We start from the raw sequence: 288,358 nt of genomic DNA, 5'->3' as shown, positions 1-288,358 counted from the left end.
TAGATTACATTTAATATCTGCTAAACCCACCAAATATCTAATGTGTATGGGGGCCACCCAATTCCACTGACTCCGCAGATGTCTGGTAAAGAAAGGTCAGCCATGTTGAATTTCAAAACTACAAGCAGAGACCTTGTAGCACTTTTTACTGGAGTTAGGGTTTCCACCCCTTTCATCAATAAGTACAAAGACTCCAGTTAGACAGTATCAGATGCAACTTGTTTATTTTGTTCAATGTGGGTTGCTGCGGCAAGGTAACGTTTCGGCAAATCTGTGCCTTCATCAGACTAATGCCGCGGCATTAGTCTGATGAAGGCACAGATTTGCCGAAACGTTACCTTGCCGCAGCAACCCACATTGAACAAAATAAACAAGTTGCATCTGATACTGTCTAACTGGAGTCTTTGTACTTACTGAATTTCAAAACTATTGATCTTTATGTTTTTACAATAAAACTGTTAGATTTACACCATTCATTATACAGTAAAGAATGTGATAAGTCTATGGGTTGGTACATTGTGCTTTACCATTTTTCTCAATTAAAAAATAATGTAAAAGGAAAATAAAATGTCTCTATGTTACAAGATATTTTACCATAAACATAGCTGTATCAGGACTTGTTTTATGGGACATCCTAACGTTTTCATTGGCACCACAATTTCTGGCTATAGCCTTTTGATTAGAATTTTTTTTTTTGTGGGGTAAGAACAAAACAATTGCAATTATGCCATTAATTCCCCACACCCTCCAGTCACCTGGTTTGGAGTCACTAAAGCACCACCATGCCGTTACACAGCTACAGTTTAGGGTCCCAACCTGCGTATATTAAACCTGTCTGGCCCTGCAAATATCAGTAAGGGTGCTGCCACACATTTACAGCAGGGCTCATGCACATAAATGTATTTTTTTTCCATGTCCGTTCATTTTTATTTTTTTGCGGATCGTATGTGGAACCATTTATTTCAATAGGTTCGCAAAAAAAAAACGGAAGTTACTCCTTGTGCATTCCGTGTCCGTATGTGTGTTCCGCAAACAAATAGAACATGTCCTATTATTGTCCGCATTACGGAAAGGATAGTACTGTTCTATTTGGGGCCAACTGTTCCGTTCCGCGAAATACAGAATGCACACAGACGTCATCTGTATTTTTTGCGAATCCGTGTTTTGCGGACTGCAAAATACATACGATCGTGTGCATGAGCCCTAAAGTTTTTTTTATGCAATTTTGGAAGCCAAAATCAGGGCTGTAGAGGTTTGAGATGGGCAGGTTTGAGACCCTAAACCCCAGTTGCATAACGGCATGCTGGTTGTTTAATGGACTCGCATCAGGTGACAGGTTCCCTTTAAACTTTGGCTATTACAGAACCAGCATTGTTGGTTGTGTAGGGTTTGTTCACCATAAGGGTTCATTCACATTAATTTTCTCTTGTGTATTTTGCTCACTAAAAAAAATATTCTATTTTTCCATACTGCAAGTGTCCTGTGAACTGGTTCAAAAAAAATAAAGTTGCTTAAACTGCAAAAGTGCAGAGAAATGCCACTAAAAACCTATGTGTGAACCCATCTTTAGGATGGTTTCACAGCCGGCTTAGCTGCAGAGTTCTATGCAGTTTTTGGGCCAAAGACAGTGGCTTTAAAAAGTAGAAGAAATATAAAGGAACGACTTCTCCCTGCTGGATCCACTCTTGACTTTCGGTCAAAAACTGCATTTTATTTTTTTTTCTGTAAACTTTACTGATTTTTATATTAACTTTTTTTTTTTCTGCCCCACTATGGGATTTCACCAGGCATTTGTTTGACTTTTGTATTGCAGTATATTATGCCTGTCTGTGTAACCTAATAGGTATACAAAGATAGCCGGCCTGGTGATAACCCATCAGCATCATAAGAGGTGTGGGCCTCCTCCATCTGTAAACCACCTGTGCTTGGCACAATTTGTACTACTCTACAGCCTCTGCGTTGTGAAATACCTGGCACCACTGTGTAGGTACTATTTAGCATACTGTGGAGATAATTCCCAAATCCCTGAATTAAGAACACAGTATTGTTTCACCATAACACGGGATGGTTTTAGGGGTGATCAGTGTCTTAAGGGGTGGGGCTTACAGTGACAAGAGTGTTTATAACTCTGCCATTTTAGGAGCCAAAACCAATTAGTCCAGAACTATAATTGCTGTCGGCAGAGACCAATGAGGCAGATATAATAATCCCTGTACTACCTGTAATAAATCTGGTGCAAGGCATGTACTCCATGTTTTGCCGCAAACTGAGCCACAATTTAGATGTGTAACTCTCCCTCTAAAGTGTCTGACATGAAAAGTGTGAAACAATTACAGAAAATGTAGACTCAGGAATTAAAGGCTATGTACACCTCCAGAGGCAATTTTCATTTATGATTGCATTTTACTCATTTTTGGCTAAAAATCATATTTTTTTATTGGCCTTTATTAAATCTATTGAGCCATTCTGTCACAAAGGGTTAACTTTTTTTTTTTTATTACTGGTTGGTACTTTCACTTTGTGCCGGTCATCTAATAAACCTGATCTCTAAACTACTAAGAGGTCATAAACACTTATTTAAGCCACTCTTATCAGTAAGATAAACACTCATTATAGCTCAGTTCTTATAATATCAGAAAGCAGAGAAAAGGAGCCCGTCAGCTCCCCAACTGCCGGAAAAGAGAAAATCCAGAGGCTGCTACTGGAGCAGCACAGCTATGTACATATTTTTAATAAAGACTAATTGAAACAAATGATTTTAAGCTCAAAATGAGTACAATGCAATAATAAAAAAAAATGCTCCCAAAGGTGTACATAGCCTTTAAGTAAAACAACTGGAAGATGAATCTTGTGTCAAAGTAAAATATACAAAATGATTCAGTAATTAATTGAACAAGTCTCTATGCAGGCAAGGAAATTAATGATATGCTAATTTTAAATATATGCTTTCCCCCTTAACTACCCATTTAACATCGGCTCAATGACATGCCTCCTTGTTGACAGCTGTAAAAGAGGAGTCCCCTTGGTGCTGTATGAGGAGTTTTAATTATTAAATACCTAAATATCTCAGTACCTTAATATGGTCAGGCATTTTTGACAATAGATCCTGCAGGATTTGTTGGGATCTGCCAGCAATATAATGTAAATAAGGTGTAGTAGATGGTTCTGTCACCGGATTGGGGCGAGAAAAGAATTAGAGAGTTGCTTCGGACTGAGCTGTATGGACAAGGTACTGTAAAGTGAAGGGAAACAGCGCTCACAGGGGCCCGCCCTCCAAACATTGATCTGATCGGTGGCAGTCTGGCCACCATCCTCTATAGCTGGGAGGTGTACACTACGGATTAAATGAAAGTAGTGTCCTGGGGGAACTCCACCATTTGCATTAACTTTCATACAGGAGAGCAAACTTGATTCCAAGTCTCCATCCATACTAATGTCCACATCCTAAAATCAAAGTTAAATAAGATGTGGATATTGAAAATTTGACAAAGAAATCACCTAAGTAGTTATCACATGGACAGAAGATCTGCTGGATGTATGAAGACATTCGCATGTTCAAATGTGCTGGGTGATCCATGAATCAGTCTAAAACCAAAAGTACAGTACAATGCTGTTAATAGCTTTTTTAAGGATTTTGCATTCTTTCTAGCATATAAAGATACTTTTCTTGTGGTTTATTGCTTCCCTGTGTCCTCTTAACGCTGCTGGGAGTCGTCTCTTAGCATAATCAGTCTCCTTCCCCTTCTGTCAGTTGATAATCTAGTCACTTCTTACTTCTCCTGCAGAAGACCTCTTAGCTGTACTGTCCTCCTGCTGCAGGGCAGAAAGTTATTCTATTGGCTGCTCTGCAGTGAACAGAAGATCACTATGCAGAGACCCGCCTGTGGGAAGAGAGATTGAGCGTATGTGACCAATTCATCTCAGTAGATGGCCATTTAAACTGCTACTCTTCGCTGGATCGTTTAACAGTGTGTAAATGGTAAATATGCTTCAATTTTATGATCTATACAATGAATCATACTTCATTGTGGGGAATCTCCTCTATAAATGGCTTCTATGCTAGTAGAGATGTCTTGGCCTGAGTCTGTATATATCCATAGCAGTCTGCAAAACAGACCAGAGCAGGCTGCTTTCCATACAGGTCATCTCTCTGTCTTGAGCCACGCAGTAAAGACAGAAAGAAGAAATGAACACTACATAAAAAGAAAAAGCTCGGCAACACAGACACCACAAAAGTACTTAAAATAAGACGCGCTGCCAAGTGGCCACCAAGCTGTGCCGTGCAAATGCTCTGACAATTTAATGAAAGTGCTGTCCCTCCACCTCAGTAACGGGCAGAATACCAGTCATTGTCATTGATCTGTATCAGTTCTGTTACTACATCCATGAGGTTGTAGTTGTGTTTGCGCAGGAGACGCTGGTTGAGCTGACGGTCACAGAATCCCATCTCCAGAAGCACAGCCATCATGGCTCCAGCCTGTTCCTCTGAACACTGGGGCTGTGGATAAGGAGAGCTCATTTACTATATGAATCATACATACATTCATATGAAGCATCCTTATCTTAGGTTGTATCTACATCCACTAGCTAGGGGATAACTATGAGGCCAAGTTCACACTTCAGTTATTTCCATCAGTTATTGGGATCCAAAACCAGTAGTGAAGCCTACTCAGAGATAAGGTATAATGGAAAGATTTGCACCTGATCTGTGTTTTGACCCGTTCCTGGTTTTGGCTCCCAATAAGGCTCCATTCAGACATTTGCACTTTGGGTGCGGAACAGGTGTGGACCTATTCATTTTCAATGGGGACGGAAAAGATGCGGACAGCACACAGTGTGCTGTCCGCATCCGCATCCGCATTTCCGGTCCGCTGCGCTGAACTTCTGGTCCGTGGCTCCGCCAAAAAAATAGAACATGTCCTATTCTTGTCCGCAGCTGCGGACAAGAATATGCATTTCTATTGGGGTGCCGGCCCGTTTTTTTGCGGATCCGCAAAACACTGCAGACGTGTGAATGGATCCTAACTGATGGAAATAACTGACAAACAACTGAAGTGTGAACTCGGCCTTAGATTGGCAGGGGTTAGACCACTCGGACCTCCACTGATATTCTCAGTTTGAATGGAGCACTGGTTGAGTATGCACACCACCACTCCAATAAAGGGGTTGTACAACACTCTCTGATCAGCAATGGTTCCCCTTTCTTGTGATCAGGGTGGGTACCAGAGTTCAGACCCCACCAATCTAACAGTAATCCACTGGATAACTTGTAACAGAAACACCCCTTTAACTTCAAACTCTCAAGAAGGTTAAAAAAGTGCATTTAAAGGGAATGTCACCATTTTTATGGTGACCTGTCCAAGGGCAATGTAAACTAGTAACAGATCCCCTGGGTCACTATCTTTAATTGGCCCACCCATTTCGCTAAAATCTTGTATTGAACAGGTCCAGTGCATGCCGACGAGTCCTGAATATTCATGAGCTCCTGGCTTTCTCCGCCCCGTTAATTTAGTTGTAAAAAACGAATTCCGTGGCAAGGGGCAGAGAAAGCCAGAAGCTCATTAATATCAGGACTGGGAGGCATGTGGCGGAGCTGTTAGAACCTAGCAGCATAAAGCCTCATGCACACGTCCGGTGAACACGGACCGTGAGATACCGGCCTTGATTCCTTGATATGACGCCGTGCACGTCGTGACGCCGCTGATGTACAGTAATACACTTGTATGATCTATTACTGTACATCAGCGGTGTCACGAAGCGCACAGCGTCATAGCAACCAATGACACTGTGCGCTCCTGCACTCAGCAGGAATCCAGGCCGGTATCTCACGGTCCATGTTCCACGGACGTGTGCATGAGGCTTAACACTGGTGACAGATTCCCTTTCTACAGATTTTCCCATCTTATTAAGTGATAGCATATCAGTAGGATGCAGTTGTTCTTAGAATATGTCTGCATGTGATAGATAAACTGCAGGTTTGCCGCAAGCCACAGCATTTTACAGTACCAGCAAAGTCAATGCAATTTTAAGAAATCTCATCCACACACTGCAAAGAGAATCCACTTCGTAAATTGACCTGGAGCGTGGATTTTAAATCCAGAGCAATTTATGCTACATGCCATGGTGGATTTCACACTGCAATGCACAGGGTGAAATCTGCAGTGCAGAAATTCTGCCAAGTGTGGCTGTTCACTTAAAGGGGTTATCCGGGAAAACATATTGATGACCTCAGGATAGGTCATAAATATCCGATTTTCTGGGGTCCCCTACCAATCAGCTGTTAAAGGGGTTGTCTCACTTCAGCAAATGGCATTTTTCCATGTAGAGAAAGTTAATACAAGGAACTTCCTAATGTACTGCGATTGTCCATATTGCTTCCTTTTTCCATCACATTATACACTGTTCGTTTCCATGGTTATGACCACCCTGCAATCCATCAGTGGTCATGCTTGCACACTACAGGAGCACCAGCCTATGTGCACTCCTACGGTCCTGGCCACCAGAGAGGCTGACACTTATTTCTATAGTGTGCAAGCATGGCCACCCATGTGGGATTGCAGGGTGGTCATAACCATGGAAATGAGAAGTGTATAATGTGATGGAAAAATGAGTCTAGACAGCAAAGTAAACAATATGGACAATAATACATTAGTAAGTGCTTTGTGTAACTTTCTCAACATAATAAATGCCGCTTGCTGAAGTAAGACAACACCTTTAAAAGAGGCCAGGCGCTCCATGAGCGCTGCAGCTATTGCATAGGCCAGTGATGGCTAACCTCCGGCACTCCAGCTGTGGTGAACTACAACTCCCAGCAGGCTCCATTCATTTCTATGGAGTTCTGAGAACAGCCAAGCAAGTGCGCATCGTGGGAGTTGTAGTTTTACCACAGCTGGAGTTCCAGAGGTTAGCCATCACAGGCCTAGGCCACGTGACGCCTCATTCAAGTGAATGGGGCTGAGCTGCAATACCAAGCACAGCCATTATACGATGTACGGCGCTGTGCTTGGTAAGCTGTCAGGATGCCACATGGCTCACCACTGACTAGCAGTGGTACTGGGACTCAGACCCCCACCTCTGTGATAATGATGACCTATCCAGAGGCTAGGTCATCATTATCTTTTCCAGGAAACCCCCTTTAATGTAGCCATTCTGTTAGATCTCATTTAAGATTCTGTGAAAAGTGTGGTGTGAATGCTCACTGTGCCTATGTATAATAAATACATTAGTGAGAAGAGACAGCCATCTTAATACGCACCATAGCAGTTTCCTGTTGACCAACAAATAAAGCTTTATAAGCTGAGGCAGCCACAGACAGCGCCCCCTTCACCAGACCACCAGCAATACTGCCTCTAGAGTGCTGCCTATGGAGATATATATTTAAATAATTCAGTTTACTTTCATTTTATATTATGATAAATGTTACCAGAGCTTTCTTTGGGGAAAAAGACAGCTTAAAGGGAATGTGTCATCAGTAAATGACCTATTATTTAAATCATATTTTTCTATTTAACATATTTTTAAAGACTTTTTGGTGGTATTTTTTATTTTCCATGTCAATATCTATATTTAAAAAATAAATAAATACAATCCTGCAGTTTACACACTGGCCACTAGGCCTAGTAATAGGTGACACTTTTTGGTCTGTACAGATCACCTTACTGTAGTTATCTGCTTATAAATATCACCTCTATATGTAGATAACACGGAATCCACCATTCACAATAGGTGATATCACAGCTTATCTACTCCCCTCTGACCTCTGAACAGAGCATGCCTAGAAAACTCTCCCATAGAAGTCAATGAGGTCCCCTCCGGTCAACTGTGTCGGTGGCCGCTGTAAAGCATATCTCTAAATGCAATTAAGAACAGCTCGGGTAATATGGCCACCCCAATAATCGCACTCAAAAATCTACAATCAGAAAATGAAAAAAGGTTGTGTGTTGCTATCTGGTTTTAATTTTCAGTGACACATTCCCTTTAAGTTCACATAATGACTTTTCACAGAAGCAACCAAAATCAGGTATTGCTTAACTTTGCTGCTATACTTTATGGCAACCCATATGTGTCTTTAAAGAAATACAGTATTTTTCGCCATATAAGACAAATTGGGGGAAAATGTCACTGCGTCCGTGCGGTGAATATTAACAAGCTCTTCCGTTATGGATGCACTCATTAATACAGGAGAACTGGGAAGTGGGGAATGCAGCACTCCCTAGGCTCTGTAGTCACCACTTCCTGGACGCTCACTGTGCTGTGAGTGCCCAGAGCATGAGGACGTTGCGCTTTGTGAGCTCATGCTGTGCGCATTGGGTCACAGCACCACGCACGGCAGGAAGAACAGGAAAAGCACTAGAAGTGAGGAGCGGCATCCGGAGCAGGAGAGATAAGTACTGTATTTTTCGCTTTATAAGACACACCTGATGATAAGACGCACCTAGGTTTTGGAGTAGGAAAATAAGAAAAAAATACGCGGGATCTGTGGATGCCGCACTGTTATGGGAGGGGATCTGTGGATGCCGCACTGTTATTGGGGGGGGGGGGGGGGGGATCTGTGGATGCCGCACTGTTATGGGGGGGGGGGGGGGGGATATGTGGATGACACTGATATGGGGGATCTGTGGATGACACCGATATGGGGGATCTGTGGACGACACCGATATGGGGGATCTGTGGATGACACCGATATGGAGGATCTGTGGGTGACACCGATATGGAGGATCTGTGGGTGACACCGATATGGAGGATCTGTGGGTGACACCGATATGGAGGATCTGTGGATGACACCGATATGGAGGATCTGTGGATGACACCGATATGGGGGGGGATGTCTGGATGACACTGATATGGGGAATCTGTGGATGGCACTGATGTGTTATTTTCCTCCTCTAAAAACTAGGTGCGTCTTATGGGCAGGTGCATCTTATAGGGCGCAATATATACGGTAAATATCAAAATGTTTGGCTGTCTACAATCTGTTGTCATTAGGGCAACAGAAAATGAGGTTAATTTACATTTGTGTCTGTAAATAAGGGCATATGTTCTGCCGTCTGTATGGTTCTCATACAGAAAAGTCTCAGGCAAGTGTGCAAAAAGTGCTGCAAAGTAAGAAAGCTTGTTTTTTAAAATAGACCTAAATTGAGAAAACCTACATCCACATTAGTTCTCCAAGATGTTTGGAACAACCTCCCTGCCGAATTCCTTCAAAAACTCTGTACATGTCTACCTAGAAGAATTGAAGGTAAGGGGTGGTCGCACCAAACATTGATTTTTAGAATGCACTTTGTTAATTGATACAAAAACTATTAGCAATTCTGTTTTTGAAAGCATTCTTACTTTTTTCAACACCTGCCTAAACTTTTGCACAGTTCTATATATAGATATATATACACACACACACACACAGTACATACCAAAAGTTTGGACACACCTTCTCATTCAAAGAGTTTTCTTTATTTTCATGACTATGAAAATTGTAGATTCACACCGAAGGCATCAAAACTATGAATTAACACATGTGGAATTATATACATAACAAAAAAGTGTGAAACAACTGAAAATATGTCATATTCTAGGTTTATCAAAGTAGCCACCTTTTGCTTTGATTACTGCTTTGCACACTCTTGGCATTCTCTTGAGGAGCTTCAAGAGGTAGTCACCTGAAATGGTTTTCACTTCACAGGTGTGCCCTGTCAGGTTTAATAAGTGGGATTTCTTGCCTTATAAATGGGGTTGGGACCATCAGTTGCGTTGTGGAGAAGTCAGGTGGATACACAGCTGATAGTCCTACTGAATAGACTGTTAGAATTTGTATTATGGCAAGGACAAAAGCAGCTAAGTAAAGAAAAACAAGTGACCATCATTATTTTAAGAAATGAAGGTCAGTCAGTCCAAAAAATTGGGAAAACTTTGAGAGTGTCCCCAAGTGCAGTCACAAAAACCATCAAGCGCTTTATTCAAAATAGAAGGCATACTGAACAGGCATGGCTACCACAGCATCTTGCAGCGGCATGCTATTCCACCCGGTTTGCGTTTAGTTGGACCATCATTTATTTTTCAACAGGACAATGACCCCAAACACACCTCCAGGCTGTGTAAGGGCTATTTGACCATGAAGGAGAGTGATGGGGTGCTGCGCCAGATGACCTGGCCTCCACAGTCACCGGACCTGAACCCAATCGAGATGGTTTGGGGTGAGCTGGACCGCAGAGTGAAGGCAAAAGGGCCAACAAGTGCTAAGCATCTCTGGGAACTCCTTCAAGACTGTTGGAAGACCATTGCAGGTGACTACCTCTTGAAGCTCATCAAGAGAATGCCAAGAGTGTGCAAAGCAGTAATCAAAGCAAAAGGTGGCTACTTTGAAGAACCTAGAATATGACATATTTTCAGTTGTTTCACACTTTTTTGTTATGTATATAATTCCACATGTGTTCATAGTTTTGATGCCTTCAGTGTGAATCTACAATTTTCATAGTCATGAAAATAAAGAAAACTCTTTGAATGAGAAGGGGTGTCCAAACTTTTGGTCTGTACTGTGTGTGTATATATATATATATATATATATATATATATATATATATATATATCTCAAATATAATAAATGGCAGCACCAACCTTGGAATATATTGGAGATTGGCGCAAGCTCCAGTTGGCATAGCGTCCCAGGATAATATCAATGAAAAACAGATCAGCACTCCAGAGTGCTGCTCTGTTTTATATTATATATATATATATATATATATATATATATTAGTGTTAGTTATTCACCTGGTGTGGTCGAAGACTGATCTAGGAGGAGGAGAAGCTTCTGAAGGTTGAGGACTTGCTGTAATCTCAGTGGAGGCTATAAAAATAAATAAATAAATAGAACAATCAATAAGAATATTATTCTGTGTCACAAGTGTCTGCTACAAGGCTCTGTTCACATTTGTGTTGTGGTTTTCATTTGCCACAACATACTGCCATATCTGTCAGACAAGATACACCAGAAGCTCCTGGCTGAACCCACTGACTTTTAATTGGGATTCGTTAAGGTGTTCATTATTTTGGTGGAAAAAATGCTGCTGTATGACTGAAGCTCTGACCAGAATTTGGACTAATGTACCTGCTGCTAGATAGTGATGGTAAAAACCTTGAAGTACCTCTGACAGTGTGGAAAATGCACAAACTTAGGGCAAGGAAGTATGAAAACCTGGTGCGTACTCTACGTCTGGACATCAATCATTTGAATATGAAATGGCTTAGGCCTCTTGCACACGACTGTATGCCCTCCGAGACATACGGTTCGTGAGCGGACCATATGTCCCGGAGCGGCATTAATCGTGCGCACGGGAGTACACAGCATCATAGATTACAATGATGCTGTGGACGTCAGGCCGCCCACAGAACTATTGTCCCGCACTCATAAAATCATATGAGTGGGCGGGCCGACGTCCACAGCATCATTGTAATCTATGATGCTGTGTACTGCCGTGTGCACGATCAATGCCGCTCCGGGATATATGTCTCGGAGGGCCTTACGGTCGTGTGAGAGGCGTTGCACTGACACCTTTGCTATTGTTGGTTATATATTAATCATATCTCCCATCTGTCCCAGATCCAGCAGGACAGTCTCAGATTTCGGTGCCTGTCCCATGGTCCCAGAATGGCTGAGGTATGTCCATCTTTCATGAATGCAATGGAGAAGCAGGGAGTTTTTGGCTCCCTGCTCCACAATTCATCCAGGCGGTGGTCTGCGCAGCAGGGGTGATGCGGTAACCTCATTGCGTCTCTAGGGCTGAGAAGTAAGAGAGAGCACAGGCTGGAGGAAGATAATTATTCATCGGCCTGTGCGCTCAGTACAGCGGCGCGATAATGACACTTCATTGTGCCTGCTGAGGAGAGTATGATGTGCACCATTCCCCCGCGGGAATTATTTTATTAACAATACAGGCTTTTACTGCTGTGTGGAAGCACAAAAAGAGAATAACTATTGTGTGGGGGCACTAAGTGGACATATCTACTGTGTAGAGGTACAAAGAGACGCATAATAAAGTGGGCATAATGACTATGTGGGGGCGCAAAGGGGATTGGGCGAGTATAGAGAATTGGGGAAAGTTAGACACGTGGCTTAGGCTGGGTTCACACCTGAGCGTTTTACAGCGCGTTCCTTAGCGCTGTAAAACGCTCAACAAGGAGAAACCAATGATTCCCTATGGGAATGGTTCACACTTGGGCGTTTTACAGCGCGTACGATCGCGCTGTAAAACGCCCGACGCTCCAAAAAGTACATGAGCGACTTTTGGGGCGTTTGTGGCCATAGGACACTGTAGTGAATCACACAAACGCGCGTCAAACGCGCGTTTACTATTACAAAAACGCGCATAAAAATGTGCGTCAAAAACGCGCGTAAAACGCGCGTTTGCGCAACGCTCAAGTGTGAACCCAGCCTGAGTGTTTAATGATGTGCCACTGATAACATCCCTCCTTAGTCTTGTCTTTTTAAAAGTTGGGAGGTATGTATTAACCCCTTAAATGGCCATTAACTTTAGTACAAGCGACCATAAGAAAATGTAATATACTGCATCTTATGAACTGTTTACCTATCTCTACCTCTCCCCTTGCTAAATGTATTTCTCTTTGACTCCACCAAGGACAGGAGCAGCTGATTGAGAATGATCAGGAACTCGGGAGACTGCTGCAGCTAAAAAATAGGATTTTTTTGTGCTTACCTGTAAAATGCTTTTCTCGCTCAGTTCACTGGGGGACACAGAAGACCATGGCTATAGCTGCTGCCACTAGGAGGCGACACTAAGCTGAAAAGTGTTAGCTCCTCCTCTCAGCTATACCCCTCCTGCACACACTGAGCTATATCAATTTGTATGAAAGCAGTAGGAGCAGCCAGGAGAAGCCAACAGAAAATCAGAGTAAGGGACCATTCACACGTCCGTTTTTTCTTTCCTGATCTGTTCCATTTTTTGCGGAACAGATCTGGACCCATTCATTTTCAATGGGTCCTGAAAAAAATCGGACAGCACAATATGTGCTGTCCGTTTCCGTTGTTCCGTTCCGCATGTCCGAAAAAATATAAAACATGTCCTATTCTTTTCCGCAAAAATCGGATCCTAGTACAATACAAAGTCAATGGATCCGCAAAAAACGGAAGACATTCGTATGTCATTACGTATGTCATCCGTTTTATGTGGATTCCGTTCCTGGAAATGAAATCCTGCAAACAGAAACTTTTTTTTTCAATTTTTTTTTCAAAGAAATCCAAACAACTTTATTTGCTTATTGAAATTTATACATGTTTCCGTTTTTTGCGGATCCGCAAAAAACGGATGACATACAGAAACATTTTTTAGGAACAACGGATCCGCAAAAAACGGACCGAAATTCGGGATATAGAAAAATCCTGACGTGTGAATGTAGCCTAAGGGTCCATTCACACGTCCGTTTTTTCTTTCCTGATCTGTTCCGTTTTTTTACGGAACAGATCAGGACCAGTTCTGGACCCATTCATTTTCAATGGGTCCTGGAAAAAATCGGACAACATAATGTGTGCTGTCCGTTTCCGTTGTTCCGTTCCGCATGTCCGATTAAATATAAAACTTGTCCTATTCTTTTCCGCAAAAATCGGATCCTGGTACAATACAAAGTCAATGGTCCCGCAAAAAACGGATGACATTCGTATGTCATTACGTATGTCATCCGTTTTATGCGGAATCCGTTCCTGGAAATTAAATCCTGCCCACAGAAATCACTTATTCACACTGCTGCTTAAAAATATGAGCTAAGGAAAAAAACTGTAGTGCTCCCTAAGTAGAATGACAATGTGGTAGGCAGAGGCACGCTGTTCCTCCTTGCCTTCTAGATGTGGGGAATGAGCAACAGGCATGGGGACCCACTTGTCCTCCCTGTTGTGTGTGGAAAAACAGGTGGTTTAGGAACGCCTGTAGCCCAAACGGCAAATTAGATCTTTGGCAGACCTGCAGAAAAAGTGTCTGCCTCCTACAGACACTAAGCTAAAACTGATTAGCTCAGTGTCTGCAAGAGGGGATATAGCTGAGAGGGGAGCTAAGACTTTTCAGCTTAGTGTTGCCTCCTGGTGGAAGCAGCAGCTATACCCATTGTCTTCTGTGTCCCCCCAATGATACGAGTGAGAAAAGGAAGTTTATATCTCAGCCAAAGTGCTTTATTAAAGGGTTTCTGTCACTAGAATCTTCACTATTAAACTGGCTGAAGTTAGCGACGTGTTAATGTCAGCTGCACCTAACTATGTGATTATTCATGGTCCTGTTACTGCACAATTCTTACTTTTATAATATGCAAATTAGCCTCTAGGAGCAGTGTGGGGCGTTGCTCCTGCTCCATGAGGCTCCGTTCTCCCACCTCATTATACCCCTCCAAGTCTTGATTAACAAGGCCAGGTAGCATTCGCATCCGTCTGCCGCCCCTGTGTGTTGGGGGAAATCTTGCGCCGTTCAGGCGCGGTGAGGGAAGGACGCTCGCTAGCTTCCTAACCGCGCCTGCACTGAATGGCGCGAGATTTCCCCAGCACACAGGGGCGGCAGGAGGATGCGAACGGTGCCTGGCCCTGTCAATCAAGACTTGGAGGGCGTATAATGAGGTGAGAGAACAGAGCCTCTTGGAGCAGGAGCAATGCTTTCGTTTATGGAACATTCTTTGTAAGGGGGAAATAAAAAAAGAAAACGCAATTCGGCCATGGTTTTTTTTGTTTTGTTTTTACAGCCTTCACTGTGCTCTAAAACTGACATGACATGATATTTTACAGGTCAGTACGAGTACAGCAATACCAAAGTTATAGTTTTCATTATGTTTTACTACTTAAAAAAAAATTTTAATTTCTTTTTTCCTCACATTCTGAGCTTTTTTTCCATTTCCATCTACAGAGCTATGTGAAGGCTTGTTTTTTGCAGGACGAGGTGGTAAATTCGCAATTTTTTTTATGTTATGGCATTCACCACGCATTATAAATATTTTATATTTTCTTAGTTTAGAAATTTTATGACATGGTGATACCTATTACCTATTACCATGCAGAAAGAGCAAACTACACTTTGGCTGAAATGCTTTTGCTCTTGTTTCTTTAACTCTTTCACTTCCGGAGGTTTTTTTAGTTTTAATTTTTCTTCCCCATTTTCCTTGTGCCATAACTTTTTTATATTTCCGTTCACATAGCTGTATGAGGGCTTATTTTTTGCAGGACAATCTGTACTTTTTGTTGATACCATTTTGGAGTGTGTGTGACTTCTTGATCACACTCTATAAAACATTTTGGGTGAGAAGCAATGAAAAAATGCCAAATTTGCCATTTTATACCCTTTTTTTTCCGTTATGCCATTCGCCGGATTGGAAAAATATTTTTGATATTTGAATAGTACGAGTGTTTTCAGTCACGGTGATACCCATGATGTTTATATTTTTTGTTATTTATTTTTTATTTTTTTATTATATGGAAAGAAGGGCGATTTAAACTTTTATATTTTTTACATTTTTTTTTTGTTAGTTTGTCAGCGAGACTCACAGCATTAAAAGCAACTACCGACAGCCCCATTGGCGCGAGCTTCGGGGTTTTCGATAATTTAAATGCCGTGATCTCACTTGATCACAGCATCTAAAGCCTTTAAAATTACCGCGATCTGCATTATTGCCGGTCACGGTAATTAGCAACAGGTCTCTGCTGGTCCCCGACTGTATTTATGCGCCCCACTGAGCTCCTTCTCCTCGGTCAGCTGACTTTTCTTACCTGTGGCTGCTTGCTCGGCAACTGCTGCTCCAATACCTGATGACATCATCTCTTCTGTCACCTCGGGTATAACTTCATTTTCTGGTGGAGACCTAGAAAGAAAGAAATGGGATATATACAAACATATCTACGAAACATCATCATTTTTATGATTTTTTTTTTTTTTTATCACAGAGCAGCTGCTGTGCCGTATTTAACCCTTTATGACCTCCTCTCTCTAGTTGTTCTACCATCCAATTCATTGCTCTGGGAATTATGGCAAGAGCAGAGCACAGCCAGCTCAGATGTCTCTGTAATTCCAGCCACCCCCAGTTGGAGATTACACAGGTTATTCCCAAGGCCGAGATAGAAATACCCCTTTAATTGTCTAGAAGCAGGTTTACACGGGCCGAGGAGCAGCTGATTGTTGGGACGGAAGCGTTCCTTCCTGACATTCGGCTGCTCGTTCAGTGAAGGAGACCGCTGCTATTACATGCAGCAGTGTCCTTTACAGGATGAGGAATCGTTACTGCGATCGCTTGTCCTCATAGGTAGGCAATGTTTCTGGGCAGCAGATCGCTGTTTGGAACTCGTGATCTGCTGCTCAGAAAAGATAATTTAGATGCGTGCAACAGTTTTGTTTGTTCATAGGGTGATCGGCAGAATGATCAGATGGGAAGATTGTCGGAAACAAGCGTTCGCAGAAACATTTGTTCCCGATAATCTGCTTGAATATCGGGTGGTATAAATCCACTTAAGTTTGGGGGATTGGGGAGGTCCATCTTCTGAGCCCTCAATGATTTTATATTGACGTATGCAAAAGCCCTGATTATTAATGCACATAAAAGACAAGAATGAAATCAAGATATTACGACATACAATGATGACAGCACAAGTGTGATTCTGAAATACAAATGAATAATGCCCATACCTCAACTGGGGAGATGGTGTAATCACTTCAGGGGTGAGAGGTACGGCATCTAGTGTCTGGGAGGTGGTGAGAATGTCATTAATGCTGTGGGTGTGGACTGGGCAGCCCCCCTCATAGGTCTCATCGTTCACTCTGGTGTCTTTCTCTTTGTCACCCTGTGACTCGGAAAGGGCTGAGCTGTACATAGACTCCCCAAGGGGACGGCTGGTATCAAAGCACTCAGGCAGAATGATGATATAATCTTCAGAAGAATCAGAGGATGCCTGGCTTTCCACTTCATCTCTTTGATGCTCGTCTGGAATCTGTGGCTCTATATCATAGAGATCTACTGGTGGAGCATCTACCATTGCTGTAATATCTTACATAAAAACACAGATCACCAGTGAGGATAGTATTACATATAATTTATATTACATATGCATACATTTGCTTTTTAAAGAGACAGTTTCTATGCAGACCACAAGTATGGCTTCTAATACTGTATGTTTTAATCAATAGAGGTGACAGAGGATGGGATTAATAGTGCAGTTTCTATTTTTGCAGATGACACCAAACTTTATAATACAGTCCAGTCTATGGAAGATGTTAAGTTACAAGCTGACTTGGACAAACTTATTGTTTGGGCCTCCACTTGCCAAATGAGGTTCAATATAGATAAATGTAGTTATGCACTTTGAGGTTAATAATCTGCATGCGGCATATGTCCTAGGGGGGAATAAAACTGGGAGAGTCACTTGTTGAAAAGGATCTTGGTGTATTAGTAGATCATAGACTAAATAACAGCAGGCAATGCCAGTCAGCTGCCTCTAAGGCCATCAGAATTTTGTCTTGTATTAAAAGAGGTATGGACTTGCGGGACAGGGATGTAATATTGCCACTATACAAAGCATTGGTGCAGCCTCAACTGGAATATGCAGTTCAGTTCTGGGCACCAGTCCAAAAAAATGGATGCCCTGCAGTTAGAAAAGTACAGAGGAGAGCAACTAAACTCATAAAGGGCCTGGAAGAGCTTAGTTATTAGCAAAGATTAAATGAACTATATTTGTTTAGCCTTGAAAAAAGACGTCTAAAGGTGTGACTAACTAGTCGTCACAAAACATATGTAACCAATAAATCTGCATATTTTTATAAACCTGTGTATTATTGTATAATGCAGAACTACATGTTTTATCATTAACGTCATCTCACGTCAAAAAGAACTTATTTATCTGAGGAAATAGTCGGACTCAGATGTGAATTGTATCAATTTGGTTGTCTACAATTCACCAGGTCATGATTTTAAGAATTTATGACAAATTTTATAAAATTAATTTTTTATGGTTAATTATTTTTATGACCATAATTAATAATTCTTAATTGAATTATTACAACCCGACAAAGGGAAACATGATTAACCTGTACAAATATATAAACGGACCATACAAAAAATATCAAGGGAAGCTACTCTGTGTTAAACCCCCTCAAAAAACAAGGGGCCACTCCCTACAACTGGAGAAAAAAAAAGATTCAGTCATAAGAGGTGACAAGCATTCTTTACAGTAAGATCTGTTAATCTCTGGAATAGCCTGCCGCAGGAGCTGGTCACAGCAAATGGCTTCAAAAAAGGCTTTGAGGCTTATGACAATGTATAGAAACCTTGTTCTACACACCCTTTCCCTTTGGCCCAAACCCCTTTTTAAAAGGAAGATGGACATTGATCCAGGGATCGAAATAGCAGGATTACAGCTTGGACTTGATGGACTTGTCTTTTTCCATCCTTAACAACTATGTAACTATGTAAGGAACACATCATGAAATGCAGCATCTGGTATCTTTGCCCCATAATTGCTACCTACCTCTATCAGGTGTCTTTGGAGCATTTGTGTCTGTTGTCTCCAGTACAACTGGCCTGCTGCGTGAACGAGAGCTCTTCTGAGTCACATCCTCATCAGACTTCACACTGTAGTTGAAACTTGATTGTGGAGAGGACTGTACAGAACCTGTTAATCAAAAGACGATACGAGTCAGTACACTGTGAATGCTTAGTCACTTGCTTGGTTGTTTCTATGACTCCTAAAGTAGTGAAGAGAGTCACACACATGTGGGCACCTCTCCAATTATTCTTTGTCTAGATGCTGTGGCCAAAAGCCACCACACCGGTTGGTCTGGAGATTGGGTGAACCCTGTTCTACAGACAGGTGTGGGTTCCAGAGGTGGAACCTGCATCTATCAGATGTAATCATCTTACATGGAAATACCCCTTAAAAAGGGAAACATTTAAACACCACAACTCATATTTACTAATGTGTCTGCCCCTAAAATCTGTGTAAAAAGTGGCGCAAATAGGGTTTCTACACTTTTTTCTGGCTTGCTCAAAAAGGGAGGGGATTAACAGAAAAGGCATGGGAAAGAGAAGTTGATTAACCCCTACGCTACCAGCAACGTACATTTGTAAACATGGCATCCGCTGGGGGGCGTGGCCGGAAGCTGGCATGAGCAGACGTGGTTAGCGGTAGCTCCGGACCTCATACCCTAACTTTCCGTTTATCCTGAACTTACCGAACGCCAACATTTCCACACCGAGAGGTAGGAGATCGGGTAGATCCCGTGCACCGAAAATGTCCCGAAACAAGGCTCTGACCGCCGCAGAAAAACTCAAAGAGTTTGCCCGTCTGGATAATCAAGATGGCGGCGGAGCGGGAGCACAGTCACGCGCATCATCGGCCTCTGGGGAATCGCTAGTGGAAGCGGAGGAAGCGACTCAGAGTGAGCCCTCACTTAAACAAGTGACAGAACAGCTATTGCTGGCCATCACCTCCTGCCGGTCCTCTCTGTCCGGAAAGATGGAAGAGGTGAAAGTGGACATAGGCCTGTTGAGGGCCGATATGCAGAACATGCGCGAGCGCATTAAGGAGTCGGAGCAGAGAATCTCTGCGGTGGAGGACAGAGTGGATCCGATACCGGCGCAAATTTCAGACCTGGAGAGAAAGGTTGAATTTTGGCAGCAGAAATGCGATGACTATGAGAACCGCACTCGCCGGAATAATCTGCGCATAGTCGGACTTCCAGAAAGAGCAGAAGGTACTGACCCCGGTGCTTTTGTTACATCATGGCTGAAGTCCACCTTTCCTGACGCTGCTTTTTCCAGCGCGTTTATTGTGGAGAGAGCTCATAGAGTTCCCGCCAAGGCACCACCGCCGGGGGCACCTCCACGCCCGTTTCTGGCGCGACTACTGAACTCTAATGACCGTGATCACGTTCTTCAACTGGCAAGGCGTAAACAGAATATCTGCTTTGAAAATGCCACGGTCATGATCTTCCCGGATTTTTCCGCAGAGCTACAGAAACGCAGGGCCACATTTGTGGCAGTGAAGAAGCGTCTCCGGGAGTTAGATATACCATACTCTATGGCATACCCAGCCCGCCTGAGGATCACCGACGGAGAGAGGAGCCGTTTCTTTGGTTCACCGACGGAGGTGGTCGCTTGGCTTGAAAGCAGACCCCGTCCTGCCAGGGGACAAAGATAACTCTGTCCATGGGGCATGTGTGATATGCTACAGTGACGGGAGGAGGACGTAATACCGATGGGTTGTATATCTGTAATGCTGGGCTGAAATATCCCTTTACACATGCTTTGTTGCCATGGGTAGTGACCTGTATGGGGGTGGTGTTTATGGTTCGCCCAGTGGGTTCGTTTGCTAGTTCATGGAAATGGTTGGGATGCTGAAAGTGAAGGGTCCTGTTGGGTGTAACGGGAGGCCTCCCTTCTCCAGTTGTTGGAGTTTTATGCTCCTTCGGTATAGGTCCACGCCGTGCCTGATGCAGGGTGCACATGTGGATAGATGGAGTGGGGATGCCTCGACGGGATCTAGAAGTTCATAATGATGACGTGCTCTTATTACTGATATGTAGAATTTAGGTTGCGCGTATATGCATATTATATATACCTGAGGGAAAGTTGGGGTATGTGTTTTCTGTACATGTTGCAGCTACCAACATCAGTGCGATTGGTAAAATTATACCATTAGTACTCCCCGTTTAAGAGTTGTCACGGGGTGTTTGACCTTACTCATTTAATCATCACAGGGTTTATAAATGCCTGTTCGGAATGCAACGTATTCCAAGCCCTGTTTTTGGGTACTGTTTTGTGTAGTTTTTTATCTGTTCATTGGTCCGTACTATGTTAATAATGCGTCAACAAGTCCACCAAGACACACTATTGCTAGGATGCTTGATAGGGAGGATGGGATTTGTGGGGATACGTGTTGTATCCGGATCATTATGTTATACGTGCTTGAATGGCGGACATAAGAATAATGTCGTGGAACATCAGAGGTCTAGGGAGCACTAGGAAAAGAGCTATGGTGTTTTCTGAGATAGGCAAATTTAACCCGCACATATTATGTTTGCAGGAAACCCATCTGACAATGGACACGGTCAGGCGGTTGAGGAAACCGTGGCAGCAATGGGCACAGCATTCCTGTTACACGAATATGTCCAGAGGGGTGTCCTTGATGATTCATAAGTCATTAAGGTGGGAACTTGAACAGCTACAGGTCGACCCAGCTGGTCGGTTTGTATTTGTGGCGGCGCATATACAAGGTATTCTATATGTATTGATAGGAGTGTATATACCTCCCCCATCATCCCTGCAGATACTCCATCAGGCTATTAGCTTTGCTGTCTCTTATCCTTCGGCCAGGGTGGTATGTATGGGTGATTATAATATGACTATGTCTACTATTTTGGATAGGTTTCACCCAGGGGGGCCTTCGAGCAGTGATGATGGATATGACTCTCCTTTGGCTAAATTGATGGCAGAGGTTGGGTGGATAGACATGTGGCGACTTAAACATCCTACTGATACCGTTTACTCTTGTCACTCTGCCAGTCATAATAGTCTGTCGAGAATAGATTATATTATGGGGAATTCTGAAGTGTGTTCAACTGACTACCAGATTGTGTTTGCGGTGAGAGGGGTATCTGACCATTCACCAATACTCTTGACCCTTATGTCCGGACATAGAAGGGTTGGTCGTTCAATGAAGATTCACCCCTTTTGGCTCACCCTCTTTTCATCCAATGACCGTATACCTGATCAGTTGGCAGTATTTGCAGAGGTACATGATGACAATGTGGATTCCTTGCTGAAATGGGATACACTAAAAGCGTATTTAAGAGGGTGTTTGAAGTCCTCAATATCTTTTGTGAAAAAAGCCTCGGCTAGGTTAGAAGGAGAGATGGCCTTAGATTGTTCTGCTCTGGAGAGGGAGTATATTGATGATCCCACAGATCAGAACAAACAAAAATGGCTTATGAAAGGGAGTCAATATTTGACTCTTCTGAAGGAGAAGGCTCAGCGTAGGTTATTTTTTACCAAGCAATTTTACTTTGAAATGGGGAACCAGTCTAGTAAATTGTTAGCTCATATTATTCGTCAGAGTCAGGCCTCCCCAGCGATTCTTAGGATAAAGAGTGCGGGTGGTGATTTACTAACTGAGCCTGATGCCATTGTCAACAGATTCAGAGAGTACTACCAGCTGCTATATGCCAGGAGGGCAGAATATACAATAGACGAGGTGACAGACTATTTAGCAGACATTGAAATCCCCAAACTATCGCAGGAGTCAAGAAATGTACTGGAAGCTCAGATAACAGCTCAGGAGGTCTCAGATGCTATATCAGCACTTGCAAGAGGGAAGTCCCCTGGCCCGGATGGACTGCCTGTGGAGGTGTACTCCAAGTATGCTGCTTCTATGTCTCAACATCTGCTGCACATGTTCATTGAATCCTTTAGCCAGGGGCGGTTGCCATCTTCCCTTTATGAGGCATCTATAGTTATCTTGTTGAAACCCGGGAAAGATCCGGTGGAATGTGGCTCTTACAGGCCGATCTCCCTGCTGAATCTGGATTATAAAATTTTAGCAAAGATTTTGGCATCAAGGTTCAGTGGAGTGGTTACTCCATTGATTCATCCAGATCAGTCGGGATTTATGCCTGGGAGATCCACATCGGATAATATTCGAAGGGTACAGGTGATCACGCAGGTAGGTTTAGCTAAACACCAGAGGTGGGCGATGGCCTCACTTGATGCGGCCAAGGCCTTTGATTCTATTGAGTGGCCATATCTTCTTACCACTTTGGAGCAATTTGGGTTTGGCCCTAATTTCGTTAAATGGATTTCCATATTATATAAAGAGCCGAAGTCCAATATTTTAGTGAATGGATTATCCTCCAGTAGCTTTCAACTAGGTAGAGGCACGCGGCAGGGCTGCCCACTCTCCCCTCTGCTATTCGCATTGGCCATAGAACCTCTGGCTATACGCATTAGAGGGGATGCAGTATTTAAGGGGGTGAGTCTGGGTAGGGGGGAGGACAGGGTAGGCTTGTACGCAGACGACATGGTACTCTTCATGTCTGATGTCGAAATCACTCTCCCTAGAGCGGTAGCGCTGATTGACGGGTTTAGTCGCTTCTCAGGCCTCCTAATTAACTGGTCTAAGTCTATTCTTTTCCCATTGTATGACATGGAGTGTGAACAGGTTCTTAATGGTGATCTACCTATAGTGACCAGCTTCAAGTATTTGGGGATCACTATCTCGAAGGATGCGAGATCCTTCCATGTCTCCAACATTGAACCTTTGCTGGAGTTCTGTAAGGAAAAGTTTAGGGTTTGGGGTGCTCTGCCACTGTCAGTGGCTGGCCGCATCAATTTGATCAAGTTGGTGGTTCTGCCCAAGCTTTTGTATGTTATGGAGCATGCACCATTTATTATTCCAAAAAAGGTTTTTCTCCAGTACAAGTCTATGATGGCACCTTTTTAATGGGGGTCTAACAGACATAAACTATCAGTAGATACGTTGTGCCGACAGAGGGGATGTGGGGGTATGTCTTTGCCGGATTTATATCTATATTATCTGGCAGGTCAGCTACGATATCTGAGAGCCTGGTTACATATAGATGTCCAATCGCCCAGATCGGAGTACCTTTTAGCTGAGTTTCTGAATATTAAGTCACTGTGGCCTGTTCTGGAGAAGCCGAGCCTGTTTCCTAGACAACTACTGCCAATCCATAGACTAGGAGTTCAGGTGTGGAAAGCATGTAAATCCCTTCATAACTATTCGGATAATATACCAGAAGTCCCTCTTTGGGATAACCCCATGTTCCCGTCTTTGACATCACTTCCCGGAATTCAGTTCTGGAAATCCCACAATGTGCGACTGTTGGGGGATGTGTATGAGGGTGGTAATTTTTGTACCTATGACACATTATGTAGTAAACATGATTTACCTAGGAGTTCATTCCATAAGTTCCTACAGATAAGACATGCTTTACAGACACATTTTGGTGCGTCACAGATCCAGATAGCTAAATTTCCTATGATAGGGGTGATTCGATCCCAGGGCCCCAAAGGATTTATTTCAGGGTTATACACTCACCTGCTGAATGCTAAGTGTAAACTAGCCCCATTGCAGATCATACCAAGGTGGCAAACTTTGATACCTGACCTCGCAGATGAGGATATTGAAGATTTATTAGAATCCCCTGTGTTGGTATCTCCGGCCATTAATAATAGGTTCATACAGTTATGTATAATACACCAGGGGTATTTATCTCCTCTACGTCTATGCAAAATGGGAGTACTTCCTCATTCGCGCTGTCATAGGTGTGACTTGGACGGTGCTGATTTTTGGCATCTGATATGGTCGTGCTCACACGTTCAAAGGTTTTGGACGAAGATCACTGACTTTTTGACTATTATTTTGGGACGTCCTGTACCTTTGGGTCCCAAAGTATGTCTCTTTGGGATTTTGGATGAGGAGGTGTGGGGACATTTTGAGAGAATATTTTTGAGGGAAACTTTATTTTTAGCACGGAAAGCTGTAGCGATTCGGTGGATGGGGGAGAGAAGTCCTACATTGCATCAGTGGAAGGATTTAGTAAATGCTGTTATTCCGTATGAAAATATTGTGTATAAAAATAGGGGGTGCACCTCAAAATTTAATAAAGTATGGGAAAGATGGTGCTCCTCACCGCAATCAATGTATTCTAGACAGGATCTTTCTAATGCTCTAGCTGATGCATCAAGACTACTGTAAGCTTCTGTCTTTATCTGAACGCTCTGTCTGTAATCATAATTATACATATTGCATGGTGTCTATGGTGATATGACTGACCAACTGGATATGTACGGACTATGTTTATGATGTCTGTATAGTGCATACCGTTGTGTGTACTTTATATGACTTGTGTATTTTTATGCTCAATAAAAAGAATTTAAAAAAAAAACATGGCATCCGCTCTCGCGTGCAGCTAATGACAGCTACTGGCAAAAATGCCAATCACTGACATTAAAGCCTTTAGATTCCGTGATCAAGTGTGATCACAGCATATAAACAGTGAAAAACCTGAAAGCTTTCAGATTTTTACCAGCATCCCCCTGCAGCCAGTGGCGATGCCGGCAATTCACTTTAATACGCTGGGTCTCTCTGAAGAGACCCAGCGTATTAAATCCCTACAGTTTACAGTAGCAGTGAAGTGGATAAGATTTTTTAAAATATTGCCACAATAGAATGGGCACATAACCTCAACAGTGGTACAGATCCATGGCATGTTAATTTATGATGCAGATATCCACCACGGATTTCACCCTTTGCAATTCAAAAGTTGAAATCTGTGGCAAATCTGCAAGATTTTGACACTGTGGATTTTACCTTGTGAAAAGTCAGGAGAAACCCTACGTATGGCCTTAAAAGGATTGACCACTCCTTTACTACTGATGGTCTAACCTCAGTATAAAACATAAATACACCCACACCCCCGCAAAAAAAAAAAAAAATTAAGTAGCTCCATACAGCACCATCCATTGTGCAGTGGATGATGCTTGTAAACTGCAGCACTGTTCTCATTCACTTCAGTGGGACTAGCTGTGTGGGAAAAGATTCAGTATGGCTTGTATTTTATTCATACATTCCTTCGCATTCTGGGTTTTGAAGTCATGGAGGTGGTTGACAGCTCTCTCTGTATACACAGTCATAGACGGAAGGCTGTCAGTCACTGATAGGACCACCTCCTTGACTTCAAAGCTCAGAATGTGCAGGAATTTATATGAATAAATTGCTAATTTTACTGAATATTTTCCTACAAAACTATATAGCAATCTGCTCAGCTCCTCCTGCTCTAACATGCTGCCTGCGTATTAGTGCACATTCACACGACTGTAGTGTTTTGTGGATCAGCAAATTGCTGCAGCTATCATAGAAAAATCCGGAATTGCGGACAAGAATAGGACCGGCTCTATATTTTTTTGCGGTGCAGCGGAACGGAACTATGGATTCAGAGAGCACGCGGTGTGCTGTCCGCATCTTTTGCGGCCCCATTGAAATGAATGTGTCCGCACCCGTTACGCACACAATTGCGGAACGGATGTGGACTTATTCATACGATCTTGTGAATGAGCCCTTACACTGCATTTTCTTGGTAACAGGTTCCCTTTAACTCTATACCTATGCAGAAAATCTGGAGTTTAGTATAAAGATATAGAATGACAATAATTTGACCATACGGTGCTAAAATTCTAGTCACCAATAAATAGTATGCATCAGATTTATATAAACCCTGTTACTCACTGTGAAGAGAGGACTTCTTTTGAGGTGGATTGTAGTCTGGAGCGGCGTCTAAAGTCAGACTCCTCATAACAGTTTCACAAACGAACTGAGTCCCACTAATATCCTCTTCAGCTTCCTCTTGAGTGCTTGGGCCCTCCATATCCTCGTTGGCTCTTTTACCTATTTTTAAAAATTGGGCGATATGAGTACAGCTAAGTGCCCAGTGGGAGCCATCAACAATGCCCTTATCCATGGGACCTTAGGCCAACACTCTCCATGTGTAGAAGAGTTTTGATACCCACTCCTGGAGAACACAGTCCATACTTTTCCTAGTGTTTGGGGGAAACTCTCTCTCCTTGTTAAGAGAGCAGCTTAATTGGCGTGAGGAAACTTATAGGCTATACATTTGGGGAAGAAAGGGATGCAAATGAGCTCTTCGCAAGTTCTGTCTCTAATGCCACCAGATGTAAGGTAGCTATCCTATAAGTCAATGTTTGAACTTTTAGATAGGCCTCGAGACATAACTCAGATATTAAATAAGCCAGCACCTCATCTGCAGACAGCTGTTTTGGGGTGATTGCCCCTCATCAGTGCAGAGCAGAGAGTACTGGCCAGGACATAGTACCCCCCAAATTCTGATTTTGTGACGGTCATCTGATAACCCTCATCTCTAATTTACTAAGAGGTCTTAAACACATTTAAGCCACATTTTTATCAGTAAGATAGAACTGAGCTATAATGAGTGTTTATAAGGTCAGAGAGCAGAGATAAGGAGACAGAAAATCCAAAAGGGTGCTACTAGAGCATCTCAGCTCTGTACAGAAAAAAGGATGCCATATTTTTAATAAAAACCCAAAAAATTGCCCCCAAAGGTGTACATAGCCTTTTGCATTAGTTTCTTCCCAATGTTAAAACACTCTCGTAATATATAACCACAGATTAATAGAAACTCACCAGCCCTGATCTTACATCCAGCCCCATCACTCTCTTCTTTAATTTGGCCAAGACCAGGCTTCTCAATTAAGGGGCCATCATGTGGCAGAGGAGACATACATGGGGTCATATCTACAAAGAAAGATGTCATTTGATGCTCAATTTTAGGTTCCACTGTTCAATGAGTTGTCTGTCTACATATTGTACAGTTGCTGTACATATTTATTAGGGATCGACCGATATTGATTTTTTAGGGCCGATACCGATACCGATAATTTGTGAACTTTCAGGCCGATAGCCGATAATTTATACCGATATTCTGGGAATTTTCATTTTTGAAAAAAAATAAAAAATTCCCACAAATCTGCTGAAAATTAATGTTTATTGTTAATGTGTATTTTTATTTTTTTTGTAAATCTTTCTTTTTCATTTATATTTAATATTTTGGTGTTTTTATTTTTATTACTTTTTTTTTTTTTTAAACTAACTTTTAGCCCCCTTAGGGACTAGAACCCTTGTCCTATTCACCCTGATAGAGATCTATCAGGGTGAATAGGAGCTCACACTGTCCCTGCTGCTGTGTGCTTTGTGCACACAGCAGCATGGAGCTTACCATGACAGCCAGGGCTTCAATAGCGTCCTGGCTGCCATGGTAACCGATCGGAGCCCCAGCATTACACTGCTGGGGCTCCGATCGGAGGAGCAGGGGAGAGGGAATCCTGTGGGGGGCGCACTGCGACTGGGGTGGGGGGGGCGCACCACTGCTTAATACTGGGGGGAGGGGGGGCGCACTGCGCCACCAATGCTTAATACTGGGGGGGCTTGGGGGGAGGCGCACTGCGCCACCAATGCCTAATATTGGGGGGGGAGGGGGGGCGCACTGCGCCACCAATGTCTGATATCGGGGGGCTTGGGGGGGCGCACTGCGCCACCAATGAAGCTTAATCTCTAATTTATTCATATACAGGAGGCGGGAGCTGGCTGCAGAATCACATAGCCGGCTCCCGACCTCTATGAGCTGTAGCTGCGATCCGCGGCACCTGAGGAGTTAACTACCGCAGATCGCAGCTACAGCTCATAGAGGTCGGGAGCCGGCTATGTGATCCTGCAGCTCCCGCCTCCTGTATATGAATTAATGTGAGATTAAGCTTCATTGGTGGCGCAGTGGCCATAGCTCCTCCCCTCCTCTTGTCCCCTGTCCTCCCATTGGCTGGAGCGGCAGCAGCAGCACAGGGGGAGGAGACACTGCTCCTTCTCCCCTGTGCTGCTGCTGAGGGAACACGGAGAGCGCTGTCAGCAGCGCGATCTGTGTTCCCAGGACGTTATCGGAATATCGGCAAAATAAATGCCGATACCGATAACGTTCAAAATCCTGAATATCGGCCGATAATATCGGTAAATCCGATAATCGGTCGATCCCTAATATTTATTACAAGTCCCCAGATAAACCTAATAGGCTGCATAAAACCTAGGCTGTATTAGGTCATACAGGGATAATCTAGACACCCCACTAAATAAATGGGGGAACTTTTTTAGGGCAATCACTCCTCTTGGCATACAGGAATATGACTTGTAGATATCAAAGACACTATTTTCCCTGACAGGCTTTGACATTTTCCCTAAATTTGTTACTATCTGCAGTATGTGTATGGCCTATCTGGGATGGATATCTGCTGCACAAACGGAAATGCTGCAAATGTAAAAATCTGCACCACAGGTCAATTTACACTGTGGATTTATTTTTCGCAGTCTGTAGATGCGATTTCTCAAAACATTCACTTTCCTGGTACTTTAAAACGTTGTGGATTTGTCAAATCCGCAGCATAACCTCTAGATGTGAACATACCCTAAAGGTTGGAAAAAGAAATCAAATAAATACCATGCAGCATTGATCAACAGCATGATCCTGACCTACAAGATCGTGCCGTGATACAAATGCCCCTAATAATATATCGGTCTTTTCCATCACTTTTGGTGGAAGAACTCACCAACTGGAGTATTGTGAGGAACACGTTCCAGTTCTTGTACGATGTTTATATCCAATAACTCAAATGACAGCAAGTCCTAAATATGGAGATAGAGTAACATGAAATAAGAGTAATACATCACACAGAGACATCTCCAAACAGTAGATTCTGTCCTGCGACACTGGAGAATGAACACTAGAAATGCTTCAAGGCTCTCAAAGATTGCAGGTCCTGCCTTCAAGTTCAAGAGTTCTTGTGAGGATAATCTGCACTTTGGAACTCTTTATCTGGGAAATACTGTGCTGCTTATGTTAAGTTGACCACATTAGATTAATGTATGCTGAAGTCGCCGGGTCAGGCCGACCATCTAATGTGCATGGGGTCCTCTCAACTCTCCAGAGTTCAACGTGACCAATTCTCAAAGCTGGTAACCTACTGCCACAGGTGTCTGACACCGGCTTACGCCACTCTCCCCATGTAGAACACACGCAAGCTTGGCCAAGCCAAGAGTGCTTGTGTACAGGGGGCTCAGGTGGGATAGTGGTTATCCAATGGCCAGCTTAAGGATCCCTAGATTATGAAAATAATACCAGAACTACTGTGACACTTACATAGGAATAGCAGTGCAAGAGGGAAAAGCTACAGTACGTAACAGTTTACCCATTTAGAATGTGTGGAAAGCGCTGAAAGGCGGTCACTTCTTCAGATTACAGATAACTAGAAGGACTTTTACACTGTTTGATCAGCAGTGGCAGTGGACAGCACTTACACTATTCTGCAGCACACACTTATTACTCACTAGCAGGGTGTAATTTTATGGCTATACTATGCATTTGGCTTTTACATGTGCCCAACCAATGTGTACATGCAATGCCTATTAATGTAGTTTTCTTCTGATGTTTAGTGCACTAACCCGTTGAAAAGTATAAAAAATAAAAATAAAAAATCGTGCCTCAAACATTTCAGATCTGTAATATCATCCATGCAGGGGCAAGCCTGCCTGTGTACCACTTCTGTACAGACCCATTAGAGCCGGTGAACACCATATATAAATCGACAGGATTCCCGGTGTCTACACAATGGTTTTGTTCAGTATAAGAATGGCAGGCAGTGTCAGACCCATCTTATGCAGTGGGTCCATAGCAGTGACATCCTTACTTGGGCAGTGAGGAGATCTACAGATGGGATGTACACCTCCTGGTCACTGTGTGCGCTCCTCAGGTGACTGGACAACATCTCTTTATCTGTGCCTCCTCCAACCTGCTGTGTAACATGAGCACTGCAGCCTTCCTGCACCTTACAAAATAATATACAAAGTTATAGCCATGGATCAGAAAAGCCAGAGCAGAGCTTAAGTCTAATAAAGCGCTAAATCCCCTACAAGGCTGTGGGCTGCTGCCTGACACTTGCCTCCTCCTTGTCCATCTGGCTGCTTATCTTAATGGAAGACATCTCTTTTTCCACATCCTCCAAATTCTCAGTACAAGGAAGGGAGTCCACAATGATACTGCACCAAATGCGAGGTCCAAATTGCTCCCCTTTATGTGCCAAGCGCCAGTGAGAGGTGTAAGTTCCCTCCAGGGCCGGAGCCACGAATTCTACAGACAGGACGCCCATCTGACCGGGAAGCAAAGAGGGAACTGGAGCCTCTTTCCGAGAAGAAGACGATAAAGTCAGATTTCCCCACATGAACTTTAGCTGCACAAAACAAATTAAATTATTAGAGATTGTTAGATTTAGCTTTATAATGTTTACACACTGACATGAAGAATACTGTTTTATCACATAGGTATCTTTTATGTAAAATCCAGTATAGAAACTATAGAATTGTATTTTTCAGACTATAAGATGCATTTTTCCCCTCAAGTGGGGGAAAATGGCAGTGTCTTATAGTGTAAATGCTAGTGACCGCTTCCATTAAGGAAGCAGTCATTAGCACGCAGGAGGCGTGTGGAGCGGTGAGCGTAGTACTGCACTGGCTGTACTAATCAGTCGTCTGGGGTGCTGCACTGCACATTCCCTGACTGTGTACAGTGTCACGATGTAGTGCACGTAGGCGCAAACTATGACCTGACGCTGTGTGACGTAAAGTCACAGTAAAGCGCCAGGCTGTCAGAAGACCAGGGAGCGGTGAGTGTCCGGAGCAGGAGAGGCAAGTTTATTTATTTTTATTTTGTTTAATGGAGCTTGGGGATCTGATCTGAGATCTGAGGAGGAATAAGGGTCTGATCTGTAGAGGAATGGGGGTCTGACCTAAGGCCTGAGAAGGAATGGGAGTCTGTTGTTCTAAGAAGGAATGGGGGTAGGATACAGAGGTCTGATGGAGATCTGATCTGAGGTCCAATGGATCTTGGGGGTCTGATCTGAGGAGTAAGTGAGGTCTAAAAAGGAATGTATGGAACTTTATACATTTAAAGCTCTACTTTTTCTGAGCTCAGTTACCCAAGTGGGTGGTCCTATCAGTGACAACTATCTATGTATACACACTTACACAGGGAAGACTGTGTCAGTCAACTCATAAGACCACCAAAGTAAGCTTAGAAAGAGATTTAAACGTATACATTACAGAACTCCTCCTGCTCTATAACATGCTGCCTGCAGATTGTACTGCAGTTCACGGTGACAGGTTATCTTTAAAATACCATATGCTTCGGACTATAAGATGCACTGGAAGCACCAGCCCTCAGATCAGAACCCCAAGCTCCATTAGACCTCTGTATCAGACCCCCATTCCTTCTTAGACCTCATATCAGACCCCAAAGCTCCATTAGACCTCTGTATCATACCCCCATTCCTTCTTAGACCTCAAATAAGACCCCCAAGCTACATTAGACGCCTGTATCATACCCCCATTCATTCTGATCAGCTCCTCCTGCTCTATAACAATGCTGCCTGCAAATTATATTGTAATTTCAAGGTGATAGGAAATTTAAAGAGAACCTAATAGGCCACTGCATAAGTAAGAATTGCTCAATATACGATTTTAAAAGGAAACCCTTGCTTGGGCAACTGAATTCACTACAACAATCAAGACTATTGACAAGCCTCAGGCTGCTGCAAATAGTAGCCATTGCTCTGCTGAAGAGTCTGCAAGGAAACTGAAAAGCTGCTCATCTGTGAGCATGGTTCACTAAGACAGTGGCTTTTCAAAGTAAAATGTTTGACTTTATAACTCTGAAGAACAAGTATTTTGTTAGTCAGTACTATTTTCATCAAATATTCAGATATTTAAAGTAATAAAATGTACAAAAAAAATGAAAAAAAAATCCCTGCTCTTCCTTTCTTCTCATTTTCTTCCTTTGATTCTATCATGTTAAAATTAAAACTATAAAATACATAAAGAAACCACCTCTTCCTCCGCTACACTGAAAGTTTTTTCAACAGACTGGCTGCAATACTATATATGACAGCATACATGAAACAAGTATCTGCAAATCAAGGTTAGCAAGTGCAGTTCTTGGTCATATGACAGTACAAAACAGGAGTCCAAAGGTAAAACAGTCCCTGCATTAGGTCATTCTAGCTCAGTCCATGTGTACACGTACATTTAAAGAAGTATTCAGGTTTTAATGATTACATTTTTTTTAAACAGGACAGTTTTCTAAACATCTATTTCAAATTTAGCTTGCAGACCTTTATTATATCCATACAATAGCCTCTACAGTACGTTCCATTTTAGTCCTGTAAACTGCATCCACAGGAGGGCTGGATAGGGCTAAACATGGCGTCAGTCATGCCAGCCGTTATGTGACCCTCACAAGTATCATATGACCTGGCTTTCAGTTAACTTCCCAGGTGAATAGTAGTGTATTGGGAAGCAGTATATACAGTATTACTATCTGAAGCAGTATCTGTCATGGTCCCTCCCATGACAGAGATGAGAAGATTGAGGGAGACTGGCGGCACGTGAGGGTATCTGACAGTCTCTCTGTTTTCTCCTTTCAGTGTTTGGTAATGACCACACCTCTTGTCTGGTGCAGCTGATGGTCATTACTGAGGCTATTTAGTTCTGACTCACACTGCTTACCTTGCGGTTGATATTTCCTGCTGGAGTTGGTTGAGCTGGTGTGTTGTTCCTTTGGATCTCCTGCTCCTCCATTCTGCTTTAAGCTAAGTGCGTTTTGTCTTGTATTTTGTTGTTCGCTTGTGTGTGTTGTTGTCTAGGCCTCAGGGAGACACTGGTTCCTTCATCTGGGGAGGAACCAGTAGTCTCATTCCCTGCCACCTTTCCTAGGGCCTTCCAGGGTCTTCAGGGCCTAGGTTCCGGTGTATGAGTATTTCCACCTTCAGGGTCTACTCATACTGACAGGAATCAGGGAGAGGTCTAGGGATTTCTAGGTCACCATCCCTCTTCCCTTAGCTTTGAGGCCTAGACTCCGGTCTATTCCTTCTGTGTGCCATTTGGTGTTATCCCCTCCCTATTACCCGTGACAGTATCTCATCATGTCTGTAAAGATCATTATTTCAACACTAGTCATGTTTACTTATCCCAGAAATTACTGATACATGGGCTATACCATTCTACTGCATAAAGGGGCAACTGCCTGATTTAATTTTAAATACACGTATATTAGAATATTATGTGATCTCCAATTATATATAGGCAAATAAGTAAAAAAAAACAAAAAAAACTGGAATACCCCTTTAAAGTGTCCCTAGAGTTAGACAAAAAAATATGTGTCCACAATTCCCAACAAGTTATAACTTTAGGGGATGAGTAATGGTGACTGATTATTTCCAGAAAAGGTAAAGCAGATGTTTTACCTTAGTGTCGAGGTTCCATTTAACATTTCCTGTATTCTTCATCCTCCAGTGTTTGATGAACTTGGTTCCAGGCTGTAGGTGGGTACCATCAGGTAAGTTCTCGTCCACAAACACAGCGCTGAATGTGGGGATGAACTGGGAGCATGGCTCTATAGGAATTCTACAAAGAGCAGAGGGAGATGAAACAGAGAGATGGACATTAGAGATGAGTTTTCATGCATAAATATACCACAGTCTCCACATAAATTATTATTTTTTTAACGACAATTAACAGAACAGTAAAAGATAAAGAATAGTGTCCTTCTACTCTCATCAGCAATCAGAAGACTCTAGAAACCGGAGTCAGAATGGCTGATTTGGACGTACTACTGGATGATTAATGGAGATCTTCTGAGGTTACATTGTAATAAAGCCGTCTTCACCTGGACAACAGTTTTCTGCATGCCCTTTAAAAGAGGCTATGTTACCAGGATCAACCCTATTTAATGAGACATACTGCCTGGTAGGGGTCCTAATGCTGATTAAAACTATACCTTTCTTTTGTCTGTATGCTAAACAGATGCAGATATATCTGTGTTTGTATCCATATGCAAAAACAAGATTTTTGTATAACTTACCAGTAAAATCTCTTTCTCGCTCTTTCCTTGGGGGACACAGAAGACCTTGGGTATAGCTCATCTCCCTAGGAGGCGTGACACTAAGTAAAAACTGTTAAGCCCCTCCTCCACAGCTATACCCTCAGCCTGGAGAGAGAGACTGACAGTTGCGTGTCCAAGCAGTGAGAAAAAGGCAAAGTCCAAAAGTGGAACCAACAAGCCAACTACCCAACGGGTAAAACAAACTCGGAAACTGTGCAGAGAAAAATAAGAATGGGTGGGTGCTGTGTCCCCCAAGGAAAGAGCGTTTTCTCGCCCATTTTCTTTGGGGGACACAGAAGACCTTGGGACGTTCAATAGCAGTCCAAGAGGGGAGGGACCACAGCACCAAGACGAAGCACCCAAAGGCATCAAGAAACCACCGCCTGCAGACCAGGCGGCCCAAGGCAGCATCCGCCGAAGCCCGAGTATGCCTCCGGCCCAGGAGGCACCGACCGCTCTGGCGAAATGAACGGTGACACCAAAGGCAGAACCCTTCCCTTGGTGCGGTAACCACAGCAATAGCCACTTCGAGAAAGTGGAGGAAAGCCACCCTGGAGGCCGTCAACCATTTGCGCGGACCTCCTGGAAACACAAGAGACTGAACGTCGACAAGAGTCGGAGACCTCCAAGTAAAAGCTGCAAGGCCCAAACAACGTCCAAATCGGTGAAGCGTCCGTTCCCTGAGTTGGGGAGGGGAGGACAACAGCCTCGTTGAGATGAAGGGAGATACCACCTTCAGAAGGAAGGAAGAGACGGGATGAAGAACAGCCCTGTCCTGGGGAAAGACAGAAGGCTCGGAACAAGAAGGGCCGCCACTCAGGCACCCGTTAGAGACACGATGGCTACGGAAACACAAGAGAACTTCTGTAACGGCTCCAAGGAAAAGATTGGAGCGCCAAGAGCACAGTATGTAGTTCCCAGGGCGGTACCGGAGGGCAGTACAAAAGGAACCCAAGAGCCGCTCCACTGAAGAAGGTCTTGATAGGCCCAGAGGGCCGGGAAACGCTGAAGGAGGAAGGACAGCGCCGACACTTGACACTTCAAGCAACAGAGTCCCAGTCCCAGGCCCAGGCCAGACTGGAGAAAGACAGAACCATGGAAAGAGAAAGGCATAGTGGGGGAACGCCCAGCTTCCCACAGAACCCCAGATCCTGGACGAAACACGGCCAGGAGCGAACACCAGCTAGCCCGCTAGAGTCGCCTGGGCAAGCGGGGGAAAACCCAATGTGATCAGGCGCAGACCAGTAACACGGGCAGAACGGTCGGCAAAACTGGTCCCATCGGCCCCCGAGCAACGTTGTCCCATATCCACCTGGAGTGGGGGAGCAGAAGGACAGACAGAAAGGAACCAAAGGGTCCGCCCAGAAACCGCCAGATGCCAGGACAAAACATCATGCATATGGTCGGCAACGGAACCAGTGAGAGTGCAAGCACTCTGCCCGCAAGGGGGTCATGCACATGGCCGGCAGCGTATCCAGTGAGTGCAACGTTCCGCCTGTGGAAGGGGGTCGTGCACATGGCCAGCACCACATCTGGTGAGAGTGCAGCAGTCCGCCTAGAGAAGGGGGTCATGCACAAGGCCAGGCTGCAGCCAGGGATAATGCAGTATTCCGCCTAGGAAGGAGGGTCATGCACTTGCAGCCACCAGAACTGGGGTGGGTGACGAACTCTGGCCAGAAAAAGCTGCACACACTTGGCCAGAGCCGTATCCCGGGAGAGGGCAAGGATTGCCTAGGAGGGGGAACATGCCCTGGCCAGCGCCGCGTGACATGCCGCCCATGGAAGAGGGGCATGCATACAGACAGCAGTACTAAAAGATGAGGCTGCCGCGCCCTGCGCAGCAACAAGTGCATTTATTTAAAACAATTTTGTTTTTTTGTTTTATTAATATTACAGCCTCCCTGAGGCAGAAAGGTGGGCCACCATACAGGGGCACAGGCTCTCTGAGAGGCAAGAAAAAAGGGGCCCCAGCCGTACAGTCCCATTAGGAGCCGGCCAGTACCCAAAGCGTTAACAAGCATCCGGCCTGGGGGGCGGCGCTGCGATCCCCTGGGGTGTCGGGGGAACCTCCAGGCGGGAAGAATTCGCGCCTGGAGAAGTTCTAGCCCCCTCCAACAGAGGCCGGAATTTTGCGGCCTAGTAGGCCGAGAAGCCGGGACCTAAATTTTAGCGGCGCCCGGCTGACCGGGGCCGCACAGTATATAAAGTACCGGCCGGAGCGGCGCATGCGCATACCGGCCGCAGGTGCCCACCCTGCGGGCCAGAAGAGCCGGGGACCCGGATAGAGCGCCAGAATCGCGGCCAACAGGCCGCGAAGCCTGTAACAAACTATGCAGCGCCCGGCCGGCCGGAATGCACCAACGGTCAGCGGGGGCCTGCTGGAGCACAGCGTGAAGTCCAATGCCGGCCGCTGGTTCCCACCCCGCGGGCCGGAAGAATCAGTGGCCCGAGAGGAGGTGCGCCCCAGCAGGCCGCGATGTCTGGGCCAAAATTTGAAGCGTCCGGCCGACCAGAATAGACCGATGGTCGGCTGGGCCTAGATGGAGGATAGCTCGCAAATCTAATGCCGGCTGCGGGTGCCCACCCTGCGGCCCGGAAGAGTCAGGGGCCCGGGAAGGAGCACCGGATGGTCCAGCCCAGCAGGCCGCGAAGCCTGGGCAAATTTTTGCGGCACCCAGGATTGTCCACGCTGTCAGGAGCGGGCAGCAGGTCCTGAGCAGCGCATCGGTAAGTGCCCCCTCCGGAAAGGGGAACCTGACCAGGTAGTAGTGTGGCTGAATTTAAATCTGCAGCAATCGGTGAGGCAGCCAGCTGCAATGAACTATGGAGGGGCCGCCCTGCGGCTCCCCAGGGACCAGCCTAGGTCCAGCATGGCCACCCAGCTCAGATAGGCTACCAGTATGGGGGTCAGTCACGCAGGAGACCGGGGTGGTGGTGGTGGGGGGGACGTAGGGCTCGAGAAGCCTCTCTCTCACCATCAGCCGTCTTCACCCTCGGTCCGTTCCAGCAGGGTCGCCCCTTCAGCTACTGGCACCGTAGTGGCAGGACGGTGGAAGAGGGACTTGGCGTACGGGCGACCCTTGCGCTGGCGGGATGCAGGGGAGCTGGGCTGCCCTGGTCCACCTTGCCTTCTGTGGGGGAGGCAGCAGTGCGGATGACCGGCACTGGCGCAGCTCAACCCCGGAAGAAACAGAGAGGTCTAGTGCGTCTCTGTTGTCCCTGATGGTCTGGAAGAAAAAGAAAAGTAAAAATCAAAAACTAAAAACTAAAAAACAGTGTGTCTTGCCTCCTTGGACACTAAGCAAAAACTGGCAGTCTCTTTCTCCAGGCTGAGGGTATAGCTGTGGAGGAGGGGCTTAACAGTTTTCACTTAGTGTCACGCCTCCTAGGGAGATGAGCTATAACCAAGGTCTTCTGTGTCCCCCAAGGAAAATGGGCGAGAAAGAACAATTGGAGCACCAGGAGGTGGGGCTAAATTGTTTGAGCACTGCTTTGTAAGACCCCCTGAGCTCTGAACACTCCTCCTTTCCCTTGAATGACAGGGCTAGACAGCAGACTGAGGGCAGAGCCGTTTCGTAGCATGTAAATATCATATACACTATGTACTATAGCTTCACTACACTGAGATCTGCTCAGAAAGCTAATGTACATATTACTGCTTTATACACAAGCATGATATATGATTATACGGACACCAGTTATGTGTGTTGGCTTAAAGGAAAAAACATGTTTCTATATGTGGTAATGTTATAGCTTGGTGGTATAGTGGTCTACCATGCATGTAGAGATCCCTGGTTCAAATCCTAGGGGAGATATGTATTCTTTCTGTTATTTTTTTCTCTTTTATTTAAAACCATATTAAAAGGATATACTATAATAATTAATATATAGCCATATAATAATAAAAAGGCTTTATTATATTGAGAATAGTGTGGGGAGTTGCTAAAACCTATTACTTGTTTATTCACAGACACAATATATTATTATAAAGAAACCAGTAATATGTATTAGCTTTCTAAAAAAAACATTATTCTCCGGATACTTCCGCTTCACAGAAGAAGGAACAAAAAACTTCCTATCAGGTTTTTTTTCCACTCTCTGGCAATCACCGCTTAAATATTTTTATGCATATCAAACACCTTTCTTTTCTTGCCGATTTCTGTGGCTTCTGATCATCCAACCCCATGGTAGATCTAACCGCCCTGACTAGGGAGTTAGTGTTCTCAACATGAAACAGTGGTTTCCCTACAGCCTCGTCCTCAGAAGACTCATCTGATGACACCCATTCTCCTTCTTCTTCCAAACCAGAAAGTATATCACTGTCACTGGAGGGGGAATCCTTAGGTGCAGCAGTACTGGGGCGGCTTTTAATTAAACCGCTAACAGACTCTCTGACCTCTTCACGGATCATCTGCTTAATGATGCCAATTAAATATGGATCTTCCTCCTCCATTAACTTGCTTCTTTTTACACACAGCACCCCCCCTTTCTTTTGCTCTGGAGGTCTTCCTGGAAGACTCCTTAGACATCTAAGCACAAAACATGACCCCATGAGCACTAGTATAAAAAAAAAAAAAACATGCTGGGGTATAACCCCTCTTACCCCACCCTGGTACCGATGCATCAGTGGTGGTTTCAGCGTGCTGAGCCTGCTCCATATCGCACAGCAAACCAAGCCAGAATGTAGGAAAAACTGCCAACCTACTCCACTCAGCAAGGCAGTAAGCTGGCTGGGCTTTTCTCCTTGGCGCGCGCAAGCTGGCTCCCTCCCCTTCCGGTACGCAGCTTCAGCTTCCTCCCACCGCCCCAACCCGGAAGTAAGGGAATCCAGCACACTGGCCGGCAGCCGAACATGCGAACACGGCCGCAGAGGTTCACAGGAGCCCAGAAAGGCCAAAACCTCCCCAGGAGCTGGGAAGGAGAACGAAAGGGGTAGGGAGAGAGGGGTCCCTGCAGCTCTATCTTAGTCTTATTCCAGCGGATGCGATTCCCTCCTGCCCCTTAGGACAGAAAACAGAACTGGAGGTAGAGGGGATGATCCCTCTATTAAAAGGCGGTTCTGGTTCCTGTTTCCTGTCCTGAGGAGGTGGAGGCAGTCTCTACATGCAAAACTAATCACTGAACTATAGCAATACATGAATGTTTTTTCTATGCTTATAAGGTAACACATATTACTGGTGTCTTTATAATCATATATTGTTCTGGTAAATAAAGCAGTAATATGTACATTAGCTGCTTTCTGAGCAGATCTCAGTGTGGTGAAGCTATAGTACATAGTGTATATGATATTTACATGCTAGGACACAGCTCTGCCCTCAGCCTGCTGTCTAGCCCTGTCAATCAAGTGAAGGGGGCATGTGCAAAGCACAGGGGGTGTTACAAACCAAAGCACAAAGGATTCATCTCCATGTTCGGCTGCCAGCCAGCGTGCTGGATTCCCTTACTTACGGGTTGCAGCGGTGGGAGGAAGCTGAAGCTGTGTACCGGAAGGGGAGGGAGCCAGCTTGCGCGCGCCAAGGAGAAAAGCCTAGCCAGCTCACTGCTATGCCGAGTGGAATAGTTTGGCAGTTTTTCCTACATTCTGGCTTGGTTTGCTATAAGATATGGAGCAGGTGCAGCGCGCTGAAACCACCACTGATACATGAATGTCAGTGTTATCCAATACATTCCAGACCTCTAAGGGTTACATAGCATCATAAATCAATATAATGCTATACGACCCCTGCAGTGCTGGAAGTTCAGTACGGGAGCTGTCTTATACTCATGCTCCAAGTCCGGAGTGTACAACTCGCTCGTCTGAAAAGCGGTGAAAGGAAGTTAAAGTTTTAAAGGGAACCTGTCATCAACTTTATGCTGCCCATACTAACAGCAGAATAAAGTAGAGACAGGCGAGTTGATTTCAGCGGTCTGTCATTTATAAGTTAAATGTAAGTGGTTGCCGAGAACCAATATCACAATCATTGCGGACTAGGCCTGGAAAAGAGTCCCGGCCACCTGAGAAGAGTCCTGGTTATTCATGAATTCCTGCTCTCCTGCCCACCTGCTGATGACTGACAGTCTTCTACCTAGTTTTCTCCCTTTCTCTCTAGGAGAGAACTGCCAATCATCAGCAGGTGGGTGAGAGAGCAGGAGATTATGTATAACCAGGACTATTCTCAGGGAGATTTGACTCTTCTCAAGGCCTGGGCTGCAATGATTATTATGCTGGTTCTCGGCAACCACTTACTTTTAGCTCATGAGTGACACACATCGCTGAAATCAGCATTTCTGTCACTAATTTATGCTATCCTCTGTGAGGTCAGCAGAAAGTTCCCTTTAATCATCATGATGAGCCCTAGTAGCCAGTATGCCTGTTTTAATAGGGTTGATCCTGGTGACAGAGCCTCTTTAAAACATATGAACCCGTTCCTGAACCTTCCTCTATGAGCCGCAGGTTCCAACAAGAATAGAGGTGCCAACAAGCTGAGGCTCTTGCTCTGGCAGACCTGATCTGTCTGTGTATTACATTCATGCAGTGCATACTCCGTGTGGTCACTGCAGCTCACACAGGATCCTCCTCTAAGATGTGTGTGTGCGCATGTACAGGGCATATGGAAAGGGGTTGTGTTTCACAGGTGTTTTGCTGCATATTGCATATCTATTATTTATAAGCCACACATTCTTCATACAATAAACTATGTGGAGCCATTGTTGAGATAATTTTGAAAACATCCTAGGGACATTAGTGACTGAACGAGGTAGCAGTAACTAAGCTGCACACAAACTGGTTTTCTCATATCAATGCTTCCGTCCTGTATAATCAGACAAGAACAAGCCTCCAGCATATGGCTAACGCTACACATCGATCATGGCCGCGACACCTGTCACTGCTGCTGGATTTTCTCAGATTCTGAAGATTTGGCAACTAGTGAGTCAAGCAGGGACCCCAGTTAAATGCCTGCACTGATACACAGCAATGTTTAGTCACACAATGGATGTTGCCGCCAACGCTGTGTAAACCCCCCCCCCCCCCCCAACCTAAATGGCAATTGCAAAAAACAAAAGATTATGTTTTATACATTGCTTAAACTGCATTTTCAGTCATAAAGAAGACTTTCAACATGTCACATAAATATGTTAGAAGCAGTTATCCATGGGGGCCTCTGTGCAGAGGGATATGCCCCTTTGGGCTTAGTCTGCCTAATTCAGGAGAGGTGCAGGCCGGACATAGGCTATAGTGCAAGTCTAAGGTGGCTTTATTATTAGGAGTGGTGTGAATATGAAATTGTATTCTGCCAAATTCTGCTCCTTAAGTCCCTGGAGGCAGAACTTCACTTTTAAGTGGTCTCTGCGTTGAGCAGCTTCTACGCTCTGAGTGACAGCTGTAGCACTAAACCTGTCATGCAAAGCAGATGAGAGGTCCTCTGAATGCAGACAGCTGTGCCTCTTGGTCACTTGCAAGGAGCAGAATCCGGCAGAATAAAATGTCACATTCACACTACTCAGTATAATTAAAGCTTTTGCTGTCCCCCTCCCCCCAGCCATTACCTAGTGCAGTCAGCAGTTTAGCACTGAAATAACTGTTGAAAATTTCCTTCTAATACAACAAAATCAAGTATGAGAACTATAAACCTCTACCCACATTAGGTGTTCTTAATTACATTACAGATTCTGCTCTTAAAGCAATCAGATCTCCCTATAATATTGTCAGTGCAGGTGCAAAACCACTGGGTAAGGCGAGTACAGATGTCTGTAAATAATTTTTCTTGATATATACGAAAGTATAAGCTATATACACTATGAAAGTTGTAAACACATTAAGCTCTTACACAAGAGGACTGCTGTGTGTGCTGTCAGTTGGCGGCTGAGAAGAGTCTAAGGAATGCCAGCGATGGATTCTACGATGCAGCTTTAATTGTTTCTCCAGTTCCTTCACCTCAGCTTTCCGCTGACGCTTCTCTGCTCGCAGACGTTGCTTCTCAGCTTTCAGGAATGTTTTGTGCATTTGCTTCTGGAACCTGTGGCAGATATAAAACTGTTAGATTGAAGCAGGGAACGACCATCAGGGAAGCCTTGTGTAGGTTCTTACCGGACTTGTTCCACAGAGAAAGGAGGTGATGGATGCCGCGCTTCTGAACATGGCTCCACTGGCCTTCTCATTTTAAGAAACAGATGATTGGGGTCATGGTCACAGCCTTCAGCCTCACACAGTTCACAGATGCCAAATGATGGGCATGTGCTAGAAGGAAAAAAAGGGACAGAAAGAAAAACATTTTAGATTTTTAAAATTAAATGGATTTTCTCAAGAACTAAATATTATCAAACAGGTTGATTTTCCTACTGAATATAAAAGGCGCCAGCCATTTATCCTTTTTGAGATTCATATGCATGTTTCACCAAGTTATGCAGGTTAATGGCGAGATTGCTGTTGTTAAAGGGAGTCTGGCAGTACACTGCAAAACTACTGATGGTGCTAGGTAAAGGCCACGGAGAACTGCATAAACACATACATTCATTGAAGTTTTATTCCATCAGGCACCGATCCTGCAACTGCTCTGGTGGTGGTGGTCCCAAACTGCGAAGTGCTCTCGGCAGTAAGCTGCTTCACATCCTCTGCTCCAAGTGACAGAAGTATCTCAGAGCAGAGGTTGGTGTTGTGAAGCAGCTCACTGCTTTACCAAGATCACGTCACAGCGACGCCCTGCCTCCAGGATACTTGCAGGTGCAGAGAATAACACTGCATATTCACACCAATCCTGATGAGAAAAGCTCCACAAAAGGTACGTTTTTATTGCTGTCTGCAGTTCTGTAGTGTCAAAACTGCTGTCAGACTACCTTTAAAGAGGTTTTCTGACTCCCAAAAATACTCCTAAGTTGCTGAAATGTTAAAAAAATTAATACATATGCTTGTAACATTCTTGCACTGCTGGCCCAAACATATAGGTTCAGGCACTGTTAATGTTCATCAGGCACCACATGATAGCGGCAGCTAATTTCAAGCTGCTGCTGTGTTAGGTCTCCCAGACGGACATCTGCTGCAGCCATTAGCATGACCACCTTGTCTGCCTTATAGGCTGATTTTAATTAGTGTGAGTATATAGTCTGGCCTGCTTCCCCTCACTCATTGAAGCCATTTGGCACCAGGAGTGAGATAGTTTGTGGACTCTCACTGCAGTCTTTGGTGCCGGCATGCATGTTGGTACCTGCACTCATTGGATATAGTGGAGGCCATTTTGGCACCCAAAATGACAGTTATTAAAGCAGACCCAGCAAGCATGTTGAACCTACACTCCCTGAAGTGTATGGTAGCCGTCATGGCACTTAACAGGCAGAATTTAGTGTTAGGAACCCGTCTAACAGAGATCGCCTTGATGTGCGGCAGACGGGCTCAAATTATTTTGTACAAAACGATTTGCCAAGTATCTCTCACTTATAGTGTAGCACTTGCAATTATTATGCAATTTTGTACTTTATATTGCAGTGAGTTGTCGCATTGCATGTTTTGTCTTTTAGCCATTAGCATGAAGCCTAAGCCCGAAGAGTAATTTCTGAAATGTCTTACAGAAACCCTCATGAGAACTGCACTCATTATATGAATTGATATTTGGTCATCAGAGAAATCCTACGTTTCCAGTACGAAGATGAACCCACCTGCACTGATACCGTATGCCCAAGATCCTTTTCTTGCAGTTACTGCAAGCCAAGAGCCAATCATACAAGGAGCCCAGGGATGTTTCCCTTTCCGGTTCTTGAATAGGTGCGGAGGAGGAACTGCTATCTGACATCCAATCCTGGCTCTGGGAAAATCTGTCCCTCATTATCTGTGTCACCTTCTCTACGGTTTCATGTATGATTTGCTCCTTGAACTATATAAAGAGAGAAAATAGAAAGACAAAAATGCAATAATTAGTTATGTGTGCTTGTTTGACCCACTCATTCACATAAAACTACACAGGGATGATAATATACATCAAATATCTTGTGGTTAAGTCGGTGGTCAGGGATTTATTAATCTTAAAGAAATTCATCTACCACAATAATTCAGAAAATGGTTTTAACACACACAAAAAAAATACAAAAAAAACCTAAGAGATACTCACTCTGTCCATGTAGCTGGTGAACCAGACTGGGGGAGCCTGACACGAAATGTCTGTGGTTGGACTGTGCTGTTCCTGCAATGGAGAAATGAAATCAGAATAATATAAACACGAATATGTTTAATAAGACTTTTTTTATAATTCTTTATTTAAAGAAAATAGAAACAGGAATAGAATATTCAGCGCAGCATGTGCAATCAGTAATGAATATCATCAAAAGTGCCAATGTGTTAAACAGGACATCTGTGACTAGGAGGAATGGGCCAAGGTGACACTGGCAAAGAGAACACACAAGAACACTGAAATTGGAATGATCAACATGAGGGAAGGAGAGGTGAAGGACAAAAGAGGGTAAAAAAATAGGGGTGGTTGATGTGGGGGCTAAGAGTGTGGAAATGACTTTTAGGAATGACCCACTAGTAATCAGAGGATCCAAAACAGACCACCCTAAGAATGCCATGGAACAACACAGAGAGCTCCTCCATCTTCATACACTGCTCTTGAGATGGAGAAGACATGGAGATGGGATAACTGATCTGGCAGCACTGATTAGACATTTTTGGAACTATTCCTGGTAGGATCTCCTGCGGAGATCCAAAAGGTGTAGGAGCTATAAACGGAGGCATCTAATGAGCCTTATGTTAAAGGGCTTCTGTCACCCCATTAAACCGTTTTTTTTTTTTTTTTTTTTTTTTCTTTACTAATAATCCCTACACTGCGATCTCATCATACATAAGCTAATTAATGATTTTCGTTCAGTAGAATTTGTTAAAAATCGATTTTTGAAATATATAAATTACCTTGCTACCAGCAAGTAGGGCGGCTACTTGCTGGTAGCAGCCGCATCCTCCGATGGTAATGACGCCCCCTCTGCTTGTTGATTGACAGATCCCGTCCGCTGGCCCTTTCTCTGCTGGCCCTGCCTGTTTTGATTCAATATCTGGCGCCTGCGCCGCGGCCGTACCCCTCTTCAATCTGCGCAGGCGCACTGAGAGGCGGCCACTCGCTCGGCCGCTCCATCCTCAATGCGCCTGCGCCGATGACGTCACATCTACACCCGGCGCAGGCGCATTGAGGAGCGAGCGGCCAAGCAAGTGGCCGCGGCGCAGGCGCCAGATATTGAATCAAAACAGGCAGGGCCAGCAGAGAAAGGGCCAGCGGACGGGATCTGTCAATTAACAAGCAGAGGGGGCGTCATTACCATCGGAGGATGCGGCTGCTACCAGCAAGTAGCCGCCCTACTTGCTGGTAGCAAGGTAATTTACATATTTCAAAAATCGATTTTTAACAAATTCTACTGAACGAAAATCATTAATTAGCTTATGTATGATGAGATCGCAGTGTAGGGATTATTAGTAAAGAAAAAAAAAAAAAAAAAAAAAAAAAAAAAACGGTTTAATGGGGTGACAGAAGCCCTTTAAAGACCTCACAAGACACTTTGTGAGTCCCTTTCCAAAATGCTAGCTTGGGCAATCCCAAGAAATATACAACATGAAGCCTTGGGCAGAGAGGAATCTCTAAAACAGAAGTAACGCAAAGGAAAAATGCCATTGTCTCTTCGTACCGATCTTCTGTAGCAGGACCACAGGCACAAATAACACATAGGACAACTTGCTGCCTGTACGTAAGTTATCAATACAATGCCACTCGTTCCATGTAATTGTCATAGCTGACTTTACATGAATGGGAAGAACAGCTGCAATTACACTGCACTGCTGCTACAATCTATTCTAGACAGTGGGCAGGCAAACACCTAAGAGGATGCGGTACTTGCTTTAAGCCACTGATCGGTCGGTGTTCAGGCTGTTAGACCCTTGATGTCTGATACCGATTACCTCATGAGACTAGAGAAGAGAAAATAAATACAGGAGCAGGGTCACTTGCCGGGCAAGGAAGAGCAAGCCAATCGTGCACCTGTATTTTTTATCTCCTCTCTAGTATATGTACGGAAGTTTCCAATTACCGTCTTGGAGCCGGCAGCTGCCTCCTTTAACTGGTATAGGTTTCATCCCAGAGTTGTGCCTGGTTGGCACAACCATTTGAGGGAATCCTCTGTCTACTGCACCTCTTGGTGCCCTTCTCACTTGTTGTGGTGATCTTGGCACCAGCACCTGTGCTTTTCTTATTATTATGAGAATAGGTCATCAATATCATGGCACTGCAAAACTCCTCTAAGGATACGGTTTTAACCATGTTAAATGTACATACCTGCCTTCCCAAACCACTTATTTTATAGGTGGCTGGTACCAAGAATACAAAAAGTGGCAGATCTACACTTAGGTTATACACACAAAGACGAGCAAAAAACAAAACAGACATTATAAAAACGGAGCAAAACAGGAAGGCAAATAATTTTTCATGAAGTAGATAAGTAAATCTAATAGAAAAGGTACAGATATATCAATAAACTGCAATGCGAATATGGTAGAACAGATCAGCATTGTAATACGTTACTAGGATCTACACAAATCTAAGGTGCTTAAAGGGTTCCTGTCAACTCCAAAATCAGTTTCTAATTAAGCATGAAGGGTAGAAACATGCCCTGAAGCATAACCGTATCTTTCTTGTGAAAATACAGTCCTCTAATCGTGAGAAATGCTTCTTGACATTTGTACAGTACAGACCAAAATTTGGACATACCTTCTCATTCAAAGAGTTTTCTTTATTTTCATGACTATGAAAATTGTACATTCACACTGAAGGCATCAAAACTATGAATTAACACATGTGGAATTATATACATAACAAAAAAGTGTGAAACAACTGAAAATATGTCATATTCTAGGTTCTTCAAAGTAGCCACCTTTTGCTTTTATTACTGCTTTGCACACTCTTGGCATTCTCTTGTTGAGCTTCAAGAGGTAGTCACCTGAAATGGTTTTCACTTCACAGGTGTGCCCTGTCAGGTTTAATAAGTGGGATTTCTTGCCTTATAAATGGGGTTGGGACCATCAGTTGCGTTGTGGAGAAGTCAGGTGGATACACAGCTGATAGTCCTACTGAATAGACTGTTAGAATTTACTTTAGTCAGTCCGAAAAATTGGGAAAACTTTGAAAGTGTCCCCAAGTGCAGTCACAAAAACCATCAAGCGCTACAAAGAAACTGGCTCACGTGCGGACCGCCCCAGGAAAGGAAGACCAAGAGTCACCTCTGCTGCGGAGGATAAGTTCATCCGAGTCACCAGCCTCAGAAATCGCAGGTTAACAGCAACTCAGATTAGAGACCAGGTCAAATGCCACAGAGTTCTAGCAGCAGACACATCTCTAGAACAACTGTTAAGAGGAGACTGTGTGAATCAGGCCTTCATGGTAGAATATCTGGTAGGAAACCACTGCTAAAGGACAGGCAACAAGCAGAAGAGACTTGTTTGGGCTAAAGAACACAAGGAATGGACATTAGACCAGTGGAAATCTGTGCTTTGGTCTGATTAATCAAAATTTGAGATCTTTGGTTCCAACCACAGTGTCTTTGTGCGACGCAGAAAAGGTGAACGGATGGACTCTACATGCCTGGTTTCCACCGTGAAGCATGGAGGAGGAGGTGTGATGGTGTGGGGGTGCTTTGTTGGTGACACTCTTGGGGTTTCTTTTAAAATTGAAGGCATACTGAAACAGCATGGCTACCACAGAATCTTGCAGCGGCATGCTATTCCATCCGGTTTGCGTTTAGTTGGACCATGATTTATTTTTCAACAGGACAATGACCCCAAACACACCTCCAGGCTGTGTAAGGGCTATTTGACCATAAAGGAGAGTGATGGGGTGCTGCGCCAGATGACCTGGCCTCCACAGTCACCGGACCTGAACCCAATCGAGAGGGTTTGGGGTGAGCTGGACCGCAGAGTGAAGGCAAAAGGGCCAACAAGTGCTAAGCATCTCTGGGAACTCCTTCAAGACTGTTGGAAGACCATTTCAGGTGACTACCTCTTGAAGCTCATCAAGAGAATGCCAAGAGTGTGCAAAGCAGTAATCAAAGCAAAAGGTGGCTAATTTGAAGAACCTAGAATATGACATATTTTCAGTTGTTTCACACTTTTTTGTTATGTATATAATTCCACATGTGTTAAATTCATAGTTTTGATGCCTTCAGTGTGAATCTACAATTTTCATAGTCATGAAAATAAAGAAAACTCTTTGAATGAGAAGGTGTGTCCAAACTTAATCAACAAAGAAGGGAGGAGCTGGCAGACGTTTCTGGTGATGCAATGGTGCACCAAACAGAGTGGCCCCACCTAGGATGCACCGAAAACAAAAAGAAGCATTTCATATGATTAAAGGACTGGATGTTCACAACAATGGTCTGGTTATGTTCCAGGACACCTACCCTACATGGCGGTATGCTTACTTTGAAATCTATTTTGAAGATGACAGACTTCCTTTTAAATATAGGCGATCTGTTGTGAAGGAAGACTTAATATCAGAAACTCAATAAGATACACACTGTCTGCAAGTAATTGATGAACCAGGCAGCTTGGATGTTCCCCCCTCCATCATTTTGGCACAGTTCTTCCTACCAATAGTAAAAGAGAGGAGATATCAGAAAAAAATTGTGACAGGCAGAAAAGGGTGAATACAGTATCATGACTGAAGTCTTGTAATCTAAAAGCTAGAGGACCGAGGAATATAGTATCTTTCAGGCTGCAACTGCCTCAACCCTGTCTAGAAGTTTTCTACAAGCCAGTTTTAGATGTCCTGTTACTTTAAATCTTTTCAATATTTGTATAATGGTAAGTCCGTGTGGTGGGTGTAAATATGATCCCTACAGATGGTGCTCGGTGAACCGAGATTAGTCATGCCTGAAATGAAATAAAGGTCTCATCCCTCTCCAGGTACATGTACACGTACTGTGCTTTCTAAAAGTCTTCCGACCCTTTCACTTTTTTACATTTTGTTATGTTGCGGCCTTGTGTTAAAAAATAAAAAATAAAAATAAAGAGTGAGAAAGTGAAAACAGAATGTTCAAAATATTTGCTAATTTATAGAAAAAGAAAAACTAAAATTTTGCGCTGTCGTAAGTATTCAGGCACTTTACTCAGGACTTCACTGAAGCCCCTTTTGGCAGTGGTTACAGACACCAGTCTTCTTGGATATGATGATGCCACAAGGTTTGCACACCTGGATTCGAGGATTTTCTGACACTCTTTTCTGCAGATCCTGTCAAGCTCTATCAGGTTGGATGGGGGACTGTCGGAGGAAAGCCATTTTCAAGTCTCTCCAGAGATGTTCGATTGGGTTCAAGGCAGGACCCTGGCTGGGCCACTCAATGACATTCAGAGAGTTGTCCTTATGCCACTCCTTTGTTGTCTTGACTGTGTGCTTAGGGTCATTGTTGTGTTGGAATGTGGACCTTTAGCCCAGTCTTATGTTCAGAGAACTCTGAATCAGTTTTCATTGAGAATATCTCAGTATTTTTCTCCTTTCAGCTTTCCTTCAACCTTGACCAGCCTCTCTGTCCTAGCTGCTGAAAAACACCCCCAGCATGATGCTGCCAATACCATGCTTCACTGTATGAATAGTATTGGGCAGGTGATTAAGAACAGTGCTCAGACACTATGCTTAGAATGGAGGCAAAAACTGGGAAATTTCTCCACAGGATCTTTGGAACTCAGGCAGATTGACCACTGGGTTCTTGGTGGCCTCTCTTACCAAGGCCCTTCTCCCCAATGACTTAGTTTGGTGGGGCGGCCAGCTCTGGGAAGAGTCCTGGTTGCTCCAAACTTCTTCTATTTAAGAATTAAGGATGCCACTGTGCTTTTTGAAACTTTCAGTGCAAGCAGAAAGTTTGTTTGTACCCTTCTCCAGATCTGTGCCTCCATACAATCATGTCCCTTAGCTGTACAGGCAGTTCTTTCCTCCTCATGGTTTAGTTTCTGATCTGACATGTATTGTCAGCTGTGAGACCTTATATAGACAGGGTGTGTGTTTTTCCAACTCATGTCCATTAAACTAAATTTACCACAGATGGATTCCAATCAAGGTGCAGAAACATCTCAAAGATGATCAAGAGAGCTAAATTTCAAGTGTCATAGACAAGGGTCTGAATACTTATGCCCATGCAAAAAAAAAAAAATTCTTTTTAATAAACTTGCAACAATCTGGACATAACTACTGTGATGGCACCTATCTGGGCATAACTACTGTGAGGGTGTACATATCTGGACATAACTACTGTGATGGCACCTATCTGGGCATAACTACTGTGAGGAGCACATATCTGGACATAACTACTGTGAGGAGCACATATCTGGACATAACTACTGTGAGGGGCACATATCTGGGCATAACTATTGTGAAGGAGGAACATATCTGGGCATAACTGAGGGCACATATCTAGGCATAACTATTGTGAAGGGGGCACATATCTGGGCATAACTATTGTGAAGGAGGAACATATCTGGGCATAACTGAGGGCACATATCTAGGCATAACTATTGTGAAGGGGGCACATATCTGGGCATAACTATTGTGAAGGGGCACATATCTGGGCATAACTGCTGTGAGGGGCACGTATCTTGGCATAACTGCTGTGAAGGGGGCACATATCTTGGAACAACTACTGTGAAGGAGGAACATATCTTGGCATAACTACTGTGAAGGGGGCACATATCTTGGCATAACTACTGTGAAGGGGGCACATATCTTGGCATAACTACTGTGTGGTTACATAAAGGGGGACCATTACTGTGTGGGGGCATTTAGGGGACTGGGTGGGATTAGATGTATAGTTATGTTTTGGGGTGAGTTAGAACATTATATGTGAAGAGGGAACTACTGGGAGCATTATATGATAAGAGGGCGCTACTGGGGGCATTATATGTTAAGAGGGCACCACTGGGGGACATAACATGTAAAGAGAGCACTACTGGGGGACATTATATGCAAAGAGGCTGCTACTGGGGGCGTTAAATGTGAGGAGGGCACCACTGTTTAGACTGGAGACGTTATATGTACACAGGGCACTACTGGGGGGGGGGGGGCATTATGTCTACTGGGGTCTAAATGTGGATGATTACAAAGTAGGGGCATAAAAGCAGGCACTAATACGAAATAGGTGTGTTCAATTATACATAAAGAAGTTGTGATCTGGAGACATCATCAGAGCGATCTGTGCAAGACTCAGAAAAAAAGGAAAGAGAATGACTCCAGCCAGAGGAGACATCACCTGTAAGAGTGAGGGCCTAAACAGGATTATTAATTATTGTGTTCTGGTCTGCGGGGAAAGTGTTTTGTGTGAAACCGGTTCCTTTCACCCTTTCACAAAAAAAAGTTGGGGACCACTTTCCTAGGGGATATGTGCCAGGGTAAGGAGGTACACAATACTGCCCTAACATCCAGCAATATTTCATTGATGGTTGTCAGGGCACTGTTGTGGGGCTGCTCCACATTCAACTGTATTGTAGTTGGATACTGTCGCAGGGCATGGGAGCCTATGGCTCCCTCCCCCTGTTCATGGTCATAGGCTCTTGTATGGCATCATAACCACCTGAAGGGGAGCAGAATACTGGAGCAACAAAAGTGAGCATTCTTACTACTAGCGGTGGGTTTTATTACTACTGCTACTGGGTGGGAGCACATTATTATTACAGAGATACACTATTGTGAGAGTTTACTAGTAAGGCCATTATGATAGCCTTTACTTCTACAGGGGTCACTATAGTGGAGAATTATTACAACTAGGTGACACTATTGTGGGCTTTATTATTACTGCGAGCACTATAGCGTGGATTATATAGGAAGTCTTATTACTACTATGGGCATTATGGCGGCATAATTATTGGGCACACTACGGAGGGCAATACTACTAAAGGGGGCACTCTGGGAGAGCATTATTGAAGGTACTGTAGGGGGCACAGCATTCAGGGTAGCAGCAGGATGACACTGTGGGGTCACCAGTATAGGGGAGCTTGGGTTGAGAAGGTGGGAAGGATAATGGAGAAGTGAGGAATCTCTGTGTGGCAATCTCTGAAGAGACACAATGTGGCTGAAAGTTGTCATGGCAGTAGTGGCCGAATGGAGAAGAGGAGGAAATAAAGCATCTTTAACCAAAGAAGATGTCACCAGTGAGTCACTGGATGTAACAGGTATGTAGTGCTGTATTCTCCTGTATGTTTGGTAGTCAGGAAGCTTAGAGATGCACACTCTGGTAGTCTGTCAAATCTAATGCTGATGGAGGCTAATAACAGAGTGTGAGCGGTGTGAAAACAGCCTATTAGGATTAACATTCATAGCCAACTGCTTCCTTGGTTGGAACATCTGGTCACTCACTAGGGGGTACTTGGCATAAAAAGGTTGAGAAACGATGTCTAGCAAAGTGGCACAATATACTTTTGAGCTAATGGTAGAGTGGACATGTCCCAATAGTAAACAGGGCATCACAGTATAAGGCCTCATGCACACGACCGTTGTGTGCATCCGTTGCCGTTGTGTCGTTTTCAGTTTTTTTTCGCAGACCCATTGACTTTCAATGGGTCCGTGGAAAAAACTAAAAATGCACCGTTTTGCAGCCGCATCCGTGTATCCTGTCCGTCAAAAAAATATGACCTGTCCTATTTTTTTGACGGACAACGGTTCACGGACCCATTAAAGTCAATGGGTCAGTGAAAAAACACGGATGCACACAAGATTGGCATCCGTGTCCGTGATCCCTGGCCGTAGGTTACTTTCATACAGACGGATCCGAAGATCCGTCTGCATAAAGGCTTTTTCAGAGCTGAGTTTTCACTTCGTGAAAACTCAGATCTGACAGTATATTCTAACACAGAGGCGTTCCCATAGTGATGGGGACGCTTCTAGTTAGAATATACTACGAACTGTGTACATGACTGCCCCCTGCTGCCTGGCAGCACCCGATCTCTTACAGAGAGCTGTGATCCATACAATTAACCCCTCAGGTGCCACACCTGAAGGGGTTAATTGTGCGTATCACCCCCTCCCTCCCCAGTTTCAATTTCATTGGTGGCCAGTGCGGCCCCCCTCCCTCCCTCCATTGTATTTATATCACTGGTGGCCAGTGCGGCCCCCCCTCCCTCCCTCTACTGTATTTAACTCATTGGTGGCACAGTGTGCGGCCCCCCCCTCCCTCCCTCTATTGTATTTAACTCATTGGTGGCACCGTGTGCGCCCCCCCTCCCTCCCTCTATTGTATTTAACTCATTGGTGGCACAGTGTGCGGCCCCCCCCCTCCCTCCCTCTATTGTATTTAACTCATTGGTGGCACAGTGTGCGCCCCCCCCCCCCCCCCGGCCCCCCCTCCCTCTATTGGTAGCAGCGGAGAAGCATCATACTTACCTGCTGGCTGCTGCGCTGTCTGTGATCGGCCGGGAGCTCCTCCTACTGGTAAGTGACAGATCATTAAGCAATGCGCCGCACAGACCTGTCACTTACCAGTAGGAGGAGCTCCCGGACGATCACAGACATCGCAGCAGCCAGCAGGTAAGTATGATGCCTCTAATATTGCTAAGTAACCATGGCAACCAGGACTGCAGTAGCGTCCTGGTTGCCATGGTTACCGATCGGAGCCCCAGCGATTAAACTGGGACTCCGATCGGAACTCTCCGCTGCCACCAATGATCGGGGGGGGGGGGGGGGGGGGGGGGCGCACACCGTGCCACCAATGAGTTAAATACAATAGAGGGGGGGGGGGGAGGTTAAATACAATAGAGGGAGGGAGGGAGGGGGGCCACACACTGGCCACCAATGATATTCAAACTGGGGAGGGAGGGGGGTCTGCCCCCTGCTGCCTGGCAGCCCCTGATCTCTTACAGGGAGATATGATATGCACAATTAACCCCTTCAGGTGCCGCACCTGAGGGGTTAATTGTGCGTATCATAGCCCCGTGTAAGAGATCGGGTGCTGCCAGGCAGCAGGGGGCAGTCATGTACACAGTTTGTAGTATATTCTAACTAGAAGCGTCCCCATCACCATGGGAACGCCTCTGTGTTAGAATATACTGTCGGATAGAAGAGACATCTCACCCCCAATATAATGTGGAATGACTATGCTGATAACTAGGCAAAGACTTTCAGGATATTTTTCTACAGTTACAGTCTAAACATGTGACTTATGGCCAAAGATCATGTTTATCCAGAGACACAATGTTTGTCATGCACTAGACATACAAATACAGCACTGGGCACACATGGATGGTTCTCTACGGGCACTCCCAGTGATGTCATATTTGCAAACAGAGAAAAACAAAACTAATTTCAGTCACACAAAAATGTTTTTAATATCTTTGTAAATTATTTACTTTTATTTTTAGTCCTCTTGTTCAATCAATTATTCTTTGATACTTTAGTATTGCAGTCCTCTATTATAGGGGTTGTCTGCTTTTTTTATATTGATGACCTATCCTCAGGATCAGATTGGTGGGGGTCTGACATCTGGCACTGCCGTCGATCAGCTGTTTAAAGAGAACGTGGCGGTCGTACGAGCGCTGCCTTCTCTTCATTGTTTACCTGCTCGCTGTCGCAGATACAGCAGTCAGCAATGTAATTACGGTCCGTCCTATTCACTTGAAAAGGAAGGGGCAGTCCCACTGAAGTAAATGGGGGGACAGATGAGCTATAATTACAACTGCTCACTGCTACACTTGTGACGATGAACAGGAAAACAGTGAAGAGAAGGTAGCACTTGTACAAGCGCTGCTTTCCCTTCAAACATCTAGCAGCCAAATCCTGCGCATTAGTGCCAGTGACGACACCGAGAATACTGCTAGCAGTGTAAAATATACAGCGCAGGGCAAGGGAGAACATCGGAGCATGAAAAGCATGAAATCATAGGGTCTGCCTGGGTTCAGCTCTGAACCCCTTTAAGAGCCAAGATATTTCTTACCCACACCTCAGGATTATATTTCTACAAGCCAGGTATATTTCATAGCCCACTGTAATATTATTTGTCCCCTGCCTTTTCAAACCCCATTTGTCATATTCCCTTTATTGAAATCTGTAAGAAGTCAGCATCAATACCCGATTTCTGAGCAGTAATATTTTACAGACATGGTTTCAGCTCATACTCATAAGTGGGTGACAAGAAATTGGGCCACCACTACAGTTCTTACCCAATTACAGTTACCCAATGTTCCTAGCACTGAACAGTAAATCTGCCTGAAGTGGCTCCAAACAAATTTTATTTTAAAAACCTTTACAGTGTAAGGCTCCATTCACACGTCCGCAACGTGTTTTGCGGCTCCACGGAGCCACAAAACACGGACAGCGGCAATGTGTGTTCCGCATTTTGCGGACCGCACATTGCTGGCACTATAGAATATGCCTATTCTTGTCCGCAATTGCGGACAAGAATAGGACATGTTCTATTTTTTTCGGGAACGGAATTGCGGACCCGGAAGTGCGGGTCCTTAATTCTGTGTCCGGGCAGCACATCGTGCTGCCCCATAGGAATGAATGGGTCCGCAATTCCGTTCCACAAATTGCGAAACAAATTTGCGGATGTGTGAATGGAGCCTAATACAGAAAAGTGAAAAAAAATAAAAAAAAATAAAGCTATTCATTCATGATGTAATTACCGTTGCTCCGGTGGAGAGTTCTTCCGTTTGCCTTTCCGATGCCGCTGATCTTGCCACCAAAGATTTATACAACACCGGCATTTCGGCTTCTCTTATGATCCCGCACTCTGACCTTTCTGAAAGCTGGTGGTTTCTGACTGTCTGGCTGGGTTGCTGCTCATAAACATTCATACGCAGGATTCCTCCCTGGTTTACTGCAATCTAACAGCAAAAGAAATGTGATATGCACTGCTCACACCAGTTACATTACTGTACAGATATTTACAGGAGGAACCACCACACTATATGAAAGATCATCTAGTGTGAAAACAGTTCTTGGACTATAACACCGACTGAGTTATCAGTGCTTGTAAATAGGACTGAAGTCTACAACTATACCACAGCTATTCTCTTCACTTCTATGTGCCTGCCTTGTTCAGCCATATGAGAAACTTTATGGGCTCATATCACCATAATTGTGGAGAAAAGACTCATTATACTCTCCCACTCTCACACACTCTCCCCAGATTAATATCCAAGGATAGCAAGTAAAAGATCAGTGATATCTAACATGTGTCCTATAACACATACTGCAAATCTCAGTGTGTCCTATGTGAGGCAGCTTCACACTGCTCCTCCCTGCCTCCTGCTTGTGATAAGTTTCTCAGTCATCATGTTCGAGGACAGGATAGCAGTGTGAATCTGCATGCCATAAAAATACACTGGAGATTCTGCACACAGGCAGTGTGAGTCATTGAAGTTGTATAACTATGCAGCTAATTACCATTGTATGGACTTACTATAACATTCCATTCATGGTGTGTAGGACAGAAATTAACTCCTAAGTAGAACTCTATACAGAGGAGCAAGGAGGATGGAGCTGGGTGGAGAGGGGAGGTGCCTGAGAACTGCCAGAATGGATTTCACAGAGGGTGACCTTATCATGTAGCTCATAGGAAGTCCTGTACATAGGAAAGCAAGTCACCAGACTGGGTTTACATGAGTCAGGTACCCATAATGAAAGAGTTTAAAATGTATTTAAACAACGATAGGAAAAATCAGCTCACCCATAGGGTCTATTAACACGGCCGTAGACTGTCTAAAGCTGTATTACGTACCCATTGACTTGAATGGGTCCGCAATCCGCAATATATGACACGATGCAGAGGCACAGATCAGAAGCCTGCCTTACTTACTGTCCGTGCCTCCGCACTGCAAAAGGATAGAACATGTCCTATCTTTTGCCATATATTGTGGACCCATTGAAGTAAATGGGTCCACGCAGCAATATGGGATTCTTAGGGCCGATGCCTGTGCATTGCAGACTGCAGCACGGACGGACTACGGTCGTGTGAATGAGCCCATATGGTGCTATCAAGACTGACCTCCTAATCACAGACAAGTTCACAGTAGCAAAAGAGCATTTTAGTGCTGGATAGATTAAAACTTAAAATAACTTATTTCATCTATTAAAAAGTAGTAGAAATGTATAAAAAGTAAACCCACACAGATACAAGGAGAAGTACGGGCAACAAGTTTCTGGCCTTCGTTTTTTCACAATACGCGAACAGTGTCAAATACTTCCCTTAATGACAGGTCATGTCCCTCCTTGTTACATCACATCTACTTCATATAGAGTTCTTACATTAAACACAAGGCACTCACAATTACAAGCATACTACATACAGGCTCGTTCCCGTCATGGCCAGCTATTAGCTGTCCCCCCTAGTCGCCGGATGTTTTGAGATGTAGCGTCGGCCGTGCAGGGATCTGGAGTGATGCGGGTGCCGGGGAGCAGGTAAGCATAATGTATATGGGGCCCCGGGCATTGGGGAGATCATTATAGGGGTTGGATAACCCCTTAGTGACGAGCCTGTTTTGGGCCTTACTGACCAAGCGTTTTCTCTTCCTTTTTTCATCGTAGCGTTCCAAGAGCTATAACTTTTTTATTTTTCCGTCTATATAGCTTTATGAGGGCTTTTTTTTTTTTGAGGGACAAGTTGTAGTTTTTAACCCCTTAGGGACCAGGCTCATTTTCACCTTAAGGACCAGGCCATTTTTTGCAAATCTGACCAGTGTCACTTTAAGTGCTGATAACTTTAAAACGCTTTTACTTATACAGGCCATTCTGAGATTGTTTTTTCGTCACATATTGTACTTCATGACACTGGTAAAATAAAGTCAAAAAAATTAATTTTTTTGCATAATAAAATACCTAATTTACCAAAAATTTGGAAAAATTAGCAAATTTCAAAGTTTCAGTTTCTCTACTTCTGTAATACGTAGTAATACCCCCAAAAATTGTGATGACTTAACATTCCCCATATGTCTACTTCATGTTTGAATTATTTTGGGAATGATATTTTATTTTTTGGGGATGTTACAAGGCTTAGAAGTTTAGAAGCAAATCTTGAAATTTTTCAGAAATTTACAAAAACCCAATTTTTAGGGACCACTACAGCTCTGAAGTCACTTTGCGAGGCTTACATAATAGAAACCGCCCAAAAATGACCCCATTCTATAAACTACACCCCTCAAGGTATTCAAAACTGATTTTACAAACTCCGTTAACCCTTTAGGTGTTGCACAAGAGTTATTGGCAAATGGGGATGAAATTTGAGAATTTCATTTTTTTGCCTAATTTTCCATTTTAACCCATTTTTTCCACTAACAAAGCAAGGGTTAACAGCCAAACAAGACTGTATCTTTATTGCCCTGACTCTGCCATTTACAGAAACACCCAATATGTGGCCGTAAACTACTGTACGGCCACACAGCGGGGCGTAGAGTGAAAGGTACGCCGTATGGTTTTTGGAAGCCAGATTTTGCTGGACAGTTTTTTTGACACCATGTCCCATTTGAAGCCCCCTGATGCACCCCTAGAGTAGAAACTCCATAAAAGTGACCCCATCTAAGAAACTACACCCCTCAAGGTATTCAAAACTGATTTTACAAACTTTGTTAACCCTTTAGGTGTTGCACAAGATTTAATGGAAAATAGAGATACAATTTCAAAATTTCACTTTTTTGGCAGATTTTCCATTTTAATATTTTTTTTCCAGTTACAAAGCAAGGGTTAACAGCCAAACAAAACTCATTATTTATGGCCCTGATTCTGTAGTTTACAGAAACACCCCATATGTGGTCGTAAACCACTGTACGGGCACACGGCAGGGCGCAGAAGGAAAGGAATGCCATACGGTTTTTGGAAGGCAGATTTTGCTGGACTGGTTTTTTGACACCATGTCCCATTTGAAGCCCCCCTGATGCACCCCTAGAGTAGAAACTCCAAAAAAGTGACCCCATTTTAGAAAGTACGGAATAGGGTGGCAGTATTGTTGGTACTAGTTCAGGGTAGATATGATTTTTGGTTGCTCTATATTATACTTTTTGTGCGGCAAGGTAACAAGAAATAGCTTTTTTGGCACGTTTTTTTTTTTGTTATTTACAACATTCATCTGACAGGTTAGATCATGTGGTAATTTTATAGAGCAGGTTGTCACGGACGCAGCGATACCTAATATGTATACAATTTTTTTTATTTATGTAAGTTTTATACAATAACTTCATTTTTAAAACCAAAAAATTGTTTAGTGTCTCCATAGTCTGAGAGCCATAGTTTTTTCAGTTTTTGGGCGATTATCTTGAGTAGGGTCTAATTTTTTGCGGGATGAGATGACAGTTTGATTGGCACTATTTTGGGGTGCATATGACTTTTTGATCGCTTGCTATTACACTTTTTGTGACGTAAGATGGCAAAAAATAGCTTTTTTTACACCGTTTTTTTTTTTTTTTTTACGGTGGTCACCTGAGGGGTTAGGTCATGTGATATTTATATAGAGCCGGTCGATACGGACGCGGCAATACCTAATATGTATACTTTATTTTTATTTATGTAGGTTTTACACAATGATTTTATTTTTGAAACAAAAAAAATGATGTTTTAGTGTTTCCATAGTCTAAGAGCCATAGTTTTTTCAGTTTTTGGGCGATTATCTTAAGTAGGGTCTCATTTTTTGCGGGATGAGATGACGGTTTGATTGGTACTATTTTGGCGTACATGCGACTTTTTTGATCACTTTTATTACCTTTTTTGGGAAGTAAGGTGGGCAAAATTTCAATTTTCTCATAGTTTTTATTTTTTTATTTTTATGGCGTTCACTGTGCGGGGAAAGTAACATGGCCGTTTTATAGATCAGGTCGTTACGGACGCGGCGATACCTAATATGCGTAGTTTATTTTATTTTTTTAATTTTTATTCAGTGATAAATGTTTTTTTTTTTTATCTTAACTTTTTTCACTTATTCTTTTTATTTTTTGACCCAGACCCACTTGGTTCTTGAAGATCCAGTGGGTCTGATGTCTGTAAAATACAGTACAGAACCTATATAGGTTTCTGTACTGTATTTTACTTACACTGAACAGATCTATGCTTTCAGCACAGATCTGTTCAGCACCATGGACAGCAGGACGCCTGAGCAGGCGTCCTGTTGCCATGGGAACCTTCCCCGTCTGCTCAGTTATGGTCAGAACTTCGCAGACGGGGAAGGGTGAGGACGGGGCTTCGTGGGGCTCTCTGGGGGCTCTCTCCCTCTCCATCGGGGGGCTGCAAAGGCACAGCAGCCCCCCGATCGGTGAGGGAGGGAGCTCCCTCTTACTGTTAACCTTTTCCATACAGCGGTCCGTACGGACCGCTGTATGGAAAGGGTTAAACGGCTGACATCGCATCAACGATGTCAGCCGTTTATACCAGGGTGCCAGCAATGTGCTGGCACCCTGGTATACCCACTGTACACCAACGATTACGCAATAGGAGGCGGGCGGGGGATCGCGATCCCGCCTGCCGCACCGCCCGCCTCCCGCAACGCCCCCACCGCCTGCGACACCCCCCCCCACCCCCCCTGCACCACCCGCCGCCATCAAATCATGCAGGGGTGCAGGGGGGGGTGTACTATATTGATTTTAGGCACTCTAAAGTTTCTGATCCCCGCGGTCAGGGACCGCGGGGATCAGAAACTGCAAAAAGCGCAGCAAACCGCAGGTCTGAATTGACCTGCGGTTTTCTGCGATCGTCGATGCGGGGGGGTCAAATGACCCCCCCCCTGCATTGTTACAGGATGCCGGCTGAATAATTTCAGCCGGCATCCCGTTCCGATTAACCCCCGCGGCGCCGGCATCGCTATTTAAAGCCATGACGTACCGGTACGTCATGTGTCCTTAAGGACTCGGGAAACATGCCGTACCGGTACGTCATGTGTCCTTTGGGGGTTAATGGCGCCATTTTGAGGTACACAACTTTCTGATTAACTTTTATTAACTCTTTCTGGGAGGGAGATGGGAAAAACAGCAATACTGCCACTGAGTTTTTACGTTATAAATTTTACGGCGTTCAATTTTCTGTATAAATAACATGATATCTTATTCTAATATCCTCTGGGTCAGTACGATTACAGTAAATAATATAGGTTTTTTTTTTTACATTTACAACTTTTTTTGCATAAAACCCCCCCCCCCTTTTTTTTTAAAGAAAAAAAAGGTGTTTGCATTGCAGCTTCCCAAGACCCATAACTTTTTTATATTTTTTACTCGTTTTATTGAAGATTAGCAAATAAGGCATGAGACAAAGAAGAATAGCAAGAATACATCCCTCGAAGGGGATACGCAACAGTCAGGAGAGATCCGTGAGGATCTTGCAAGAGGTATACAAAACTTTTTATTAAGCAGAGAGGAGCAGATGTAATAAAGTTATGATCCAGAACATGAGAGTCTTCACATCATTGTGCAGCAGGCGGATTATCATTATCAGCCACAGAGTACATGTGTGTGTTATGCAATGTCAGGGAGGACGAGCACCACTCTCCCCATACCTTGTGAAATTTTTGTGGCCATTTTCTTCTGTGCATGAATACAAATTTTTCCATGGTCACAGCATGATTGACTAATGATTTCCACTGACTTAGGCCCCCTGCACACGAACGTGTGCGCCCCGTGCCGCAATGCACGAGCACAGTCCGTGGGGCAGCCTAAGCAGATCGCGGACCCATTCACTTGAATAGGTCCGCGATCCGGCTGTTCCGCAAAAAGATAGGACATGTTTCTATCTTTTTGCGGAACGGAAGTACGGGAGGAAACCCCACGGAAGCACTCCGTAGGGTTCCGTTCCATGCTTCCATTCCGCATCTCCGGACCCATTCAAGTGAATGGGTCCGCATCCGTGATGCGGAATGCCCACGGAACGTCACCCGTATATTGTGGGTCTGCAATACGGCAACGGGACGCACAAGTTTGTGTGCAGGGGGCCTTAGTGTGGGAGCTCTGTCGCCGATCCACCTCAAAGCAATGGCTTTTCTAGCAAGGAATAGGGTCTCACTCAGAAACAAACACTCTATGGTAGTGCATCCATGTCTCCTCATCTAATATACCCAATACACAAATTTTAGGACACAGCGGTACTGCAGAGGGAACCATAGTTGACAAAACTTCCTCAACTTCCCTCCAGTAGCTTCTCAAATAAGTACAGTCCCACATCAGATGCCAAAAGTTAGCATTATCCTTCAGACATCTATGGCATCTACTGTGTGACAATTTTCTTATTTTGTGTAACCTAGTGGGCGTGAGGTAACTTCTGTGCAGTATAAACAACTGAATCAGTCTGTTGTTAATTGATGGAGAAACTTTCAGTGGAGCCATTAAAGCCTCGTTCCAGTCATCAGCTGTCAGAGAAGGTATTAAAATTTTCGATTTACTCTCTATAGTGAGAGGATTCAGCGTCATGCGTTTACTGAGCAGATGTGTATAATGCACAGAGATGATGCCCCTCGGGCACTGCGACTTTAGTATGCCTATTAAAGGATATTTTGAAATGCCTCGCCCCCTCTCCCCAAATTGGGCCCTTAGCGTATGTCTCAATTGCAGGTATCTAAAGAAAAAGTTGTGGGGCACCCCGATCTTCTCCTGCATCTGCAAGAAGGAGCACAAGGTCCCTCCGTCATATAAGTCTCGCAGAATAAGTACACCATGACGCTTCCACACAGCTGATCCCTCCAGTTCTTTTAAGTGTGCGAACATGGGATTATCCCATATTGGAATTACATCTGGGAGATCCTTAAATGATTGCATTTTGGCAGCATTCCACACTTGATGAGCTAGTTCATGTAGAGGGAGAAGACATGTGGGGGCTGATCGCACATCCTCCAATATCGGCCATAGAGTGGACGTGTGTAAGTATTCCTGAAAATAATATTCCGCATTTGGCAAGTCTGACACTAAAACCCATGAAGATAGAAATTTCAGCTGACTGGCCAAATAATATAAGAAAAAAAATCAGGCAGGGCGGCACTGCCCTCTAGTTTAGATCTCTGTAGCACACTAAGGGAGAGTTTCCTTCTGGCCTTTCCCCAAATAAAGTTAGCCACCAATACATGAATGTGGTAAAAAAAAACAAAAAAAAAACACGTGGTATAGGTGCGCATGCATGTGCCTTTAAAGGTATAGGCCTTTAGGCAAAAGTATCATTTTGACTTTAGTCTCCCCATAATTGATAATGGAAGGGACTTCCACGTTTTGAATTTATCAGCAAACAGGGGTTCCAGGGGTACGACATATGGGGGTCTCTGATGATTACAATTCCTAAGTATTTGAAGTGATCAATAACTGGCAAATTATAGAATTGCGGGGGCCACGCATGTGCCCAAAGGGGCATAACTGCAGACTTCGTCCAGTTTATGTGCAAGCCCGAATACCTCCCAAAGTTTCCTATTATTTCAATTGCTCTAGGAAGCGTGATCTCAGGCTTATCCATAAAGAGAATGTCCACATATAATCCCACTTTATCTTCTCTACCCCCCATGCTGACACCCATAAAGATCTGGTCCTGCCTTATCCTAAGGACGAGATGTTCTATCGCCACCGCAAACAGCAGCGGCGACAGTTGGCATCCTTGCCTTGTGCCTCTGTGAAGTTTAAACAAATCCGATTGAGTCCCGTTCACTAATATGTTAGCCTTGGGATGCTGATATAGTATCTCAATCCATTTGATAAACTTAGGGCCAAAGCTCTGCAATACCGCCAATAAATACATCCACTCCACGAAATCAAAAGTTTTGGCCGTGTCCAGCGATACCAAGGCCCAATGTTTAGTCCCTGCCATTCCTATCTGCGCTATGGCTTGCGCTCTCCAAATATTATCAGACGTCTGCCTGGGATAAATCCCGACCCTATGTACTATGGTGGTGATTACCTTATTTAATCTATTGTTTCTAACAATATGAGCAAGCAATTTACCAGCCCGATTACCCGTCTCAAAGGACTGCCGTTTTAAAAAGAACAGTTTACGCTCACTCTTCTCTTTGAGATGCATCATATATAACCTGCCTCTAAGCATCCACTCCCTTCTATTCACCTCAGAGGGATCAGACCTAAATTAACTCTCTGCCTCTTTACATCTAGTGCGTAGTTCCAGTTTTTTACGCAATGAATCTTTATTGATATAGGAAATAGACTATTTAAGGCACCCTCTCAAGTAGACTTTCATCGTCTCCCAGAGCAACAATTCATCCGTCGTCTCATCCTGCACCTCCAGAAACATCTGAAGCTGGTCAGGGATTCTGTCATTCTTGGTTTTAAGGGACAACCAGAATGGATGAATGCGCATTTTGTTACTCTGTTTGACAACGTCAGACAGTCTCAGTTTCACAAAATCCGGAGCATGGTCCGAGGGTCCCTGTGGCCCATACCCTACAGCCTCAAGATCTGTGTATACTGTAGCATTGCAGAGGAGGTAATCAATCCTAGACAAGGCACCCCTGGCAGGAGTAAAGTAAGAATATTCCCTTTGGAGCGGATGTTTGAGTCTCCACATATCTAGCCACCCCAGCTCTGCAACTACTCTGGAGAGGGTGGTGTCAAGGGGGGAGCGACTATCCCTCCCTCCTGCCGGATGAAATCTGTCCATGTCATCATGCATCACCAAGTTAAAGTCTCCCATACAGAGCAATTTAGCATTGGGGTATTTCGCAACAAAGCCCATCGCCGCCTGAAATATGGACATAGTGGCGGGGGGAGGGCTGTATATATATATTAATCACTACATAGTAAGTGCAATTAATGAAGGCATACACAGACGTACTGCCCCTCTGGATCAACCACAGAATGTTGTACCTCCCATCTAAGATTATTGTGCACAAGTAGGGCCACTCCTCTAGAGTCCGTCGACCCATACGCATTCAGAGACCACTGAACCCACGGCTTCCTGATTCTACTCCCTGTCTCCGGCGTTAGGCGAGTCTCTTGTAGACCCAATATATGAGGGTTGTATAGACGTAAATGAGAAAATACTCTGATCCTCTTCCTTGGATCACCCAGTCCTCTCACGTTCCAGGACACTACAGTCAGGGACACCATCTGTAACTCAAAAGCTCCCTCTCCGAATGTACTAACTCCTCAGTGTTAAAGAGGCAATAACCCTCTCTCCTGAGCCACCTCACTAAAAGAACAGACAATATACCATGCCTTTAACAGAATAAACTGTGGGTAACATAGCCATAATATAACAGACAATTGAATGAACATATAAGTGATCAAAACAGTGCCATCCTTTAATGTGGCTAGGTTTCAGGAGACCTGCATCGTGCAATCAGATGGTAAACCTATGCAGGTGTCTGCTCAGTCGCCTTGACAATAAAATAATTTGGCATAATGCGTGCATACATAAAATAAAATGGGAAGAGAGGCCCATCTACTATGAGGATACAAAGTATTATGGCCTAATATGTTCTACTGGTGCAGGAAGACGGAGTGCCCTAAGTCCCAGTCAGTGATGCTAAAAATCAACGGAACACAGCAAACAGGTAAGTGCAGCAATGTAGCAGTGATACTTGCGGCATCTGCAAAGACAATAATATCAATGAGGTCTTGGACGACCAGATCTCCTGGAAATCCATTCCTCAGCCTCCTTAGGATCGACGAAGAAGATGTTTTTTTCTCCATCCACCACCAGAAGATGCGCGGGATAGGCCATGGAGTATTGTGGGTTTAGATCACGCAGTCGTCGCTTGACAGAGATAAAAGAGGCCCTCCTCTTTTGCTGCTCAGCAGAAAAATCGGGAAATAGCGATATATTTAAAATTTTCATGCTTGATTTCACGCTTGTTTCTTGCTTGACTCAGGATGAGATCCCAATCTTTCCAGTAAAGCATAGGCGCCAAAAGGGGTCTTGGAGGGGCACGCCTGGCAGGGACTTGATGCGCCCTTTCAACGGCGTAGGCAGCAGGAAACTGTGCTTTAAACCAAAGTTCCAGAAAAGTGGCCGGATCAGAGCGTTCCGATCTCTCTGGTAGTCGCAAGATCCCGACGTTGTTGCGCCTGGCCCTATTCTCAAGATCGTCACACTTTTGTTGCCATAGGCTCACAGACTTCTCCACATCTTGCACTTTCACAACTAGTGGTCTAGCGAGGTCTTCTAAAGCCGAGAACCTGTCTTCTGTGTGACGTACCCGCTGCCTGAGCTGTTGCATGTCTTGCCTCAGCAAACCCAGGTCCACCTTCACCTCGTCAATTTTGCAGGTAAGTGTGGTCTGACATGCTGAGATCGCTGTTAAGAGCTGATCAGAGACGGTTTTTAAAGTAAGTTCAGGCTCCTCCGTACCTTCAGCATCTGACTGCTGTGCCACTTGACCTCGTGTGACTGCCGCCCACGGTGTGGCGGCGCCATTATGGGCCTCCTGGCTCGCATATTCTTTAAAGGGAACCTGTCACCTGCATTTTGAGTATAGAGCTGAGGACATGGGCTGCTAGAACATCCGCAATACCCAGTCCCCATAGCTCTGTGTGTTTTTATTGTGTAAAAAAAAAAATGATTTGATACATATGCAAATTAACCTGAGATGAGTGCTGTATGCAAGATAAGTCAGGGACAGGACACATCTCAGGTTAATTTGCATATGTATCAAATCGGGTTTTTTTACACAATAAAAGCACACAGAGCTATGGGGACTGGGTATCTAGCAGCCCATGTCCTAAGCTCTATACCCAAAATCCAGGTGACAGGTTCCCTTTAAGCTTTTCAGCCGCTGTTTGTGCTTTGCTGTGACCCATCTCTGACTTTCCAGATCTCCTCTTCCCTCTGTGCACTCGCCATTCGATGTTTGGAGTGGTCAGTATGCCAGGATTCTGCGCGGCGAACGGAGCAGCTCTTAAGTGCTAGCGCTCATGCCGGCAGTCGGCCACGCCCCACCCATAACTTTTTTATTTTTCTTTCTATGGAATTGTGTGAAGGCTTGATTTTTGTGGGACGACTTGTACTTTTCATTGGTATCATTTTGGAGTAAATGGTGCTTTTTGATCGCTTGTTATTAGTTTTTTTCTAGGAATAAATTTGCAATTCTGTCTTTTCTTTAAACATTTTTTTTTTTTTACGGCGTTCAGAGAGGCTAGGCCTGCTGGAAATTACTGAAGGCTGGTCTGGGGCCTACTTCAGACCCCTGCCAGCCTTCACACACATAGGCATCCCACGATCGCATTTGCGGGGTACCGAAGGGAGACAGAGGGAGTCCGCTCCCTCTGTCAGCACTTTTCATGCGGCGAGCGCCATTGCCTGCGGCATGTAAAGTGTTATAAATCCCGGATCGGCACTCCTGCCGGTCTGGGCTGCGGCTCTCATGTGAGAGCCGGGTCCCGGCTCCCCGCAGCACGTAAAAAAGCGGCGGCCCAGCCTAAAGCCCCTTAGTGACCGCCGTAAAAAAGCGTATGGGTGGTCACTAAGGGGTTAAACAACCGGTGAGGGGAGAAGAGTGGATCTGAATACTTTGGATATAATTAAAAATGTTGTATAGCCACTGAGCTATTTAATAAAATGTATCTATATAGCACAACCTGCTGTTTGTTCTTTTCCTTATTTCTCTGTCCACCTCCCTGAGATGGACGCACATGCTCAGTTGAAATCTTTAACTGTCACCAGCCATATCTTCCGTTAGAAGCTGTGGAATTTACAGGAATAAAGCTACAACAGAACGGACATGCCCCCTGAAAAAGGACACACCCCTGAGCTGCCAGCTTGAAATAAACTTTGGATCCATGTGAGGTACATGGCTGGTTCTAGCTTTCTAGCCTTTTAAGTAAAGTATTTGACACAGTTCACTTTCATCTTTTCATTAGGGCTGTGAAAAAGGACAGAGTAGGTCAGAAACACATTGCACACACTACTTGTATCTGCCTACATTTGGGATTGTTTTTTGCGCATGTTTCTAGTACTTTTTAATAGATTAAATAAATTATTGAAGTTTTAATCTATCCAGCGCCGGAATCCTGATTTACGGACTTGTTCAAAATATATGGATGTAACATGGCTGAGACAAAACCTGGCTCGAATACTCTTGGTAAATTAGCATTATATGTGCAAAAATGAAAAAAAGAGTGCTTCTTTAAACCGAAACACCTTAATACGGTTACCCAGGCCCCCAGTTTAATTGCCCCGCTTTAAAAGGGGTTGTCTCACTTCAGCAAATGGCATTTATCATGGAGAGAGAAATAATACAAGACACTTACTCATGTACAGTGATTGTCCATATTGCCTCCTTTCCTGGCTTCATTCATTTTCCATCAGATTATACGCTGCTTGTTTCCTGGGGTTACGAGCACCCTGCAATCCAGCAGAGTGGCCATGCTTACACATTACAGGAAAAAGCGCTGGGATCTCTGGTGGCCTGGACCTGGAGTGTGCATAGACCACCGCTTTTTCCTAGTGTGCAAGCACGACCCCTGCTGCTGGAATTTCAGGGTGGTCGTAACCATGGAACCGACCAGTGTATAATGTGATGGAAAAATAAATCCATAACTAGATTTTTGTACTTGAGACGCGGAATGAGGGCAAGAGGAGGGAACACTTAAGGAAACGTGAACCGACTCCACGAAATCACGAGGGGCGACGTACACCAGGGCTATGGGCTGCGGGGCTCCAGGTGCTGCCCTGGTGACTGAGGTACACCACAGCCGTGGAGTTGTCGGACTGAACTCAAACCGGATGTCCCCGGATGTGGTCGGTCCAATGAAGCTGAGAGAGACGAATCGCCCTCAATTCCAGAATGTTGATTGGGAGGGAGCGTTCCTCACATGACCACACGTCTTGAACGGTTAGATTTTCCAAAACTCCCCCCCAGCCCCGGAGGCTCGCATCTGTTGTCAGCGGAGGGGAAGTAAAAAGCGGCCCGACGACAGCATTGGAGAAAGCAGCCACCATCTTAGGGCCCAGCGGGTCGGGCAGGGAGACGTATGAGCCGATCCAGGGACACTGGGGCTTGGGTCCAATTGGCTAGAATGGCTCGCTGAAGAGTCCTGGTATGGGACTGAGCATAAAGTACTGCTTTGAAGGCAGAGACCATGTGACCCAGAACCCTCATGCAGTGACGAACGGGGAGAGGATGGGGCCGCAACAAGGGAAGAATCTGAAGACGGAGAGTGGATAGCTTCTCCAGGGGCAAGAGTACTTTGGCCTGAAAGGTGTTGAGTAACATGCCCAGAAAAATTGAGATGGATAAAGACATGACTTTCGCCGCTTCAGGATCCATCGGAAGCGTTTCAGGGTGTCCAGGACGATGCGCAGGCTGCCTGCTGTTGCCCAGAATGACGGACCCTTTATCAGGATATCGTCCAAGTATGGAATCGCCACTACACCCCTGGCATGGAGCAAAGCCATGACCTCCGCCAGAATCTTCGTAAAGACTGGGGGCTGTGGTCAGGCCCAAAGGGGAGGGCCACAAACAGAAATTCTTGGCGACTGACGCAAATGGGGACATGGAGGTAAGGTCCGTGATGTCTATCAAGGACAGGTACTCCCCGATTCCATGGACACAATGACCGATCTGAGACTCCATCCGGAAGGGCTTTGAGGTCTAGAATGGGACGGAACATATACCCTCTTTTTTGGGGACCACAAAGAGATTGGAGTAGAACCCGCAAAAACGGTCCTGCGCAGGAACCTGGATGATCACTCCTTGCCGCAGAAGAGTGTAGATAGCCTGAAAAAAGGAATCTGCAGCAGAGGGAGAGGTCGGAGGAGATGAGCGGAAAAATGAATAAATTTAAAAAATCAGGGGGGGGGGGGGGGAACACTTGTAACCCTCAGGGATGACCTCTCTCACTCTCTCACCCAGGCATCCGAGACGTGAGCCAGCCAGACATGACGAAACAGATGAAGACGGCCTCCCACCCAATTGGAGAGTGCTGAAAGCCACACGTCATGCAGAGCAGATCTTGGGGGTATAGGACTTGGAGCCCTGTTGGCAGGGACGCCAGGAAGGGCGAGGTTTGAAGGTAGGGCTTGCGTTTGTGATCCGGAGTAGACTTGTCGGTTGGCCGCTTGGGGCTGGAAAAACTCCAAAAGGGTCGAAAAAGAAGCCTACGCTTTTTCGACTTGTTGAAAAGTGCCCTGTTTTGTGGTAAATGGGTGCTTTTACCAATTGTAGCATCAGAAATGATATTGTCCAGGCGTTTGCCAAAAAGTCTGCTGCTGGTAAAGGTGAGGGCTGTCAAGGGCCGCTTTGAGGCATTATCTGCGGCCCAGCAGGAGAGCCATAGGGCACGGCGAATAGCCACCAAAAGGGCTGACGAGCGGGCCATTAGTCTGGCCGCGTCCAGAGAGGCTTCACAAATACATGAACTGGCATGGGAGAGCTGCAGGGCAAAATCGGAAAGTTCCTCCGAGGGGTCCCCCGACGTAGTTTGTTTGACCACTCACCCATAGCTTTGCTCACCCAAGTAGAGGCAAAAACTGGGCGCAGTGCTGTGCCCACTGCTTCAAAGGATGATTTTGCAAAAGATTCAAATTTTTTAGCTCTGTGATCAGAGAAGGAAGCCCCATCCGCCATAGGCAAAGTGGTATGTTTAGCCAAGCGGGATACTGGCGGGTCAACGATAGAGGAGGACGACCACTTCTTAGTCTGATCCTCCGGAAATTGATAAAGGACGTTTAAGCGTTTTGGCAAGGCAAAACGTCGGTCAGGAAAATTCCTCTCCTTGGAAAGAGAGGAATCAAAATCCTGGTGGTTGGGGAAACATTTGGGCAAGCGACAGGATCGCCTGAATGAAAAACTCGCACCGACTGAGGAGGGTGAGGGGTCTTCAACCTGTAAGGTTTCTATAACCACTGTAATGAGATTGTCCACCATGGAAGACAGTTTTGAAGACTGGTCCTCAGAAGAGAATTTTTCCTCGGAACGTGCTTCTTCCAAGGACACGTCTGAGTGAGACTCTCTGGGAGGTGGCGGAGAGACAGAAGAAATGGGGGACGCAGACACCCTTCTGGGGGAGGGTGGTCTGGCCCATTTAGGGGGGGGGGGGGCCCGCGATGGGAATGAGCCCCAGGATCGGACTGGTCAAAGGATGGCGTTGCGGAAAAACGCCCCAGTATTTACACAATGGCTTTGTTGGTGTAGATGTCCTGTACCATCTTTGACAGGGAGTGCGCCCACTCCGGTTCTACCATGGGCTGGGCAGCAGGGGCAACAGGGTCAGAGCAAAGCATGAAGAGCAGAGGGGGATCTAACTGACCGAATGAAAATTTTAAAACGACAAGAAGCACAGGCAAAATGGCACACTGAAGTGACCACCTGCTTTGGGGCCTGGGCTTGGACATAGTAAGTACCCTGTAGTGACAGGTAGAAGGAAGGGGGGGGGGGGGTAGGTTACACCGTGTAGGAAGGGTAGACAGAGCTTACCCGGCCTATGTCCCTTAAACCAGCCTGTCCGGAGGTGCCTTGTGCCAGAGACACGCAGAGGTCCTCATGAAGCAGGCGGTGGGCGGAGCGCAGAAAAGGGCCAAGAATTCGCACCAGGATACAGATGAAGGAGCGGGAAGCGGGGAGAACTTCATGCCCCGCTCCCACGAATGACGTCGGCCCCAGGCAATAACGAGGGGAAGTGCTGGCCCGATCCCCCCCTTCCAGTATAGCGGTACTGCCGCTAGAAGCCCTGGCCGAATAGAGATGCAGGCCGGGTGTGAAGTACCCTCGGGTAGCCGGTTTGGGAGTAGGCTGCAGAGAAGCTGGGCCTCAATTACAAGCGGCCCCGGCAGAGGACAGGACTGCGCGAACCAAGAGGCTTCCCTTTCCCTCACCCCCGACAGGAGTGACGCATGGAGGGCAAAAGGCCTCCGTGGGAGTCATTCACATAAGGTAACCTGAGAAGGGGAGGGAGGAGGAAGAATACTCACCCATCTGGCGTGTTCTGCCCCCATGGTTTCAGCCGGATCTTTCTCTACATAAAGAATGCCATTTGCTGAGGAGATACAACCGCTTACGGTAGATTAACTTAGGACAGGCTATGAGGGTCAGAAACCTGAGGTTTTCTCTGACAAGCAGAAGCTCATGACACCACACAACTATATACATACAAGAGGGACACTGAAAAGTGTAACTTGAAGCTCCAGAGCTCCAACGCAAAAATCGGCAACCTCTGCACACCCTAGATTTACACCCTTGGAGCCACTGCAAATACAGTTGTTTTCATACAACTGCTTTGATGCCGATGGTGCAGCAATTCATCAAGATGAAGAATAAATCATTACCTTTAAAGCTTCTTCATATTCACCTGCAATAAAACACAGGATCAATAACCAGACAACCATACCTTACACAATAGCATGAAGAACTGATGGTAATCATAACAACAAGCAACAGATGTCATGCGAGATCACATGTTATGAGAGGGTTATGCAGAGGCGATGATGTCACTTTTAAAGTGAACCTCGCCCCTAAAACACACCAATGTGATCTTAAAGTTTACAGCCATGCCTGCTGAGTTTTTCAGTGTGAACTCATGATTGGAATGCCTCACACTGCTTATCTGCCTCTGGCAAAGTACAGTATAATGATTACACCGTGTTTCACAACTCTGGAAAATACTGGTCGGTAAGGCTACACAGTAATAGCAACCAACTAAATCACACGGGGCGGATGTCATCATGTGTTGTGTTGAGTAAACCTGTGTTTTCAAGTTTGGCGTACAAGGTTTGGGTTCGGGTTATCTAAGAATTCCATTATGAACTTATAGTCCGTGGTAGTGGAATATATAACGGAATTCTTAGATAACCCAAACCTTGTACGCTGAACTTGAAACCAAAAGTTCGCTCAACACTAATCATGAGGGCAAATTCTGAAGTCAGGTTTGCTTCAGTCTTCATTAACATAGTCTGCGCCAAATTTAGCAAGCGCTGCATGTTGTTTGGTAAATTTGGCGCATCTTTAAGGCTGGGTTCACATGGGCATTGCGGGAACATGCGCAATTTTTCCCCACGAGTGCAAAGCGTTTAAATGCGTTTTGCACACACGTGAGAAAAATCGGCATGTTTGGTACCCAGTCCCGAACCCGGACTTCTTCACAGAAGTTCGGGTTTGGGTTCAGTATTCTGTAAATGTTATTATTTTCTCTTATAACATGGTTATAAGGGAAAATAATAGCATTCTTTAATACAGAATGCTTAGTAGAAGGTCAATTGAGGGTTAAAATAAATAAATAAATAAATAATTAACTCACCTCCTCCAATTGATAGCGTAGCTGCCGGTCTCCTGTTCTTTCTTCGGGACCTGTCAAAGGACCTGTGGTGACACTGATCATGTGATGCATCATGTGATGAGCAGTGATGTCACCACAGGTCTTTTGACAGGTCCTGAAGAAAGAACAGGAGACCAGCACAGCCCCAGTGAAGTGAATGGGTCCGGATTCCGTGCGGGTGCAATGCGTTCACCTCACGCATTGCACCCACGCGGAAAACTCGCCCGTGTAAAAGGGGTCTAAATCCCCGCCATCAGTGTAGGATGTGGCCAAAGGATGTCCACTTCTATGCCTTTCTGTGACTTCTTCCAGTCCCTGTATCTCTGTTGCAACCTGCTGACTCTGTGACACTCTAAGCTCATGGTCACTTCCGTCTGAGAACTTCCTGCTTGAAGCCCCGCAATGGCGAGGTACTGTTGATCAATTGTTAGATGTCGTCTTGCTCTCATGATGTCAAAATGTGAACAGCATGATGAGAAGGACTGTTGAAATACCAATTCTAATTGAACCAGGAAATGTATTGGGTGATTCTCGGATTAAACACCTGTTTTGAATTTTGCAGTTAAGCTCCTTGTTAGTGAAGTTGTGCAAAAAAGTAATGAAACACTGAACAGTTGACGTGTGCATTCAAAAGTTTAGAGACAGTCACATTACGTTCACCTGTTAAAGGTTAGAGTTAGGTTCACCCTAGCCAAATATCCCTAACTTTTTGTGAGTAGTGTATACAGTGCAGTATACGTCTTCTTACTGTGTTCCTCTGTATAGGAAGCTGCAGCAGACTAAAGTTTCCTCAACAATAAGAAAAAAGGGAAAAAAAAAAAAAAAAGTGCTAATGCACATGGACACTGGGTGCATGCAGGCCTATGGATATGCCCATTGTGTGTGTGTGCGCTGGGAGTTTTCCCAGCACATGTACCAAACAAAGGCACAGTCCACCAGCTCCCACTTATCAAAAGGTGGAAAATTATTGCAGAAATATGACTGGTAGCCATGAACTCCTCCTCTACTCTTCCCTTTCCTACACCTTTTTCTTTTTTTTTTTTTTATATATACACATTTTTTTTTAGGTCATCAATTTTGAATTCCCAGAAAACTCTATGAAGTACAGGCTAAAGCTTTGGACCTCCAGCTTTTGCAGAATTTCAACTACCAGCATGCTCCATTTACTTCTACTGGAGTTCTGAGAACATCTGAGCAAATGTGCATGCTGGAAGTTGTATTATTTTTTTTTTACAACAGCTAACGTCCTAGAGGATGCTAACCTCTGGGATAAAAGCTCTCTTCATGCAGAAAGTGTGGTTTAGTGGGCAATAGGGCTGCAGTTATCGATTATTTTAGTAATCAAGTATTCTATTGATTAATCCAACGATTAATCAAGTACTCTAATAAGCATGTTTTAAACATGTATAAAAACTTAGAAGATCCCCCGTACCATCATCGGACCCACCTGCCATCAGCTCCCCCAGTGCCATCAGTCCTCTGTGCCATCAGCTCCCACCCCCAGTGCCAGTCCTCTGTGTCATCAGCTCCCACCCCCAGTGCCATCAGCTCCCCCAATGCCATCAGTCCTCTGTGCCATCAGCTCACACCCCCAATGCCATCAGTCCTCTGTGCCATCAGCTCCCCCAGTGCCATCAGTCCTCTGCGCCATCAGCTCCCCCAGTGCCATCAGCCCTCTCCAGTGCCATCAGCTCCCCCAGTGCCATCAGTCCTCTGTGCCAACAGCTCCCCCAGTGCCACAATCTCGGCCCCTAGCGATTCCCCCTAGTCAGTCCCCAGCGCCAGTTTATTACTTACCAATCCTGTAGGGGCGTCGTCACACAGTGCCAGGTCATAGTGCGCACTATTTCCTGACTATGTGTCAGGATACAGAGCAGCGCAGTGCAGGCCGGCGGGTGACCACGGAGCGTAAATAATAGCAAGCGCTTCGCTCGCACTCTGTGGTCACGTGACACAAACAAATCTTGCATCAAGGATTTTTTTGCATCGAGTCACCCGATTTATTCGAGTAATCGTTGCAGCCCTAGTGGGCAAAGACATCTTGCCTATATAAAGTATGCACAGTTCAAAAAAGTATTTTTTTCATGAAGCAAAAGTTTTTCAAAAGTAAAACTACAAAAATAAATCTTAGTAAACTAGACGCAAATACAGAAGATGGTAAAGAACAGAGTACACGGGTACAGGCTTACCTTGGCTATTCACAGATACCTGCAATGAGAGAAGCATCAAAGTTACAAGTGAAATGAGAGCCTACCATTAATATACAACATACTGCAGCTCAAGTTTGGGTTATGATGACCTTCTTCAGAATGTTTTGTTCACTGCAGGGCGCACACTGACTCAATTAAGGCCCCTCCTATAAAATGGACAGCTTCAGACTGAACACTGCATTACATTTAATGGGCTGGCTTATTCACATGAACTCATAATTGGTCCGATTTTCTCACTAGATCTACCCAATCGAGAGAATAGTTCAGCGAGAAAAACGGACAGCACCTGTGAGCCATTCACGTACGGTCCATTTAATAAAAATAAAAACATCCATTTTTGCGGCCACAACACGGATGCGTTTTAAATCACTCGTCTGAAAGCAGACTAAGGGCTCTTTCACACAAGCGGATCCCGCGCGGGTAATCCGCTGCGTGAAAGAGAGCCAAGCCCTGTTCCGGACAGCAGAGACACGGACCATTGTGACAACTTTATCTCACCGTGATTTTGTAATGCATTATCTATCATGTTAATGCACAGTGTCTCTGCTGTCCGGAGCGGGGCTTGGCTCTCTTTCACGCAGCGGATTAACCGCATGGTATCCGCTCGTGTGAAAGAGCCCTACTAGATTTCTTACTTCCCTGTGCTAGATTCGAGTCAGAGACCAGAGTCCAGGGGGAGGCTTTCAGACTACAGTTTCCTCCTACAGGCAATAGTAGGTAATAGTAGCCTACGGTGATTGCAGTTCAAATAATTGTACAATGAAAAATAGAATTTTCTAATAAACTTTCTATATCAATTCCCTGCGGTTTTCAAGATCTTTGCTAAAAGTGAATAGAAACCTTTATTAATTACTCCCATGACCCCCCAGGCACAGGCCTTGCTGTAAGACGCAGCAGTGGTACACATATTTTCGTGGTAATTGCACAGGAGAATAAGTTTAAAATTTTGTGGGATCCAAAAACTACACAATGCTCAGAAAACCACACTGCATTTTTTTAATGTATGTGCATTGGGTTTTGAAAACTTCTTTCACTTGTATTCTTTTTGTGATCATATCCTTAAAGGGACACTGACAGGCCCAATAACCATAATTAGCTGTACATATGCATGCACAGGTCTTCTAATGTGCATTAAAAACATATAAGTATAACCCCTGTCCACGTTATGAATACAGTAAACTCACGTTTTATAACCTGAAGTAATCGCTGTTCTTTCTGCCCAAGGGGCGGGGTTTCAGCTCCACTTGCGCCCAGCCAGCCTCGCCCCAACAGCCGTTTTGAAGCGCCGCCCAGCTCATCAATATTCAATTCGCTGGGCGGCTTCTGCTGTCCCCGACCTTCCGAGATCCGGCGCATACCCAATAGAAAGCTATGGGCATCGGACTCACTTTCAGCTTCTGCGCATGCGCCCGGCACCCATAGCTTTCTATTGGGCATGCGCCGGATCTCGGAAGGTCGGGGACTGCAGAAGCCGCCCAGCGAAGTGAATATTGAAGTGAAGCTGAAACCCCGCCCCTTGGGCAGAAAGAACAGCGATTACTTCAGGTTATAAAACATGAGTTTACTGTATTCATAATGTGGACAGGGGTTATACTTATATGTTTTTAATGCACATTAGAAGCCCTGTACATGCATATGTACAGCTAATTATGGTTATTGGGCCTGTCAGTGTCCCTTTAAGGATATGATCACAAAAAGAATACAAGTGAAAGAAGTTTTCAAAACCCAATGCACATACATTAAAAAAATGCAGTGTGGTTTTCTGAGCATTGTGTAGTTTTTGGATCCCACAAAATTTCAAACTTATTCTCCTGTGCAATTACCATGAATATAATACATGAGGATTTTGCACAATATCCAATTCGTATCCACTGTAAGGAAACCATGACGGTTCCAATAAAGAGGTTGTCCGGCTGTGCAATATTGATTACCCATCCTACGTATAGGCGCCATCAATACATGATCGGTGGATGTCCACAACTGGCAACCTCTGCCAAATCAGCAGTTTGAACAGGCCGAGGCCTCCTCACAGCTTACCAAGCACAGCGCCGTCCACTGTAAAGTAGCTTTGCTTGGTATTGCAGCTCAGCCCCATTCAAATGGATGGGACTGAGCTGGGCCTATGCCATGTGACCGATGAACAGGAAAAGGCTGAGGCGCTCACACAGCATCTTCTTCAAACAGCTGATTGCTGGGGGTGCCGGGAGTTAGACACTCACTGATCAGATTTTGATGAGCTATTCTAAGGATAAACACCAGGACTGCCCCTTTAAATGGAAGCAAGCAGCGATCCGGACAACCATGAGGGATTGCAACAGAAAATTACTGCAAAATCTTCCACAAACTTTCAATGTGTGAACTTAGCCTAATGGTATGGTAATAATCAGCTACTGGTAACACCTGCCATACATGATAACACATACAACTTAGTAGCATGCAGGGCGATGGCTGCCCATATAAAAGTTGGGTCTGAATTTCTCCAATCAGAATTATTTTTAATTTTTTTATTTTACACAAGTGTAGACATGGCAAAAATATAGCCACAGGGCAGAAACAGAGCATGAACACATACTATGTTCTCTAAATGGTGTCTGTGAGAAGTTTTGTTAATGAAAAACTGCTGCCAGCCATTGGTAGGCACAGGAGTTACCTTTGTCCCTGCTTTTAATCAATGGAGTGCTGTAAATGGAACTTTAGATGCTGCATGTGCCATTCCTGCAAGTGCACGGGCCCGCAGTGCTACAGGCTCAGCTTATGAACAGTTTCATAGACCCTCTTCTCTGCGTTGAGCGACAGCTGGAGCGGTCTCCTGTTCGTATGCTACAGCAATCACTTACAGCAGAGGAGAGAGGCTGCGGAGCTGAATTTGAAACACTGCAGCCTGCGGGTCCACCTCTGCTGCACTTGCACAAGAGGGACCTGTGCCAGTTACAGTTCATTGTGACAGAACTACATTAAAAGGGTAACTGTCATGTTTTAATAAATAAATACAAAAATCACTTTTAGGGCTCTTTCACACCTGCGTTCTTTTCTTCCGGCATAGAGTTCCGTCGTCGGGGCTCTATGCCGGAAGAATCCTGATCAGTTTTATCCTAATGCATTCTGAATGGATAGAAATCCGTTCAGGATGCATCAGGATGTCTTCAGTTCCGGAACGGAACGTTTTTTGGCCAGAGAAAATACCGCAGCATGCTGCGCTTTTTGCTCCGGCCAAAAATCCTGAACACTTGCCGCAATGCAGGATCCGGAATTAATGCCCATTGAAAGGCATTGATCCGGATCCGGTCTTAAGCTAAACGTTGTTTCGGCGCATTGCCGGATATGACGTTTAGCTTTTTCTGAATGGTTACCATGGCTGCCGGGACGCTAAAGTCCTGGCAGCCATGGTAAAGTGTAGTGGGGAGCGGGGGAGCAGCATACTTACCGTCCGTGCGGCTCCCGGGACGCTCCAGAGTGACGTCAGGGCGCCCCACGCGCATGGATGACGTGATCGCATGGCACGTCATCCATGCGCATGGGGCGCTCTGACGTCACTCTGGAGCGCCCCGGGAGCTGCACGGACTGTAAGTATACCGCTCCCCCGCTCCTACTATGGCAACCAGGACTTTAATAGCATCCTGGCTGCCATAGTAACACTTGCGTTTTTCCGGATCCAGCGTGTAATTCCGGCAAGTGGAGTACACGCCGGATCCGGACAACGCAAGTGTGAAAGAGGCCTTAGCATATGTTACTGCTGCAGCAGCATTATGCATAAAGCAATCTTTAGTTTCTTCACATACCACTGTTTTCCTTGAGTTTTTCCCTTAGTTACTGCTGTTTAAACATTTACAATATGAGGACCTTCTCAAGATGGCTTCTCTGAGGCAAAAACTGCTTTCCCTCACTTCACATACACACTTGCTGTAGCCAGCAGCTCCCTGCTAGCCAATCAGATTGGATTACTGACAGACACGCCTCCTCACTCTGAAGCCTAATGCAGGCATGCAGTGTGAAGGACCGCCCCTCTGTCTTCTGTTTATACTAAAAGGAAGACAGACAAGCCATAGCAACAGTCTTTTAAGGGAGCAGTGGAAAGGGACAGAGGACATTCATGAAAGCTGTTATTATAAGGTAATTACAGATCTTTTGACAATCATTGACAGACTAACTCAGGTATACATGCCTAGCTCTAATAAACTAGCAAATAAAAAAATATATAATATTTACCCTTTAATTAAAAGCCCTCTGGTTCTACCTATATCTGTCAGCAGCCTTGCATAGAAAATACTGCTTAGTATAACTTGCACTAATAAAACTACATGTGAAACGGCCAATCTCTTACCTCTTCATTATCCTCGTCTATATACTTTAACTGTATATCATTCAGGTCAAAAGACACCTGCACCTGCAGAAGACAGGAATAAGACGGTGATAAAGAGCCTTTCACCTGGAAAACGGTTATCTGAGAAATAAGTTGTGATGTGGCTAGGTAAAAATGACATATGAACAGGCCGATTTTCAGTTCGTCGATACAGGCAGTATGTGGATTATGATCAGCCTCTTATTAAATCTCTGCACCAGAAACAAGCCATCTTGTTCTGTGTATGACTCTAGGGATGTCCAATAACACTAAATAAATAAATAATAATAAATAAAAAAATGTATCATGTAAAAAATATATATAAAAAAGGAGTTTGACTGACAGGACCAGGCAGTGAACACATCACTGCCTGGTACTGTCAATCAAAATGCAGATGGTGTGGCAGTTGCAGAGAGAGCTGAGCCTCTAGGTGTAATGGTAACGCCCCCGTTGCTCCTAGAGGCTCATTTGCATATATTAAAACATAATTTTTCTCAGTATGTGGACACATATGAACATGGGACCAACACAGATGCCTTCAGCTGCCAAGTGCACATGTAACAGGTCAGCCAGTGTCATAGGTACAAATCTGCTGACAGATGACCTTTAAGTTGAATGAAACAAAACAATATGATGAAATTACAATGAAAAGGATCTCATCGTGAAAAAAACCCCAAAAAAACAGTACGTGCAAAACAACTGCCTGCACCTCTGGTATCAGCCTCTGCACTTCACCGATTTGCTTACAAGTGACTGCTATGGATGAGCGAATCGATTTCGGATGAATTACAAGTGACTGCTAGGGATGAGCGAATCGACTTCGGATGAAACATCCTAAGTCGATTTGCATAAAACTTTGTTTGAATACTGTACGGAGCCCCACAGATGCAAAGAATTGGGACATGATTTACTGATTCCAAACACATTCATTATGTGGAGGAAAGGCAATACAGGAAAGGATTCTTTACAGTTAGAGCAGTCAAACTATGGATTGCCCTTCCCCAAGAGGTAGTAATGGCAGATCCTAGTGCAGAATGCTGATCGAATAGTGAATGGCACTGAGGATTAGAATTAGGGCTCGTTCACACAACGTCTGAAGCCCATGCCCGGACTGTGGACCGCAAATTGCAGTCCGCAGCCGTGGGGCAGCCACATGGGGATTGTGGACCAATTCACTTGAATGGGTCCGCGATCCCTCCGTTCCGCAAAAAGATAGAGCAAGTGCTATCTTTTTGCGGTGCAGAGGCATGGAACGGAACCCCAGGAAGCACTCCGTAGTGCTTCCGTAGTGTTCCGTATCTCCGGATTTGTGGACCCATTAAAATGAATGGGTCTGCATCCGTGCTGCGGAATGCACATGGAACCGTGCCCGTGTATTGCGGATCCGCAAATGCGGTCCGCAATACAGCAACTCGCAGCACACATTAGTGTAACAATTACTACTGTACAACTGATCTGAGAACATCCTTGAACTCTAGCCCCTAGTCACGTTCTTTACTCTGAGTGCCCCTAAATCCACATTTGAAGGCTGTCACTCGCCCATGAGTCACCTCGTACCTGCACTTTATAAAGTTCCTGCACAATAACAGCCCTTGGGTGAGTCACGGTTCCTGCTACTATGACAGGAATAGAAGAAATTGCTTTGCAGTCTGAGACGGCCCGAGTCACACGAGGAGCGTAGTGCCAAGCAGTACACTGAATTACAAAGGACAGCAACAGCACGGGTCCGAATGGGTGAGCACGGCCCGGGTAGTACTGTCCTTACGGAACAATATTTGCTAACATAATAGTTTCACCTGCGCCAATTTTTTTTTTCCCACACACACACACACACATCTTCTCATGCAGATTTCCCATCTGGATTTGTGGTCAGGAGAACCTGGAGTGTATTACAGTAGCAGCAAAATGCGAAAAAAAATCTTGGCTGCGGGAGGGAAAAAAGGTGCGGAAATCGAACTGCTGTGCAGATTCGGCAGCCGCCTACCACGGACTTCAGCCTTTGCTATGCATCGGGTGAATCTATGGCAAAATCCACTACGGATTTTTTTTTCGCTCGTGTGAATGCGCTCGTAAAGTGTTAAAACAGCAATGATGCCTATGTCAGAGGACAGGGCGAGGCTCGGAACTTGTCAAGCAAGAATAAAATCAGGCCACTATGGAAATAAGGGTCACGAGTGCACGTTCTAGACAGGCGCATCACAGGATCAAGATAAAGCTGGACGGAGTAGGTACAGCCTCAAGGTGCACTATTAGGGGGCATTCACATGACCGTATCCATTCTGCGGTCCGCAAAATACGGATACTAGCCGTGTGCATCCTGCACTGTGTTACAAGTGCCTATTCTTGTCCGCAGAAATGGCCAACAATAGGACACTTATATTTTTTTATGCAGGGCCGCAGAATGGACAAACAGATGCGGACAGCACATGAACGAGTCCACAAAAAATGTGGATCGGATGCGGAACCAAAATACAGTCGTGTTAATGGATCCTTAGACTGCTGTTTTTTTTTTATTTTAAAATATTGCATGTCCTTTCACATGTGCCTGGTTGTGTCCTTGGCCTGCCAGCAGGCATTCAGATGGATGCAATGTAAGGACAGCTGGAGGAAGCCAGGATGAGTGCTGCTCTCATACAGAGAGTCAAAACCAGAATCGGATCGTGCAGGAAAAGCTTAAGTCCTCCGTTTACATTTCTGATTCTTTTTGAAAGGGGTTGTCCGGGCTTTTAATATTGATGACCTATCCTCAGGATAGGTCATCAATATCAGATCGGAGGGGGTCCGACACCCGACACCCGCGCTGATCAGCTGTTTGAAGAGGAGCCGCGCGCCGTGCCAGCGCTGCCTCCTCTACACTGTTTACCTTCTTGCCATCGGCTCTGCAGCGGTGAGCAGGTGTAATTACACCCAAGCCATCCCATTCATTTCAATGGGATGGGTCGTTCCCATACAAGTGTATGGGAACGACCTGTCCCATTGAAAAGAATGGGACGAGATGGCACGTGTACACTGGGCGCCGCCCTGTCTCCTCATACAGCTGATCGGCGGGATAGGTCATCGATAGTAAAAGCCCGGAGAACCCCTTTAACAGTACCTTGCTACTAATGCTTTCCTACCAGTCTGTGGTTTCTAGGCTCAAGGGATGACACAATGTGTGGACATGTGACTCATTGGCTGCAGCAGCGACTGGTTCACACCTCGGTGGATCAGTTGCTGCAGTCACATGTCAAGATGATAAGGCATCATTGCTGGGTCTGGGGAAACGGAAACCAGCGGGGGACCAGGGTAGTCTTGGCACAGGACTGGAGGGTATAGTGGATCAGCACTGATGCTGACTAACAGCAGAATAGTAGTCCCTAAACACAAGGTGACTAAGAATTTCTCATGATCCTTACACACCTAATTAGGTCTGTTAGGCTACTTTTACACTTGCAGCAGAGTGATCCGGCAAGCAGTTCCGTCGCCAGGGCTGCCTGCCGGATCCGACAAAACATATGCCAACTGATGGCATTTGTAAGTCTTAAAAAGGTCTGTTTAGTCAAAAAAATGCATTGAAATGCCGGATCAGTCTTCCCGGTGTCATCCGGCAAAAAAGGATCCGGCATTTATTTTTTTCACCTATTTCTCGGTCTGCGCAGGAAGGACGGATCCGGCATTCCGGTATTTTGAATGCAGAATCCGGCACTATTACAGTCCTATGGAAAAAAATGCCAGATCAGGCAAGTCTTCAGTTTTTTTTCGCCGGAGATAAAACCGTAGCATGCTACGGTTTTCTCTTTTGCCTTATCAGTCAAAATTACTGAACTGAAGACATCCTGAACGGATTACTCTCCATTCAGAATGCATGGGGATATGCCTGATCAGTTATTTTCCGGCATTGAGCCCTTTTGACGGAACAAGAAAAACGCTAGTGTAAAAGTAATCTTAGGCTACTTTCACACTAGCGGCAGGACGGATCCGACAGGCTGTTCACCCTGTCGGATCCGTCCTGCCGCTCTGTCCCCATTGACTATAATGGGGACGGGGGCGGAGCTCCGGTGCAGCACAGCAGTGCGTGGTGAAAGGCCGCCGGACTAAAAGTACTGCATGTCCGACTTTTTAGTCCGGCGGCCTCTCGCCGTGCTGCGCCGGAGCTCCGCCCCCGTCCCCATTATAGTCAATGGGGATGAAGCGGCGGCACGGTGAAATAGCGGCAGGACGGATCCGACAGGGTGAACAGCCTGTCGGATCCGTCCTGCCGCTATTGTGAAAGTAGCCTTAGACAACTGATTTATCAAGGCCTTCAGCAGACCATTCCGATACATACCCCCACCTGAAAAGCTTACCATTGCTTCCACATCAGCCCAGGTTGTCTTCTCAGAATCTGACACCAGGAAGCTCTGCGTCTCTCCTCTACAGGACACACACAAATTCACCTGCGGTTCCATGTTTTCCAGTCTACGGAAATAACAAAAAGTAAAGAACAGCAGCGAAGTACACACACTGCTCCCAGTAGGCCAACTGGTGTTACTATAGCCTACAAATCACAATGGGGTACAACGTCCTCCACTGGCCCCTGTCCGGAGCATATTTGTTTGCCAATATCAGGACCAAAAGCATAAGGAAGCGGAGACATAAAGGATTCTTCACGCTCCCTTAGGCTAGGTCTACACGACGACATTTGTCGCACTAATGTCGCGCGACAATTTTTATAATGGCAGTCTATGGTGTCGCACTGCAACATGCTGCGACTGCAACGCAACAGTCACAGAAAATCCATTCGAGATGGATTTTTCTTCGACTGTCGCGTCGCAGGCGCAGCATGTCGCATGTTGCAGTGCAACACCATAGACTGCCATTATAAAAATTGTCGCACAACATTAGTGCAACAAAATGTTGCGCGACTTTTTGTCGCGCAACAAATGTCGTTGTGTAGACCTAGCCTTACTGTCGGAGACATGTTTTCCTGTGAATGGGGGACTTGCCTTACTGCTGCCATGCCCGTTACTAGCTGGACATCATGGCGTAGGTCTGGCACAGCACCCTCCAGCGCTGACGCTAGAAGTACAATGCAATAGGAAAAGCGACAATGACAAGAATATGACCGATATCGATAGTCTTTTCTTTTTTTTGTCCCACTCTGGGACTTTTGGGGTCCGATCCCCTTTACAATACTTCTGTATTGTAAAGCATTGGCGGTAAGCGTATTACTGAATGTACCGCCTGCTTCCTGTGAGATCCAGGGGGTTGTCACGGCGATAGGCCAACCCCCTTAAGATGGAGGGGCTATGGCAGAGGAATCAAGAGGAGCAAAGTTGCACAGAGTGTCTTGGGCCCGCCCTCAGTGCACTTAACTAATTATAGAATACTTTTTCTCCAGAATGAAGCAATGGATTGCTAAGCGAAAGGCGTCATTACATTTAGCAGAGATAGCCCTACAACTGGTGCAGCTCTAACTTGTCACAGCAGAGTCGCACCCAAAATACAACCTTGCGCCTCGTCCTGCTGTGCAGCCAGTTATCGGAGCGCGACGCTGCCTTGTGCGCAAAACTTACTGACAATGACAGGAGGAGTGGCATCCGTTCTGAAACACAATGCACCCCAATGGCTGCAACCGCCACCTGACAGGATTTCTATATAAATGGCTTAGTAATGAGACACATATACATAATACACGGCACTGTCACTTTAAGAGAGGGCAGCCGAGCAGTCCAAACACACAGAACAGGATTCCTATAGGGCACTGCCAATCACGTCCATTACCTCATACCTGTGATAGTCAATGAAGTCCCCACGAGCCAGAGTCCCCTCCTCCTCCCACTCACTCCTCTCAGGCGCCTGCGGATCCCCGGCCTCCTTCAGCTCTGACTGTTACCCCACAACATGGCGAGATCACGTCTGCAAGACAGACCAGCGCCGCAGCGATTGGCTAGCGCCGCTGTCACTCACTTAGGACTGGAAGCTGATAGGAGCAGGGGCGGGGTTATCCATACAATGGAGTCAGCACTGTATTCCTTCCTGTAAACAAGGGGGCGTGGCCTATAAAATAACCTGTCACGCAGTACGGATGTGCGAAGGGTAGCGACTAAATGCGCCGTAAGGACCCTCTGGACGTCACGTGACCCTGTGACGTCCAGAGGCTGGAGGCTGCGGGTTGTCACGCAGATTATCCGGGTCTTGCAGTTACTGACTGGTTCCTGTTTACCTCACAGAGGCCGTAGATAAAAATAATAAAAATAAAAAACTGCCACGTGAAGTGTTTCTTTCACTGGAAGTGTTCACACATTTGAAGACATTTTCCTGCGAGAATTATAGGAGCCAGAGATCAGTGATTAGCACACACCGCCATATAAATAACATTGCACGAATTATTAAAAAAAAAAATATTTAAAAAACTTTCCATCACAAGTTATGTTGCACATCCAACACCTATTTTACTACAAGATCCTCAGCAGAAATTTAGGACTGAGCGTGGATTTGGCGCTAAAAACCGCGCCGTATCTGCGCTGAAACTGTTTTCAGTGGGAGGCTGTGCGGCAGGTCATGCGGCCGAGGGTTTTTCAAGACCACAGGTCCGTTCTTGGCACATTTACCTAGCGGACCTCTTGCAAAGCTGCAGCGGGAGCCTGCTTGAGGTCTAGAGCGGCTCCGCATGAAAACCTGCGGAAGAACCTGCAGCACAGCGGTTTCTGCCACGGGGTGCGTGGAAGATTTTGTCACACATAAAATCCTCTGTCTGACCATACCCTAAGGCTGGGACTACATGGACTACATCTTGGCCCTGACACCCCTCATGTGGCGAGGATAGCTGTGTGGCAGTCCAGCCGTTATGGAGGGTTTCAGACTTTTTTTTACTGATGCCATATCCTCTGGATAGCTTACCAAGCGCAGCAACGTGCACTGAATAGCGGCTGTGCTTGGTATCGCAGGTCAGCCCCATTACGCAAATTTTTCACACCCATCATTAGAAATCGCTATTCTTGCACACAAAATACGGGCACATATTCCTAATAGAACTGCCAAGTCTTGTCCGCAAACTGACAAGAATAGGACATGTTCTTTCATTTGTGGAGTGTCCACATGGATGCGGACAGCACATGGGTGACATCTGTGTTCTGTCCGAATTATTTACCCAAAGAAATGAATGGGTCCGCGTGTGATCTGCAAAAATGCGGATCAAACGCAGACCAAAACTGCGGTATTGTGCATAAGGCCCAAATCCACCCTTAAAGACCTCAGCCGTGTTAGCCCCCCCATATCAAAATTTTTTAACAAAATATGTGCAGTTGGTTAGATCTTTGTTAGATCAGGTTAGATCAATTGTTGTTTGCGTTAGATCTCATACAGAAGTAGAGATATTAACAGTTATTTGCAGGGGGGGGCTAACCCGTCATCAGCCCCCCCTTATCAAAAAATTGACCAAACAATTAGCTATTTTGGAAGATATTTGTTAGATCAGGTATGATCAACTAGTTGTTTTGTTAGATCTCACATAATTGCAGACTTATTAAGTGATTAATGAGGGGGGGCTAGCCCCCCCACATGCAATTTTCATGTAAAATTTGATGCATACTAATAGGCCTTCGTTAGATCCGGTAAGATCAAGTGGTTTCAACGTTAGATCTCATTTAATTACAGAGATATTTCACATAAAAACACAGATATGAGGTAGTATTAAATAGGGGGGCTAGCCCCCCCACATGCAATTTTCTGGTAAAATTTGATTCAGAGTAATAGGCCTTTGTTAGATCCGGTAAGATCAAGTGGTTTCAACGTTAGATCTCATATCATTACAGAGATATTATGGATATTTGGTATTACGTCAGGGGGGGCTAGCCCCCCACATGCAATTTTCTGGTAAAATTTGATGCAGAGTAATAGGCCTTTGTTAGATCCGGTAAGATCAAGTGGTTTCAACGTTAGATCTCATATAATTACAGAGATATGAGGTTATATGACATAAGGGGGAAAGGTAGCCTTTCAAAAAGTACAGTATCAGCACCAGTTTAGAGATGATTGGAGTATATACAGCCGAGTGATACACAAATAAAATACATTTCCCTAAATAGTTGGGCTGCTTGAATGCATTTTTAACAGTTAACTCCTGAGTTTAGTGTCATTTTAAAGTAAAAGTAGGGCTTGTAATTGTAGTATAGAAATCCGAAACATCACTGAGATATATTTAAAACAGTGACAGATACTGCACCGCTGTTCTATCAACATTACAGTTCTTATCAATTGTGTTTGACTTTTGAGCTATAGTATGAAAACCATATTCTCCACTTATTCCATTCACCTAGATCCATATCTAATTCCTGTGTATCTTAGGGTACCACCATTTTTCACATGTAATTCTGTTAAAGACAGATCGACAGACAGATAGACAGACAGAATTAGGTAATAGATTTGGTAGGAGGTGTCGTGGCAGTCCAAAGTTTAACTACCGTATTTTCTGGCGTATAAGACGACTTTCTAACACTAGAAATTATTTTCAAAAGTCGGGGGTCATCCTATACGCCGGGTATGAGGCAGCACAGGTGAAGCAGTCCCTCCCTCCCCCCTGTGCTGCCTGCTGCCACCAATGATGATAGAGGGGCGGAGGAGGGGCCTGTGTTTTATTTATTGCAAAAAATATATATTTTATAGATATACAAATTACCAGTACCGGTACCTTTGTGGCCAAGGGGCTGACGCCGTTTTGTGCCCAGATGCGCTCCGAATCCTGGATCCCAGCTCCGCCCGTTTCTTAATTTATTCACTGAACTCGTTCGTTCTTGCTGTGAGGGAGGAGGGAATAGAGGAGACTAACTAACTGCGCATGCGCGAGATTACAAGCAGCTTCAGAAGATAATTTATTCACTGCACTTTGGTTTTTTATCTTCTGAAGCTGCTTGTAATCTCACACATGCGCAGTTAGTTAGTCTCCTCTATTCCCTCCTCCCTCACAGCAAGAACGAACGAGTTCAGTGAATAAATTAAGAAACGGGCGGAGCTGGGATCCAGGATTCGGAGCGCGTCTGGGCACAAAACGGCGTCAGCCCCTTGGCCACAAAGGTACCGGTACTGGTAATTTGTATATCTATAAAATATATATTTTTTGCAATAAATAAAACACAGGCCCCTCCTCCGCCCCTCTATCATCATTGGTGGCAGCAGGCAGCACAGGGGGGAGGGAGGGACTGCTTCACCTGTGCTGCCTCATACCCGGCGTATAGGATGACCCCCGACTTTTGAAAATAATTTCTAGTGTTAGAAAGTCGTCTTATACGCCGGAAAATACGGTAGTTAAACTTTGGACTGCCACGACACCTCCTACCAAATCTATTACCTAATTCTGTCTGTCTATCTGTCTGTCGATCTGTCTTTAACAGAATTACATGTGAAAAATGGTGGTACCCTAAGATACACAGGAATTAGATATGGATCTAGGTGAATGGAATAAGTGGAGAATATAGTTTTCATACTATAGCTCAAAAGTCAAACACAATTGATAAGAACTGTAATGTTGATAGAACAGCGGTGCAGTATCTGTCACTGTTTTAAATATATCTCAGTGATGTTTCGGATTTCTATACTACAATTACAAGCCCTACTTTTACTTTAAAATGACACTAAACTCAGGAGTTAACTGTTAAAAATGCATTCAAGCACCCCAACTATTTAGGGAAATGTATTTTATTTGTGTATCACTCGGCTGTATATCCTCCAATCATCTCTAAATTGGTGCTGATACTGTACTTTTTGAAAGGCTACCTTTCCCCCTTATGTCATATAACCTCATATCTCTGTAATTATATGAGATCTAACGTTGAAACCACTTGATCTTACCGGATCTAACAAAGGCCTATTACTCTGCATCAAATTTTACCAGAAAATTGCATGTGGGGGGCTAGCCCCCCCTGACGTAATACCAAATATCCATAATATCTCTGTAATGATATGAGATCTAACGTTGAAACCACTTGATCTTACCGGATCTAACAAAGGCCTATTAGTATGCATCAAATTTTACCAGTAAATTGCATGTGGGGGGGCTAGTGCAGTGTCCCAGGGGGTCAGTAGTGTATGTTGGGCTTTGTAGTGCAGTTTGACTCACTAACCTGGGATCCACTGTCGTCTTCAATGGGGCAGATACTGGAACAGGCAGGTGATGAAAAGTTCGTGACGCCAGTGTCAATTAAACGGTGACACGCCGTGTAGGGTATGGTAAAAGAATGAAGCAAGCACAGGATAGCCAACAAAAACTGGAACTTTTACTGAATATCAGTCAGGATAATACATGGACGCAGGTAGAGCACAGTTCCATGAAAGACGGTTGGTTTTCCATAAAGATACAGGTGGTTCTTGGGAATTACAGAATGGCCGGTCTTAGCAATGTATAATACAGAGTGTTGATTGCAGGAGATGCAGTACAGGCGGCTTGCACACTATTCCTGACTGGTCCTGACACATGTGACTTTCCCTCCAAGGTCTAATGCCCTTTATCTGGCGTACCCTTGAAGCTGTCCTTATCTAGTACCTCCTCTGTTATCTTGAGTACCTCTTGCTTTATCTGATCGGCCTCTGTGGTATTCTGTGTCTTGGCTGATGGCTTACTTATGCTGTTTCATCTGAACGGATGATGACTCAGGAGGGGAACCTTCTCCTTGGATCCGGAACCCGGTTACAGGGCCTTTACCACCCTCTCCTAGTCGGCAGGCTTCAGGCCTGCTCTGCTCTCACAGGCCCATAGCCTGGCCTTCTCTCAGACACAGGATCATTTCTGACCTCTGCTCCCACTGTCTGTCTCTCCTGCTACTACTTCCTGACTGGGCCTTATATAACCTAGGGTTCCCTAGCTCCCTCTAGTGACTCAGAGCTGGAATGACACCCTAGCCGGCCTGCATATGCACGTTTCACAGTAACAGGAAAATACATAGCATGACATTATAAGATGTTTTATACCAACCTCCCCTTAAATACAGGGGGAACGACAATACCCAAGTGACCCTTCTGTAGTGACGGGGTATTACTCTCCCGTACACTACACTAGCCCCCCTATTTAATACTACCTAATATCTGTATTTTTATGTGAAATATATCTGTAATTAAATGAGATCTAACGTTGAAACCACTTGATCTTACCGGATCTAACGAAGGCCTATTAGTATGCATCAAATTTTACATGAAAATTGCATGTGGGGGGGCTAGCCCCCCCTCATTAATCACTTAATAAGTCTGCAATTATGTGAGATCTAACAAAACAACTAGTTGATCATACCTGATCTAACAAATATCTTCCAAAATAGCTAATTGTTTGGTCAATTTTTTGATAAGGGGGGGCTGATGACGGGTTAGCCCCCCCTGCAAATAACTGTTAATATCTCTACTTCTGTATGAGATCTAACGCAAACAACAATTGATCTAACCTGATCTAACAAAGATCTAACCAACTGCACATATTTTGTTCAAAAATTTTGATATGGGGGGGCTAACACGGCTGAGGTCCCTTAAAGGGGTTATCCAAGATCTACAATCCTCCCCCCCCCATATGCCTGGGCCCATCACAGAGGTTGTACTGTTCTGGTTCTGGCCAAGCTGCCAGTTCGGTTGATGTACTGCTCCAAATTATTTAAGATACGTGCACGGAGAGATCAGACAGACAACCCTCTGCATGGGGTTAAAAAGGATCTCTGGTTTATTTCTGAAAACAACAGACAATACATAGTTTTCACGAGAGGAGGGAGTGAGAGGGGGGTGAAAGATAAAGTATATATTTTCTATTGGCTATGAATTCTACACTTTTCTGTAACCTTGACGGCCAGAGGAAATTCCTCCTCCCCCCCCCCTTGCTCCTGGGTGAAACCGTTACTACTTCTTTCTTTGTAACTGCTTGCTTGAGCTGAACGGAAACCACAAAGAAACACATGATAAAAACACAAAGTAAGATTCTAGTTTATAGGTGTTGGCTGAATGCCTGGCCGCCATCTTAGCTCAACAAGCAAGTATCCATTTTGTATCAATAGTCCATAACAGTACTTACTTACGCCATGGCACCCACGTTGCTTCTGATGCCCGCACAGGCCACAGCTGCATATCTCCGTCGCACGGATGAAAACATCGAATGAGCCTCCCTAGCGTCACCCGCGATGCTAGGGAGGCTCGTTCTTGTCGTTGCCTGCTATTGGCTGCCTCCCCCCTGGCCGGATGGTTTCATCCACGTGACGGGGAGATGCATTTCAATGGGGCTGCAAAAAACTGAAATAGCTCTGTGTGCATTCCGTATCCGTATGTCCACAAGTCTGTTAAAGAGGACCCTCACCGCTCCTGAAAGGCCTGTTTTAATAGGTTCATGCATTCCCCCTGTAATAACAATTCTGGAGCATCTATTCTTATGACTCTATGTCGTGCCATTCCTTTATTATTTCTACTAGAAGTTATGAATGAATTGCTAGCAGTCTAAAAGAATGGCACGACATAGAGCCATAAGAATAGATGCTCCAGAATTGTTATTACAGGGGGAATGCATGAAGCTATTAAAACAGACATGTCAGGGGCGGTGACCGGACCTCTTTAAAGAGGTATTCCTATCACATACAATGAGGGCACATCGATAAGAGGTGGGACAAGGTGAAAGGAGCAAGGAGAGCTGTGGCTGGAGGACCCCGGATTTCACACCTATCCTAGTGATATGCCCCGATTGTATGTGATGGCAAAACCCCTTTAAGTAAAAAAAAAAATAGAACATATCCTATTCTTGTCCATTTTGTGGACAAGGCTAGGCATTGTTATAATGGATCCACAAAAAAAAGGATGTAAGATGAACGTCACATGGATGTCATCAGTTTTCTTTTTTGTGGATCCGTATTTTGCAGACCGCAAGATACATATGGTCGTGTGCATGAGCCCTTATACCTTATCTCTGTGGAGGCTGCAATCCTGACTTTGGCTCACAATCACTGATGGAAAACACTTAAACGCTGAAGTGTGAATAAAGTTCACATCACTGTTAATTTTTCCGTTCTTCTGATCCCTCAGAAGAACAGAAAAATAAAGAAAAAACGGATCCTGTAAAAAAAATATATGAATCCTGAGTATCAGTTATGCACATTTGGCATCCATTTTAGCCATTTCCATCTAAGATACGTTATTTTAGACAGAAAAACGCAGGAAATGGGTAAAACGGATACCTAATGTGCATAAATTAACATAACGGAAGCTTAAAATATAGTAGGACTTCAGTAAACGATTTTAGTAATCGAGTATTCTATTGATTATTTTTTACGATTAATTGAGTAATCTAATAAGAAAAAATTAATTTCTAAAAACTCATCAAACCCCCTGCCATCAGTCCCCAACACCTTTCATTCCCCCCTGTATGATCAGCCCAAGTGCTGCAGTTCCCCCCAGTGCCATCAGCTCCATTCCACCGCTCCGTGGTCACGTGACACATACGAATCCTCAATGCAAAAAATTAGCATTGAGGATTTTTTGTGTCGAATTACTCGTTGCAGTCTTAAAATATAGGATCCGTTTTTTTTCTGTCCTTCCAACGGATCAGAAGAACGGAAAAATAAACGGTGATGTGAACTCAGTCTTAGGGCTTATCCACATTTCTGTGTCACTTTCAGGTCCATGAAAAAAAGCTTCCTTGACGCATCCGTTTTTGGTCCGTGCATCGGTTTTTACCCTCTGTATGTCATCCGTAGTCCACAGATGCTGCTCAGCCCAGAGCATCAGTGGTCAGTGCCACAAGGATGCCATCTGTGTTGTGTCCGTCATTTTCACAGACTTCGGCCTCTTTCACACTTGCGGAATTACACGCCGGATCCGGAAAAACGCAAGTGTACTGAAAGCATTTGAAGACGGATCTGTCTTCAAAATGCGTTCAGTGTTACTATGGCAGCCAGGACGCTATTAAAGTCCTGGTTGCCATAGTAGGAGCGGGGAGCGGTATACTTACAGTCCGTGCGGCTACGGGGCGCTCCAGAATGACGTCAGAGCGCCCCATGCGCATGGATCACGTGCCATGCGATCACGTCATCCATGCGTGTGGGGCACTCTGGATCGCTCCGGGAGCTGCACGGACGGTAAGTATGCTGTCCCCCGCTCCCCACTACACTTTACCATGGCAAACAGGACTTTAGCGTCCCGGCAGCCATGGTAACCATTCAGACAAAGCTAAACGTCGGATCCGGCAATGCGCCGAAACAACGTTTAGCTTAAGGCCGGATCCGGATCAATGCCTTTCAATGGGCATTAATTCCGGATCCGGCTTTGCGGCAAGTGTTCAGGATTTTTGGCCGGAGCAAAAAGCGCAGCATGATGCGGTATTTTCTCCGGCCAAAAAACGTTCCGTTCCGGAACTAAAGACATCCTGATGCATCCTGAACGGATTTATCTCCATTCAGAATGCATTAGGATAAAACTGATCAGGATTCTTCCGGCATAGAGCCCCGACGACGGAGCTCTATGCCGGAAGAAAAGAAAGCAAGTGTTCCATGGGTGTGTTTGTTATCCCTGCAGGAAATCATTGATCAAATCACTTAAGTGTGAACTAGACTCAGAACTTGTAACATTTCCTTCAAAATATCCTAATAACGTCAAACAGTAGAAACTTATCTGCGCAAAAACTAGTTTGAAACTACAACAAAATGTCTTCCGCACAGCAGACAATAAAATAACACACAGGACTCCACCTACTGCGCGGCCAGCAACGCGACATATTTGGGCATGGGGGCGTGATCGATGAGAGCTAGGGATTGGCTACTGGATGCGGCTTATAAACCACGCCCACCAATATGTGCTTTACGGTGAAATGTGTATTGGCCAGAGCCAGGAGGGAGGGTTTTGTAATGTGGAGGCGTGGTCAGTGGAGGGAGCGCGGGAGTGTTGAAGAGCGGGATCCGCTGCAGGTACTGGTTCTGATGTTTATGTTTGGGGTTAGGTGGGTGCTTCAGAGCCGGACAGACGAGCGGGCTTCTGCCTGCGGGTGTATGGACTGTGCGGGCGGGTGATCATGACACATGATCGTAACTACATATACAAGAGCGCAATGGGGCTTCAAGTGTCGTAAAATTGGAATGATCGGTGCCATGCTGGGAGTTGTAGTGTCGCGGGTGGCACAATCCCTAGTACCACAGTGGTACAATATCTTCGCCTTTATGCTGCTGTGACATAGAAGGTGTGAGCGACTGGTATGGCACAATGAACTAAGAAGTGGGCGTTTCCTGAGCAGTGCTGTAGTTGCCGGTGCCAACAGCCAATTAGGTTGTAGATCACATTACGTGAAGTAGCTTTGGAAAATGGGAGCTGGACCCTGATTGGTTGCTATGGGAAACGCCTGCATTTTGTGTCCCTTTTCATGTTTCTTCATCCAGTATGGACGCACAACACAAACTACATTGTCTCAGGATTAAAATGTTGTTGTTTTTTTTCCCCTAAGGGTCCTTTTTTAAATCCATGAAATAAAAGGAAATCAAAACATACAATAATCTTCATTAAAAAGGACATTTCAGGCAATATGTGTATATGAAAGAGGGGAAGGACCTTCAAGTAAAAAAGATGGTTCTGTATCGAATCCTGAATGGAACTCCAGGTTTGGCGGCCATCTTTGGAATGACAGAAAGTGCCGCCATATTGGTTGTCAGCTCCTGGAAGGTTATCATTGTGTCAGTCAGCATGTTCTGCTGTTAACCCTGTACGCCGCCGTTCACGTTTCCATTAGGTGTTTCTGCTGTTCTTCTTCATGATAGGTGCTGAACAATGAAAATAATGGAGGCGCCGTGTCCATTTTATGATGGACACAAATGGCACTCGGCGGCCACATCGGTATAATGGTCTCTCAGGTTACGCTAGTTTCACACGAGTGTTGTTGGATTCTGGCAGGCAGTTCCGTTGCCGGAACTGCCTGCCTGTTCCTGAAATCCATATCCAAACGGATATCACTTGTTTCTGGATCCGTCTGACAAATGCATTAAAAATACCGGATCTGTCTCTCCGCTGTCATTCGGATAAACGGATCCGGTATTTATTTTTTTTTCAAATTTTTAAAGGTCTGCGCATGCCGGATTCGTCAATGCGGCCATTTCCTGAACACTTGGTACCAGATCTGGTATTAATACATTTCAATGGAAATTAATGCCGGATCTGGCAAGTGTTCCGGAATTTTGGCCGGTATGCTGCAGTATTTACTCCAGCCAAATATCGTAAAAGGGACTGAACTGAAGACATCCTGAACGGATTACTTTCCATTCAGAATCCATTAGGACAAAACTGATGCGTTTTTTTCCCCCGGTATTGAGTCGCTATGACGGAACCCAATACCGGAAAACGTTAATGCATTTTACTGGAGAAAATGGCGCAGCATGGATGAGGCCTCATATTCACACGTTATGGACAGAAGTCACCGTGCTTGTCCGCTTCTGACATAGGGCGGTCTTATGGCTTCCAGGGTTATTTACCTGGTCAAGTGTGATGGAATTTGACTGCGTCTGACACGGATGTGAACAGGGCCTTAGGCCTCTTTCACACGTGCATCCTGGATTTGCTCCCGATGCGTCTCGTGTGCATTGCGGGAAAACCGTGCGAGTAGGCATGCAATAGCAATCCGTTTTGACTGCGATTGCGTTCGGATGTTCAGTTTTTTCCACGCTAGTGCAATACGTTTTGCACGCGTTTGAGAAAAAACTGAATGTGGTACCCTGACCCGAAACTCTTCTCTGAAGTTTGGGTTAGTTGTAGTGTAGATTTTATTATTTTCCCTTATAACATGGTTATAAGGGAAAATAATAGCATTTTTAATACAGAATGCTTAGTAAAATGTTGATTAAGGGGTTAAAAAATAAAAAAAATTCACCTCATCCACTTGATCGCGCAGCCAGCATCGTCTTGTTTCTTCTTCTTTCAGGACCTACAAAAAGACCTTTTGATGACATCCACGTGGTGAGCGTGAGGACGTCGGCGCAGGTCCTGCTGAATGAAGATAGAAGATCCAATTACGTCATCAAAGGTCCTTTTGCAGGTCCTGAAGAAAGAAGACGATGCCGGCAGCGCGATCAAGTGGATGAGGTGAGTTAATTGTTTTTATTTTTTAACCCCTCAATCAACATTTTACTAAGCATTTTGTATAAAGGATGCTATTATTTTCCCTTATAACCATGTTATAAGGGAAAATAATACTGTGAAATTTACAATTATCAATTTTTTTCCGGTCTGTTCTGCATTTTGCGGATTGCACACAGACTCATTCATTTCAATGGAGCCACAAAAAATGCGCACCCTTTGGTGTCCTCATCCGTGTGTCCGTTCCATGGCCCCGCAAAAATGATAGAACGTATCCTATTCTGGTCCATTTTGTGGACAAGAGTATGCAGTGTTAGGCCTCGTGCACACGGCCATTGTGCGGCCTTTCCGTGCATTTGGGACCGCAATTTGCGTTCCCCAATGCATGGGCAATGTCCGTGCGGCGGCCGGGACGGATCGAGACCCGTTCAACTTGAATGGGTCCGTGACCCGTCCGCACCGCAAAAAAATAAAACATGTTTTTTTTTGTGGCGTTGAGGCACGGAGAGAAACACCACAGAAACACTCCATATTGGTTCCATGCCACCGTTCCGCTCCGCGGCTCCGGATTGCGGACCCATTCAACTGAATGGTTCCGCATCCGTTATGCGGGGAGCACACGGCCGGTGCCCGCATATTGCGGTGCATGAGGCCTTACAATGGGCCCCACGAAAAGTGCCGGATGCGCATGGACTGCATTCATGTTTTGCAGATCCGAGATTTGTGGACCACAAAATGGATACGGTTGTGTGAATAGGCCCTAAGGCTGAGTTCTCATCACTGATTAGCTTTTCGTCCTTCTGATTCATCAGAAGAAGAGGAGAGGAAAAAAAAAATGTTCCTGTTGCATCAGTCGCCATTTCCATCTAACCCTGTTTTTTAGATGGGGGGGCTCCAATCCTGGTTTTAGCTCACAATCACTGACGTGTGAATGAGGCATTGCGAGCCAAAACCAGGTCCGGGTCAAAAACACAGAACAGGAGGAAATATTTCCATTATACCTAATCTCTGAGTAGACTTCACTACGGATTTTGGCTCATTAATAACTGATCAAATAACTGAAGTGTGAACTCGGCTATAGGCCACTTTCATATTTTGGTCAGTATTTGTAATTAACCAAAACGAGGAGTTGAACCTAAAATATGGAATAGGTCCAGGTTGTTCCTCTATGCTTTTTCTATTTCATTGTTCCAGTCTTGAGCCATACAGTGGCAATAGACGTAGCGGTAATAATAGTAAATGTATTGTCATGTATGCCAAGCTTTATTGATCGGCGGGTTCCTGCCTGGATCTCCATGATCTGGGAACAACATTTCATGTGACAGCTGCCTTTCTCGGACCGACCGCGGCTTGGCTGACCCATGCGATCTTCACCATAGTGATGTATGATGCTGCGAGTTCCAGCCCGACCAGCCTACTGTCAGATACTCAAATGATGCTGTGGGCGCAGGACAGTAGAACCTTGGTCAGTCGTCGTTGAGCGTCAGTCAATCCAGAAAATGTCTGTTTTTCTGTGACCACACTCATTCATGTGAAATTCCCCTTAGAGGGGTTATCCAGGAATAGATGATGATGACCACCTATTTTCAGGATAGGTCATCATTATCATATCGGTGGGGGCTTGAATACGAGCACCCCCACCGATCTTGTGTTTTAGGCACTCAGCAAAGCTCTGGTGAGCGCAGCCAGCTCCCGGCAGCTTTCCAAGCACAGCGCCATACATAGTACAGTGGCTGTGCTTGGTATTGCAGCTCAGACCCATTCACTTCAATGGGCTGTGCTGCAAATAGAACATGTGACTGATTGATGTACTGTGACGTCACATGGCCTAGGTAGGACAAGGCAACGGCTCTCACGAAGCATCGGCCTCTTCTAACAGATCATCAGAGGGGGGTCCTGAGTGTTGGACCTCTGCTGACCAGATATTAATGACTTATCTAGAGGAATTACTGGATAACCCCTTTAATTTGTCCTTGCACAGCTGTCTTCCAGTACCCTAAGGCTGGTTTCACACGGGCGTTGCGGATTGGGGCCGGATGCGTTCAGTGAAACTCGCACTATTTTGCAAGCAAGTTCAGTCAGTTTTGTCTGCGATTGCGTTTAGTTGTTCAGTTTTTTTCCCGCGCGGGTGCAATGCGTTTTGATGCGTTTTTCACGTGTGTGATAAAAAACAAAATGTTTACAAACATCATCTCTTAGCAACCGACAGTGAAAAACGCATCGCACCCACACTTACTTGCGGATGCAATGCGTTATTCACACAGCCCCATTCACTTCTATGGAGCCAGGGCTGCGTGAAAAACGCAGAATATAGAACATGCTGCGATTTTCACGCAACGCAGAACTGATGCGTGAAAAACAATGCCCCATTGAAATGAATGGGTCAGGATTCAGTGCGGGTGCAATGCGTTCACGTCACGCATTACACCCGCGCGGAAATCACGCTCGTGTGAAAGGGACCTACGTTTTTTGTTGCTACCTACTTGACCTGTTTGAATATCCTTTTGACTTATTGTTGTTCTCTCATTTTAGGTCAGACTAGAAAATGACCTGTGCCACCATGGATGTTGAGGACATTCACAATGTCCTGTCCGTCATGCAGAAGAACTTGGAATGTCCCATTTGGTGAGTGTGAACTCATAGGAGTTAGACAGAAGTGCTTTGTGTCCTTGTGCTTTAAAGGGGTTTTGCAAGATTTTTAATTTTTTTTGTAGTATCTCTACACCATGAACCAACCACCGATCAGCTGTTTGAGAAGGCACCGCACCCACAGTAGCGCCGCAGCCTTCTCTTAGCTCACCATGCAGAGCTGTACATTGTATAGCGGCTGTGCTTGTTATAGCAGATCGGCTGCATTGACTTCAGTGGGGCTGTGCTGCGCCTAGGCCACGTAACCGAGGAACATGACATCACTGTCCTAGGGAAAGCTGAGAGAAGACCGCGACACTACTGCGAGTGCTGGTGCCTTCCTGAACAGCTGATCAGCAGGGGTCCCAGCTGTCGGACCCCCACTGATAAGATACTGATGACCTGTCCAGAGGATAGTCTCGGAATCACATGCAGTATTTGTGGCAGTGTTGAGGGTCAAAAACTGCATGTGTGATTTCAGCCTTAGGCCTCTTTCACACGAACGATACGGATTTGGTCCGGATGCGTTCAGTTAAAAACGTGCGATTTTGCACTCAAAATAAGTCAGTTATGTCTGCGATTTGCGTTCAGATTTTTCCACGCGGGTGCAATGTGTTTTAATGCGTTTTTCACGCGCATGATAAAAAACGGAAGGTTTACAAACAATATCTCTTAGCAACCATCAGTGAAAAACGCACTGCATTCGCACTTGCTTCCGGATGCAATGCGTTATTCATGCAGCCCCATTAATTTCTATGGAGCCAGGGCTGCGTGAAAAACACAGAATATAGAACATGCTGCATTTTTTTTACGCAACGCACAAGTGATGCATGAAAAACAACGCTCATGTACACAGACCCATTGAAATGAATGGGTCAGGATTCAGTGTGGGTGCTATGCGTTCACGTCCCGCATTGCACCGGCGCTGACAACTCGCTCGTGTGAAGGGTCCTTAGACTTCCATTCTTGTGATTCCAACACTTTTAGAAAACCCTCCTTGGCCATGAGAAGTCGCAAAAAAACTATAAGAGCATGCAACCTTTTTATGGTGCAAACTACACCAACAAACTGTAGAATGCATCCAGTGATTGTGCCAAATTCTGCACATCCATTTGGATAAATGTGTTAGTTTGTTAATGAAATGAATTGTGCGATGTATTGATAACCCCCCCCCCCCCCCCCATTATATGTATGTGGACTTTATGGACTGCTTGATTGCCTTCAGAGAGAGACCCGTATTGTATGACAACATAGTAATACTTTAGTCATAAATTTAAAGGCAATGTCCAACAACACAAAACACTGACCGCAAAGTGTGTCCAGGTCAAACACCACTAGCCTGTTAAGTCTTGCCGTTGCAGTGCCACAAGTACCCTCGCCAGAACGGAAGTGGTGAGGTCACATAACTGCTGTAGGCAATCTGCAGACTTACAAAAAAAATTGTTTCTCATCCGTCTCATTGGGGGACACAGGCTTGACCATGGGTATAGCTGTTGCTGACAAGAGGCGGACACTAAGCGCAAAAGTGTGAGCTCCTCCCTTCAGCTATACTCTTCCTACAGGGACTAAGCTAATGTTTTAGCTTGGCGTCTGTAGGAGGCAGACCTCCCTGCTTTAGCGGGAAGCCTCAGGCAGTCAGTAAAACTGCCTGCACTCCCACCCAGGAGACGGGAGACCACGGGGGTCACCCAAACCCCCTGCTCCTTCCCGTGCTCCGGAAGAAAAGGAGGACCAGAGGCTCCTGTAAAAACCCCTGTCTCCCGCCAGCATTCACATCACCATGACCGCCCACCGCAAGTCCCCTCTGTTTCCGGTGTAGCGTCCCTCACAGTTTCCTCCTCTGAGCGCTGCTTTCTTGTCGGTGCGTCTGCTTGGTTCTGTGGCAGCTGTGGCCATTGTTAATTATGGCCCCGGCTTCTGTGACGCCTGTTCTCAGGAACGTCTGGGTTCGGCCGGGTATGCCAGAGTGTGTTCCAGCGAGGAAGGGGGGGGATAGAGATGATGGGCGGGTACTGAGAGCTGGCGTCATTTTGGGGGCATGAATTGGGTTCGCCACGCCAGCAGCATAGAAGAGGGAGAGTGGGCTCCGCCCACTTTTGGATTCAAAGCACCTGGCGGGACGCTGATGGACTGGCTTGCTGCTTGGAGGGACACAGGCTGGGTAAGTGTAGCGGAGAGGCCGTATAATCCACAATAACTCAGCTGGTAGACAGGAACAGCATACAATAATCCGGGTAGCCTTACAATAATCCCTTTTTCCCAAGAACTAGACGACACATAGCTTGGGAGTCAACTAACTTTATTTAGGCATAGTACCCCTACTTTAAACCCCCCAACAGCCTCATGTACATACAATAGGGCACATAGATTACTATGGTACAAGGAAGGGTGGGACCAGACAATAGCAAGGGCTGATAGGAGATTGAGTAGGGACAGAGCAGCTAGTGTAAACTGGTCTCCCAGTTTCCCTGAGACAACACACTGCTGGAGAAACAATGGGGCAGGAAAAGGAGGAGGGGGAGAGGCACCACATAGTAAACATTACAGTAAGAGCAAGATATATACAAAGACATTCTATAAGTGGCTAGGTTTGCCACAGTAAGTACTGTTTGTCCCTTCTTACAGGGCCTAACCTTCCCCTCTTCCTCGGCGCCAGGATTGTCACTATATTGCAAGAAAATTTAGACTAAAACCTTCAGAATCACAGGTGCATATCCATGAAGCAAACAGAATTACAAAAAACAAGATGGCTGCACACCGTTATATATACACACAATAGTGCTAAGAAATGGGGGTCATTCTAGATAAAAGTGGTACAATACCAACTATAAATGAGTAATGGAAGCTCTTAGTGCACGCACGTGTCGGGCCCATCTATCAGGCGTCAAGGTGCGGAAGCCACCTTGGCGCCTGGTAGAAGGGCCTGACACGTATGAGCCTACATTACTCATTTATAGTCGGTATTGTACCACTTTATCTAGAATGACCCCCATTTCTTAGCTCTATTGTTTGTATATATAACTGTGTGCAGCCATCTTGTTTTTTGTAATTAGGATTGTCACTATGTCTGAGCCCAGATCCCAGGTCCTGAAGCAGGCGGTCCCTTTGGTGCATCATTTTGCTTGTGCGTCGTGTCGCGCAAAATTTCCATCCCCTCAGTCAGACTCCCTCTGCTTTGCGTGTGCTGCTCTGCCATCAAGTGCCTCAGCCCGGACCCGTTGCTTCCCGCTGCCCAACCTACGGATGAACCGGAATGTCTCCAATACCAACAAAGCTATTGTGGATATATTGGGGCATTTGTCAGCAAGGCAGTCCTCTGACCGATCCGACTCTGGGGATCACGGGGCGCATGCCCATCGCGGCCGTCCCACAAAACTGGTGGGAACATCATCCCCCAAAAGGGTGTCTGTCTCCTGTTTCCTCGGCCTCTCCTTTTCCTAATAGAGTCTGACTCCGACGTGTCCTTAGTTGAAGAGGCATGTTCTGAGGAGAGAGTCAGATGAGGATGTTGTCTCGCCGGAGGGTCAGTCGTCCAAACTTTCCTCCATGGTGGACAATCTAATTACGGCAGTTATTGAGACGTTGCAGGTTAATGATTCCGCACCGTCATCGGCCAACTCCGCAGGTCCCGTCGCTTGCACAAGTGTTTCCCCAACCACCAGGAGTTTGATTCCTCTCTCCCCAAGGAGTGGAATTTCCCTGATAGACGTTTTATGTTGCCAAAACGCTTTAATTTGACTAAGAAATGGTCGGCTCCACCTATAGTGGTCCCGCCAGTTTCCCGTTTGGCTAAACATACTACCTTGCCAATGTCGGAGGGGGCTTCTTTGCCTCTACACGGGTGAGCAAGGCTATGGGAGAGTGGGTAAGTAATTTACGTCAGGGTCTTGACTCAGGAGTCCCCTCGGGGGAACTTGCAGATGTGGCCCTGCAGCCCTCGAATGCCAGTGCATATATTTGTGAAGCATCTTTGGACGCGGCCAGGTTTATGGCTCGCTTGTTAGCCCTGTTGGTGGCTATTCTCCGTACCCTATGGCTCTCCTGCTGGGCGGCAGATAATGGTTTAAAGCGGACCCGGCAGCCCTTTCTTTTACCGGCAGCAGACTTTTTGGTAAGCGCCTGGATGAGATCATATCGGACGCTACAGGTGGTAAGAGCACCCATTTACCACAGAACAGGGGGCGATCTAATAGGTTAAAAAAGTGGAAGCCTCTTTTTCACCCCTTTCTGAGTTTTGCCAACCCCAAGAGGGCCTCCGATAAGTCGGCCACAGATCAGAAGCGCAAACGTTCCTTTAAGCTCCCGTCAACAGGGCTCCAAGTCCTTTAACCCTAAGAACTCAGCTGCATGACGGGTGGCTCCCATCGCCCTCCGTTCGCGTAGGCGGCCGACTTCATGTGTTTCGGCATGTTTGGCTGGCTCATGTCTCCGATGCGAGGTCATTGCAGAGGACTAAAAGCTGGATTTCAAATCCTCCCCTCCGTCCCGTTTTTTCGGTCGTCTCCTCTGGCTTCTACCGCAGCCACAGATTCTTTTTTTTCTGGCAATTCGCACGCTGCTGCAGTAAGGTGTGATTGTTACGGTTCCTGCGCAAGACCGTTTTCAGGGGTTTTGCTCCAATCTCTTTGTGGTTCCCAAAAAAGAGGGGACGGTCCGTTCGGGACCTCAAGTCGGTCAACCGCTTCCTTCGCGTCAGCAGATGGACCATATGATTGGAGCATGTGATCTGACGTCACCACAGGTCCTAGCCGATAGTTAAAGAAGAGACCGGGAACTACGCGATCAAGAGGAGAAGGTGAGTTAATTATTTTTATTTTTTTTAACCCTCAATTGACCACCTACTAAGCATTCTGTATTCAGAATGCTATTATTTTCCCCTATAACCATGTTATAAGGGAAAATAATAACATCTACACAACACCTAACCCAAACCTGAACTTCAGTGAAGACGTTCGAGTCTGGGTACCACAGTCGGTTTTTTATCACGCGTTTGCAAAACGCATTGCACCCGCGCAATAAAAACTGAACATCGGAACGTAATCGCAGTCAAAACTGACTGCAATTGCGTACCTAATCGCGCGGGTTTGCCGCAATACACCGGGACGAATCCGGACACGCCCGTATGAACCCAGCTTTACACTGCCAGATGATCAGTGTTCATACAAACTCTCGCTAGCAATTATCTGCCAAAAATCGCCAGGTGTAATACAGGCTTTAAACAAGTGTTTATGACCTTTTCAGTAAATTGGAGATGAGGTTTATTAGATGACCGGCACAAAGTGAAAGTATAATTCACACACCTAGACAAACGGTTAACCCTTTGTGACAGAGCTGCTGAATATTTTTTAATAAAGGCCAATTGAAAAAAAAGATGAGTAATATGAATTCCAAAAAAATAATAAATTGCCCCCGAAGTTGTACATAGCCTTTTAATGGGTTCTTTTGGACTAGAGCACTGACGGTGTATTTTAGGAGTGTTTTTAGGGTATTCCGTCAGTGTGTGATCAGTGGGCGTCTGAACTCTGGGACTCTCGATGATGGGAGCTACAGCATTCATAACGCTGTATTACCCACTCCGATCACAGATGATTGTCGGGAGGAAACGTTCCCTCCCGGCAATCGCCTGCTCGCTAGCGGATTAGACCGCTGCTATTACATGCAGTGATCTCCTCAGCAACTTGGAGAGGAGCGATCGCTATGTCGCTGCTCGTCCCTATGCTGTACAGTGGTTTGCTGGTGGCAGATCGGAATTAGACGGCACGATCTGCTACCGGCAAATCCTAATCGTCTGGATTGCACAATGAGCGAACATTTGATCGTTCATCATGCAATCAGGCGACAGTATTACACTGCCAGATGGTCGCTAATGCTGGTCTATGTTTTATATAGACCCCTCGACTTCCCAAAATGATATGTTGTAGTAGTTTTTATTTTGGTTTTTCAATGTAGTTTTTGCCCGTGTTGTTCTTATAGGTGACACAAGTGAAAAGAAAATACAAAAAAAATATTCATCTGTCAAAGCCCCGTGCACCACTGTAACATCCCGGCCAGCTAAATACAGGGGGTCCCTGAACCTGTGAGCAGTGCGCCCCTACAGGTCGTGATCAGTTTTCATTAATGTCTCCGTTCTGACCCCAACCATCGCCATCACATTACCATTGCAGCGAGCTTTGGCCTTTTACAGCTGACAATTGTGAGACTGATGATTCTAGCAGAGATGGAACCGGCCTGTCATGTTATCATTGATTTCAGTTGCCTCTGTCTGGATTTAGTCAGGCTCCATTGTCCGTGTCTGGGGGATATGTTCTATTGCGGCTATGCAGTATGCGTCGGATATGTCACTTTTTCCATTTGATCTTTTTAACGCCACAAATTGATTTGATTTTAATGAAAATCCTATAATTACAAATTGCTGATGTATAGATGTTAGTTTTCTTTTTTTAATTGTCATATACATGGAGGCCAGCAGAGGGAGCTGTGATGTTTTCCCCTCAAAAAGTGCATGTAGTCAGTAGGTCCCTCGAGATTAGAGGCTTCTAGCTTTATATTTTTTTATTTTATTTCTCAGTGACCCAGGGATTTAGTAAAATGTCTAATCTTCTGTGACTGTGCAGTATAAACCTATAGTCTTATGGCCGATCAACGTGGAGTCTGCTTGCAAGCCAAATTTGGCGCAGGTTCTTTGCCAAAAAGCAGTCCTGCAGCACGCACGTAAATTGCCTCCTATTGTTTTCAGTGGGAGGCTGCACAGTCATTCATAAACCGCCTCCTCCCATTGAAAACTACGGCAGGCCTTCTATGTGTGGCGGCCAGGTGGCTTTTTCGTACTGAATCTGTTCAATTCAGCCTGCAAAAAACGTGTCTCTGGGCACTGTACACATCTGTGATGAAGACCCCCCTAGCAGATTCTGTCATATTTTTCAGTAATAGGAGCACTCTGTTTTTCCTTTAAAAATGGCAGACACCTAATGGACCCCATTATAAATGAGTCTGTTGGACGATAGTGGTGAAAACAGTGGGGTGTTAAATAAACAGTACGCTGGCGGACTGGGGACTTGGTGGCCTTGGAAAAAAAATGTATTGTAGTTGGGTCCAAACTGACAGAAGGCGACGTGGCCAGAATTACTGTAGTGCAATACAGAATGTTGCCCCAGCAGAACCAAATAAAGTGGACTGCTGCAGCAGGACACTTTCTTCTGCCAGCCAGGGGTTGTCCGGGATTTTTAATATTGATGATCTATCCTCAGGATAGGTCATCAAAATCAGATCAGCGGGGGTCCTACACCTTGCGGGGTACGAACTCTGTGTAGACAGGCAGGTGCACAGTAGCAATGCCCCCATCCCCAATCAGGGATTACTAGGGACATTGGTTCCCTGCACTGTCTACAGCTCCAACTTGCCAACGACCACATCCAGCAACCGGCACAGGTGTATTCCTTCCACCACGCTCGGTTGGTCCCTATCAGGGTTGCGTCGGACTGGTAAAACTGTTCCATACTTTTTAAGCCATATCTTCATTGTTTGTACGTGGCGCTTTTTCTCTTTAAAACAGCGGTTCTCAACCTAGGGGTCGCGACCCCTTTGGGGGTCGATCGGCCCTTTCCGGGGGGTTGCCTGAGGCTTCCTATTAGGGCTGCACGATTGTAGCGTTACATTACCCTACTTCGTGAGATTTCCCTACCTCCTGACTTCCCGTCGCACTGCTACTGACGTGAGAAGGCGTTCCTGAGTTTTGATGATCTGCGCATGCGAAAACCAACCGTTTATGGAAAATCTCAGCGGAGTTCAGCTTCACACCGGGACACTGCACATGCACCGGCCGGAGTTAGCCGCGCTTGCGCACTGGGCCGTAATATTTCCCTACTAAGGCTCTCCTGCGCATGCGCAGTGTCCCGGTGTAAAGCTGAACTCCGCTGAGATTTTCCATAAACTGTCGGTTTGCGCATGCGCAGATTGTCAAAACTCAGGAACGCCTCCTCACGTCATTAGCAGTGCGACAGGAAGTCAGGAGGTAGGGAAATCTCACGAGGTAGGGTAGTATAACGCTACAAATAGGAGAGAGATTGTTTCACACAGGAGTAACATACTTTACACGCAAAGACAGTTATGTGCGCAGTTTAGGACACATGAGGGGACACATAGGGCCATGAGGGGGACCAGCATAAGATGCTATATGTCTTATGCTGGCCCCCCTCATGGCCCTATGTGTCATAGCACACATCTCCTATAACAGTGTCCTCCACAGATCCACCCCATAACAGTGTCCTCCACAGATCCACCCCATAACAGTGTCCTCCACAGATCCACCCCATAACAGTGTCCTCCACAGATCCACCCCATAACAGTGTCCTCCACAGATCCACCCATAACAGTGTCCTCCACAGATCCACCCCATAACAGTGTCCTCCACAGATCCACCCCATAACAGTGTCCTCCACAGATCCACCCCATAACAGTGTCCTCCACAGATCCACCCCATAACAGTGTCCTCCACAGATCCACCCCATAACAGTGTCCTCCACAGATCCACCCCATAACAGTGTCCTCCACAGATCCACCCCATAACAGTGTCCTCCACAGATCCACCCCATAACAGTGTCCTCCACAGATCCACCCCATAACAGTGTCCTCCACAGATCCACCCCATAACAGTGTCCTCCACAGATCCACCCCATAACAGTGTCCTCCACAGATCCACCCCATAACAGTGTCCTCCACAGATCCACCCCATAACAGTGTCCTCCACAGATCCACCCCATAACAGTGTCCTCCCAGATCCACCCCATAACAGTGTCCTCCACAGATCCACCCCATAACAGTGTCCTCCACAGATCCACCCCATAACAGTGTCCTCCACAGATCCACCCCATAACAGTGTCCTCCACAGATCCACCCCATAACAGTGTCCTCCACAGATCCACCCCATAACAGTGTCCTCCACAGATCCACCCCATAACAGTGTCCTCCACAGATCCACCCCATAACAGTGTCCTCCACAGATCCACCCCATAACAGTGTCCTCCACAGATCCACCCCATAACAGTGTCCTCCACAGATCCACCCCATAACAGTGTCCTCCACAGATCCACCCCATAACAGTGTCCTCCACAGATCCACCCCATAACAGTGTCCTCCACAGATCCACCCCATAACAGTGTCCTCCACAGATCCACCCCATAACAGTGTCCTCCACAGATCCACCCCATAACAGTGTCCTCCACAGATCCACCCCATAACAGTGTCCTCCACAGATCCACCCCATAACAGTGTCCTCCACAGATCCACCCCATAACAGTGTCCTCCACAGATCCACCCCATAACAGTGTCCTCCACAGATCCACCCCATAACAGTGTCCTCCACAGATCCACCCCATAACAGTGTCCTCCACAGATCCACCCCATAACAGTGTCCTCCACAGATCCACCCCATAACAGTGTCCTCCACAGATCCACCCCATAACAGTGTCCTCCACAGATCCACCCCATAACAGTGTCCTCCACAGATCCACCCCATAACAGTGTCCTCCACAGATCCACCCCATAACAGTGTCCTCCACAGATCCACCCATAACAGTGTCCTCCAGATCCACCCCATAGTGTGACTCCACCCCATAACAGTGTCCTCCACAGATCCACCCCATAACAGTGTCCTCCACAGATCCACCCCATAACAGTGTCCTCCACAGATCCACCCCATAACAGTGTCCTCCACAGATCCACCCCATAACAGTGTCCTCCACAGATCCACCCCATAACAGTGTCCTCCACAGATCCACCCCATAACAGTGTCCTCCACAGATCCACCCCATAACAGTGTCCTCCACAGATCCACCCCATAACAGTGTCCTCCACAGATCCACCCCATAACAGTGTCCTCCACAGATCCACCCCATAACAGTGTCCTCCACAGATCCACCCCATAACAGTGTCCTCCACAGATCCACCCCATAACAGTGTCCTCCACAGATCCACCCCATAACAGTGTCCTCCACAGATCCACCCCATAACAGTGTCCTCCACAGATCCACCCCATAACAGTGTCCTCCACAGATTCCACCCCATAACAGTGTCCTCCACAGATCCACCCCATAACAGTGTCCTCCACAGATCCACCCCATAACAGTGTCCTCCACAGATCCACCCCATAACAGTGTCCTCCACAGATCCACCCCATAACAGTGTCCTCCACAGATCCACCCCATAACAGTGTCCTCCCCAGATCCACCCCATAACAGTGTCCTCCACAGATCCACCCCATAACAGTGTCCTCCCCAGATCCACCCCATAACAGTGTCCTCCCCAGATCCACCCCATAACAGTGTCCTCCCCAGATCCACCCCATAACAGTGTCCTCCCCAGATCCCCCCATAACAGTGTCCTCCCCAGATCCACCCCATAACAGTGTCCTCCCCAGATCCACCCCATAACAGTGTCCTCCCCAGATCCACCCATAACAGTGTCCTCCCAGATCCACCCCATAACAGTGTCCTCCCCAGATCCACCCCATAACAGTGTCCTCCCCAGATCCACCCCATAACAGTGTCCCTCCCCAGATCCACCCCATAACAGTGTCCTCCCCAGATCCACCCCATAACAGTGTCCTCCCCAGATCCACCCCATAACAGTGTCCTCCCCAGATCCACCCCATAACAGTGTCCTCCCCAGATCCACCCCATAACAGTGTCCTCCCCAGATCCACCCCATAACAGTGTCCTCCCCAGATCCACCCCATAACAGTGTCCTCCCCAGATCCACCCCATAACAGTGTCCTCCCCAGATCCACCCCATAACAGTGTCCTCCCCAGATCCACCCCATAACAGTGTCCTCCCCAGATCCACCCCATAACAGTGTCCTCCCCAGATCCACCCCATAACAGTGTCCTCCCCAGATCCACCCCATAACAGTGTCCTCCCCAGATCCACCCCATAACAGTGTCCTCCCCAGATCCACCCCATAACAGTGTCCTCCCCAGATCCACCCCATAACAGTGTCCTCCCCAGATCCACCCCATAAACAGTGTCCTCCCCAGATCCACCCCATAACAGTGTCCTCCCCAGATCCACCCCATAACAGTGTCCTCCCCAGATCCACCCCATAACAGTGTCCTCCCCAGATCCACCCCATAACAGTGTCCTCCCCAGATCCACCCCATAACAGTGTCCTCCCCAGATCCACCCCATAACAGTGTCCTCCCCAGATCCACCCCATAACAGTGTCCTCCCCAGATCCACCCCATAACAGTGTCCTCCCCAGATCCACCCCATAACAGTGTCCTCCCCAGATCCACCCCATAACAGTGTCCTCCCCAGATCCACCCCATAACAGTGTCCTCCCCAGATCCACCCCATAACAGTGTCCTCCCCAGATCCACCCCATAACAGTGTCCTCCCCAGATCCACCCCATAACAGTGTCCTCCCCAGATCCACCCCATAACAGTGTCCTCCCCAGATCCACCCCATAACAGTGTCCTCCCCAGATCCACCCCATAACAGTGTCCTCCCCAGATCCACCCCATAACAGTGTCCTCCCCAGATCCACCCCATAACAGTGTCCTCCCCAGATCCACCCCATAACAGTGTCCTCCCCAGATCCACCCCATAACAGTGTCCTCCCCAGATCCACCCCATAACAGTGTCCTCCCCAGATCCACCCCATAACAGTGTCCTCCCCAGATCCACCCATAACAGTGTCCCTCCCCAGATCCACCCCATAACAGTGTCCTCCCCAGATCCACCCCATAACAGTGTCCTCCCCAGATCCACCCCATAACAGTGTCCTCCCCAGATCCACCCCATAACAGTGTCCTCCCCAGATCCACCCCATAACAGTGTCCTCCCCAGATCCACCCCATAACAGTGTCCTCCCCAGATCCACCCCATAACAGTGTCCTCCCCAGATCCACCCCATAACAGTGTCCTCCCCTGCTCCGATGCTAGAGTCAGGGGGGCTGCCTGGATGAAGGTATGTGCGCGGGTTCAGCTCTGAACCCGGACAACCCCGTTAAGGGGGTTAAAGAATACGAACATGACCGCTAAATACTAACAGACCTGTCAGGAGATGTGACAAGTCCTCTTTAAAGATCATCCGTATCTGATCGGTGGCGGTCCGGCACACATCTGTCAGGGGCTTCTGTTGCAGATTCCATCATATTGCAAATGCTTGTTCATCTTTCATTAGTGTATGAGAAGCCCACATAGCTCCTGTCCTGCCCATCTGACCTGGCGTCCACCACGACTGATCATACAGTCTTCCAGCGCAGTGTGTAGCAGGCATCTCCAGCTGCTTATGGTCACCACTCTTCTCCCTTTGGTCCTCCATTACCTGTTTTTTATTCTTATTTTTGTCCCCTGAAACTCAGTTTTTTAAACTCTGCCCTGAAGTTTCTATTTTTTTTTTCCCCCTCTTTTTATTTTATCGACTTCTTTGTCTTTGGTTGATTTGCTGTAATACGTTGGCCAGAGGCCTTTCTGACAGTTCGTGGTGTTCATCTTTGCGCGCTTTCCCTTCCAGCGTCCATTTCTTTCCCTTTGTTTTCATGTACTTTTATAATGGTCAGTATCTCGGCCCCCAGTGATTGTGTTGTTCTAGTAATTGGCTTTCTCGAAATGCTGCCTGGTGGTCCCATCTTTTTGATATTCCGCCTCTGTTCCCGATGCAGCCACCGGAGCTTGTGTACAAGACAAATAGCGCTCTCCTACAGTCTCCCCGGAACATATATTGATGAAATGGCATTTACTGATGAGATGTTTCCTGGAGACAACATTTTGTCAGAAAGCCGGCAAGAGATTATTTTGTGTGCCTGTTTCTCAGATGTTATCAAAGGTGGCCATGTAAAGAAAGGTTTCCGAGGTGTGATTGATTCCTGCAAGTTAAATGGAGTTGTCTCCCCTTGTTTTGCTCCAGAGGAGACAAGTAATGTCAGTGCCGCGGTGAAGCCGCACGCCGCCGTCCTGTAACATGTCAGCCGAATATTCACTCTTCTTTTAGTCATGAAATTTAATTAAATTTGAGCTGAACGATTCGGGGCTCATTACAGGCCTCACTGACTTCAGTTTGGCAACCTTTAATGGGCACATCAGCTGCAAATATGACAAGTTATATATTGGGTCTGGGCCTTCAGCAGAAGATTGTCATCAGACCGATGTTGGCGCTGTTAAAGGGCATCTGTACCAATGACACGGGCTGACCTGTTGCATGTGCGCTTGGGCAGCTGAAGCCATCTGTGTTGGTCTCATGTTCATATGTGCCCGCATTGCTGGGAAAATAGATATTTTAATATATGCAAATGAGCCTCTAGGAGCAATAGAGGCGTTACCATTACACCTAGAGGCTCTGCGCTCTCTGCAACTGCCACGTCCTCTCCACTTTGACAGGGCCAGGTGTAATGGTGATTACTCTGCCTGGCCCTGTCAATCAAAATGGAGAGGGCGTGGCATGGCATCAGTTTAACATATACGTTTTTTGTATACGTTAAACATATGGGAAAAATGTGTTGTGAACCCAGCCTTATCGGTCATAGACATTGGTTAACGTCTTTTATCGCCCCGAGAAGAATAACCGTTTATGTCTTGTATTTTGAACAGCTTGGACCTGATGAAGGAGCCTGTGGCCACCAGATGTGATCATATATTTTGCAGGTATGGCACACATGGACCTGCTATTGGTAAAGAAAACCTCCTGTAAGGTCTCCCCTTGCTCTCATGCCTCGGCCAGCACTGTTACTATCATCTGCTTCTCGCAGCTAAAAATACCTGGAAGTAACAGTGAGACCTTTGTAGTCCACTCATTGTTTCTTGCTCCTGAAATTTCTATTGCAGTTAAAGGGTCCATTCACACGTCCGCAATTTCATTTTGCGGACCCATTCATTTCTATGGGGCAGCACGATGTGCTGCCAGGATACGGAATTGCGGACCCCCACTTCCGGGTCCACAATGGCGTTCCCGAAAAAAATAGAACATGTCCTATTCTTGTCTGCAAGAATAGGCATTTTCTATTAAGTGCTGGCGATGTGCGGTCCGCAAAATGCGGAACGCACATCGCCGATGTCCGTGTTTTGCGGACCCAATGGACCCAAAGGAAAATTCGGATTCGAACAAGGCTAGGAGATAACTGATAGATCTGTGGGGCTCTGACCTCTTGAACACCCACTTCTCCCCTCCATGAATGGAGCTCTGGCTGAACACGTGCACCACCGCTCCATTCAACTCTATGGAGCAGTGTGATTACAGCTCCTAACACAAACCAGACAACTCCTTTAAGGGTTAAAACTGCTGAATTTAAAGGGATTGTTGAAGTTATTTAAAAACGTGCCCGTTGATCCGGGGATCAGCAACCTTCGGCGCTCCAGCTGCTGCAAAACTACAACTGCCAGAATGCAAACATGCTTGTCAGCTCTTCTAACTCCTATAAAAGTGAAAGGAGCATTCTGGGAGTTGTAGTTTCAGAACGCCTGGAGTGCCGGAGGTTGCGGATTCCTGCAACAGATGCTAAAAAATAAAATACTGTCCTGTACTTGCTTGTTTCTCCCCTGCCGTTCTCAGTGCCGCAGCTTGACATGGTTGTCCAACCTAGGAGCTGTCTACTCCAGTGGTAGTAACTTGTGCGCCCCCCCCAAAAAACAAAAAAAAAACAAACAACAAATTCACCTGTCAGAGGGTCTGCTGTTCCTACATCGCTGCGCTGTTCTTGGCTTGACTGGAAGTCTAGCCTCAGTGGTCACATGTGCTAAAATGGTGCGTCATTGTTAGCGACCTGCCGTTCTAGCATTTTTTATTTTTTTTTCAAATAAAAGTAACATATTATAAGACAGTTTGTGTCCACAGTTTTCCTTTAACCCCACCTCGTTGTACAAAAAATGGCACAAGACAGTAGCAGATATCAAAATGACTGGTACATCTCCATCAATCATTATACATTGTATACATAAAGAAAAAATAAGACCAATTGCAGAATTACTTGACTGTTAAAGACCTCACATTCAGACACAGACGGATCCGTTCAGATATTACAACTGTCTGCATCCGTTCAGGACGGATCCGTTTGTATTATCTTTAACATAGCCAAGACAGATCTGTCTTGAACACCATTGAAAGTCAATGGAGGACGGATCCGTTTTCTATTGTGCCAGATTGTGTCAGTGATCAGTTTGGCTCAGTTTCGTCAGACGGACACCAAAGCGGAATGGCGGCGGAACAGAGGCAAATTGATGCATTTTGAGCGGATCCTTATCCATTCAGAATGCATTAGGGCAAAACTGATCCGTTTTCGACCGCTTGTGAGAGCCCTGAACGGATCACAAACAGAAACCAAAACGCCAGTGTGAAAGTAGCCTAAGGCTACTTTCAGACTAGCGGCACGGACCTCCGGCAGGCTGTTCCGTCGGGTGAACAGCCTGCCGGATCGATCCTGCCGCTAGTGACCGTGTGCCTCCGGACTGCCGCTCCATCCCCATTGACTATAATAGGGCGAACTTCCGGCGAGGCACAGCAAGAGGCTGCCGGAATAAAACCACGACATGTCCGACATTTATTCCGGAACTCCGCTCCCATTATAGTCAATGGGGATGGAGCGGCAGTCCGGAGGCACACGGTCACCCGACGGAACAGCCTGCCGGATGTCCGTGCCGCTAGTGTGAAAGTAGCCTAACTCTGACCACACTCCATGCATCTGCTCATGTAGAAACTCTAGCCTTCCTTCTCTGTGAGAATCCATTACCAGTGGTTTGGTTCAGTCAGTGACGCCTTGCGCTGTAATGCAGGTGCGCACACGTCTGGCCCAGTTTCCTCACAGACAAGAATGTCTAATGGATCACCTGAAAAGTCCCAAAGTGCCCAGACTTGCCCTTAGTCAGAACAGATATTTTATTATAAGAATTGTAGGTTATTTGTCAGGAATCTGACTATTAGTAACTCAATCCCCTCCTCCAGGTTTTGCATGTTGCAGCTTCTCGGCAAGAAGAAGAAAGGTCGGGCCGAGTGTCCTCTGTGCAAGAAAGAAGTTACTAAAAGGTAAGTCCGCCATTAAGGCTTAAATATATTTTTTTGTTTGTCTTACTGGTTTTGTCTTTTTAAAGGTCATCTTTTTATTTTTCTTCTTTTTTATGTTTTGTAGAAGTCTCCAAGATAGTCCTAGGTTCAAGCTCCTGGTTAATGGTCTGCTGAAAATTATAAACGCCTTTGAGCTGGACTCTGGGTACAAATGTAGGTAGAACTTTTTAATTCTTGGCAATAAACTAATAGAAAAAGATGCTATATATGAATATGAATGAGACGGAGGAGATGCAATTACACCTGCTCGCCACTGCGATGTCAACGGCAAGCAGGTTAATGGTGGCGAGAAGGCAGCACTTGTACGAGCACTGCCTTCTCTTCAAACAGCTGAACGGTGGGGGTGCCCGGAGTCAACCCACCACCGATCTGATAATCTGAGGATAGGTCATCAGTATTAAGCACTCCAGCAACTCCTTTAAAAGGATTGTCCCATCTTGACATTAAGTGACACATAGTAAATGAGGACCTGCTGGCATCGATCAGCTGATCTATGGAGGTGCTGTTATAGCAGCTGCTATAGGAGACGTGTGGTATTACATGGCACCCTTTCTAATGAATAGGTGACCTTTATAATTAGTGATTGACTCCTCCATAGTTGGATCGCTCTTTGCGGGAGAGTGTCCCAGTTAGCTAACAGGAGGGGAATTCCAATCAGAGGGAGCCCTTACTGACACCTATGTCTATAGTATGATTTAGGAAGAAAGTGCTAAAACCACAATTTGTGCAGTTACCTGGAAATCAAAACACTTTTTGAGCCCCTACAGCTGCCATCCCTGTTTCCATTGTTCTAATTTATCATGGAGAATATTAGCAACAGTTTAAAGGGGTATTCCGGTAGGTAAAAATTATCCCCTATCCATAGGATAGGGGATAACTATCAGATCGGTGGGGGGTTCTATCTCTGGTACCCCACTGATCACAAGAACAGGGGCCCCATAACCCCTGCGGACCCCCCCCCCATTTATTTCTATGGGCGTTTCGGAGATAGCCAAGTAGAGTGCTCAGCCATCTCTGGAACTCCCATAGAAATGAATGGAGTGGTTGCGCTCACGTGTGACAGCCTGCCCTGGTCATTTCGGGGGAGCAGCCGAGGGTACGGGGACCCCGTTATCGCTGGGCCCCCACTGATAGGGGATAACATTTACCTGCCGGAATATCCCTTTAACTTGATGATGTTGTATGGATGCCTGTTGTCAGAGCATTGTGATAGCAGACTGGCATTATGTAAACGTTGTTTGTAATTTCGCCAGAGGTAACCACTTATAGTCCATTTCTCGCCCATTTTCCTTGGGGGACACAGACCTTGGGTATAGCTCAGCTCCCTAGGAGGCGTGACACTAAGTAAAACTGTTAAGCCCCTCCTCCATCAGCTATACCCTCAGCCTGGAGATAGAGGCTACCAGTTTTAGCTTAGTGTCCAAGGAGGCAAGACACTCCCTGCTACTGCAGGGCTGTTTTCTCCTTGTTATTTTTACTTTTTCTTCTAATTTTGTTATTTTATTTTTTCCTAGGGATACCAGAGACGCATTAGACCTCTCTGCTCTCCCGGGGTTGAGCTGCGCCAGTGCCAACTTATCTGCACTGCTGCCTCCCCCACAGAAGCAATAGGAGGATCTGGGCAGCAATGGCTCCCCTACATCCCGCCAGCTAGGGGGTCGCCCGCACGCCAAGCCCCTCTTCCAGCTTCCTGCCACTGCGGTGCCAGTGGCTGAAGGGGCGACCCTGCTGGAAAGGACTGAGGGTGAAGACGTCGGACGGTGAGATGGCTATTCCAGCCCATACCCCGTCCCTATCTGCAGCATCTACCCCTCTGGGTAAGGGGGGCACCCGTGGTCGCTCATTCTGAGCGCTCATCTGCAGGACAATGCAGCACAGCAGCATCCTCAGCACCCCCACGCCGTTCCCCCCCACGCTGCTATCTTTCTCCCCCCCCCCCCCCCCCTCATTCGGGGCTGACTCCATTTTTTCTCTTCTCTCTCTCCCCCTTCCCGCCGAGACCGGGGGGCGGGGCTTAGCGGTCCCGGCAGGGGGCGGGACTTACGCGCGCGTCATTTTGGGGGCGGAGCTACGTTCTCCTTCACAGGAGACATTTCAAGCGCTGGAGGGGGCGGAGCTTGTTCCCCGCGCTTTCTGCTGAGGTTTCCCGCGCTTCCTCACTCCTGACAGGAAGCTGGGACACGGTGGGGGACTCTAACCTCCTGTGTACATCGCTCGGCTTCTGTGGGCGCTCTCTGCTGCTCACTGCTGTTCATTGCTTCTCTGCTGCTGCTGATCTGGGCCATCTCCTGACGTTCTTCTGAGGCACTGGTAGGACAGTTAACCCTCTCCTAACCCTCCTGGTCATAGCTGCTATAACCCTTTGTGGTCTCTATATTAGAGTACAACCACACTTCAGCATGTCAGATCCCACAGGTGCCCCCAAACCCTGGTACCATGCCTGTACCGCCTGTAAGGAACTTTTTCCGCGTGGGCAATCTGAGCCGCATTGCCTTGCATGTCAGGCCCCGGTGCAGGGCCCGCTTCCCGCTGCGCCCCCCGGTGCCTCTGAACCCCCTGACTGGGCTAGGTCTCTGTCTCAGGCGGTGGAAAGCCTTACACACGTAGTGGGCCGTCTCGTGGATAGACCGCCTCTCCCGCAGGCTGCCACAATCCCTGTCGCACCCGCTGGGACTACCGTTTCTGCCGCCCCCACTGGTTCCCTGCCTCCCAGCGAATCTTCCAGGGCCCGGCATACTCAGAAACGTTCAAGGGTTGAGCGCACATCTTCTCCAGATGCTTCGCTCTCTCCGCCATGCGTGCGAGCTCAGTCAAGTCTATCCTCTCAAAGGGATACGCTTTCTGAGGGAGAACTGGCGGATTCGGAGGTGGAAATGGACTCAGAGCTTCCGTCCAAATTGGCGTCCGCGGTGGGGCATCTTGTCACTAGCATCCGTGATACCTTTCAGCTACACGATGACCCCCCCCAGCTCTGAACAGGCCGGCGTGTCCTTTCTCCGCCCCAAACAGGCCTCCAAGGTTTTTCCCATACACGCTGATTTTTCTTCTGTGGTATCCAAGGCTTGGACTCGGCCTAACGTCCGCTTTATTACACCCAAAAAGCTGGACATTTGTTATCCCTTTCCAGCGGATTCTGTGACCACGTTGACATCCCCGCCTAAGGTTGATCCTCCCGTGGCTCGCCTGTCCAAAAGCACTACTATTCCTGTACAGGACGGATCTTCCCTCCAGTCTGTTGAGGACCGTCGTACGGAATCCCTCTCCAAGGCCATATTTACTGCCTCTGGTTCGGCCCTTAGACCGGTCTTTGCCTCCGCCTGGGTTGGCAAAGCGGTCTCTGAATGGGGTTTGCAACTGGAACGGGAGTTAGGGTCGGTCGTCCCTGTTCAGGACCTCCGTTCCTTAGCCCAACTAATTGTTCAGGCCGGAAAATTCGTCTGTGAGGCCTCCCTTGATGCGGGTGCCCTCATTGCCCGTTCCTCTGCCCTGGCAGTTTCTGTCAGGAGGGAACTCTGGCTGAAGGTTTGGGCGGCGGACGCCGCTTCCAAACGCTCTTTGGCCGGCCTACCATTCACGGGTTCCCGCCTGTTCGGAACCCGTCTGGACGAACTTATATCAGAGGCCACGGGTGGGAAGAGTACTCACCTCCCCCAGTCCAGGCCAATGGGCGCCCCCCGTGGTCGCGCTGGTTCGTCCCGTTTTCGGTCCTTTCGCAAGCCCACCGGGTCTAGACCCGCGGCCAGTTCTTCTTCCTCTGGCCCAGCCCAGGATAGACGCAAGAAGCCGTTTTTTCGGACGCAACCTACCTGGCGCAAGTCCCAGCCTGCACGGGCTCCCACAGGCCAGCAGCCCTCTGCCTGAAGGTGCGCCCCCACCCACCCGGGTGGGGGGCCGCCTTCTCCTATTCAGGAACGTATGGCGGGCCCACATCTCAGACGCATGGGCGCTCGAGATTGTATCTTGCGGATACAAAATCGAATTTGCGTCCATTCCGCCAGACCGTTTCTTCCGATCCCGTCCTCCGCGAGATCCCGTACGAGTGGCCGCCTTCTTCGCGGCCATTCACTCTCTAATGGACAAGGGTGTCGTCGCCCCCGTGCCTCCGACGGAAAGGTTCAGGGGGTTCTACTCGAACCTCTTTGTGGTTCCCAAGAAGGAAGGCTCAGTGCGTCCGATCTTGGACCTAAAACGCCTGAACCGTTTTCTCCGACTGCAGAGATTTTGGATGGAGTCTCTCAGGTCCGCAGTGGCCTCCCTGGAAAGAGGGGATTTCATGGCCTCAATCGACATTCAGGATGCATACCTCCACGTTCCGGTTGCTCCATGTCATCACCGCTTCCTGCGCTTCGCGGTGGGGGACGATCACTTCCAATTCGTCGCCCTTCCCTTTGGTCTGGCGACGGCTCCTCGAGTGTTCACCAAGGTCCTGGCCCCTGTCTTGGCCCTTCTACGTTCAAGAAGTGTTTTTCTTCTCCCATACTTGGACGACATCCTGGTCAAGGCACCCTCCTTCTCTCAGACATCCCGCAGTGTGGAACTCACTCTGGAGACCCTGACGCGGTTCGGTTGGATTATCAACCACCCCAAATCTTCCCTTACCCCCTCCAGACGGCTGATCTTCCTGGGGATGCTCCTGGATACAGAGTTGGCGGAGGTCCGCCTTCCGTCGGACAAGCGTCTGGCCCTTCGCGGGTCGGTTCGCAGTCTCCTCCGTCATCACCGCCCTTCCCTCAGATCCAGCATGCGGTTGTTGGGAAAGATGGTTGCCTGTTTCGAAGCGGTGCCGTTCGCACAATTCCGATCCCGCACCTTTCAGAGGGCAATTCTGTCGGCCTGGGACAAATCACCGAGGAGTCTGGACAGGACCTTTCTTCTGCCTCCCCTGGCTCGGGCTTCCCTCGGTTGGTGGTTGCATATCCCTCTAAGGGGGAAGTCCTTCCTTTCACTGAACTGGCTGGTGATTACCACAGATGCCAGCTTACGGGGGTGGGGGGGGGGTTTGGTCTCTATCGGAGTCCAGACTTCCAATCAATATTCTGGAACTGAGGGCGATTCTTCTGTCCCTCAGACACTGGACCCATCTGCTGAGGGGCCACCCTGTTCGGATCCAATCGGACAATGCCACGGCTGTGGCATACATAAACCATCAGGGAGGCAGCGCTGCAGCGATGCAAGAGGTGACCCTCATTCTCCTCTGGGCGGAGACGCACGTGCCGGCCTTATCTGCGATTTACATCCCGGGGGTGGACAACTGGGCGGCGGATTTCCTCAGCCGGTCCACCATCGACCCGGGAGAATGGTCCCTGCACCCAGAGGTGTTCGAAGCCCTTTGTCTTCGCTGGGGTCGCCCCGACGTGGACCTCATGGCCTCCAAATTCAACCACAAGGTCCCCCTATACCTGGCCAGGGCACGGGACCCGAAGGCATACGGCGCCGACGCGCTCGTCCTTCCGTGGCGCGAATTCTCCCTTCTGTACGTCTTTCCTCCTTTTCCCCTCCTGCCACGGGTTCTTCGGAGGATCGCGGCAGAGGGCGTCCCCGCGATTCTAATCGCCCCGGATTGGCCCCGCCGGTCTTGGTACGCCGACCTAATGTTGCTGTTGGCAGACGCACCGTGGCCACTGCCCTCCAGGGAAGACCTTCTCTCTCAGGGACCGATCTTCCACGAGCATTTAGGCTCGCTACGTTTGACGGCGTGGCTATTGAGACCGCCGTCTTAACGCGACGGGGTTTCTCCGCGGACGTAGTCCGCACCATGATCCGGGCTCGTAAGCCCGTATCCTCTAGGATCTACTATCGGGTTTGGAGGTCCTATCTGGGGTTCTGTGAGTCCCGGAGCATCCCACCTCTCCGGTTTTCTCTTCCCACAATCCTGTCCTTCCTCCAGTCGGGTCTGGACCTGGGGCTGTGCCTCAGTTCTCTGAAGGGTCAGATTTCGGCGCTGTCTATTCTTCTCCAGCGTCCCCTGGCCCCTCTAGGGCCAATTAAGACCTTCTTACAAGGGGTGGCTCACTCTGTTCCGCCGTACCGCCCTCCAGTTCCTTCCTGGGACCTGAATGTGGTGCTCTCGGCGCTCCAATCAGCCCCCTTCGAGCCTTTACGGGAGGTCTCCCTTCGCCTTCTGTCCTGCAAGGTCATCTTTCTTGTGGCCGTCACGTCTCTCCGACGGGTGTCGGAGTTAGCGGCTCTTTCTTGCTCCGAACCTTTCCTGATCTTCCACCAGGATAAGGTTGTGCTTCGGCCTGTCCCCCGACTTTCCTGCCAAAGGTGGTCTCCGCCTTTCACATCAATGAGGACATCGTCCTTCCGTCGCTCTGTCCCTCTCCTTCCCACCCCAGAGAACGGGAACTGCACCGTCTGGATGTGGTCAGGGCGTTGAGGATTTACTTGGAGGTCACCGGGTCCTTTCGGCGCACGGACTCCCTGTTTGTGGTTCCGGAGGGTTCGCGCAGAGGGTTGGCGGTCTCCAAGGTGGCTATTGCCCGTTTCATTAAACTGGCGGTGTCTGAGGCTTATCGAGCCAAGGGCAGACCTCCGCCTTTCGGCGTCACTGCTCATTCCACCAGAGCAGTCGGAGCTTCCTGGGCGCAGAGGCATCGGGCCTCGGCTGAACAGTTGTGCAAAGCAGCCACTTGGTCCTCTCTGCACACTTTCACAAAGTTCTATAGGGTGCATACGCATCCATCAGCGGATGCTGCTTTGGGCCGCCTGGTTTTGCAGGCAGCGGTTTCCTGATGCTCTGGTGGTGTTCCGCCTTGGGTTTGTGGTCCCTCCCTTCTTGGACTGCTCTTGAACGTCCCAAGGTCTGTGTCCCCCAAGGAAAATGGGCGAGAAAAGGAGATTTTTTGTATAACTTACCAGTTAAATCTCTTTCTCGCTCTTCCTTGGGGGACACAGCACCCACCCTTCTGTGTTTGGTTACAGGGTTATGGTCTGGCGCCCCGTTGGGTTGCTGGCTGGTTGTTTCCGTTATTGGTTGTTATCCTTTCACTACTTGGACACGCAACTGGTAGCCTCTATCTCCAGGCTGAGGGTATAGCTGATGGAGGAGGGGCTTAACAGTTTTACTTAGTGTCACGCCTCCTAGGGAGCTGAGCTATACCCAAGGTCTGTGTCCCCCAAGGAAGAGCGAGAAAGAGATTTAACTGGTAAGTTATACAAAAAATCTCCTTTTTCTTTAAGATTACTATTTTTTCCCCCCAATAAGTTTTTCCAAGTCAGGACTATGCCAGTACTGTCGCAGCAAGCCATAAAGAGACACTGAAAAAAGATGACCAACCTGTGGTGCAGAGCACTGGGTACAGGAACCGAACCAGGAGGGGAATATTGAATGGAGGACCTTATGAAGACCACTTGTCCTTGCTGGTAATTTGATTGTAACTATTGTTCATCCACACGTCTAGTTATATTACAATGAACACTTGTACGATACCTTATCTTGTGCCTTTAACTGCATGTTTAGTTAGTAACGAGGTTCCCATCTCATCGCTCTTCTTAGTTTTAAAGCCAAAAGCTCTGGTAACCAGGTTGTCAGGAAGACCCTTATATATGTATATGATATGTAATAAGAACCTAACCTGGTCCACATTCATGCCCCTGCTTCCTAATTATGCAGGATTAGCTCAGTCACAGAGTAGCACTTCACACATGACTCCTAAGCACAGAAAGAGCAGAGATGTAAATTAATGTTTTCCTGAATCTTTTCATACAAAACTATACAGGTCCTTCTAAAAAAAATTAGCATATTGTGATAAAGTTCATTATTTTCTGTAATGTACTGATAAACATTAGACTTTCATATATTTTAGATTCATTACACACAACTGAAGTAGTTCAAGCCTTTTATTGTTTTAATATTGATGATTTTGGCATACAGCTCATGAAAACCCAAAATTCCTATCAAAAAAAATTAGCATATTTCATCCGACCAATAAAAGAAAAGTGTTTTTAATACAAAAAAAGTCAACCTTCAAATAATTATGTTCAGTTACGCACTCAATACTTGGTCGGGAATCCTTTTGCAGAAATTACTGCTTCAATGCGGCGTGGCATGGAGGCAATCAGCCTGTGGCACTGCTGAGGTGTTATGGAGGCCCAGGATGCTTCGATAGCGGCCTTAAGCTCATCCAGAGTGTTGGGTCTTGCGTCTCTCAACTTTCTCTTCCCAATATCCCACAGATTCTCTATGGGGTTCAGGTCAGGAGAGTTGGCAGGCCAATTGAGCACAGTAATACTATGGTCAGTAAACCATTTACCAGTGGTTTTGGCACTGTGAGCAGGTGCCAGGTCGTGCTGAAAAATGAAATCTTCATCTCCATAAAGCTTTTCAGCAGATGGAAGCATGAAGTGCTCCAAAATCTCCTGATAGCTAGCTGCATTGACCCTGCCCTTGATAAAACACAGTGGACCAACACCAGCAGCTGACATGGCACCCCAGACCATCACTGACTGTGGGTACTTGACACTGGACTTCAGGCATTTTGGCATTTCCCTCTCCCCAGTCTTCCTCCAGACTCTGGCACCTTGATTTCCGAATGACATGCAAAATTTGCTTTCATCCGAAAGTACTTTGGACCACTGAGCAACAGTCCAGTGCTGCTTCTCTGTAGCCCAGGTCAGGCGCTTCTGCCGCTGTTTCTGGTTCAAAAGTGGCTTGACCTGGGGAATGCGGCAGCTGTAGCCCATTTCCTGCACACGCCTGTACACGGTGGCTCTGGATGTTTCTACTCCAGACTCAGTCCACTGCTTCCGCAGGTCCCCCAAGGTCTGGAATCGGTCCTTCTCCACAATCTTCCTCAGGGTCCGGTCACCTCTTCTCGTTGTGCAGCGTTTTCTGCCACACTTTTTCCTTCCCACAGACTTCCCACTGAGGTGCCTTGATACAGCACTCTGGGAACAGCCTATTCGTTCAGAAATTTCTTTCTGTGTCTTACCCTCTTGCTTGAGGGTGTCAATGATGGCCTTCTGGACAGCAGTCAGGTCGGCAGTCTTACCCATGATTGCGGTTTTGAGTAATGAACCAGGCTGGGAGTTTTTAAAAGCCTCGGGAATCTTTTGCAGGTGTTTAGAGTTAATTAGTTGATTCAGATGATTAGGTTAATAGCTCGTTTAGAGAACCTTTTCATGATATGCTAATTTTTTTAGATAGGAATTTTGGGTTTTCATGAGCTGTATGCCAAAATCATCAATATTAAAACAATAAAAGGCTTGAACTACTTCAGTTGGTGTGTAATGAATCTAAAATATATGAAAGTCTGTTTATCAGTACATTACAGAAAATAATGAACTTTATCACAATATGCTAATTCTTTGAGAAGGACCTGTACATCCACCTGCTCAGGTCCTCCTGCCTGCAGATAGGCCTGTATTTTGTACTCGCCAGCAACTTGTATGTGTAAGAACCTCCATCTAAGTTACTAGAAGAAAATCGCACTCTCATAGTTCAGTCTATACTGCGGGGGCAGAGTTATCAAAACGACGTAGAGAAAAGCTGGCTTAGTTGTCCTTAGCAACCAATCAGATTCCACCTCTCATTTTTAAGAGGAGGTCTGAGAAATGAAAGGTGGGATCTGATTGGTTGCTATGAGCAACTTAGCCAGTTTTCCTTCACACCAGTTACATTCCCCCACTATACTCCATGATTCTATATTGCTTCCTTAAAGACCTAGAAAAGCTTTTTGGTTTCTGGTGCTGTATAAGGGAGCGTCCCTAAGGCCCACTAAATTACACGTTGAGGACGTTTTGTAACCACCCGCCACCTTTAAAGTAGCCAAGGCTGGAAGTGTGACATGCCGGCCCATCACTGGCCTCAGAGGTGACGGCAGCTGAAGTGCTGGAACCAGGACCCATATTAAGGCTCCATTCAGACGTGCGTAGTGCATTGCGGATCCGCTATACACCCGGCCGGCCCGCCCCCTTATAGAAATGCCTATTCTTGTAAAGAATAGGACATGCTCTATTTTCTTGCGGAGCGGCCGACCAGAAGATCGTGGGCGCTCTCCGCATCCATTCCTTCCCCATATAGAATGAATAGGTCCGCACCCGTTCCGCACAATTGCAGAACTGTTGCAGACGTGTGAATGGAGCCTAAAGGTAATTGGGGAGCCTCCCCAGCTGCCCGGCTAAAAAAATTTTTTTTTTTTTTTAACAACCCTTAATGTGAGACTACAGTTTTATAAAAGAGGAATCAGAAGTCCCCTTTAATAATAAAGTTTTCATACATTGATATTGTAACAAACCTATATAACCATTACAGTATTGAGGTCAGGTTTTTGTATGCATGAGTAAAGTAAATCCCAGCGAGTGCTTGTAATGATCTTCGAGGCTTTTATTGCTTCATATGATATCCAATTCATACATGGACGCGTTTCAGCATACCCAGCTTTCATCAGCTGAGGAAAGCTGGATATGCTGAAACGCGTCCATGTATGAATTGGATATAATATGAAGCAATAAAGCCTTGAAGATCGTTATAAGCACTCGCTGGGATTTACTTTACTCACGCTGTGGTCTTGTGTCCTCCCCGTGCGTGTGCGCTCTGGGTGCAAGTGCCGGCTATTCTTTGGTTTTTGTATGCATGACTGGAGCGGGGCCTAGCGGATGGCGTCTCTGGGCTGAACACCGTGCGCTGCGCCCTTCCTCTGATTTATCGTGTGCTTCTCTTTGTTCTGCCCTCATCCACTACTCAAAGACCTTTCTTTTCATCCTTGCAAAATTATTTTTGGAAAGCGCTGTCCTCAGGTTTTAAGCTTTGTAGAAGTGACCTTCTTAGAATTGTCTTTGCTTGTATTGGACAATATCTGCCCAGAATGTTCTTTTTGTATTTTCTCTGGAATTTAGAGAATCATGTCGTCGTCCTTAATGTGCTCTGTGTTGCAGACACTGAAAGCATCTTCTATGCTTCTGAGATTTATGGTGTCTGTCTAGCTGACTAATAATACGCTGGGTATTTCCACTTTGTATGAGGCGTTGCACTTTATTCATTTCAGTTCATTTTTACCGATCGATTCAGCAAACCTCTGACATTTCATAGAGCCAGGAGCCACCCATCACTAGGGCAGAGGAGCGCAGGAAAGGCATTTGGAGGCAGCAGGGTGCAACGTGTAGGAAAGATTGTGCGGTCTCAGGACCTGTTGAAGGCGCACTTTAAACTTAAAGGATAACTGTCGTACATTGGATTGTGGTGATTAATATCTCATTGGTGGCCTTATTTCAACTTTTCACTGTGTATTCAATTACCCCTTAATTCCACAGTTTTGTTCCCTGTACTGCCTACTTTTACCTGTGCTTAAAATAGGGTTGCTAGGCATGGTCCGTCTATGTGTTGGAGGACGCAGCATGCAGGGTTACATTACTGACAGCCAGGGACTGTAAGTAAATGATTAGAGCCAGGTCCTCCCCAGCAGCTGATACCAGTGCCTGGGCTGTGTGCGCTTCTCCCTGTCCCCGCGCTTGGCAGACGCTCCCTCACTCAGCAGAGCTGGAGAAGGCAGAGTGGAAGCAGCGCAGACCAGGGAAGGGAGATCTGCCGTCTGCTCAGTGTATAAATGAAAGCTACATATGGTAAGAGGACCTCTTTGTGCTGCAGGAGATTAACCCTTTAGGGGGGAGGGCTGTGGTTACTGACACTTTTGGGGGGCTATTGTTACTGGCTAGTGAGGGCAGGCGGGATTAGCCTCTGGGTGAGGGCAGTGGCGGCCATCTTAACTGAATAGTGAAATTGCAGTTTTATGCAGACTGGTTGCTAAGGGCTGAATCTTATTAAATATGGGGTAAGGCTACTTTCACACTTGCGTTCGGGGCTCCGCTTGTGAGTTCCGTTTGAAGGCTCTCACAAGCGGCCCCGAACTGATCCGTCCAGCCCTAATGCATTCTGAGTGGATACGGATCCGCTCAGAATGCATCAGTATGGCTCCGTCTGTCCTCCGCTCCGCTCAGCAGGCGGACACCTGAACGCTGCTTGCAGCGTTCGGGTGTCCGCCTGGCCGTGCGGAGGCAAACGGATCCGTCCAGACTTACAATGTAAGTCAATGGGGACGGATCCGTTTGAAGTTGACACAGTATGGCTCAATTTTCAAACGGATCCGTCCCCCATTGACTTTCAATGTAAAGTCAAAACGGATCCGTTTGCACTATCATGAACAAAAAAAAAAAAATTTTTTTTTTTTTTTTTTTTTTGTTCATGGTAAAGCAAACGGATCCGTTCTGAACGGAGCCACCGTCTGCATTAATATGAGCGGATCCGTTCAGAACGGATCCGATCGAACGCTAGTGTGAAAGTAGCCTAAGTCAGTCTAATAGTAACTGATTCTGGAATATCATGTTATTAGTAACTACATATATGAAATTTGAAATTGGGGTCTAAATGTGACAGTTATCCTTTAAACATAGATACGCTCCATCCTAGACCATAAATTCGGCCAGCTGCTGTAAAAGGTCTAAAATAACAAAATAATTGGAAAGATACTTACCATTTTTCTGCTTTGCGGCTTCCAGCACTGCACTCTGGTCACACACCACTGACGCCATCTTCCTGGCTGCAGCAGTGACATTCTGCACTCGTAGGTTACTGTGCAGCCAATCGATGGCCTCAGCAGCATACAGGACATCACTGCTGAGGCCACTGATTGGCTGCAAATGTGTGGTGACGTGCAGGGTACACCACCACAGCATCTGGGAGAGTAAACAGCGGAGTGGAGCAGGGGAGGAAAGGGGTAAATATAGCTTTTATTGTTAAGTTAGACCATTTACAGCTTCTGCCCTAATTTTTATTTTACTAAGACAACCCCTTTAACATTTAATTGGTGTGGAGCTTAAGATCCCACTTAATTTCAGAAGTCATATTTGCTGAGGTGCTTGAATTAGTGACCTGTACAGCTCTGTACAGGGTCCTGCAGTGAAGACCGGTGTAGTTGTACCATTAGCAACCACCGGATTTCTCTCCCAAAGCTCAAAGGGGCCGTCTCACTTCAGCAAATGACATTTATCATGTAGACAAAGTTAAAGGGGTTGTCTGCTTTTTTTAAAATATTTATATCCATATCGGAGAGGCGAGGGGCTGACTACCAGCACCCCAGCCGTGCTGATCAGCAGTTTTAAAGAGAGAGTGGCACTCGTGCAAGCGCAGCCTTTCCTTCATTGTTCACCTGCTCGTCATCACAACCACAGCAGTGGGCGGATGTAATTACATCTCAGCCGTCCCATTCACTTCAGTTGGACAGCTCCTTCCTACTCACTTGAAAAAGTTGTAATGACACCTGCCCACCGCTGTGGTTGTGATAGCGATCAGGTAAGCAGTGAAGAGAATGCAGCGCTCGTACAAACTCTGCTACGTACAGTTGATTGTCGGGGTTGCCCGGAGTTGGCCCCCCCCCCCACCGATCTGGTTTTGATGACCAATCCTCTAATACAGGCATCCTCAAACTGCGGCCCTCCAGCTGTTGCAAAACTACAACTCCCAGCATGCCCGAACAGCCTACAGGTATCAGCCTACAGCAGGGCATTGTGGGAGTTGTAGTTTTACAACATCTGGAGGGCCGCAGTTTGAGGATGCCTGCTCTAATATAAGGCACTTACTAATGTATTGTGATTGCCCATATTGATAAATTTTTCCCGTCACATCATGCACTGTCGTATCCAGGGATTACGACCACCCTGCAATCCATCAGCAGTGGCTGTGCTTGCACACTTATTCCTAATTGTCTACATGAGAAATGCCAGTTGCTGAAGTGAGACAACCCGTTTAAAAGGTAGCCCAAAACTAAGCTCTGAAATTTGCAAAGAGGTTGTCCAGTCCTATATATTAATAGGCCATCATTATTGGATCGACGGGGGTCCAACACCCGAGACCTCCACTAATTTGCTGTTCTGCAGTAGCTCTGGAGAAAGGACTATACAGCTCCATCCGTAGCTTGCTGCAGCACTGCTCCCATTCATTTCAGTGGGACCACTCTGCAATAACCAGCTCCATTCTCTGCACGCAATGGACAGAGATGTGTAGTTCTGTCTCCAGAGCTCCTACAGAACAGCTGAGGTCGGGGTTCAGAGTGTCGGACCCTCGCTGATCAGATCTTGCCGGACTATCGTGAGGATAGGTAATCAATATCAAAGGAACAGCAAACTGCTTTAGTGCTCTCGCATACACACTTACTGTATATGCCGCTGGTCAAGCAGGGGTGAAGTAGATATGTCATAGTTTTTGGGGGAGTTGAATCCAGACAAGGTCCTCTTGACAACACTGCATCAGACAGGTTCTAAGGGGGCTACTGCTTTTTGGGAAGTGCTTCCTATTGAAACGTTCATCCTTTAAACTAGATTATAATGCAGAGTTGTGTAGATCTTTCTTTGTAGTTGGGGATTTTATGTGAAGTATAAAAAAAAAAAATGTATGACTAAAGATCTGAGGTAGGTTCCAAATCCACTGGTGGTTCAGCTTTTCCTTGTTACACAGCATCGCTCTGCAGCAGTCTTGAGCTCTGTTCTTGCCTGTGTTCTGAGCTCACGGGATGTGACATCCACCATCAGACGGTTCCTCTTCCTCGGACAGTTTCATTTTCTTTGGCTGCCTGCTCAAACATCTAAATTGGTATTTGGAGATCTCTTGATCCGTGGAGACTTCACAGCTCCTTTAACTATCAGAGCACAGCGAGGCGGCCACTTTATGTTTAGGTCAGTGAAGAGTGTGATGATTCCTCCCCTGTGTTTGCTGGATAGCAGGGACTCGTGGAAGAGCAAAAACTTCTTCTCTAGTTAGTCAGGCCACATGTATTGGGGTAGATCTTTCTGACTGATATTCTAAGTGTCCTCTTCCTAGATATGTTAGGCCAGAAGATGATGCATGTGTGTATATATGGACTTATTCTGGTCACCCAGTCTGTCATGGAGCATGGTGATGTTGGTGCACACTGGGCAACCACACAACGCCTGGTGAGTATCCTAGTAATAGAACAGGACACATGCGCATATTCTTCAGCCTCTTCAACTGTACAGCCTAGCGTGCACCTACATATCTGTCAAATTGGTTGAGATTGGAGGGATACCTCCTACTTAGTCAGTCCCAGTAACCGCCAAGTAAGGTCTGCCTGCCACAGAAGTGTATTCTTGCTCTCCATGCAGGTGCCTATAGGTTTGAGTTCACCTGTTTTGAGATTCCTCCCATGGAGATCCAACACATTAGAGTCTCCCCACATGGACAAAGACAAACTTTTGTAAAACGAGCAGCCAGAGACCCTGTGCTTGGCTTTCATTGGCTCGGCTTTCCTGAGGAGTATAGAACCCATTTATAATTTCTATTGATCCATATGCCACATGCTCTGACAGCTGAGCAGAACTGATGGAGGCTCAGGGCAGCGTTCTGCCCCTTCATTTTACAAACCCTTTAAAGAGAGTGTCCAGGTTTACCAGATTGCTTTCTTCTAAAAGCAGTGCCACCCCGGTCTACAGGCTGTATCTAGTATTGCATCTCTGCCCCCGTTCACTTCCGAGGAACTGTGCTGCTATAGCCTCATTCACACGTCAGTGTTTGGTCAGTGATTTCCCTCAGTGGTTGTGAGTCATAACCAGGATTGGAGCCTCCACAGACATAAGGTGTAAGGGAAAGATCTGCACCTGTTCTGTGTTTAGAGCCGCACCTGGTTTTAGCTGGAAAACGCTGACCGAACACGGACTGTGTGTATGAGGCATATACCAGATATAACTCATGGATTGTTTCTGGATGCAGGCAGCCCTGTTTTTCTAAATCTGGATAACCCCTTTAATCTAGTGTTAACCAGTAGTTTGTTTGGAGGACAGAAGAAAGTGTGGAAGCTTGATAGTATGGCATATCAATGCTTAGCAGCATTTTACCTTTTGACTTTTGCGGAATTTTGCCTGATATTCGGGCAGGACAAGCGGTGATGGACGAGTATCACTTCCATCGTTTGAACTGGCCTACTACACAGGATGATGCCAATGAATGGGGAAGGAATGATCGCTGCCACAGGGGTTTTTACCTCGTTCAGTTCTGTTGATTATTGGCAATCCCTGATTAGGTGGGGATCATGCATTTTTCATCCTGATAAAAGATCAGCCAACAAATGCTTATTCATATGGGGCAATTATTGGGATTGAACGTTCCTGTGAACTCTTGTTCATGAAAATGGGCCCAAAATGTTTTGGTTTTATGGGGTCCTAAGGTATTTCCGGTCCGTGCCCAATCCACATTTTTGGCGTATTGCAGGCCGACCCATTCATTTCTATGAGCAAAAAGTTCAGACAGCACGTGGTTATCATCCATACACTGTCCGCATCCAAGTGTCCGTGCTGCAGATAATAGAAAGTATCTTATTGTCTGTTTTGCCGACCAGAAGATTCATTTTGACATCGGAACCCACGAAAAGTGTGGCATGCACACGACCGGTATCTGCATTTTGTGGATCCAGTCATGTGAATGTAACCAAAGGTAGAAGTATCAGTAGTATGGGTTCATGACCTGCTATGATTTTGGTCATCCCCCAACTGTGACCTTGATGCAGTGGCCATGTACTGTAGCTATAGCCATGTGGTTTAGAATACAAGTTCCTTGTAGGCCTCTATACCACTCCATGTGCTCAGAAAATTGCTATATAGCAAGTCTATTAGTTATTTTCCTTTTTTAAAAGTCTGTCTTCTCTCATCAGTTGTAGACCCTTGATGTTCCTTCAGCTGCAGTTACTATTCTCAAGAACTTCTCTATGCATCTCCCAAGACCTGACTACGTAATGAGAACAAATAGCTGATGTTTAGGAAGTTAACACTGTCATGATGGCGCTAGTTTTGATAGATTAAATTCTTTCGTTCTTTGATCTCGGCACCACTGCAGTGCCTACTAGGTAATGTCCTCTAGGAGCTCATTGGTTAAATCTTTCATCTGCCCATACACTGGTTTGTTAAAGCAATTAGCTACTGAAAACTCATTAAGTACAGTGAAGCCGCCAGCAATTAGTACTTCGGTGCACTAGCGCATTCTTAATAAACCCACAGGAGCTCATCTCCAGAGATGTAACACAAACGATAGAGCGGAGGAACTCATTTATACCACTCACGCATTCAATCAATAAACCACTGGTGGAAAATCAAGACAGGGCTCTGGATCAATGCTGTCTTTATAATCCCCAATCCCTCCTGTATAGCCGGGCCTTGCATACATACCATATATACCGGTTTACAAGCAGTCCTAAAATCTACACCTCAAATACGGTCCAAGGTCCTGAAGGGCAGTGTTATCACTATGAAGGCCCTTTTACACTGCTTTGGATCAGGACAGTTACCGGGGATGACCCTTGTATGAACGCTTGTTCCTGATAATTGCCCCATGTAAAGGGTCCGCTCATCACCTAGTGCCTTTTTGAGCAGAACCAAAATGCATTATTTGGCCCAACTTGGACAAATTTTTGTTAATTTACACATCATTTTTTAATTAGCATATTTTTCCAAATGAGTCCAGTGTCTAGAGATTGCTGTTACGTACTGTACTTATGCTGCCCCCTGGGGATCTTTCGCTTCAGCCTCAATCTGTCTCCACCTAATGTGACCAGGTCTGTGGTCACACATGCTCAGTCCCACCGCTATTACTTGATTAGTACAAGCCATTGAGAACTGGCCCACATTAGGGGAGCATACTAAAAAGGAATCCAAAGAAAAACATGGGGCATCATAATCTATATATACCGGCATAATGTAAAGCGTTATTGCGGTTGTTCGTCCTCCGTACAGTTTCATTCGCCCCATTAAAAGTTGATTAGTGCTTGTTATGGCCTCAGGTCTGGCTGTCTCCCCGAAACTGGTCTCTGGATGACATCTGTAAGTTTTAGGCTGTAATGTATATAAAATATGAACGTGGCTCTAAATGTGACCCTATACTTTATACTGTGAAACCTTAAAGGGAATCTGGCACCACGTACCTGTAACTAAAACCAGCTGCGCGTCCACATGCTCGCTCATCAGCATATTATAATTGCTCTTTTACACCTCCTTATCCGTGACCCTATTTCTGAGCAATAAGGCTTTAAATTTTATGCAAATTAGCCCCATTGGTGCAACGGGGGCATTGTCGTAGCTTTGCTCGTTTTCTTGCTGACCATGCCCCTACTGCTTTGACTGACAGGTCCAGGCAGTGTAGATGTAGTCGCTCATGGCTCTGAAATCTCTCTCCGCTCATGTGCAGTACATGGCTGGAGGTTGGCAGCCAGACAAAAGACTGACTGGTTGTCAGCATATTAGGGGTTAAAAGGAGCCTGTTCGGAACTTCATGCCAGATGAACTGCGGGCAGTATGTAAAGATATACTTTAAAAACCATCCAGGAATGGGGAGCAGAGTCATGGGGGCGGCCCTCCACCCCTTCTGCACTCTGACTCTGCTTGATATGTCTTTTCCTATTTGTGTAGAAGGAGATACCGGTCAATCAAATTGAGCTGGGCGAGGAGAAGGAGCCAGGAGCCAGCCCCATGATTCTTCTCCCCATTCCAGACTCCTCTCTCAGCTAGGACCCAGATCTATGCCACAAATCTGTCTAAAAAGTGGCACAATCTGGCGCATCTATGGTTTCTAGATGAGGGGTGGGGCGAGGTGGAGCAGGGCGGGGCTTCACAGGAACGCTATGGAGCCTAAGATGATGCGCCTTGCTCCAAAAATTGCCCCATAATTCAGTCGTAAAATTTTGTCACAAAGTAAGAAGACCACTGTAAGGTATAGAGTCAGAGATAAGTGTCTGTCCCTGCACCAGATCCATCATCCGGCCTGAGCCCCTGTGATAAATCTGGTGCCGGACTAGACCGCCTGGCTAAGCGGACACTATCTTTCCGATCAGTAAATCTGGTCTTGTGTTTTCTCTGTAATCTCACAGCGTCTCACAGGAAAACCTAGTTGTTTGGTGTTTTATGCTCGAGGCTGCTGAGCAGGTTCCCTTTAAATTCGTTCTCCTTCCGGCGCAGTTGGCCTTTCTTTAAACAATTGTAATAATTCCCATAAAGAGCATATTCATATTACTCCTTTGATAAGTATTTACCGGTACTTTAGACCAGCACACGACAGTAAGGGATTTTTTTATTATAGTTTTTACATTTTACAACAGTTCTTATATATATAATTATTTTTTAATACTTCTTGGTCATTTGGAGTTGATTTCTAATGGGTACCGATATGCTATTGATATTATATTAAAGGGCATCTGTCCGCAGATTTGTGCCTATGACACAGGCTGACCTGTTACATGTGCCCTTGGCAGCTGAAGGCATCTGTGTTTGTTCCATGTCCATATGTGTCCGCATTGCTGAGAAAAATGATGTATTAATATATGCAAATGAGCCTCTAGGAGCAACGGGGGCGTTGCCGTTACACCTAGAGGTTCTGTTCTTTTACTGCTTTGTCCTCTCCACTTTGACAGGGCCGGGTGTGATGATGATTTCACTGCTCGGCCCTGTCAATCAAAGTGGAGAGGGCGCAGCAAGTTACAGAGAGAGGTGAGCCTCTAGGTGTAACGGTAACGCCCCCGTTGCTCCTAGAGGCTCATTAACATGTATAAAGACTTCATTTTTCTCAGCAATGCAGGCACATATAAACATGGGACCAAGACAGACGTCTTCAGCTGCCAAGTGCACATGTGACATGTCAGCCAGTGTCATGGGTACAAATCTGCTGACAGATACCCTTTAATACTAGTGAGAACTTCTTGTGCAGTTGGGGGTTTTGCATGCCCCCCCCATATTACCCTGCCTGCCGTCCACAGCATCTCGCCGGTTGCTCTCCTGTGCTTGTGCTTCCTGACTAGCAAGTCCTATTATTTATTATCAGGAAACCAGCGCTGACACGCCGCTCGCGAGGGACGCAGACACGTGGAACTGTAAGCAGCCTAAGCGGCAGAAGAAAGACACCAAGCAGCTAATCACAGACTTGGGTAAGTTACTGTGATGGATTGCGGAGTCAGTGTTTTTAATAGGTTTAAGTGGTTTTTTCTTGTATTTCTCAGCAGTCTTAATGGGGTTCCTTCCATATCTTAAATTTGCTGCCAATGTGTGAACATATGTAAGCATTAGCAGCAGAAATGGGGATCTGGATGAGGGGACAGTCAGGCAAGCAAGGGGCATCGGATCAAGAACGAGCTGACCTCCATAATGTCATTGCAACCGGTCACCCCACAAGCCATAGCTTATCTCACTTCTCCCCCTGTTTTAAATGGAACCTGTTGCATTGAACTTGGTTTTTCAGTGGCAGGCCACGTGTTATAGAGCAGGAGGAGCTGAGCAGATTGATATATAGTTTTATAGGAAAAGTTTCACTGCAATCTGTAATTTATTCATATAAATTCCTGCTCGTTCTGGGCTTTGAAGTCAGGGAAGCGGTCCCATCCGTGATTGACAGCTATATCTGTGTATACACATTCATAGAGGGAATGTAATAAGTATATATATATATATATATATATATATATATATATATATATATATATATATATATATATATATATATATATATATATTGCTGTCCCCCGTCTTGGCCTATAGATTTAGGTGCACTGTTATCAGACTGCCCCTCAGTTTGTATAAGTGGAAATTTATAATATAGATATATTAACAGGCACTCAATCACCAAGGAATGTATCCAGGACAGATATTTATTGTATCCACATATGTATAAACAAAATCAAGACCATAAACAAAATAAAAAGTACTAAAAATAGTACTAAAATCTTGTAAAACCCAGGTGATATCGTGTCTGTCTGGCCCAGTAGAAACAGTGGTGGGCTGTGGATGTAAATTCTGAGACACAGGGATACACACTATATCAAATGTGTACAATATAATAGAGTCCACAGGGAGGATCCTCTCTTACTGCATGTTCCCATTTTCTATAAATGCACATAAAGGTGAACGTCCTTTTTTGTGAAAAAAGAATCAATATTGAATAATTGCCATTGCCGCGCAGAAATTTCCGTATTGCAATAATTGCAATTTCTGCGCGGCAATTGCAATTATTGAATATTGATTATTTTTTCACAAAAAAAGACATTCACCTTTACATGCAGAAGATGGGAACATGCAGTAAGAGAGAGGATCCTCTCTGTGGATTCTATTATATTGTACACCTTTGATATCGTGTGTATCCCTGTCTGTCTCAGAATTTACATCCACAGCCCACCACTGTTTCTACTGGGCCAGATGGGTGGACACGATATCACCTGGGTTTTACAAGATTTTATTTTGTTTATGGTCTAGATTTTGTTTATACATATGTGGATACAATAAATATCTGTTCTTGATTTTATATCTGTCCAGGATACTTTCCTTGGTGATTGAGTGCCTGTTAATATATCTACAGTCATAGAGGGAAGGCTGTCAATCACTGATGGGACCTCCTCCTGGACTTCAAAGCCCAGAATGAGCAGGGATTGAGATTGAGTGAAATACAAGTTTTACAGAATCTTTTCCAATAAAACTATATATCAGTCTGCTCAGCTCCTCCTGCTCTATAACAAGCTGCCTGCAGACTGTACTGTATTTTCATGATGACAGGTGCCCTTTAAAGACCATGTCTTTTATTTTTTAAATGGATCCATAGGTTTTCAGTGGGGCATCTGTCACGGGTTAAAGTCAATCAGTATCAAATTGACGGGGGTCCGACACCCTTCACCCCTTTATCAGTTGTTCTGCAGTAGCTCTGGCGCCAACACTGCACATATGTCCATTGGAGGACATTTACTAAAGCTTTTATACCACCAATTGTGACCTAAAAAAAAAATATCACAGGTTATGGCGCAGTATATTTGGCGCCACAATTTGCAACTTTTTAAGCTTCTCGACACTTTTCTGAAGTGACGAGAAAATGACTGGGCTTAGCGGGAGGGGCGTGTCCTAACACGGCCTGCCGGACTTACTATAATTTGCGCCAGAAACTGGTGTAATCTATAGCTCAAGACTACTCCAGCTCCTAACTGGCATAGACATCAGTTTCTGGCACACGGAGTGCCACAGATGCTCCTAATCTATTAAGTGACATCTGCCTCTTACTAGGCGCCAGTCTTCAGAAATCTTCCCCCATGGGGTTGTGGACAGAGCTGGTTACTGCATTGTGTAGTCCAGGCATGCTCAACCTGCGGCCCTCCAGCTGTTGTAAAACTACAACTCCCACAATGCCCTGTTGTAGGCTGTTTGGGCATGCTGGGAGTTGTAGTTTTGCAACAGCTGGAGGGCCGCAGTTTGAGGATGCCTGGTTTAGTCGCTGCATTGAAACTACTCCCGAACGGCGGCCTTGATTCTTCGACCTTCTAGTCACTTCCGATACGGCGTAAATCATGCGCAGTTGCCGCGTATCCACGAACTCTTTACTACAGCTCATAATCTGATACGAAAACTACTGGCACATGATTACAATAAAGGCTGTTTGGGAGTAGATGCAGCAAGTACACAGCTGTGGCACATAAAGGGTTACTACGGTCCAGACCCTTATGGCATTGGTTCTGGTAGGAGCACTTAATATTCACAACACATATTTGCATTTCAATCCCGCGACATAATTAATGTGCAGTTGGTTTTAGCCAGTATGGTAATTGCTGATTTTAAATTTGTTTGTTTTAGTGTCTGACTCCTCCGAAGATGATCTATTCAAGAGAGCAGGCAGCTTGGGGTAAGCAGAGGCAAGAACTTGTGACTACGAAAACCCAAAAAGTGGCTTATTAACGCCACCACTTCTCCGTATCTGCCCTGGCGTTACATGTGTTGTGAGGTCCAGCAGCTCTCCTCGCCGACTTGAGACCATTTATTGCGCCCCCTTATCTTGCAGCGCTCAGAGTGGCCGCCCGTTGCCGTCTTCAAAGTCATCTCCTACTGTAAAACTTTCACCGGTTTTACTGCTCAGTTCCGTTCTGCCTCGGTGCTTTGGGGGATTGTGTTTCCCTGCGCTATTATGAACTCATAAACTTGGTTTTAGTATGCCAAGGTCCTTCAGGAGTCATGAGTTTTTATCATGGGCTTTAAATCATACCCCAGCATCCCAGGCCTGCATTTTATGAAACGGCAGAGACCGCGCAAAAAAAAAAAAAAAGTTCTGAGTGTCCCATGTCATCGGTCATTAGTCTTGTACGGAGAGAGAGAGAGGATCTTTTCTGATAGCAAAGATATAAATCGGGAATAAGAGTTTGTATTGCCCGCTCCATAAATCATTAACCATTTACCCCAGCTACATGAATCACTGACATGCCAGTCAATATAAAAGTCAAGGGTGGCGGAATCACCAGTTTTTTTTTTCCTTTTAATACAAAGAAGCCAGCGCCATTTTCTGAGTTTATTGTAGAATTTTATTGCATGGCAAACAATGTAAAGCAATGCAAGTAAGGTTCACTGTACCAGCCTGCAGATATGGACAGGAAGATCCGTGATATTAGTGAGGACTGCATGGGAGAAAATGAAAGTTTTCCACCTGGGTCTAGTGGCAGATACAATCATGTATTGAAACAGCAGCACATAAGTAGTCTGAAAATGTCATTGAAAAACTCATAAAACAAGTTACTCCTGGGCACAGACGGATTTGCCAGAAGGCTCTTTAGATCTGGGGAAGGCAACATTTTCTTATGAACACAGAATAATATTGTCTGTATTGTGTATTTATTGTATTTTTTCACTTTTTAAGATGCACCCAGGTTTTAAGTTCAAACCCAAAAAAACGTTACCGCTAATGCTTCGGATGGTGCTGCTACTCTGCACATCCAATCGCGCTTCCTGTTCTTTTCGGGACCTGCGCTAGAGTGTGACCTGACGTCGCACAGTGTCGGTCCATAGTGCGCACTACATCCTGATGCGGCACGAAGTTGGCACCCGTTTCCACGGCCTTCGTTAGCAGCGCTTAACTCACAGCTCCCCGAGCCTACTGCATTCTAGTGAGCGCTTTTATAATAGAAGCAATCGCTAGTATTCACTTCACCTTATAAGACACACTGCCAGTACTTACTTTGTATTAATTAGGTACTTACAGTAAGTACAGTTACTCACAAGCATAATACAGGTGCATTTCTACACATATGCCCCATTTATTGCTCTCATATGAAATCGGTCTTATATGTATACGAGAGGAGGATACCCACTGAGAGACAAGAAGGCAACAGCAAGTATGCTGTATGTAAACTCTAACTGATGCGAAGTCTACTGCCTTCCTTTTGTTCGTTTTTTGTTTTTAGCCCATCCTAGCAGTTCCTTTTTTTTTTTTTTTTTTTTTTACATTGTTACCTTACCAGCAATATTCTAGCGGCATAATTTGTTTAATCCCTGCTGGTTTATGCCCATACATTTTGAACCCTATCATTATGAGCATCAGTGCCATTTGATCCCTAGTCAGACAAGCAGTCCAGAGCCTGCTGTCCCATGTAGACAGGGTTTCACTCTTCCTCGTGTCGCTAACATCCTAATAACTTCAGGATCAGCATCTATCAAATCCATTTGGTGACCCTCGGACACCTCCCTTCTTCACCAACCTTTTTCCATTGTATGCTGCTGAAGACATCATTACTGCCTTTTATAAAGGACCAGGAGTGCAGTAATATAGTAGGTCCCTAGGAGTCCCTACAATGGTTAGCTCACACTGCTTGTTGGTTGTTATCGGTGAGTGCCTTGTGCAGAATCTCCTGTGTATTTCTTTGAGATGCAGCTTTACACATGAGTACATCTCCTAATCACAAGCAGGAGGCAGGGAAGACAGGCTGAAGCTGCATCTCGGAGGAATACACTTGATTCTCTGCACACAGTGCTCACCAAAAATTTGAGAAAGCATGTCAGGGGAGTGTTATGACTCTTATCATCCTAGTCTTTACACGGATATCTCCTGCTTGGAAGTGTTGGGTTTCTCTCTGTTCTGACAAGCAGGAGAGCAGTGTAAAACGGCATCTTATCTCAGAAGACTATCCAGTATGAGTTAGGGGAGAGCCAACGTCACTGAGCCTTACCATTGTTCTTACTGGACAGAACATGTGCAGTGTGATACCATGTAATAGTGAAACATAATGAAAAATGTAGGCTGCAGGGCAGGACTTGAGACTGCATTAGGGGAGTTGCATCAGAGGGGAAGGAGGAACCAAGATGGTGGATGGCTCATATAGACACATCAACTAAATCAAAGTGTTGTAGCGCTCCTTTAAGAATTGCACTCCAAATGCCTAATATTGGATAACATTTTAACTGCTGTCATCCCTGTAATGTCTATAGAGTACTCATACTCAGTTTTTTAGGGAGCCCCTTGTTATTCGCAGTCCCACTTTAAAATGGTCACTAGCTATGCACAAAACTTTTGATATTTCATGGAGACGTATCAAAAGTTCAGATCAGTGGAGGTCTGAGCGCGGAGACCCCCACAGATTTCTAGAACGAGGGGAGCGAAGTCTGCGTATCACACTTACTATTCTCGCTGCTTAATATGGGATTGAGACGGACCCATAGACTTGTATGGAGTTGGAGCATGCTAGGCACATCAGTCTGTCACCTCATTCTAGGGATTGTGGGGCTTTCAGCGTTCAGACCCCCACTGATGTAAACTTTTGGTATGGCTCTATGACCTATCAAAAGTTTTGTGAACAGGTAGTGACCCTTTAAATTATTCCTTGAAGGTATTCTTATAAACATAATGGCATCATCTGTTTTTTGGTAGAAGTTTTGCTGGTGAACCAAACATGTCATGTGAGCCCCTAGTATCCCTGGATTCTGAGAAAAAAGAAGACTCCCCGATGGCCAATGAAGCAACTGATCAGGTTCCTTCTAAGCTGGAGTCAGAAGATGTGGCAGCATCGGATCTAGGTACGTCGTGGTGTTTTTATTACGTTTTCCAGTCTTAAATTTTATGTTAAATATGCTTTATGAGCCTGGGTAGCAGGTTCTGTATCTTTTTGATGGTAAAAATTGTGATGTATAAGCCACTATTTTTTTTGATACCTCGTCGGAAGCTGATGGACATTGAGGTCCTTTGGATGCCAGGTGTGTGAGCAGAACCTGGCACAGCAATGTCTTTTGCGTCTTTCTTTCTTGTCTTACGTTTTTGAATACCTCCCCGGTTCCACCTTAGAGCCTATCATTATACGTAACCTGGAATTGAGGTACTTGGCTAATTTTAGTAAACTTTTTCAGAAGTTTCACAAATGGTGACCATTTTTAGAAGTGGGGAGTGGGATGCTGTAGCCTTTTCATTCTTTTCAGTGGAGACCGTTTTGAGATCCCCCACTACTGTATGATGCCACAGTGAGTGGGGCAGTCTGGCCTTCAAGGGGACCAAATGATGTCTGAAAGCTCTGCAAGAGCGGTTTCAGGGGTGTCCTACAGCTGCCTTCGCAACCCCCTTCTGTCGATTGCAAATTTCAGCAGGAGATGCAGCTGAATGTAAGGCGACAGTCACTTTGAAAGTAAAGAAATCTTTATTAGCCTTAAAGTGGCAAATGGCATCCATATGTCATTTTCCCGTGAACAGCCCGGCGAGGTGTTAAGGCGGGAAATGATGTCGTTCTATGAACCCAAATGAAATTGTACTTTGCGGTGAACTGTTTCCCATTTTTATTCTTAAATCCCCTGCATTATGTCTAAAGTGATGTCAACTCCATAATTATGTTTTCATACATAATGAAACATCACAATATTAGAAACATTCTTAACAAGGATGTCGGTTTTATCGAGGATTTCAGCAAAAATTAAATATCGCTTGCTCCTTCCCCTCTGATTTATTGCGTCTCAGAACGCCTCATCGGGATTAAAGCACTATAAGATATGATTGCCTGCACATAATTCAGTCTGCCGCCTCACGGCTCAGCTAAAGCTAACTTTGAACACAGTGTTGCGATTGATATATTTTTTCACATCATGCATTTTTTTTTCCTCATGCTTTTTAATTAAAGAACGGGTTGAAATACGGCTGAGGGACCCATTAAAAGTTGATTTTATATTACTAATGCAACAAAATTGTTTAAAAAAAAAGAAGATTTTTGTTAAATTTTTCTTCCGGTAATAATGAAACATTCAATATTTCTCTTCTGCGTGTGATAAATACGGTTGTTCTGATAAAACCTAGAATATATGGGGCCACTTTTTAAAGGGGCTGTACTGGTTTAGACCACCCATTCACCGCAACATTTGTTTCTAGAATTGCAAAGGACAGCAGCATAACTAATAGAAATCCAGGGGACGCGTGCCTGGGGCATATGCTAATAGCTCTGAAATAACCTTCCAAGTGTCCAAAAATGATGTCCGCGCATTGGGTTACATTTATTGATACTGGTGGTGCCAACAGTATATCTTCCTTGTGTGGTCCAGGCTGGCACACACTGTATTGGTGAATCTGCTTGGGGTTTAAAAGGGCTTGTCTCACTTCAGCAAATGGCATTCATCATGTAGAGAAAGTTAATACAAGGCACTTACTAATGTATTGTGATTGTCCATATTACCTATTTTGATGGTTTCATTAATTTATACATCACATTATACACTGCTCGTTTCCATGGTTACGACCACCCTGCAAATCCATCAGTGGTGGCGGTGCTTGCACACTATAGGAAAAAGTGTAGGCCCTTCTGGTGACCGGGACCATGGGAGCACACATAGTTTGTGCTTTTTCCTATAGTGTGCAAGCATGGCCACCGCTGCTGGATTGCAGGGTGGTCGTAACCATGGAAACGAGCAGTGTATAATGTGATGGAAAAATGAATGAAACCAGCAAAATGGGCAATATGGACTATCGCAATACATTAGTAAGTACCTTGTATTAGGGGGACTTTCACACTAGCGGTTTTTTCTTTTCCGGCACTGTGTTTCGTCACAGGGGCTCAATACCGGAAAATAACTGATCAGTTTCATCCCAATGCATTCTGAATGTAGAGAATACCGTTCAGGAGGTCTTCAGTTCAGTCACCGAATGGCGTTTCAGCATGCTGCGGTATTATCTCCGTCCAAAATTCCGGATCAGTTGCCGGAATGCCGGATCCGGTATTAATTTACATTGAAATGTTTGATCCGGCACTAAAAATACAGCAATGCGCAGACCTTTAAAAATGTGAGAAAAAAAAAATATAGAAACGGATCAGTTTGTCTGTATGACAACGGAGAGATGGATCCGGATTCGTCTACAAATGCTGTCTGTTTGCATGCTGATTGCCGGATCACACTGCCAGCGACTGAACTGCTTGCCGGATCACTCTGCCGCAAGTGTGAAAGTAGCCTAACTTTCTATACATGATAAATGCCATTTACTGAAGTGATGCAACCCCTTTCAGCTAGTCGTACACTTCAGATAGCTGTTGGCCGAATGCTTGTTCAGCTGATGGCGATCCCTGCTGACCCTCCCATACACATGCATGCTTGGTTGGTTTTCTCAATAGAGAAAGGATAGTAAGCCGCTGCCAGACACCTTTGGTGTTTGCTTAAATGGGTTGTCAAGCCTAGGAGCCAACAATCCCAATGGTGGTAACCTGTGCTGATCAAAAATAAAAGCACCGTGTTGAGAAACAACCGGAGCAGGGACACATGCCAGGTCAGAGGTCAATAACAGTGACTTCCTCAGGCCATCAGACAAATGAGCATCTTCTACCAACCAACATATGGGTCACGATTACTGATCTCTTACCTGGCAAGCGCCCCTGCTCCAGTTGTTTCTCAACACCATGCTCAAATACCTGTATGGAAGTTTCTACTAACTGTTCCAGGGCCGGCACCTCGCTTCCGCAGGCACTTTTCTACTGTACTCTGGTGATTTTGTGCTATTGGAGGGTTTTTTCTCTTCCTACAGACAATTTTATAAAGGTCCCTTTTCCTGTGCCATTGGCCTGTTACCGGATGCCTCCAGTCCCGACAGGAGCAGAAGTGATTTTGTCCCATGACCGCTGTGGCCGATGGCTGGCCTCAGCAGTCACATATGCTGTGGCTTCATTGATCACGAGACAAAGATACTTTGGGTCTGGTGGGGAATTTGGACTGGTGAGGCTTGTTTATTTGGGCACAGTTTAACACCAATGGTGCTGTCTGCTCCTTGACCGGACAACCTATTTAACTCTCTTGAAAGCAAAGGATCAGGCAAATTCAACATAACTGATCTTTCTTTCCCTTACATATGCGGGTGAGAGCGGATTCAGCCCTTAAATTTTTTTTATTTTATTTTTTTAAACTAATGAATGAGTCAAACACAATGAACTTTTAACCTTTTGTCTACATGCAAATTTGTCAGAAAAAGTAGAAAGGGGACTTAAAAAATTTGATTGATCCAGATGGTATATTTTTTACGTATTTTTATTTGTAAACTGGTGTAAATTTTCATTATAAAATCAATGAGGCAGATTTATCATACAGCGTTTACTATAAGCTATTCACATTGACAGCACTTAAATGTGTTTAGTCATACTAGTGCTTGCATTTGAGTATGTTAGAACATGGATTTCTGTCTAATTTACATTGCTAATATATATTTTTGTGTTTTTTTTTTTTTTTTTTTGTAGCTGAATATGGATTTTCTGAAAGAGACCTTGAGAGCCTTAGAAGCAATTTATTGTCCATTGAGGGCGTCCGAACCCTTAGAGAGTCGCCCAGTGAAAAGTCTGCAGTAGTTAGAGACCCTTTATTATCTGATAAAGACTTTTGCCAAAAAGTGGGCGAACAAGGCTCACACAGAAAACTCGATGAGAATGTAGGAAGCTCAAAACTCACAGAGCACAATGCCAGAATGCAGATGGAAAGGCAACCGTCCAGTGAAAGTCAGACTTTGAAAATTGCAATTGATTTTCAATATGATCGAGAAGACTCTACCCCTGAAAACATGGGTAGCACTCAGGGTAGTCCAAGGGATGCCTCATGTGCAGTGTCCAGAGAAAGGGTTAAGAAAAGTATTAAAAAAGTCAATGAGTGGCTACTGAAGACAGATGATCTTTTGTATAATTCAAGGGATGTTGAGTTGCTAACTGATGTCTCTCAGATTGAAGATCCGGATGCTTCTGACAAAGCTTCCAATGTGTCTGATGAGACAGAAATTATGGCTGTGTCTCATCGTCATGTTGTGGCGGATGCTGTTGAAAAGAGTATGGTTAGTGCTGAGGATAGGATATTCGGTCGAGTGTACAAACGGGAGAAAAAGCCAAGCCTAGTAGGTAAAGTGACATGCGTTGCTGATGTCCACGTAGATGGTGTTGGGGGGTCCTTAAAAGTAAATGAGGTTCCCAAAATTGCCACTTTAAAGCCAAAAAGGAGTGCTGGTCTTCTGCCTGAACACTTTATCAAGAGAGTTGACGAAAAGGAAGGGAATGACGATAGTATTGTCAGTGGGGCAGTGGTTGTGGACGATTTTGGGTTGGATGTGGAAATCAGTCAGCTGAAAGCCTCAAATGCCTTATTGGATGCTGATAAAATAGAGGTGATAGGTCCAGATTTGGAAACCTTTTCGGATGCTCAGTCAAATAAACCAAAGAAGCAGAAGAAGCCCTTGAAAAGGAAGTCTGAGAAGACCAAACGCACGCAGATGATCCAGACTCTCCATTTGACTAAAGGAACAGATGTAGACTCATGCCAACAGCAAAGTCCTCATTTATCTGAAGTAAAAATTGACAGCTATCCAAGTAGCACTGAACTGGGACATGAAGTTAACCAGAAAAACGTTAGGCGGAGTAAAAGACTTAATTTGTTCAAAGAAAATGATTTTCCCTTCTGTTCAAATCAGATGGTGGCAGTTATGAATATTAAAGACAATAGGGCTGAGGGGCCGCCTATCCAAAATCCTCCAGACAACATGCCTACCCTAGTCAACTGTGAAGAGCCATGTTTAGATTCTGCTGTGTTAGAAGACCCAGGACCCCAAATTAATGGCAAGTCACCAGATGCAGTCCAAAATGGGACCATTGTAGTAAATGGAAGTTCACACATGAAGTGTGATTCTCCTCATGTGGCAAGAGAGATGTGCAATGGATCCTCTCCAATGCCAAAGCAGGATGCAGAACCTGTGGTAAACGCAGTGGATGTGGAAGACTCTGACCTTGACACACAACTCCTGTTAAAGACATTCAAAAGTGCCAAAAGGATGTCCTTCAAACTAGATCCAGTTACTGAAACTGCTAATAATGATAATTGTGACTTAATGGACATCTGTGAAATTAACACCAGCTTAACAAATAAACAGGGTAAAAATGAAAAGTGCAAATCTGAGGAAAACCAATGTAATGGTCAAGAAATCCAGCCGGAGCACTCAAGAAAGCTGAGATCTAAAAAAAATTCCAGATTATCTTCTAAACACAATGGGATGAGTTCAGCTGAGAACACAGAAAGCGTAATAGTACTTACGACTAAGACTATAAAAGCAGATGACGTGGAGCCCCTTGAAAACTGTAATCCTGCTAAAAATGCTGCTGTAAGTAAGATTAAGGGATCGCCGTTGCTTTTAGAAACCGAAACGATCTCTCTGTACCCTATAGTTACTCATCAAAATTCTGCTGCAGCCAAGCGAGGAGACACTAGAAGTAGGACCGCTCAAGGAGAAAATGAGCAAGCAAAGAACGATTGTTATCAGAACTGCAGTTTTGATGAAGAGCAGGCAAATCAAATTACTTCTTCTAATAGTTCTCAGGGGTCGTGGACAGGGAAACTACTAGGCCATGCAGTGTCTCATAATAGAAGTCCTGAAGTTGACTCAGAGACGCCTGATGGATTGTTGGGTAGCGTTGACGGACTTCAAAAAGATACAAGTTACTGTGCTGTAGCTGAAAAGTCATTTGTCTTTGGAGCCGACAAGAAGTCACAATTGCTTGACCGCCCCGTGTCTCCTGTCATCCAGTCACAAGTTGTAAGAAGTCGAAAACGTAGAGTGCAAAAGTTAGAATCTTCCGAAGAAGAGTCAAGTGGAGATGAGGAGTTGCCTTGTTTAAACATATTATTTGGCAACGCCTCAACTGTTGCTGACCCGAAAAATACATCTGCCAGTTCCTCACCCAAGCAGCAAGGTGGCGGTGTCCTGGCAATGTTTAGTAGCTGCAGCACTAGTAGCAAAACTCAGACTAGCTTCAATCTCCCACGTAACGCTTTGGTATGTAGTCAGGAATCTCAGTGTTCTGTGAATTTGTTCTCTTCTCAGTCAAACACATCTGATCACTCTATGAATGGAGCCACAGGTACACACAACCAGCATAGGACTCAGGAGAGTAGTCCAAAAAGAGCAAGGGTGGAAGTGTATGGTAATGAGGACAAAATGACGAACTTGGAGAATGAGGGAGAAGAAATGACTATTGTGGAGAATGATTGTGAAGACCCATGCCAAGAACATAATTTAGGTATGAGCCAGATTTCTTGTATAGTTTGAACTTTGTCTTTGTGCTTCTGACTACACAGTTTCCATAAATCACTGCGAAAGGTGCACCACGATGATATGCAACTGACAATACTGGCTAATCCCTCAGGCTGATGTTAAGACCTGAGACTTTAGTCAATGTTTTCCTGTCAGGAACACATCGGAGCCCTTTTGCACCACCGTCAAGGTATCTCAGTGTGGCATGGGTTCCTACCACTAGACTACCTACGGTGTGTGAACACGGTCTGAGAGGTGCTAAGATTCAACTTACAGCCAAGCTGCCACATACCTCCATAGTGAAATCACTCAGGTTGTGAGAGAGATAAGGCTGCAAGCCCCACCTATAACAGGCCACGTGACACAGGCTACCAGGTGCAACAGAATGCTACCAGCAGTACGCAATGGCACATTCTAAACATATAAAAAAAATAACTGAAATAAAGTGGCCTAAATAGGAGGAAATGCTCAAAAACCCCAAACACTCTGGCGCGTTTATAACCGGGGGATCAACTCCTCCGCATGTGATCCGTTGCTAACGGCAATCACGGCTGTAAGTTGTGTCTTAGCACCTCTCAGAACGTGTTCACACACCATAGGTAGTCTAGTGGTAGGAACCCATGCCACACTGAGATACCTTGACGGTGGTGCAAAAGGGCTCCGATGTGTTCCTGACAGGAATACATTGGCTAAAGTCTCAGTTCTTAACATCTGCTTGAGGGATTAGTCAGTGTTGTCAGTTGCATATCATTGTGGTGCACCTTTCGCAGTGATTTATGTATTTTTATATTTGCATCCACACATTATCCCATCTTGTGTAGGATGCCATTGTGGTGCATGTGGTCCGTTGCCGACATCCTCCATTGTATGTATTTTTGCTGGGGATTGCTGTTAGCAGCGGATCACATGCGGAGGAATTGCTCCCCCGGTTATAAATACGGTTTGGGTTTTTTGAACATTTCCTCCCATTTAGGCCACTTTATTTCAGTTATTTTATTACAGTTTCCAGTCTTGAATTGTTTTTTTTAAATTGGTAGAAGCTGCGAAACTTTGAAATGTGTTAGTGTCCTTTTTACACGGCCAGACACACTGCACAGTAACGATTGGCGATAATATCTTGATCACCGATCATGACCTGGAATTATGGGGACGAGTGATTGGCAATACAATCGTGTGACCTCATACAGTTTCCATTTATCACCAGCAGATCTTATGTTGAAACAGGGTGTTGTGCTACCGACAAACCAGCATTTTTAATGCTGATTAAAACATGCAATTACAGGACAAATGAGCGCTATTTGCAAGGTCATCGAGATGTTTTCCCTATGCAGTGATATGGCTAATGTTCTTGCCCGATTATCAGCCTGTGTAAAAGGGCCCTAATTAAGAAACCTGCCTCTTTCTCCACTTTCAGCCATTTCTTCAACCCCCCCCCCTTCCCCAAATTTCCTGGAAGGTTCATGCACAAGTTGCCCCACCCAGCCTCAGAATAGTAACCAGAGCATTAACAGTCCATTTCTGATTATGCTGTGTAAATCAGTATGTATGTGGAGGTTATCTGGTATGGAATTGTCTTCTCAGGTGACGTCTCTGGATGCGATAGCGAGGCCAGTCACACGGGGGACTCTTCTGGGCTGTCTTCTCAGTGTGAAATCCTCAATACACAGGTATGTAAAACCTCAAAACCCATTAGCCTCCATAGAATGATGGCTAGAATGAGCCCCAAAATAGCCTTGTTCTCAGATGCAGCTTGTGTATTATACGATTACGTTATGATGTGTTACACTGCAGTCATGCAGTCACCACAGTGCTCCACATGGTGGCAGTGTTGTCTCACCTGATCCGTCCGATCATTGCTGAAACCCAGCCGCACGTTCTATCTGTCTATGCTCTGTCATTGTCGTAAATACATTCTGTCCTTTTTTTCAGAAACCTTTCTTGACGCAGTAAATTATGTGCATTCAGTGGAGTATGTTTGAGTGCAATTTGTAAACTTTTGTTGATGCTTTAAAGCCATTTTCTGGAGAGCTTTATTTACAATGCACAAATGAGTCTTCTGCAAGGTCCATGCAATTTGTAGATGAAATGAGACCGATGAAAACGGCAAGCCTTCCGCGTTTCTAAGAATGCGGAAGAACAAATCTACTTATTGTTGTATTGTGTTTATTGTATTGTTTGGTTGTCTTCATAATTACACCATCTGCATGAGACACACACTCTCCATCCTACCTTTTTAAATAGCCCATTGTTTTCAACAGGCCCTCAACTTGAAAGCAAGACTTCATTTTTAGGCCTCATGCACACGGCCGTTGTTTGGGTCTGCATCCGAGCCGCAGTTTTGGCGGCTTGGATGCGGACCCATTCACTTCAATGGGGCCGCAATGCGGATAGCACTCCGCGTGCTGCCCGCATCCGTTGCTCCGTTCCGTGGTCCGCAAAAAAAATATAACCTGTCTTATTCTTGTCCGCATTTTGCGGAAAAGAATAGGCAGTTATATTAATGCTGTCCGTGCCGTTCCGGGTTTGTGAACTGCAAAACACACAACAGTCGTGTGCATGAGGCCTTAAGGGTGGTTTTCCAGTTTGCATCAACATCCTTTTAAATAACTATTTATTGCAGTAGCTGTAAATTGGCAGTGTATTTATTTTCCCTTTTATTGCTCCTATCTCCCTTTCTGGGCTGTGGTCCATGTCCATGCAGCACTTTCTTATTTTCTGTCATGTTACATCCATGGGCGCTCTGTCATGTTACATCCATGGGCGCGTCAAAGCGGCAACAGGGGCAGTGATAGGGGAGCGTCTATGGAACTGGGTGGTAGGGGCTATAAACCAGCTGGGCGGTGCTGGAGCTCTAGCAGGGAAAGGAGAAGTGCATCATGGGTTTGGTTGGATACCGCAACAGGAAGTGTTACATACAGGATGGAAACAACCCAGAGGGATTGGTTTACATGGTTAAAACCGCTCAGGAGAGACTAAACTGAAAAAAGCAAGGCCGATTTATTGGCCTGTATTTGTGGGAGGGGCGTCCCAGCCTATATCTGGCTCATACCTCTCTCCATGTTACGTCGGACGGCAGCGGTGTTCTTGTTACAGCGTCTCCTAGGTAACACAGCGTCACTTCCGGTCGGCGCTTCCTCCGTCAGTCCGGCGTCCTGGTCTTCCTCGTGCGGCGGGTAAGTAGCTGCTGCCTCAGCGCAGCTTCGGTTCGTCAAGTCCGGTCGGTGGGGTCGGTCCCTCTAAGGTAAGAGAGGGACATCCCCACACCGGAGCGGCAGTCTGGCAGCACGCCCCGCTCCCACGTGACTCGCACGCAGGTAGCAGGAGTCAGCGAGACTCCGATTCCTTCGGTGTTCCTCCGTTCAGTTCATTTTATTTTCTCAGGGGGATGTTGTTAGAGGTTTGTGAGAGAGAGAGGGGGGGGGGGGGGGCATCAATAGCTCGACTCATAGTAGGTAGTATGTGTGAAGATGTCTGGGCAGCTCTTCTTGGTTGGCCTGGAAACCTCCTGACTTTGACCTCTAGTCACATTTAAAATTTCCCTTATTCTATAAGAGAGGCAGAGTTAAATGGAACCTGTCATCTCTAATATGTTGAAGAGCCAGAATGCTGATGCCCGGGTATCAGGGTACATACAATCCAGTGGGAGTTGTTGCCCATTAAAGAGTGTGTATTACTGTATACTTGCTACCACTTAACAAGACAGCATACCTTATAAGATCAATGTGATATTACTCGCAGCACTTGTGTTTTCAGTTGTCAAGCAGATGTACCTTTAAAGACGCCCGAAGAAAAAGAAAAAAAAAAGGTGCAGACAGCGTTTGGTGGGGGGCAAAGTCTGGCACGGGCCGCCGTGCTCTTAGTTAGGTGGGGGGGGGGGGGTTGCTATGCCATGCAGTGTGGAGGTACTGAGTTGTTTGGGTGCCGTGCCCCCAGTAACAAGCACCCCCAAAACGTTTGGCAGCATGGCACTAATTCATTTTTTCTGTGGAAGTTGGGAAGGTTTTTCAGTTACCTGTCTTCATACATCTGGCTTACAACTTAGTTAGCCGTGTTTTCTGGCGCTGGCTCGTCAGCCGTTCAGCCAACTCCGCGATTTCTCCCGGTAATCAGACAGTTGTACCTCATTACCCAGCCTGGGTTATTTTGTACACTGGTACTAGCAAAAAATAAAAAAATAAACCATTTTGTTTAATTCATGTGTACAGGTCTACTTCTGTGGTTGATCCCTTTGTGTTCCTCTCATACCAGCATCTTGTCCTGTCTCGGTAAGGTCTTTGGCTCAAAATTCATCCGCTGTCACACGTCTCTTCTTTCTCCATACCTCAGCTGTCAGGTGGTCACCAGGGTCGGTTTTCTTTGCATGACGGTTTCTGCAGTGGCGGTGGTGGTGTCAAAGCACGGGTGTTAGTCAATCTTGGCACTTAACAGTGGTAGTGACGGTTCGTCGTTTTGCTTGTTTCAACAGTCCGGTCATGTCTCACGGGTCAGATATCGTGGATGCTTCTGGCGAAGACCTGGGTTCTAGGGCATCGGAATCCGGCAGTATTCCATCTCTGCGCAATTGGACTGTGCCAAAACTCATGTCTGAATTAGCCAAAAGAGGCATTCCTTTCCCGGCCGCTGCCCGGAAGGCGGAATTGTATAGGCTACTGGTGTCCACCCCGGCAGAACCTGGCCAGCAAGAGGTCTCCATGGCCACGGTTCAGACCTCGTTAACTTAGTTCCACGTCATGCTGAATAGCCTCACCTCCTCCGTGTCCGGGGTGCAATCCAGATTGGAGTCGGTGGAGGCTAGGGTCGCTGGCTTGTCCTCACCCGCCACTCTGTTGCCAGTCGTAGCGGCACCCGTTGCCAGTACTTCAGGTAACTTTGTTACAGTGCCCAACGTCACTCCAGCTCATTTTATTCCGGCTAACATCAAGAAGGATATCCTCGATGGCAGAGACGTGAACTTAGCCTCCCTCCTAATTGCCACTCGTGACTTATCGGACAATAGGGTCATTGCGTGCGGCGATGTTTCTGTCGTCCTGAAGGGGCGCGATCTGAGGCTTAGCAGGAAGTTGACGATTCCGGAGTTTGTACTTGCCTTTAGTCTCTACCGAGATATCATCTGTTCGGTACGACCAGATAGGAGAGAGGAGTTGGACCTGTATCTCTTCAGGGTCACTGAGTTGGGCTACAAGTACGGAGGCTTCGGGTTTTATGATTACCATTGCTCCTTTTCTGCCAAGGCAGCAGCTGCACTCAGTCAGTTCCAGTTTACTACCAACTGGGCCAACATAGACACAGAAATATTCTGTAGGCATTTCGCTGGGCTGAAAGCACCGGCATGCTCTTCATGCCAGTCTATCCATCATACTGGAGAATGGTGTCATAATGCCGCAAGCGCCCCTAGGTCCAACCCTTCTCCTCCTATTCCTGGTCCATCTACTGGCATCCAGCAGAATTCGGCGGTTGATAAACTCGGCCGGCCAATCAAATATCTGGGCAGATCGCAGATCTGCAACAACTACAATTTTGCCACTTGCAATTATAGTCAGTGCCGTCTGTTGCACATTTGCGCCAACTGTTTTCGAGCCCACCCGAAAGTTGCCTGCTCATTAAAAACCGACAAACATTGCATGAGCGTGGTAAATATAGACCTCTTGGAATCATACTTACAGGGGCATCAGGATGCTTCCTTCTGTGACTTTCTTGTGTCAGGTTTCACCCATGGTTTCCACACAGGTCTTGTGGCATTACCGGACCACACCCATGAGTGTAGGAACTTGCAGTCCGCATCCCTCAACCCCGGGTCCATAGATAGACTCCTCCAGTTGGAGCTAGACAAGGGGTACATCATCGGCCCCTTCTTGTCGTCCCCATTCGAATGCTGGAGGGTCAGCCCCATAGGGGTGGTCACGGGAAAGTTCAGCCACAAAGAGCGATTGATTTTCGATCTGTCAGCACCTCACGGGTTAGCTACTCCCAGTATGAATTCACTCATTCCAGCGGAGGAGGTCAGCATGGTGTACGCCTCAATCGATCAGGCTATTGCACTCATCCTTGCCACAGGCACTGGGGCGATCTTGTCCAAAGCGGACATATCAGACGCCTTCAAGTTGATGCCTATCAGGCCAGAACTTTGGCGGTGGCACGGGATCAAGTGGAATTCCCTTTATTATTTCGCCACAAAATTGACTTTCGGATCCCGTAGCAGCCCTTGGATTTTCGATCAGCTGGCAAAAGCCCTGCACTGGATACTCGAGAACAGGTTTTGTTGCGAACACGTAATACATTACTTGGACGATTTTTTGCTGATCGAATCTCCACAGGGCTCGCGTCGCGATCTTCAGAGCTTGTTAGCTTGTTTCGCTCAGCTAGGGGTTCCTGTTTCCCCCAAGAAAGTTGATGGTCCTGCGACCACCATCACCTTCCTGGGCATCGTGTTGGACACAGAGACCATGTCAGCAAAGTTGCCAGAAGACAAGTTGGCTAGGGTCAGGGCAGTTATTCGCAGTTTCGTCACTGGGAGGGTCACCACCAAGGTGGAACTACAGTCATTGTTAGGCATGTTAAATTTTGCCATGCACGTCATTCCCCAGGGTAGGTCTTTTGTAGCCAGATTGTTACCACTCCTCTCAGCAGCTCCCTGTCAGGATAGTCCAGTATTCCTGGACAGTCAAGCGCAAGCGGATTTGAGCATGTGGGACCACTTCTTGAGTCATTGGAATGGCGTCTCCATGTTTGTCCCGGCGGTCTCGCATAGCTCCCCTGTCATATTCTCCAGCAGCGGGGTCAGCCCTGGTTTCGCTGCTATTTTTGGCCCCCATTGGCTGAACGGGGCATGGCCGGGGGAGACTTGCGAGACCACGGGAGCCCCCCCAGACAACGGAGGTTAGGGACTTGTATCCCATAGTGGTGGCGGCTCGTGTTTGGGGCAACCAGTGGACAGGCCGCACCGTGGTCTTCGCCTCTGCTAGTCCTTCCTCCCTGGCCATCCTTGACAGTGGCAAATCCAGGTCTCAACTGGTCATGTCTTTGATGAGACGTCTGGTACAGTTGTCGCTCCTACACAACTTCTTATTCTGTGGTTCCCTCATATGTGATGCGCAAGTAGTAGCAGTTGACGCTTTAGCTAAGATGAATTACTCTTTATTTTCCCAGGTTTGCCCCGAAGCCGACACGTCGAGAACCCCGTCTCCTCGTCCGGCCACGCTCTTTCTCAGCTAAACAAATACCTGACCACGGCCCATGGGCTGTTTGCCAGGTCGCTCTCGGCTAATACCACCCGAGCGTACAACACTGGCTGGCGGTTGTACTGCAAATTCCAGCAGGAACACCCCCGAGGCGGCCTGAGCCACATAGACTTCATATTGCCGTTCATCGGGTACTGCCATGAGCACATGCACCTTTCTCCCGGTACCGTCAAAACTTACCTGGCAGGGGTCCAACATCATTTGTCTCGCTCTCAGCCAGAAAGAACGTTGTTGTTTTCCAGTCACGTGGTCAAGGCCACGTTGAAAGGTTTACAGAACTGTACCCCAGGTGTCACCCCCCGTAGACAGCCCGTGTCTGGCCCTATCTTCAGAGGCATGTCCGACTTGTTAGACCTTAGGCCCTTCGGGGTTCTGCAAAGCTTAGTACTCAAAGCCGCCATTTATTTGGCCTTTTATGGCTTCATGAGGCCGGGGGAGTTCACGTCACTGTCACTCAGCGGTCCCTTCCTATCCCGCCGACAGTTGGTTCCCAGCCCAGAGGGCTTTGTCTTGTCTTTACCTGTGACCAAGACCTCCCAGTCGGGTCCCCCTACCCAGATCAAATTCTTCCCCACCTCACACAAATGGTGTCCGGTCCACGTTCTGCAGGAGTTGTCCGAGGCACTGGCCAATCGCGGCACTGATACCCCACTGTTACCCTTCGGGACAGCAGCATTGTCCACATCCCAATTCATAGCGCACGCACGCATACTGGCGGCCAATTTAGGTTTAGACCCCCTCACGGTGTCAGGGCATTCGTTCAGGATAGGAGCAGCCTCTGCCGCTTCCAGGAATCAGGTGCCAGCTCACATCATTCGTAAGTTGGGCCGGTGGCGGTCATCTTGTTACAGTCGGTATGTTCCGAACCCTGTCAGTGAGATTCATTGTGCCTTTCAGAATTTGGCGTTGTAAATATGTCAATAAACACGTCTGTATTTTCATGCTGGGTTTTTGGCCTCTTTCAGGTGTACTCTCGAAGGAAGCGGTTATGCCACAACTCAAGCCGCCAGTCCTGTTTGGGGGGTATTTCAGAGCAGTAGGTTCTTTCACACATAGCCCCGGCCACAAATATATTTTTTGAAGATGTACATGAGGAAAGCAACTACATGAGCAAACTATAGTGATCTAGGAAAAACCCTTTTAAATGTTTGAAAGAAGTCCAAGCTTTCATACAAGACTAGGATCACTTCATTAGCACAACATCAGCAGGAGATATTACAGTTAGAAATCTAGTCGGGAACAAACGTTGTCAAAGCTATATTTACTGCCATCCTGATTTCTAACAGTGATATCTTCCCACGTTTTGAATATAATACTGGGATTCTGGTATTGTTTGAAAGCTTGAAATGGCAACTTTCAAACAAGAAAGGGTGCCACTCCTGTCCACTGGCTTTTTTTCAGTATTGCAACTCAGCCCTGTGCATCCTGTGTTATGCTGGTTGCCTGTGATCTGCGTCCACCATCTCCCCGCATCCTCCTGGTCTAGAGTCTGTGGTCTGTGTGTAATGGATGGTCCACGTAGGAAACTTTCAGAGTACAGTGTTCAGATCTCCGGATATTGTGTGCACCAGTAAAAGCACCCGCCACACGTATGTTTTCTTAGGGTTCTGTTCAATCAGTGTCCTTTTGGCCTCTGCCAGTCAGAATACCACAAAAATAATGTGGTCACGGTCATAAACCATGGCTTCCCATTGGGACCAATGGGAGGGGGACGGTATGGGAATGGCCTCTTAAAAAAAAAAAATAATAAATTACAACCCTGTCACCCATTGCGGCTGCTCGCAGCACAGTTTTCATTTCTTACAGGGTTCTACATTAATGAAAGCTGCACTATGATTGGTTGCTAATGGCAACACAGATCGTTGTTCTTTTAGACCTTTTCGTAAATCTGTCCCCCGGAGTTCAGTAATGCAAAGTATATTTAGTATCATGTACAGTATATTTAAATGTAAATAGAAAACCTGTCTTCTAAACTGAACCTACCCTTTAAAGGCGACCTGTCACTGCGCCATACTCGTCGGTTATAGCACCTTTCTTACAATATAACAACATTCTGAAGTGCCTTTCCATAAAAGTCTACATTGTGCTGTTGCTTTGTTATTCCTCTTGAAAATGTTTAAAGCGGTTGGCCGCCTTTTGAGGGTTTATTGGCAAACCAAACTTCCTGGACAGACCTGGAAAATGGAAGCATACTTACCTGTTTCCTGTTGCTGGGTCCCATCTCCTTCACTCCCCAGCGTTGGCTGCCTTGCTTGGGTCCCATCTCCTTCACTCCCCAGCGTTGGCTGCCTTGCTTGGGTCCCATCTCCTTCACTCCCCAGTGTTGGCTGCCCTGCTTGGGTCCCCCACTGTGAACATCCGCTTTGACACCGCTGCATCCAATCACCGGCGGTGACCTGCTCTTCTCCCCTTTGACACTGCGGCCAGTAATTGGCTGCAGCAGTGTCAAAGTGGATGTTGACCGGGTGGACTCAGACGGGAGCAGGTAAGTATGCTTGCTTTGTAGTTTTGCCCAGGATTTTTTTATTTTTTATTTTTTTCCTTACCATCCTCACCCCCCCCTCCCCTACAGAAGGTGTCCAACCCCTTTAATTAAATTGTCAGTTGGTGTCACCATTTCCCTTGTCCGTAGGCCGTGTCTCTGACATTGCTTAATCATGTCATTCTGCTTAAGGACACATCCTGTAGGTCGTCAGCTTGTTCATACATTTCTAGCAGGAACAACAGAGGGACCATTCAGCGTACTAAGAAAAGACGCTCCACAATTGTTATTTCAGTAGGAATGCCTGTATTTGGTAAAACGGACATGTTGGCAGACATGTAAAAAATTTGATACTACCCTTGCTTGTCGTACAAGGTTGAGGGATCAGGTACAATAATTAAATTGGCTGTGGTCGGCCATGTTTTCGTCTCTGAGTCCCCTCCACGTACGGAGGATTCCTTACAGCTCATTGTTATATGGCGGTAACGTATTGCAGCACTAGGTCTTAAATGATCAGCTCTGTTCCCAAAAACACGATTTAGGATGTTCAAGCAGCCATCTATCCCAGCGCCGTGAAGGGGGGGGAAGCATTCATTTGGCTAAAAGCTTTTCTGAGATGTGTATCTGGAGTAGGTTACTGAAGTCACTTTCATGCTGTGCGCCATAGAGCAAATGAAATACCTGGGTAATTCCTCCCCTGTCTCGCCCAGCTCCCACCAGAAAACGCCTTAAAGATTGAGAAATCTGCAAGAACCGAGCGGCTGACTCCGAGCAGTAAGAGCAGAAATCTCGCCGGCGGATGCCGCGGCTTACAGCGCTTTAGAGCTTTGCTTGACAGCTTTCTGGGACAAGTCTGCAGCCTAAGATTTCCCTGAAAATAATGGGAATTATCGATCCCAGCTCTGGGAGTGCGTTTGTGACCATTACAAAGCGTCCTTTCATGTAGAAATAACTCGGCTTTATTTTTCCATTAAACGAAAATCTCTAGAAACAGATTTTTTTTTTTTTCGCTCTCCTTTATGATATCTGATGAATGAACTGTCTTGAGTTTTCTTGACCTGATTCGGTTATTGCAGATGTTTTACATCTAGAGGTCTCTTGTCACAGCAACAGGCACGATCTATATATGAAGTGCGGGTTTAACTTTTACTTTAATGCTGTTAACTAACACTAGAGACATCAGCCATAACATTAAAACCACCTGCCCAAGATTGTGTAGCGTTGCCTTGTGGCACCACAACAGCTCTAACCTGTCAAGGCATGGACTCCGCAAGACCGCTGGAGGAGTCCTCTGTTATCTGGCACCAAGATTGGCGCATCAGATCCTTTAGGGTAGTTATCATAGAATACAATGTGCATGACCTTCGGTGCGGATTTTCCACACGGAAAATACACACACAATCTGTACTGTGTGCATTTAGCCTTAAAGGGGTTGGCAAATTTACTTCCTTGATGACCTATCCTCAGAATAGGTCATCGTTATCAGATTGGTAGGGGTATTGGTGTATAAGGAGACATCGCAGCGATGAGTAGGTGGAATTGCAGCTCTTCCGTCCCCATTTACTTCAATGGGAAGGAGCAGCTACTGTACATTCTGTCTGCTCCTTCCCATTGAAATGAATGGGGATAGAGGAGCTGTAATTACACCTGCTTGCTGCTGCGATGTCGATGGCGAGCAGGTAAACAGTGCAGAGAACACAGAGCTTGCATGAGGGCTGCGTTCTCTTCAATAAGCTGAGGCTAGGTCATCAATATAGAAAACTGGCCAACCCATTTAAAGGGTAGGTCGTCAATATCTGATTGGCAGAGGTCCACGCTGAACAACTCATTTAAGTCCTGTAAGCACTTCTCACAGATGGTCGATAGGGTTGAGATCTGGGGAATTTGGAGGTCAAGTCAACATTGTGAATTTTTTCATGTTCCTCAAACCATTTCTGAGCAATTCAGTTCTGATGCTTATGTGCTCAGTTTCAGTGGTAGACAGGGGTCCGCAAGGTAACACTGACCGGTTTGTGACTATACCGCCCCATACAGAGCCTGCTGCCATGCTGTGTGTTCTAACACCTTTCTGTCAGTGTCATCATTTTTTTTTGTCAGCAATTTGTGATACAAAACCTCCTCCGTGGGATCAGACTAGCTGACCTTCTCTCCCCATGTGCATTTCTGATGGGTACTAACCACTGCAAACTGGGTATACTTTACATGACCTGTCATTTTGGAGCTGCTCTCATAAGTGTCTAAATTAAAAAGATAGAACTGGATAGTAGATGCTAATACCTAATTTTTGGGAGGTGTTTTTTTTTTTTTGTTGGTTTTGAAGGTTCTTCCTTTAAAAGCCCTCTCGAGCTGTTATAAGTTAAAGGGAACCTGTCACCAGTTTTATGGTGTCCTAACTAAGGGCAACATAAATAAGTGACTTATTCTCTTTGCAAAATGCTGGGTCACTTTCTTTAATTGACCCAGTCAATCTGCCTACATCTTGTATTGAAAAGCTCCAGCTGATAATGATGAGTCCTGAATATTCATGAGCTCCTGACTCTCCCCGCCCACCTGCTGCTGAATGACAGTTATTTTCCATATGAATCAGCAGCAGGTGGGCAGGGGAGTGGCTATAGCTCTGAATTTAAATATACGCTGGACTCAATGACATCACGCTGGACTCAAATCAGCTCATTAGCATGTGGCATCTTTGTGTGTATATTATGAGGGAACCATCTGTCACAACAGTAAGTGAATACATCTAAGGTACTTTTTAGTAGTTAATGATTGTATATAATTAGTTAGATTATAATCAAATAGCCACATGACAGGTTCCCTTTAAGCTATTTTGGGGGCATTATCCTAGGTTCAACATCTTCTCCCTGATTGGCTGGTGTGGTAATGTAGTCAGAGAAGAATTTTCATTTTGGTTAAAGTATCCTCTCTTTGAGAGTCTTTGCAGTCTTATGTTGCTTGTCGCGTCTCGGGACCCCCCAAAAAAAGGATTTGGCTTTACATAGTGATCAAAGGGGCCCAACCTTTGGAGCTTCTCCTAATCTGGACTCCTTCCAAGGTTGCTTCTGGCTTTTTCTGTTTTTTCTTCTAGTCGCCCGCTGTGCAGAGATCTGCATCAAAGCTCTAGTGAGATCCATGGGCTTGTGCTTCATTTCTCTGCACAGTGGGTAGTCAGGAGCATTGCTTTACTGAGGAGCACTGTGTGACAACTGCAGGAATTAGCTGCTTCATTCTAAGGATCGTTGAGGTCCCAGCACTTGGACTGGCGCTGATCAGTAAGAGGAAGGCCTGTCCTAGAATATGCTACTGCTAACTATAGAGAACTTCTTGGATAGAAAAGCCTGCAATGAATATTCTTACCCAAGTGTAGACCTGTAGCATTTCTCAAGTGTTCCCATGTGTGGTGTTAAATTTACCATAGGGGCTCGTGCAGACAGTTGAGTTGACTTCTAAGTTGTGGTGAACTATATTACTCCACCCATATATTTCTTTGTCTCCTGATTTCATACACAGTTTTATTCATTTAGATTTTTATTCGCTGTAATTTTTAGTATATTTAACACTAGATAGAATGGTATCGTATAGAGACCTATAACTCGCCCGTACACTTTTCTCTACTGTGCTTTCACTTCAAACCTCTGTAGTAATTACATTAAACTTTTTTTTATTATCTCCCCTACAAGAGCTGCGATATTTCCATTTTTTGCAGAGGTAGATTAAAGTCTTAGGCTATCTTCTCTTACAGCAGCGGGAGGCCATGCGAAACAATTTAGATAACCTTCAGAGGGAAATGGCTGCCCTGGAAGCGGTTTTGGAACAGCGTGGTAGCCAGAGTCCTGCTTCTGGGAGGAAGCAAGCATCCACAGTGGAGCATGTCACCAAGAGACCACAGGAGGCCCAGGAGAAACAAGCAGACGATGGTAAATATGCACAGAGTCAAAGCTGCGGTTTGTGTAATGAGTCATTGCTTACTACATCTACTCCAGCTGCAAACAGCGCCAGCATGCTGGGCAAAATTACCATGTTCTTCTGTTCTAACAGCCTGTGTCATATCAACTTAGCCAGAATGTTTTAGCATGAGTGGGCATATGCGACGGCGTAAAAGTAATCAGGCTCTCACCGTGCGTGCTATATAAAGACTCATAAATATGTGCAGACGTGTAAAACCTACGTTCAGGATGCAACTGCATGATCGAGGACCAAGGCAGGTTCTGATAGACAAGTGACAGCCTCAAGGTCGCCTTGTGGGTTTCAAGGAGCTCACGGCAGGGGAATATGGATGTGTATAATAACCAAATTAGTACCACCACTATAGGTTCTGGCACTGTAGTTGAGAACCATATGATGTTCAGTTGAAACCAGAAGTTTGCATACACTATATAAAGACACATATGCATGTTTTTCCTCAATATCTGACATGAAATCAGAATAAACCTTTCCCGTTTTTGGTCAGTTAGGATTACCATAATTATTGCTATTTACCAAATGCCAGAATAATGAGAGAGAATGTTTTAAGACATTTTTATTACTTTCTGCGATGTCAAAAGTTTACATACACTAAGATTACTATGCCTTTAAACAATTCTGGACTGAACATATGATTATGTAATGTGTTTGGAAGCTTCTGTTAGGTTTGTTGGCAACACCTGAGTTAGTTAGAGACACACCTGTGGTTGTATATAAATGCACACCTGAAACGTAGCATCATGGGAATGTCTAAATAAATCAGCCAAGATATCAGGAAGAGAATTGTGGACTTGCACAAGTCTGGCTCAACCTTGGGTGCAATTTCAAGATACCTGAAGGAGCCTCGTTCATCTGTACAAACAATTATATGCAGGTACAAACAAGATGGGAATGTCCAGCCATCATACCGCTCAGGAAGGAGACGGGTTCTGTGTCCCAGAGATGAACGTGCTTTGGTCCGACATGTGCATATCAACCCAAGAACAAAAGCAAAAGACCCTGTGAAGATGATGGCGTAAGCTTGTAAGTCTACTTTCACACTGGTGTTTTGGCTTTCCGTTCGTGAAATCCGTTTCAGGGCTCTCGCAAGCGGTCCAAAACGGATAATTCTTTTCCTAATGCATTCTGAATGGAAAAGGATCCACTCAGAATGCATCAGTTTGCCTCCATTCCTCCTCATTCTGCTATGGAGATGGACACCAAAACGCTGACTATGCGGAGGCAAACGGCTCCGTCCTGACACACTATGTAAGTCAACGGGGACAGATCTGTTTTCTCTGACACAATCTGGCACAATAGAAAACGCATCCGTCCCCCATTGACTTTCAGTGGTGTTCAAGACGAAACCGTTTTGGCTATGTTACAGATAATACAAATGGATCTGTCTAGATAATACAGAACGGAAGCGTTTGTGCAGAGCCATGACTGATCCGCACCAAACGCAAGTGTGAAAGTAGCCTAAGATTGTGTCAATATCCACAGTGAAACGAGTACTGTATCAACATGGGCTGAAAGGCCACTGCCAGGAAGAAGCTATTACTCCAAAAGAAACATAAAAAAGCCAGATCAATGTTTGCAAATGCACACAGGAGCAAAGACCTACATTTTTGGAGACATGACCTGTGGTCTGACGAAACTAAAATTGAAATTTTTGGCCATAATGACCATCATTACGTTTAGAGGAAAAAGGGAGAAGCTTGGAAGCCTAAGAACACCATCCCAACTGTGAAACACGGGGGTGGCAGCATAATGTTGTGGGGAGCAACATCTCAAGACATCAGCCAGGAAGTTAAAGCTTAGGGTGGAAATGGGTCTTCCAAATGGACAATGACCCGAAGCATACTGCCAAACTGGTTACAAAGTGGCTTAAGGATAACAGTCAATATTTTGGAGTGGCCATCACAAAGCCCTGATCTCAATCCTATTGAAAATGTATGGGCAAAGCTGAAAAGGCAGGTGCGAGCAAGGCGACCAACAAACATGGCTCAGTTACACCAGATTTGTCAGGAGCAATGGGCCCAAATTCTGGCCAACTATTGTGAGAAGCTTGTGGAAGGATATCCAAAATGCTTGACCCAAGTCATACAGTTTAAAGGGCAGTGGTACCAAATATTATTGAAATGTATGTAAACTTCTGACTTTGCAGAAAGTTATAAAAGTGCCTTAAAACATTCTCCCTCTCCCTCTCCCTCCCCCTCCCTCTACCCCTCTCCCTAATGACCAAAAACAGGAAAGTTTTTTTCTGATTTCATGTCAGATATTAAGGAAAACATGCATATGTGTCTTTATATAGCGTATGTAAAAATCTGGTTTCAACTGTATGATTGGAAGTATCTTAAGCTGGTCATACATGTTAAATGTATGTCAGTTGAACATGCCGATTTCCGAAGGATCAGTGACCATATAATGTGTATGGTAGCCTTTGACAGATGTCGGGGGAGCGAAGGGTTGGGCACACGTATGTGTATAGTAATATCTTCAAGTTGAAGGCTATGTACAAGTTTTGAGGGCATTTTTATTTATTTATTGCATTGTACTAATTTTGAGCCAAAAATTAATTTTTAAATTGGTCTTAACAATTTTGAGCAGTTTTCTCTGTACAGCCTTGAGATTCTCTAGTAGCAGGCTCTGTATTTTTGCGGTTTCCTGTCAGGAAGCTCAGCTGACGCCTCCTTATCGCTGATCTGACCTTATAAGCACATTATACCCAATTCTTATGGTAGTGATAAAAATGTGGCTTAAATAACTGACCATTTAGTAATGTAGAGATAAGGTTTATTAGCTGAAGTACAATTCACACAGCTAGACAAACGGTTATCCCTTTGTGACAGAACACCTGAATATTATTTTTTAATTAATACCAATTGATAAAATGATTTTTAGCCCAAAATGAGTAAAATGCAATCCTAGAAAAATTGTCCCTGAAGGTGTACATAGCCAGTAAGGTGACTGCCTAGCCTCTCAATGCCTCTGTCCATACTGACAGTTTTTTCAAATAGTGCAGAAATGGCAGTGGCATAAGAGACTCTAGCGCTACCACCCGTAAGCTATTCATGACAAGATGGTCTCCCCAATTGCCTTAGGCCTGAAACTTGAATTCACGCAACCAGGCTCTAGTTAGCCAAATATCTTTAATTCTGTCATTGCGTGCACATTTGTTTTACTGGAAATATGAACATTTTTGGACCAGTTGCCCTTTAAAATGCTAGTTTGGTGACATCAGCTCATGTTTTCCATTGGAGATGACATTAGCCGATCTTGTGATCTCATTTTTTTGTGCTCTACTACATACTCTGCAAGTTTACCAGGGATGAATTGGCATTAATGTAAATGTGACTTGTACATTTCCCACACCTGTTGCCTTTCAGGGGTTTGGAGAAGCTGCATGTCAACCCCTATGGGAGCTCCGGCAGCCATCATTAGTAGCTGCCGCTCTGGAAATCAAGGCCGTTAAAGAGCAAAAAAAAATAATGATGGTCTATAGAGGAAAGTGAGGCCGGTATAAGAGTGCATGTAGTCATGGACATTCGTCCTGGGTGGGGGCAGTGGAGACTGACTGCTGCTGATCCCTATAGTCCTCTGGCCTCCTAAACCAGAGTATGGAGCTGAATGGTGAAAAGAAGTGAAGGAAGCTATAATAATCTGTTAACTAGCGATATAACAACGTAGACTGAGGATAATTGACCTAGGAGACCATGGATTATGATTAACAATTGATTTGGGAAAATTTGCCACCAATTTGTAGTCTATAGAAGCTTCCACATGTCATATGCCATATATGTTCTGTTCCCCTCCCCTATCCCCATGACTTGTTATTGATGTGGCAAGTCAATGTTCTGTAGTAAAAAATTATTTCAGTTCTTTTATGACCTTTTGACCACATAAAAAAAAGTTAGATCTATATAATCTGAGCAGAAATGACCACTGTTGCAGAAGCTTATCAATCTCCTGATGCGATCCCCGAGACGGCACAGGGTGCGGCATCTGGACGACAAAGCACCGAACATCCACCTCCAGTAGGAATCCGGTAAATATTCCTCCAGTCGGGTTTGGGCGTTTACAGATCTGTTCTTCTTTTTGTTGCCCTTTTGTAGTTTTATTGATTTGTGTGTTTGACATGTCTACCATGTTTTTTTTTTAGGTCAAGGTCACCGACTCCACCCCTTAGCCTTCCTCAGATGCCATCAAGGAAAGAGACTCCAGAGAAAATCTGTGCTTCTTTCAATGTGTTCAAAGAGCTGAAGGAATCCACCCTAACAGATGACGAATCAATGGGTCAGAAAGGAGATGTTCTCCATGCTCATGAGTCAGGTACGCTGCTTGACAGTGTTTTTTTTTTTTTTTTTTTTTTTTTTTTTTTTTTTTTTTATGGTGGGACAATGCTAATGGTATTAAAGGGGTTTTTCTGTACTTTAATATTAATCACCTGTTTTTGGGATATGCCATCAATATCTGATCAGCAGGGTGTCAGAATCCTGCCAATCAGATATTGATGGCAGCGGTCCGATGCACAGCTCCCCCACCGATCATCTGTGCTGCAATATCTCCTGCACCAGAGTTACACAGCTCTATCTATTTTTGTAGTGGACGATGCTAGTTACTGCAGCACTGCTCCTTCCAAACTGAATGAGAGAAGTGCTGCAGTAGTCAGTTCATCCACTACAGGACGGAGCGGTGTAGTTCCACTGCCAGAGCTGCTGCGGAACAGCTGGTTGGCATAAAGTGAGGTGTCGGACCCCCCCCCCCACCAATCCGATATCTTGAAGATAAGCCATCCTTATTAAAGTACTGGTAAACCCCTTTTAATATTATGTAATCTTCTACAGGTCTTTAACACCTATATATTACATCATAGGATTTTTATATTCTGAATGTGTAAATATGGTATTATGGCAGGGATGCTAGGGGTGACCTGACCAATTGTATTCAGTAGCATTTAGGGTAGGTTTACATTAAAGGGGTATTCCAGTTGGTTAAACTTATCTCCTACCCTCGGTGGTTCGTGCTCCTTCACTTTGGGACCCGCTCCCATCTCTAGAAGATGACCAATGTGTGAGATGGGCCAACCCCTTTAAAAGATCTGCTGCCAATATCTTGGTGCCAGATATCCCAGGACACCTTCAGAGGTCTTGTGGAGTCCATGCCTAGATGGTTTAGAGTTGTTTTGGTATCACTAGGGAGACTTAGACTATAAAAGGTGGTTTTAATGTATGTCTGTCTATACACAGATATGTAGCAGAGCTGAAGTTGCCATTGCTCTGTGATTCTCGATAAGAATGCAGATAAGGGCTTGTGCACCCTTTTTGCATCCATATGTCCGTTCCTCAGATTATAGAACACGTCCTATTCCTGTCCGTATTGTGGACATGTCTATATAGCCGCTTTTATTAAAGGGGTCATCCAAGTTATTTTTACTGATGACCTATCAGGATAGGTCATCAATATCAGATCGGCAGGGGTCCGACATCCGGCACCACTGCCGATCAGCTGGTTGAAGAGAAGGCTCGCGCCGTTACCTGCTCGCCGTCGCAACCGCAGCGATAAGCACGTGTAACTACATTCTTTTCAAAGGGACGGCTCGTTCCTATACACTTATACTGCGCGCACCTTCTCTTCAACCAGCTGATCGACGGGGGTGCCGGGTGTCGGACCCCCGCCGATCTGATATTGATTCTGTTCTGAGGATAGGTCATCAGTAAAAATAACTTTGACAACCCCTTTAATGAGTGAGAAAAATACGGTGTGCACCCGGAAGGTGTCCGAATTTTGCAGTTCCGTGGTTTGCGACCCCGGAATACCAACGTAGTCATGTGCATGAACCCTAAACCTAATAAGGTATTGTGGTACACAAAGGAAACGGTTAACTGACAGTCGGCTCTGCTACATCTGTATCTAAACACATTTGTCTGGCTAAGTGTTTTTTTTCCTCATGATTTATTTTCGTTTTATGTAATTTTTTGAAGTATGTATTCTGCTGGGGTTGGAACAAGTTCACGTATTAAATTGATTTGGCCATCCAATTAATCTGAAAGCATATCAGTGTGCCCGTCCATCTAAGTATTGAAATATTCTAAAGGAACAAGCTTTTAGTTTAGCTTTTGGGACATCACATGTCCATTTGCTATGGATTGCCTGTTGTTTTTCATTTGCTTTGCTTTTATGCACCGATGGCCGTATGCCTTGTAATAGCGCAGTTTAATTAAGTCCGTTTTCATGCCATAGGAACGCCGTTGTTGGTCCAATGTCAGTATTTCTGTAGCCGATTCAGAAATGATTCTGGGTGGAACAGATTGATGATGTTACCAGACAATATGTGCACTATGTTAGCAATAGCGGCCGTGCGCTTTCTGATTTAAGGTCCTAAATCCTAATTATATAGTATTGGCTGATTATCATCATCTATACACTTATACCCCCTTCCCCCCACAATACTGCAATCAGCAGCACTTGGCTATCTCCAGCAGTCCCATAGAGAATTAATGAATTGGACCCCCCCTTCTTCGGATCAGTGGGGGTCCCAGCAGTCAGACCCCCGGAGATCAGTTAGATATCCCCTATCCTGTAGATGAGGAATAATTTAATAATCTTGGTACAAGCGCTTTAAGACTGGGCTGCTTACACTGGCTTTGTTTGTCCAGTGTACTCCGACCTGGTATGACTGCATCCGACACCAGCCTTAGTTCCTTCAGGCTTGTGGTGTGAACGGCTCCTGATTTAGCAGCTAAAGAGAAGCTATCAGCAGCTCTGACATGTCTGGTTCCCCAACAAGTAACCATTATAAAGTCTCTTATCTAAGAGTTATGCATTGTGCTGTTCCCCTTTAATTGCTATTATTTGGATATGTTTGACATACAGTTGCAAGAAAAAGTATGTGAACCCTTTGGAATGATATAGATTTCTGCACAAATTGGTCATAAAGTGTGATCTGATCTTCATCGAAGTCATAACAATAGACAATCACAGTCTGCTCAAACTAATAACACACAAAGAATTAACTGTTACCATGTTTTTGAACACACCATGTAAACATTCACAGTGCAGGTGGAAAAAGTATGTGAACCCTTGGATTTAATAACTGGTTGAACCTCCTTTGGCAGCAATAACTTCAACCAAACGTTTCCTGTAGTTGCAGATCAGACGTGCACAACAGTCGGGAGTAATTCCTGACCATTCCTCTTTACAGAACTGTTTCAGTTCAGCACTATTCTTGGGATGTCTGGTGTAAATCGCTTTCTTGAGGTCATGTCACAGCATCTCAATCGGGTTGAGGTCAGGACTCTGACTGGGCCACTCCAGAAGGCGTATTTTCTTCTGTTTAAGCCATTCTGTTGTTGATTTACTTCTATGCTTTGGGTCGTTGTCCTGTTGCAACACCCATCTTCTGATGAGCTTCAGCTGGTGGAAAGATGGCCTTAAGTTCTCCTGCAAAATGTCTTGATAAACTTGGTAATTCATTTTTCCTTTGGCAATCCGTCCAGGCCCTGACGCAGCAAAGCAGCCCCAAACCATGATGCCCCCACCACCATACTTCACAGTTGGGATGAGGTTTTGATGTTGGTGTGCTGTGCCTCTTTGTGTGTTTCTTCCAAACAACTCAACTTTTGGTTTCATCTGTCCACAGACTATCTTGCCAGTACTGCTGTGGAACATCCAGGTGCTCTTGTGCAAACTGTAAATGTGCAGCAATGTTTTTTTTTTGGACAGCAGTGGCTTCCTCTGTGGTATCATCCCATGAAATCCATTCTTGTTTAGTCTTTTACGTATCGTAGATTCACTAACAGGGATGTTGGCATATGCCAGTGACTTTTGTAAGTCTTTAGTTGACACTCTAGGATTCTTCTTCACCTCATTAAGCAGTCTGTGCTGTGCTCTTGCAGTCATCTTTACAGGACGGCCACTCCTAGGGACAGTAGCAACAGTGCTGAACTTTCTCCATTTATAGACAATTTGTCTTACCGTGGACTGATGAACTTACCGTGGACTTTTACAACCCTTTCCAACTTTATGCAAGTCAACAATTCTTAATCGTAGGTCTTCTGAGAACACTTTTGTGCAAGGCATCATTCACATCAGGCAATGCTTCTTGTGAAAAGCAAACCCAGAACTGGTGTGTGTTTTCTATAGGGCAGGGCAGCTGTAACCAACACCTCCAATCTCATCTCATCTCATTGATTGGACTCCAGTTGGCTGACTGACACCTTACTCCAATTAGCTCTTGGAGATGTCATTAGTCTAGGGGTTCACATACTTTTTCCACCTGCACTGTGAATGTTTACATGGTGTGTTCAATAAAAACATGGTAACATTTAATTCTTTGTGTGTTATTAGTTTAAGCAGACTGTGATTGTCTATTGTTGTGACTTAGATGAATATCAGATCACATTTTATGACCAATTTGTGCAGAAATCCATATAATTCCAAAGGGTTCGCATACTTTTTCTTGCAACTGTATATGCTGGGTGCACATCCCACCTACTGCATAATCAGATTGTTCTATGCACTTTATCAGTGAAGGGGGTTTTAATCCAGGATAACTTATCTGATGTCATACAGTATACTATGTATGTATAGCTCTGATTGGTGGATATGGGAAGCAAGATCATTTTAGTAAATAAACCCCATAGGCCCGTCATAGCTAACATACGGTACTCCAGCTGTGGTAAAACTACAACTCCCAAGATGCACACTTGCTTGGCTGTTTTTCAGAACTCCATAGAAATGAATGGAGTATTGTGGGAGTCAGTTTCACAACAGCTGGAGTGCCGGAGGTTAGCCATCACTGCTATAGGTATAGGACTGTAAAAAAAAATATATATATATATATTATATAATATATAATATATAATTATATTATATTTTAGGCTGAGTTAACATCACGTTTTTGTCTTACAATACTGTTAACATAGTCCAAAAAAGTACACCTTAAATGGATGCCATACAGTGGTATCCACCACCATAGAGTTTTATTGCGGGAAAAAAAAGGGGATCTGCAGTTCTTTTTAGCATCTGATCGGTGGGGTCTGACACCCGTCAATCAGCTGTTTGAGAAGGAAGCTGTACTCCAGTAGCGTCGCTGCCTTCTCGCGGTTTCCCTCAGGCCCAGTGACGTCACGACTAGTATGACTGGCCCGGGAGCGGCTAAGCTCCATTCAGGTGAACAGAGCTTGTATGTGTTGCTATGCAGCCCCATACCATAATTCAGATTTGGATCACATATATATTATTTACTGTGTGTATCCTTTTTGTAGTTCCAGATTGTGCACCGCCTGCATCCAGCCTGAAAAATTCCAAGTCTCCCAAACGAAGCCTGAGGAGTAAACTGCAAGCAGCAAATAGCCATAGCACTTTCAGTAGAGGAAGCACTAGACAATCGCCGCAGCAATCAAGCAAGCAACCGAGTAGCACTCCGAGAAGCTCGTCGCCCACATTTTCATCACCCTTAAGGAGTAAAGTAGCTCCTTCAGTCAAGAGTCCTGTAGTTTCTAGGAAAAGAAACTATTGTCTTGTGACATCCGGCTTGAGTCAAGGTGAAGTGGTAAGTACATATATTTGCGTGTATTGTTCTGTCCTCCTTATGTGTGAGCAAAGCATAACTTGACAGCTAAACGTCCTCCTAATTTTATTGTAAGGATAGGTGTGTAACTGAGAAATGGAAAGAAAGGAATAGGCTTACTACAGTGAGTGAGCACCTGGCAATATGCCATGACACATGACAAATTTTAGGATGTATATTAATGTACATTGATAGGTCATGTTGTATTGTAATTTACAATACAAAATGACCATGAATTACAGGATGCTTAATGACCTATTATATGAATATACACTGTATAATGCTAAGTTAACACTATGAAACTGACTAGTTATGCCACGTTAAGTCTGGATGAGGAGGGTGGCAATGGATGCTGCTCGTCTTTAGTGATCTTGGAAAAGAATGGCTGCTGTGTGCTGTGCTGTGCTGATGATGATGTCCACAAGGTCATAGCAAGCAGCTACGGCGGACCTAAGACACTTCTAATACTAAACCCTAACTAACTAAAAGCTATTTGCAAAAACAGGCACTAGATGGAGCCAAAGCAACATTAACAACTGACACAGATAATAGATGCCTGCTGAAGGCAAGGTATCTGTTTCTTTCAAGAAGCACTCCCACCAAAAAAGTATTTTCAGACCTGTTAGAAAGGTACACGATGTAAACTGTAGTGAAGGTAATCCCCTTACCAGTGACTGTATTAGTGAGTTATAACCTCCCTTCTGATCCTGTGCTGTGTCATGTGACCAACACTCTGATTCTCCATATTAATTACAGCATCTTAAGTGTGGACAGGAAGCCAGTTTCTCTGTGTATTCCTATGGGAGCAACAAGGTCATTCTCATAGGAATAAATAGAGAAGTAACTGACTTCCTGTGTCAGTTGTAGACTGTGTTGGTCACATGACACAGCTGAGGATCAGAAGGGAGGTTATAACTCACAAATGCAATCACTTTTTAACCTGGGTCAGCGTCTGTGTTCTGCCGCAGTTTCTTTGGTAAATCGTTGTTGGATTTTTTAACATGAACATAGTTTTAGGAGATCATGCTATGATTTCCTGCTGTGAAAGACCCTCAATTAGGGTGAGGTCACACCACCGCTACCAATTTGCATTCTTCTGCTTCTTTATAGGAGTAGAACAATGAAGGTAACATAAGCGCCTGATTTGGCATATAACTGACCTGAACAGAGTCCATGGAATACAATAGAGTCTGTTTTACATACCCACTGAAGATGACACCTCTAGTAAAATTAACTTGACAATTTTTAATGAATGGAGAGTAGTTCATTCTGTTCAGTCTTGTTGGACCCGAATGAACAGTGGCCTGTCACTTAGGTTTCATATTCAATCTCTTCTTACATGCACTTAAAGGGAGACAACCCCTGTCAGGGCACTTAGGACATCCCCTGCACAGAGCCTGTATTAGCCAGAACAGCAAACCGATCTGTCATCGATGCTCCTGCTCTGGTGGACACCGGTTGTCCATGCATTAAATAATGGCCATTCATCTGAATGACCTCCATGAAGCGTTGCATTCCCTCTACAGTGGACTCATGTTGATTAGCTGATTAGTGCCACTGCTGTAGTCTGAAAGGGTCTGGATCACTGCAGACATTGGTGGCATATCTCTAGGATATGGCACTATTGTCCTATTGGCAGGGCTTTGATCTCTGTGAGCCCTGCCAAGCTCTTGGCATCAGTGTGCCCCCTTGAATGGCCCCAGTGGTGGTATATATTATGTGGTCATGAAGGACACTTCTACTGCCAGCTGTCTGTCATATTTTAGAACGGGTCTACTCTTTGTTTGAAGATGCAGAACAGACCCTTGGATGTCATACCTACTATTCAGTGTAATTCCACTTCCATATCACTCAAGTTTGTCAAATGTATGAGCAAAGCCATTAACTGTTCTGGTACCAGTAATTAATTCCCTCCAGCTCCAGTCTGATCCCCTTGCACTAACTGCTTAAGCAGAGCACGGCTAAATGGTGAGAATTGAGGCAATTAATCAGAGTGGGACTGCTAATGATGTTGGCAGAGATATGTGGGATGTCATCAGGCTTGGCACCAAACCTTTCTTCCATGAGTGTATAATTCTGGATAGAACATGACAACACAACCTTCAGGAACTTAATTAAAACTATTACAGCGATTCTGCAATATCAGGCACCATGTCAGAGCTGGTAACATGATGGATGTAATAACACGGAAATGAGTGCATTATGCTGGTTAAACAGGGCTATCCATCATTGCCACCCCGTTAGGAGTCCTCTGTATGCGATTACCTGTGAAAAAAGGAGATACTCTAAAATAGAGCAGGTTGTAATTATTGTTTGGAATGGTTTACGACACTGGCGATATAACAGTAATGTATCACGTGGATGGTTGAGAGTTGTAATTTAAAGGGTGCCTGTCATCGGAACCGACCTATGGGGCTATGTACATGTTCCTACTGTTCATGCTCCCATCATTCAGAAAATGGTTTTGCTTCAACGCAAAAATATTGTCTTTATGTCAAAAATCTACTTTGAAAATGTCCCCGACGTCATCAACAGGAGTCATGGGGGTGCTGGATGAGGAGAGTCACCCTCCTGATCTGCCGCCCATCTCGCTCTCAAAGACCGCCCCCTTGCCTCCTTAACGTCAGCACTTGGTCATGTGGAATCTTGCGCAGGAACAGAAGACCCCCTTGCGTTGCTGTGATCCTAACATGCGCAGTGAACAGAGGTGTTTGTACCTCCGCTTCAAACGCTGGCTGCCAGGACTGATGTTAGCTAATGTGACGCAGGAGCGCCTGGAGCCTCAGGACCACATACAGCAGTGTGTACACCTCCAGTGACTGTGCATGCCATGATCACGGTAGCTCAAGGAGGTCTTCTGCGCCTGAATTGGATTTCGCACAGCCGGGTGCTGACATCAGAAAGGCATGGGGTGGTCTGTCAGAGGGGAGGTCTGTGAGAGCGAGATGGGTGGGAGTGTGAGAGGACGACTTGCATGACTCTCCTCATGCAACACCCCAATGACTCCATGAGCTGCCTGTTGATGACGTCAGGAACATTTTCAAAGATGATTTTGACATCAAATTTTTTTTTTATGAATGTATGAACATGTAAATGGCTCTATAGGTCAATATTGATGACGGGTTCACTTTAAAGGGAACCTGTCACATTAAGGCCCCATGTACATGACCGTATTTTTGGTCTGCATCTGCTTCGCGCTTTCTGCGGATAGGATGTGGACCCATTCCTTTTTAATGGGTCCGCAAAAAAACGGACAGTACACAGTGTGCTATCTGCATCCTTGTCCGTTCCATACCCTACAAAAAAAGACAGAACCTGTCCTATTCTTGTCTATTTTGCAGACAAACATAGGCCTTGTTACAATGGATCTGCAAAACAAAAAAATGGACGTCACTTTTTTTTTTTTTTTGCGGATCCGTCTTGAACCTTTAACATGGCATCTGAGCTGTAGGTAGCATGTGAATGAGCATAAGGAGCTGAACAGACTGATATATAGTTTTGTGGAGAAAGTCAGTAGAAGTTGTCATACATTTAAATTCCTGCTCATTCTGGGCTTTGAAGTCCTGGAGGCGGTCCTATCAGTGACTGACAGCCTTCCCTCTATGACTGGGTATACAGAGATAGCTGTCAATCACTGATAGGACCGCCTCCTGGACTACAAAGCTCGGAATGAGCAGGAATGTAAATGAATGAAATGCACGTTTTACTGAATCTTTTTCCCCAAAACTATATATCGGTCTGCTCAGCTCCTCCTGCTCTATAACATACTGCCTGCAGCCCAGGCACCATGTTTAACGCGTCCGGTTCCCTTTAAGAGTATGTATTCTTGGAGAAGTTTGTGCATTCAGTCTCTGCACTGAACATGCTCCTCTACTTGTGCATTTCTTTCTCTCCTGAGGGCTTTGATGTGGCCTCTAATCGATAAGATGGCTGCTCCATCAGCAGCGAGGCAAGCCGGTTTCCCTTATTCAATTCCTTTTAAGTGGGCTGAAGCCTTTGCTTCTAGCTGTGACCTTTTGGCATCATCTCCGCTTACATACTTGAGAGCCTGCACGGCTCTGAATATTTGGCACTCACCGTCAACACGCCGCGGCTCTTAAACCCTTCGTCAGAGCTCTCAATTCCACTTGCTTCATAAATTATTGAGAAATGAATGTGGATTACACTGCAGAGAAGAATTGCATTTTAAATCCTTTGATCGGCATTTCCTTTTTGCCTGGTTTCAGGTAGAAGAAATATGTATAAATATATATTTTTTAAAGATCTGTCCTGCAGGGACTCGCCTCTCTCCCTTCCACCATTATCCCTTTGCGTTTGTATTCTAGCAGCTGTAGTAGATGTTTGATTTGCTTTCAGATAGAATTTGGGTGCGTCATGTACTTGTCAGGTTGGAATTAAAATATAGACATTCACTGAATTCTGACATATGTCTATATGCTGCATACAAATACAGTCTAAAAGAAAACGCAAGTGACCTGTCAGGTTTTATTGGCTCTTAGCAACGTCAGGTGGCGTTATAGTAACTTTGAGGTGTGCAATGGCACCATCATCACTTACAGTAATCCTGCTGGACAGGAAAAAAGTTGTGACACGAATACCACGCTTTTCGCCCACTTGACGTCAGAGGTCGCGCTACCTTTTTTCTGGAAGAGTAAAAATACTCCTCTTACCATTTTTGAGGAGTATTTTCAGCCGATGAGTACGAAAGTTACAGTAATTCAAATAGTTAATACGAAGGCCTACGTAACAATAAGGGGTTGCTATTTATGCAGGGAAACCATTACTAGTACTCTAGAACTGTCTACCATGCATAAATAGCAAATTCAGACCATTTTAAATTTAGCCGAGGTCACTGTTGCGCTGAGGGGGTCGGTACCACTGAGGTCACTGTTGCGCTGAGGGGGTCGGTACCACTGAGGTCACTGTTGCGCTGAGGGGGTCGGTACCACTGAGGTCACTGTTGCGCTGAGGGGGTCGGTACCACTCAGGTCACTGTTGCGCTGAGGGGGTCGGTACCACTCAGGTCACTGTTGCGCCTAGGGGGTCGGTACCACTCAGGTCACTGTTGCGCTGAGGGGGTCGGTGCCACTCAGGTCACTGTTGCGCTGAGGGGGTCGGTACCACTCAGGTCACTGTTGCGCTGAGGGGGTCGGTACCACTCAGGTCACTGTTGCGCTGAGGGGGTCGGTACCACTCAGGTCACTGTTGCGCTGAGGGGGTCGGTACCACTCAGGTCACTGTTGCGCTGAGGGGGTCGGTACCACTCAGGTCACTGTTGCGCTGAGGGGGTCGGTACCACTCAGGTCACTGTTGCGCTGAGGGGGTCGGTACCACTCAGGTCACTGTTGCGCTGAGGGGGTCGGTACCACTCAGGTCACTGTTGCGCTGAGGGGGTCGGTACCACTCAGGTCACTGTTGCGCTGAGGGGGTCGGTACCACTCAGGTCACTGTTGCGCTGAGGGGGTCGGTACCACTCAGGTCACTGTTGCGCTGAGGGGGTCGGTACCACTCAGGTCACTGTTGCGCTGAGGGGGTCGGTACCACTCAGGTCACTGTTGCGCTGAGGGGGTCGGTACCACTCAGGTCACTGTTGCGCTGAGGGGGTCGGTACCACTCAGGTCACTGTTGCGCTGAGGGGGTCGGTACCACTCAGGTCACTGTTACAGTGATTTTATGAGGTTTAAAGGGTTTGTCCTGTTCTGGGGTAATGTGGCTGATGGGGTTATGACTTATGAACAGACTGTGGCTGCTTCCTCTAATTACAGAACAGGCCGCCTCCGGTTGCTATAGGTAACAGCTGTACTGTACTCCTCATGACGCACGCTGCCTGCACATTAGGAGCTGTACACTACAGATAAGGGTGGAAAACTGAAACGTTGTCAGTGACGCAACACTCACCATGCTGCTGGCCGTCACTTATGGGTAACCTGTGCGAAATGTGGCGTTGCCGAACAGTTACTACTAGCAGGGCTGGTTCCTGACAGGGTGCACACCGCGGACGAGCACCGCTATAGCTCACATATCCGTATGTGTTCATCGCCAGATTAGGCTCATTCAGCTTGTGAGGCTGAACAAGTTAAAACAAGGAGCTGCAGCAAGGCCTCTTACCCCGCCAGTGACTATCACGAGCACCTCCTTCCTTACTTCAGAGCGGTGTGCCATAAGCTCCGGCAGCCCGCTCAAACTGACCAATCACTAAGCTCCTTACTGTAAGGAGCTTTGTCATTGGTTGTTTCAGGCAGCAGCCTCATCGCTGCGCTGTAGAGATGGGAAGTTCGGATCTTTCACATGAATCTGTTCACTCGCTGAGCTGACCAGAAGCAAGTGAACCGAAGCTTAGGTTGCACATGCGCTGATGACTGAAGCCTCAATTCACTTGCTGACTTCGATTAACACTGGGGTAAATAATTAAAATGGAGGCTTTAAATGTATTTTAAAAAAAATACATCTCTCTGAATAGTTACATAGCTACTGAATGAGACAGAAGGGATGCCTTTAACATTATATATATATATATATATATATATATATATATATAATTACACACACAGTACAGACCAAAAGTTTGAACACACCTTCTCATTCAAAGAGTTTTCTTTATTTTCATGACTATGAAAATTGTAGATTCACACTGAAGGCATCAAAACTATGAATTAACACATGTGGCATTATATACATAACAAAAAAGTGTGAAACAACTGAAAATATGTCATATTCTAGGTTCTTCAAAGAAGCCACCTTTTGCTTTGATTACTGCTTTGCACACTCTTGGCATTCTCTTGTCTTTCTACATGCAAAGCCAATTTGACCCTAAAGGGTTAATTCAATCCTGTAATCTAAACTGTGTCCTGTCACCTCTCTTACCTCTGCTGACTGCGTCTGTCCATTAACCTTATCACTGCTGCATCCTGGTCATCAGCCTCAGTGTAAACTGTTCTAGTGACTGACGGTTCTTTTAACTCAAAGAATCGAACCACCAGAAATACTGTTATGTAGCTGACTGGCATTAGCGATTCGCTAATGTCAGCACTACATAACAGTATGTTTCTAACAGTAGTTCCTGCACCGTTTTTTGTTAAAAACGTACTTTTATAGATATGCTAATGAGCCTCTAGGTGCTATGTGGGCGTCATTAGCACCTAGAGGGCTCTGTCCACTAACCATTTCAGCCGCCCATCGTGTCCCTCCAGCCCGCCCCGCTCCTGTTGATTGACGTGAAACTTCTCAGTATCGAGTACCATTTTCTGCGCCGTGCGCTTCTGTATTCGGCGCAGGCGCAGTGAGTGAATGCCGCGCTCCTGGTGCCGGCTTCCTCATTGTAACGTAGTTGGCGCAGTGAGGATTCCGGTGCTGGGAGAATACAGAAGCGCACGGTGCAGGCGCGGGAATTGGTACTCGATACTGAGAAGTTTTACGTCAATCAACAGGAGCGGTGCGGGCTGTAGGGACGCGATGGGCGGCTGAAATGGTTGGTGGACGGAGCCCTCTAGGTGCTACTGACTCCCACATAGCACCTAGAGGCTCATTAGCATATCTATAAAAGTACGTTTTTAACAAAAACGGCTGCAGGAACTACTGTTAGAAACATACTGTTATGTAGTGCTGACATTAGCGAATCGCTAATGTCGGTCGGCTGCATAACAGTATTTCTGGTGGTAGAAACCCTTTAACCTGACTCATTGGATTCTTAGACTCCCTGTACAGTGTGTGACTCAGAGCTGCTTGCCTCAGCTCTGATTGGTTGGTGGGCGGGGAGGGGCTGGCTTCCACTCTAGGATCAGATTACACTCCTCCCTCCCTGCTGCCAGCGTCTCTATGCTCTATCTGACTGAGCGGCTTCACTCGGATCAGCTCAGTCAGAGGAATCAACTCCTCCGGTTCAGTGAACTGAATCGATTCAAAATGCTTTCAGTGTTACTATGGCAGTCAGGACGCTATTAAAGTCCTGGTTGCCATAGTAGGAGCGGGGGAGCGGTATACGTACAGTCCGCGCTAGGGGTGCACCGAAATGAAAATTCTGGTCCGAAACCGAAAATTCAGGATACCCCTTAACCGAAACCGAAACTGCCTTTTTGCCCAAATACTTTTAAAAGACCCCCCACCTCATAACAGTGCCATCCACAGACCCCCCCCACCTCATAACAGTGCCATCCACAGACCCCCACCCACCCCATAACAGTGCCATCCACAGACCCCCACCCACCCCATAACAGTGCCATCCACAGACCCCCACCCACCCCATAACAGTGCCATCCACAGACCCCCCCCCACCTCATAACAGTGCCATCCACAGACCCCCACCCACCCCATAACAGTGCCATCCACAGACCCCCACCCACCCCATAACAGTGCCATCCACAGACCCCCACCCCATAACAGTGCCATCCACAGCCCCCATTGTACAATTAATAGATTAATAGAAAATAGCGGGGAGGAGCTGGGGGCCGGTGCGTTCACTGTTCTCCGGCCCCCAGCTCCAGTAGTTATAAAATGTTGTACAATTAATAAGAAATCTATTCATTTGGCCCCCCTCTGCAGTATTACATTCAATACAGCCACATCATACTCACAGGGCTGTCATCTTAATGCTGGCCGGCCGGGCAGAGGAGCGGCAGCGTCACAACTGACGTCATGTGCCCGGCCTACTTTCTGAATGAAGGAGGCGGCGCAGGCATGTGACGTCAGTCGTGATGCTGCCGCTCGTCTGCCCGGCCGGCCAGCACAGCCCTGTGAGTAGGATGTGGCTGTATTGAATGTAATACTGCAGAGGGGGGCCAAATGAATAGATTTCTTATTAATTGTACAACATTTTATAACTACTGGAGCTGGGGGCCGGAGCACAGTGAACGCACCGGCCCCCAGCTCCTCCCCGCTATTTCCGGCCGATATGTAAAAATATCGGCAGAAACAGATTAGGTGCATTCTCGGCCGATATTTTCGGCCGCCGAAATTTCGGTGCACCTTTAGTCCGCGCGGCTCCCGGGGCGCTCCAGAGTGACGTCAGAGCGCCCCATGCGCATGGATGACGTGCCATGCGATCACGTGATCCATGCGCTTGGGGCGCCCTGACGTCACTCTGGAGCGCCCCGGGAGCCGCACGGATGGTAAGTATGCTGCTCCCCCGCACCCCACTACACTTTACCATGGCTGCCGGGACTTTAGCGTCCCGGCAGCCATGGTAACCACTCTAAAAAAGCTAAACGTCGGATCCGGCAATGCGCTGAAACGACGTTTAGCTTAAGGCTGGATCCGGATCAATGGGCATTAATTCCGGATCCGGCCTTGCGGCAAGTCTTCAGGATTTTTGACCGGAGCAAAAAGCGCAGCATGCAGCCGTTCCGGAACTGAAGACATCCTGATGCATCCTGAACGGATTTCACTCCATTCAGAATGCATTAGGATAATCCTGATCAGGATTCTTCCGGCATAGAGCCCCGACGACTGAACTCTATGCCGGAAGACAAGAACGCAGGTGTGAAAGAGCCCCAAGATGGCCGCCACTGCCCTCACCCTGAGGCTAATCCCGCCTGCCCTTACTAGCCAGTAACAATAGCCCCCCAAAAGTGTCAGTAACCAGAGCCCTCCCCCTAAAGGGTTAATCTCCTGCAGCACAGAGGGGTCCTCTTACCACATGTTGCTTTCATTTATACACTGAGCAGACGGCAGATCTCCCTTCACTGGTCTGCGCTGCACCAACTCTGCATCCTTCAGCTCTGCTGAGTGAGGGAGCGTCTGCCAAGTGCAGGGACAGGGAGAAGTGCACACAGCCCAGGCACTGGTATCAGCTGCTGGGGAGGACCTGGCTTTAATCATTTACTTACAGTCACTGGCTGTCTGTAATCTGACCTTGCACGCTGCGTGCTCCGTCTAGACTAACATGCCTAGCAACCCTATTTTAAGCACAGGTAAAAGTAGGCAGTACAGGGAACAAAAATGTGGAATTAAGGGGTAATTGAATACACAGTGAAAAGTTGAAATAGGGCCACCAAGGAGATATTAATCACCACAATCCTGTCTTTCTTTAGTTGAAGTCTGTCAAAAGCGTTAGAGGAAGTCTCGGTGTAGCCCCAGCCTTAGGACGGGTTTACACGTCCAGGTTTTCTTATACAGTTTTTGAAGCCAAAACCAGGAATGGATAAAATAAAGTTGAATCCCTTCCCCTCCGTTATGATCCACTCCTGGTTTTGGCTTCAAGTCCTGCATCAGAAAACCTGGGCGTGTAAAGCCAGCCTGAGCATCCTGGTGGTCCACACTGATCTCTCACGGCCATCTTCTTGGACATTAACTTTTCTTTATTCACTTTTAGATTCTGGTTCAGAAGTTTGCACGGAAAACCCAAAGCATCTTTTCCAGCCAAATGTCAGAATTGACCACTCACGTCATCATGAAAACAGGTAGGTGCACGGGCTGTTGTGGCTTCATCCTTTCCAGTACTAGTCTCATTACATCACACTGAATCAAGGCATTTTGATGACCCTAAAATGTATATCGAGTTGTTGGGATTTGTACGGATTATTTCCACACAGAAAGGTTAATGGGAATTGGTTCTGATCAGTCGTAAAGCTTCCTCTAATCCCTCCTAGGAGAATCATTTTGCAGCTTGCCTTCAGCTTATCTACAGTTTAAAACCCAGGACTAGAAGAGAGGTGTGGGAATGATTGTCTAAAGTGTGACAGATCTTATTTTGAAGCTTAAGTATTGTGATTTTCCATTTGGAAAGGTTCTCCTTCCTTCTGCAGGGACCCAATCATGTGTTTTGCAAGCTAAATTACTGATGGACCAGTAATGCCGTTCAGCCATGTGATAGGCCACTATAGTTGAGATTCTCTCCTGAGCAAACTTTGCCTAAGCTGTAGAGGATTGAATTTTTTTTTCTGCCATAGTTACTTTGCTTTTGATGGTGGCTGAACCTGACGTTGGCCATCTAATGTGGATGGAAGCCTCAGGACTTGATCAGAACTGTAGTTGATGGGGGAGACAAGGATTGGGCAATTGGAATTTAACATGTGAAATCCCTTTCTTCTTTGAAAGAGAGATGTTTGACAGCAGATTACTTCCTGTTTTCCATTCAGAACACACTTGACCGAGCATTCGGCCAACCGTTATCTAAGTTGTAGACCAGCTTAAAGGATTAGAATAACATGGCTGCATTATTCCAAATAAAAGCCCCACACCTGTCCATGGGTTGTCTGTCTGGCATGGGGGAAATCCAGTCAGTATCTGGTGTGGCCTGCATTTGCGTCACGCAGTGCAACACATCTCCATCGCGTAGAGTTGATCAGGTTGTTGATTGTGGCCTGTGGAATGTTGGTCCACTCCTCTTCAATAGCTGTGCGAAGTTGCAGAATATTGTCAGGAACTGGAACACGCTGTCGTATACGCCGATCCAGAGCATCCCAAACATGTTCAATGGGTGACATCTCCGGTGAGTATGCTGGCCATGCAAGAACTGTTTTTTTCAGCTTCCAGGAATTGTGTACAGATCCTTGCAATATGGGGCTGTGCATTATCATGCTGCAACATGAGGTGATGGTCGTGGGTGAATGGCATCCTGAGACAGTTTCTGACAGTTTGTGCAGAAATTCTTTGGTTATGCAAACCGATTGTTGCTGCAGCTGTCCAGGTGGCTAGTCTCAGACGATCATGGAAGTGAACATGCTGGATGTGGATGTCCTGGGCTGGTGTGGTTACACTTGGTCTGCGATTGTGAGGCCGGTTGGATGTACTGCCAAATTCTCTAAAACGCCTTTGGAGACGGCTTCTGGTAGAGAAATGAGCATTCATTGCATGGACAACAGCTCTGGTAGACATTCATGCAGTGAGCATGCCAATTGCACGCTCCCTCAAACGTTGTGACATCTGTGGCATTGTGCTGTGTGATCAAACTGCACATTTCAGTGTGGCCTTTTATTGTGGGCAGTCTAAGGCACACCTGTGCAATATTCATGCTGTCTAATCAGCACCTTGATATGCCACACCTGTGAGGTGGGATGGATTATCTCGGCAAAGGAGAAGTGCTCCCTAACACAGATGTAGGCAGATTAGCGAACAATATTTTAGAGTAATGGGTCTTTTGTGTATGTAGAAAATGTTTCAGATCTTTAAGTTCAGCTCATGCAAAATGGGAGCAAAAATGAAAGTGTTGTCTTTTATATTTTTGTTCAGTGTATTTTTTTCTTGTGGGGGACTAAAACATTTGACTGCGGAGCCTGTTGAAGCGGGGGGGGGGGGGGGGGGGCGGCATGGACTGATATGAGTGACGACAGTCTGTGTACGTCGCTGTGGTGTATGTTGGCATATATAATTAATCAGCGCTATGAGCAATTCTCTCATAAAAGCTCCAGTGCGGTAGTAACTGTCATTCACTGGGTTGGAGAGGCGTTCTGCTTTCCATTCAGGCCTTCAGTTACATCTGACAGTATAGGACTAAGACATTTTCCTGTTCATTGTTCTTTCCTATGAACCAGACACTAAAACGTTTACCGGTCAGCTCCTCATGGAAAATTTCAGTGTTTAGAATAATCCATCTGCGTCATAGAAGATCAAAGATAATGAGTGAATCAAAACTCGTGTAAAAATAGGCATTGCTTTCTGCATTTTAATCGGCAAACGTAGCGATGACTACATCTGTACCAAGACAGCCCTCACCCTGGCTAGTGCCGTAGGCCATTAATTGGGCTTGATTATCTGCCGGTGGGCGGATTGAAATGCCATCCTGCTTTTCTCCCCTTGTGTTTTTTTGTTTTGTTTTTTTTCTTCTGTGCTGTCCATGCCTAAAGAGGACAGAGAGTGCTATAATGAGTGACACACCACTTCGATCTGGATTGTTTCTTCTCCCCGCGCTGCGGCTGTGTATATATATATGAAATGACTAAGACAGTCCTTGGAAGCTTTATCCATCTAATGTGCCCTGGTGCATGTGGGAATAATGCAGGAACGGCTTGCCAGCAATAGCAGTAGTTATTTTAGCTGGCTGAATGAAGACGATTGTGACACATTTCCTAAATTGATGTGGGCAGGTTAATGAATATTATTATTTAGGCTGGATATAGAAGGAAATGGATCTGCACATGTTTAAAGGGAGTCTGTCACCTCCATATGGCCATATACAGTGCTTACATGGCTCTGTAGCACACCTATACAGGATTGTAACGGTGTCTTTGTCTTTAGACTTGCACCAGCAGGAAAACCGAAGTTTAATTCATGTGCAAATGAGCATTCGCAAGTGCCCAGGGGAGGAGTTCAGTGTGTAAGTGCCCAGGCTGCCCTGCCTTCTTTTCACTTTGCCCGCCCTCCAAGTCCGGACCTATCGATGAGGCAAGAGACTTGGAGAGCGGGCAAAGGCAGAGACTGGGGAGGAGTAAAGTGAAAAGAAGGCAGAGCTGCCTGGGCACCTACACACTGAACGCCGCCCCTGGGCACTTGCGAGGGCTCATTTGCATATGAATTAAACTTCGTTTTTCCTGCTGGTGCAAGTCTAAAGACAAAGGTACCGTTACAATCCTGTATAGGTGTGCTACACAGCCATGTAAGCACTGTATATGGCCATATGGAGGTGACAGACTCCCTTTAAAGGGGTCTGATTAGGGGGTGCGGTCCAAGATGGCTGGACGCAGATAGTAAGAGCTCTGCAGCCAAAGGCTACATTCTAGGAAAAATCCTGGCTCTCAACACCATTTAAGAAAGAAACAACTCCTCAAAGAGCCCTGAAAAGGAACAGATTCACCACTGGTGTCTCCCGTTCTGCGGTGCACATGAGGCAGCAGTGTGGCAAGCCACATCGGGAGCTCAGCAAGAGAGCCACGCGATTCACCTGCGCAGAGGCCCGGAGAGGTTCAGAAGTGTTGCAGAGCCGTTGAGAGGCAAAAGGGAGGGCGAAGAGACAGCGGTGAAAGAGGGAGGACGAGGGAGTGGGAACCGGCGCTTCGTGCAGGCTCCTTCATTTTCCCGCCAGTCGGCCATCTTAACTGCACTTCAACAGCACGGCGAGGAGGGATGAAATGCACACAGCGATTAAGCTCCTGGACCAGATAGGAGCATAACAAATCCCTCATTAGCTGAAACAACCTCTGCCCAAACCAGCTAAGAGAAAGAGGCGACGGCTAGGTACCAGAAAAGATCACAGCACGGCGTAGTGTGGTACAAGCTCAGTCAAGGGGGGGAGGGGGGAAGAAACAACTCCTTGCTATCCAGCAGACTTCTCTTATCTAAGGTAATATATTGTCTCATAAAGCCCCAGATAATACCTATCTCAAAGAGGACAGTTATATCCTGATATAACAATGGGACCGCAAAAAGCACAGAATGCTGCCGAAAAGCTATGTGAATTTGTCAGACAACCAGATGAAGGAACACCAGTGCCACAACAGACTGTTCACACAAGGGCAAGTACAGCGTCAGAGTTATCAGTGCCTACAGCCACATCTGAGGAAGAGCTCGCGCTCAAACAAGTTTCTGCCCAAGTCCTAGAAGCCATAACAGCATGTAAAACCTCCCTCACGGGGAAACTAGAAATTGACCTGGAGCTGTTAGTCAAGATATGCAAAACACGCTGAAGAACGTATTTCACGCATAGATGTTACAGCCACTGTCCCAAGGTCCATATCTGACCTAAATACTAAAGCAGAAACATGGAAGCAAAAAGCAGATGACCTAGAAAACAGGCTTCGTAGAAATAACATTAGAATTATTGGCCTGCCTGAAAGAGCAGAAGGACGTAAGCCAGACGAGTTCATAGAAAAATGCATAAAATAGCTTTTCCCAGAGGCCGAATTCTCCTCAGCCTACGCTGTAAAACGGGCGCACAGAGTACCGGCAAAGCCTCCACCGCCAGGGGCTCCACCTCTCACTGTGCTCGAGGAAGCACTTAGGCGTGAAACGGCCGTCGCCACATTTATTTGACTACTTTGTATGTTTGTCCGCCCCATGCCGTTTGTCGTATCCACATACAAGATCGTGAAATAAAAAGATTGCATCTCTGGTTACTCTCTTAAGCAAGGCTGAGCACCACCTTGATGACAAGCTACACCCGAGGTGAATACTAAAAAGGTTACTGTTGAACGTATATATAAAAAAAGGGGAAAAAGACGCAGTGCCACTTCAACTGTTTTCTAAAACCTTTTTTTTTAAATTAATGTTGCACTGTTGCATATAATCACACTCATTGCACTAAGCTCCTCATATGCCAACACATGCCTACCTTGGAATCATGGCTGATTTAAAAATATTATCTTGGAATGTCAGGGGATTGGGTACAACGCAGAAAAGATCTATGGTACCTGCCTTAGAAACTCTAGTCCATAAATTCTGTGTCTCCAAGAGACACTTCTCACTGGTACTACCTCCAAGGTCTTATGGAAACCCTGGGTTCAGTGGGCTGCACATTCTTACCACACCTCTTCTTCACGAGGAGTATCCCTATTAATCCATAAACAATTGCACTGGGAGGTAAAAGACTTGGCCATTGATTCGGAAGGCAGATGTGTCTTTGTTCATGATCTCATTGACAATGTACAGTACACACTATTGGGTATATATAACCCTCCCTCAGGTTCTTTGCAAGTACTACACCTAGCAGCCACCTATGCAACCACTTACCCGCATTCTAGACTAATCTGCATGGGAGATCTAAATATGATGTTGGACTCCTTGCTAGATCGATTTATGGACATAGCAGACCCAATAAGTGCAGGGAGTCCATTGAGGCTCCATCGGTTCTTGTATGAGTTTAGATGGGCTGACCTTTGGAGGGCCAAACATCCTAGATATAGGGTGTACTCCGGCCATAGCGGGGGTCACAACTCTATAACCCGAATTGACTATATGTCAATGATGTTAAACCTCCGCTCCATCATGTACTTATCTAGGGGGATATCAGACCTTTCGCCAATGCTAGGCATTCTGTTACGTGGCACGTCTTCAGTAATGTACCGGATGAATATACATCTGTTTTGGCTGAATCTGTTGGGCTCAGCAGAGGGGACACCTTACCAGCTAAAAGAGTTCCTGGAAATGCATGCGAATGAGCCCAATAAAGCTCTGGTATGGGATGCTTTCCTCCACGGGTCCTTACATTCTAGCATTTCATACATTAAAAAGGATACCAACCGCTTGGAGATGGAGCTGGGATCTTGGTGTAATACACTGGAACAGCAATAGATCCATCACCCGACAGACTCTAATAGAAATGCTTGGCTCCAAGTGGGCAGGAAATACTTAACAACACTTAGGGACAAAGCGGACAGGAAAATGTTTTTTTCTAAAACAGACAGCCTTTGAGCTGGGGAATCAATCGGCTAAATTACTGGCTCAATTAGTCCATCATAATTCACCCTCTTCAACAATATTAGCAGTCAGGAGCCCTAACTGTTGGGAATCCCGCATCCCAGAAATCATCCTTCAGACCTTTACACAATTCTACCAAGAGTTTTATATAGATCTAGTATAACCAAATCAGAATCGGAGATTGCCACATACCTAGGGAATCTATCCCTTCCCACACTTACCACATCACAGTGCCCAATTAGATCAACCAATTAGTTTGGAAGAAATAACACAGGCCATATTAGATCTGAACAACGGGAAGTCGCCCGGCCCGGGTGGGCTTCCTAAAGAAGTCTATGCCAAATACGCGGAGGAATTAACCCAACAATTATTAACCACCCTTAATGCAGCTCTGGAAACAGGACGCTTGCCAGAGTCTTTTTACGGAAGCCACAATAATACTATTACTCAAACCTGATAAAGACCCCCTAGAATGTGGCTCTTATAGACCCATCATATTGTTGAATTTAGACTACAAAATCCTGACATGGGTCTTAACGTCACGTTTGAACCGGGTGATTCTGTCATTGTTTCACCCGGACCAAACAGGATTTATGTCTGGAAAGTCCACTACTGAAAACATCAGAAGGGTTCAGGTGGTCACACAACTGTGGTATTCCCTGAATGTAGAATGGGCCTTGGCTTCGTTAGACGCAGCCAAGGCATTTGATTCCATAGAATGGGCCTATTTACTTCAATGCCTGAAGAGGTATGGCTTCGGTCCACTGTTTATCAGATGGATCAATCTTTTATATAGCAATCCGAGAAGCAGGTTATTAATAAACAGGGAATTATCAGAAACCTTCCATCTACATAGAGACACAAGACAAGGATGCCCTCGATCACAACTCCTGTTCGCCTTGGCGATTGATACATTGGCAATTAGGGTAAGAAGCAATAATATAATTGGAGTGACCATGGGAGACAAAGAAGCTCGCATAGGAAAATTATACGCAGATGACATGATTTTTATACCTTTCTTCACCCAATACATCTCTGAGGAGCAATACAATTGATAGACTAATTTGGGAAATTCTCAGGCCTCAAAATCAATTGGGGGGAAATCAGTGTATATGCCCCTGGGCAGAGCAAATTGGTCAAGACCTTCTCATGTAGAGAGATTGAAGGTAGTGGACACTTTCAAATATCTTGGGGTAAACATCACTAAACACTCTCAGGCCATGTCACTTAATATTTATCCCCTAATTGGTCATATACGGAACAAATTACAAAACTGGAAGACACTGCCTATTTCAGTGGCAGGAAGCATTAACTTAATCAAAATGATTATACTCCCTAAGGCACTCTACGCTTTGCAACACTCAGAGGTACATATACCCAAATCAGTATTTAGAGACGTAGACTCTCTGACCAGGGTTTTTATTTTGGGCAGATCCCGAGCTAAGTTAAAGAGGACCTTTCCCCAATTATTACAATGTGAACTAAGTATACAGACATGTAGAGCAGCGACCGGGGATCTCACTGCACTTAGTATTATCCCCAGGCGCCGCTCCGTTCTCCTGCTATGCCCTCCGGTATCTCCGCTCACTAAGTTATAGTAGGCGGAGATTTCAGTCACTAAGTTATGGTAGGCGGAGTCTGCCCTTGTTCTGCTCTAGCGCTGGCCAATCGCAGCGCAGAGCTCACAGCCTGGGAGGTTATTTTCTCCCAGGCTGTGAGCTCTGCAATGTGATTGGCCAGTGCTACAGAGGAACAAGGGCAGACTCCGCCTACTATAACTTAGTGAGCGGAGATACCGGAGGGCATAGCAGGAGAACGGAGCGGCGCCCGGGGATAATGGTAAGTGCAGTGAGATCCCCGGGCGCCGCTCTCCATGTCTGTATACTTGGTTCACAGTGTCATAATTGGTGAAAGGTCCTCTAAGTCTTGACACGTTAAAACATCCTAAAACAGAAGGGGGTATGGCACTGCCGGACTATTATATATTATTTGGCAGCCCAGCTATGGCTCATTATCCCCTGGTATTCATCTGATGATCTGCCCATTTCAGAATACTTTCTAAAACATTACCTTTAAATGCTGCACACTATAGTCAGTCCTGGAAATGCCCCCTAAATTCCAAATACCGTTGCTGCCACTGCACAAGTTGGCGCAAATGACTTGAAGGGGACGCCAAATCACTAACCTGTTTCACAGAGGTGGTTTCTGACATACCTCTATGGTCTAATGAATCGCTGCTGCAGGTGGTCATGGGGGCAGAGAGATGGCAGCTGGAGTAAAACCTTGGGAGATCTATATGACAAGGGAGTGTTTATGACATTTGAAGTACTGTCCCAGAAATATCAATCCCCCAAACTCAATTTTTCTCCCATTTGCAGCTTTGCTCAGCTATTCAGAGTAAATTTCCAAGTACCAGCATCGTAATTACTAAATACCCACTTGGTTAGGACCCAGAGGACTGGTATCAGCAATTTATTCCCATCTCATGCAAGCAAAGGTCAGTGCTAATCCCCTTACGATAATAGATAAATGGAAGAGACAGATACCCACAATTACAGAAGAATTAATAACAGATTTATTAGAATCACATTTACAAATGTCACCAGCAGCTAATAACAAAATAATACAATGATATATTATAAATCAAGCATATCTCCCACCAACTAGGCTGTACAGTATGAGCAGAGCGTCGTCTACAGCATGCCCAAGGTGTGGGGAGCTGCAGGCGGACTTCTGGCACATAATGTGGAGATGTAACCCGATTGCCACATTTTGGGAAGAAGTGACACCCTTCCTATCGAGCTTATTGCCGGTCCAGGTGGCATGCATGCAATCCAGAGATCTGCCTACTGGGAATAATAAACGAGGATAGTTGGGACCACTATACAACAACATTTTTAAGGGCTTCTTTATTCATGGCACGTAAATGCATTGCTTTGAGATGGTATAATCCCAATCCGCCGAACCGGTCTGTGGAAACAACAAATAAACCAGATTCTTCCGTATATTATGCTGGTGTACAAGCAACGCGACAAACCCCAAAAATTTGACAAGGTTTGAGGTCTGTGGTGCGGTTCCCCCCCCACACACAGTACTCGTCCTTGAGACTACGACTATATTAACAGCTCGAGATTCCATGGCTCAGTCGGCTCAATGGGAATACCTGAATGGTGTGTACAATGTAAGCCATTGACTGGAATAAGGAGACGGTGTCAATGCAATGAGCAATTTAATTGTTCACAGTTTATAGACAAATGTAAGTTTTGCTTTAACTTTTGTACTAAGATGTGTATCAAGAATGTATGTCCGTGTACCGCTTTTCTTGTTAATAAACAAGTTTAAAAAAAAAAAAAAAAAAAAGAAAGGGGGGTATGATTTATTTCAATGCAATGGCATGTACTTTCACACTAGCGTTTTTTTTTTTCTGGCATTGAGTTCCGTCCTAGGGGCTCAATACCGGAAAAAAACTGATCAGTTTTATCCCCATGCATTCTGAATGTAGAGCAATCCGTTCAGGATGCATCAAGATGTCTTCAGTTCAGTCACTGTACGGTTTTTAGACTGAGAAAATACCGGAACATTAAAATGCATAAATGCCGAATCCGGCCCCAAGTGTTCCAGAAAAACGGAACCGGTTTTGCAGTCTGCGCATAGACCTTTAAAAATGTGAAAAAGATAAATACCAGATCAGTTTTTCCAGATGACAACCGGTGAGACGGATCCAGTATTGCAATACATTTGTGAGACTGATCCGCTTCCGGATCAGTCTACAAATGGTAGCCGTTTGCATACAGATTGCCGGATCCAGCATGCAGTTCTGGCAACCGAACTGCCTGCCAAAATCCAGCAACACTAGTGTTTAAGTACCCTAAGCCATCATTTTATAATCCCCACTGATTCTGAGAAGGAGTTCTGATTAAAGGGTATCTGTCGGCAGCTTTGTACCTATGAAACTGGCAGACCTTTTGTATGTGTGCCTGACAGCTAAAGGCATTTGTGTTGGTCCCATGTTCATATGTGCCCGCATTGCCGAGAAAAGTGATGTCTTAATATATGTAAATGAGCCTCTAGGAGCAACGGGGGCATTGCTGTTACTCCTAGAATAGGGGTGTACAACCATGCGGAGCTGAATTACAGTTCCTGTACTCTAGCTGGAGCAGGTCAGGATGTCATTGACAGCAGGAGACCCGAGGAGAAGACAGAAGTGGTTTATTGCCACTTCCCTTCTCCTCTGATAGGTGCATAGCGCTCATTGAGAGCTATGCAGGAAATAGAGGACATAGCTATGCCACTTCTTTTATTGGACCCAGCGATCTTGTGATCGCCGGATGTGCCTCAGGGGCAGAGCAGAGCTGCAGGGTCTTAGTAGACCTAGATCTGCTCTGCATTGTACAAACTAGGCTGTTTTTGCCTGTAACTGGGGATCCTTTGCAAAAAAAAAAAAAAAGTGGCTCACAAAGGTCTTTAACTGTCCTCTTGCAGGACTTATGTGGCAAAAATATGTTACAAAAAAAGTAATTAAAAAAAAATAACATAAAATAATGAGGCAGAAATATACTAAAAATAAGTAAAACAAAAACGCCCACCTACGTGAAACTGTACGCATTTATATAACAAAATGACAGACATATAATAGGGAACGAATTTTAATAATTTATTTTGGTTTCAAGTTGCATATTTAAAGAATGAGCCACAGTTTGAGCAAAAAAATGACTTTTTAAAATGTTTTGCACAGTTTCCCCCCCAAAAAACTATAAAAGAAAAAAGTTAAATATTTTTAAAAAAAGCACTAGGTGTCACATGAAAAAAATGTTGTAGAAATTATTTTGTTTGTACAAAAAAATGTGTGCTAAATCACAGAAAAGGGAAAGTGCTTACTGGTTATTGCAGGACACTGGTCACACAGATATAACCTATAACTGGGGGGCAGGAGGCGGTAATACCCATTGAGCGCAGTCATCTGCACTGAAGGAAAGTGCTTACTGGTTATTGCAGGGCACTGGTCACACAGATATAACCTATAACTGGGGGGCAGGAGGCGGTAATACCCATTGAGCGCAGTCATCTGCACTGAAGGAAAGTGCTTACTGGTTATTGCAGGGCACTGGTCACACAGATATAACCTATAACTGGGGGGCAGGAGGCGGTAATAACCAGTGAGCGCCGTCCTCTGCACTGAAGGAAAGTGCTTACTGGTTATTGCAGGACACTGGTCACACAGTTATAACCTATAACTGGGGGGCAGCAGGTGGTAATACCCATTGAGCGCCGTCCTCTGCACTGAAGGAAAGCGCTCGCGCTGTTTCAGGGCACTTGTAAAATAATTTGTATTAGGAAATCCCTTTAAAGCCCTTATTGCACTGCACAGTATTCAGCCAATTACTCTCATCCCTGGTATCTGGCCTGTATAATCATGCTGCTGAACAGCCGATATCACTCGTTGTCGGATGATTTGCAATTTTGCATATTTTATCAGGATGACAGATGTACAATAATCGTCAGTACATCTCCCCGTGTAATCAGGAATGTGCTGGCGATAATGAACAGAATGAGGGAGGAATGACTGATATTGATCATTCCTCACCATTCACCTTGCATTGGCCTGTGTAATAGGCACTGATCAATAATTATTTTTTTTATTTTTTTTGCAGTCCCTTCAAATATGAAATAAGATCAATATGACAATGCAGACCTAAAAAGCTTGTACACCTCTGTCCTAGAGACTCTGCTCTCTCTGCAACTGCCGCCTCCTCTCCATTTTAATTGCCAGGACCAGGCGCTGAGCACATCACCACACCTGGTCCTGTCAATCACAGTGCAGAGGGCCCTGCAGTTGCAGAGAAAGCTGAGCCTCTAGGTGTAATGGTAACGCCCCCTTTGCACCTACAGGCTCATTTGCATATATTAAACATTTTTTCTCAGCAATGCAGACACATATGAACATAGGACCAACACAGATGTCTTCAGCTGCCAAGCGCACATAAGGCCTTGTTCACACATCCGTTATTTCCATCAGTTGCTGTGAGCCAAAACCAGGTGCAGGTCAGAAAGACAGAACAGGTGCAAATACTTTCATTATATCTTATCTCTGTGTAGCCTCCACTCCTGGTTTTGGCTCGTGATAACTGATCAAATAACTGACGTGTGAACAAGGCCCAACAGGTCAGCCAGTTTCATAGGTACAAATCTGCTGGCAGAGGCCCTATAAGTGCTGCGACCCCCTTTACAGTCTTTCACTTCATAGCTGTGTCCTGGACACCTAGCTGCTGCTGGAAAATGTAGCTGACCCTATTTAATCGGGCCTTGGCACGGTGAAGCCTTCATTGTGGGGATTGGTGGGGCCCAGAGGTCAGATCTGGTCCCTGCACAACTGCGTCCCAGACACTTAGCTGCTGCCAGTCCTATTCAAGTGTGCCCAGAGTACAGATCCCTACCATACAGGGATGGTAATTCTAGCCGTATCATCACTATGAGATGGGAATACGTCTACTGGTTGTGTCTTTTATCCATTATACTCAATATAACATCTATTTCCCTTTCGTTGTAGATGAACATCTTGTGTGTGAAAGGACTTTGAAATATTTTCTGGGAGTTGCCGGTAGAAAATGGGTGGTTAGCTATGAATGTAAGTATGATTTTAGATTTTAATATCCAAAACCATCATATGACATATGAAAGTGATGATCTATGAACAGGCCCATTGTGTTGGTGAACGGAGTACCTACAGTTCCATATAATAGGCACACACATAGAAGAACTGTTTGCTTCCAGGGTGGAAGATGTCTGTAATGTGCCATGAAATGTCCTGACTGGTTTTCCTTGGAACACCCAAAAATAAAAATAACAGCTGTGTGTGCCCTAGAGGCCCATAAATGTCTATGGACACTGTTTATGGGATCCGCGGCCCAAATACGGGCAGGTGCTCCGAGCTGCAGGCATTGAGGGACTTATATTTACATGTTTATGCCACCATTGTGGACGTAAGATTATTATGGCGCAGTAATTTGCCTCACTTTTTAAAAGTGGGTGGGATTTAGCGGGTGGGTGTGTGACCTCTCATGGCCCTGCCAATTTACCGTCTTTTATTCCAGGAACTGGCATTTTAGGCCCGGTCATGAAAGGGTTAATGGCATTGGCTGAATGTTTGGGGTCTTTGGAGCCAGTCAGAAGTCTCTGTGTATTGTATAATGGTATCTGCCTGTATTTCTCCGCATTGAGGACCATGCTTCCCGGTTGCCTGCAGACACTTATTATTGGACCGCTCTCCAGCCCTTAGAACATATTTGAAATTTGGACTCGTCAGTTCAAAGCACCCGCTGCCACTTTTCTGCACCTCAGTTCCTATATTTTCATGCATAGATGAGTTGCTTGGCCTTGTTTCTATGTAGAAGGCATGGCTTTTTGGCCAACATTCTTCAAAAAGACTACTTAGAAACCTAGAATGTTTCGGCAGATAAGAACCATTTGGCCAATCTAGTCTGCCCAATATACTGAATACTATGAATAGTCCCTGGCCCTATCTTATATGAAGGATGGCCTTATGCCTATCCCATGCATGCTTAACCACCTCCGGACCGCCTAACGCAGATGTGCGGTCCGGAGGCGGCAGCGCTGCGCGCAGTCACGCATATACTCGTCATCTCGCGAGACGCGAGATGACGCCCTTTGCTGGCCCGCGTATGCGCAGTTCGGGCCGGCATTTCGTCTATGGGGGTTTCGCGTCCTCAGCTTGCCAGCCAATGATCGCGGCTGGCAAGCTGATGATTTTTAAAAAAAAACAATCAGAGTGCCAGATAACAGATCATATTAGTAAATATGATCTGTTATATGGCTGCCTGCTCCTCTGCTGGTTCTTTTCGTCGGTTGGATCCAGCAGAGGAGCAGGCTACACAGTGAGTACACCCAACACTACATACTAGCCCCAGATCACCCCCCCTGAACCCAATTAACCCTTTGATCACCCCTTTGATCGCCCCTGTCAATCACTAGTGAAAGGAAAAAAGTGATCAGTGTAAACTGTCACTTTTTTTTTCCACTGGTATTGACCGTTAGGTTTTAGGTATAGTTTAGGCCCCTTGGTTAGGTAGTTTAGGGATCTGTTAGCGCCCAGCCCACCGCACCGCAGTCCGTTATTCGCTGATTAGCGTATCGCTAATCAGCATTTGTACTTTTATAGTATCTGGAAGTGATCAAAACTGATCACGGTCAGATCTATAATTGTATTAGTGTCACTTTAGTTCGCCCTCCACCCAAAACGCAGTGTTTGTCCGATCAGGCCTGATCGGTCGCCCACACGTGCGTTCGCCCACACCCGCCCCACCGCAGTGACAAAAACAATTTTTTTTTTTTAATCACTGCACATTCACTTTACACGCGCTGCGGCGATAAAAAAAAATCAGTTTTGATATTTTTTATCAACCGCAGCGGCCTCCGGTACTTCGCTAGCCTCCCCTTTGTAAGACGGGCGGGCTTTTTTTTTTTCTTGGGTAGTCTCAGGGAATACCCCTAAATTTAGTTGCCCAAATGTCAAACAGGGGGTATTCTTCTGAAGAGGCCTACAGGCTTCTGACCCAGTCGGATGAGGAATGGGAACCCTCATCTGAGGAATACGAACCTGTAGAAAGCAGTGGCTCTCTGACCCAAAGTTCGGACGAGGAGGCTGAGGTCCCTGATAGCACCAGGCGTACCCGGCCCCGTATCGCTAGACTGCAGGTTGCGCAGGATCCGCTTCAAGAGCAGCAGAGTGGGGCTGCTGCTGTCGGATTACGTGGTGAGGCATACACCAGCAGCGCAGCCCTCCCTGGACCTAGTCGCAGCCACCGCAAAGACGTGCCCGTAGAGCCCCTAGAATCCCTGAGGTGCTGGCAAACCCTGATTGGCAGTCCCCAACTTCAGCCGCACCTGTAGTTTTCCCTTTCACTGCCCAGTCTGGAGTTCGGGTTGAGACAGCTCAGATCGGTTCGGCCCTGGGATTTTTTGAGCTGTTCTTGACTGCGGAGCTCTTAGACTTAGTTGTGGCCGAAACAAACAGGTATGCCTCACAATTTATAACGGCTAACCCGGGAAGCTTTTATGCCCAGCCTTTCCGGTGGAAACCAGTCCAAGTTTCCGAAATGTAAAACTTTTCTGGGCCTTCTCCTCAACATGGGTCTAACTAAAAAGCATGAATTGCGGTCATATTGGTCCACGAAACAAATTCATCACATGCCCATGTTCTCTGCTGCTATGTCCAGGGCACGTTTTGAGGCCATCATGCGTTTCCTGCACTTTAGCGACAACACCGCCTCCCGTCCCAGAGGCCACCCTGCTTTTGACCGGCTCCACAAAATTCGGCCCCTCATAGACCATTTCAACCTGAAATTTGCAGATTTGTATACTCCAGAGCAAAACATCTGCGTAGACGAGTCCCTGATACATTTTACCGGGCGCCTTGGCTTCAAACAATACATCCCAAGCAAGCGCGCCCGGTATGGGGTCAAATTGTATAAGCTCTGTGAAAGGGCCACAGGCTATACCCACAAATTTCGGATTTTATGAGGGAAAAGATCAGACCCTGGAGCCGGTCGGTTGCCCTGACTACCTGGGGAGCAGTGGGAAGACAGTTTGGGACTTGGTGTCACCCTTATTCGGCAAGGGGTACCATCTTTGTGGACAATTTTTACACAAGTGTGGCCCTCTTTAGGCATTTGTTTCTAGAACGAATTGGCGCCTGTGGCACCGCGCGAACTAGTCGCGCGGGCTTCCCCCAACGGCTCATTACCACCCGTCTTGCAAGGGGGCAGAGGGCCGCACTGTGTAACGAAGAACTGCTCGCGGTGAAATGGAGAGACAAGCGTGACGTTTACATGCTCTCCTCCATTCACGCAGACACGACAATACAAATTGAGCGAGCAACCCGTGTCATTGAAAAGCCCCTCTGTGTCCACGACTATAATGCGCTCATGGGAGGGGTGGACTTCAATGACCAGATGTTGTCTCCGTATTTAGATTCCCGCAGAACCAGGCGCTGGTATAAGAAGGTGTCTGTATATTTGATTCAATTGGCTGCATATAATAGTTTTGTTCTCTACAGTAAGGCTGGGAGAACTGGATCCTTCCTCAAATTTCAGGAAGAGATCATCGAGAACCTCCTGTACCCAGGAGGTTCCGTGGCCCCATCCACCAGTGTAGTTAGCCGTCTACACGAGCGACATTTCCCCAATGTCGTTCCTGGTACCTCAACCCAACAGTCACCCCAAAAAAGATGTTGTGTCTGTAGCAGGAGTGGAATAAGGCGTGACACCCGCTATTTCTGTCCTGACTGTCCTGACCACCCTGCCCTATGCTTTGGAGAGTGTTTCCGGAAGTACCACTCACAGGTACACTATTAGCATAGGGATCATCTCACCAGGACAGGCACACAGGGCTATTAGGGCCCATTCACTCACACAGCTGCTGCAAACCTCTCCTTTCACCTGGGACAAAGTGCATAACGCACTTTGCCACATCTTTGGGCGATTTGCGCTTTGCACATTGACCCATGGAGAAGGAGAGGTTTGTTCTATAAAGGTGTAAAAAAACAACAACAAAAAAAACAAACACCAGTAAGCAAAAAGGTTAATGTTTAGTTCAAAAAGTTAAAAGTTTATATATTCTGTTCCAAAGTTAATAAAATTATTGCGTTGCGGCCTGTTTTTTTTTTTTTTTTTTTTTTTTACCTTCCAGGTGGACCAACCGATCGACTAGCTGCAGCACTGATGTGCATTCTGACAGAAGCATTGCGCAAGTCGGTGTATGCGGCGCTGCAAGACGAGATTTCTCCTCTGCAGTAACAGATACGTTTGCCGAGGCATACGAGCTGAGGAGGAGGCGGCGTTCCTATGCTTTGGCAAACACTTTGTATATAAAAAAAATCCCGGCAATGATTTATTCATCCACATCGATTGATGTGAATGGAGAAATCTGGTTTGCCAGGGCATACGAGCTAAGTTGGTATGGATGTTGGGCGGAGGTCCTATGTCCTGGCAGACGCCTTTCCCCTCCTTTTTTTTTTTTTTTTTTGGCAGAGATTTTTTCATCCACATTGATCGATGCGAATGAAGAAATCTGTGCCGTTCATTTTTTTCTTTCAGGCCAGAGGCTGAACGGAAAAAAAAATCTCATTACCTGTATGCTCAATATAAGGAGAATAGCAGAAACTCCTAATGCTGGCCATACATGTAATGATTGCGGAGACCCTCAAATGCCAGGGCAGTACAAACACCCCACAACTGACCCCATTTTAGAAAGAAGACACCCCAAGGTATTCTCTGAGGAGCATATTGAGTCCATGAAAGATTTAAATTTTTGTCCTAAGTTAGCGGAAAGTGAGACTTTGTGAGAAAAAACTAAAAAAAAATCAATTTCCGCTAACTTATGCCCAAAAAATTTTTTCTATGAACTCGCCATGCCCCTCATTTAATACCTTGGGGTGTCTTCTTTCCAAAGTGGGGTATTTATACTGTCCTGGCTTTTTAGGGGCCCTAAAGCGTGAGAAGAAGTCTGGGATCCAAAAATGCCCTCCTAAAAGGAATTTGGGCACCTTTGCGCATCTAGGCTGCAAAAAAGTGTCACACATCTGGTATCGCCGTACTCAGCAGAAGCTGGGGAATGTGTTTTGGGGTGTCATTTTACATATACCCATGCTGGGTGAGAGAAATATCTCTGCAAACGACAACTTTTCCCATTTTTTTTTATACAAAGTTGGCATTTGACCAAGATATTTTTCTCACCCAGCATGGGTATATGTAAAATGACACCCCAAAACACATTCCCCAACTTCTCCTGAGTACGGCGATACCAGATGTGTGACACTTTTTTGCAGCCTAGGTGGGCAAAGGGACCCACATTCCAAAGTGCACCTTTCGGATTTCACCGGTCATTTTTTACAGATTTTGATTGCAAAGTACTTCTCACACATTTGGGCCCCTAAATTGCCAGGGCAGTATAACTACCCCACAAGTGACCCCATTTTGGAAAGAAGACACCCCAAGGTATTCCGTGAGGGGCATGGCGAGTTCCTAGAATATTTTATTTTTTTGTCGCAAGTTAGTGGAATATGAGACTTTGTAAGGAAAAAAAATAAAAATTAAAAAAAATTGTGGGGGTTTTCTACTGTCTGGGCATTGTAGAACCTCAGGAAACATGACAGGTGCTCAGAAAGTCAGAGCTGCTTCAAAAAGCGGAAATTCACATTTTTGTACCATAGTGTGTAAACGCTATAACTTTTACCCAAACCATTTTTTTTTTTTATCAAAGACATGTAGAACAATAAATTTGGTGAAAAATTTATATATGGATGTCGTTTTTTTTGCAAAATTTTATAGCTGAAAGTGAAAAATTTCATTTTTTTGCAAAAAAAATCGTTACATTTTGATTAATAACAAAAAAAGTAAAAATGTCAGCAGCAATGAAATACCACCAAATGAAAGCTCTATTAGTGAGAAGAAAAGGAGGTAAAATTCCTTTGGGTAGTAAGTTGCATGACCGAGCGATAAACGGTGAAAGTAGTGTAGTGCAGAAGTGTAAAAAGTGGCCTGGTCATGAAGGGGGTTTCAGCTAGCGGGGCTGAAGTGGTTAAACTCCTTCACTGTATTTGCCGCTACCACTTCTGCAGGAAGGCTATTCCATGCATCCACTACTCTCTCAGTAAAGTAATACTTCCTGATATTACTTTTAAACCTTTGCCCCGCTAATTTAAAACGTTGACCTCTTGTAGCAGTTTTTCTTCTGTTAAATATTCTCTCCTCCTTTACCGAGTTGATTCCCTTTATGTATTTAAAAGTTTCTCTCATATCCCCTCTGTCTCGTCTTTCTTCCAAGCTATACATGTTAAGGTCCTTTAATCTTTCCTGGTAAGTTTTATCCTGCAATCCATGTACCAGTCTAGTAGCTCTTCTCTGAACTCTGGCCAGACCTCTCTGAAGAGTAGATATGTGTATCTACCTAGGTCCCTTGCCCCCCCGGTTTCTGCCAGTTTCCGAGTGGATGGCACTGCTGGGCATCTTCCAATTTTGAAGGGAAGTAAGCATGATGTGCACTAAGTTCTCTGCAAATGGTTTAATGATGTCCTCAATGCTGAGATATACAGGCAGATACGTATTCTTTATGCAGTCCCATCAGGGAGGCTTCTGACTGGCTCCAAAGTTCTTCTGCTGCATGACAACGACCAATGTCGCTGAGCAGTATTTCAGTGTAAAGAAGAATGAGGAGTCCTGGAGGTGATGATCTCCCTGCCGGGTTCCTTCAAAAACTGCGCACAACGTACCTAGAAGCATTGATGCGGTTTTAAAGGCAAAGGGCAGTCACACAGACTATTGATCCCATTTACATTTCTCTTTTGTTAGTTCACCTTGCGTTTGGTTAATTGATAAAAATAAACATATTTCTGTTTTTGAAAGCATTTTTACTTTGCAGCATTTTCTGTCAAACGTTTGCACAGTACTGTATCTGCCGCTTCCAGCCCCTCTACTCCACCACTGCGTTTGCCATGCCACCAATGGGGGTCATGTGTGCCACTGCAATCAATAACTACTTGCAGCAGTGACTTGTCCCCCAAACAGCATGTGACCAGTGACTAGCTGCCCCCATCTGTGCTGTAAGGTTACAAGCAGGGATTAAAAGAGCCAAAACCGAGCAGTAGGTGTAGTAATTATGCTTCTCTCCACAGGTCTGGCGAGGAGTAGGGCGGAACCCAAAAATAAGTTAAAAAGCTGGCAAATTGCATTTCTCATGTGGACAAAAATAATGCAAAATAATACAAGGCACTGACTGATCTATTGTGATTGTCCATATTGCCTCCTTTGCCGGCTTGATTCAGTTTCCATCACATTATACACTGCTTGCTCGTATCCAAGGATTACGACCACCTTGCAATCCAGCAGTGGCTGTGCTTACACACTATAGGCAGGGGCTTAGCTAAAGGCTCATGGGCCCTGGTGCAAGAGTTCAGCTTGGGCCCCCCTTCCCTCAGTGCTTTGTGGCCAGAAGCAGGGGAGCACATACCGTATTTTTCGCCCTATAAGACGCACCGGCCCATAAGACGCACCTAGGTTTTTGGAGAGGAAAAGAAGAAATTTTTTTTTTTTTTTTTTTTACCAAAAGGTGTGCTTTTGGTGGGTTTGGAACTAATGGTGGTCTGTGGATGGCACTATTACTGGGGATCTGTGGATGGCACTAGTATGGGGGATCTGTGAAGGACACTGTTATGGGGGGGATCTGTGGATGACGCACTGTTATGGGAGGATCCACTGTTACAGGCGGGATCCACGGCTGACACGGTTACAGGCGGGATCCACGGCTGACACGGTTACAGGCGGGATCCACGGCTGACACGGTTACAGGCGGGATCCACGGCTGACACGGTTACATATGTGCCATCCACAGATCCCCTGCCTCCCCTGCTCCAGTGCTGCAGTATACAAATATTAAATGTCTCATTCAATTAAGTGATTAAACATGCCCCCCACTCCTAATATTACCGTGTATCCTAACAGCTTCTGCACAACGCAGGGTGGCCGGCGCGTCACTCACTGACGTCACCTGCCTGCGCCGCCTGCTTTATTCATAAAGTAGGCAGCGCAGGCAGGTGACATCAGGGAGTTACGCTGCCGTCCGGCCTGCCTGCATTCTACAGAAGCTGTTAGGGTGTACGGTAATATTAAAAGTGTGTGTGTGTGTGTGTGTGGGGGGGGGGGGGGGGGGGGGGGGGGGCATGTTTAATCACTTTTAATTGAATGAGACATTTTATATTTGTATAGTGCAGCACTGGAGCGGCGGAGCTATAGGACAGTGACTGCACCGATCCCGCCGCAATTGCCGGCCCCCAGCTCCTCCTCCCAGTCCCTCCCCGCTCGCTCATACATTGCAGCCTGTGATGTAAAAAAGTCAGCATTCGCCCCATAAGACGCAGGGGCATTTCCCCCCCATTTTCCCCTCTGCACCCCCTATAGCTACGCCCCTGACTATAGGGAAAAGCACCAACCTATGTGTGCTCCCATGGTCCTGGCCACCAGAGAGGCCAGACCTTTTTCCTATAGTGTGTATGCACGGCCACTGCTGATGGATTGCAGGGTGGTCATAACCCCAGGAAGCAAGCAGTGTATAATGTGAAGGAAAAATTAATCCAGCCAGCAAAGGAAGCAATATGGACAATCACCGTACATTAGTAAGTGCCTTGTATTAACTTTCTCTACATGATAAATGCTGATTACTGAAGTGAGACAACCCCTCTGTGCATAATTTGTAAACTTGTGTACCAGCCTTCATCCGATAAAGTTCTTAACGGACTCATTTGTAATTAGTTTAATAATCTACATATTAGATTCGCTGGGCTTTCCTTATCCCTGCCAAAAACTCCTTCCTTCCATTGATGCAGCGTTCCAGTTTTTTCTTCTGTTCTGTGACTTTCCTGTATATTAATATTTCAGCCGGAGATATTGCTGTGTATTCCTTAGGCCTTTAGTCTAAATAGAAGCGACTGTTACATCTTATGGATTTGCAATGCATTCTCTATGATTAGATGCTTATTATACCATTCAATAAAAGGCTGCGCTAGCCTTTTATTGTTGTGTTCTTCACAGAATCTTATTATAGGGATTAGCGGGAGAAAAACTTTTGTTTTTTTATTGCGCTTACACATGCCAGAAATAATTTAAATTAGTCTCCGTTGTCAGATTATTAAAGTTTTATTTAGAAAAGACATTGAAATAGTGAATTCGCAAAAATGGTAAAGTGAATAGAGCGGAGCTGCAGTACCAGACACAGCCTGTAGGGGAGCGTGGACTTGATTCTGGAAAAACAAAGCAGACCCTTTTCTCATCTGAGAGCCCCTAGTAGGTGGCAATGGCTCCATAATATAAAAGCCTTTGGCGCATCAGACTTTTCACTGCAGAACTCCCACAGAAAAAAGAACTAGCTCTGTTTGCGTATAAAAAGCGAAATCTATGGGTACTCTATTATGGCTCTGTGTCTTAATTCAGCCAGACCTTGGGGTATATTCAGATTGTGCAGATCCACAGCAATTTACAGCACAGTGCAAACGGATAGGGTTTTGAAAATCCCCTCCATTTGTAATGGAAAAATCTAGCATGCTGTGGATTTTCTAATCTGCAGCATGCGCATTATGTTGCAGAAATGCACCGACATTTCACTCCTTCAATGTGTAGAATGAAATCCGTGGTCAGCCTATGGCCGAAATGCGACATATCAAGATCCAGATACTCATCCTTAGGGTCCATTCACACGTCCGTTGTTTCTTTCCGGATCCGTTCTGTTTTTTTGCGGAACGGATGTGGACCAGTTGCGTACCCATTCATTTTTAATGGGTCCTGAAAAAAATCGGACCTGAATGATATGGTTTTGTATATGTATCTGACCTTCACTGGTTTCATTTTGAAACATCGTGGATTCAGACATGTATACAATTTTATAATTTGTATCTGATCATGACTGGCTTCAAGATTAAGTATTATGTCCATTGACTTATTCTCTTAACTGATATGTCGCCTGTTGAACCTGCTATGTAAATACCCTGGTAGCGTCTTCTGTGATACTATGGAAGTGACGCGCCCCGTTTGGCCATTATCGCCTTTCTTCATGGTTGATTTGGGAATCTGAAGTTAGCCCATCTTTATTTTCTACATCTCCATTTCTCCGCCCCTTCATGTTGCTAGACCTACCTCCTGTTTGCAGAGGGTTGGTCTAAGCTAATGGGCGGCACTGATACACTGTTGGTGCCGATCCTGATCATGTGACATCTCGCTGTTACACGGGGAACCCGTGACTACGTACGTCACGACCCGTGTGACAGATCATGTGATCGCAGGGGTGGACCTTATTCAAGCCCACGCTGTTTTAAAGAACGCCAGCACGGGCACTCGCTCTCCACTGCCATACGCAGGAGAGAAGCGGACCCAGGACTCTATGCACATGGCGAGCTAAGTACTTTTCACATACTAGTAGTACTGTTCTCTACTTGCTGGCACCGGCATACCTGGTAGCGTCTTGTATTGGACGAGCGCTCACTGCGTTCATTTGTTGATTTCATGGTACTCATTGGTCCCCTGATGACCTGGCCTACTGCCAGGGAAACGCGTCGGGACACGTTACTTTTTTGTCTGTTTTTGTCCCATGGTGTGATTTAGTCTTTATATTCCAACTAAGCTGGGCAGTCACTATACTGCTTATAAGGGACAGACAGAGGGTTTTCGTGAGCTAAGACCTAGGGATGGTTTAGGGGAAGAGACGCAGCATCTGCCTCCCTCTTTATATGTATCCCTGTGTTTCTTTAACTCGCCCTTTGAGCAAGCAAGCGAGTATACCTCGTGGTTGCGTTTCCTCTCCACTACATCACACCAGTTGGTGGCGGACGACTATCTATTTGGGTAGTCTTGTTTGATAAACTATTGGGCCTGTTATTTTTATATTTGATGAATTAAAGATATTTTTAAGGTTATCCCACTATTCAGCTATATCTTCTGTTCTATTACAGGCCAGCTTTTCCGTTCCGCAAAATATGAAATGCACACAGATGTCATCAATTTATTTATTTTTTTTTGCAGATCCGTGTTTTGCGGACTGCAAAATACATACGGTCATGTGCATGAGCCCTAATGCTGTCAGCAGTTTTGCAAGGTCAAAAGTGCTGACTGCTTTCTTTTAACTGTTCACAGGCCCTGGCTGGCGTTTCTAGGCTTTGATCCCAGAATGTGTGGGTTACATTCATAACTGTACACCATCACATTTCCTACTTGGTGGCTTGGCTATGACAGACTTGAAGATAATGGTGAAATATAGGCAGAAATAAGAACTGCGGAACCCATGTGCTGCACACTGCACGTCAGGTCTCTGTGTAACCTTAGCCCAAAAGGGGTCATACCATGATTAAAATTAGTCAAAAATGACAATCCGATATCAAATAGTACATCTTTCTCTACATTTTTGTAGCAAAACTAGAACTGGGACTGTACATCATTGCTCCAGTTGCTCTGATAGAATTTCTTCTAGCAGTAGATATGACTGGTGACAGTTGAAGAATAGGACTGAGCATGTGCGGCCACCTTAGTAGGTGGACATGCTCATTACTAAACAGGTTAAACACTAGGGGGCTTTTGCAGGTGAAAGTGAGTAACTCCAGTCGGCCCTATGCAGTTTATATCATGGTTGAACATTATATAACAGAGTGTGACTACTACATGTATGGTGGCACATCCCCTTTAAATGGACAACTCTTGCAAGGTAGAAGATCAATGCAGTAGCAGTTATATCTGTACTGAGGCCCAGATGAAAGCTACCTGTAGACATTAATGACATCTTTATTGGTCGGGATTAGGAGTTTTCATCTTTGTGGTAAGAGGATAAGCGGTTCTGTTGGTATCTGGCAGCTGCTCTTCTTTCCTCCATAGAAATATCATGAATCAACTAGAAAAGCCATGGTTGGGAAATGTCAGTTTTAGTCATTTGCGGCCGTTATATCTATAGCCTGCATAAGATTGCCATTTGCATAACGTAATAAACAGCTTCTTATTTGTGTGTGTCTACTCTTGGCTGATAAGTCTCAAACTTCATATGAAATCATTATGATCTGCATCTCCGAGAGGAAATTTATGCCACGGACTCCAACATGATTTTCTCTTCTCGTTTTTATTTTAATCCTTAAGGCTGCTTATCTGCATTGAACAAATTCTAATGTAATCAGTCACTTTTTGACTTTCTTTTTATCTAGGGATTGAACAGTCGTTCCGAGAGGGGAGAATTCTTGATGAGGTGAGTCGGATATTAAATATCCTTGTGGAGAATGTTTGATAATCATCTTGACACGGAGCATTATATAAGAGTCGGGCTTCCTCTACCTGTTTGTCATGTAAGTGAAATATGATGATATAACAGTTAGGACTCATTCAGGCGGCTGTAGTGTTTTGCGGTGCGCAAATTGCGGATCTGCAAAGCGCGGATACCGGCCGTGTTCCACAGACCGGACATGGCCTGCACTATGATAGAAATGACTTTTCTTGATCGTGATTGCGGACAAGAAGAGGACTTGTTCTAACTTTCTTGCGGGGCCATGGAATGGAAATACGGATGCGGACAGCGGTTCTGTCCACATCTTTTTCAACCCCATTGAAATGAATGGATCCGTGCCCGTTCCCCCAAATTGCGGAATGGATGCGGATCCATTCATACGGTCGTCTGAATGAGCTCTTAATGTGATCAAAGATGTCGAATCACTGTGACTATGTTTGAAATTATCGCATCTAGCGGTTCATTAAAGGGGTTGTCCGGACTTTTACTATTGATGACCTATATCACATTGGCGGGGGTCCTACAACCGGTACCCCCGCTGATCAGCTGTATGGGGAGACGGGGTGTGCACGTGCCTTCTCCCTTCTCTCTTCCTGTTCACGGCTATATGTCTATGGAACAGCAGCAGAGGACAAGAAGAGAGAAAGGAGACAGCACGTGCGTACTGCGCACAATCTCCCTATACAGCTGATCAACCGGGGTGTCGGACCCCCTCCGATCTGATATTGATGACCTATCCTGAGGATAGGTCATCAATAGGAAAAGCCCGGACCACCTCTTTAAAGCTTCACTCCAATTCCAATCTGAGGAGTTGACGAACACTTAAAGCAACCCTCCAATTCTAGAATTTTTTTTTTTTTAGGAAATGAACAGAACATTTACACGGTGACCTCCTTTTAATCGTTTTAGCTGCAGATCTGTCGGCTCCCAGACTCCTTCTGCCATCCAGGATGGCCACTCAACTTCTCAGACTACCTGTTGCACACTGTCTACTTGTCCAGCCCTGCTCTTAGATCGGTCAGCACTGTTCATATGAGCAGTGCTGGCCAATCCAAGGACAGGTCTTATTTCCAGCACTCCCGCTGATCAGTGGTTGGAAGGGTCTATGGCACTCAGGCGATCGTAGCTTCTACCCCTTCCTGTGACATCACGTGGCCTTTCTGCAGCGCAGTTCCTTTCTTTTGAATTGGATTGAGCTGCAATACCAAGCACAGCCACTATACAATTTATGGTGCTGTGCTTAGTGTACAACAAAGAGGACGCAGTGCTCACATGCACATCGCAACCCCTTCAAACAGCTGATAAGTGGTGGGGTGCCAGGGGTCTAACCACCACCACATGTCATTGGGTGAGAGATGAAAATTGAAGACACACTTTTTAAAGGGATTGTTCAGTGGTATAATATCTATGTTGGCTCATCAATATCAGGCCTGGGGGGGTCCCCAGATTCAGACCCCTGCCGGTCTGATAAGAATGACCGATCCTAAAGTTAGGACTTTAAAATTATACTACTGCACAAACCCCTTTAATGTAATTATACTGCAGCGTCACTGCAAGGGAGATGGCGTGCAGTTAAACAGTGAAGAGGACGAGTGTCGCAACCGCTTCAAACAGCCGATCGGCGGGGAGTACTAACCACTGCATAACGGGAACACCAGAGAAGACCTGCCATTTTGGCACACAAAGGCCATCAATGTGTGGTTTATTATAGAAAACTTGGGGTGGGCATTCTCTGAAAATGGATGATGTACTAATGTAACACTGCCCGACAAAGTAGGCAAGCAGAATACAGTCGGAGACCAAACTGATTCAACAGAAATAGTCCGTTTTCGGAGGATTTTGCCTAGCTGGTCTCAATGGTTCTGTTTGCCTCTGTGTTGTGGCTGAGATTACACTCAGTGATGGATCCACTTCATGGCAGTTTCTGGCACCTACCCGCAGACTCTATTGAATTATATTGGGATCCACCGCTTTTACAGTAAGAATAACAGTGAGCAAAGCCTCCGATGCAGTTTCTGTTTGTAGAGGACACACGTCCGTCAAAGTTAGCTAAAGTATGGGAGCAAATCAATGAAGTTCTCAATCTGTTTAAGAATATTTTACTTACGTAATATTTTCTTACTGAATGCAGAATAAAATCCTAACTTTTCTCTCCCCGTGAAGGCATCTCTAGAGCTGTCACTCTCCTCATCTTTCTAGACAAATGAGCAACTTGTTCCAATTAGAGCTGTAACAATTTCATTTCGTCTTCGTTTTAAATCCAAGCTCCCATTGTGTTCCCTTCTCTCCGCACACCTCCTGCACGTTAATGAGGCTGAAAAAGATCTAGAAGCCATCTCTACCAGAGCTTGAACTTATCTGATTTATTTCAAGTTTTCTTTCCCATCAACTAAACCCTAATGAATGTCTAATCGCTATGGCCGGACAATGCATTAACATGAGGTCTGGAGTTGGGACCAGGCAGCTGATTCTTATTCCGAGAGCTGTGCCCTGAAAGTTGACTGTTGGCACAATCTGCCGTCTGGAGAAAGACGAGCTGTCTTTTTCAGCTTGAAGATAATTGTTTCCCATTGCCTGCTGAATATAAGGCAAGGTATTCAATTAGATAACCTCTATCTAGTGTTGCTGTGTAGACCGCAGAGCTCCTCGATGCGCTTCTGAAGAACATGCTATATACTCAACAATCACAAAGCACTCTCAAGTGTGTTTCAGTCTAATCCTTCACATATTTTGTACTTGTGGAAAATGTACTTCTTCTCAGGAGCTCTGTCCGTTCTCCAACAATGTATAAAACAAGTTGTGATGCTAAAGGGAATCTGTCACCACGACCTTGGACTATGAATACATGAGTACTACTGCCACCGCTGTCAGCACTCAAAGCTGCCATGAAATGCACAGGCAGGACTGCTGTGCTAACATAATGGAGAGGACTCCTGTACGCATACACAGCAGTCCCAACTATTTATTTAGGCACAGCTTTAAATGCTGACAGAGGAGGAACTGGGGCAGTAGGAATATAAAGTAGGGATCTGGACTCCTTATCTCTAGGACTGCTCCTGTATTACCTCAGATTAGTCTATGATCCTGGTGACAGATACCCTTAATTCCTCTGCCAAACCTAGATTGGTAGGCCTCACCAGTGCTTATCCTCAGTGCCCCTATTTTGTTGGATGGCATACACTCACTAGAAAAATTGCCTCTGGAGCTCTGCCATAAACTTGCAAGCTAGTACTTTTTTTTTTTTTTTTTTGTCCTGGAATTGCCATGTCTCTTAACCATGGACTATGACTGGTATTGCAGCAAAGCTCCAGTAGAGTGAATGGTTCCTGTGCCTTCCTAAGGGATGACGCATAGTCTGGTGCCACTCCTCACCAGTTTGTCAAGTGCACCTCCTGAGTATCAGTGGCCGTGTTCACATGTTGTTCTGATGGATCCGACGGAGCACTCCTTTGGAAGAAAACCCAGGAAATCTTTTATTACATTCATCTTCTCTTGGGCTTTTCAACAGTTTTTCTTCTACATTCTTTTAAACAAGTTATACTGCTTCTGCTGACTGACCGTTCTCCTTTCATCATCATCATCATCATCTCGTCAGAAATCCGCTGTGCAGTGCTTAGCCATGTTCCATAACATTTAAACTAAATTATGATCAAATTGATAAGCATTTAGCTTAAGTGTTTGAGCTGTCCAGGAACTACCGTCGAGATAAGGACTACAGAGCAGTTCTCTGACGGAATTCACAGAGAAGGAGAAGCAGCTCTCTGCAGATGCAGTGAAACTGAAGGCTGCAGAAGACAAACTGTTGGAATTTTTTAAATGTATACCAACAGGACAAAATATTTTTGGCTAAAGATAAGTAGAATGCAGTAATAAATAAAAATTTACCCCAAAGGAGTCCCTAGCCTTTAAATATTTGCATTGTCCTTGTCTACTAAGTTGTGAAACAGTCATGATCAGTTTCTCCTCTCTGCATCTCCAATCCTTAGTATGACAATGGCAGAAATGGGTAGTGCCTTGGGCAAGGTGGGGTAGCTGTACATCCCTCCAAGCCTCTCTTGCACGGCTTAATTCATCTAGAATACAAAGGTCTTGGGAGGATAGTGTTGTATGGTTGATTTAGCAACTATACTCCGCAACCTGCTGACTGCTTCTACCATAGCATGTTGTACAACAGTGTTCATCTAGCATTCTCAGGCTGCTGTCATTGTCGTGCAGTGACGTGAGACCAGGTCATTTATCACTGTATAACAGGAATCGGAGAAAAAAAAATACACAACGGAATCTGTAATGATGGCCATACTGGTTTTAACGCTGCAATACCCACAGACTTTTCTAACTAAGGAACATATAAATGATGGACTTGTATGTACATGTTTTAGGTGCCTCTTGAGGGAAATTAATGCATCCAGGAAGTTGGGTTGAGGTCTTTGTAACGATACGATAAGTTGTCTTATGTGTAAAAGCCCTAGGGTCTCCCCTCAGCATTTAGAAATCCTAATGTGTGTCTCATCTTGTTTCAGTATGACTTTGAAGTGAAGGGAGACGTGATCAATGGAAAAAATCATAGAGGTCCCAGAAGATCAAGACTAGGATCAGATGGACTGGTATGTTTCGTCTGGGCCACTGGATACCACCATAGAAAAATTAATTCCCTCCCATTAGCTGGTTACTGCTAATCTGCGTCGTCTTGATTGCACCAGTTCCATAATCTGTCTATAATTAGTAGGTTGGCAGCAGCTCCTCTTATCACTTTGTTTCACAGTTATTTTTTAGAGTAATACAGTACCAGCTAAGTAGTGCAGACATTTTCTGCATGGAAATTTACCTGCGGTTAAGATTTTGAAATCTGCTGCATGTCAATGGTTTGTGTGGATTTTCAGTGCAGATTTCACGCTTTGTAATGCAAAGGGTGAGATCTGGGCAAATCGGCTACAACAGTGTTCCTCAACTCCAATTCTCAGGGCCCCCACCTATCGGTCATGATTTGAGAATATCCCACTGGTGGTGCTCTGGACATTAATCTTCAGCTCAGCAGTGCCTGTGGAATACGGAGGATGCATGTAATGCAAAAAACGACACGCAGATCCTTCAGGGACATCTCGGGTGGAACAAAGTTTTTTTTTTTCCACGGACACTGAAATTTGTACAAAGCCTGAAGTTGCAGTTACAGGGGCATCATGGCAATTAGTGGTTAACCATGAGCATTACCTGCAGCTGCTGGTCCACTGTGAATGTGACATGGTCAATGGGTCAATCAGAATTTAAGGAAATATATAGCTTCATTCTGGAGAAAAAAATAACTTTTAACCCATATGCAAATGAGCAGTTACGTGCACTGAGGGCGGGCCCATGCCACTCTGTGCACTCATGCTTCTGATTCCTCTGCCAGCCCTTCCCTCTCCTTCCTGATTTATGAGACAGGGCAATATGACTGTGCAGGAACATGTGATTGATATTAATGACCTAGCCTATGGATAAATAGATGCATCATTTTTTTGGGGATAACCCTTTAATACTCAAGTGTGACACTAGTGTGAACGTAGACTTACCCAGGCACCTGTTAGTGTAGCTGTATGCCTTCATATGGGTTTCTTGGTCTACAAGACTTTATGAAAGTCAATGCATCCAACAACTTTTTTTTTCTTGGAGAATATAACGCTCCTTTTGAGAATTTTCCAAACTTGTTTTTTTGGTGCACCGTGGCTGGCAGAGAGCAAGTGAAACTCTCAGGCTGAGACTAGGGCGCGGATTTGGTTTCTCTCGTAAATCACTCCATTAGTCATGAACCATGTTGTTAATGCAATCTGTATTTTTACATAGTACAGTGATCCTCTAGATGCACTTAATGAGGTTGCAAATAGCCCCTCAGCTCCTGGTGACATTTCACAAGGCACTCAACCTCTGCTCCTCCTCATTACAACGTGACCAGGATTCGCAATGCGGCTTCCACCTTAATTATGCGCCGAGGACAGCTGAGTATATGGCGTAGACAGCGGGGGAATTGTGATCGTATTATCACATGCTGCTGACTTAAGTAATAGAGGCAAAAAAAAAATAGATGAGCCTAATATTTGACTAAACCCCATAATTACTTGTAATTACTAATGCAGAGGGTGCTTAACATTTTTACTGCTATCAGAGGCTTGTACTTTGGTTGTTTCGCTGTCAGCAAGACACTAGATTATTGCCGTCAGTGGAAGGAGAAAAGATGTAGGCTTTATTGTGCCAGAAGTAGCCTGTCACATTTCACGTGCAACTCCTACCTTATCTTATAACCTCTGCAGTGTCAGACAGCGCTGAAATAGTAAGTGAGGGTTTCAATGTATCTGGAGGTTTGAATCGGTTAACGTATACCTCCAGCGATCAACTTTAAAAGGTTTAGGCTATGCGCTGTAGCATGTAACACAATCATAATGTAGAATTAAAGGGGTATTCCAGGACTTTAATATTAATGACCCATCCTCAGTATCAGAGCGGCATTGGGTCCCATTCAGGGTTGCCAAGAATTTTCTGGACAACTTATCCCAAAATCAGGGACAGCCAACATTACTTTATTTTTATTTTATTTTTTATTTTTATTTTTTTAGGGACAAACTGGAAAACCATAATGAACGATAAATATTATAAGTAATAGACGTCTATAGCTCAATATACTGATAAGAACTGTCATGGACACAGTAAAAAAAAAAAAAAGAAAAGGGGGACCCCTATTTTTTGGCAACCCTGGTCCGACTTGCGATACCTCCTGCCAATCAACAGTTCAAAGGAGCCACAATGCACTAGTGAATGAGACTGAGCTTGCAATAAATTTCCCGGCTACTACATACTGTGCAGAGCTGTGCCAGTTCCATTGCAAAGACAAATGATCAGTTGGGACAGTTTCATGCAAAACATATGCATAACAAAACACTATAAAGTGTATATTATATAATTATTACATTTCTAATGTAAATGTGACTCAACTGGCCATAATGCAGAATCAGTGAAAGAACTGAGCTCGTTGCCCTGCTTAATTTATGGGTGTGTCTAAACTCCATCCACCGTAGGGACCTTGTGACGTTGAGTGGGATGTATATATTACCCTTCTGCTTCATCCTGCGGATGCTTCAAACCCACGTGAGTTTAACATGTCACATGACCCGGTGGATGGAGTTCCGACACAACCCAGGGCTATGTGACGGTAACATCAGTGTATTTATTTCTCCATGGCTATGTGATTCAGACCCTTCATACTCTACACCAATGTGTACATTACTAGCGTACGTGGGGTTATGCATAGAAACGTCACCAGGGTCATGCTGAGTGATACACTATGAGATTGTCTTGTTGGGCAAGTTGACATAAGCAAGCACCGTCTTCATGTCATTCTTCATTATTTCTGCGTGCCCCGGTACTGGTCCTCGGCCCACTAATTGTCAAACACTGTGTTGGGGGAATGCTGGGAGTTTGACCACCACTGATCTGATATCGATGATCTATCCTAAAAGTCTTGGAATATCACCGCTCTATGAAGTTAATTATCTTGATTCTGAGGTATAGATAAAATAATTAGAATATCTTAAAAACACTGCCTGTATTGCAGAATTTTCCAGTTAATAAAGTCCTGTGATCACAGCAGCATTGGCACTGATTTAAGCAGACAGTTTACATCGCTTCATTTTCAAAGGGGTAGCAAGTTTAATGTGAAGAAAGAGGGGCCACTACTGGGGAAATTTAGTATTAAATGCGACCATTGAAATTAATAGCTGTCCGTGCAGTTGTGTATGGGCGATTTTAATAATATTCAACATTATGAGTCCTATACTTGGACGTCGCTGCAAGAGACATTTTTAAGCAACATGCAAGTGCACTCATACAGGTAGCTCCTATTTATTGAATAGGCCATTGATCTGTGGGTATACCCTAAGCATCTGGTCCACAGAGGCCATCTATACATACAAATTGAATATTTAAAAGAATATACTTTCTGGTGACTTTGCAGAATAAGCTGTTATATTTGTACATGAGAAATAGCACTGTCTGGCCATTTATATGGCTTTAATTCTGCAATGTTTAAGCAGTTTTCCTCACTGCAGTCCTCCTCTTTAAAGAGGTTTGTCCACCCCTTTTTTTTTAACTGATGAACTATCCTCTGGATAGGTCATCCGCATCTGATCAGCAGGCGTCCGACACCCGGGACCCCCACCGATCAGCTGTTTGAGAAGGCAGTGGCACTTGCAGTAGCTTCCTGCAGCCCAGTGACGTCACAACTATATTACATGACCTGGGCGTAAAAGATAGATGTCTAGTGTCAAAGATAGATTTAACAGAGAGTTCCAAGTGAGTGAACATTTTTAGGAGGGAGGATGGGAGGAAAGGAGCCTCAAAAGTGGGGAAATTGGAATTTTTCTTTGATGCGATATATTACAAAGTTTCTTATATTCACCTGTACAGTTGATTTAAAGTTTTATTTAAAGTGCAGCCACCATTTAAAATGAGTACTTTATTACAATTAAGAGTGGATTATTTCTATACTGTATTGGATTATACATAAGTGATTCTCGTTAATAACTGTCTTACTTGCTTCTTCTTAGCTGCTGACAGACTTTGAGATTTGCTGTCTTGGTTCTTTCAAAGATATGGCTAGAGGCAAGTTCTGTTATAATATACATATGCCATTTTAGAATGGAATGATTTAATTTGTGATACAAAAACGGGGTGTTAAATTTATTTTTGTATATCCTGTTCAGTGACCTGTCCTTTTATTTTCAGATGATTTGGAGTGCATGGTTTCATTGTGCGGGGCATCTGTGGCACGTGACCCATCACAGTTTGAACATAAATCAGTAAGTGTATTCAGCCGGCTTCCTCTTATCTCCAGTATTACTGATGCTGCAAATTTGTCTGTCTCCACTAGTGCCTGGGTAGGAAAATGCCACACAAAGCAGGCATATACTGTGTTTTTTTTCTTGTTACGGTCAGGGAGTTTTACCAGCAACAATTTGGAAGATGTGCCTATCTGCGGTAAAACTGCATGTCGGTATAGTTTATGGCCTCACCTCAATTTCAATGTGTGTCCACACCATTACAACACTAAATACCGACTAGGCAAGGAGCTCCATGCCTAATTTTGCAAAATCTTGGAGAACCTCTACAGCTGCTCCCTGCTTCGGAGTCTCACAACTTTAAGTGCTCACAGTCCTCGTATCAGTCGCCCTTCAGGAACGCCTTTTTAACCTCATTCTTTGAAGCTGAAAAAGTTCTAAGAAGGTTTATCGAGTGTACGGCACAATCGTCTGCAACTTTTGGAGCCTGTGGGAGTCCATCGCTGGCTCACTATGTAACAGGGGAGAAAGCTGTAGCTCTATCTTCTTATATCCTACACAATAGCTAAGTGAGATAATTAGCACACTTCTTAGTGCTTAGAAAGTGGGAAAAAACTCGGCATACCAATTTGTTCTGTTTAGCAACATTCTAATTAAATCTCCTAATGGTGCTATTAACCTTGTCATGATTTACAAACCCTGGAAAATACAATGCTTCTGTGTACATGCGCCTTCCAGTCTCCGGGGGAGCCGTTATGGATCATAGCAAAAGATGTCTTAAGACAAGGGTATTTGACAATTTTATGGTGTTAGGGGGCATTTGTGTGAGCGACAGTTTATTTATATTAAATATGTGATGGTTAGAACTATTCGAATAATACTCTATATGACATGCATTTTTATGTATGTAAAGATGTGAAAACAGCATGTTAGTACTTTACTCTTTGTTGAGTTCTCAGTTGCAGGCCGGGGGTTGAGGCAGCACTACTGCCATGCTAGGATATTCCTCGGTGGTGGTGGTGGTGCTGGTGTTGATCAGTCTTCTCAAGGATTGGACCACATTGAAGGTGTATTCCCATCATGTACCTTCATGACATACCCATAGTATATTCCATAAATATCTGATAGATGCAGGTCCCACATCTGGGACCCACTCCTGTCTCCAGAATGGGGGCCCCCATCTTATAGCCACTGTGACTGGAGAGGTGGCAGTGCCTGCGTGGCTGTCTCCAGTCACTTCTATGGGAGTTTTGAAACTAGCCGAGTAAGCAGGCCCCATTGAAAGCCAATACCAGGAGTGGAGCCTACAGAGAAAAAGTAGAATCGAAAGATGTATAATACAAATAAGATATATGTCTTAATAAATGTGGATCACTGAGTATTCAAATCACATTGCAGATAAATATTCACATTTATACTGGTCTCCGATAATGGGAGTTGTTTGTGTGTTGGATCTACAGCATGTTCCTTTGATTTGGTTTAAAGGGGTTATTCTATGCAACGAATAAGGCGTTTCAAATGAAGTAATATTGCAATATACACGCAATAAATAGGTTGCAAGATTTTTATGTTTATTATATGTTTTCCTTTGGTAACAACTGCTGCTGTTTATCCATCTGGTTTACCTTCTCCTGCATTCACAAAACTCCGATCCTGGTCATTGTACCCCCTCCGATGCAGTCAATAGCGGTCACAGCATCTGCGGGGTTACACAGAAGGAGGACACTTCTTCTGTTCTTCGATCGCTGCCCACCGTAGCAAAATCATGGCGCTCTGATCAGTTGCTGTGGCAGCCTGGGACATACAGCAGGGATTATTCAGAAGTGCATGTTAAAGTGCCAAAGGGGACTTAAAATGATAGTACAAAAAAAGTTGTCAAAAATAAAATTCAAATCGCCTCTTTCCCAGGTTTACGTAATACCTCCTAAAGCCTGGCATAGATGTGCTATGTTCTATGTGAGCTCCTGCCCTGCACTCACTTCGGTCTGATCTGCTAAAAGCCTCCACAGATGTGGTATGCATGTTTTAAAGAGTGAGTGCAGGGCAGGAGCACGCGTAGCACATCGCTCCTCCTGCCTTTACCCATTGTGCCTGACATAACACATCTAGGCAGGAGCATTGGTGTGTGCTCACACCAGTACAGCGCCCAGTGTGGCACCAGTGGTACCGTATTCCCATACACTGCTGACATTTCAACAGTGCTAAGTGCAGTAGACACCTGGATTTCAGGTGCCTACTTTGCATGGAAAAATAAAAGAATAAAGTACATTACAAAAAATATTTCCATCACATCTAGAATAGTTATCAATACATTTTATTTGAAGGCAAGCCAGTTATGAAATGTACTAGAATTCTTGATATATATATATTTTAGATAACATTACGCCTGAATTATGAAGTACTGTCTCATCCCAAGCAGTTTTTAGTACATGGGTATCAACTGACTCCTCCGTTGACTACAGCCAACTGGCACCCCTACATGCATAGCATTCCTCCTCTTCCATCTGGGTTATCTGTGGATTGCTTGTGTACTAGAGCAAGGACGGATGCCAGTCCTTTCTATGAACACATTTACTCTTTCCGCTTTATGAGCAAACATACTACCTAACCTTTCATTTGATTTGATTATAATGCAAGTTTGATTTGCTAGAGAATCCTGGGAATCATCCAAAAACACTAGCTCGGTAAGTGCCAGGGACATATTTTCCCAGGGAAATAAAATGACGTTTGAAAAGGCGAGTTCCTCGGCCCACCCAGTGTGACTGTGCTCTGGAACGATGTCCACACTTGTGGCCGAGGCCCCTTTTCATCATGCCTCCTCAGCACATCACTAGGTGCTAGACTCTTCACCAAGTATATATTAGGTAACGCAGTGACATGTCCATGCTTTTTCCCTGTCTTGCAGCAGACTGCTAGATTTCGAGACTAGTGATCAATAGACTGAGCAACAACTTGACTTGCTGTGCATAGGAGACTGTCCTATTTTCTTAACTGTCCTCCGTTTGCAACCCTTAAAGCAATGTGCGTCTGATTCCACAGAGAATATGTTTGCAAAGATACACACGAAGCTCGACATTGGCGTTCATTGAGTGCCCATATCTGGGATCGCCAGAACATGGCAATCCTGTAATGGTCATAGACTTCAAAGGGTATCGGCCATTATATTTATGCTGCTATCTGAAGGCAGCATAAATTGGTGACATTTATCAGAACTCTGGGTCACTTTCTTGAATTGACGCAGTCGTTGTTGAAACCTGTATTGAGCAGATCCATTGTGACTGATTGCAGGAGTTTGGTCAAGGCACTGCACAAGCGCAGAAGTCTTCCTGTTCCCGGTTTTCCCTGGCATTGGTTGACCGCTGTCCTGTAGCTGCGGCAGAGCATGTGAAGGAGAGCCAGGTTACAACCCCCGCTGAAGAGCAGATGCTAGTGGACGGGACGGGAGCTGCTGCATATCGGCACTCCCATGGTCCTGGCCAGCGCTTTTTCCAGTAGTGTGTAAGCACGACCACCTGTGCTGGATTGCAGGGTGGTCGTAACCCCTGAAAACGAGCAGTGTATAATGTGATGGAAAAATGAATGCAGCCAGGAAAGGAGGCAATATGGACAAACACAATACATTAGTAAGTGCCTTGTATTAACGTTGACTACTTGATAAAGGACATTTGCTGAGGTGAGACAACCCCTTTAAGAAGTATGCTTTTAGCATCCGGCATATTAAGAAAGATGGCATTACACAAGATCATCAGATGGGAATATCAGAGTAGATTACTGTTTGCTATATACTTTGACCTTATTGCACATATCTGGCAATGGAAATCACTCGTGATTAGGCAGAGAACAATTGTATAATAGCTCTTGGTCTGAATTTTATTGGGATAGTACAGGATTAGAGAAACATGGCTGCTTTCTTTTAAAAGCAGTTCTACACCTGTCCTATGTACAGTTGTAGCTTTTGTTTTTTGGAAGAAAGCAGCCGTGTTTTGTAACCCTCTAAACCCTTTCAATAATAAAAAAAAAAAAATTGGAAACCTACACATTGACTTTTGTGAAAAGCATCTCCATAGCCATCCATTCATCAGCTAATGATCTGTGAGATGTCTTCATCTATACAAGCCAGCAAAGTTGGCGTCAGATCAGAGTGGAGATGAAACCCTTGTACCCTAAACCATTATAAGGGCTTGATATTTGGCTATAGCAAGTCCAGGGGTGGCTAGTCACACAACATACGATTAGTGTTACACTGCTCTGTAGAGTGTGCAGTAATCTGATGTACCAACACATGGTGTACATGCTTCTGGTTGTGGTCACCTCTTATCACACCATTGGTACATGGTCCTAAAACTGCCAGCTTACTCAGATTAATGGATTCTTGTGCTGTTGCTTCTTTTCTGTGATCTGGAAGAAGAAGAAACAAAGATGAGTTTGTGTTTTGCTTTTATTGCAGGGGATGACATCTCTAGTGGTGGTCCAGCCAGATAAAGAGACAGACTATCCAGGTAAGAAATGACAGATGGAAGTTATGCCGTTAACATCGATGTTACAGCACCTCTCCTTCCCCTCTCTTTTCTTTTGAACGATCTTCTAAGTGGAGTTGAACTTTGATGTGGTCTGAAACCGGCCTAGATTGTTCAGGAGAGCGTGGAGGGGGGGCAGTCAGTCTGACGTATGAGCCGTCAGACAGCCAGTCCGATGGATTTCACAGTGAACAGCCGCTGTGTATCAGAAAGATAAAGCTGACAGCGGTAAACTTATATTAAAAAAGAATGTCAGCAGTTTTGCCTGTGATACACTGCTGACAGCTCTAGACAGGGGCCAGGGAGAACAGTATAAATATACTTTTGTGGAGCTTTCCTGATCAGGAGTATGATCACAGGAGGAGCCCCACTTTTTAGTGCTTTCTGCACTGAGCTGCTTCATAGCCCTTCCCCATCTACTCTGAGTAACATATGTAGCATCCAACCAGGAGACCACTACAGCTGTCCCACTACAGAGGGACTGTGATGCAGCACCATGCAGAGAGCACTTCACAGTGGCGCTCCACCTCCATTGCACTTATACAGCAGAACCTGGCAGAATTAAAATTCATATTCACGATACTCCTGATAATAAAAACTCCTCCTCCAACCACTGTTTGTACTGAACTGCCCAGCCCCTACCCAATGCTGTCAGCAATTTATCATGGCCGTAACTGCTGACAGATTCTCTAAGAAATTATTTGATGGAGTACAGGTGGACATTCACTTTAAAACAATACATACATATTACATAAATGCATATACCTATAATAACTCAGCCTGTTTATGTCCTTAAAACCCGTTCTGTGCAGCTTTTCACCTGCTGTCTTTTTCTTGGCCACGTTTGCTTTCTCGTTCATTATTCTTCTGTGGCTTCGTCTTGAAAACCCCACGTGCCATAGTGATTAATCGCTGCTGTCTGCCATAACCTAAATGTTGCTTTTATTGCGCTTTTTATTTCACTTACTTTCTGGTATTCTGGGAAACATATCTTTAAACTGTAAACTCTGCGCCAATAGGTTATATTTATTTTCTGAGTCTTAGCAGACTGGGTTTGACAAACACTGAGATGGTTAAACAGTAATTTATGGAATCTTATATTCTAAAATATTGCATAAAATGTAAAGAATCACTAGAGGGATACATTGCTTCCAACATTTTACCAACATGACTCACAGTAAAGCAGTTTTTTCTTTATAAATAATTGAGGAACAGCTACCTTGGTGAGTTATTTGTACAATTTTACCTGCTGCTCTTACAGTAAAGAACTTTCTGTTCAGACTGATTTGTCTTATCTGGGAATTATAGCAATGCTTTGTGGATAGCACCTCCCATTGTACTATTACAGATTGTGTAAATGAAGAAGAACATACTGATCTTTCCAGTTTCTGATCAGTCTTTGAGTCTGGGGATGAAAAGAATGTCCCATTAACAGGGTTGTCCACAATTCTAATATTGATGGGCCCAGACACCCAACACCCCTGCTGATCAGCTGGTCTAAATCGGCTCCTGAAATACATAGCTCCTTCTTTTGTGTAGTGAACAATGCTAGTTACTGCAGCTCTGCCCCATTCACTTCAGTCGGAGCAGCGCTGTACTAACCAGTTCTGTTAACCACACAATGTAGTTTTGGCGCCTGTTTCTTTTTTTTTTGGAAGCTGCTTAGGTACAGCTGATCGGCTGGGTGTGGGGTATTTACCCCCTCTTATCAGATATTGATGACCTACGGTGAGGATAGCACATCAATATAGGAATCCTGGACAACCCTTTTAAAGTACAATATATAGAAGCCCATCCTATAAAATCACAGTTGTATAAGCTGTAGATGTTAGGTTTGGGGGTGGTGGTGACATGTCTGAGTAAATATATAAACTGCCCATAAAATAACAATTCTGGGGAATCTGGAAATTTATAGTGGCTGTTACACACACGGACAAAATTGTTCTTCCTACAATGGTCACTGAAATAAATGAAACATTTACTGCTATTGAAAATCAGGCTCTTTAAAAGGATTCTGTTGAACCAAAATTCAAAAGCAAGCTAAGGGTCCATTCACACGTCTGTAGTGCATTGCGAATCCACAATACACCCGGCCTGCACTCCCATAGAAATGCCTATTGTCCGCAATTGCGGAAAAGAATAGGACATGCTGTATTTTTTTCCGGAGCCGCGGACCGAAAGATCGGCGGCGTGCTCTGGAAATGCAGATGCGGACAGCACACTGTGTGCTGTCCGCATCCATTCCGTCCCCATAGAGAATGAATGGGTCCGCAATTTGAGGAACCCATTATTACGGACGTGTGAATGGAGCCTAATGAAACTGGCCTGGACAAAAATGATGGTGTCCCTAGAGAAGATTGAAAATAATTTGACCATAGGGACACGTTAAACTAAGCTGTGTCCTATAATTAGCATCACAAGTGTCTTCAAACTTGTAATCATTAGGTCTGCCTATTTAAAGGGTGAAAAGTGGTCAACGTGCTGTTTGGTATCATGGTGGGTACCACACTGAACATAGACCAAAGAAAGCTAAGGAGAGGGTTGTGTCAGGAGATTATAAAGAAAATGGTAAAGGCTATAAGACCATCTCTATACAGCTTGATGCAACTACAGTTGCATGTATTATTCAGAAGTCTAAGCTCTATGGGACTGTAGCCAACCTCCCTGGATGTGGCCGCAAGAGGAAAATTGATGACAAATTGAAGAGACTGATAATGCGAATGGTAACCAAAGAGCCTAAAACAACTTCCAAAGAGTTTGAACACCAAGGTCAAGGTACATCAGTGTCAGATTGCATCTGTTGCGTAGCCAAAGTGGAGTTAATGGAAGACGATCGAGGAGGAAACCACTGTTAAAGGCAAATCATAAAAATGCAAGATTGGAGTTTTCCAAAATTTCATTTAGATGGATGATAGAAAACTAACTTTTTTGCAAGTTCACAGACGCAAAAATGAAGCATACAAAGAAAAGAACATTGTACCTACCTTGAAACCTGAAGGAGACTGTTATGTTTTGGGGCTGCTTTGCTGCATCTGGGACAGGGTGTCTTGAATTTGTGGAGGGCACAATGAAATCTCAAGACTATGAAGGCATTCTGGAGCGAAATGTGCTGCCCAGTGTAGAAAAGCTTGGGCTCAGTCGCTGGACATGGGTACTACAGCAGGATAATGACCCAAACGCACACAGCTAAAAATATCCAAAAACTGCTAAGATTAAAGCATTGGACTATACTGAAGTGGCCTTCTATGAGCCCTGATCTAAATCCTATTGAACGTCTCTGGAAGGAGCTGAAACATGCAGTCTGGAGAAGGTGCCCTTCAAACCTGAGACATCTGGAGCAGTTTTCTCATGAGGACTGGGCCAAAATACCTGTGGACAGGTGCAGAATTCTCATTGAGAGTTACAGAAATCACTTGATTGCAGCGATTGCCTCAAAAGGTTGTGCAATAAAATATTAAGTTAAGGGTACTGTCATTTTGTCCAGACCAGTTTTATTAGTTTTTTTGTTTATTTATAAATTTATTCTATTGAACCACATGCAATGTCTGATTTCAGTTAATTTTAGTAATTTTTTTTATTTATTAATTTTGTCAGCTGCAAGTTATCGGTGACGATTTTTCTTTCTTTAACGGACTGGTACCAAAATTTTGTCCACGTGTGTACCATTCCCCCTTATCAATAGTGTGTCCCTAATCACTGTCCAACCAGTGCTAAAAAGTGTAAGTGTATGTAGTTACTAGAGATGAACAAAGTAAAGAAAAATTGAATTCAGCTTCTTCACTGAATTTCACAAAGAAATCTGATTTGTGATGAATTACTTCATCACGAAGCGCATTTATTTGTATGTAGAGGGTGCAATGATGGGGATCATTGAACCCCTCAGACGCTGCATTCGCTGATCGCAGCATTTGAGATTAAAATTAAGGCCTTTCAGGGGCCAATCCGGTTAAAATAGAAAACAAAAACAAACATACTCACCTTAACCATTTGATTGCAAAGAGGCTGTTGCGGCCATCTTGATTGAAGACACTGCGCCAAATCAATCACCCCGCGCGGTTCCTGCAATCAAGCGCGATTGCCTCTAGGGGTAGACAGATTTTTTTTTTTATAAATTTTTTTTTTTAGTGCCGATAATCTGTGAACTTTTAGGCCGATAGCCGATAAATAATACCGATATTTTATATCTCATAATATATATATATTATATTAGTTGGTAGTCACTGAGGTGGTGAAAATTTGCATTTGGCACTAGTATATTATAAATATAAATTAATAAGGCGCTTAGATTTATAATACACTACTGCCAATTTCCACACCATCCCCCCTTCCCCCCTTCTCTCTGACTTTATTAACCCCTATCACACCTCAGATAAGACCTTTATTAACCCCTATCGAACCTCAGATGAATAAAATAAAAAACTCCTCTCATGCACTGCGGCTCCTTTTCCTCTCCGGGTCTGGCGTCTCGCTCCCCTGTCTTCTCCAGCCCGTGCTGCACTGTCACCTGACGGCGTGCAGCGTCAGGTGATAGTGCGCGCACTACGTCCTGATGCTGTACAGGGTCAGGACAGTGCAGCGCGGGCCTCATGAAAGACGACCAGGGAGTTTGAGTATCGAAAGAGCTTGCTGCGCTTCTTCCCCGCTCCCGGCACCCGATGCATACTAGTGGGTGCTTCCATAATGGAAGCGCTCACTAGTATACGCATTATCGGTATATCGGCAAGGTTAGATGCAGATGCCGATAATGTACAAAATCCTGAATATCTGCCGATATCGGTACTTCCGGTAATCTGTCGATTCCTAATTGCCTTTTTGTGTGCAAATGGGTGAGGTGAGTAATTTATTTATTTTTTACTGCCATTTCAGAAAAAAAATTTGTTCCCACGAAGCGAGAGGAAATCAGTCTTCATGGCGAATCAAATTTTTCCTGAAATTTGCATCAAAGTCCAATTTGGATACTTTGATTCGCTCAACACTAGCAGTAACAGACTTCACTGACCAGTGTATTCATATGTTTCCAGAAGTAATAACAGAGGACCTGTACAATGTAGAGTTGTAAGAAAAGATACTTTAGAATTTATATTTTATGAAAGCTAACTTGGTGACAGGTCCTCTTTTAATTCTCTAAAGGGGTTTTCTGGGACTAACAAATTGATGACCTATCCATAGAATAGGTCATCAATATAAGGTTGGTGGGGGTCTTTACACCCAGCACCTTCACCAGGACACCACAGCTCTGTACGCTGTGTAGTGACCATTCTGTGGTACAGCAGTTCATCTGCCACTCATTTCAATGGGACTGAGCTGCACAAAGGACATGTGGGATGTGAACTTGCATGATGAGGACCCCCACTCATCAGATACTGATAACCTACTGCATCCTGAGGACATGTCATTAATATTTAAGTTTACAAGAAAATCCATTTAAACTTTCAAAATTCATGTTTTTTTCTTTTATATTCTAAAAATCAAATAATTATAATTAAAAAAATTGTGAAAATAATGCTCTGGCATAAGACTCAAATGTTATAGTGTAACAAAAATTATACCCGTTTATCTAGCATGAGCTAAATATTGATCTTTTAGGCCCCAAACACATGCAGTATAGAAGGGGTTATGACATGATGGATGTAAAACATAAAAAACAGACATCATATAGGACATGACAGCCTCTTTCTAACAATTTCTCTTCTAGATTTTTTTCAGGTTGGCAGATTAGGAGGCATGTCCCTTCTCCTGCAGCTCTCTTATTATTACAGCTGAGGGGGCATATCCCATTAATTGGTTAGCTAAAGGGGTATTCCGGCTATGTCATGTTATCCCTGATACACGGGATAGGGGATAACCATTAGATTGAAGAAGGTCCTACCACTGGGACCTGCACTAATCACGAGTATGGAGACCCCAGGCTCTGTGAAGTGCCCCGAAATGAAGAGTGGCCGGTTGGGCATGCATGCAGCTGCTCCATTTATATTCCTGGTAGTTCTGGAGATAGCTGAGCACTGTACTCTATCTATGGAACTCCCTTAGAAATTAAAGGAGTGGTCCCCTTAATTTCGGAGGTCCCACATGGTACCTGTTCTCGTGATCTGCGGGGATCCTAGTGATAGGACCCCTAACGATCTAATAGTTATTCCCTATCCTGTGGATTGGGGGTAACCTCACATAACTGGAATACCCCTTTAAAAATGGGTTTACTAACCCGGGCATCCCCATTAATGTTGTCTGTGTGAAACCACTAATGTAGGCATTACATTTTTTTTTTCCTTTCCTTGCAGCCATGAGGAAGAAGTACCGTTGTCTTGTGATTACTCGTGAATGGGTGCTGGACAGCGTGTCAAGTTATAAACTTCAGGCATTCGACAGTTACCTTATGTGATGTGATCCGCGCTGCTTTCCTGTGGAGACATTTGATTACGTTACCACTTCTTTTTTTTTTTTTTTTTTTTTTTTGTGGTCTTAAAGGGTTTTCCCACAAGTGTTTACTAGAAAGGGGGTCCTGAGCCTTCCGTTCCTCCTTGCTGCTTAATGTATGAAGTGGTTGTTGAGCATGCATGCAACCACAACATTCATTGTCCACGGGACTGAATGGGATAGTTGAGTACAGTGCTTGGCTGTTCCCGTCACCATGTTATTTGAATGGATATTCCAGAGACCTTGGATTCTTTTGATCTGTGGTGACCCAGCAGTGTGGCCCCCAGTGATCAGACATTCATCACCCATCCTGTGGAAAAACTCCTTTAAGATTTGCATGTCATGATTGAAATTCTGCATTTTGTGGGCATTACTTCAAGGTCCTTAAATAAGCTTTCCCCCCAAAATGGGTACCCTGTGTTATTGCTTTGCGATTCAAACACCAAAGACAGAAAGATGTCAGCCCCTAGGCATAATACAGATGTTCCTGGAATGTCCCTTTAAATAACTGTTGAGAAAGGTCCAATCCTTCCTTTATGACATGCATTTCCCCATGTGTAAGATCATCAGAGGCTACTGTTCTCTCTTTGTTTGGCAGGATCCGCATCCCTATTATTGCATTGGAAACACAATTTGCAGTACGTACGGCAAGCTTTATAGATGTTCATACATAATCTTGCTTTGGAGACCTTTTTCATGTACAGTACAACACCAAAATTCTGCTGTCCCCATACACACAGTTTTGGTATCATGCAGTTAACACTAAAGGGGCCTCATTTATCAAAACTATATTTGTTGCCCAAACCAACCAATCAAAATTCTGGTTTCTTTTTAATTTCTTAAAGCGGTTTTCAGGATTTTCACCATGTAACCCAATCACTCTGGTTTCCATCCTGTATGTAGTACTTCCTGTTGCTGTATCCAACCAAGCCCATGATGCACTTCTCCTTTCCCTGTTACAGGGCCAGCACCGCCCCTAACAATGCCCAGTTAGTTTATAGCTCCTCCCACCCAACTACTTAGCTAGACCTGCCCTATCACTGCCGCTAACAATGCCCAGCTAGTTTATAGCTCCTCTCACTCAGCTAGTTGCATAGGCATCCCCTGTCACTGCCGCTAACAATGCCCAGCTAGTTTATAGCTCCTCTCACTCAGCTAGTTACATAGGCATCCCCTGTTACTGTCGCTAACAATGCCCAGCTAGTTTATAGCTCCTCCCACCCAGCTAGTTACATAGACACTCCCCTATCATTGCCGTTAACAGTGCCCAGCAAGTTTATAGCTCCTCCAACCCAACTACTTAGACCTCCCCTATCACTGCCGCTAACAATGCCTAGCTAGTTTATAGCTCCTCCCACTTAGCTAGTTACATAGGCATCCCCAATCACTGCTGCTAACAATGCCCGGTTAGATTATATCTCCTCCCACTCAGCTAGTTACATAGACACTCCCCTGTCACTGCCACTAACAATGCCCAGCTAGTTTATAGCTCCTCCCACTCAACTACTTAGACCTCTCCTGTCACTGCCGCAAACCATGCCCAACCCGTTTATAGCTCCTCCCACTTAACTACTTAGATAGACCTCCCCTATCAGTGCTGCAAACTATGCCCAGCTAGTTTATATCTCCTCCCACTTAGCTAGTTACATAGGCATCCCCAATCACTGCTGCTAACAATGCCCAGCTAGTTTATAGCTCCTCCTACTCAACTACTTAGATAGACCTCCCCGATCACTGCCGCTAACAATGCCCAGCTAGTTTATAGCTCCTCCCACCCAACTACTTAGCTAGACCTGCCCTATCACTGCCGCTAACAATGCCCAGCTAGTTTATAGCTCCTCTCACTCAGCTAGTTGCATAGGCATCCCCTGTCACTGCCGCTAACAATACCCAGCTAGTTTATAGCTCCTCCCACCCAGCTACTTGGATAGACCTCTCCTATCACTGCCCTAACAATGCCTAGCTAGTTTATAGCTCCTCTCACTCAACTAGTTACATAGGCATCCCCTGTCACTGCCGATAACAATGCCCAGCAAGTTTATAGCTTCTCCCACCCAACTACTTAGACCTCTCCTATCACTGCCGCTAACAATGCCTAGCTAGTTTATAGCTCCTCCCACTCAGTTACGTAGCCATCCCCTGTCACTGCCGCTAACAATGCTTAGCTAGTTTATAGCTCCTCCCTCCCAACTACTTAGACCTCCCCTATCAGTGCCGCAAACAATGCCCAGCTAGTTTATATCTCCTCCCACTTAGCTAGTTACATAGGCATCCCCAATCACTGCTGCTAACAATGCCCGGTTAGATTATATCTCCTCCCACTCAGCTAGGTACATAGACACTCCCCTGTCACTGCCACTAACAATGCCCAGCTAGTTTATAGCTCCTCCTACTCAACTACTTAGACCTCTCCTGTCACTGCCGCAAACCACGCCCAGCCCGTTTATAGCTCCTCCCACTTAACTACTTAGATAGACCTCCCCGATCACTGCCGCTAACAATGCCCAGCTAGTTTATATCTCCTCCCACCCTGATAGTTACATGGGCTTCCCCTATCACTGCCCCATTTGCTGGTTTGACACGCCTTTGGACAGAACATGACAGGAAATAAGAGCTGCATGGACATGGTCATGTGACCACAGCTCAAAACGGAAGATAGGCGCATTAAAGGTAAAAGCAATACATAACAAAATTGCAGTAACCTTCACAAATAATTTTAAATTATGTCGATGCAAAACCGAAAACCCCTTTAAATTACTCTTGTAAAATGAAAGCTGCGCTGTGATTGATTGGTTGCTGTGTGCATCAAAGGCAGTTCTGATACATTTGGTCCAATCAGCTTGTTCAGTGGTTTTATAATGGTGTTGTAAACTTTTATTATAGTTAAGAGTAATCATTATCTGAATCGCATTTGACCATGATAGGAAAAATGCTACCATATACCTGTTATACCGTAAAATTCCTTTAATCCGACATCTTCCCCATGCTGAATTAGCATTTTTTTTTCAAAGAACTCGTCAATGACCCAGAGTTCTGTTGGTGGGCTCCCCATCAAATTTTGCTTCGACCCTGATAAATGTAAACCGTGGAGACGTTCCAGGCTGGCGCTGAAAATGTGACCATTGTAAATGTGTGCCAGCCCACGAAGTATCCCCCATTTAGGTGCCTGATTAAAGGAATGTTACGGTATTTTTTCACTTCATGTTTTTTCTGTGTTTTAGTCTATGCCTCTTTGCACTTTACTAGACATGTGTTCTATGCTCTAGATAAGCTGCCGCACCCCCCTAAAAGGTTGTGGTAAGAAAGTGGTCCAGTCATATGGATCATGTGTCCTTAGAGTCCACAACTACGGTACGTGGCTAGTACTTCCAGTATATTCCATCAAATATGTCACCGGCTTTTCCATTAAAAGTTGTCCTCAAGTGCCGTAGCATTGGCTGTAATAGTTCTGTCCAGGACCAGCACGTGTGAACTATACCCTGCTATTTACCACTTGGAAAATGTTATCCAGTTCAGTGTCCCAATACTGTACCTTATGGGTAGTAACAAAAAGGTGATGGCATAGGTTTTAACGTATGTTGTCTTAACCTTGGATTTTTTTTCTCTGGATTTTATTGGCCTTGGATCATGATACTTAAATTCATTGTTGTAAATAATGTATTTATGATGTGTACAGTTGTTGTAAGAGGGAAATTTAAAATAAAAAATTAAAACGTGTCTTTGTGGTACCTTTAATCACTTTGTCCTAATGTAAACGGGACACAGCAGAGCAGGGAGGCTCCTGCTTCAGGCACTGGTTTTCTGGAGGAGGAGAGGGACATGGCTGACAAAGATTTCTATATATGTTTCTCAGTTTAAACTGTAATATGTAAAGTATAATGGGTTCAAGGGAAACGTACTGGGACTTTTAAAAGTTCTATGGGTATTTACTGTGTTTCTAGAAGTGCAGCCCTGGTCATCCATCTATTGGTCATCCTCTGATGGTAGATGTTGGGGGGAGGGGGGGGGGGAGTGTGAAATGTTATCCCCTGTGAGAGATAAGCCCTGTCACCTTCTCGCCAATTAAAAAGCTGTGGGAGTCGTTAGAACTAGCTATTATGGAGACCGTTTAGGTCAATATTAAAGGGCTGTTTCACCTCAGCAAATACCCTTTATTATATAGGTAAAGTTAATACAAGGCACTTACTAATGTATTGTGATTGTCCATGTTGCTTCCTTTGCTGGCTACATTGATTTTTCTATCACATTATACACTGCTCATTTCCATGGTTAGGACCACCCTGCAATCCAGCAGCGGTGGCCGTGCTTGCACACTAAAAAAAAAAGCACTAACCTATGTGCACTACCATAATCACGGGTGTAGGAACCGGGGGAAGACGGATCCCCCCCAGGAAATAATGTGGGGGGGACAGGTATGGTGAAATCCCCCCCCCCCCCCCCCCAGCGGGAGCGCAGCGGGGCAATGTGTGCGTCGGGGGACTGAGATGAGCGATGACGTCATCACGCCGCCTGAGCCGTACAGCGCGGGACACAGGCCGTAAGAGGCCTGCATCGCATCGCTCCAAAGAGGTAAGTGTTAATTTTAAAAAAAATATATACAATACTTAGTTTTACTGGAACACGATTGGGGGGGGGGGCGGGCCCTGTTATTACTAGCACATAATGGGGGGGTCCTGTTATTACTGGCACATAATGGGGGGGTCCTGTTATTACTGGCACATAATGGGGCCGCCCGTTATTACTGGCACATAATGGGGCCGCCCGTTATTACTGGCACATAATGGGGCCGCCCGTTATTACTGGCACATAATGGGGCCGCCCGTTATTACTGGCACATAATGGGGCCGCCCGTTATTACTGGCACATAATGGGGCCGCCCGTTATTACTGGCACATAATGGGGCCGCCCTGTTATTACTGGCACATAATGGGGCCGCCCTGTTAATACTGGCACATAATGGGGCCGCCCTGTTAATACTGGCACATAATGGGGATGGGGGGGGCCTGTTATTACTGGCACATGATTGGGGGGGCTGTTACTGGCACATGATTGGGGGGGGGCTGTTATTACTGGCACATGATTGGGGGGGCTGTTATTACTGGCACATGATTGGGGGGGCTGTTATTACTGGCGCATGATTGGGGGGGCTGTTATTACTGGCACATGATTGGGGGGGCTGTTATTACTGGCACATGATTGGGAGGGCTGTTATTACTGGCACATGATTGGGAGGGCTGTTATTGCTGGCACATGATTGGGAGGGCTGTTATTGCTGGCACATGATTGGGGGGGGCTGTTATTGCTGGCACATGATTGGGGGGGCTGTTATTGCTGGCACATGATTGGGGGGGCTGTTATTGCTGGCACATGATTGGGGGGGCTGTTATTACTGGCACATGATTGGGGGGGCTGTTATTACTGGCACATGATTGGGGGGGCTGTTATTACTGGCACATGATTGGGGGGGCTGTTATTGCTGGCACATGATTGGGGGGGCTGTTATTACTGGCACATGATTGGGGGGGCTGTTATTACTGGCACATGATTGGGGGGGCTGTTATTACTGGCATCCTTTTGCATATTTTTTTGTTGAGATTTTTCACACACACACACACACACACACTTAAAATTTAACGATATAAACAACTCGCAGTTTACTGAATAAGAATATACCCGGCGAGAAAATTTTTTTCTTTTTTTGAGTGTTCAAACACATCTAGCCCAATGATAACTGTAAGATATGATCAAATTATGAAGAGTGCCGATTCTGCCGAACAATCACATAAAAAAAAAAAGCTTTTGTATCCTGTGCCGCCGATTGCGGAATTATATTCCAGAACGCTATGGCCAGCGCGCTGTGGATGATCTGTTTTGTTATTGCGTAGCAAATCCTCACAGCTGATAAGCGGCTAAGGCTTTTTCCGGCTAGTCCATTTTCTCCTGTAACTACTGATATCTTTATTTGCTCAATCCCTTGCTTTTTCTAGTGTTTTTCTTCCAAGGCATTTGAAGCAAAATCATTTTTCGGTGTTACACTGCCTCGGGCTAGGATTTTGCATGCCATAGCAAATCGTGTTTATATTCTCCATTTTCTCCCTTATGTGCCTTTATATAAATACTCATCTCTTTCAATCGCGATCCCTATTCAAACATTATTGAAAGGGAGGCATTGTGGCGCGTCTGTAACAAGCCTGCAGCAACCTCCAATTTGGAGGCTTCCCGGTTTAATTTCGGTTTGATGTGATCTTTTCAGAAGAAGCTAGTGTTGTGCTTAAGCTTTTTCTGTTGGAATATGTCTGTATTGCGAATCTCTCAGATATTTCTAGAGCCACAGAGTCAATGGCATTGGTTTTAAGGCTCTGGTCATACGCTGCATTTTTTTTTTTAAGCCACGCAGAATTTGGAGATTACATTGTAGTAGATGGGATTTTAAAAGACTCCATGGCATTAACATGTATCGCGGTATTTTTTATGGGTCTATGTCCAGGATTAACCCCTTAGAAACGTACTCTAGCAGATGCATCTGTGTACCTCATGAGTGACCCCCAATACCTCATACAGTGCAACGCCAGAAAGCACACACTACGTAAATTGAGATCTGCCGCAAGTCTGCTGAAAATGAATCTCAAAATCTGAATGTAAGATGCAGATTTGTCCCATGTGAATTTCCCCTAAAGGGTTCAGGTGCCATCACTGGGGGAGATTTATCAAAACCGGCTTAGGGAGCTCTGAAAAATGAAAGGTGGATTCTGAATGTTTGCTATGGGCCACTTTTCGGTCACACCAGTTCTGCTAAATCTGTCCCAGTGGCCCGTTTTATTTAGGCCTCGATCACATGTCTGTCAAGCAGATCCGGCACAAATGTCGGCTGTCGACCATTGCATGCAACAGTTTTTATGCTGGAAAGAGGCTGGATCACTGTCGGACCACATTACAGTCAACGGCGATCTGGCCCTGAACTAGAGAATCCGGCAGTGCTGGATCCGGTGAAATCTGCCTGACGGAGATGTGAACGAGGCCTCATGCGGGCAATCCTATTTTGAATCTGCACACATTTTGTTTTGCAGATCACACATCGACCTCCATTCAGTTCTGTCGATCTGCAAAAAAATAAAGCACAGCACAGAGATGTCATCCATATGTCCTAATCTTGTCCGTATTGCAGACAATAGCCTTTCTTATAATGGTAGTGAGTAAAAAACGGATTGAACATGGAAAGTATCCTCATTTTGTGGAACCGCGGCTTGCAATCTGTGTAGCCATAATGTGTCTTCAGATGCCATAGAGCAGTGATGGCTAACCTCCGGCACTCCGGCTGTGGTGAAACTACGACTCCCAGCATGCTCCATTAATTTCTATGTATTTGTATAATTAGACAGCACTCCATTTGATGTGATAAGTGACATTTATTCAGCGGGACATAATGATGCACAATGCACCGTTATGGCAATGTTTCGGGCTAAATGAAAGCCCTTCATCAGGCCAAAATCAGGCCACACATGAAACACCGGGTTTCATGTGTGGCCTGATGAAGGGCTTTCATTTAGCCCAAAACGTTGCCATAACGGTGCATTGTGCATCATTATGTCCGGCTGAATAAATATCACTTATCACATCGAACAGAGTGCTGTCTAATTATACAAATACTACGAGTGTGGTTCCTGAGGTGGAGCAAGGAACATAGCCGTGACGCGCACCCCCAAATAAGCCAGGTTATTGTTAAGTTCTGTGACCACTTGGAATTATACCATTAATTTCAATGGAGCAAGTGTGCATCTTGGGAGTTGTAGTTTTACCACAGCTGGTCACAGCCATAGAATAACCATAAAACAGCACACAGAGTGCCTATAGCTGTGTAGTATGGAGCTCCGCCATGACGTCTTCTTACGTCAGCCCATGAGGCCTTTAATTGGGGGGGGGGCGCAAGATTTAGCTCTATTTCTTAGAGTTCTCATTTTTTGATGGCTTGGATAGAGAATATTCACTTCACTTTCCTATTTCACTAAATCAGGGGGTCAGCAACATTGTTAAACTACAACTCCCAGCATGCTCCAGTCACTCCTTGAGAACAGCCGTGCAAGTATGCATGCTGGGAATTGTAGTTTCACAACAGCCGGAGTGTCGATGGTTGCAAACCGCTGTACTAAATGATGAGCCTCTCATAGACTCCCCATGCTGATGGATCTTCACCTGCTTGCGGAGGAGGGGAGTACTTCATCTTAATACACCCCCTCCTCACACCTGCTGTAATACTCAAATTCATTGAATTGACCTGATGTGATGTAGGCCATAGTTGAAGGCACGCCTGTTGCTGGTTCAAATGCCTAATATACAACTAGAAATATAGATATCCAAGATATATATATCCTGAAGGATGAACTTTAGATCGTGTTGCATTGTCATTTTCTATGCGGTGAACTCAGAAAGGTTAATGAGAGCTAAGTTGCTGGGATGTGAGCATTTAAAAGCCTTTATTCCCATAAATGCAATGTCCATGCTGTTTATAAAGCGGTAATTTGCCTGAGCGCCATTGCCGAGTCTGGAGAGAGCCCGGCTATAAATAAGATTTTAGACGTCTTGCTAAAAGCTCCACGCTAACATCCACTACATTGAATCTGCCATAAAGTTTTGTGCGGTTTTGCCCCGTAATGCTTGGGATAGAAATTCATGAACTCTTGGCATATCCCGGGTTAACACATTGATAGAGCGGAAACCAACCACGAAGCCCGCTCTACTCTACCAGCACTATATAATCAGGCAAGGGCTCCTTTCTGTGGGACTGTTTCTTGTGTTCTAGTTTGCCTGGATTCACACAGACTCGTGACGGCATCAAATTATCTCCGAAGATGGCATAACAAGTCATTCGAGTAGGCAATCAGCCAACAAGAGGGCGCAGTGAAGTAAGGGTTAAGCCTGACAATGCATGAGGCGCTGGATTAAAGTCGGACTACACGGATATGTTCACATTAATTTCATTCATCTGAATTTCAAGCACTAACATTTCCGCAAGGCCTAATTCGGATAATGGGACATCCCGTGGCAAATCTGCCGTATGTTAGTTCACTCTCGCAGGGCCCACAGCGGAAATATCGCCGTAGATTTGCTGTGGGATTATAGTGGATTTCACTCGGCCGTGCAAAGGGTGAAATCTGCCTCGGAAATCCACAGCATAATATGACATGCAGGTCAATTTATGCTGTGGATGAGATTTCTTAAAATTTCATGCACTTTGCTGGTATTGACCATACGGCGGCTGCGCTGCTGCAGCGGCTGAGTACCACGCACTGTTTAGTCGGTCTGCATTGTTCATGGCATGCAACACCCACAACACAGCGTGGCCATGAACAATGGACACCGACTTAACAGTTCGGTCCTCATTAGTTTAACAGGAGGTACTCGACTGCAGCGTGGCCAGTATGACAACCTGACCGTGCCATGTTGACGTACCATAAGGGTCCGGCTACACGGTGACATGAAAGGCTTCGGCTACAGAAAAGTCTCTTTTTTTTGTTTATGGTGTCGCAATGTCACATCACAGCATATCCCATTCTCAAAAATGATAGCATTTTTCTTTTTTTAGACTGTCACAATCCAGTATGTAGCATTGCGACACCATTGACTATCATTACAAAAAGAATTGTGCTACTTTTTCTGTGACACGTTGCTGTGTAGCCAGACCCAAAATACGAATCTGCAGAGTGTGTCTCATGTGGACATACACGTAAAAGTACAGCAATTGGGGCTAAAAGTGGAGGGATGGAGCTACAAGTCAAGGTAGGATTCACAACCTGCAAATATAAGATAGGGATCAACACTCCCCTACCAACAGAAGCATGGAGTTGTGCATGAGATATACAGTGAGGAGTTTGAACACCCTGCGATTTTGCAAGTTCTCCCACTTAGAAATCATGGAGGGGTCTGAAATTCACATTGTAGGTGCATTCCCACTCTGAGAGACAGAATAAATAAATATATATATCAGGAAATCACATTGTATGAATTTTAAAGAATGTATTTGCTTTGCACTGCTGAACATAAGTATTTGAACACCTGAGAAAATCAGTGTTAATATTTGGTGCAGAAGCCTTTGTCTGGAATTAGAGGTCAAACGTTTCCTGTAGGTTTGCACACACTCCAACAGGGATTTTGGCCCACTGCTCCACACAGATCTCCTCTAGATCTGTCAGGTTTCGGGGCTATCGCTGAGCAACACAGAGTTTCAGCTCCCTCCAAAGATGTTCTATTGGATTTAGGTCTGGAGACTGGCTAGGCCACTCCAGAACCTTGATATGCTTCTTACGGAGCTACTGCTTGGTTATCCTGGCTGTGTGCTTCAGGTCGTTGTCATGTTGGAAGATCCAGCCACGACCCATCTTCAATGCTCTGACAGAGGCAAGGAGGTTGTTGCTCAAAATCTCACAATAAATGGTCCCATTCATCCTCTCTTTAATACAGTGCAGTAGTCCTGTCCCCCCAAGAAAAGCACCCCCAAGGCATGATGTTACCACCTCCATTCTTCACAATAGGAATGGTGTTCTTGGGATGCAACTCATCCTTCTCTTTCCTCCAAACACGACGAGTAAAGTTTAGACCAAAAAGTTCTACTTTGGTATCATCTGAGCACATGACTTTCTCCCGTATCTTCTCTGGATCATCCAGATGGACATTGGCAAGCTTCAGACAGGCCTGAACATGTGATGACTTGAGCAGGGGAACCTTCTGTACAATGCATGATTTGAAACCATGACGGCGTAGTGTTCTACCGACAGTGACCTTTGAAACTGTGGTCCCAGCTCTCTTCATGTCATTGACCAGCTCCTCCCTTGAAGTTCTGGGCTGATTTCTCACCTTTCTCATCATCAGTGATACCCCACGAGATGAGATCTTGCATGGAGGCCCAGTCTTTAGCCTCTTCCATTTTCTAACAATTGCTCCAACAGTTGATCTAGTTTCACCAAGCTGCTTGGCAATTGCCCCGTAGCCCTTTCCAGCCTTGTGGAGGTCCACAATTTTATCTCTGGTGTCTTTTGACAGCTCTTTGGTCTTGCCCATGGTAGTAGTTGGTGTCTGACTGACTGTGGGGTAGACAGGTGTCTTTAAAGAGCTCAGACAGGTGCTACTAAGTTAGATTAATGAGTGGAGTAGAGGTGGACTTTTTAAAGGCACAGTAACAGGTCTTTGAGAGCCAGAATTATTGCTGTTTCTCAGGTGTTCAAATACTTATGTTCAGCAGTGCAAGACTAATAAATTCTTTAAAAATCATACAATGGGATTTCCTGAATTTTTTATTTATTTTTATTCTATCTCTGAGTGGGAATGCACCTACAATGTAAATTTCAGACCCCTCAATGATTTCTAAGTGGGAGAACGTGCAAAATCGCAGGGTGTTCAAATACTTCTGTTCCTCATTGTACGTCACAGATGCATTCTTTAAAGAGGACCTGTCACCTCTATTACATGGGGAATGCAAGTAGTTACTAAAACTGACATGTCTGTTTTAGTAACTACTTGCATTCCCCCTGTAATACCAATTATGGAGTATCTATTCTTATGACTCCGTGCTGTGCCATTCCTGTATTATTCCTGCTAGAAGTTTAGCAATACATTGGCAGCAGTCTGCAGTAAAGGTACTGCTGGGTGTTACCAGTAGTGGGTGTGTCTGACTCTATCCAATCAGTGCTGCTGTAACTGTGCAGCCCCCCCCCCCCCACAACTGGTAACACCCTTTACTGCAGACTGCTAGCAATTCATTCATTACTTCTAGTAGAAATAATAGAGGAATGGCACGACATAGAGCCATAAGAATAGATGCTCCAGAATTGTTATTACATGGGGAATGCAAGTACTAAAACAAACATGTCAGGAGAGGTGACAGCTCCTCTTTAATGTGGCACCTTCCATCTTTCTTTACACTTATGAAGTAACAAGCTATAGATAAACTGTCAGTTTTTTTTCACTGATGCCTTTCTGAGAAACGGATGTTAAAACAGTCCCATTCATTTGTATAGGGGCTGTCTGTAAGTGAAGGGACGGTATTCACTGGCCAGCAAAAAAAAAGCTGCTGTGTGAAAAACCCGATAGACTACCATTGTTCTTAAAACAGACGTGTGACGGACGTTAAAAACGTGTAAATGTAAATGTAGCCTTAGGCTAGAGTCGAATTGGTGTTCCAGATCCTAAATCACATGTGACTAGCTGTCAGATCACAATTCCTAAAGTGAATGATTAAACATTGGTTGGAAGAATCACTATATAAATCTGATGATGGAAAGGATAATACTATGAGGATATTGGCTAAAATGATGGAGGGTATTTAGAGGTACGCAACATGCAGAACAGTTCTGCAGTTCCCGCAGTATCCCTTATGGCCAGTAGATGTCACTGTGACACCCCCATTCTTCTATAGGTTGCCTGTTGGTTGCTTTATGGGACAATTATAAAGCTGTTTGTAATAAAAAGAATTGATGGACACAGAGACAGACTTATGTGCTGAGCATGTGTGTGGCTTTATTTGCCCGCTCTGTTCCTATTCAAATCCTAGTACAAAAATGGAAATTTTTTTATATTTCAAAGACTTGTCACACATGGGATAACAGAAAATAGTGATCCATATAGGAATACACTGAACGATGTGTATTTAAATGGCAACTCATATTAAAATGATTCCTCTAGTTAGCCATCTTCCCTGGGGGAACCTACAAATATAGTCCAAATATGCCTAAAGGCAAAAGTATCTGTTTGCTTTTCTCTATTCATAAATCCAATTTACAGAATACAGTATATTTACCAAAATGCGAATCCGTTGAGGAAGGTCTGAGGAGACACTGAACAAGCAGGGGAGCTAAGAGATTTCAGCTCTGATTCCTGCAGAATCATGAATTCAGCTCTGGGCTATAATACGGATTGTAATTCGAGATCAGTACAAGGTAAGTAATGCAATGTTTGTACAAAGTTACTTAACTGTCTACATAGTCTATATCATTGTGGACATTCATATTCATAAATTACTTTATTGAAGCATATGGACTTTGAGATGTCAATATGTGAACTACTAATATATTTAAGATCTGTCGGAACTTCAACGTGCAATATTGGTTTCTGCTTGAATTTAAGATAAAAACGTCTCTCCTTGTAGGCACAATGAGATCTCATCAATCAGTGTCCATAAATCTTTCCAGTACATCTGTGCTCTTAAAAGCCTTAATTGAACCACTTAAATGAAAGAACAAAAAATGAATAAAAGGAAACAAAATGAACTTGGAACAGATATGCACTTTTGGCAATAAATACAGTAATTTATAATGGCTAGTGATGATAGAGTATGTTCGGCTCGAGCATCGTGATGCTCGGCACATCAAGGTGTTTGGTCGAATACCGCGTGTGCTCGGGCACCATGCTAGAGTCTCCTCCCCGCATGTTTGTTAAATGACACGCAGCCAATAAATGTGCAGGTAAGTACTGCCACTCAATGTAATGCTGTAGCTATGTTGGTTACTGGCATACCAGTGATTGGCTGGCCGAAACGTGTCATCGGGTGCTATAAAGCAACCAATGACGCGTAGTTCAGCCAGCCTTAGTCAGGGAGAGCTGTGCTGTAGAAGGGACAGATAGTGTAGGGAATTTAATTATATTTTTTGGTTAGGCAGGGTTGGTGTTAGAGACAAAAGTCCTTTTAAGGACTATTATTGTGTCTGGCAGCAATATATGTTTTTAGCGCAACCTGCGCTAAATTGCTTGCAACATTATCTGCGCTTCATCTCCTGTGTACTGTGTGCGCAGCCTAAAAATATCTGACATCCAGTGTGCTTTTTCCATAGACGGTGTCTGCTGCGGACAGTAAAATTACCTGCGCTACATCTCCTGTATAACGTTTGAGCATCCTAAAAATATCTGTGACATCCAGTGTACTTTTTCAGTAGACGATGTTTAGCGTAACCAGCGCTAAATTGCTTGCGGATAGAGACCAAAAAGTCCTTTTAAGGGCTATTGTTGTATCTGGCAGCAATATATATTTTTAGCGCAACCTGCGCTAAATACAGACGTGGACAAAATTGTTGGTACCCTTTGGTCAATGAAAGAAAAAGTCACAATGGTCACAGAAATAACTTTAATCTGACAAAAGTAATAATAAATTAAAATTCTATAAATGTTAACCAATGAAAGTCAGACATTGTTTTTCAACCATGCTTCAACAGAATTATGTAAAAAAATAAACTCATGAAACAGGCATGGACAAAAATGATGGTACCCCTAGAAAACACAGAACATAATGTGACCAAAGGGACATGTTAATTCAAGGTGTGTCCACTAATTAGCATCACAGGTGTCTACAACCTTGTAATCAGCCATTGGGCCTATATATATGGCTCCAGGTAATCACTGTGTTGTTTGGTGATATGGTGTGTACCACACTCGACATGGACCAGAGGAAGCAAAGGAAAGAGCTGTCTCAAGAGATCAGAAAGAAAATTATAGACAAGCATGTTAAAGGTAAAGGCTATAAGACCATCTCCAAGCAACTAGATGTTCCTGTGAGTACAGTTGCACATATTATTCATAAGTTTAAGATCCATGGGACTGTAGCCAACCTCCCTGGACGTGGCCGCAGGAGGAAAATTGATGACAAATCTAAGAGACGGATAATCCGAATGGTAACAAAAGAGCCTAGAAAGACTTCTAAAGAGATTCAAGGTGAACTTCATGCTCAAGGAACATCAGTGTCAGATCGCACCATCCGTCGTTGTTTGAGCCAAAGTGGACTACATGGGAGACGACCAAGGAGGACACCATTGTTGAAAACGAATCATAAAAAAGCAAGACTGGAATATGCCAAACTACATGTTGACAAGCCACAAAGCTTCTGGGAGAATGTCCTGTGGACAGATGAGACAAAAATCGAAGTTTTTGCCAAGGCACATCAGCTGTATGTTCACAGACGAAAAAATGAAGCATATCAAGAAAAGAACACTGTCCCTACTGTGAAACATGGAGGAGGCTCTGTTATGTTCTGGGGCTGCTTTGCTGCGTCTGGCACAGGGTGTCTTGAATCTGTGCAGGGTACAATGAAATCTCAAGACTATCAAGGAATTCTAGAGAGAAATGTACTAGCCAGTGTCAGAAAGCTTGGTCTCAGTCGCAGGTCATGGGTCTTGCAACAGGACAATGACCCAAAACACACCGCTAAAAACACCCAAGAATGGCTAAGAGGAAAAAATTGGACTATTCTAAAGTGGCCTTCTATGAGCCCTGACCTCAATCCTATTGAGCATCTTTGGAAGGAGCTGAAACATGCAGTCTGGAAAAGGCACCCTTCAAACCGGACACAACTGGAGCAGTTTGCTCATGAGGAGTGGGCCAAAATACCTGCTGAGAGGTGCAGATGTCTCATTGACAGTTACAGGAAGCGTTTGATTGCAGTGATTGCCTCAAAAGGTTGCGCAACAAAATATTAAGTTAGGGGTACCATCATTTTTGTCCATGCCTGTTTCATGAGTTTATTTTTTTACATAATTCTGTTGAAGCATGGTTGAAAAACAATGTCTGACTTTCATTGGTTAACATTTATAGAATTTTAATTTATTATTACTTTTGTCAGATTAAAGTTATTTCTGTGACCATTGTGACTTTTTCTTTCATTGACCAAAGGGTACCAACAATTTTGTCCACGTCTGTAGCTTGCAACATTATCTGCGCTTCATCTCCTGTGTACTGTGTGCGCAGCCTAAAAATATCTGACATCCAGTGTGCTTTTTCCATAGACGGTGTCTGCTGCGGACAGTAAAATTACCTGCGCTACATCTCCTGTATAACGTTTGAGCATCCTAAAATTATCTGTGACATCCAGTGTACTTTTTCGGTAGACGCTGCGGACAGTGACATTACCTGCGCTACATCTTCTGTATAACATGTGCGCATCCTAAAAATATCTGTGACATCCAGTGTACTTTTTTCGTAGACGCTGCAGGCAGCTACATTATCTGTGCTCCATCTCCTGTATAACGTTTGCGCATCCTAAAAATATCTGTGACATCCTGTGTACTTTTCCCATAGACGCTGCGGGCAGCAGCATTATCTGCGCTACAACTCCTGTATAACGTCTGCCGCATACTAAAAATATCTGTGACATCCAGTGTACTTTTTACGTAGACTGTGTCCGCTGCGGACAGTTACATTACATTACTGCGCTACATTTCCTGTATAACATTTGCGCATCCTAAATATCAGTGACATTCAGTCAAATTTTTTCGCTGCTGGTGGCAGCGACATTACCTACGCTACATCTCCTGTATAACGTTTGCGTATCATAAATATCAGTGCTATTCCCTGTAATTTTTTATTAGCCACTGGTGACAGCGACATTACCTGCGCTACATCTCCTGTATAACGTTTGCACGTCATAAATATAAGTGACATTCAGTCTTATTTTTTCTCTGCTGGTGGCAGCAACATTACCTGCGCTACATCTCCTGTATAACGTTTGCACATCATGAATATCAGTGATATTCCCTGGAATTTTTTATTAGCCGCTGATGACGGCGACATTACCTGCGCTACATCTCCAGTATAACGTTTTCACATCCTGAATATCAGTGATATTTAGTTTAATTTATTTGTGCATACACTTACAAACTCTGCGCTACTGTACGTGTGACATACTTGCAAGCATATATACCATTTAATATGCAGAAGGCGAGCAGTAAGGGAAGTTGAAGTGGCCGTGCTGCTGATGGTGCAACCAGAGGCAGTGGCCCTGGGCGCAGGGAAACTGTGCCTGCTGCCAGAGCACAAGAAATACATTCATCCACGATACCTAGCTTCATGTCCCAGTTTGCAGGACACCACTCTCAAAGTCAAACCAGTGCGACCAGGTGGTTGGTTGGATTGCAGCATATAATGCTTCCAGTCGGTTAAGCACCACCCTGTCATCCACAAAGTCAAGTCTCAGTAGCCAAGAGTCTGGTCAACAGAATCCTCACCCTGATCCTCCTTCCTCCCACCATGGAGAGTCTTGACAAACAAGTGATCCCACACTATGATATTCCGAGGAGCTCTTTTCATCGCCATTCCTAGATTTGGCCCTCTCGCCAAGCCTGCTTGAGATCGTGTGCACTGATGCCCAAACTCTTGAGCATACACAGTCACAAGAAGATGACGGTGGGGAACGGCAATTAGTGTTTCACGATGTGGATGATGATGAGACAAAGTTGCCAATAAGTCAACAGCATTTAGTGTCTCAAGAGGTTGATGATGAGGATGAGATACAGTTGTCAATAAGTGAGGTTCTTGTTAGGTCAACAAGTAAGGAGGATGACCAGAGTGAGGAAGTGGAAGAGAAGGTGATGGATGATGAAATCACTGACCCAACCTGGTAAGGTGGAAAGCCGATGCAAGGACAGCAGTACAGAGGGGGAGGGATCCACAGCAGCACAACAAGCTGGAAGAGGCAGTGGGGTGGCAAAAGGAAGAAGGCGGGCCACACCAAACAGGCCCACAACTGTTCCCCGGAGCACCACCTTGCGGCAATCTCCCTTGCAAAGGGATAGGTGTTCTGAAGTCTGGTGCTTTTTTGAGGAAATCTGCGCCATACCAAAATAAGCAGGGGCGTGAACATTATTAACTTCACTACCACCAGCATGATCCACCACATGGCATCAAAGCACCCTATTAGGTGGGCCGAAAGCCTGGGTCCACTAACATGTCTGGGTCACAACACTGCCTCCTCTTCCCCTGCGTTATGTGAGGGCCAATCCCATGTCCAAGACGCAGGCCTGATGCCTCCCGCCTTGCACCTGGACCTTCGCAAGCACCATCAGCTAGCACATCCACTTCTGTGTCCCAGTACAGCGTACAGATGTCCATACCCCAGGCCTTTTAACGAAAGCGCAACCCAGCCACCCGCCCACAGGCCATAGCACTAAATGCACACCTTTCCAAATTGCTGGCCCTGGAAATGTTGCCAATTAGGATTGTGGACACTGAGGCTTTCCGCAGCCTGATGACGGCGGTGGGCCCTCGATACTCAGCAGTGGCTGATCCAGAGCCTGGTCTCGGGAGGGGCACTTCCACATTATTTTCTGTCCGCCACCACAAAACAATGGTGCTTATAGAACAGACTACACAGTGTAGAGGTATACTGTATATTGTGTGGCACAGTGTATGCTATATGTGTATAAGGCCTCATGCACGCAACCGTTCCGTTTTTTGTGGTCCGCAAACCGCGGATCCACAAAAAACGGAAGTCGCCAGTGTGCCTTCCGCAATTAACGGAACGGGCGGCCCATTTCAGAAATGCCTATTCTTGTCCGCAAAACGGACTTGAATAGGACATGCTATTTTTTTTTTTTGCGGGGCCACGGAACGGAGCAATGGATGCGGACAGCACACTGGGTGCTGTCCACTTCTTTTGAGGCCCCATTGAAGTGAATAGGTCCGCACCCGAGCCACAAAAAATGCAGCTCAGATGCGGACCACAACAACGGTCGTGTGCATGAGGCCTAACAAACATATTTCACATGAAAACTTACAATTACTTGGCTTGGCCCTTGGGAATCTCGGACACCACTTCAACACTTTGGCTGGGGGCTTGGTGGAGCTGATGTGTTTTATCCTAATGAGAAAGATTTCATAATAAGGATTTGGAGGGGCAGAGGGATAGCAGGGAGAGGCTGGTGCTGCTACTAGGGGGTCATACCATGGGGGAGTAATAAAGCCCACCATAATGCCCCCCTCCCCCCAAGTAGAAATAGTTATCCTCATAATGTGACAGTGCAAAAAATACCCCCTTGTAATGCCCCCAGTTGAGCTAATGTCCCCATAGTGCCCCATAATGTGCCAGTATAAAATACCCCTATATAGTGCCCCCAGTAAATGGCCCCATAGTGCTCCTCTCCCCTCTTCCTCCTAATGCCCCCCATAATGTACCAGTATAAAATGCCCCATATATAGTGCCCCAGTAGATACCCTCAGTGTCCCCCATAATTTGAAAGTATAAAATACCCCTTATTAGTGCCCCCCGTAGATGACCTCAGTACTCCTCTCCCCCTTCCGCATAGAACCCACCATAATGTGTCCCAGTATAAAATGCTACTGTACAGAGCCCCCCATATAAAATACCCCTTCTTTGTGGCCTCAGTAGATGCCCCTATAGTGCCCACCAATAATGTGCCAGTAAGAAGTGCCCCCAATCATGTGCCAGTAAGAAGTGCCCCCAATAATGTGCCAGTATAAGGTGCCCCTAATAATGTGCCAGTAATAAGAGCCCCCCCATCATGTGCCAGTAATAAGAGCCCCCCCCATCATGTGCCAGTAATAAGAGCCCCCATCACATGCCAGTAATAAAAGCCCCCATCACGTGCTAGTAATAAGAGCCCCCATCACGTGCCAGTAATAAGAGCCCCCATCACGTGCCAGTAATAAGAGCCCCCCATCACGTGCCAGTAATATGAGAGTCATCCTCCTGATGAGGACAGCGAAGTCTTGTCTGTTTTGATTCTGGCACACATGGCTGACTTTGTTATGCTGCCTTTCCCGTGACCCTCGTGTTATACGCATTTTGGCCTACACCGATTACTTGTTGTTCACCCTTCTCGACCCCCGCTACAAAGAGAACTTCTCATCTCTCATTCCTGTGGTGGAGAGGACTAGCAAAATGGTACAATACCAGAAGGTCCTTGTGGAAAAATTGCTCCAAAAATGGAGGGGATACGAGGGGAACACACAGCAGTTCCAACAAAGGCAATGCAACACTCTCTAAGGCCTGGGAGGACAGTTTCATGACACCCACCAGCAACCTCACCCTAATGTGCGGCCTAGTGTTACATGAAGAGAAAAGTTTTGGAAGATGGTGAAGGAGTACATAGCAGACCGAGCAGGGCCGGCCTTTGGGGTGTGATAAGATATAAGTGAGGGACATGAACATGTGGAGTCACTGTGGGTAGAGATACCTGGAGCTAAAAACAACAATAAATTGCTAATAGGAGTTTACTATAAACCACCTAATATACCACAGAAAATCTACTACTAAACGAGATAGACGTGAGGTGGTTATTATGGGGGCCTTCAACTACCCAGATATAGACTGGGAAACTGAAACTTGTATATCTCATAAGGGAAACAGGTTCTTGGCAATAACCAAAGACAATTACCTCTCCCAACTGGTTCAGGACCTGACTAGAGGGACGGCCATACTGGACTTAGTATTAACCAATAGGCCTGACAGAACAACAGACGTGCAGGTTGGGGGACACCTGGGAAATAGTGACCATGAAGTAATAACCTTCCAATTATCATTCAAAAGAGCGTTTTTACAAAAATATCAAACTTCAAAAAAGCTAAATTTAGCCAACTAAGAGAGGCAATAGGCCTAACTAACTGGGACAAAGTCCTCAAAAATAAAAATACAGCCACAAAATGGGATATCTTTAAAAACATCCTAAAATTTCATTGTGAGAGGTACATACCGTATGGAAATAAAAGGTTAAGGAATAAAAAGAAACAAATGTGGATAAATAGAACTGTAAAGAAAGCAATAAATGGCAAAAAGAAAGCATATAAATCACTAAAACAGGAGGGTAGCGTGGAAGCACTGAAAAACTATAAGGAAAAAAATAGAACATGTAAAAAACAAATAAAAGCGGCCAAACTAGAGACCGAGAGATTAATTGCCAAAGAGAGTAAAACTAACCCTAAAATGTTCTTCAATTATATAAATGTTAAAAAGTATAAATCTGAAGGTGTCGGCCCTTTAAAGAGTAATGAGGGGGAGTCGCAGAGAGCGACGAGGAGAAAGCAAAGCTGTTAAATATTTTTTTCTCCAATGTATTCACTGAGGAAAATAAACTGTCAGATGACATGCAGAATGTAAAAATAAATTCCCCCTTAAAAGTGTCCTGTCTGACCTGGGAAGAAGTACATCAGAGACTTAAAAAGATTAAAATAGACAAATCGCCAGGACCGGATAGCATACACCCCCGTATCCTAAGGTAATTAAGTAATGTCATAGCCAGACCCTTATTTCTGATATTTGCAGACTCTATACTGAACGGGAATGTCCCACAGGATTGGCGCATGGCAAATCTGGTGCCAATATTCAAAAAGGGTCCAAAAACAGAGCCTGGAAACTATAGGCCGGTAAGTTTAATATCTGTTGTGGGTAAACTGTTTGAAGGTTTTCTGAGAGATGCTATCTTAGAGCATCTCAACGGAAATAAGCAAATAACGCCATATCATCATGGCTTCTTGAGGGATAGGTCATGCCAAACTAATTTAATCAGTTTCTATGAGGAGGTAAGTTCTAGACTTGACAGCGGCGAATCAATGGATGTAGTATATCTGGACTTCTCCAAAGCATTTGACACTGTACCACATAAAAGGTTAGTATATAAAATGAGAATGCTCGGACTGGGAGAAAACATCTGTATGTGGGTAAGTAACTGGCTCAAAGATAGAAAACAGAGGGTGGTTATTAACGGTACACACTCAGATTGGGTCACTGTCACTAGTGGGGTACCTCAGGGGTCAGTATTGGGCCCTATTCTCTTCAATATATTTATAAATGATCTTGTAGGCTTGCATAGTAAAGTATCAATTTTCGCAGATGACACTGAACTGTGTAAAGTAATTAACACTGATGAGGACAGTAAACTACTACAGGGGGATCTGGATAGATTGGAGGCTTGGGCAGAGAAGTGGCAGATGAGGTTTAACACTGACAAATGTAAAGTTATGCACATGGGAAGGAATAATGCAAGTCACCCGTACATACTAAATGGTAAAACACTCGGTAACACTGACATGGAAAAGGATCTAGGAATTTTAATAATCAGCAAACTAAGCTGCAAAAAACAGTGTCAGGCAGCTGCTGCCAAGGCCAATAAGATAATGGGCTGCATCAGAAGGGGCATAGATGCCCGTGATAAGAACATAGTCCTACCACTTTACAAATCGCTAGTCAGACCGCACATCGAGTACTGTGTACAGTTCTGAGCTCCTGTAAACAAGGCAGACATAGCAGGGCTGGAGAAGGTCCAGAGGAGGGCAACTAAAGTAATAACTGGAATGGGGCAACTACAGTACCCTGAAAGATTATCCAAATTAGGCCTCATGCACACGGCCGTGTTCCGCGGCCGAGAGCGGACCGTGGAAAGCCGGCCGGGATTCCTGCTGAGAGCATGAGCGCACGTGTGCATGAGGCCTTAGGGTTATTCACTTTAAAAAAAAGACGACTGAGGGGAGATCTAATTAATATGTATAAATATATCAGGGGTCAGTACAGAGATCACTCCCATCATCTATTTATCCCCAGGACTGTGACGAGGGGACATCCTCTGCGTCTGGAGGAAAGAAGGTTTGTACACAAACATAGAAAAGGATTCTTTATGGTAAGAGCAGCGAGACTATGGAACTGTCACGACTAAGAACATGTTTGTTCGAAACGCGTAGACGTTCATTTGGAACACTGAGGTGATGCTGTCACTGTTTGGATCTGTACTACACCGAATAAAGGAACCCACAATATTTTCAACTTCGATGCTGGATTCATCATTTTATTTCCATCATTTCACGGTCTTACCAAGGTCTCCGTGCATCAGGGAAGTCGACTCAAGGAATAAAGGCAGCAGGTGAGCTGGATATTGTCCACAACATAGACTATGGAACTTTCTGCCTGAGGAGGTGGTGATGGTGAGTATAATGAAGGAATTCAATAGGGGCCTGGATGTATTTCTGGAGCGTAATAATATTACAGGCTATAGCTACTAGAGAGGGGTCGTTGATCCAGGGAGTTATTCTGATTGCCTGATTGGAGTCGGGAAGGAATTTTTTATTCCCCTAAAGTGGGGAAAATTGGCTTCTACCTCACAGTTATTTTTTTGCCTTCCTCTGGATCAACTTGCAGGATAACAGGCCGAACTGGATGGACAAATGTCTTTTTTCGGCCTTATGTACTATGTTACTATGATGGGGGGGCTGTTCTTACTGGCACATTGGGGGGGGGCTGTTCTTACTGGCACATTGGGGGGGGGCTGTTCTTACTGGCACATTGGGGGGGGCTGTTATTAATGGCACATTGGGGGGGCTGTTATTACTGGCACATTGGGGAGGCTCTTATTACAGGCACATGATGGGGGGCTGTTATTACTGGAACATTGGGGGGGCTGTTATTACTGGAACATTGGGGGGGCTGTTATTACTGGAACATTGGGGGGACTGTTATTTCTGGCACATTGGGGGGGGCGGCTGTTATTACAGGCACATGATGGGGGGCCGTTATTACTGCACATGATGAGGGGCCATTATTACTGTCACATGATGGGGGCCGTTATTACTAGCACATGATTGGGGGGGTTGCTCTTGTTACTGGCACATTATTGGGGGCACTATAAGGGCATCTACTGAGGCCACAAAGAAGCGGTATTTTATATGGGGGCTCTGTACAGTGGAATGTTATACTGAGACACTTTATGGTGGGCACTATGGGGAAGGGGGGAGAGGAGTACTATGGGGTCATCTACGGGGGGCACTAAGAAGGGGTATCTTATACTTGCAAATTAAGGGGGACACTGAGGGCATCTACTGGGGCTTTTTATACTGGTACATTATGGGGGGCACTAGAAGGAAGGGGGGAGAGGAGCACTATGGGGCACTGTATAGGGGTATTTTATACTGGCACATTATGGGGGGCACAGACTATGGGGACATTAGCTCAACTGGGGGCATTACAAGGGGGTATTTTTTGCACTGTCACATTATAAGGAGAATTATTTCTACTGGGGGGCATTATGGTGGGCTTTATTACTCCCCCATGGTATGACCCCCTAGTAGCAGCACCAGCCTCTCCCTGCTCTGCTTCCCCTCTGCTTCTTCTCCAAATCCTTATTATGAAATATTTTTTATTAGGATAAAACACATCAGCAGCTCCGCTGAGCCCCCGGCCAAAGTGTTGAAGTGGTGTCCGAGATCCAAGTAATTGTAAGTTTTCATATGAAATATGTTTGTTATACACATATAGCATACACTGTGCCACACAATATACAGTATACCGCTACACTGTGCCATACAATATACAGTATACCCCTACACTGTGCCACACAATATACAGTATACCGCTACACTGTGCCACACAATATACAGTATACCGCTACACTGTGCCACACAATATACAGTATACCGCTACACTGTGCCATACAATATACAGTATACCCCTACACTGTGCCACACAATATACAGTATACCCCTACACTGTGCCACACAATATACAGTATACCTCTACTGTTCTATAAGCACCAAGTGCCGCAGCCGGTCTCTTACAGCAGGCCGGCCCGAGATTGTGTGAAAAACTATTTGTTGCAAAGACTGTTTTCCTCTTTGTGTATGTTTAGGTGATGTTTAGGGGGGGGGGGGGGGCAGCAGAAGATTAGCTTGCACAGGGCGCCTGAACACCTAAGGCCAGCCCTGAGCCCGAGTCAGCGTTCTCAATGACCCCTTTGTGCCTTACAACTATTGGATGTCCAAGCTGGACACGTGGCACGAACTGGCGCTCTACGCCTTGGAGGTGCTGGCCTGCCCTGCCGCCAGCGTTTTGTCAGAGCGGGTATTTAGTGCTGCTGGGGGCATTATAACAGATAAGAGTATCCGCCTGTCAACTGAAAGTGCTGACAGGTTGACTCATATAAAAAAATAACAAGGCCTGGATTGCCCCTGACTTCTCTACTGCACCAGAGGAAAACGGCTGAACATAAAGGCACTTTAAATGTGGCTTTTATGGTGTATTGAATACACTGTACTCCCATGCACTCCTTCCACCATAAAAAAGGGTATATGGTTCAATCTTCCTTTTCTCGTCCTCCTCCTCCATCATATCAACATGCTTATTAGGCTGCCCTCTCTACCAATGTTTTAGTGGGTCAGCTCAGCAGCAGGCCCTCAACCATAATTTTTTCGATGGTCAGCTCAGCAGCAGGCCCTCAACCATAATATTTTTGATGGTCAGCTCGGCAGCAGGCCCTCAACCATAATTTTTTCGATGGTCAGCTCAGCAGCAGGCCCTCGCCCATAATGTTTAGGTGGCCAGATCAGCAGCAGGCACTAGCAGCTAATGTTTTAGATGGTCAGCTCAGCAGCAGGCACTGGCTCATAATGTTTTAGATGATCAGCTCAGAAGCAGGCCCTCACCCATAATTTTTTCCATGGTCAGATCAGCAGCAGGCCCTCGCCCATAATTTTTTCCATGGTCAGATCAGCAGCAGGCCCTCGCCCATAATTTTTTCCATGGTCAGATCAGCAGCGGGCCCTCACCCCTAATGTTTTAGATGGTTAGATCAGCAGAAGGCCCTCGTCCCTAATGTTTTAGAGGGTCACCAGCAGGCCATTAATCATAATTTTTCAAGGGTGTGTATAATGCCCTCCTTTGTGTAATAAAGGGTGTATTGGAGTGCCGGTTCCTTGCGATATGCCCCCATTGTCTGTGATGAGACAACCTCTTTAACCACCTCCGGACCGCCTAACGCACATGTGCGTTCCGGAGGTGGCAGGGCTGCGCACAGTCACGCATATACGCGTCATCTCGCGAGACGCGAGATGACGCGAGTATGCGCCCGCGCGTGCGCAGTTCGCGCCGGCATTTCATCGAGAGGTATTTCGTCAGCAACCTGCCAGCCAATGATCGTGGCTGGCAGGTTGCTGATTTTTAAAAAAATCCAATCAAAGTGCCAGATAGCAGATCATATTTGTAAATATAATCTGTTATATGGCTGCCTGCTCCTCTGCTGGTTCTTTTCGTCGGTTGGATCCAGCAGAGGAGCAGGCTTCACAGTGAGTACACCAAACACTACACTATAGCCCCTGATCACCCCCCTGAACCCCAATTAACCCTTTGATCACCTCTTTGATCACCCCTGTCAATCACAAGTGAAAAGAAAAAAGTGATCAGTGCAAACTGTCACTTTTTTTTTTCACTGTTATTGACCGTTAGGTTTTAGGTATAGTTTAGGTCCCTTGGTTAGGTAGTTAGCGATCAGTTAGCGCCCAGCCCACCGCACCGCAGTCCGTTATTCGCTGATTAGCGTATCGCTAATCAGCATTTGTACTTTTATAGTATCTGGAAGTGATCAAAACTGATCACGGTCAGATCTATAATAGTACTAGTGTCACTTTAGTTCGCCCTCCACCCAAAACGCAGTGTTTGCCCGATCAGGCCTGATCGGTCGCCCACACCCGCCCCACCGCAGTGACAAAAAAAAAAATTTTTTTTGATCACTGCACATTCACTTTACACGCACTGCGGCGATAAAAAAATCAGTTTTGATATTTTTTATCAACCGCAGCGGCCTCCGGTACTTCGCTAGCCTCCCCTTTGTAAGACAGGCTTGCTTTTTTTTTCTTGGGTAGTCTCAGGGAATACCCCTAAATTTAGTTGCCCACATGTCAAACAGGGGGTATTCCTCTGAAGAGGCCTACAGGCTTCTGACCCAGTCGGATGAGGAGTGGGAACCCTCATCTGATGAATCCAGCGGGTCAGAATACGAACCTGTAGAAAGCAGTGGCTCTCTGACCCAAAGTTCGGACGAGGAGGCTGAGGTCCCTGATACCACCAGGCGTACCCGGCCCCGTGTCGCTAGACCGCAGGTTGCGCAGGATCCGCTTCAAGAGCAGCAGAGTGGGGCTGGTGCTGTCGGATTACGTGGTGAGGCATACACCAGCAGCCCAGCCCTTCCTGGACCTAGTACCAGCACTGCCGTACAACCTGGTGAAGTAGCGAGCACCAGAAGGGCAGTTGAAGCTGGTACGGTGGCACGTGCAGTAGTGACCCCGTCGCAGCCACCGCAAAGACGTGCCCGTAGAGCCCCTAGAATCCCAGAGGTGCTGGCAAACCCTGATTGGCAGTCCCCAACTTCAGCCGCACCTGTAGTTTTCCCTTTCACTGCCCAGTCTGGAGTTCGGGTTGAGACGGCTCAGATCGGTTCGGCCCTGGGATTTTTTGAGCTGTTCTTGACTGCGGAGCTTTTAGACATAGTTGTGGCCGAAACAAACAGGTATGCCACACAATTTATCACCGCTAACCCGGGAAGCTTTTATGCCCAGCCTTTCCGGTGGAAACCAGTCCAAGTTTCCGAACTTAAAACTTTTCTGGGCCTCCTCCTCAACATGGGCCTGACAAAAAAGCATGAATTGCGGTCATATTGGTCCACGAACCCGATTCATCACATGCCCATGTTCTCTGCTGCCATGTCCAGGGCACGTTTTGAGGCCATCCTGCGGTTCCTGCACTTTAGTGACAACACCGCCTCCCGTCCCAGGGGCCACCCTGCTTTTGACCGGCTCCACAAAATTCGGCCCCTCATAGACCATTTCAACCAGAAATTTGCAGATATTTATACCCCAGAGCAAAACATCTGCATAGACGAGTCCCTGATACATTTTACCGGGCGCCTTGGCTTCAAACAATACATCCCAAGCAAGCGCGCCCGGTATGGGGTCAAATTGTATAAGCTCTGTGAAAGGGCCACAGGCTATACCCACAAATTTCGGGTCTATGAGGGAAAAGATCAGACCCTGGAGCCGGTCGGTTGCCCTGACTACCTGGGGAGCAGTGGGAAGACAGTTTGGGACTTGGTGTCACCCTTATTCGGCAAGGGGTACCATCTTTATGTGGACAATTTTTACACAAGTGTGGCCCTCTTTAGGCATTTGTTTCTAGAACGGATTGGCGCCTGTGGTACCGCGCGAACTAGTCGCGCGGGCTTCCCCCAACGGCTCGTTACCACCCGTCTTGCAAGGGGGCAGAGGGCCGCACTGTGTAACGAAGAACTGCTCGCGGTGAAATGGAGAGACAAGCGTGACGTTTACATGCTCTCCTCCATTCACGCAGACACGACAATACTAATTGAGCGAGCAACCCGTGTCATTGAAAAGCCCCTCTCAGTCCACGACTATAACCTCCACATGGGAGGGGTCGACTTCAATGACCAGATGTTGTCTCCGTATTTAGTTTCCCGACGCACCAGACGCTGGTATAAGAAGGTGTCTGTATATTTAATTTAATTGGCTCTGTACAATAGTTTTGTTCTCTACAGTAAGGCTGGGAGAACTGGATCCTTCCTCAAATTTCAGGAAGAGATCATCGAGAACCTCCTGTATCCAGGAGGTTCCGTGGCCCCAACCACCAGTGTAGTTAGCCGTCTACACGAGCGACATTTCCCCAATGTCGTTCCTGGTACCTCAACCCAACAGTCACCCCGAAAAAGATGTCGTGTCTGTAGCAGGAGTGGAATAAGGCGTGACACCCGCTATTTCTGTCCTGACTGTCCGGACCACCCTGCCCTATGCTTTGGAGAGTGTTTCCGGAAGTACCACTCACAGGTACACTATTAGCATAGGGATCATCTCACCAGGACAGGCACACAGGGCTATTAGGGCCCATTCACTCACTGCTTCTGCAAACGTCTCCTTTCACATGGGACAAAGTGCATAACGCACTTCGCCACATCTTTGGGCGATTTGCACTTTGCACATTGACCCATGGGGAAGGAGAGGTTTGTTCTATAAAGGTAAAAAAAACAAAAAAAAACAACAAAAAAAAAAACAGGTAAGCAAACAGGTTAATGTTTAGTTCCAAAAGCTAAAGTTACATGTTCTGTTCCAAAGTTAATAAAATTATTGCGTTGTGGCCTGGTTTTTTCTTTTTTTTTTACCTTCCAGGTGGACCAACCGATCTACTAGCTGCAGCACCGATGTGCATTCTGACAGAAGCATTGCGCTGCTGTCAGATTACACGCAAGTCGGTGTATGCGGCGCTGCAAGACGGGATTTTCTCCTCTGCAGTGACAGATACGTTTGCCGAGGCATACGAGCTGAGGAGGAGGCGGCGTTCCTATGCTTTGGCAAACACTTTGTAGATATATATATATATGAAAAAAAAAAATCCCGGCAATGATTTATTCATCCACATCGATTGATGCGAATGGAGAAATCTGGTTTGCCAGGGCATACGAGCTAAGTGGGTATGGATGTAGGGCGGAGCTCCTATGTCCTGGCAGACGCCTTTCCCCTCCATTTTTTTTTTTTTGGCAGAGATTTTTTCATCCACATTGATCGATGCGAATGAAGAAATCTGTGCCGTTCATTTTTTTCTTTCAGCCCAGAGGCTGAACGGAAAAAAAAATCTCATTACCTGTATGCTCAATATAAGGAGAATAGCAGAAACTCCTAATGCTGGCCATACATGTAATGATTGCGGAGACCCTCAAATGCCAGGGCAGTACAAACACCCCACAACTGACCCCATTTTGGAAAGAAGACACCCCAAGGTATTTGCTGAGGGGCATATTGAGTCTATGAAAGATTTAAATTTTTGTCCTAAGTTAGCGGAAAGTGAGACTTTGTGAGAAAAAACAAAAAAAAAATCAATTTCCGCTAACTTATGCGGAAAAAAAAAAATTTCTGTGAACTTTCCAGGCCCCTCATTGGATACCTTGGGGTGTCTTCTTTCCAAAGTGGGGTCACATGTGGGGTATTTATACTGCCCTGGCTTTTTAGGGGCCCTAAAGCGTGAGAAGAAGTCTGGGATCCAAATGTCTAAAAATGCCCTCCTAAAAAGAATTTGGGCACCTTTGCGCATCTAGGCTGCAAAAAAGTGTGACACATCTGGTATCGCCGTACTCAGAAGAAGTTGGGGAATGTGTTTTGGGGTGTCATTTTACATATACCCATGCTGGGTGAGAAAAATATCTTGGTCAAATGCCAACTTTGTATAAAAAAATGGGAAAAGTTGTCTTTTGCCAACATATTTCTCTCACCCAGCATGGGTATATGTAAAATGACACCCCAAAACACATTCCCCAACTTCTCCTGAGTACGGCGATACCAGATGTGTGACACTTTTTTGATGCCAAGGTGGGCAAAGGGGCACATATTCCAAAGTGCACCTTTCGGATTTTGCAGGCCATTTTTTACACATTTTGATTGCAAAGTTCTTCTCACACATATGGGCCCCTAAATTGCCAGGGCAGTATAACTACGCCACAAGTGACCCCATTTTGGAAAGAAGACACCCCAAGGTATTCCGTGAGGGGCACTGCGAGTTCCTAGAATTTTTTATTTTTTGTCACAAGTTAGCGGAAAATGATGATTTTTTTTTTTCTCTTTTTTCCTTACAAAGTCTCATATTCCACTAACTTGCGACAAAAAATAAAAAATTCTAGGAACTCGCCATGCCCCTCACGGAATACCTTGGGGTGTCTTCTTTCCAAAATGGGGTCACTTGTGGCGTAGTTATACTGCCCTGGCAATTTAGGGGCCCATATGTGTGAGAAGAACTTTGCAATCAAAATGTGTAAAAAATGGCCTGCAAAATCCGAAAGGTGCACTTTGGAATATGTGCCCCTTTGCCCACCTTGGCAGCAAAAAAGTGTGACACATCTGGTATCGCCGTACTCAGGAGAAGTTGGGGAATGTGTTTTGGGGTGTCATTTTACATATACCCATGCTGGGTGAGAAAAATATCTTGGTCAAATGCCAACTTTGTATAAAAAAATGGGAAAAGTTGTCTTTTGCCAACATATTTCTCTCACCCAGCATGGGTATATGTAAAATGACACCCCAAAACACATTCCCCAACTTCTCCTGAGTACGGCGATACCAGATGTGTGACACTTTTTTGATGCCAAGGTGGGCAAAGGGGCACATATTCCAAAGTGCACCTTTCGGATTTTGCAGGCCATTTTTTACACATTTTGATTGCAAAGTTCTTCTCACACATATGGGCCCCTAAATTGCCAGGGCAGTATAACTACGCCACAAGTGACCCCATTTTGGAAAGAAGACACCCCAAGGTATTCCGTGAGGGGCATGGCGAGTTCCTAGAATTTTTTATTTTTTGTCGCAAGTTAGTGGAATATGAGACTTTGTAAGGAAAAAAGAGAAAAAAAAAAATCATCATTTTCCGCTAACTTGTGACAAAAAATAAAAAATTCTAGGAACTCGCAGTGCCCCTCACGGAATACCTTGGGGTGTCTTCTTTCCAAAATGGGGTCACTTGTGGCGTAGTTATACTGCCCTGGCAATTTAGGGGCCCATATGTGTGAGAAGAACTTTGCAATCAAAATGTGTAAAAAATGGCCTGCAAAATCCGAAAGGTGCACTTTGGAATATGTGCCCCTTTGCCCACCTTGGCAGCAAAAAAGTGTGACACATCTGGTATCGCCGTACTCAGGAGAAGTTGGGGAATGTGTTTTGGGGTGTCATTTTACATATACCCATGCTGGGTGAGAAAAATATCTTGGTCAAATGCCAACTTTGTATAAAAAAATGGGAAAAGTTGTCGTTTGCCAAGATATTTCTCTCACCCAGCATGGGTATATGTAAAATGACACCCCAAAACACATTCCCCAACTTCTCCTGAGTACGGCGATACCAGATGTGTGACACTTTTTTGATGCCAAGGTGGGCAAAGGGGCGCATATTCCAAAGTGCACCTTTCGGATTTCACCGGTCATTTTTTACAGATTTTGATTGCAAAGTACTTCTCACACATATGGGCCCCTAAATTGCCAGGGCAGTATAACTACGCCACAAGTGACCCCATTTTGGAAAGAAGACACCCCAAGGTATTCCGTGAGGGGCATGGCGAGTTCCTAGAATTTTTTATTTTTTGTCGCAAGTTAGTGGAATATGAGACTTTGTAAGGAAAAAAGAGAAAAAAAAAAATCATCATTTTCCGCTAACTTGTGACAAAAAATAAAAAATTCTAGGAACTCGCAGTGCCCCTCACGGAATACCTTGGGGTGTCTTCTTTCCAAAATGGGGTCACTTGTGGCGTAGTTATACTGCCCTGGCAATTTAGGGGCCCAAATGTGTGAGAAGAACTTTGCAATCAAAATGTGTAAGAAATGACCGGTGAAATCCGAAAGGTGCACTTTGGAATATGCGCCCCTTTGCCCATCTTGGCAGCAAAAAAGTGTCACACATCTGGTATCGCCGTACTCAGGAGAAGTTGGGGAATGTGTTTTGGGGTGTCATTTTACATATACCCATGCTGGGTGAGAAAAATATCTTGGTCAAATGCCAACTTTGTATAAAAAAATGGGAAAAGTTGTCTTTTGCCAAGATATTTCTCTCACCCAGCATGGGTATATGTAAAATGACACCCCAAAACACATTCCCCAACTTCTCCTGAGTACGGCGATACCAGATGTGTGACACTTTTTTGCTGCCAAGATGGGCAAAGGGGCGCATATTCCAAAGTGCACCTTTCGGATTTCACCGGTCATTTCTTACACATTTTGATTGCAAAGTTCTTCTCACACATTTGGGCCCCTAAATTGCCAGGGCAGTATAACTACGCCACAAGTGACCCCATTTTGGAAAGAAGACACTCCAAGGTATTCTGTGAGGGGCATGGTGAGTTCCTAGAATTTTTTATTTTTTGTCGCAAGTTAGTGCAATATGAGACTTTGTAAGAAAAAAATAAAAATCATCATCATTTTCCGCTAACTTGTGACAAAAAATAAAAAGTTCTATGAACTCACTATGCCCATCAGGGTGTCTACTTTCCGAAATGGGGTCATTTGTGGGGGTTTTCTACTGTCTGGGCATTGTAGAACCTCAGGAAACATGACAGGTGCTCCGAAAATCAGAGCCGTTTCAAAAAGCGGAAATTCACATTTTTGTACCATAGTTTGTAAATGCTATAACTTTTACCCAAACCATTATTTTTTTGCCCAAACATTTTTTTTTTATCAAAGACATGTAGAACTATAAATTTAGCGAAAAATTTATATATGGATGTCGGTTTTTTTGCAAAATTTCACAGCTGAAAGTGAAAAATGTCATTTTTTTGCAAAAAAATCGTTACATTTTGATTAATAACAAAAAAAGTAAAAATGTCAGCAGCAATAAAATACCACCAAATGAAAGCTCTATTAGTGAGAAGAAAAGGAGGTAAAATTCATTTGGGTGGTAAGTTGCATGACCGAGCGATAAACGGTGAAAGGAGTGTAGTGCCGAAGTGTAAAAAGTGGCCTGGTCATGAAGGGGGTTTCACCTAGCGGGGCTGAAGTGGTTAAATGCATACACTGCTATCTAGGAGAGAATTGCACTTCATGCAGTTGAAACTGTGACTGCTATAGTTGCATGTACTAGAACTCCCATTTTGCACTACAGTAAAGAGAGATATTTATTCTTTCATCTCTTGCCTGGTTTTCTGGCTCCTACACTATATGCTGCCCTGCACCCATCCAGACACCTAACATCAAAGGCACCTCAGCTACCATCAGGCAGGAGCTGCAGAATCAGGATGTGCCCTGAGGTATGAAAGGGTGCACCCTCTATTTACCAGACAGCCCTAGGGAGCAATGGTGTGAGGACGGCCATCGTGATTGACTGGGACAGCCAGCGCCACTATAACTCTCATCCTTTGCACTGGCTCCTCACGGATCTCTGCACTTAATGTAATACTTTTCTCCAGCAGTGTCCATACTTTTCTCCCAGTGACATCAGCTTTTGATGTAAAAACTGAGGATTCATTGAAATAAAAATAAAGCTCTAGAAAAATAGAGTTTAGAGCTATATAGACCCAAACCATGTTGGGTTGAGGCATGTGAAATTAAACTTGGGTTAAGTATTTGGAGGCTATCTGTGCTTCACTGTGTATGTATCTGAAGTGTACTGTGTTATGTCCCTTTTAAAGGGGCTTTCCACTCCTTTTATATTGATGGCCGATCCTTAGGCTAGGCCATCAATATCTGATCGGGGTTAGAAACCCCGCACCCTGTCCATAAGCAAGTCGGAGCAGTAAACAGCTCCATCCACAATGCACTGAAACAGCTCCATCCAAATGCACAATTTGCACGAGCTCACCAAAATTGGACTGTTGAAGACTGGAAAAATGTTGCCTGGTCTGATGAGTCACGATTTCTGTTGAGACATTCAAATGGTAGAGTCCGAATTTGGCCATCCCTTCATGACCACCATGTACCCATCCTCTGATGGCTACTTCCAGCAGGATAATGCACCATGTCACAAAGCTCGAATCATTTCAAATTGGTTTCTTGAACATGACAATGCGTTCACTGTACTAAAATGGCCCCCACAGTCACCAGATCCCAACCCAATAGAGCATCTTTGGGATGTGGTGGAAGGAAGCTTCGTGCCCTGGATGTGCATCCCTCAAATCTCCATCAACTGCAAGATGCTATCCTATCAATATGGGCCAACATTTCTAAAGAATGCTATCAGCACCTTGTTGAATCAATGCCACATAGAATTAAGGCAGTACTGAAGGCAAAAGGGGGTCCAACACCGTATTAGTATGGTGTTCCTAATAATTCTTTAGGTGAGTGTATATGCAATACACATAAATACAACATACATGGTACACATACATAAATACACCATATATACCATATATATCAGCTGTGCGCGAAGCAATGAAAGTGAATATCTGTAACACCCCAGAGTTGTGTTACTACACGCTTCTACCTCGCTACTATATTTTAAGAGCTTTTACACTAATGTCATCTAATGTGATTTTGCTTATGTTCTCCACAAATGTGCATATAAATCTATGTTAAATACTATTGTTCTTGTAACTTTCCAGATTCACCAGCCGATGGCAGCATCATTGGTAGGGATAGTTTTAATGTTATGGCAGTTCAGAGTGGAACAATCCTGTTTTATTCCGCCCCCGTGCTGAAGGGAGGTGGGCGATTCCGTCTTCCAGCAGCAAGGGAAGGAAAAAACTGTTAGATCGAGATTTTAGTTCCCCCCTGTATAGAGAAGACAGCAAGGACCTGGTCTCGTCTGAGACTTGGTCATATTCCCAGTCTGAGCACCTTCAGCCTCAGCTGGACGAAGAAAGCAGAAACTACAACCTCCAGAGTTCCAGGAAGAAAGCATCCCCTTAGAAATCCTCTGTGAGACATGTCCAGAGTCCTAGGAGAAGCCAATCCTCCTCAGCTAGTCTGTCCCCACACAGCAGAAGTTACAGAAAAGTGCAGAAGATTAATTCCTGCCATGGTTACAGAGCTACCAAGCAGACGACTTATCCTGCAAGCTCCAAATTTAAAGCAGAAGTATTCATTCCTGCCAATCTTTGCTAAAACCTGCTGGGACCAAGAGACCAAAGCTGTTTACTGTTTGGATGCAAGTTACTTCAAGTAAAGAAACATTTGAACTTCGTCTAAAGGTCTGGACATAATTTTTTTCTGCAAAATTCCTCTATTACTCCTACTATCACTACACTCAAATTTATTGCAAGTGAGCCAGGAGTCCAACCATACCCAGGTAGGAGACACCGTGACATAATACCCACTACTCCATAGAGACACTGTAAGCCATTACACCACTCTGGCATTCCTAATCTGGGCCGTGTGTTATAACACCTTGGAAGGGCCCTGGGGTAGTACCCTGCGCACGCTGCAATTGGTGTCACAACAAATACAGAATATTATCCACCCGCACCTGGCCACTGCACATCTCCAGCTGCCTTGCTGCCGCCAGAGCATCGGATCAGGACTCAGCAGGTAACACGATTCTCCGATCCAGTTGTAATTTTAACAACCAGATCTGGGGAACTGGAGGGAACTGACTGAATCCCATGCCTGGTTATACTGCATTGGTCTCACTTGAAAAGTTACAACAACCAGGGAGAGTCAAAGATAGCAGGTTCCTCATGCTGATTTGCACTCTCAATCTGTTGAGCAATTCAAGCAAGATTTCAGGTTTTTCAACACTGCAGAGGAATGATGCTCGCCGCACATACTTTTCTTTACAGCAAGATCATCGAGAGGTTTGAAGATTGAAGAAGATGACAGCTGAATACAGTGCTGTTGGTGAATCCTTGAGAGAAATGTTGCTGAGCAGATGCAAGTGACAGCTGGTTTATTGTTGAAAGTTAAAATCGTACGACATGTTTCCACCTTAAAATGAGGTCATTATCAAAGTACCTGAAGAACATCTTTTTCCGAGGTTGAAGCACGTTCATTTTATTGTCTAACAATAAACACATTGCACAACCCGACCAAGTGAGGACACATACAGTTGTGTTCAAAATAACAGCAGTTAGAGACATCACTAACCTGATCAATCACTGTTTTTGGTAGAAATGATATTTCCTCATGGCAAATAGTTTACTAGCAGGTATAGTAGAGTAATAGAAATCCAACAGACCCAACAGTCATGACATGTCTGCTGCTGATTCTGTGAAATTGAATAACTAATTAAAAGGGGGCATGCTCAAAATAATAGCAGTGTGGAGTTCAATTAATGAGGTCATTCATTCTTTGAAAAACAGGTGGCAATTATTGCCCTTATTTAAGGAAGGAAGGAAGACAATTTAGTGCATGCTGGTTATAGTGCATTTATCTCTGGAATTCTGAGGAAAATAGGTTGTTCCAGACATTGTTCAGAAGAACAGCGTACCTTGATTAAAAAGTTGATTGGAAAGGGGAAAACATATAACGAAGTGCAGAAAATGATAGGATGCTCAACTAAAATGGCAACCAAAACCTGAAGACGTGGAAGAAAGCAAAAAACTACCATTCAAATGGATAGAAGAATAGCCAAAATGGCAAGGACTCCCTCAAACAATCAACTCAAGGAAGATCAAAGAAGATCTAAAGTTACCTGTGAGTACTGTTAGAATTAGAAGACACCTATGTGAAGCCAAGCTATCTGCAAGAAGCCCCCGCAATATCCCACTGTTGAAAAAAAGACGTGCTGAAGATGTTGCAATTTGCCAAAGAGCTCATTGACTGGCCTAAAGAGACATTTTGTGGACTGATGAAAGTAAGATTGTTCTTTTTGGGTCTAGTGGCCGGAGACACTTTGTCAGATGATCCCCAAACACTGAATTCAAGCCACGGAACACTGTGAAGACAGTGAAGCATGGTGGCGCAAGCATCATGATATGGGGATGTTCTCATACTATGGTGTTGGGCCTATTTATCGCATACCAGGGATCATGGATCAGTTTGACTACATCAGAATACTTGAAGAGGTCATGCTGCCTTATGCTGAAGAGAAAATGCCCTTGAAATGGGTGTTCCAACAAGACAACGACCCCAAACACACCAGTAAACGTACAACATCTTGGTTCCAGACCAACAAGATTGACGTTATGGAGTGGCCAGCCCAATCCCCGGATCTTAAACCAATAGAAAACTTGTGGGGTGACATAAAAAATGCAGTTTCTGAGGCAAAACCAAGAAATAGAGAAGAACTGTGGAATGTAGTCCAATCATCCTGGGCTAGAATACCTGTTCACAGGGGCCAGAAGTTGGTTGACTCCATGCAACACAGATATCCAGCAGTTCTCAGAAACAGCGGTTATACAACTAAATATTAGTTAAGTGATTTAAGGAAAGCAAAATCTTCCCTCAAGAACTGGAGTAGATTTCAATCTTTGCGCATGGACTGCCTAACTTACGGCGTGCAGGGGATATCAAAGACCGGCGTAGAAAAGAAAACACACTACTGCAATTGGTATGTGTAACACCCAGAGTAGTGTTACCACTACTGCACCCTGCTACTATCTCTAATGGGCTAATATAATGTCATCTTGTGTATGTCTTTCCAGGTCCTCCACAATGTGCATTCCTAATCTTGTTATAATCTTGATAATCATAAACTGTTTATTACATGTAATGTGCCTGGTTCACCAGCAGGTGGCAGCAAAAATGGCAGAGCTGTACTTAGAATGGAACCTTTCATTCCATTCTAACCCCCCTCTGGAGAGAAGTGGGCAAGTCCTACTTCCTGCAAGAGCAGTGGGGACCAGTAAGAGTCAGTCTAGCTTACCCCATGCTAGGGGACAGGTGTGCAGGGGGCACGTCTCTGCTGGACGTGCCCAAGCCAGCCAGAGCACCCTCAGCTCTGCTGGCCAAAGTGTGAAGCCTCAGGAGCCAGGAGGAAAGTTCCCTGGCCTAATCTAGAGACAGATCATGCAAAGAGAAGTGCAGCATACAAGAAAAAGCAAAGTAATACAGTCAGCCTGTCAGTACAGCAGCCAGAGAGAAACAGATGTATCAGAGTCGAGTTTGCCTGCCAGTTTTAATGCTAAATGCTGCTGGGACCAAGACAAAGTCTGTAAACCGTTTTGGAGAACGTTTATGCAAAGTAAAGCTGCTGTTCAACTACATACAAGGTCTTGACTCAATCTTTCTTTTAAATCCCTCAGTTATTCCCCCTATTTATTGCTTCGGAGCCAAAGCCTGGTATCCAGCCGTATCCAGATAGTAGCACTGTGACACACATGAAGGGACATTTTAGGCCACACTATACCACTCGGCATTCCTACACCTGGGTCGCATTATAGAGGGCCCTAGGGGGAGGCGCCCGTTGCATATGCCTTACACCACTAAATACTGTCCTCAGAGAGGGCACCATAAGGCTAGCGCTACACGGCGTCATGTGTCGTGCGACAGATTTTGTAATGCTAGTCTATGGTGTCGCACTGTGACATGCGACATGCTGCGACTGTGACGTGACAGTTGCAAAAAATCTATCCAGGATGGATTTTTGTGCAACTGTCATGTCGCATGTTGCAGTGCAACACCATAGACTAGCATTACAATATGTAGAAAATGTTGCGCGACACATGTTGCAGTGTAGTTGCACCCTATATGTCGAGCGACGTATGTCGCCGTGTAGCCCTAGCTTAAATGTGTTGGCAACTACATTTTAAATGGTGGCTGTATGTGCAATGAGTCTGCTATGTAAGACTCAAATTTATCTATCCACAGGATAGGCAATACGTTTCTGAGTTATCGGAGCCCCAATGCTCACACGACAAGAACAGGGGTCTGAACTCAGTCTCATCGAGTTTGAATGGTGCTGCAGCATGCATGCGTGACCGCTAACCCCCAGTGACCTGACACTATCTATCCTGTGGGTCGGAAATATATGTTTCAGTCTTTCATGTGATGTTTTAGAGATGGAAGCCGATCCAAAACCGGGAAATGGATGTATACGCAAGGCAATTTATATAATTGTTTTATATAATTTTATGTTATCCTTGTGCATTCATTTCTCAGGTTAAGATATATTTTGTGACTTATTTCTTAGTTCTTATTTTGCCAGCAGTGAAATAAATTTTCTAAATCCTTTGCTATTGGCACTGCCAGAGATAACAGGATTACAAACAATTTAGTGAGACTTTTATAATGTAATGTAGAAAGAGAAAATAAAAAATCTGGCCCATATAAACCACACTGGTGCCAGGACCACTGTTCACCGCTGGATATACCGTAAGTGCCAGCAGCTGGATTGCTACAGCAGAGGCAGACCTACTATAAGCCCTCTGTTATTACAGGGTACCCGTGTCTGTGTGAATTGATGGGAGCGGAAGGGCCAAATTGTTTTTTCTGGATTGTTTTATATGGGGGATTAGAGCATATTTTGCCCATAATGCAATCTGTTACATTTCTGCAAGATCTAAGTACAAGCATTTACTTCTAGGATGGCATCTAAGTCTTAAAGAGAATCTGTCACCAGGAAATTCACAGTTAAAGCAGGCACAGTGTCCTGCAGAGCTAGCTCAACTAAATGTACTCTGGAGAAAAAAAAATATATATTTAAATTAGGGGTGGGCGATATGGCCTAAAATCTATATTGCGATATAATTTGAATCATGTGCGATATGCGATATATATTGCGATATATTATTTTCTTCTGTATTTATACAAAAAAAGCAAATTAATTAACTTTGCAAGAAATTTTTAATATGTGTATTGTGTAACACATCTTTTTCCAAACAATGTAAAGATGAAGTGTTATTAAAACACACATTTCTTGAAAATAAAGTGCAAATTGCAAAATGTAAAATAAATAACATCACATTTATTTTCCTCCTATCCTGATTACTTAGGCCCCCCTCCATTCACATCGCTGTTTCTCCTTTTTGGCTCGGTTGAGGAGCAGGAGAACGGAAAGGACGGATTCGGCACATAACTGACCACTAACTGAGCGTAACAGAGCCTAAAGACCCCATAGACTATAATGGGGTCCGTTCTGTGTCCGCTCAGAACATAATTTTTGAGCGGAGACAAAAGTAGTGCACTTTCGTCTCCGCAAAAAAAAAAAAATAATCATGTTCTTAGCGGACACTGAACGGACCCCATTATAGTCTATGGGGTCTTTAGGCTCTGTTACGCTCAGTTAGTGATCAGTTAACTGCAGAATCCGTCCTTTCAGTTCTCCTGCTCCTTAACGGAGCTGGAGAACGGAAAGGAGAAACAGTGATGTGTGAACGAACGAGCCCTTACTTATATTGCACAAAAATAAAAAGCTGCACATATTTGAACGAAAAAGCCTTCAAGTTCAACAGGTTTCTTTACGGTAAACAGTTAAAGGGAACTTGACAAGTGTCATCAACTTTGTGCTGCTGTTAGTCTGGGCAGCATAAAGTAAGGACAGGTGAGTTGATTTCATCAGTCTGTGTAGTTTAAAAGTAAGTGGTTGCCCGAGAACCAACATCACACTCATTACAGACTGGGCCTGGAAGAGAGTCCCGGCCACCTGAGAAGAGTCCTGGTTATTCATGAATTCCTGCTCTCCCTGCCCCCCTGCTGATGAATGACAGGCTTCTGCCTAGCTCCCTTTCTTTCTAGGAGAGAACTGCCAATCATCAGCTGATGGTGGAGAGCAGGAGAAGGAGAATATGAATAACCGTCCCAGGACTCTTCTCAGGTAGATTTGACTATTTTCGAGGCCTGAGCTGCAATGTTTATGACGCTGGTTCTCAGCAACCACTTACTTTTAGCTGATGAGTGACACACTGCTCAAATCAGCATTTTTGTCATTATTTTATGCTGCGCTGTGTCAGTGAGGTCAGCATAAAGGTGATGACAGGACAGGACAGTACAGGTTCCCTTTAAATATATAACAAATTGCAAACTTGCAAATCAAAATGTAGTGCGAGTGCGACTGAACATCAGCCTTGCGTGCCGTTACATTTAATATCTCCTTATTGGTCCAGAGGACCTGAGCGAGCGTTACCTTCGCACACTCACTGAATAGTTTTATTAAAATTCTACTTTATTGATATCCTTTTAAAATCACTTCGTGTTAGACAAGGAACTAAAAAATGTGATTAAAATTACTGAGGGAGGCCACGTCCCTTCCCTATAAACTGAACTCCCTGAGTAATTTTTTTATCACATTTTTGAGTTCCACTTCCTTGTCTAACACTAGTGATTTTAAAGGATATATCAATAAAGTAGAATCTCTCAATAAAACTATTCAGTGGCCTCGGGTGCGTTGCACGCCTCCTGAGGGGTCCTGTCAATTACATAATGCAGTAAAATGCACTTCAGCCAAGGTTTTTCGCCAGGAACACAAGTTTGTCCACAGTCTCGGGCTTCAGTGCAGATCGGTGGCATGTTACTATATTGCCACTGGTGCTGAATGCCCTTTCTGAAGGGGCACTTGTGGCAGGAATGCAAAGATATTTCTTGGCTAGGCTTGCCACCCTGGGAAAATTAGCCTGGTGCAACCTCCACCACTCCAGTGGGTCAGCTTCTCCTTCTACATCCAGTGCCTGCAGGTAACTCTTAAGCTCAATTTTAATCGCTTCTCTGTCGGTGAGGGCGGCTGGGCCAGGCTGAGCAGATGCATTTTTTAAAAAGCTGCCCAGACTTCGTTTACTCCTCTTGGGTTCTTTCTGGGCTTCTCCATCAGCTCCTGTGCTTGTGTGTGATGGTGGTGACTCTGTGGCAGACACAGCTTGATTCTCTAGCAGTGCCTGAATTTCTGCTGCTGCCTTTGTAAAGATGAACTCTCTTCGGTCATCTGCTATATATGATGATCTGAAGCGTGGGTCGACCAAGGAGGCCATATCCAGGAGGTCATCAGTTGCAACGTCCGAGTACTTCTCATTTAAATACTTGAGGATGGCTGTCTTCATGTCCTTCGTCAGTTCTGTGTCAATGTCATCATCAGCTAGAGGAAGAACTGTGTTGTTTAGAAGGTGAAGCACAGGTTTGACAGTCGACACACTCACATACTCTTCTCCAGACAGAGCATCTGTAAACTCCAACAGGGGACTGAGGGTCTTGTTCATAGATTCCAACACATCAATGTCCTGCCAAGTTGGTACCAGGTGCCTGGTTTTCCGGTCTGCTTTCAGGACCTGTGATATGGCCTTCTCTTGTTCGAGCAGCCGCTGAATCATCTGTTGTCGAGACCCCCATCTTGTTGGTGTTTCAGTGATAAGGCGGTGAGGAGGCAGGTTTAGCTCAGCCTGGGCATTAGCCATTTCTCTCTTCCTTTTCCAAGCGTAAGAAAAGGCACTCACTATTTTCTTACATTTGCCAATGGCATGTTCAACACGGGCGTCTCTCACACTTCTCTCTAAGGACAAAATTGTATATCGTTAGCAGCACATCAACCCCTGCATAATGTAACTAGTCTAGGACTAAAAGATACAGGTCGTCTACCTACCTATGGCGAGGTGGAGCCTGTGACCAAAGCACTGCAGTCTTGTCCAGCCGTTAATTTCCACTGCTTTCACAATATTTGCGCCATTGTCGGTGGTTATGCAGACTTGTAACTCTTCTTTAAGTCCCCATGACTCGAGCGCTTCCTTCAATCCCTGAGATATCAGTTCACCTGTATGATCCTCGGGAAAATAAGATGTCTGTAGGCATCTGCTGCACAACTTCCACTCGTCATTGATGAAGTGGATTGTGAGACTAATGTAAGGCTCCATTGTGCGACTTGACCACAAGTCCGTAGTAGTTGCATAGTATTTTATGCTCCGGAGTTCGTTCTTTACTTGCTCGCGGACTTTGTCATACAGTTTGGGCACTTCAGTTTGGCTAAAGTATTTGCGGCTAGGTACCTCGTAACGTGGATCAAGTGTCTTAATCATGTTCTGAAAGCCGCTTTTCTCCACTGTAAGAAACGGCACCATGTCCTTACACAGGTACAGGGTAATGGCATTTGTAATATCAATCCACCGCCGATTTTTTTTGTCATACGGAGTGCCTTTAGAAAATGCTTTCACAATATCGGTCTGCTGGTGGGCAGGCCCGGCAGGGCCACCTTTTTTCTTTCCAATAGACTGACTGGCCTTTTGTGGAGGAGGGCGCAGTTTTTGGCTATCTTGGTATTCCAAAACGTGCTTCATTTTGAGGTGATGAAACAAATTGGTTGTATTCCCTCTCTTCGTAATTATTGTCGCCCGGCATATTTTGCAGATTATATTTTTCTGCTCCACATCCGACTCCTTAAACCCAAACCAGGTCCATATGACAGATGTTGCACCGGTCTTCTTTATGAGCACCTCCGGCTCCTCCTCCCCACATGCTGTAAGCTCCTCCATGAAGTTGATCTTGATGACATATAGGGCACCTGCAGGAAACTATTATTTTAGCAATCGAATCGAGTACTCGTCTCTAATAAGACAAACCATCTCTTAAACTATTACTAACGTATCGCTAATTGCTTTTTAAAAACAATATTTTTATGTGGTATTCAATTCATTGTATAGCTAGCAAATCATCAGCGATCAGATTCAGCGGCCATTTGCTGTCAGTCAGCGTCAGACAGAGTAGACCCATGGCATTAGCCAATTGCCATCATCAGACATGTCCCCCAGAGCCAGTGCCATCATCTTCTATCAGACTGTGTGATGACTGTGCAAATGCCATGGGGCTAATCTGATGGCACTGGCTCACTGCTGGGGGACACATGTCTGATGGCAAATGCCACATGGGGCTAATCTGATGGCACTGGCTCACTGCTGGGGGACACATGTCTGATGGCAAATGCCACATGATGGGGCTAATCTGATGGCACTGGCTCACTGCTGGGGGACACATGTCTGATGGCAAATGCCACATGGGGCTAATCTGATGGCACTGGCTCACTGCTGGGGGACACATGTCTGATGACTGCAAATGCCATGGGGAGGATCTGATGGCACTGGCGCACTGGGGGACACATCAGACATGGCCCCCCCAGCATTTGAGCCAGTGCCATCAGATCAGCCCCATGTGGCATTTGCATTTTGCCATCATCAGACTTGTGTCCTGTCCCCCAGAAGTGAGTCAGTGGCAGTGCCAATCAGACTCGATCTCAACCCCATGTGGCATTTGCCATCAGAGATGTGTCCGCCAGCAGCAGTGAGCCAGTGCCATCAGATAATGTGGCCATCAGATCAGACATGTGTCCCCCAGCAGTGTGAGCCAGTGCCATCAGATAATGTGGCCATCATATCAGACATGTGTCCCCCAGCAGTGTGAGCCAGTGCCATCACATAATGTGGCCATCAGATCAGACATGTGTCCCCCAGCAGTGTGAGCCAGTGGCCCAGTGCCAGAATCAGATAATGTGGCATTTGGATTTGCCATCACATCATCGGACTTCATGCGTCTCACTCTCCTCCCCTGCGGCTGCTATACATTCAGAGAGCATCATGCCATCATGGTCTTAGACTCTCAGGCCATCAGCAGAAGATTATCATTCACTTCTGAGGCATCAGCCCCCATCCATGGCCATCCTTTCCTTATCCGTTTTCTCTAACCAACCACCCCCCCACCCCGATCCTCCGCAGTCGACAGAGTGCCCCCTCCGATCCTCCGCAGTCGACAGAGTGCCCCCTCCGATCCTCCGCAGTCGACAGAGTGCCCCCTCCGATCCTCCGCAGTCGACACAGAGTCCCAGACAGCCCCCCTACAAGAGCGACAGCAGCTGTGATAACACTTACCTTTCCTGCAGGCCAGGGTGCGCGCACGGCTCGGCAGCGGCTGGTTAATGGAGTCCGCGGTGTGGCGTCTTCTTCCAGCACTGGCGGGAGCTCACTGACGTCACACACAGCGTCAGCTCAGCGGCCTGACGCTGTGCGCACGCCGGCCCTGCCCCTGGCCAATACTACAGCGGTATTGCGGAGTCCAAAAGAAGCTAAAGGTAATGATTCAGGTGGTGATATTGCAGTACGGCGATATAGGCGATATGGCGAAAATCCATATCGTGGCCCAAATTAATATCGCATATCGCCTATATCGCCCACCCCTAATTTAAATCCATATGCAAATGAGCAGTTGAGTGCACTGAGGGCAGGCTGATGCCACTCTGTGCACCCTTGCTCCTCCTGCTTCCTCTGCCAGTCCCTTCTTCTCATACTTGATTGACAGGGCCAGGTTCCTGCATAATCATTTTGTCTTGTCCTGTTAGTCAAGAAAAAGCGAAATCAGGAGGAGCAAGGGTGCACAGACTGACTTGGGCCCGCCCTCAGTGCCCTTAACTACTTATTTGCATATGGATTAAACTATATTTTCTCCAGAATGAAGCAATGGATCGTGAAGTGAAAGGTATCGCTACATTCACCTGGGCTAGCCCTACAAGGTATTGACCCTGGTGTAACAGGGAATTTCCTGATGACAGACTCTCTTTAAAGATTAAGCGGGATAGCTTTGTGTGGCTTTCAACAGTTATTTTACAAGGGCTTTTAGGCCAGTAACCATTTTTGGCCAACAGCTCTTTACAGTATGTTATTTTGGGGGACTTTTCATTAGCAGGACCCCTCTTTTTTTATAGCTAGACCATAATTATTTGGACGAGAGGTTAAAGGATGGTTCTCAACCCTTTTACTGTCACTAACGTATGAATTGTTCAGGTTTCTGCAGCAGGGGAGTAACTTAACCCCTTAGTGACTACCCATATGCCTTTTTACGGCGGTCACTAAGGGGCCTTAGGCTGGGCTGCCGCTTTTCTATGGCGGCCCAGTCTAAGCACTGCATGGGTCACATGAGAGCCGCGCTCTTGCTCTAACAGCCCGGACCGGCCGGAGTGGCGATCCGGGCTGTTTAACGCTTTACATGGTGTGGGCAATGGCGACCGCAAAATCTAAAGCACTGACAGAGGGAGCGGACTCCACCTGTCTCCCATCGGCACCCCGCAAATGCGATTGGGGATGCCGATGTGTGTAAAGGCTGGCTGGGGTCTGATATAGGCCCTAAGCCAGCCTTGAGTATTTTTTTCAGCAGGATGTGCCTCTCTGGTGCACCAGGTGCTAAATATTTTTATTGTAGTCCAGTTCTTATATAAACAAGAAACATATCAGGAATGGACACCATCAACGGAGGGCACCTGTGCAAGAACAGCTTATGGGCTCCTTGATTTGCAACCAATTTGCCATGAGACATAGACTTCAATGGGGCCATGTCCTGATTTTCACTGACAAGTATAGGACATCTTTCCATTGTTTTGCTAAGCTGTGCAATGGAAGACAAGGCCCCATAGAAGTGTATGGGACAGCATCTAATCTGCAAAAAAATGGATCCGCATTTTTAAGGACAGCATACGGCCGTCTGAATGAGCACTTAATCACAGGTGATGCCACAGAAAGTGATGTATTGTCATCCCTGAGATGTGATGTCACAATGTCTTTTCTTTTACTAAAAACCCCCTTGTGATGTCACAGCAGGGTGCCTGAGTGATATAGCTCTTTAACTGCTAAATTCCATTTGTGATGTCACTGTTGACCTGACAGAAACCACTTGTGATGTCACAGCAGATTACATGACCGAGACTACTTGTGATGTCACAGCAACCTGACTAAACACTCAAGCAAAAAAAAAAAATCACTGAAAAAACTAAGATAAAAACATCCTGCATGGTATGATATACAAATGTGCGGATGTCCCTGGACATATTATTGAAGAAAATCACAGAAATAAAATAATAATGCACTTGGTAAAGTAGATGCAAGCAGTATATATGGACAAAGTCCTCACTCTGATATGAAAAAATCTGAGACACTTAGCCAATATATTTTGATCAAAACACATCTGTGCCCACCTACCAAGCGCCAAGGTGGTCTCAGATCAGGCCGTTCCTACGCTAAACCTACCGAAGCCGTTGGGCTTCTATGTTTGCAGTGTCCCACTCAAGTAAACGTGGGCCCCGCAAACGTGTTTTTACCATGTATTAATGTCATGTGATATGCCTGTATTTTGTCTCCTGTCATATTCTCCATGTCACAATGTGTTTTTACATGCAAATATCCTTTATACAGGCCTAGTCAGGGTGCACTACACTCGATTCTCCACAGGATGGAGCAGTGCCAGTGTGTATAAATAGCTTAGCTCAGACCTAAGTTAGGCTGTGCAGTCGTGTGCAGTCATGTGTCCTGTGCAGTTGTGTGCTGTGCAGTCCTGTGCAGTTGTGTCCTGTGCAGTTGTGTCCTGTGCAGTTGTGTGCTGTGCAGTCCTGTGTTGTGCAGTCCTGTGCTGTGCAGTTGTGTCCTGTGCAGTCCTGTGCTGTGCAGTTGTGTCCTGTGCAGTCGTGTGCAGTCATGTGTCCTGTGCAGTTGTGTGCTGTGCAGTCCTGTGCAGTTGTGTGCTGTGCAGTCCTGTGCTGTGCAGTTGTGTTCTGTGCAGTCCTGTGCTGTGCAGTTGTGTTCTGTGCAGTTGTGTTCTGTGCAGTCCTGTGCTGTGCAGTTGTGTCCTGTGCAGTTGTGTTCTGTGCAGTCCTGTGCTGTGCAGTTGTGTTCTGTGCAGTCCTGTGCTGTGCAGTTGTGTCCTGTGCAGTTGTGTTCTGTGCAGTCCTGTGCTGTGCAGTTGTGTGCTGTGCAGTCCTGTGCTGTGCAGAGCAGTTCAGTTCCTGGTTGAGGTAAATCCAGGCCAGTGCAGATGAGCTCAGGTAAATCCAAGTGAGAGTTCCGTTGAATGCAGTTCTCTCATGAGCCTACAAGAAAGCAACAGCCATGTAGCTGAATATCTGGAGGGAGGCCCCTTCCTAGCCTCTCTACTCTGTCCCTGTCGGTTCCATAACCCAGGGTTAAGGTCTGCAAGTATTCTTCCTAGAGGAGAGCAATCCACTACTATAGATCGCTCTTCCAGGGTGACCAATGTCTAAACTGTATGCAGCCGAGTATATAAGGAATTATCACGTTTATGCCAGACAAAGGATTAGCAAGATAGTCATTACCCCGGGACTTATTAAGCACCTTTGTACTAGGTGTAGGAGATAGCTTGAAGCATCTACATCTCCAGTTTAAATCTTGAGAACAGTCAGGCCAACTGTCAGAACAGCATTGGAATAGAAGCTTAATTATTACCAGCCTAGTCGGAGTAGTAGCTTTCTTATGTATTACAAGAGCCTGTACTTCATGGAGGATTTGCATTTCCCTTTCCCCATATGGGAGATTGTGCCTAATGCCAGATTGTCTCAAGAGACTGTTTAATGCCTATGGATGTATTGTAATCAAGAGTCATCATCAGTAAAGTTCAACTTTGAGTTTCACCCTGTTTGCTCAGTTCCTCTATTAACACTATAGTAAATGGTTGTACCTCCATATAAAAGGTACTGGCGTCACCACTACAAGGGACATTGCCACTGGCACATTAATACAGACCACCAAGGGCACCTCAAACACACATCTGGCCAGTGTCCCTTACACCAGAGCATGCCCCAGAGAATCCTTGTGCCATTCTCCTCATCACTTATGCGAGCCTGCCCAGGGACGACGTAACCGTGTCTAACCAGAACTGTATTTGCCTCGGCCCACCTATTGCTCACACTGTGACCTTACACATAATTCCCCTGCAAGGTCTGGCATACCGCATGTTCAGGAGCGCAGACGCCGCACATATGGTGTGCTGCTCCTAGTCACCTCCATGTGCATCAAGCACGCCTATATGTACCACCTAATCAAGGCGATCTATTACATAGGAGGGGGAAAAGTGCAGAGGAATGCTGCTCCCAAGATAGAATAGGTGGACATTCACACTTGAAAAAGGATTTTTTTTTAAGCACTCAACCAGTAGCTTTCCCAGGGGCAGTTCCCCTCCTGATACGTTCCTGCTACTGATATTATCATGTACAGGTTACAAGACCAGTTCATATCAACTACCTACCTATATGGCAGCATCAGTAAGGGTACGACCACATGGTGCAGTCATGTCGTGGTTGCCACAAGACACAGTAACACGTGGCCGTATGAGCCGCAGCAGGCTCTGATTAACCGCTTGCCGCCACGCTAACGCCGAAAGGCATCATCGCGGCGGCTCTCCCAGGTCACACTAACGCCAATAGGCGTCATCTCGCGAGACGCGAGATTTCCTGTGAACGCGCGCACACAGGCGCGCGCGCTCACAGGAACGGAAGGTAAGCGAGTGGATCTCCAGCATGCCAGCGGCGATCGTTCGCTGGCAGGCTGGAGATCCGAATTTTTTAACCCCTAACAGGTATATTAGACGCTGTTTTCATAACAGCGTCTAATATACCTCCTACCTGGTCCTCTGGTGGTCCCTTTTGTTAGGATCGACCACCAGAGGACTCAGGTAGGTCAGTACAGTCGCACCAAACACCACACTACACTACACCCCCCCCCGTCACTTATTAACCCCTTATAAACCCCTGATCACCCATGATCACCCCATATAAACTCCCTGATCACCCCCCTGTCATTGATCACCCCCCTGTCATTGATCACCCCCCTGTCAGGCTCCGTTCAGACGTCCGTATGATTTTTACGGATCCACGGATACATGGATCGGATCCGCAAAAAGCATACAGACGTCTGAATGGAGCCTTACAGGGGGGTGATCAATGACAGGCGGGTGATCACCCATATACACTCCCTGATCACCCCCTGTCATTGATCACCCCCCTGTCATTGATCACCCCCCTGTCATTGATCACCCCCCTGTAAGGCTCCATTCAGACGTCCGCATGATTTTTACGGATCCATGGATACATGGATCGTATCCGCAAAACACATGCGGACGTCTGAATGGAGCCTTACAGGGGGTGATCAATGACAGGCGGGTGATCTCCCATATACACTCCCTGATCACCCCCCTGTCATTGATAACCCCCCTGTAAGGCTCCATTCAGACGTCCGCATGCGTTTTGTGGATCCGATCCATGTATCCATGGATCCGTAAAAAATCATGCGGATGTCTGAATGGAGCCTTACAGGGGGGTGATCAGTGACAGGGGGGTGATCACCCTGATTACCCTGATCACCCCCTGTCATTGATAACCCCTCTGTAAGGCTCCATTCAGACGTCCGCATGCGTTTTGTGGATCCGATCCATGTATCCATGGATCCGTAAAAAATCATGCGGATGTCTGAATGGAGCCTTACAGGGGGGGTGATCAGTGACAGGGGGGTGATCACCCTGATTACCCTGATCACCCCCTGTCATTGATAACCCCCCTGTAAGGCTCCATTCAGACGTCCGCATGCGTTCTGTGGATCCGATACATGTATCCATGGATCCGTAAAAAATCATGCGGATGTCTGAATGGAGCCTTACAGGGGGGGTGATCAGTGACAGGGGGGTGATCACCCTGATTACCCTGATCACCCCCTGTCATTGATAACCCCCCTGTAAGGCTCCATTCAGACGTCCGCATGCGTTCTGTGGATCCGATCCATGTATCCATGGATCTGTAAAAAATCATGCGGATGTCTGAATGGAGCCTTACAGGGGGGGTGATCAGTGACAGGGGGGTGATTACCCTGATCACCCCCTGTCATTGATAACCCCCCTGTAAGGCTCCATTCAGACGTCCGCATGCGTTCTGTGGATCCGATCCATGTATCCATGGATCCGTAAAAAATCATGCGGATGTCTGAATGGAGCCTTACAGGGGGGGTGATCACCCTGATTACCCTGATCACCCCCTGTCATTGATAACCCCCCTGTAAGGCTCCATTCAGACGTCCGCATGCGTTCTGTGGATCCGATCCATGTATCCATGGATCCGTAAAAAATCATGCGGATATCTGAATGGAGCCTTACAGGGTGGGTGATCAGTGACAGGGGGGTGATTACCCTGATCACCCCCTGTCATTGATAACCCCCCTGTAAGGCTCCATTCAGACGTCCGCATGCGTTTTGTGGATCCGATCCATGTATCCATGTATCCGTAAAAAATCATGCGGATGTCTGAATGGAGCCTTACAGGGGGGGTGATCAATGACAGGGGGGTGATCAGGGAGTCTATATGGGTGATCACCCCCCTGTCATTGATCACCCCCCTGTCATTGATCACCCCCCTCCCTGGTAAGGCTCCATTCAGACATTTTTTTTGGCACAAGTTAGCGGAAATTTTTTGTTTGTTTTTGTTTTTTCTTACAAAGTCTCATATTCCACTAACTTGTGTCAAAAAATAAAATCTCACATGGACGCACCATACCCCTCACGGAATCCAAATGCGTAAACATTTTTAGACATTTATATTCCAGACTTCTTCTCACGCTTTAGGGCCCCTAAAAAGCCAGGGCAGTATAAATACCCCACATGTGACCCCATTTCGGAAAGAAGACACCCCAAGGTATTCCGTGAGGGGAATATTGAGTCCATGAAAGATTGAAATTTTTGTCCTAAGTTAGCGGAAAGTGAGACCTTGTGAGAAAAAAACAAAAAAAAATCAATATCCGCTAACTTATGCAAAAAAAAAAAAATTCTAGGAACTCGCCATGCCCCTCATTGAATACCTTGGGGTGTCTTCTTTCCAAAGTGGGGTCACATGTGGGGTATTTATACTGCCCTGGCTTTTTAGGGGCCCGAAAGTGTGAGAAGAAGTCTGGGATCCAAATGTCTAAAAATGCCCTCCTAAAAGGAATTTGGGCCCCTTTGCGCATCTAGGCTGCAAAAAAGTGTGACACATCTGGTATCGCCGTACTCAGGAGAAGTTGGGCAATGTGTTTTGGGGTGTCATTTTACATATACCCATGCTGGGTGAGAAAAATATCTTGGTCAAATGCCAACTTTGTATAAAAAAATGGGAAAAGTTGTCTTTTGCCAAGATATTTCTCTCACCCAGCATGGGTATATGTAAAATGACACCCCAAAACACATTGCCCAACTTCTCCTGAGTACGACGATACCAGATGTGTGACACTTTTTTGCTGCCAAGGTGGGCAAAGGGGCCCAAATTCCAAAGAGCACCTTTCGGATTTCACCGGCCATTTTTTACACATTTTGATTGCAAGGTACTTCTTACACATTTGGGCCCCTAAATTGCCAGGGCAGTATAACTACGCCACAAGTGACCCCATTTTGGAAAGAAGACACCCCAAGGTATTCCGTGAGGGGCACGGCGAGTTCCTAGAATTTTTTATTTTTTGTCACAAGTTAGCGGAAAATGATGATTTTTCTTTTTTTCTTTTTTCCTTACAAAGTCTCATATTCCACTAACTTGCGACAAAAAATAAAAAATTCTAGGAACTCGCCATGCCCCTCACGGAATACCTTGGGGTGTCTTCTTTCCAAAATGGGGTCACTTGTGGCGTAGTTATACTGCCCTGGCAATTTAGGGGCCCAAATGTGTGAGAAGTACCTTGCAATCAAAATGTGTAAAAAATGGCCTGCAAAATCTGAAAGGTGCACTTTGGAATATGTGCCCCTTTGCCCACCTTGGCAGCAAAAAAGTGTGACACATCTGGTATCGCCGTACTCAGGAGAAGTTGGGGAATGTGTTTTGGGGTGTCATTTTACATATACCCATGCTGGGTGAGAGAAATATCTTGGCAAAAGACAACTTTTCCCATTTTTTTATACAAAGTTGGCATTTGACCAAGATATTTCTCTCACCCAGCATGGGTATATGTAAAATGACACCCCAAAACACATTCCCCAACTTCTCCTGAGTACGGCGATACCAGATGTGTCACACTTTTTTGCAGCCAAGGTGGGCAAAGGGGCACATATTCCAAAGTGCACCTTTTGGATTTCACCGGTCATTTTTTACACATTTTGATTGCAAAGTTCTTCTCACACATTTGGGCCCCTAAATTGCCAGGGCAGTATAACTACCCCACAAGTGACCCCATTTTGGAAAGAAGACACCCCAAGGTATTCCGTGAGGGGCATGGCAAGTTTTTAGAATTTTTTATTTTTTGTCGCAAGTTAGGGGAATATGAGACTTTGTAAGAAAAAATAAAAAAAATAAAATCATCATCATTTTCCGCTAACTTGTGACAAAAAATAAAAAGTTCTATGAACTCACTATGCCCATCAGCGAATACCTTAGGGTGTCTACTTTCCGAAATGGGGTCATTTGTGGGGGTTTTCTACTGTTTGGGCATTGTAGAACCTCAGGAATCATGACAGGTGCTCAGAAAGTCAGAGCTGTTTCAAAAAGCGGAAATTCACATTTTTGTACCATAGTTTGTAAATGCTATAACTTTTACCCAAACCATTTTTTTTTTGCCCAAACATTTTTTTTTTATCAAAGACATGTAGAACAATAAATTTGGCGAAAAATGTATATATGGATGTCGTTTTTTTTGCAAAATTTTACAGCTGAAAGTGAAAAATGTCATTTTTTTGCAAAAAAATCGTTAAATTTCGATTAATAACAAAAAAAGTAAAAATGTCAGCGGCAATGAAATACCACCAAATGAAAGCTCTATTAGTGAGAAGAAAAGGAGGTAAAATTCATTTGGGTGGTAAGTTGCATGACCGAGCAATAAACCGCTAAAGTTGTGGAGTGCCGATTTGTAAAAAAGGGCCTGGTCACTAGGGGGGTATAAACCTGTGGTCCTTAAGTGGTTAAACTAATTAGAAATGTTTATCAGTCTGCATTGTTGATGGCCATGAAGTATTTGATGTGCCGCGTAGCCATTAACAATGCAGTGCGGTCCTAAGTGGTTTAATTAGAGCCTGGTGCAGCTTGTACAACTGTGTGGTACTCTACCGCAGCGCGCCAGTATCAAAACCCAAGGCAACAGAAGTAAAGAACTCCCAAAATTTACACAAGTGAAAGCTTTATTCCATAAATTCACAAGAATTTAAAAAAACTAAGCGTTTGTAATGTTAAGAATGTGTCACTGTTCCTCAGCATGACTGGATTTTGCTCTCAAATGGCTTCTTCTGGGGCACTTAAGAAATTACATTACCTCATGAGACATTCACTCAGTAAATGAACCATATATCACAAAGTAGACACCCAAATATGTATGACGACATGACGCAGTCCTCCAGTCATGGCCATTATGTCAAAAGATAGCCATTAAATAAATCCCATTATGTCATGAGGCAGCTACCCAATGAGTGACCTGTATTAACGGCAACCAAAATAGGACAAGTCAGGATGTCACAAGTTAATCATGGTCATCATGTCGTAAAGCGTCCATTGAATGAACATCTCAAAAGACAACGACTTCTTTCATGATGTAGTGTTCCTCTTATGCTTAGAGGTTGCATCCGATGAATGTCGGCATCATAATGCAGCTAACCTATGAATGCCATTATGTCATCTAAAAGTCGCAGCTACTCTTCCTACAGGGTAACTCCTCTGTACTCTTGAGGTCCCGTTACCGACACCCCCAGTGATAGACTCCCATTTTAATCATACATACCCTGCATTGGCTGTAGCTGCTACCAAGTTGGACCAAAAATGGACATAATGAGAAACTGTTTAAGGTTCCTTAACCCTTAAAGAGGTTATTCCATGACTAATGTAAAAAATGAAAATCAGACATCATATAGTACGTGACAATCTCTAACAAAGCTAGAACCAGCCCTGGACCTCACATGGGTCCAGAGATCGCCCCATTCATTGTTCTGCTAGATTTATATCAAGGGGAGTGTCTTTTCTGCTGTATGTCAGGGGCGTGTCCATTCTGCTGCAGCTCTTTTCATATCAAAGCTCAGGAGACAGTTGAAGGATGAAACTGAGCATGTGCGGCCACCTGAGTGAGCTGGGGCAAAGAAATAAGAAAAAAACTAACAGCAGGCGGTGCTATACAGATATATTTTACTGATTAACTCCATGGTTGTGCTAAATGTTTAATTACATGCAATTAGAAAAATATTCAGATCCAGATTCTGGCTTGAAAACGGTAGAATATTTTTTGTGGTATAACCCATTTAAAGGGAGTCTATCAGCAGTTTTGACCATGTTAAGCTGCTAACAGCATTAGGTTGGGGCTGGGAAGAGCAGTACTACTATACCTTTTTTTTTTTTATCATCAGAAGTAGAGTGAAATTAACTTTGAGCTGTTGCACCACCTCTCCCCCCCTCCCCCCTGATCTGAATGACATATGTATCTTCCAACCAGGGTAAAATGATAGCTATCAATCAGAGTAGAGTCGAGACGCTGTGATGCAGCTCAATGCAGAGAGCACTTCCCAGTGAAGTCCAGCCTCCAGGGCACTTGCAGGGGCAGATCCTGGCAGAATAAAACTTCCTATTAACACTACTCCTGATGATAAAAAGCCCATAAAGGGTATGTGTCCTGGTTTGCCCAGCTCCTACCTATTGCTATCAGTAATTTAGCACGGTCAAACCTATTGACAAATTAATTGGTACAGAATTTCAGACCTATTTAGATTTATAAAAAAAATGGAGTACAAAGGTGAACTTTTACTTTAAATAGTATGTATGCACATATACCTAGAATAAAAATTACATTTGAAATTGTGCGGCACAATAATGCTATCTCATTCGATTAGTCAGTTGATTACTTTATCTTGCGGCAGCCTCATTAGGTCAGAAGAAGCCATTTAACAAAGATCATTATTTCATGAGTTAAACTTATGTTGATAGACAGAGGCGTAACTGTCGGTACTTTTGGGCCTCCTCAGGTCCCGGGGACGAGTGAAGCTTTTATCTCTGCACTCTCTATAGCCAGGCTCCTATTAGTACGAGATGTGGCAGAGCTGAATTTACACAAATTGTCATACAGTGTGTTTAAAAAAGTGAATAAAGCTCAAAATCCTTCTAATAGCTTTTATTTCCATATACACAAATGCATTGGGAACACTACACATTCTATTCCAAATCAAAACATGAAGAAAAATGTATCAAATTTGTGTTGTTCCTTTAAAAAAATTGAAGAAAAATTAATATTAGACTGTGTTATAGCAGTGTTTGTATTCTTCTTTACAAACTCGAACATTCCTTTGAATCACTGAACTAATATTTAGTTGTATAACCGCTGTTTCTGAGAACTGCTCTACATCTGTGTCGCATGGAGTCAACCAACTTCTGGCACCTGTGAACAGGTATTCCAGCCCAGGATGATTGGACTACCTTCCACAGTTCTTCACTATTTCTTGGTTTTGCCTCAGAAACTGCATTTTTATGTCACCCCACAACTTTTCTATTGGAGTAAGATCCGGGGATTGGGCTGGCCACTCCATAACGTCAATCTTGTTGGTCTGGAACCAAGATGCTGCACGTTTACTGGTGTGTTTGGGGTAGTTGGAACACCCATTTCAAGGGCATTTCCTCTTCAGCATAAGGCAGCATGACCTCTTCAAGTATTCTGATGTATTAAAACTGATCCATGATCCCTGGTATGCGATAAATAGGCCCAACACCGTAGTATGAGAAACATCCCCATATCATGATACTTGTGCCACCATGCTTCACTGTCTTCACAGTGCACTGTGGCTTGGATTCAGTGTTTGGGGGTCATCTGACAAACTGTCTCCGGCCACTAGACACAAAAAGAACAATCTTACCTTTATCGGTCCACAAAATGTCTCTTTAGGCCAGTCAGTGTGCTCTTTGGCAAATTGTAACCTCTTCAGCACGTGTCTTTTTTTTCTACAGTTGGACTTTGCGGGGGCTTCTTGCAGATAGCTTGGCTTCACATAGGTGTCTTCTAATTGTAACAGTACTCACAGGTAACTTTACACCTTCTTTGATCTTCCTGGAGCTGAATGTTGGCTGAGTTCTTGCCATTTTGGCTATTCTTCTATCCATTTGAATGGTAGTTTTTCGCTTTCTTCCACGTCTTTCAGGTTTTGGTTGCCATTTTAAAGCATTTGCAATCATTTTAGCTGAGCAGCCTATCATTTTCTGTACTTCTTTATAAGTTTTCCCCTCTCCAATCAACTTTTTAATCAAGTTACACTGTTCTTTTGACCAATGTCTGGAATGACCCATTTTCCTCAGAATTCCAGAGAGAAATGCACTGTAACCAGCATGTACAACATTTACTGCCTTCCTTCCTTAAATAAGGGCAATAATTGCCACCTGTTTTTCAAAGAATGAATGAGCTCACTAATTGGACTCCACACTGCTATTATTTTGAACATGCCCATTTCAATAAGTGATTGAATTACACAGAATCAGCAGCAGACATGTCATGACTGTGGGGTCTGTTGGATTTCTATTACTCTACTATACCTGCTAGTAAATTACTTGCCATGTAGAAATATCATTTCTACAAAAAACTGTAATTAATCAGGTTAGTGATGTCTGACTGCTATTATTTGTCATTGACAAATCTCTGTACTGTTTTAGAATATATTTCCTCTATGTTTCTATATTGCACTTCTACATCCAAGGGAACCTTTCCATTAAAGGGGTTGTGCAGCCAGTACATATTGATAGGTCATCAATATCTGATTGACGGGGGTCTGACTCTTGGCCCTCCCTCTGATCAGCTGTTTGAAGAGGAGGCAGCACTTGTACGAACACTGTTTTCTCTTCAAGATTACACTGCTCATTGTCTTGGTGCTGCAGTGGAGCACTGGTGCTTGTTCCATTCACTGCAAGTGAGATGACGCACAGTGTAATCTTGAAGAGAAAGCAGTGCTTGTACGAGCACTGCTTCCTCTTCAAACAGCTGATTGTCTGAGGTTCTGGGGGTCAGACCCCCACCAATCAGATATTGATGACCTATCCTGAGTATAGGTCATCAATATGTACCCCTTTAAGTGTCTTTTATCAATAGGCAGTTTCAGATGATTCAGACGTGCACCTGAAGAGCAAGTCAATAAGTATTACATTTGTCAGAGAGTATCATAAAGGAGGTCTGTTCAGAAGTATAATCTGAAGCTCATGGGCTCCAAAACAAAATTTGTAACTGGACCTTTACTTACCATTTATATTACTGGTGTCAATCATGATGATGCCATGATTATTGTAAGAAATTAAAATCAGACATCAGATAGTACATGACACCCTCTTTCTAAAAAAGCTAGAACCAGCCCTGGACCTCACATGGATCCAGAGATCTCCCCATTTATTGCTCCAATTTCTCTGTTGGATTCTATTCAGGCTGGCAGCTCAGGGGGTTTGTCCTTTTTTAGGGGATGTCATTTCTGCTGTAGCTTTCTCCTTGTAACTTTCACAGCTTCTAACATTAGATATGGGTAATGGCAGTGGAAGGATAGAACTGATAATGTGCAACTACCTCAGTAGGTGGACAACCACATTACTTTACAGATTAAGCACCAGGTGGCACCACTTTAATGTAGTAAAGAGAATATCTTACGACTGGACCATCTAAATTACAAAGACTATCTAGTTTTCTATGCTGAACTATATTAAAACATGTAACACTGGCACAACTTCTAGGTCTAGAGGGGGCTTTGGCCCTCTTCAGGCACCAGGTTCTACTGTTACAGTGCCTCTGCACCCCCGATAAATATGCCCTACTTCTGTTCAGAATACATACAGTACAGACCAAAAGTTTGGACACACCTTCTCATTCAAAGAGTTTTCTTTATTTTTCTGACTATGAAGGCATCAAAACTATGAATTAACACATGTGGAATTATATACATAACAAACAAGTGTGAAACAACTGAGAATATGTCATATTCTAGGTTCTTCAAAGTAGCCACCTTTTGCTTTGATTACTGCTTTCCACACTCTTGGCATTCTCTTGATGAGCTTCAAGAGGTAGTCCCCTGAAATGGTCTTCCAACAGTCTTGAAGGAGTTTCCAGAGATGCTTAGCACTTGTCGGCCCTTTTGCCTTCACTCTGCGGTCCAGCTCACCCCAAACCATCTTGATTGGGCTCAGGTCCGGTGACTGTGGAGGCCAGGTCATCTGGCGCAGCACCCCATCACTCTCCTTCATGGTCAAATAGCCCTTACTTTCAAAGTTTTCCCAATATTTCGGCTGACTGACTGACCTTCATTTCTTAAAGTAATGATGGCCACTCGTTTTTCTTTCCTTGGCTGCTTTTTTCTTGCCATAATACAAATTCTAACAGTCTATTCAGTAGGACTATCAGCTGTGTATCCACCTGACTTCTCCTCAACACCACTGATGGTCCCAACCCCATCTATAAGGCAAGAAATCCCACTTATTAAACCTGACAGGGCACACCTCTGAAGTGAAAACATATTCAGGGGACAACCTCTTGAAGCTCATCAAGAGAATGCCAAGAGTGTGGAAAGCAGTAATCAAAGCAAAAGGTGGCTACTTTGAAGAACCTAGAATATGACATATTTTCAGTTGTTTCACACTTGTTTGTTATGTATATAATTCCACATGTGTTAATTCATAGTTTTGATGCCTTCAGTGTGAATCTACAATTTTCATAGTCATGAAAATAAAGAAAACTCTTTGAATGAGAAGGTGTGTCCAAACTTTTGGTCTGTACTGTATATAGCAGTCTTATTGTGATTAACACACCAGAAGGCACACGCTAAGGACTTAATACTATGAGGTAGTAGTACTGAGATGCCGGACTACTTTTGCAGTGTTTTACCCTTGTATCAGGGCCATTTGTCGGGAAAACCTGTTATCTAGTTGACTGGGTAGAGTGTTGCCTATTATAACATAGTGACTGTCACTTCCATAGAATTGTCTCCACTGACAAAGCACAATGCTGGGACTAATCACTGTCTCCATCCATACTGGTTACTAGACAGCTGAACGTGCACTATTTCTGCAGTGTCCTTTAACAACTTCTCTCTTCTCATTAAAGTGGAGACCTCTGGAGACGGGATATCATCGCCAGTGATGACCTTGTCTTTTCCAATATTTCTAAGGGGAGACATTTTAAACATCATTGAAGCTCCTTTTGATTGCATGAACTCATTAACCGTTACCTCCAATTAACCTCATAGATATGAATGTTTAACTAAACTGCAAAGTGACTTCATCTCCCGCTCTCCAGCTGCACTGCAAACAGGGCCGTCTTTAATATTGATTGGACCCTGGGCAGGAATTTACTTGGGCCCCCTGGATCCCCCCTTCCCACACCTTAGCATGCAATCACGCCCTCCACCACAACACACACACACACAAAAAAATCCACACACTTCGTAGAGTAGTAAACTTTAACAATGATGAGTGGCCACTAGAGGAGTTCCTTGGCAGTAATGTAAATACTGCCTTTTATTTCTGAAAAGGCAGTGTGTACATTAAAAAGCTTGCAGAGACATGCTATAGACACCAGAACTACTACATTTAGCTGTTGTGGTTCTGGTGACTATAGTGTCCCTTAATATAGAGGGGGGGAAAAGAATCAGCACAAAAGTATCAAATAAAATGGCTGTATCATTATTCTAAAAATTAAAAAAGCACAACTTCTGACACAAATACATAGTATTTTGCAGATTCCTTTTTTTTTTTTTTTTTTTTTACAATGTGCATCTAGTACTGTACTACTAACACCTCCATCCACCCCTACATACAGGGTAATACAGCGCCACATACCTCTAACATCCAGTGATGTCTCTTTGATGTAGATGTTCCCTTTCCTTATCTTCTTCTCCTTTCAGACCTTCAGACCAGACCACAATTTTTCAGTCATTTCTCATCTCTGCAGTTTGACTAACAAAATCTTAGTTTACTACTTTTCCATCATCCTCCCATCTTCTGGACAAATCATCTTACCACCCCCAATACTGTGCCACTGTGCTCCCCAATACTATACTGCAGAAACAGATAAAACCCCTGATAATAGTAGTACCATGCAGATAGTGCCCTTCAATAATTATTGGCACACAGTGCCCTAAAATAACTGCGCCCAGCAAATAGTGCCCCTGAAACTAATAGTGTAAACATAACGTCCCCCAAAAATAATTGTGCTAAGCTGATACTGTGCCAAGGTGCCCCCACAGTAATAGTGCTCCCAAAAGTCCCACCAATAGGAATAACTCTCTGCTAGAGCACACATGGTAGTAATAGTGCTCCTACAGTGCCCCCAACATGTCCCCACTGTGCCCCATAAGTAATAATGCTCCCATAGTGCCCATAGTACTAATCATGTTCGCCATAAACCCCCAGTAGTAATAAAGCCCATCATAATGCCCCCCCAGTAGTAATATTTCTCCTTATAATGTGCCAGTGCAAAAAATACCCCCTTTTAATGCCCCAGTTGAGCTAATGTCCCCATAGTGCCCCATAATGTGCCAGTATAAAATACCCCTATATAGTGCCCCCAGTAAATAACCCCATAGTGATCCTCTCCCCAACTCCTAGTGCCCCCATAATGTACCAGTATAAAATGCTCCATATATAGTGCCCCAGTAGATGCTCTCAGTGTCCGCCATAATTTGCAAGCATAAAATACCCCTTCTCAGTGCCCCCCATAGATGAGCCCAAAGTACTCCTCTCTCCCCTTCCCCATAGTACCCACCATAATGTGCCCTAGTATAAAATGCCCCTATACAGATCCCCCCATATAAAATACCCCTTCTTTGTGGCCTCAGTAGAAAGTGTTCCTCTCGCTCCCTTCCACCATATAAAATTCCCCTTCTTTGTGGCCTCAGTAGATGCCCCCATACTGCCCCAAATAATGTGCCAGTAAGAAGTGCCCCCATAGATGCCCCCATAGTGCCACCCAAAAATGTGCATCCATAGATGCCCCCAATCCTGTGCCAGTAACAAGCGCCCACATAGATGCCCCCAATCATGTGCCAGTAACAAGTACCCCCATAGATGCCTCCCAATCATGTGCCAGTAACAAGTACCCCCATAGATGCCCCCCAATCCTGTGCCAGTAACAAGTACCCCCATAGATGCCCCCCATTCCTGTGCCAGTAACAAGTACCCCCATAGATGCCCCCTAATCATGTGCCAGTAACAAGTACCCCCATAGATGCCCCCAATAATGTGCCAGTAACAAGTACCCCATATATGCCCCCAGTCATGTGCCAATAATGAATGCCCCCCAATCATGTGCCAGTAACAAGTGCCCACATAGATGCACCCCAATTATGTGCCAGTAACAAGTGCCTTTATAGATGCCCCCAATCATGTGCCAGTAACAAGTGGCCCCATAGATACCCCCAATCATGTGCCAGTAACAGTTGCCCCCATAGATTCCCCAAATGATGTGCCAGTAACAAGTGCCCCCATAGATGCCCATAATCATGTGCCAATAATAGATGCCTCCCAAACATGTGCCAGTAACAAGTGCCCCAATAGAT

At 45.1% G+C, this 288,358-nt stretch overlaps 3 protein-coding genes across 8 annotated transcripts; 1 reads left to right on the top strand and 2 right to left on the bottom strand.

Annotated features, from left to right (window-relative positions):
- Positions 1–4,276: 4,276 nt before the first annotated feature.
- NBR1 (NBR1 autophagy cargo receptor) lies at positions 4,277–86,106 on the bottom strand. 6 transcript variants are annotated; one of them, XM_044300256.1, is made up of 23 exons: positions 85,967–86,106; positions 84,543–84,654; positions 80,200–80,262; positions 75,858–75,876; positions 72,683–72,705; positions 56,146–56,346; positions 49,062–49,130; positions 44,624–44,695; positions 44,175–44,389; positions 42,613–42,762; positions 42,353–42,541; positions 33,907–34,066; positions 30,553–30,840; positions 30,301–30,438; positions 29,164–29,239; positions 27,197–27,307; positions 26,264–26,422; positions 18,491–18,634; positions 16,656–17,013; positions 15,746–15,837; positions 10,765–10,840; positions 7,256–7,361; positions 4,277–4,498 (listed from the first exon to the last, which is right to left on the bottom strand). In XM_044300256.1, the coding sequence occupies exons 2-23, from the start codon at positions 84,642–84,644 to the stop codon at positions 4,325–4,327; spliced, it is 2,985 nt and encodes a 994-aa protein (XP_044156191.1). In that variant the 5' UTR covers positions 84,645–84,654; positions 85,967–86,106; the 3' UTR covers positions 4,277–4,324. The 6 variants fall into 6 exon arrangements, with proteins under 6 accessions (XP_044156191.1, XP_044156189.1, XP_044156188.1 ...); XM_044300254.1 differs by having other exon boundaries at positions 30,301–30,432; positions 85,960–86,096; XM_044300253.1 differs by having other exon boundaries at positions 85,960–86,095.
- An 8,948-nt stretch (positions 86,107–95,054) lies between these two features.
- On the top strand, positions 95,055–229,982 carry BRCA1 (BRCA1 DNA repair associated). The gene is made up of 23 exons (XM_044299957.1): positions 95,055–95,090; positions 99,772–99,864; positions 113,453–113,506; positions 115,797–115,877; positions 115,981–116,069; positions 123,124–123,281; positions 135,724–135,826; positions 138,504–138,552; positions 141,559–141,704; positions 145,376–148,186; positions 149,782–149,867; positions 161,660–161,834; positions 165,814–165,907; positions 166,022–166,191; positions 171,129–171,415; positions 181,740–181,827; positions 194,265–194,342; positions 206,460–206,500; positions 211,057–211,140; positions 215,110–215,164; positions 215,288–215,361; positions 219,788–219,839; positions 226,136–229,982. Exons 2-23 carry the CDS (start codon positions 99,785–99,787, stop codon positions 226,234–226,236), a joined length of 4,956 nt encoding a protein of 1,651 aa, XP_044155892.1. The 5' UTR covers positions 95,055–95,090; positions 99,772–99,784; the 3' UTR covers positions 226,237–229,982.
- Positions 229,983–267,573: 37,591 nt separating this feature from the next.
- Positions 267,574–269,254, bottom strand: LOC122942004 (E3 SUMO-protein ligase ZBED1-like). The gene is made up of 2 exons (XM_044299498.1): positions 268,704–269,254; positions 267,574–268,613 (listed from the first exon to the last, which is right to left on the bottom strand). Exons 1-2 carry the CDS (start codon positions 269,173–269,175, stop codon positions 267,574–267,576), a joined length of 1,512 nt encoding a protein of 503 aa, XP_044155433.1. The 5' UTR covers positions 269,176–269,254.
- Positions 269,255–288,358: the final 19,104 nt, after the last annotated feature.

The sequence above is a fragment of the Bufo gargarizans genome, chromosome 6, assembly GCF_014858855.1.
Source record: "Bufo gargarizans isolate SCDJY-AF-19 chromosome 6, ASM1485885v1, whole genome shotgun sequence".
In the NCBI taxonomy this organism is placed as follows: domain Eukaryota; kingdom Metazoa; phylum Chordata; class Amphibia; order Anura; family Bufonidae; genus Bufo; species Bufo gargarizans.
This window is presented reverse-complemented; position numbering and strand designations above follow the sequence as displayed.

Coding starts and splice junctions, on each gene's coding strand:
- NBR1 (XM_044300253.1), bottom strand. Junction 49,131..56,145: donor AACTCTCCACCGGAGCAACG/GTAATTACATCA, acceptor TACTATTGGTAG/GAAGAACTGTGCCAAAATGA. Junction 4,499..7,255: donor GTCAACAGGAAACTGCTATG/GTGCGTATTAAG, acceptor CCTTATCCACAG/CCCCAGTGTTCAGAGGAACA.
- BRCA1 (XM_044299957.1), top strand. CDS start 99,785: ATGACCTGTGCCACCATGGATGTTGAGGACATTCACAATGTCCTGTCC. Junction 148,187..149,781: donor ATGCCAAGAACATAATTTAG/GTATGAGCCAGA, acceptor TTGTCTTCTCAG/GTGACGTCTCTGGATGCGAT. Junction 165,908..166,021: donor CCACCTCCAGTAGGAATCCG/GTAAATATTCCT, acceptor TTTTTTTTTTAG/GTCAAGGTCACCGACTCCAC.
- LOC122942004 (XM_044299498.1), bottom strand. CDS start 269,175: ATGGTGCCGTTTCTTACAGTGGAGAAAAGCGGCTTTCAGAACATGATT. Junction 268,614..268,703: donor CAGGCTCCACCTCGCCATAG/GTAGGTAGACGA, acceptor TTTTGTCCTTAG/AGAGAAGTGTGAGAGACGCC.